The sequence below is a fragment of the Oryctolagus cuniculus genome, chromosome 11, assembly GCF_964237555.1.
Source record: "Oryctolagus cuniculus chromosome 11, mOryCun1.1, whole genome shotgun sequence".
Taxonomy (NCBI): domain Eukaryota; kingdom Metazoa; phylum Chordata; class Mammalia; order Lagomorpha; family Leporidae; genus Oryctolagus; species Oryctolagus cuniculus.
The window spans coordinates 55,736,909-56,010,867 of NC_091442.1; the positions used below are offsets into that span (position 1 = coordinate 55,736,909).

The following is a 273,959-nucleotide window of genomic DNA, read 5'->3' on the forward strand; positions in this document are numbered from 1 at the left end:
CATGAGCAGGAACAAAAAGCAGCGCCCACACCATGGGGTGGGGGGGTGAGGCATGGGCCAGACAAGGGGCTGTGGCTGCCTGCGTGCAGGCATCTGGCTGACACTGGCCACAAATCAGCAGCCACCCGTGTGTGTGCTTGATGCTCCATGGTGGGCTCCGGGGTCCGCCCACCTGCACTCCTCGCCCTCCAGCAGCTTCCTGTAGGTGGCGATCTCGACGTCCAGCGCCAGCTTCACATTCATGAGCTCCTGGTACTCCCTGAGCAGCCGCGCCATGTCCTGCTTGGCCTTCTGCAGGGCCTCCTCCAGCTCGGCCAGCTTGTTTCTGGCGTCCTTGAGGGCCAGCTCCCCGCGCTGCTCGGCGTCGGCGATGGCGTTCTGCAGGTTGGCGCACTGCGGCGGAAAAGGAAGGAAGCGTGAGACATAGGGAGCGCTGAGCTGAGATGCTGGAGCAGGTGAACCAAAGCCATCGAGTGCTCCAAGTGCAACACTGGGACGTGGGTGTCAGTTCCTGCTCCGTGTGCGTGTGTGTGTGTGCGTGTCAGAGGAAGAACAAGACGGGTCTCCAGAGCTCACCCTCTTTCGGCCTCAGCCTACCTGCTTCTTCACGTTGTCGATCTCAGACCGGAGCCGCTGGATCATGCGGTTCATCTCGGAGATCTCATGCTTGGTGTTGCGCAGGTCATCCCCGTGCCGGCCGGCAGTCTGCTGCAGCTCCTCGTACTGGCGCCGCCGGGAGAGAGGAGAGGAGAGGTTCATATGCGAGTGAGAAGCACGCGTGGCAAAGTCCCCAGACAGAAGCTACCCAGGGGTGCACCTGCCAGTTATCAAGGGCCTGGGCTGTTTCAGGCCCAGGCATTCTGCGGCTATTTCTTCTTTGCACTCCTGGGTGCACTAGCATGAGATTCTTTCCAGCTCCCTGGGTTCTTACGGGACAGGTAACATCAGCTGTCCCCAGGACTCCTCTTACGGAGCCTCCAGAGGCTGCAGGAGCCCCTGGAGTCCTGGACACGTGTCTGCCCCCCTCTCTCTCGGGGGACACTTGCTGGCACACCCACCTTGGTCTGGTACCAGGACTCAGCTTCTGTCCGGCTGCGGTTGGCGATCTCCTCGTACTGGGCCTTGACCTCGGCGATGATGCTGTCCAGGTCCAGGGAGCGGTTGTTGTCCATGGACAGCACCACGGACGTGTCGGAGACGTGGGTCTGCATCTGCGACAGCTCCTGTGGGGAGATTTGCCACGAGGCTGCTGCTGATGCCGTGTTAACGTTGGTTCCCTCGCACCCACCCAACAGAATCCCCTTTCCTGTGGGAGGGGCAGGGTAGCAACACCCACACGAGGCAAAACAGCCATGAGGTCCACGTGCAGCACCAAGTGGGCTTCTTACCGCATCGTAGAACATCTTCAGGAAGTTGATCTCGTCCATCAACGCGTCCACCTTGGCTTCCAACTCCACCTTGCTCATGTAGGCGGCGTCCACATCCTGGGAGAAAGAAAGGGGGAGCTGGTACTGCCCGGAGTCCCACCCCCACCCCCACCCCCGACCGCCAGGAACCCCACTCTCGGGAGAGCGCAGCCACAGACTCCGGGTTCCGCCCACCCCCACACACCTTCTTCAGCATCACAAACTCGTTCTCAGCGGTCGTGCGCTTGTTAATTTCATCTTCGTACCTGGTGGCGGAAGGGGCAGGAAGAGTTTGTCGGGGAGCCAGGTGCAGGGGGAGGGGTCTTAGTGTACCACATCACCTTGGCACCTGGAAGGGGCTTCTCATATCCTGGGCAGAGAGGGAGGGGACTGTGGTGGTGACAGCCCCAGGGCCAGCTCCTCACTCGGAGGCCATTGCCTGCAAACAGCCCTGCCAGTATTGCTCTGTGCCGCTGCTTGCACCAGACTCATCCCATGCAAAAGCAGCCTGGCGGCTCCCCGACTCCCTCTCGCGTCAGTTTCTCAAGGGCTTTCTTCAACTTCCAGAACCTTATTTATTTATTTAAGAAAACCAACAGAACAACAACAACAAGCTAGCCAGCCCATTGCTGGTTCCCGGGACTAAAGACACTCCGAGCTGGGCTGAGTCACCAGCTGCTGCTTGGAACTGAATCCAGCAAGTACTTGGAGGGGACCTGGAGGCCAGCGCCAGAGGCCAAGATCCTGGGGGAGCACAGGGCAGCAGGCGGCACCCTGCCCAGGGGGCGGGGCTATTGGCCAAGTGCCTTCGGGGGGCGGAGCCTGGGCTTGGAACTTCCTAACCCTGGACTGGAATTTTTTTTTTTTTTTTTTTTTTTTGGATGCAGGTATCCCTGCAAAGTGTATATTTCCTGCCATGGGGGAGGCAGAAGTAGAAGTCTGGTTAGGAACCCATGAGGCGCCATGAAGATATCATCGGCCCCAGCCTCTACCCTCACACCCACCTTCCCCCCACCCCACTTACTTGTTTTTGAAGTCCTCCACCAGGTCCTGCATGTTCCGGAGCTCCGAGTCCAGGCGGCCCCGCTCCCCGAGGATGCTGTCCAGCTGCCTCCGGAGGTTGTTGATGTACTGCTCAAACAGCGGCTCCAGGCTCTGCCTCACGGTCTTGGTGCCCTGCTCCTGCAGCAGCGTCCACTTGGTGTCCAGGACCTTGTTCTGCTGCTCCAGGAAGCGCACCTGCGGGGAGCCGAGTTGGAAGGTGGAGACACTTGGCTTTCTGTGACTTCCATTCCTCGCATATCCTACTTCCCCCTAAACCTTTCCTGGGGGCTCTGCTTGGCCCTGTGCATGGTGGGGTGGGGAGGTTTGGAGAGATCTCTAGTGAAGTGCCCAGCCTCCCAATCTCAGGGCACAGCCAGCACCGGGAATGGCTGGCTGGAGTGGGGGAAGCTGCAAAAACCCAAGCACTGCTGCTGTCTGGAACCTGTGGCCTTCCTGGGCCATCAGCCCCATTATGTGAGCACAGAGTTCATGTCTGTCCCGCAGTAGCCGAGGAGCCCCAGGGCAAGCAATAATGTCCTGTCAGGAAAGCCCCTACAGACGCATGATGGGAGAACGAGTGGAAACCCGCACCTGCCATCAATGAAGTGATTTGCGCAGAGCTGAAACCAAACTTCCCTCCCGCTGCTGAGTCCTGCATTTGCAGAAGGTCCCGGCTCACCTTGTCGATGAAGGAGGCGAACTTGTTGTTGAGGGTCTTGATCTGCTCGCGCTCCTCCGTCCTCACCCGCTGGATGGTGGGGTCGATTTGCAGGTTGAGGGGCGTCAGGAGGCTCTGGTTGACCGTGACCTCTTGGATGCCTCCAGGGGGGCACACGGGGAAGCCGGCGCCCCCGTAGCCGCCGCCAAAACCGGCTCCACCGCCGAGCCCCAAGCCGCCCCCCATGCCAGCGCCGAAACCAAATCCGCTGCCGGCTCCACCTCCGAAGCCATAGCCGCCTCCAGCGCCAACACCAAATTGGTTCCTGAAGCCGCCACCGCTGGTGCTGATAGAAATCTTCCTGGAGCCTCCCAGATTGTAGAGGCTCCGGCTGCCGAAGCCACCCCCTCCATAAGCTCCCCCAAGGCTGACCCGGCTGCCCCCGCCGCCCCTGGACCGGGACACAGAGCTGAAGCTGGTGCGAGAGACCGACGGGGTGATGGCGGAGGCGGCGCTGAAGGAGCGGCTGCCTCCGCTGCGGAAAGAGACACTAGACTGGCGAGACATGACGGCTGCGTTCGGGCGGGCACGAAGGCCAGGCGCTAGCGGGTCCGGAGGTGCCCGAGAGAACAGAACGGAGCTCGGAGGGACACGGTGGGCGGCTCTGCTACCCCAGGAGGTGCAGCTCCCCCTTTTATCCCCCTCTAAACTGGGCTGGGCGGGGAGCTTTCCAGGTGTGAGTGATGCAGTGGGCTGGGCATGCCTGGGGGGCAGCTGTGAGCTCACCCGTCACACCTGCACATGGGGTGCGGGGTGCAGACTCCCCTGGCAGGCGCTGCTCGGAGAGAAGTAACCCTGCCTTGCAGCGCTGATCTCCTGGCCGCCGCTCCACCGTGGGGGCTGGGCTGTGAGCAGTCCCAGACGGAGGCCAGAAAGGAAGGGGGCACTTGGCGGTGGCCGGCGCCCCAGGAGGCTTTCCAAGACCCAGGAGAGTGTGCAGCACCCCAGCACTGCGCAGGCTGCCCCTGCGTGGGGGACACGGTGAGCCCCCACCTGCTTGCTACCTTCTCTGTGCAAGAGGTGGCTTGTCAGCACCAGAGACAGAAATGGAGTTCTCTTCCTTTCTGCGCATTTCACTCTTGGGGGAGGCCTCACCCAGAGCCACCTGGGCGCACTGGCCTGCAAGCCTGCAGCCTGGAAGCTTCCCCAGAGCCCCTAGCTCCGGCACAAACACTGCTGGAGACTTTTGGCCCTCACTGTGCACCACTTTGCTGGCTCCTCCTAACCCTGTGCCTTGATCATTTTTTGCTCCCTGGCCTGGGCAGGCCTCTGTGGGGGCTGGGCAGCTGTAAGGACCCCCGTGTCCCCCCTCCGCCGCAGAGGCTCTCTGCAGGGGGGCCCCCACCCCCACCACAGCAGCTCCAGGGAGCTCTCTCAGTTATTCCACTAAGGCAGAAGTGAGTCATCGGAGCTGTTGCTACAGGCTCAAGGCCGCCCAAAACACATACCTGCAGGAGCTTCTAATCTCATCAGGAACATGTCGGGAACCTGCCGGCTTGTCATAACGGCACTGCCAACCACGCCAGCCCAAGCAGCGGGAAACAGCTATGCTGTGTCTCTAAGCTCCAAGTCCGAAGCCGCCCTGAGCCCAGGGCATGGAAAACAGAATTTTGAGTCTGGAGGCGGTGGGGGGGTGGGGGGGACGCGGTGAGCAGCTGGCCTAACCACCTGCTAGCTGCTTTTCCAGGGATCCCCTGGGGTCCCCCTGCAGAGCTTGTGTTGAGGGGAGGGTACTCTGGTTAGGTCTGGAAGTATCTGTTCTCCACCACACCCCATCTTTGTGGCTGCAGATCTGAGTGCAGCCTGCTCTTGGCCTCCCCGCCTCAAAGCAGCAGCAGGAGTCTCTGGCAGGGACGGTGTTGAGACCCCGTGAGGGCTGCGCCCACCTGGCCCCTGGCTGGAGCTGGTGGAGGTAGAGGTGCACTGGGGTCGACTCAGCCAGGGAGCTCCGTTCTCCCGCGAGAAGGAGTCGGGACCCAGCGCAGGCTCAGAACTCTCCCAGGACCTGTGGTTGGCGGCAGGAAGCTCACTGCACAACGAGGGGGTGAGCTGCGAGGGCCATGGCTCACCCCGCGGGCTGTGACGGGAAAGCAGCAGGCCGACAAATCCTGGCAGCCAGACCAATGGGCAGAGCTGGCCCTGTGGAGCCGGGGCAGTGAGGGTCGGGCTGCCGCCCTCCCTGGGGACATTTCTGGGACTTCAGTGACAATTTTTGTGAGCGCACCGGTTTCACACTGGGTTGCAGATGCACGTGTCCTGAGGACTTAGACATGGGGGGCTCCCTCAGCTCCTGATTGCACAGCTCCAAGCTTGAAGCGAGTGTCTAGGGGCTCCCTCTCCACCAAAAGATCACCAGCAGGATATGCAACGCCCACCCCTGTAGATATACACGGGCCCTGGGTCCAGTGCCCCCTGTCCTCCGGGAGGCTCCTCAATGGGGACATTCTCTTCTCCTCCCAGCTGTGTGGTGAGGGACGCCTTCATAGGACAGCAATGCCCCTGGCCAGTCTGAGAGCGGCTACAGTGTGCCAAGCTCAGAGCCGGAAGCTGGGGTGCAGGGTGGGGGTGTGATGGCGAGGGGTGTCCCCTCCTGCCTCTGGGGAAAGCAGGGGTCTTCTTCCCAAGCTTTGTGAGAGTCCACCCCAAGCAGGCAGCCCAGCCCCCTGCGAGACGCCAGAGGGGGTGGGAGGTGGGGAGGCAGGTGTCCATCAGGGAGACGCACCCCATGGGGAGCCAGGCACCCAGGCCCCCGCGGTGTGGCGGGGTCCCGCCCCGGCCTGGGATTTCCTGTGCAGGAAAAAGGGGATTAGGCTGAGCTCCCTGTGTTTCTCTGCGGGCGCCCCTCCTCCCACCCCTGGGGAGAGCAACCCAGACTTGGTGGGTCTCGCCATACTGCTTCTCCCACGCTGCTTTCCTCACAGCCAGCAAGGAGCTCAGGGCGACACCATTGATGGTTGCCTTGGCAGAGGTGTGCAGGGAGTGTGGACCATGGTGGTGGTTCACAAACAGGTACCAGGTAGGGGCCAGCATGGGGTCACGGGCAGGGGTGAGGCCTGGGACTCACGCTCCCCGGAGCCACACCCCGTCTGCAGGTCTGCAGTACAACACAGAGTTTTGCACACGGCTCTAGACCTGCCCGACGGTGCCCTCCTGCAGCTTAGGGAACTCTGCTTCGCCCACTCAGCCCAGCCTTTGCACACTGGCGGTGTTTAGCAAACCTCTGTCTTGAATTGACAGACGTAGGGTCATCTCCCTCCACCCCGCCCCCAGGTCTTGGCTGAGTCCCAGGGCCCTACCTGTGTGCTCTGCCTCCCGATCGGTACCCACAAAGCCATTCTTTGTCCCCTCCCGGCTGGGCACCGTCTGAGGACAGAGCTCCCGCCTGGTCATGCGTGGGACTTGCTGCCATTCCTCTCTCCCCACCCACAGGTGTACCCACCCTGTGCCATGCCCCAGCCCCCAGACCCCCTGCTCCAGGAGAGAAAAGAGAGCTGTGGCGTCCCTCTTTGTGGCTCTCCCATCCCCTGTGTGCTCAGCACACAATTCGGAGAGCAATAGTTGAGGCGTGAGTCACCCTATTCATTGGGCTGAGGCTGGCTGCCCCATCCGGACACTGGCAGCCAGATTCGCAGGAAGGGAGGGAAGGGCAGATGGAGCCATGGGCCAGCCCCAGACAGCTTCCCACAAAGCCCCAGCCTCAGGCAGGAACCGAGGGAGGAATTCTTCCACCTCCACCCAATGCCACCGGCAGCAATTCTGCTCCCACCCCAGCTCTGGGTCCCCGCTTTGATCTCAGCAGGGCATGGAGGGGACCTAGGGATCCAGCTGGCTGCACCCCGCCTCCCTCTGCAGCCGGGTCTGGCTGAACTACCTTGTGATGCTGGGTGCCCACCCTGGCGTCTTGGGGACTATCTGTCCAAAACCCCAGCAGCCACCCAGCCTGGGCCATTCTTGCAGCCCTGGTGACAAGGAGAACTTGACCATGGGAGCTGGGTTTTCTGCCCCGCCTGTGGATCACCAGCCTGGCACAGAAGCTCGAGGGCCCACTCTGGACCAAGGCCAGGTCCTGATCCAGCCCCTGAGTTGTGCTGGGCCCCCCGGGACATGTTGCCTGGTGTCTTGCTGCCTGCACTTCCCGCCATGGGTCACAGACTAAGAGCGAAAGGGGTCTGGGCTCACCGAGGAGCGGTGGGCATGCGAGCTGGAACTGTAGTTTGGGGTTGGCTGAGGTTGAGCAGGAAGGGCGGGGCCAGCCCCCCATCCTCTCCCAACCCCGTCCTCCCCCCAAGCCCTCCGATCCGGCGCTCATGGAGCTGGAGCAGCAGAGCAGAGCATAGCCTGTCTCCAACAGGCCCCTGCAGGTCTCTGGAATGCTCTGCCCTCTCTTTAAGATGTTTTGCCAATGGCATACCAAAGCCTCTGAAAATCCCCCCTGGGGTGGTTGAAACCACCGGGCTGGAAATCAACAAATACTTCCCTTAGTCAGAGGGACTGAATTGGGATCGCCTGGCGCAGCAAAATCCACCCCCTCCCCGCCCCGCCCCGCTGCTCCTTGCTCGAAGATTACAGAGTGGTTTTTGGTTTTAAGCAAACACCTCTACAGGACTAACGGTGGCCGGGCACTGCACTGCAACTCTACCTCTGTGTGTCTCAAAACACAACCATGGGCACACGGCCCTTTGCTGTCTTGGCCTGTGCTTTTGGGTACGAGCTGCTGGGTCGTGGACAGGCAGAGAGGCGCCTGTGCCCTATGGCAGGAGGCGTGGGAGGGAGTTATCCCATGTACCCACTCCTCTCTATTCCTGCCACAGCAGCCACAAGCAGGCACCAGTGGGGCTGCCCTCCCACTGGTGTGTGCTAGGCTCCCAGCTTCCTTGTCCTGAGAGGCTGGGGCCAAGGCAAGGTGCTTCCCTTCGGCTGTGGGCACACTCCAGCCACACAGAAGTCAGGACAGTGATAATAGGATACGGACTAGACCACGGCGTGGCAGCTGGCGATAGCATCTCTCGCAGGGCCATGACCAGGAAGCACACCTGGACGTGGACAAGTCCCCAAGGCACACCCTGTGTGTCTGCATTCCATCCGTCTGCTTTTCTGCCCTTGACCTTGCCCTCTGTCTGCTTGGAACAACGTTCGCTGTCAAGGGTTATTGAAAGCAGGCGAAGGTTTTTCCCGTGGGAGACACGGCTCCGGAGCGACAGAGGTAGAACAACATGTCCCATCGTGGAGCCCTGTCTTTGCTCAGTGTGTGAGTTTCCAGCAGCTGCAATGCTGAGCCCTGGGGACTTCTGGGCTTTGGTCATGCGTCTCTGTATCATCCCACATTTCCTCCCTCAGACCCAGAGTCTGGGCATCACCCCCACCCCACTCTGGGCAACCCCACACGGCTTGACCAGTGACAGCCATGACAAGCCTGGGTCAGGGCGTCCTGCTGGACTCAGCTGCAGAAAAATTCAGTCCCCACTGTGATGGCCTCCGTGCAGCCCCACAGCCCATGGCAAGGTCACAGGACCATGTCTTGGTGTGCGCTCCACTGTGCCTGGTGACCTGCGTGGATGGATCGGGGAGGGGAGGCGGACTGGGGCTGTCATCCCTGATGCTGGTGTCACTGCTGTCCAGAGCCCCGGGTGCTCCAGGGGCTGGCCTGAGTCTTCCCATGGGAGTCGGCCTCTGAGCAGAGTCAGTGCCCGTGGCCTGATTTCCATTTGGCTTTGGCCCATGCCAGGTCCTCACGTGGCCCACAGTCTGGGAGCACCGACAATAGGTGGGAAGAGAAATGGATGGTGGACCCCGCTCTCTGCCCAGCCCCTCTTCCCACCTGCGTGGACTGCCACTCGCAGTGAGAACTCGCACGCCACCCCCTCGCCCAAGTTCAGATCCCCACGGGGCTCTCCATTTGGGTCTGTGATCTTTGACATGGTCAGACCCTGGTCCAGATGTCTCCTGGGGCAGTCCAGAGGGCCGTGGGGCTGACCACACAGCTCTCAGACACATCACAGCTAGAGTTCAACCCCAGCTCTGGCTCCTTCTCCTCTAGTGTGCCCTCAGTACCCCCCTACAGGAGTGGTGCCAATGGGGGGAATTGGGGATACTCAGTACCCCCATAACTCCCATCAGCAGCACAGACCCCAAACCCCTTCAGGTAGATGCCCGGGGCACCCCTGCAAGCCAGTCTGGGGCACCCCCGCCACACCACCTCCCCTCTCGGCAGGCGGCCACCTCCCAGCCAGGAAGGAGCTCCGAGGGTGCCTCTGAGACCCAGCCCCTGGGATGCAAAGGCAGGACCCAGTGTCCTGGTCTGTCCTTTATCAAAAGACTTGAAAGGGTTGCACAGCTGGCCCCACAAGGCCCTAATCATGGGGCTCGAGAACTCATTTGCTTCTCCAACACAGAAAATCCTGGTGGCCAGCATTGTCCGGAGGGGTTTGTATGTGTGTGGGGAGAGGGGCAAATTCCAGGTCTGGGGCAAGAGGTAGCTACCACCCCCACAGGACTCCACCCCGCAGCCCACCTGGCTGTTATAAAAATTCCCTAAAGAGCACGGCATCACCAACCAATCAAAACCAGGCCACGAGAGCACTACTGACCAACCAGGACCATGGACATAAGCCGCACCGCCCTCTCAGCCCCGATTTCAGTCTGTAAGAACCTTGACCCCTAACTCCTCGGGAAGCTGCTCATCTCCTAGCTTTGACCTCTGCACAGAATGCCTGCCTTGTCTCGCCACCCTGAGGTCAGATCGCCTTGCAGATCCCCCCCTGAGGTCAGATCGCCTTGCAGATCCGGGCTGGGAGGTCCTTCTGCCTACAACACTGCTAGGGACATCAGCACCAAGACGCCCCCACGAGACGGAGCTTCCCAGCGCTCAGCACTGGCCGGGCAGCTTTCCCAGGCAGGAGCCCTGCCAATGGGGGAACAAAGGCTCCATTCAGGATGACCCGCCCCCGCCCCATTGCCCTGCCTCCCCGCTCCCAGCCACCTGCCCTCCCCGGTACCGCTGGTGCTCAGAGTCCGCCTTCTCCCCCGCCAGGCCGTCCTAGAAGGGGCAGCCTCTGTGTCCAGCCAGGGCGGCGCTCAGCAGCCTCTTGCTGCCTGCCAGCCGTGACCTCTGCAGCCTTGGGAGGCAGTCTCCAGCCTCCAGCTGTCCTGGGCACCCCTGCGGGCTGGGCCCCCTCATTCTGGCGTCAGCCACGGCCGCCTGCAGGTTGGCACACACCAGGCCCTCAGCAGACAACAAGAACACCCTGTGGCCGGCTAGACCTCAGCCAGAATGCGACTCCATTGTTTGGAGCTGGAAAATGAGCTCACACCCACCCTGGGAAGCCAGGTTGGCCCTGGGGCCCTTGAGGAAGTGGAGCTGCCCCTTTGCTCAGGAACACACAGCAGGGGGCCGGCGGCATATCTGGTGGGCCTCCCCCTCCCACAAGAGGTGTGGCACAGCAGGGGAGCTGGAGGTGTGGCACAGAGGGTAGAGCCTCCACCTGCAATGCTGGTATCCCATAGGAGGGCCGGTGTTCGGGTCCCAGCGGCTCCACTTCCAATCCAGCTCTCTGCTGTGGTCTGGGAAAGCAGTAGAAGATGGCCCAAGTGCTTGGGCCCCTGCATCCATGCAGGAGATCCAGATGAATCTCCTGGCTCCTGGTTTTGACCTGACCTAGCCCTGGCCCTTGAGGCCATTTGGGGAGTGAACCAGGGGCTGAAAGATCTGTCTCTCTATCTCTCTGTTTCTTTCTCTCTCTCACTCTGCTTGCCAATTAAATAAATATATCTTTAACCACACACACACACACACACATACACACAGGAGTTCCCTGTCAGCCTTATTCTCAACTCCTCCTTCCCTGGGCTCATTCCTCACCGTCTCTCCTGTCTATTGGCAGCAGCATACAGGTCCTCAAAGACCTAATCCCCAGAAGCCATGTTTACACTATGCTCCATGGCAGAGGGCATTTAAGGCAGCAGATGGAATTAAGGTTGCTAATCAGCTGTTTTTTTTAACTGTTGTTTAAGATTATTTATTTTTTGAAGGTCAGAGTTACAGAAAGAGAAGGAGCGATACAGAGAGAAAGAGAGATCTTCCGTCTGCTGATTCACTCCCCAAATGGCCACAACAGCCAGGACTGGGTCAGGCCGAAGCCAGGAGCCAGGAGCTTCATCCAGGTCTCCCATGTGGGTGCAGGGGCCCAAGGATTTGGTCCTCCTTTTTTTTTTTCTTTCTTTTTTTATGGATTTATTTATTCACTTGAAAGGCAGTTACAGGAAGGCAGAGAGAGAGAGAGAGGTCTTCCATCCGCTGGTTCACTCCCCAGATGGTTGCAACGGCTGGAGCTGCACCGATCCGAAGCCAGGAGCCAAAACAGGTGTCTTAACCTCTTGGCTACTTTGGATGGGATGAAGCCACCAAGCCCAGGCCTGCTGCCCCCTGGCTCCTGCCTCTTGGGGTGGGTGGGACCAGCACGCTGGGTAAAGAGCACCACACCTTGCCAGGCCTCTCCTGGCTGTGGGAGGGGATTTGCCTCTCAATGCCCCAGCTGATGGACTGACTTCCATTGCCGCCCTGTGCATCCTCCCCAGTCACCTGCTGCCCTCTGCGGCCAGGGAGGCCAGGAAAGGCAGAGAAGGGTCCGGTTTGGGCAGCATGTGTCCGTCCTGACTCGTGACCCTCTGGCCTATGTCTGTCAGCCTGGGGTACTAAGGCAGACACGCCCCGCCCGAGTGGTCCGGTCCTTGGGGAGGCTGTGTCCCCCACTCAGCCCCAAAGGAATGGGCTCCACCCATCTGCCCGGGCCCCCGTGGCCTTCCTGGTTGGCAGAGGACAGAGAGCACCCTTTGAGTGAGGAGCCCGACAGAGGCTCCCCAGCCGGCCTCGGTGACACATTTATCTGGCCATGACCTCAGCTGGAGCACTGGCTGCAGACGCAGTCCCTGATGTGATAATACATAGCTTTGGGCTACTTGGGCGATCCGCCCTCCACTTCACCCTACTCCCTCGGGAGAGTTCCCACGGCCTGCTGGGGGCTGCTCACTGCTGAGGCTGAGGGGCTGCTCACTGCTGAGGCTGAGGGGCAGCTCCGCCCCGTGAAGGCAGAAGGGGCGGGGTGAGCGAGCGCGTGGGTTTGCAGCCTAACACCCATGCACGGGCTTCCGATCACCAAGCTGGGGTCCCCTTGTGCATCAGCCTCTCTCCCAAGCCTCCGGCACTGAGTCAGGGTCTGCAGCACCCAGAAGTCCCGGAGGGCCACGGGAAGGGGCCCCTTGCACCTGGCTCCGTGGAAGGTGAGTGTCTCCCGGCACAGGCGTGTGGCTGGGCCCTTGAGCGACAGCGGCCCCCTGAGCTCCCTGCCCACAGACCTCAGCCTCTCTCTGGGAGGACAGAGGTTCCAGCTCCGCCCTGGCTTCACCACGCCACGCAGGCTGGGAGAGGCAGGGAGGGCACCTTCAGAGCCTGCGTAGACACAGCCTGGGTGCGAGTTCCGCCTCCTCTCACCTCCTCAGCCACAGTGCGGCTCAGCTCTCAGAGCTACGCCGAAGAGGATCTTGTGTCTCTTTCCCTGTGGCAAATCTTTCCCTATCGGGGGTCGTTTCTCAGTGCCCCGCGCCTGGCTCCAGGGACACGGACTCTGGAGAGAGCAATGTGCACTCACAGCCCTCGGAGCCGCCCAGACCCGGCCTGGGACAGCTGACCTGAAAGAGTCCCCAGACTGTAGCCGTTCAAATGGCTGTGTCACAAACCACCGGACTGGAACTTTCTTTGGTGTTGGCTCTTTAAACTGGCTAACGCGCTTACCTCGAACATGTATAAGGAAGGGTTGTTGCTTATGATTATCCTAATTTCCATGAAAATCACATCACGACTGTAGAACATGCAGGCGCCCACTGCCCTGTGCTCCTCTCTGCCCCTCCCTGAGCCCCCTTCCCAGCTCACCTGCCAGGGGCCTGGGGACAGGAGCAGAACCCCCCCACCATGTCCTGGCCTGGCCCTCTCCCCCTGGTGTGGACCCCAGGCTGTCCTCCCAGCAAACAAGGAGCCGCCCAGGGCAGCACTTAGGGAAGGGCTGGGCTGTGGCACACCTGGATGGACAGGTACACCTGACCCCACGCCATGGATGGTGCAGAGTGAATTTCTGTAGTTACTCTGCCAAGGGTCTGGAGACCTCAAATTAGCACCCAGGAAGTCGAGTGACAGTTCCCAGGATGTGACTGCTGAATGGGTGCAGCAAACGTGCCAGGGTTGCAGAGGCTGGGCCCAGGTGTGTGCCGGGGAGAGGGCTCTGGGTGGCTGAGCAGTCCCCACTCCAGGACAGGTAGCCCCTCCCTGGACGCTGGAGCCCCGTCTCCCTGAGCCCTGGCAGGACTGTGGGGCGGGGCGGGGGTCGAGGATTCCTGAAAAGCTCCTCCCCTCCAGGAACTTGTCGTCCCCCTCCGCCGCCCCAGTTCCTGGGTCCCTTGCTCGGCCTTGGCCGTCTGTGGCAGTCCCCGCCCAGTCCACCTGCTGACCTCAGGTACACCTGTCCCTAACTACTGGTCCCACGCAGGGTCCCCAGCTTCTCCAGAGGCCCTGAGGGCCCTCGCTACCCCAGGCCTCACTTGTATGCCTTCAGGAGCCAAGCTCGAGGCATCAGACCAGGAGACGCTCATATGTCCTCCTCCCCTCCCCCACCGGCTTTGCTCCACCAAAGGAGGAGAGAGTGTGGCTGCCACTCTGGCTGGTGACCTTGGCCTGTGCCACAGACTCTTGGACCCCACCTGTACATTGGGACCCTGGCCTGGTGGATCGCTAGACACAGCCCAGGGTCATTGCCAGCCCAAACACGCTGGCACCTGCCCTTTCCCTCCTGTCTCCTCCCTCTGGTCACACCAAGCTTCTCCTCTTCTTCCTCTCCTCCCCCGAAACCTTCCTTCGTGTCCCTTCCCCTTGGCCTTCGTGGTTCCTCAGAAGCCCCAGGGAAGTCACTTTGCAAAGCCCAGCTTGAAAGCCGCTTCCCGCACAAAGCCACCCCCTTCGCTCCCGGAATGGGAAGGTGTGGAGGCTGCTAGGGACACTGGTGGTTCACTGGGTCCCATGGGAAGACCCCTCACACACACACCCGGCCCCTGGTGATACACAAAGCTCAGTGGGCTCACGGAAAACCCTTGGCACGTCCCCAAGAATTCTATGAGCCGGTTATTAAACCAGCTAACACCTGCTGGGGAGAAAAATGTCTGCGACAGGACACTCAGCTATTCTGCCATTCTCCCAGTTCCTGAGGCTGTGTCTATCCCCAGACCCGTGACGTGGGGACAGTGACGGGAGGCGGGTCATTGCACATCTCTTTCTGACGCCGGCTGGAAATTGCTGCTGTGGGAGCATTCGGCCAGTGCTGCAGATGAGCTCGTGTCGCTGTCCTGACTGTCAAGAGCTACAGCTGCAACACGGCCGCCTCCAGCCCACGTGGCGAACGGAGCCCTTAGGATGCAGCCGGTCCACAAGCAGATGCTGGAAATGTAAAACACGCGCTGGATTTTCAAGACTCAGTCTGGAAGAAAGAAATGTGAAATAGATATTTGAAAGTGAGTAGACACTGAGATGGGACCACTTTTTATACATTGGACCAAGTGTAGTGTATTACAGTTGATTTACTTTTTTTAATGTGGCTACTAGACGCTTTTCTGAAAAAAGATTTATTTATTTATTTATTTATTTATTTGAAAGGCAGAATTAGAGAGAGAGAGAGAGAGAGAGAGGTAGAGACCCTCCATTTGCTGGTTCACTCCCCAGATGGCTGCAATGGCTGGAGCAGAGTAGATCCAAAGCCATAAGCCAGGAACTTCTTCAAGGTCTCCCATGCAGGTACAGTAGCCCAAGGACTTGGGCCATCCTCCACTGCTTTCCCATTAGCAGGGTGTTGAATCGGAAGTGGAGCAGCTGGGATTCGAACTGGTGCCCATAGAGAATGGTGACATTGCAGGCGGCAGCTTTACCCACTACGCCACAGCGCCAGCCCCTGTTCCACTTCGGCCCCAGCTCCCTGCTAATGCCTGAGCAGGTAGCAGAAGATGGCCCAAGCACTGGGGCCCCTGCACCCATGTCAGAGGTCCAGATGGAGCTCCTGGCTCCTAGTCTGGGGCTGGCTCAGACGTGGCTGTTGTGGCCATCTGGGGGAGTGAGTCGGCCTTTTCTTTTCTCTCTGTCCCTGTACCTTTCAAGCAAGTAAAGAACTAAACATTTTAAAAACAGTTTGGCAAAAACATTTGAAAACATTTTGTGAGAATCACTTTGCTTTCTAGAGTTTATAGTAGAGTATTGTAGATTTACTGTTTGTAAATTATAGACTATATAGCCAACGTATTAGTAAGACTTATAATTCACTTATGTACATAAGTAAAAATATATATGTGTGTGTATTATACACATGGTCTTCTGCCTGGGCACCATGGGATAACACTCAACACATGCATCAGCAATTGAGATTATATGTGGAAATGCATCGAGTCCACCTGACACTCAGCACCTGGCCTAGTAACACAGCACACCGTGGGCTGGGGGTTGCCTAGCAACATACCATACCATGGGCTGGAGGGTTGTCCAGCAATACAAGGCGAGGTGGGCCAGGGTTGTTTAGCAATATAGGGCACCCCAGGTGGGGGGTTGTTGGCCCTTGTAGTTGCCAGGCTGACCGGAGCTCCCGAGGGAGGGACCTTACCTCCTGGGGAAAGGACAAGAGGCAGAATTCAAAGCACGATTTCTCTTGAACACTTATCTTCACGCCACCCTAAGGCCGTCTGTATGCACGTGCCTCTCAGTCAGCTGCTCGTTCAGACCCTCAGCATACCGCCGTGTCTCACCCTCCCGCTCCCTCTCAGCCTTGTGTGGCACCAGCAGACGGGCTTCCCCCTCCCCTCCGGATCTGCAGACTCTGCAGGGCGAGGACCCAGGGTCCCTCGGCCTCTCCTGCCCCTCTGCTCCCTCAGATGCCTTCTCTCGCCTGCCCTGGCTCCCTTTCAAGTTTCTAGATACCCACCCTGAATGGCCAATTACAGGGCCGTGGAGCTCCTGTGTAGTTCCCCAAGCTGGCGCGAGGCCCCAGCCCGGCCTGCCTGCTCCTGTGTATTGGCCACAGCTGCTGGCACACCCGGCCCTCGGAGATGCCAGGGGGCAATTTGGTCGCTGGCCAGCCTGACAGCCTTTCCCAGCTCGCTGGAGGACAGAGCCGAGGACTCAGCAGCGTGAGCACATTAGGAGAGTCCACGGGTGGGATTCAGGGAGAGGTAGGAGCGGGCGCTCCAGTTACGGGGTCTGAGCCTCAGAGACGTGGACTAAAATACACCACGTGCTGAGGATAGGAGACGAGCATCCTCGCTGCTGGGAAGCTGAGCCCTAGATCCCCAGGACACCCCCCACACCACCCCTAAAAATTACTCACCATTTCCTGGGTAGCTCCCGGTGTAGGTAACAGCTGTAACAGCTGACGTTGGCTGGGCTCTTATGTGGGCCTGCCACTTCATATCTCGACCACAGCAGCGCGTGGAGCCAGCGATGGTCACTATTGCCCCTGTTCTCACCGTGGTTGATATCCTTACCAGCCTTGCTCTTGCAGACCAGGGAGCAGGTGCAGGTAGTGAACCTGCCGAAGGTCACAGCCCCGCCTAGCCTGGGGCCAGAGCCTAGCACCCTCCCCAGCGCCCTCCCTGCCGGCGTCACGCCCCACGCAGCCCCCTGTCATGTTTCTCGTGCTTCCTCCACCTGCGGGTGATTTTCTCCCTGTGAATGATTTTCTATTGCGTGTAAAGGACTTGACTTTTTCTTTTCTCCATTTTTCTTTATTTTGATCCGTCTGACACATGGAGAGAGACAGAGACAGAGGTCGTCTATCCCCCGGCTCAATCCTCAAATGCCAGCAGTGGTTTGGAAAGGACCAGGTTGAAGTCAGGAGCCGGGATCTGAATCCGGCTCTCCCACATGGGTGGCAGGGACCCAGGTCCTTGAGACATCACCTGCTGCCTCCCAGGGTGCACAGAACTGGAATCGGAAGTGGAGCTGGAACTCGAACCCGGGCACTCTGACATGGGATGCAGGTGTCCCCAGCGGCCTCTTAACCCCTGTGCCAAACGCCCACCCCAAGGACAGAACTTGTTCAGAGAGTATCTCTTTGCTATGCTCAGAGGCTGTAAAGGACCCCCAAGGGCGGTGGTCCTGCTGCCTCCCACCGAGCCAGGATGCTGGCTCCTGTTACCCCCCTGGCCACCCAGGGAGCCCCGGGCTGGGCTGGACCTGCCTGCCCCGGACATGCAGGCTCTCTGGCTTCGAAAGGTACAACACCCCCACCAACCTAGTCTTCCCAACCTGCCTCAGCCTGCATGGGGCCCCATCCCTGCTGCTCGCTTTGTCTGTCTGCTGGGGAGAAGTCGGACAGGAATCTCCCCACCACCCACCCTCGCCCCGTCCACCCCAGGGCCTACGGAGGGTATGAGTCACCCATCGTGTGTATTTGTCTCAGGGTTTCCATGGCAACCAGGAGCCCCCCCCCCCCCTTTGACTTGGCTGGATTCTAAAAGCACTCAAATGGAGGGCAGCTCGCCCCCCCACCCCAGTCTCTGGGTTACGTGCACCCCTGGAATGCCTGTCCTATGTCCGGCTTCACTTCCAGTCATTGCCGGCCTGGTGGCCCCCCCACACCAGTCCCAGCAAGGGTCCACGTTGGAATGGAGCAGACAAGAAACAGAGGCGGAAACTTGAACTTGAGGAGAGCATCCCTCCAAGGGCTGGTGTCTCGAGAACTGGCCCACAGGGGTCAGGCTGCAGGGTCCCCCGCCCTGGGAAGGCCCGAGCTGGGGGAGCCAAAGGAGAGAGTGCTCAAGGCTGGGCGGTGAGTTGGCGGGGCTGTGAGGTCCCGTGTAGCTGGAAGCCGCCAGGATGTGAGCCCCAAGGACTCAGGAGATGCCTCGGGGAAAAGAAAGAAGTCCCTGCCTGGGGAGCTTGAAGAAAGACAGTGAGGAGGAGGGGGACCCGCTCCCCAGGAGGGGCCATCTCCTCCCTGCTTCTCTAGATCTTTCTTGCCGCTCTCGGGTTTCATCTAGAAGTTTCTGCAGAGCCCAGCCTGTACCAGCCCCTCCCTCCTCAAGTGAAATAAGCCAGACCCCAAAAAGACAAGTAGCACATGCCCTCTGATTTGTGGTTGCTAACACACAGGGTTCAAAGAAGCTTAATGTGTATGAGCAAATTTGAAAAAATAATTAGGTAACTAATAATGTTTCTATGTTGATGTGAAGCATTTATCTAATTATAGATAGCATAATAAAGTTTGCAGCATGTGCCTTTTTTTAAAAAGATTTATTTATTTATTTATTTGAAAGTTACAGAGGTGGGTCTTCCAACCCCTGGTTCACTCTCCAGTTGGCCTCAATGGCCAGAGCTGCACCAATCCGAAGCCAGGAGCCAGGAGCTTCTTCCAGATCTCCCACGCGGGTGCAGGGGCCCAAGGACTTGGGCCATTTTCTATTGCTTTCCCAGGCCATAGCAGAGAGCTGGATCAGAAGTGGAGCAGCTGGGACTCAAACCAGTGCTCATGTGGGATGCTGGCACTGCAGGTGGCGGCTTTACCCACTACCCCACAGTGCCGGCCCCAGCATGTGCTTTTAAACTCCTTAGTGTTCATTGGCCAGCCATTACCGTGTATAAATGGGAAACGTGTCGCTGGTGATGGAAAACAAATTTATATTGTTTGAAACATACAAAAAAAGTAAATAAATAAATGAAGAGTGAACCCCACGGAGGTGGCAAGACAGAGTCTGCTGCACAAAAGGGACCAAGGCGATGGGAAGCTGTTGCCAAATGAGACCACTTGGTGGGAGGAGCCAACCTCAGCCGTGTGGGAGGAGCCAAGAGTCCACTGGGGGCCTGGAGAGGGAAATTGGTCCCCCGACCATGAGAGCTGGGACATGCCCCCCCCCGCCGCTGCCTTGGGTGTTCCCCGCCTGGCTCCCCGGGCTGTCGACCTTGAAGTGGGAGGGACACCCTGGGCTCTCCTTGGGCTTAGGCTTGGGCTGAGCCCTGCTCCCTGCATCCGAGGGTCTCCAGCCTGCCAGCCATCTGTTTTAAGCCTCGCCATCTGCTATCATGAGCCAGTGACCCTCGTGTGCTGCTTCCTTGTACCTGTGTGCATATCCCATTGGTTCTGTCCCTCTGTGGGACCCTGAGTAACACACCCACCCACCTCACAGCCGCTGCCCTCCACACTGACCCCCACCTCCTCCCCCACGCCTCTCTCCCTCCCTCCGACCCTTCCTGTCTCTGCCTCTGCCTCAGGGTTTCAAGAGAAGAGACGGTTGAGCCAGCCTCACCACTGTCCTGGTGCCCCCCACCACTAACGGGACCTGGTGCTGTGACCTAGAGTTGACACAGGGCTGCAGCTTCCCCCAGCAGCTGGTGACAAGGAAGCCAGGGAACAGGAGGCCCAGCCCAGTGCCTGGGACCCAGAGACACCAGGCTCCGGCTCACAGAATGTTCCAGAAGTTCCAGCCGAAAATGGGCAGGGAGGATGGGTGGGCAGCAGCAGGTGCTCCTCGGCTGTGAGGTAGGGAGGAGCCGCCGTGCGAGCGTGGGCTCGGCAGAGACAGACCTCACCAAAGCCTGGCTCTGTGGCACCTCTGTCCTGGGAGGAACACACCCCAGCGAGGGCAGGTGCCGAGCCCGGCCTCCAGCACCTGGGCCGTGGGAGCTGTTCCGTGAGCCTCACTTTCCATCCGCCCGGCCTTGGGCTTTGGGCCTGGCGTGCAAGGACGAGCTGCGGGTGAGGCCTCCCACAGGAGGACAGAGAGTGGCCAGCAGCCAATGCAGGGGGGTCTCCGGCTGCCTCAGCCTGACCCCCAGTGCCACGAGGGACCCCCTCCTGCTCTCCCTGCCCCCTCCAGAGGTGAGCTGAGGCTGCCCGCTTCCCTTGTCCATGACCGGCATGACCCACGGCTCAGTGTCCCAGGGCCACTCCCAGCTGTGGACCCCTAGAACTCCTCAAAGCTCCTTTTCCACTGTGGCGGCAGCCACGCCCCCTCCTCCCTTTGGAGGGGTCTCCAGGCCCTGCCCTTGCCCGCGGGCCCCAGCCCTATTGTCCCTGACCCATCTGTATTTCCAGCCCAGGAGACACCCTGCCGTCTCTCTGTCATTCCCCTTTCTCTCTGCTGTGTTGGTGACTGGGCGGGGAGGTATCGGGGGGGGGGGGGGTCCCAGGAAGCCCCCTCCTGCTGCAGGAACCTGCTCACAATGACCCGACCCTGTCCGGGACCAGGCAGCTGTGTTCCCCTGGGACACCCTGAGGCTCCCACTCTGCCATCAGCACCTGCAAGTCTTCCTCCAGCTGCATCCCCCACTCCTGGGGGAAACAGAAGCTCCCAGAACATGGCGGGGAGAGCTCTGCTCTCTGTTTTTCCCGCGTCTGGCCGCGCATAGCGCAGCTTGGGGGTGAGGGAGGCAGCACGGTGGGACAGGCAGGGAGGCGCTCCCGCAGCCCACCCAGCGCTCTGTGTACCTGCGATCTGTTCCTTCCTTTTTCTCACCTGGTGCCGCAGGCCCCGCCCCCACACCATCGCCTGACACACGGCTATGCCTTCTGCCTCAGCCTCCATCACACACCCCACCCGAGGCTCGCCTGCCACTGGGATTGGAACGTGAGCTTCAGCAACCCGGGGAAACCAGGCCACACATGGTTCCAGGGCACCCGAATCCCCGTGTCCTCCAGAGCCACCAGGATGGGCTTGGGTATAAACCCAAGTCCCAAGCAGCCCTGCCATCATGGCCCCAGCTCTGCTTTCTTGCTGAAGGCCCCTCCACGCCCAGGAGGGGAGGAAGGGCCAGGCCTCACCCCTGCTACGGTGTGGACCTAACCCCTACCCTCACCCCCTCCCCGGGTGTCTGCAGAGATGCTCCCCCCACCTCTGCTGCAGGGGGCCACAGACCATGCTGATATAGCTGTTGGAAAGCCTGGCCCCATACGACTGGGGAGCCCAGTGCTGTCCTAGCACGGGGTATAGGGAAGAGCTCAAGGACAAGGAACCCAGGCCCCTCTCTGGCCATAGGTCCTCCAGTGTGACATAAAGAGAGCAACTCCTGCTGGGCTGGACAGAGGCCGCCACCCACCAGGACACCAGGGAGGCGTCTTCCACATTCACCCCATGTGGGGCGGAGCAGGCAGGGGCAGCACCAAGGACAACCTTGGGGCTGCAGCCAGAGCCCTGTACCCGCTCTCCTGATCACAAAGATCTTTCAGGTGTGCCACTTCAGGGAGCAGAGGCTGCAGCCCTGTGTGGGGCCATTATGGAAGATGGCAATGTCTGTGCCATGTACTAGAAACACACGCACATGTGCACACATTCACAAACTCACACATGCACGTGCACACAGACATGCACACACATGCATGAATGCATGCATGCACACATGCAAAAACATGTGCATGTGTGTTCGTGTGTGCGTGTACATATGTGTATGCGCACATGCATTTACATGCATACACACAGGCCACACTTGTCAGCCAAGGAAACAAACTTGTTGCCTCCGTCTGCTCTCTCTCTCTCTCTCTCCTCCACCTGCACCTGTTAGATGGTGCCCTGGACCTCCAGTTGAGGGCAAGCAGGAGCTCTATGTTACCTCCCAGGCAGCTGGGGTCTGAGCCTGGCTCCATGGCCTTGCCCCAGGCCCTGGGCGCTACTCGGAGCTCTCAGAGTGCCAACTCTGTCCATCCAGCCCCTCCTGCAAGCCCTCCCTTTCCATTTCAGTTCCTCTTCTCGCCCCAGTGTGCCTGAACCCCTGCTCTTCTACAAGCTCTGGCCTGTCCCCAAACACTGCCATTAGGGTGGCTGCTCTGCGAAAGGATTGGTGCCCGCTGACTATAAAGACTTGGGCTTCTTGGGGCCGGTGCTGTGGCGCAAAGGGTTAAAGCCATAGATTGCAGTGCCAGCATCCCATATAGGAGCCAGTTCAAGTCCCAGCTGCTCCACTTCCAATCCAGCTCTCTGCTATGGCCTGGGAAAGCAGTGGAAGATGGCCCAAGTCCTTGGGCCCCTGCATCTGCATGGCAGACCCAGAAGAAGCTTCTGACTCCTGGCTCTTGGCTCCTGGCTCAGATCAGCTCAGCGATGGCCGTTGCAGTCATCTGAGGAGTGAACCAGTGGATGGAAGACCTCTCTCTCTCTCTCTCTCTCTCTCTCTCTCTCTCTCTCTGTGTGTGTGTGTGTGTGTGTGTGTGTCTACCTCTCTCTGAAACTCCGACTTCCAAATAAATCTTTTAAAAAAAGACTTCGGCTTCCATCCATCCTCCCCACCCCCAGCAAATGCCCTGCCCCTCTTCCACCACCTCCCCTCTGTAGCCTCAGAGCTGGGTGGGGGATGTGCCCATTGTCTCCCCCCACCCAGGGCAGGACTGGCATCAAGACAGTGGCTCCATGGGGTCCACAGGAGTGTGGAGCAGAGAGCCACTGAAATTCACAGTCTGGGTCCCCAACTCACTGCACAGCAGCCTCAGGCTCCAGGAACTTGCTGCCCATGTCACCTTTCCAGCAAAGGGGCCCAGAGCGAAGCTCCCACTGGCTCCACCCCTCCTGGCTCCCCCTCCAGAACCCAGGCCTCTGAGCAGTGAGGAGAGGGCAGGATAAGTGACGACGCCCAGCTCCTGCAGGGAAAGAGGCAGCCCTGGAAAGAGGCCAGCGTCCCCGTCAGGGGATGGCCACTTCTCTCAGGATACAGCTCACGCATCTCTTGAGAGCACTGAGCAGTATGTGTGCACCCCCTTCCTTCTCTATTCTCGCTCGTCCTCATCCTCAGCCCGGCACGGCTCCACGCTGAGTCCACCTGCACCCCCACGTGTGCTCCTGCACCTGTGCTGTGGGCGTGTTCCTGGTCTTTATTCTGCCTCTGCTCTATGGGGAAAGTTAAACCAGACACAGGAACCGCCTGGGCAACACCCAGCAGTGTACTTATGTGTGCATGTGCCTTTGCACGCCGGTGTGTGCATGACTGCATGTGCATATTTGTGCACGCGTGTTGGTGTGTGCACGGGTGTCCCCATGTGCGTGCTATGTGCTCGCGAGCAGCTGCACTGTGTCCGTGTATGTCTTTGAAAACTCCGAGAGCCAGCTATCAGATCGTGCTGTTTATTGAGGATGCAACAGGGAGAGTCAGGACGTGGGGGAAGTGGCGATGCCTCCTCTGTTCTGCCCCCAGGTCCTGGAGCACGAGGAGAGAGAGGCTGAGTTGCGCTTGGTCCCACTCGCAACGAACCACGAGGCTGAGCCGGGGCCCACTCTTGGTTGTTTGTCCTTCAGTCCTCCTTCTCTTGAACTCACAGCCAGCTCCTGGTGCAGGCAGGAGCTGAGACCACGCCCCCCAGCGTGGTGGTGGGGGGCAGCCCAGGCTGAGACCCACCCAGGGAGCCGGACAGAGGGGCTAGGACTGAGCCAGAGGCTGGTTAGAAGAGGAGACAGCCAAGGAGCCAGGGCCTGACCTGCACTGTGGGCAGGAGGGGAAGATTTGGGGGTGCAGGGGTCAATGACACCAGGTGTGCCTGCCCAGTGCCGTCCAGGCTCAGAAGACATGGCAGGGGAAGTGGGTCAGCCAAGGCTGGTGCCCAGAGGCCAAGAGCAGGACCAGCAGGGTGGCGGTGGGGTAGACAGTGAGCTGAGGAGAACATAGCAAGGAAACCAGTGTGTGGGTGGGTGGGTGGGTAGGGGTCCTGGAGTGAGAGGGGGCACAGGGCAGCTTCTCTACCGACTGGCTTTCTTGGAGGGGGTGCTCAGGCTGGAGGCCTTCCCCAGGGTCTCCTTGTAATCACTGGCACCGGCCCGGCTCCTGGCCTCGCCGCCTCGGACACTGCACACTCCGGAGATGCAGCTGCCGCTGTTGGCCACGTAGCCCCCGCTGACCGTGCTGGGCCGGAAGCCATAGCCGCTGCTGCCGCTGGTGCTACTGATGATGGCTGCCCAGGGAGAGCCAAGGGTCAGTGCCCACCCAGGAAGGGCTGGGGTGCCACGCCCCCAATCAATGCCGTCCCCTCCCATTGGTGGAACATTCCAGACAGCTCCTCCTAGGTCCTGCCCTTAGCTCACTCAGCTTAAACCCAAGGAGATGGGCTCTTGCCCATCACCCTTCTCAGGCCTATCCCCCGGCACCAGGCACCTACACACACACCTCCTGTCCTCCTGGTCACCAGCCACTGTCTCTTCTACAAAGGGTCTTTTAAAAGCTCATGGGAATGCATAGTATGAAAAAAAAAAAAAACCTGCCCAGGAATTTCAAAAATGTTTTGTCCCCAAATAAACTTCTAATTCCACTTTTCCATGAAGTCTTTGGAACCCCTTCATATGGGCCTCTTTGCCAAGCTTCCAGTCTCCAATTCCCCCATCCTGGCAGGGGACCCATGGAAAGCAGCTCTCTTGGGTGCCTGGTTTAACCTCTGCCCCCACTGAGCAGACGCTCAGAGAGCCAGATCTGTGAGCTTGGGCTCTGTCTGGGTCCCCGCATTCTCAAATCCTCCAGGTCTGACCACAGCCTGCACGCCCAGCTTCCTCAGCCTCACGCAGGTCCACGCACCACTTCCCTGCTGCACCGCCACTGCTGTGGCGCCCTGCCGCTGCAGCCGCCTTCCCTGGCCATGCCTGCCTGGGAACAGACAGCACCCCGGGCAGGGAGCCAGGAGACCCGTTTGTGGCCGTGGTGCTGCCATCTGGCTTTGTGCCAAGTTTCCCCCCTGGTTTCAGATTCCTCATCTGAGCTCTGCCTAAGCCCTCGCAAGTGTGCAGGGTGGAGGTGACAGCACGTGCGGTACTTACAGATGCTGACGGCGGAAGGATATTCCCCTGACATCCTGTTCAGGAGAGAACCAAAGCAGGAGGAAGCGGTCAGCCAACCAGAACTTCTCAAAGTCACCACCCCCACCTGCCTTTATATGAGTTTCTGAACCTAGTGGGTGCACCTGTAGAAATTCAAGGCTATTTTGAGAAGCCTTGGGGACCATCCCCTAAATCTTTCGGGGTAGCCAGGCAATGCCAATGAAACAAGAATTAGCAGGAGGACACAGTGAGGGTAGGAAGTGCATTTTCCCAGGTCAGGCCTGTACACCAAGCCTTCCCATCTCCCTGCAGTTGACGGGGGCAGGGGGGAAAGAGGAGCTATATGGCTGCCCCATAAAGCCTCCTACAAGTTCACTGCCCCCAGACAGGTAAGGGGGATGGAGCGAGAAACGTGAGAGAGGGGTGGGGATTTGGGGCTAGGGGTCAGTAGGCTATTCCCAGATAAGCCCAGGGAAGGTGTGCTGAGTTAACCCAGGTGTCACAGGGCACAGCAGCTAATTTGGAAGGAACATTCAGTGTGTCACAAGTGGCTACTTCTTTCCACTTGCGGATGGCACCACTATGGCCATCACCAGCCCCTCGGTCCCCGAGAGCTCACCCTCTGGGTGTTAGGGGATGCTTGGCTTTGTCCCTCTGCTCTGTCCAAACTTCCCCGGCCCCAGAGCAGCCCCTAGCTCACCTGCACTCCTCGCCTTCCAGCAGCTTGCGGTAGGTGGCGATCTCCATGTCCAAGGCCAGCTTCACGCTCATCAGCTCCTGGTAGTCACGCATCATCCGGGCCAGCTCCTCCTTGGCCTGGTGCAGGGCGGACTCCAGCTCATCCAGCTTGGTCCGGGCGTCCTTGAGGGCGCTGTCCCCACGCTGTTCGGCGTCGGCAATGGCCGTCTCCAGGTTAGATGCCTAAACAAGGAATCGTAGAAGTCAGGGAGCTGGAAGGGACCCTTGGAGTCATCACCAGACCTGGGAGGGTGGAGCCGGGGTCTTTAAGACTGCAGGACAGAGATGCCCACCCCCACTGGCTGTGCCACCGTGCTTCAGCTCCAGTGGGACCCTCCTGGGGCTGGGAACTCCTTCCTAAGCTCTCGCTGTTGCGTCCAGACGTTGATGGTGATGGGAATTCATCTATCCCCGGCCCTCCTGAGACCAAGGCCAACTGAGCAGAGCTTCTGCTCCGTGCCGAGATGCCCAGGACACAAAGAAAAGGAATGGAAGCCTGGCTTTTCTGCTCCTGAGCAGCATTGAAGCCCAGGAGGAGAAATCACTGGAGTACAGGCAGCAGGTGCAATTGACAGCTGGCTGCCCCAGGGGCACCAGGAAGGAGATTCTTCAGGAGCAACTATTATTTGCTTACTGTATGCCCAGCACAATGCTTGGCACCTTTACGAGATGATAAAGTGGTTGACACTGCCGCTGTTTCATCATCCGTGTGCATCTTGGCTCCTGCCTACTGAAGCCAGACCCCGGTCTCCTTCCCAAGCCCACACTTGCTTATCGGGTTGCTGTGTGCTAGGCAGTGTGCCTGGGCAGGGGAGACGATAGTGCACAATGCAGCCGGCTCAGTCTGGGGCAGGGGCACAGCAGGTGTGGGAAGTTAACAGCGAGCGCTACCAGGAGCCGTCTCAGCCACCGTCTGCCCGTGCTCGTCAGCCACGACCACACGCCACAGCCCCTCCTCACCTGCTTCTTCGCATTCTCAATATCAGAGCGGAGTCTCTGGATGACCCGGGTCAGCTCCGAGATCTCGTTCTTGGTATTTTTGAGGTCGTCCCCATGTCGGCCGGCTGCCAGCTGCAGCTCCTGGAACTAGGGACCCCAAAGCACAGAGGCGAGAGTGAGCGTGAGGAGCACGTTTTGGGGTACGTGATGTCTCAGGGCTGCTGGTGACATGGGGCTGGGGCAGGGGAATGCTCTCAAGCCAGCTGCCCTCAGTGCCTCCCACCCCTCCCCAGGTCGGGCCTCGGTCCAGCCCACCTTGGTCTGGTACAGCGCCTCAGCCTCGGCCTTGCTCTTCAGGGCGATGTCCTCGTACTGGGTGCGGATCTCGGCAATGATGCTATCCAGGTCCAGGTTACGGTTGTTGTCCATGGACAGGATGACGGACATGTCACTGATGTGGGACTGGATCTGAGCGATCTCCTGCAGGGAGGGGGGAAACGGAGATGGCCTCCCAGCTCAGCCACCCCTGGAGCCTCACCACCTGGCCCCAGCATGGAGAGACAAGACTGGAGCCCAGGGCTGCGGGGGTGCCCCAGGCAGATTCCCGCCGTGAAGAGCAAGGGGTGACCCCTTCCCTTCCTGCTCAGAGAGTGGACAATCAGGAGCCTCTTGGGGATGAAATGGAAGACAGATGCCACTGAGGGGGCCTCCCTGTGTCTCCCACCAACCCCCCACCCCCGGGTAGAGCTGCGGCCATGGCCGACCATGGGAGATGGGCTGGGGAAGGCCAGACTTACTCCTTCATAGAGACACCTGAAGAACTTGATGTCTTGGTCCATGGAGTCCACCTTGGCCTGCAGTTCCACCTTGTTGGCGTAGGCTGCATCCACGTCCTGCAAGGTGCCCCAGCCAGCCCCGGTCACCGCAGGGGTGGCCAAGAAGGCCATAGCCACCCCAGCCCGGGAGCTTGGGGCATGGAGGAAAACCCATCTGCTCCCCACGTGGCTCCCGGGGAAGCAGAGGAAGGAGTGAGAGGCCCAGCCTTAGCGTCAGCTCCTCAGGCGGGCGCCCTGGGACATCTGAGCCCGGTCCCCCAGCAGCAGGGCCCCCCCGGCCCCCCAGGGCTGCCTCCCCTCACCTTCTTCAACAGCACAAACTCATTCTCGGCAGCCGTCCGCTTGTTGATTTCCTCCTCGTACCTGTGAGAACACCAGGCTCGTGGGTCAGGATGTCTCACCCGGAACCCTCCCTCACCCAGGGAAGACCCTGAGCGTGGACAGAGGCACAGATGCTGGGGGAGTAGGTGGGGGGAGCTGCTGAGGCTGGGGTCAGTCAAGGAAGGCCTCCTGGAGGAGGAGGAGGCCTGGGGACCAGATTCGGAAGGAGACTGTGCAAGCTCCAGCTTGGGAAAGGGGGAGGGAGCAGGCGGAGTGCGTGCCCTGTACTAAATCGCAGAGGTCGCAGGAAGCCAGCTGAGCAGCTCCCTGGAGGAAGAGCTCCTGCCTGCACCTCCCCCGCTACTCCTCGCTACTCCTCGTGGGCTCTGGGAGGCGCAGTCCTCACTTCCCTTCTGCTATCCACGAGATGCAGGCGCTCTGGGAGAACGGGAGCGGCTTATCCGAGGGTGTCTTTATCCTGAGCTGGAGGTAACGTCCCAGAGACAGGACCCAGAAATCGGGAAAGCAGGGAGCCCGTTCCACGGCTGTGCTGGGGAGGTGCTCCTCGCAATGGCCACCCCTGCTGCCTTCCCCGTCTACACGCGCTGAGCTGGGGCAGTGGTTGGGGGTCCCTGAAGCCCCCGGCCGCCCTCTGCCCGCTCACCGCTTCTTGTAGTCCTCCACCACGTCGCGCACGCTCCTCAGCTCCGAGTCCAGCCGCACCCGGTCCCCGGACAGCGTCTCCAGCTGCTTCCGCAGGCTGCTGATGTAGCCCTCGAAGATGGGCTCCAGGTTGTTCCTGCAGTTGTTCAGGTCCAGCTGCTGCAGCAGCTCCCACTTGGTCTCCAGCACCTGGTTCTGCTGCTCCAGGAAGCGCACCTGGGACCCCAAGTCCAGACACGGTTGAGTCCCCAGAGAAAGAGTCACACACACACACCTGCTGCTCCCGGGGTGGCGTGCTGAGTGCTCTGCCTGCACAAGGTGGGGAACCCATAACCCCATCTGGTGGGGGAAGAAACTGGGCCTCTTTCAAGGGCCCAGTGGTTTGCTAGAAGACCTGAACCCAGACACGTGTCATGGTCTCTTGTGCCTGCTATCACTCAGGGACCACCATGGCCAGAGCAGCCCAGGGCAGGGCGTTCCTAAAAACATGGTTTGGAAGCTAGGCTGGGTCTGTTCCAATGGAGAGGGTCAGCGTACTGCAGAGAGCCCCTGCTTTTCATTCTACAACCTGCCATAGCTCGGCGGGGCTTGGGCAGAGGGCTTCTGGATAGTTCATTTACTTGAAAGGCAGAAAGAGAGAGAATGAGAGAAAGAGAGAGAGAGAGAGAGGTTTCCTATCCACTGGTTCATTCCCTCAAATATCCACAATGGCCAGGGTTGGGCTAGGCTGGAAGCCAGGAGCCCAAAACTCAATCCAAGTCTCCTACGTGGGTGGCAGAGCCCCAAGGACTTGAGCCACCACCTGCTGCCTCCCAGGTGCATCAGAGGCGGCACCCAGGCACTCTGATATGGGAGGTGGGTGTCCCAAGCAGTGGTTTAATGGCCACACTAAACACCTGCCCCTTGGATATTCTAAATTCCTGCGTCGGGCTACAGCTCATCTTTGCCTGTTGCCCTTCTGCTTTGCCCTTAGTCCTGCTCCTCAGAGCCACACTCCCCAAGACAAGCACCATGTGTGGGCGCAAGGTGGACAGCCAGAGCTCCCTGCCCTGCAGCAGCCCCTCACTGCACCAGGAGACCAAGCAGGGGAATTTGACCTGCATGCACCTCTCTTGTTTGATTTTGGGGAGGTGCAGCTTTTAAAAGGTGACAGGTGAGATCAGGAGACCGGGACTCTGTAGAGACAGGGTGAGTCGGCTGCGGTTGGTTGCTATGGATGTCCAGGAACCTGGGCATAACCCACAGAGTAAGCCCGGCACACAGGACAGCACTACCGGAGCCCCGTGGACTGCCCATAGGATTATTCTGGAACCTTCCAGAACCCACAGCTACCTTCCACTCCCTCCATGCCAAACACCCTGTGGGACAGACATACTGTGCATCCTCCTTTTCATGTCTCCAAACCACAGGGTCTGATCAACCCTGGCAAAGGGCAGGCACCTCTCATCCCCCGGACCCTCAGCCTCCAAATACCTCTGTGTTCCCAATGCGAAAGGCTTCAGGCAGGGAGATGCCACAGAGCTCAGGCTGAGCAGGGGGCAGTGGGAAGTCAACCAGGCAAGACATCTAGGGCCCCAGGGGACCCTCAGCACTGGTGGCCAGGGACAGTCTCAGCCACAGGCTTGGCCTTAGGTTGCCCTGTCCCTGGAGGGAGCCAAGAGAGCCCGCTAGGCCCTTCCTCCAGGACAGGAGGCAGGAGGCTGATGGCCCAACCTCCCCTTTCCCTTCCCCCAAATGGCCCTGGGCACGGCATTGACATTGGTGGTTGACTCATGAAATAGAGGTAATTATTTCTCACCTGCCTCTCTGGGGGGTAGGGGGGAAGGGGATTCCTGGGGTGTCCTTTAGAATTCGTGATCCCTCTCCTCCTCAGCCCCCCTCCCCTAGTGTCCAGGGGTCAAGGAAAGGTGGAGACAAGAGCTGCCCTCCATGGCGTACGTGGCACGGTGGGCGCCGTGCCAAGGTTGTGCGTGCATTTTCTTTTATACAGCTGACGCCGCCCGCAAGAGGTTGGTGGTTATGTCCCCTCTCGGAAGGAAGAGACTGAGGCACAGACACGCCCAGTAACTTTCCCAAAGCCACCCAGCGGGTCAGCGATGGTTCCGGGGTTGAAGCCAGGTCTGATCTCACAGCCCACTGCACTGCCCTGCCTGTCAACAGCACCCTTGCCTAGATGAAAGAAACAGCCTGGGGCACGGACGCCGAATCCGAGGGCTCCAGGTTACCGCAAGTGAGGCTTGCTGTCTGTCCGTCGGGCACGCAGTGGGCAGGCGAGGCCAGCACGGCCTGGGAGGGGGCAGCCCCCCTGGAGACTCGAGCCCTTTCTGCACGTGTGGCCCCGCGGCTTAGCAAGGGCACCAAGCTGGCCCCCAGGAGCGAGGACTGGGTCTTTCTCTCTTGGATCTCCAGCAGACACCCCTCGTAGGCGTCTGCTTCCCCCTCTCCAACCCCAAGAGATAGCACAGAGGCTCTCCCCGAGGCAACCCTGAAGATGGACGGCACCTGCTTTGTCCACTGGAAGTGTGCCCTCCTATCTAACCTCAATCCCTCCTGCTGCGATGACATCTCACGCTCTGAGTGGGTTCCCCGAGTCCCGGCAGACCCACCTTGTCGATGAAGGAGGCGAACTTGTTGTTCAGCGCCTTGATCTGCTCCCGCTCCTGGGCGCGCACCCGCTGGATCTCAGGGTCCAGCTCCACGTGGAGGGGGGCCAGCAGACTCTCGTTGACGGTCACCTGGTGGATGCCTCCAGGTGGGCACACCGTCGAGCACACGGGCGCCAGGGCCACGCTGCCAAACATGCTGCCCGCAAAGCCGCTGGGCCGGTTCCGGGCATATCCATAGCTTCCGCTCTTCCCGCTGGCCATGTTGAGGGAGATGCTCCGGGCGCCCCCTAGGCTGAAGAGGCTCCGGCTACTGAAGCCCCCGCCGAGCCCTTTGCCCCCTGCCCGGAAGGAGGATGAGCTGCCCCCGGAGAGCACGGCCGAGCAGCCGCTGAAGCCCCCCTTGGCGGCCGATGCGGGCTTGCAGGTGAACTGGCGGCTCATGATGCTGTTGGAGACGGAGCTCAGGTGTAGGAGGGAGGCAGGTGGACGTCCACGAAGGTTGTGCTGGCTGTGGTGCGTGCTGACAGGTGCCTTTATATATGCCCAGCGCCGGCGCTTGTGAATGGGCAATCAAGAGCTGACTGCGTGGGTTCAGCTTGCCTGCGAGCAAGAAGTCATTTTCTCTGTGCTGAGCCAGAGATCGCGCGCTCCCCACCTCCGAAACAACACGAAACCTCCAAATTGCTGGGCTTGCAAGCCTTGCTCATGTAATTTGGGGCTTATCTAATTAACCTGTTACAGGGCGATTTGCCCAGGGGGCCTTCAGGGAGGAGGGGGTGTCCCTGGCACTGCTGACTTCTTCCTGGGGTGGGGACGGTGTAGATGTCCCCAGACAGGACGGGCCACAGGACAGGGAATCTCTGGGGGCTCCCATTCTAGCCACGCCTGCCTTGTTCCGCCCAGGCAGTCGCCCCCTCCACAGGCCCCCTGGAGACGAAGCCCGCAGCGTACAGTCGAAGCAGAGGGTCGGGACACTTGGGGACTCGGCTGGCAGGACGCAAGGGGAAGACGGAGACTTCCCGTGGCCTGCAGCTTCCAAGAGCGGATGCCTCTTGGTGGTTCTTGCACCTTGTTTGTCTCTCCTCCCACGTGGAAAAGCTGCCAAGACCAGGAGAGACCAGTGTACGGGGCTCCACTCCGTTGTCACTCTCAGGACCCTGGCGAGCCTGGGGCTCCATCCCAATGAGTGCAGCCCGCCAGCAGGTTCAGGCCAGAAAGACCCCGAGAGGTGCCCGGATGGTGGCACCATGCCTCTCTTGCTGCAACAGGCCTTGGCTGCTGCGTCTGACTCACATGACCCCAAATGCCCACAACAGCCAGAGCTGAGCCAGGCTAAAGCCATCTGGGTCTCCCACGTATGAATGGCAGGAACCCAAGCACTCCACCTGCTGCCTCCCAGGGGGGCACATTAGCAGGTGGAACTGGGAGCAGAGCTGGGACTCGAACCCAGGCCCTCTGATCTAGGGTGTAGGCATCACACCTGCTCTGTCTTCATCCTTGTCCCAGCTCCCAGAGGTTGCCCCTCCCCCGCCTCCTTCCCACCTTTCTCTCCAGCCAGTTCGAGTCCCGGCTGCTCCACTTCTGATCCAGCTCTCTGCTATGGTCTGGGAAAGCAGTAGAAGATGGCCCAAGTGCTTGGGCCCCTGCACCCATGTGGGGGACCCCGAAGAATCTGCCGGCTCCTATTCCAGATTGGTGCAGCTCTGGCTACTGCGGCCATTTGGGGAGTGAATCAGCACATGGAAGGCCTCTCTCTCTCTCTCTCTCTCTCTCTAGCTCTGCCTTTCAAGTAAATAAATACTTAAAAAGGAAAACAGACTCAGACCAGCTTCTGAGCACCCCGTGACAGGTGCAGGAGGACCCATGGATAGTCCCTTGCTGGAGAAGCAACCCAGCAGCAGGGACGGTGAGCGTAGGGCCCCCCGAGCCCGCGTCCACCCGGCTGGCTCCAGGCCGGAGTTAGACACCAGGGACCAGGCTCCCCCACCACCCATCGCCCAGCTGAGCCACTCTGCTGGCTCGCTCTGAGCCTCAGCTGCCTGCCCTCCATGTATGTGATGATCGTGTGAGCTCGCTTGCAGATTGTGTCCCTGGTATGTACCCAAGGCTCAGTAAGTGCTGTCAATGACCAAGGTAGGAGCAAAGAGCAGGAAGGAGCTGGCCGGGCCTCTGCTGGCTCCTGGCTGTAGCCAGGAGCGCCTGGATCAGCCCACACCTGCACAGCCACCACGGACCAACGGACGATAACCATCAAGGAAGGAGGGGTGGGGGTGTCTCTGCACTCGGACCACCCTCGATCCTGAACCCTCACTGTCAGAAACAGCCGTCACAGCCAGCATCTCAGAAGGGCTCCCTCACAGCTGTGGGCGTGGCTCTTGAACACCCCTCAAAGACGGGGCGGGAGGGGCTACCCCAAGTTTCCTGTCCTCAAAGAAACTCCCTCCCTGAGTCCCTGCCAAGTGCAGATGTCCCTGGGAAAAGCAAGCTCATCCAGCTATTAGCAAGTCATTAACACCGTAGGGTGAGTTAGCTCATCAGATACTGGCCATTAGGGATGAAATAGCCAGTGCCGGTGCTGTTGCTGTTGATGAGGCCAGGTGATAGGGGATGGGAGAGCCCTGAGCCTCCCACAGGAAGGGTGGGCCTAGGTGGGGCTTCAGGGTGCCCGCATTTTGCTGGGGGATGAAAGGGAGGGGCTCAAGCACACCAGGGCAGGAGCCCAGTTCACCAAGGTGGCAAAGGCCATGCCCGCACCCACCACTTGAACTGTGGTTGAGGGAAGTTCAAGGGCAGGGAGAGATGGAGCCCTCTGCTTTGGGGAGGGGGAGCCCTTGGCTTGGTGGGGGTGGGCAGGTGACCAAGCAGGTGTCTGCTTTATCTACCCTTCACGCCTGTGAGAGAAGGCTCCGCTTTCCGGGCGAGAATGGAACCCTGAGCGATGCCTGGCCAGGCGTGCCTGTCCCCAGCCTGTTTTATTTCTCTGTGCCGTGGTTGGGGTATGGGAGGGGGTTTGGGGGTGGAGTGTGTCAGATCAGACAAACCCCAGAGTGCCAGGCAGGAACATCTCGCTGGGACCCTGAGGGACAAATCGACCGGCGGATTCAGTAAACTACATCTGTGCAGCTGCTGGTTTTGTAGCAAAGTTTTTGTCAGAATATGCATTTTCTTCTATGCTTTGGGAAGACCCCTCATATGCATACAATTCAAAATTCACCAAAACAAGCTTTTCCTTTAAATCCATCTTCCATGAACTTTTTTACTTCAGGCAGAGTTAGACAGTGAGAGAGAGAGACAGAGAGAAAGGTCTTCCTTCTGTTGGTTCACCCCCCAAATGGCTGCCACAGCCGGTGTGCTGTGCCGATCTGAAGGCAGGAGCCAGGTGCTTCCTCCTGGTCTCCCATGCAGGTGCAGGGCCCAAGCACTTGGGCCATCCTCCACTGCCTTCCCGGGCCACAACAGAGAGCTGGACTGGAAGAGGAGCAACTGGGACAGAACCGGCGCCCCAACCAGGACTAGAACCTGGTGTGCCAGCGCCGCTAGGCGGAGGATTAGCCTGTTAAGCTGCGGCGCCGGCCCCCCCCCCTTTTTTTTTTTACAGGCAGAGTGGACAGTGAGAGAGAGAGACAGAGAGAAAGGTCTTCCTTTTGCCGTTGGTTCACCCTCCAATGGCCGCCGCGGCCGGCGCGCTGTGGCCGGCGCATCCCGCTGATCCGAAGGCAGGAGCCAGGTGCTTCTCCTGGTCTCCCATGGGGTGCAGGGCCCAAGCACTTGGGCCATCCTCCACTGCACTCCCTGGCCACAGCAGAGAGCTGGCCTGGAAGAGGGCAACCGGGACAGAATCCGGCACCCCGACCGGGACTAGAACCCGGTGTGCCAGCGCCACAAAGCAGAGGATTAGCCTATTGAGCCGCGGCACCGGCACCCTCCATGAACTTTTTTTTTTTTTTTTTTTTTTTTTTTTTTGACAGGCAGAGTGGACAGTGAGAGAGAGAGACAGAGAGAAAGGTCTTCCTTTTGCCGTTGGTTCACCCTCCAATGGCCGCCGCGGCCGGCGCGCTGCGGCCGGCGCACCGCGCTGATCCGATGGCAGGAGCCAGGAGCCAGGTGCTTTTCCTGGTCTCCCATGGGGTGCAGGGCCCAAGCACCTGGGCCATCCTCCACTGCACTCCTGGGCCACAGCAGAGAGCTGGCCTGGAAGAGGGGCAACCGGGACAGAATCCAGCGCCCCAACCGGGACTAGAACCCGGTGTGCCGGCGCCGCTAGGCGGAGGATTAGCCTAGTGAGCCGCGGCGCCGGCCCCCTCCATGAACTTTTAAAAAGAGTTTTATAAAGAATAATGTTTAGTCCTCCCTATATTTTTTGTTTCTTTATTTAAAAATATTTTTTTGAAAGCCAGAGTTACAGAGAGGCAGAGAGAGAGAGAGAGAGGCCTTCCATGTGCTGGTTCACTCCCCAAATGGCCTCAATGGCCAGAGCTCCGCAGATCCGAAGCCAGGAACCAGGAGCTTCTTCCGGGTTTCCCACGCAGGTGCAGGGGCCCAAGGTCTTGGGCCATCTTCCACTGCTTTTCCAGGCCATGACAGGGAGCTGGATCAGAAGTGGAGCACCCAGGACTCGAACCAGCGCCCACATGGGATGCTGGCACTACAGGTGGCGGCTTTACCTGCTACACCACAGCACCGGCCCCGTATTTTTGTTTCTGTGTCTGCGACAATGACCAGTTTGACACATTTGTTTGTGCCCCCACGGCTCTGCCTGGGATGTCTGGTAGCCCCTCTCTGCGTTCTTGGATCTGATGAGCCCTGGAGAAAAGGCTTCAGACACAGCAGGGTGAGTGGAGAAGGCTACCCAGGGAGAAAAGCAAGGCCAGGAGCCACTCACTCCTCAAGGGCTGCCTGGAGGAGGCAGCTTGGATGCCAGTCTTTTAAGGGAAGAAGGTATGGATGGACCAGCAGTGAGAACAGAGAAAATCAGCCGAGACTGGCAGGAGGCAGGTCGTTTGCTGGAGCAATCACAAGTGAAAGACAACCTTGTGTAGACAGACTCCGATCCCTAGCTGTACAAGCAGCAGGGAGCCATGGAGGGCTGTGGATGGAGGCAGAGCCCAAGCAGTGCACACCAGAGGAAACAATGTATCGGCTGTGTGGGTAGGACTGGAAGGAGTAGGGGGGAAGCTAGAGGCACTCCCAACTGGGCAGGTGGTTCTCTGAGCAGCTAATTGTCTCTGAAATGAGAGGGAGTGAGCTGGACTATGGATGATGTCAGCACAGGTCATGCCAGCCCTCCCCTGCGGACGGGCCCGGGCAATGAGCATGTTGTCCGTGAGGCCCCCAGCGATCCCCACCTTGCCCTTTCCAGGGCACTGAGCCCAGGCCAGCTGGATGGAGCGCAGTCCCTGGGGGATTGGTCATACTCAGAGCCACTTACAGAGGGGATCACGGCTGCTCAGCAGGTGAGCTCAGCCAGGAGGGGCCCATCCCAAGGAGCCGGGGTATAAAGGACACAAGATTTCTGTCCTGCCAGGGCTCAGCTCGGCTCCCACCCTGCCTTCCTTCCAGGGCACCTGCTGTCATCCACTCTGCTCCTCCCTTGCTCAGTCCCGAGGCTGAGCATGTCTGGTCAGGTCCTTTGTTCAGCCCCACTGCCGGGCTCGGGGGGCGGGGGGGACATGGGGACTCTGAGGAGCCAGGTCCCGGTGCCGCCTCGGCCACTCATAAGCCATGTGGCTGTGAGCAGGGTTCCTCCCTCCCTAAGCCTGTATTTCCATAGCTCTGAGAAGGGGGTACCTGCTCCACCTACTCCCCGAGGTGGACAAGGAGGCACCCCGGAAATAACGATGGTGATGATGGTGATGATGATGGTAGCGCTAACCCTTAGGCGGTGTCATCTCTGTCCAGCACCACTCCAAACACCATCTCTCATACTCTAACTCATTCAAGGCTCACAACAGCCCTATGAGGCTGACACTATTATTAGCCCCATTTTTCAGATGAAGATACTGAGGCACAAGGAAATGAAACAACTCGTGCAAAATTGCACAGCTAGCGAGCCGCTGCTCCAGGCTGGAACGCGGGCAGTCTGGCTGCGGGCTGCTCCCAGGCTCTGAGCTGCCCAGGCTCTGTCAAGAAGAAATGTTTAGCCCAGGTGCCTGCCCCATTGCAGGTGCACACGGGCACGGGCAGGTCTCACCTGCGCCAGCTGTGTGTTCTCTTCCTTCTGTGGCTCTGCAGCTTCAGAGAGTGTATGGTCCAGCACGTAGAGCTGCTGGGCTGGGACCCGAATCTTGTGTTCAGGCTCAACGGGGGACAGACGGTGCCAGCAGCCACTAGGCTTTGGGCTCATGGTAGCCGACTGGGCAAGGTGGACACTCAGACTCCTGCTCAAGACATCAGCAGAGGCCATGGCCCCGGCAGGTGGAGGGAACGCTGGGATCTGAGTCAGCCCCCGGCTCCTGTTCAGCCAACACCCTCCTCGGGCTGTGCCAGACACACGGCGTGAGTTGCCGTCTGTGACCAAAGCCTGGGACAGGGGCTGGTAAACATGTGCTCAGTCTGCGGACGCAGCCTGTGGCTCCCTGAGAGAGGAGTGTCTAGAGTGCTGGTCACCTCCTGGCCTCCGTAAGTCCCTCAAGGCCCCCCAGGCTAGCAGCCGTGGCCACACAGCCAGTGAGTTGTCCCTCTTCCCCAACTCCATCCCCTGTAACAGCCCTAGATGGAAGAGACTGGGAGCAAAGTCCCAGAATATGGCTTCTCTGGCCTCTGCTACACGTCCACACTGGTTTTTTAGTTTTCATCGAGTTGAGAGTCGCACAGAGGTACCCATTACGATTCACACAGAATTCACCCTCTGAGAGGGTGGCTGATACACAGCATTGAGACTGTAGTAAATGCCACCCAACCATTCCCTCTCAGAGGGTGTGCTCCTGGAGCTCCCAACCTGGGGTGCGTGACCCACGCACGGGCTTCCTGGGTCTGTGGGTGTTTGAGCACGAGACGTGATGCTGCAGATGCCAGGGGAAAGGTCTACAGATCTCACCAGATCCCAGAGGACCTGTAACCACCAGCATAAGAACCCACTGAATCAGGGCTGTGAGCTAAGCCTCTGCCTGCGGCACCGGCATCCCATATGGGCACCAGTTTGAATCCCGGCTACTCTACTTCCGATCCAGCTCTCTGCTGTGGCCTGGGAAAGCAGTAGAAGATGGTCCAAGTGCTTGAGCCCCTGCACCCGCAAGGGAGATCTGGAAGAAGCTCCTGGCTCCAGGCTTTAGATCAGAGCATCTCCAGCTACTATGGCCATTTGGGGAGTGAACCAGTGGATGGACGACCTCTCTCTCTCTCTCTCTCTCTCTGTAACTCTACCTCTCAAGTAAATAAATAAAGCCTTTTCTTTTTACAAAGAAAAGGAAAGAACCCACTGAGTGTAGCAGGTGACCACTTAGTGGCTGGAAAGGGGCACTAACCTTAGGGCACTGGCCCAGTCCCCAGGAGAGGAGAGCGGTGGTGCATGGGAGGGAGGCATTTGGACAGGAAGCCCGCCAGATGCCGGGCGCACACTTCCCAGGCTTTGTCGCATCCTGGAAGTAGAAGAACTCACTCATTCACAAAAGCACAGGGAGTGAACAGAGGCTGCTGCTGGAGGCAGAGGTCCCGCCCTCCCTGTAGTCCTGGGCAGGTGAGTGTCTCCGCACACATGACCAGGAGGCTGAGGTCTCAGAAGCCCACCCAGGCTCAGCTACTGCTTCCAGAAAATAGACCCTGACACCAACAGACAAGCACACAAAACCTGCGCACCAGACTACCGGGAGGGTATGGTTTCAATTCTCCCTCCAGGAGTTGAGGAGCCCTGGTTCCTGTTACACAATCGCTCTTCTTCCAGGAAGCCTTCCTGGCTTAGCCACTCCATTGCCGCTGCTTCTCACATTGCTGCACCAGGCTACACAGCTCTGAGTGTGTGTCTGTCAATTCTGGAAGCCTGAGACCACCCCCTGCATAGCCTCCTCCAGTTTGGCCTCCAGCTCCCCATGCAGGGAGGAGCAGGTGGTTTATGATGTCAACAGAGAGAAGAGCATATGGCAGGACTGACAGACTGACGGGCGCATACTCCTGCCATCACTCAAGGGCATTTTATAGAACATGCAGCTGAAATTCAGAGCCCTGAGCTGAAGCAGAGGGGGGCCCGGGTGCCACGACGCCCTTAGAAACAATTTTACACCCTGAGGGCCGGGCAGTACCATCCAGGGGCGGGGCAACCAGCTACATTTCCCAAACTGAGCCCCCAGCCGTAGGAATTCAGCCAGGAGCCACTGTCAGCCCCAGCCCCAGAGAGAGGACCCAAGATGAGCCGCCTCCTCATGGTCCTGACCGAAGCGATGGAATAACACTGACATCTGGGGACATGTCAGGGAACGAGCACGGGCCATGGGGTCGGCCAAGGCCTATCTGGCACTCAGGGGGCGACTGGAGCACCAGGCTCCTGATCTGTCCCCAGGGTGCTGTAGGCTCTCTTCCTACAGGATCAGTGGGAACCACTGCAGGGGGTTAGGTGTTTGGTGAAGGGCAGTGGCTATGTGGATAAGAAAGGGGGTGGGCAGGTGACAGGACGCAGCAGGAGATCCCAGACTCCCTTTCACTAGGCTTTGTGAACTGGAGCAGGCAGAGCAGGAGAAAGCACCCCATCATTTTCTCCTTGATAATGCAGGCATCCTGCAAAGACCCTGCTGTGGGTGGAGGGGAGGACAGGCCGGCTCCCTCTCTGGGCACACCAGCGGGTCTCACGGCTCCATCCACACCAGGAGGAGGAGTAAAGCCTCCGAGACACCTGCTCATTTGCCCCTTCCTTCTCTCCTCACTTCTTGGTGAGCGAAGCTTACTTGGGGCCAAGAGGGTAATTACAGGCTTGCACCATGGCTCAATAGGCTAATTCTCCACCTGCGGCACTGGCACCCCAGGTTCTAGTCCCGGTTGGGGTGCTGGATTCTGTCCTGGTTTCTCCCCTTGCAGTCCAGCTCTCTGCCGTGGCCCGGGAGTGCAGTGGAGGATGGCCCAAGTGCTTGGGCCCTGCACCTGCATGGGAGACCAGGAGAAGCACCTGGCTCCTGGCTTCAGATCAGCGCAGTGCGCCAGCCGCAGCGGCCATTGGAGGGTGAACCAACGGCAAAGGAAGACCTTTCTCTCTGTCTCTCTCTCTCACTGTCCTCTCTGCCTGTCAAAAATAAATAAATAAATAAATTTTTAAAAAAGAAGGTAATTACAGACTGCACCTGCAAAGCCTTGTGTGTGCAGGGCAAAAGGCAAGCAAGGAAAACAAGAAGCCCTGAAGCCCACTTGGGGCGTAACGGGAAGGGAAGGTACCCGCGTCCATCAGGACTGCAAGTCGGAGAAGCAGAGCCAAGCATCCGACACCCAGCCCCGACACGCAGGGCTGGGAGGTGAGGGCAAGGCAGACAAGCCCTGGGCTGCAGCAGCTGCTTTTCTTCCAGTGCGGCCGCAGGCTTATTGGGTGCCTTTCCCGGCCCGGGCACTGCCGGGGGCACTCTTGCCCTAGGGCTGTGTCTGCCGTCCCCTCGCTGTGGCCACACTACTGTTGTCCCGGCACTGTCCTCTCTTGCTTTCCAGATCCCCGCTGGCCCCTTGGCCAGACACCAGCGCCCACAGCCCATCTCCCTGGGCACCGCGTGTCCCCGCCTCGCCCTCCAGCAGCTTGCGGTAGGTGGCGATCTCCATGTCCAGCGCCAGCTTCACGCTCATCAGCTCCTGGTGCTCACGCAGCATCCGGGCCAGCTCCTCCTTGGCCTGCTGCAGGGCTCCCTCCAGCTCGTCCAGCTTGGCCCGGGCATCCTTGAGGGCGCAATTGTCCTGCTGCTCAGTGTTGGCCACGGCCGTCTCAAGATTGTCGCACTTAGAGCCAGAGAACAGGGAGATCTTCAGGACATGAAATAATTCTTAGGTTGCACGGGTCAAGAGGCTCAGCTCCTCCATTTTACAGACGAGGCCCAAGGGAGAAGAAGTGAGAGCTGCCAAGCACACAGCAGAAGCTGGGGCTCCACCATTTCCTGTGCACACGGCTACCTAAAGGGGCTGCCGGTACGCCAGGAGAGCAGGTGCGGTTGAGGGTGCAGGAAGAAACGTTGATGTGTGCGAAGCTGCTGAGTGCCTGGGGTTGGCTACAGGTTCAAGTACACCAGGTGCAGGAGAATCACGTCTGAGACTGCAGCCAGGACGGCTCTGAGGGCCCCCCTGCGGTCAGCTTCCTGCCCCAGGACCTCACACCAGCAGGGATCTTCCTAGCTGTCAGCACCAAGCGTCAGTGTTTCTAGACTCTTCTGGAACTCTATAGAGAGGGTCTGTGGATGACAGATAGATAGCTCCATCTTAAAAACATAATACTGGGAGCCAGCGCTGTGGTGCAGCGGGCTAACGCCCTGGCCTGAAGCGCCGGCATCCCATATGGGCGCCAGTTCAAGTCCCGGCTGCTCCACATCCAACCCAGCTCTCTGCTGTGGCCTGGGAAAGCAGTGGAAGATGGCCCAAGTCCTTGCGTCCACATGGGAGACCCAGAAGAAGCTCCTGGCTCCTGGCTTCAGATCGGCGCAGCTCCGGCCGTTGCGGCCAATTGGGAAGTGAACCAGCGGATGGAAGACCTCTCTCTCTCTGCCTCTCCTCTCTCTGTGTAACTCTGACTTTTGAATAAATAAATAAATCTTAAAAAAAACCATAATACTAAGATTCACAGTTTTCAGGTAAGACAGGGCCCCGGGGGAGGTGGCAGTGGCTCCGTGGCCCTGGGTGGGGCAGGCTGGAGCTTCCATCTGCTGTCACACCCCTCCCTCCGACTCCAGGGCCAGGCCCCACTCTGGGCAGGAACCCAACCTGGCCAGGGGCCCTGATACTCGCCCTGTGCCCCTGACACGTGGACACAGGAAAAGCCAAGAAAGAAGAAACTGGGCTCTCATCCTGGCTTCCTCGGGAGGAGGAAGGCTCCTTCCTTCCGAGGAGCCTGGGCTGCACTCCCACCAGCACAGTTAGAGACCTGGGCTCCAGGACACTGCCAGTGCTGAGGGCGGGGACGCCAAGCAGGGCGGGACAGAAGGACCCAGGGATGGCTGGCGGGCTCCTCCTGCTGGGCGGGGCATGGGCGGGGCAGACACACAGCTCCGCCCCCTGGCAGCACACCTGCTTCTTGACGCAGGGGCTCTCTCACCTCCGACCTCTCGCGCCCTGCCGACCGGCCACCAGCTGCAGCTCCTGGATCTGTTCCGCAGAGCCAGCAAGGTAGTCAAGAAAGGCCCTCGGCAGATGCTCCCTCCTCTGATTGGCGCAGGAGAGGGAGCACCCTTGGGTGGTGGCGCTCACCCAGCAGTGCACCCCCTCCTGGTGGTGGAACCTGTCTGCTGGCCCAGCTTCCGGCCTGCAGCCTGCCCTGGGCTGGGAAAGCAGTGATGTGGTTCATACCCACTAAGCACTTCCCCAGCCCAGAGCCATCTTCTCAGGACAGTGCTGGGGGTGCAGCAGAGAGCAGGGCAGGCGAGGGTCCTGCAGCACCCGGGGTACGAGCCGGATCAGTAGGACTGTTGGCTGAGGGCACCTCAGGGTACTGTCCTGTAGACCAAGGGTTGGGGACATGGACTTGTCTAGAATCTCCAGGAGACACCGTCCCCTTCCCTGTGGCAGGAATGTGAGAAGTGGGGACAGCATGGCCGTGGACAGGGGGTGGGGACCAGGAAGGGACAGAGAGGGTGAGATGCACCTGCTGGCGGAGAGTGGGTCAGAAGAGGGCGGGAGATGTGTCCACAGAGCCGCAGTAGGAGGCCTCCTCCCGCTACGGCTTCATAGACTCCAAGAAGTGGTGCTTTCGGGGGCTGGCGTGGTGCCCCGCGCATTGGCCTGCTCTCTGCCGTGCTGCACCCCCATTGCAGAGCGTGAGTTTGCATCCTGGCTGCTCCGCTTCCAGCAGATGGCAAAAGTGCTTGGACCTACATGGAGTTCCTGGCTCCTGGCTTCCGCCTGGCCCAGCTCCAGCCATCATGGCCAAGAAGCTGTGTTTCAGTGTGACCTCATGGGGCCATTTTGTCCCCTGCCCATGGGCAGGGCCACCCTCATGGCCCAGACCGATGTCCCCGTGTGCACAGCCTCAGCTCTTTCCTGGTAGCCGGAAACAGGTGGGATGCGGGGTGAGTGGCAGCAGGGGCCTCACTGCATCATGGAGACACTTCAACTTGATGTCTTTGTCCAGAGACTACACTTTGACCTCGAGCTCCACCTTGACCCTGTAGGCTGTGTCCACTCCCTGCCGAGAGAGTCCCCCAGAGCCGACTGTGAATGCCACCCCTCCTCCACCCCAGTCCTCAGTGGCCTGCCCCCTTCCTCCCCCCCCCACCCCCGCGAGAAGGCCAGGCCCAGAACTCCACTGTGGCTCCCGCACCCCTTCCCTGGGTCGGCCTGGGCTGAGGCCCTGGAGCAGGTGTCTGGGGCGGGGGTGAGGAGCCAGAGACATGGGCTCATGTCACCCTTACCCTCTTGAGCTTTGCAAACTCGCTCTCCGCCACCATTCCCCAAGGCCCAGTGGCCGCCGCTGCCACCGCCCCCTCCTTTTCCCAACAGGACTTCTGGGGTGGGCCCTCAGCAGCCAATGGTGGGAGTGAGACGCCCCGCACACTGCATCCCAGCCTGGTGCCCACACAGGCTGTGGCCCTCCTGAGCAGGCGGGGACTCTCAGCACCACGGCTGCCCCTCCCTGCCACCAGACAGATGGAGCTGAGCTTCTGACCCCGGTGCTCACTGCTGCCCGATGCCTCTCGGGAAGACACCCCCCCCCCGCCCCGCCTGTGGAAGCCGCTCATCCCTTTTTGTAGTCCTCCACCAGGTTGCGCATGGTCCTCAGCTCCAAGTCCAGCCTCACCTGGGCCCCCGACAGCGTCTCCAGCTGCCTCTGCAGGCTGCTGATGTAGCTCTGGAAGGTGGGCAGGACAGATGGAGCCGGTGGAGAGGAGCAGTCTACAGGGGCACCTGCAAGGCACTATCGTGGGGGAAGTCAGCCCGCAGCCTTCTGAAAGAGGCCAAGACTGGCTTGCGGGGGACCTGGGACATTTTCACCGGGTGCTGTTTGGGCCGCCAGCGCTTTTCCTCGGGTACAATTTCTTCTCTTGGGTGAGGAGTTCCATCCTGCCCCAGGGAGGTGGGACAGGGGCAGGGAGGACGCCGGCTCATCTCCCGCTGCGGATTCCCCTAGGAATCGCTGCACAGCCCAGTAAGTGAGCGCCGAGAACCCCTCCGGGTCACTCTGCTCTGCCAATTTGCCGAATAACTCGGAGCAGGAAGCATCAGGCGCTTACAGCTCGGGAGGTCCTAGGGGCGGGGGATGTTAAAACATTGTTGCAAAACCAGGTGTCTGGCAGCTCCCCCAAAAGCAGGGTGGACCACTGCCTGTAGGTGAATGGCAGGGAGGAGACCCCTTGACCTGTTTGGATCAGGCAGGGGGTGGTGATGGCTGCTTTCACAGTGGGGATGGGATGATGGGCTGGGCAGGGGGCCGGCATTCGGGCTGGGACACGCCTCTGGGGACTTTCTCCTTCAGAGTGGTTTCCTGTTGCGCTGCGTTCCTGGTGGACCCTGTCTCCCTGCTTTCCCGGCAGAGCTTGGCTGGAGGGCATGGCGGGAGCTAATTGAAGCCGTGGCTTGTGGCTTGTGCCTTGCTCAGCCAGATTGCAAAGGCAGCTGCGGGAAGGAGGTTAACCAGGGTGCTCTCCCAGCAGCCCACGCTGGCCACGCCCTCCCTGGCGATGCGGCTGTGAGTTTGCCAATACCTGGGGGACAGGGCGGGAGGGGGGCGTCCGAGACTCTGGCCCCTGCAGAGCCTGCAGACCGAGAAGTGGGAGCCACAGTGCTGGAATAACAAGCACACTGAGCAGGGGGTCACAGGTGATGGTGGTGATGGTGGTGGTGGTGAGGGTGGTGGTGGTGATGGTGGTGGTGGTGGTGATGGGGTGAGGGTGGTGGTGAGGGTGATGGTGGTGGTGAGGGTGGTGATGGTGATGGTGGTGGTGGTGGTGATGGGGTGAGGGTGGTGGTGATGGTGGTGGTGATGGGGTGAGGGTGGTGGTGATGGTGGTGGTGATGGGGGGGTGAGGGTGGTGGTGAGGGTGGTGGTGACGGGGTGAGGGTGGTGGTGAGGGTGATGGTGAGGGTGATGGTGGTGGTGGTGATGGTGGGGTGAGGGTGGTGGTGAGGGTGATGGTGGTGGTGATGGTGGGGTGGTGGTGGTGGTGGTGGTGATGGTGGGGTGAGGGTGGTGGTGAGGGTGATGGTGGTGGTGGTGGTGGTGATGGTGGTGGTGGTGATGGTGGGGTGAGGGTGGTGGTGAGGGTGGTGGTGAGGGTGGTGGTGGTGGTGATGGTGGGGTGAGGGTGATGGTGGTGGTGGTGATGGTGGTGGTGGTGATAGTAGGGTGAGGGTGGTGGTGAGGGTGAGGGTGGTGGTGGTGGTGATGGTGGGGTGAGGGTGGTGGTGAGGGTGATGGTGGTGGTGATGGTGGGGTGATGGTGGGGTGAGGGTGGTGATGAGGGTGGTGGTGAGGGTGATGGTGGTGGTAATGGTGGGGTGGTGGTGGTGGTGGTGGTGATGGTGATGCACATATGGGATGCTGGCACTGCAGGCGGCGGCTTTACCCGCTACGCCACAGCACCGGCCCCCATACACAACACTTGTAGCGCTTGCTCAGCGTGCACTGCTTCTGTGTGACAGAGGCGGCTTCTCTGGAGCGCCACCCGCATGTGCGTAAGTGCGTGCACACAGGCAGTCAGCCCGCGCTGCGCTTCTCAGAAGGGATCCCCTGCTCCCAGTGGCGCGGCTGCCATCACCATCACAGCGAGCACCGTGCCCCCAGGCCTCCCTGCGGCACTCTGTAATCGCAGTCTCCTCCACGGTGACGTCTTGGACAGGTGCCCAAGGACACGACTGGCCATCGGACAACAGGACCGGATCTGAAGCCAGGTCTAGAAAACTCCATCCCTCTGCCTGCCCGTTGTGGCTTCGCCTGCTGGCCAGGGACCCAGTCTGGCACCTGTGCAGAGCAAACAGGTTGGGTACAGAAGCACTAAGTTGTCTGCATGCAAACACACACACAAAGCACAGGTAATGGTGGTGGTGGTGATGGTGAGGGTGAGGGTGACTGGTGGTGGTGATGATGGTGATGGTGGTGTTTAGGGTGGTGGTGGAGACACTGACAGGAGGAAGAAGTAGAGGCAGAGGGAGTTTCCCAAAAACAGTGTTAGGATCATTGCCACACACACACCCCTCCTCTTGATCCCTAGGAAATCTAATTGCAGGGTAGCCGTCTTTAGCCTACGCAGAAGGCTCTCTGACAGCTCCAGCCTTCGCTGTGCTGGCCACCCTTTAATTAGTCACCACACTCCACACCCTGGTCCCTGAACACTTGGACTAAGGAACGCCCCTGCCCCCCGGCCTGAACAGACTGACTCATTCCAGAAGCAGCTACCGGGCGTAGAGCTGCATCAGCTGCGTGCAGGACACGGACGGGGATGTCGAGGGCGCCCTCTTTCCTCTCTAGAAGTCAACAGGACTGGAGGAGACAAGATACAGCCACAGCAAAGCTGTTCCACTGCTGTCCCTGCTGTGGCTTTAGCTCTACACGCCGGTGTTGGATAACGTGCATTCAGCAAGCTGTTGGTGAAACTCTGGTTCAAAATAAAACAAACAGACTAGGCACAGGCAGGTGGCCTCGTGGTTAGCATGCCCACACCCCCACATTGGAGAACCTGGCTCCAGGTTCCTGCTAAAGCAGACCCTGGGCAGCTTAAGTAATTGGGTTCCTGCCACCTACTTGGGAGACCTGAAGTGTGTTCCCGGCTTCTGGCCTTGGCCCTGATCCAACCCCAGCCATTGTAAACATTCAAAGAAGAAGAAACCAGCGGATTGGAGCTCTGTGTGCATGTGTGGGTGTGTGCACCTACCAAATAAAAATATTAAAGCTTAAAAATAAATAAGTAAATAAAACAGAATTTAAAAAAACACCAGAAAGCCTGCTTTTTATTAACCCTAAGTCTTCACTAGGCATGGATAAAAAAAACAGACTAAAGGGGCCTGCACCGTGGCTCACTTGGTTAATCCTCCGCCTGCAGCACCGGCATCCCATATGGATGCCTGGTTCTAGTCCCGGTTGCTCCTCTTCCAGTCCAGCTCTCTGCTGTGGCCTGGGAGGGCAGTGGAGGATGGCCCAAGTGCTTGGGCCCTGCACCCGCATGGGAGACCAGCAGGAAGCACCTGGCTCCTGGCTTCGGATAGGTGTAGCTCTGGCCATAGCAGCCATTTGGGGGGTAAACCAATGGAAGGAAGACCTTTCTCTCTGTTTCTCTCCCTCACCAGACCAAAGCACACTCTGGGCCTGCAGTGGACATTGGGGACTGCAGGCTCGGCCAGACTGGCAGGTGCGTGTGCACCTGAGACAGCGAGAAGCCAGGTGGGTTGCAAGATGGTACAGGGTCCCCAGGGAAAGATGGGGGTGCAGGCAGGAGTATCCCCTCCCTGCCGTAGGCAGTGCAGAGTCACACGGGGATCCTGGGGGGCAGGCTTGTAGAGCCTGGGTTCTAGGTCAGAGTGGGCTCTGCTGCACAGCGGAAGTCGGGGGGTGACACTGGTGTCCGCAGGATCCCGAGGAGCTGAGCTCCCCTCACCCTGGGCTGGAATATCCCTGGGGGTAGGGGGTGGGCTGAGAGTCCCCTTCTGCAGAGAGAAAGCACGGCCAGGAGGAACCCCACAGACACAAGCAGTGTGGCCTCTGCTGAGTCTGGGGCGAGTGATGCAGGCCCCTGTCCTCTCGCCCTGTGGCCTCCCGGCTGTCCCTGCACATAGAAGACATCCAGATTCATAGAGGAAGGTCATTAGCAGAGAGGAAGAAGGGAGATTGAAGGATTCTCAAGCTCATTCCTGAAGGACAAGACCTGGGACAAAGCACAGTGGCTCTGGGGCAGAAGCCTGACACCCCCCAGGGTGTGAAGGAGCCTGCCTCTCCATCCTGCTCCACAGTCTGCTCCCCTTGGGAAACCCTTCACCCTCCTGACACCCCTGGCATCTGGAGTGTCTAGGCCAACCAGATAGGACAGCAGCGTGGTGGGGGTGGGGTGGCATAACCATCACTGCCAGCAGGTGGAGCTGTGGAGCCAGGGAGGAAAAGCTGTACTTTTTCCTAAGAAGCAGCCAGGCAGCTCTGGGCACAGAAGACAAGGGCTAGCACCCCGGGCGGGGCCATCAGGAGGAGCTCAGCGCCCCTTGGAGGAGTGACCGACGGCTTGTGCTGGCTGGGTGGGAGGGCAGGGTTATCCAGGACACGGGAGTTTCGGGGCAGCTGGTCACCCAAACCTCACCCACCATCTGGCAGAGGAGCGGGTGCCGAATTCCCCAGATCTTAGGGCTCAAGGTGGGGGGCACATCTCTCCAAGCCCCTGAGACCCCAGGCAATTCCCTGGTCTGCCTCTACCCCCATGAGTGCCCCTTCTGCTCACACATGCTCGTGTAACCCTCAGGTTATTACGGAAACAGGCAGGGGCCAGCACTGTGGCGTAGGAAGCAAAGCCACCGCCCATTATGCTGGCATCCTGTATGGGTGCTGGTTCAAGTCCCAGCTGCTCCACTTCCGATCCAGCTCCCTGTAATGCACCTGAGAGAACAGTAGAAGATGGCCCAAGTGCTTGGGCCTCTGCCACCCACATGGGAGACCTCAAAGAAGCTCCTGGCTCCTGGCTTCATCCTGGCCCATCCCTGACCATTGCAGCCATTTCGGGAGTGAACCAGCGGATGGAAGATATCTCTCTCTCTCTCTGTATAACTCTGACTTTTAAAGTAAACAATGAGAAAAGGAAGGAAGGAAGGAAGGAAGGAAGGAAGGAAGGAAGGAAGGAAGGAAGAAAGGAAGGAAAGAAGAGAGAGAGAGAGAGAGAAAATAGGTGGCCAGATGGCACGGATTTGCACTGAATTCCATCCACACTGAGAACCAGACACCGTGCTGAGGGACTTTCCCAAAATGTCCACTGCTAGGGGCCACACTGGTGCAGATGACACTTGTGAAAGACAGAGCAGAGGCCTCGCCAGCAACCCCAGGCTCTGCCCTGCCCAGCTCCCCTGCCTGGCTCAGGGTCTGCCGGCTGCTGCTCCTACGGCACACCTGGCTTGGGCCCCACCAAGCTCCTCCATTTCTCTCTCTCTCTCTCTCTCTCTCTCTCTCCCTGCTCAGCTCCTGTTGCTTCTGCTTCTCCCCTCCTGTTTAGGAGGAAAGCTCCACCCCCTGCCTCGGTCCTCGCCCAGGTGCACACAGCTATGTCCCAGGCAAGCGCTGTCTTGCTCTGGGCAGACTACCTTCCCCCAGCCGGGTAGCCTTGCCGGTCCCTCCTCCTTTGGAAGAAGTGTGAGGCGAGGCAGGCGTCTTCTCACTCCCCAGCCCCTCCTCCTGGTCGAAATCCCTGGTTCTTTTTGGAAAACCAAGCTGGCGAAAATGCATCCTTCTTTTGACCTTGACTGCTTGATCCACCCCTCCCTCCGTGCATCTGCAAAATTAGCCATTGCTAATGACGCACTCTCCAGCTCCCACCAGCCCTGTCCAAACGGGAAGAAGCCCAGCCCCTCCCGAGCCTAGGACATGGCCCAGGCCTGGGGAGGGATGGGGGTGGGGAGGAGACACCTGCCTTGGGTGGGGATGGGGGGCAATGGCACCCCTCTCCCCGTGCCCACGTTATAACCAAGCCTGCTGGGCTCTGGGCACAGACTCAGGAAGGGAGCTGGCAAGGGGTCCTCGGCAACCAGAGGTGATGTGAGGATCGAGAGGAACGAGAGACCACAGTGGGGCATGGAGAAATAAGAAGAGGGTGCTTTAGGAGAAAGGGCTTGGGGAAGACGGGGTTGATGGACAGGAGAGACTGGGGGTGAGGGGACAAGGGATGCAGAAAGAGTGCAAGGCGGACCCCCGAAGCTGGTGGCCAAGAAAGAGGCCCTGGCTGGGAGGGAGGGACTCCAGCCACATCCAGGGACCCCTCTCTCTGTGGAAGCTCCAGGATGCAAACCTGCCCTGGAAACAGAGGCTTGGGTAGGTGGGCTTCGGCGGTGCCTGGCGCTAGCTAGCTCCCCGCCCCCTACAGCCCAGCCCTGAAAAGAAGGAGGCAAAGGACACGGTGCCAGAGACCCAGTCCCCATCTCCCTCCAGAGTCATGAGTGTCCGTGGGGGCCCCTGGGGAGTGTGGCTGGGCTTCCAGCGGTGGCAGGAGGCGGGTTGTGGAGTGAACCTGGAGGCTGCAGCCAGAGAGTGGGGGGCAATGCCGCCCTCCAGGGAGCAAGAGGCACAGTGGCTCCTGGCTATGGGAAAGGAGACAGGGAAGTCGGCAGCCAGAGTGGAGGACCCGCATCACAATAAGGAGCCACGGAGGGCTCAGAGGAGCCCACAGCCATAGCAGAGAGGTTTCTGGGAAAGAATGTGGGTTCCGAGAGCCAGAGAAGGGAATGAGATGGAACGAGGAGTGACCGTGGGCCCGCTCTGCATTCGTCTAGGGCTTGTCCTGCCCGGGGTCCCAGGCTGCGCATTTAGAATCATTCTCCTCACACCAACCCTGGGACGTAACTGTTCCCACGTCACAGATGAGAAAGCAAAGGATCAGGGAGACCAGATCCCAAGTTACAGCTGTGAGAGGCGAAAACCGGCACAAGGATGCCGTCTGCCGTGGCTACTGCATCCTCTCCAACCCTGGGGCTGCACACGAGGGCTCAGAGCCTGAGCTGGCCGGGCCTCTCCTCTACAATTTGGTGTTGCACCTGGAGTTCCAGTCGGAAGGACCTGGAACTTCTGAGCCTGGACTGACAGGGAGCGGCTCAGGAGCCTCCTGGGGCTGGAGGAACCAGATGCAAGTGGGGGTTGAGGGCTGTGTCATGCAGGGATGGGAGTGGACATCTCACAGGGACAGGGTGACGAGGGTGGTTTGCAGGGGTGGCCCATGCCCCTCCTCCCTCCTGTGAGAGGAGAGGTCAGAGGGTAGCACAGGGGAGGCAGAAGCCAGGGCACGGGCAACTTGGAGGCTGGGAGCCAAGGAACATCCTACAGGCACCTGCCTGGCTGTGGAGAGGCAGGTGCAGTACCCGGGGCTGACGGCAGAGGGCAGTGTGAGCACAAAATAGAGGCGCCCAGGCCCAGGCTCCTCCCTGCGGGGAAGGGAGCCGGGTTCAGTGAGCAGACCCCGTGCCCTGCTCCCTCTCACTGAAGTCCCTTAGGCCAGGGCTCCAGGCACAGTCATGCTGCTCATCCACACCCTCTCAGGCGTGACCCAGTGCACAGCCAGGAAACTCTCCGGTCGCCCCCAAACCCCAAAGACTTGAGCCATCTTCTGCTGCTTTCCCAGGGAGCCAGATCGGAAGTGGAGCAGCCGGGACTCAAACCAGCACCCATATGGGATGCTGGCACTGCAGGCGGCGGCTTTACCTGCTGCACCACAGCACCGGCCCCCATACACAACACTTGTAGCGCTTGCTCAGCGTGCACTGCTTCTGTGTGACAGAGGCGGCTTCTCTGGAGCGCCACCCGCATGTGCGTAAGTGCGTGCACACAGGCAGTCAGCCCACGCTGCGCTTCTCAGAAGGGATCCCCTGCTCCCAGTGGCGCGGCTGCCATGACCATCGCAGCGAGCACCGTGCCCCCAGGCCTCCCTGCGGCACTCTGTAATCACAGTCTCCTCCACAGTGACGTCTTGGACAGGTAGCTTGGCTTGCATTACTCCCCTTTGCCCTAGGACACGGCTGGCCATCGGACAACAGGACCGGATCTGAAGCCAGGTCTAGAAAACTCCATCCCTCTGCCTGCCCGTTGTGGCTTCGCCTGCTGGCCAGGGACCCAGTCTGGCACCTGTGCAGAGCAAACAGGTTGGGTACAGAAGCACTAAGTTGTCTGCATGCAAACACACACACAAAGCATAGATTCACACACGTAAGTGCGCTCTGTCATTTGCGTGTCAAGTTTTCAACAAGCAGGTGCATAGGGAGTCCTTTATCCCCGCTGAAGGCAGGCCAGATCAGTGCCAAGCACTGCATGAGGGTGTCGGGACAGGGGGATGGGAGGAGTGCAGCGGGGAACAGATGTGTGAGCAGCTAGCGTCACACCAGCCGGAACACGAGCTTGGGGACGGCGCTGGGGGGGGGGGTGCAGGATGCCAGTCCAGCCCCTGCTGCTCCCCCAGTGAACTCAGCAGGTCACTCAGTCACCAGGCCTCAGTTTGCTCACCCAGAGAATGGGAGGGTATGGGGGAGTTGTTGGGCCGGGGCTATCACGTTCTTTATCATTGCACACTAGCTGGCTTGATGCATTCCACCTGCAGGGACCAAGCACCACATGAACAAAGGCCCTGACCACAGAGGCTGGAGCAGGATTGCAGTGAGGGGGGATGGGAGGGCCAGGCATTTGGCCTCGTGGATGAGACACTGCTTGGGACACCTGCATCTTGTATCAGAGTGCCTGGGTTCGAGTCCCGATTCCAGCTTCCTGCTAATGCACACCCTGGGAGGCAGCAGGTGATGGCTCAAGCAGTTGGCTCCCTGCTGCCCACATGGGAGACATACATTGAGTTCTTGGCTTCTAGCTTTGGCCTTGGCCCAGCCTTGGACCTGTGGACATTCAGGGGGAGGGAACGAGTGAAGGGAGACAGCGCTCTCTCTCTCTCTCTCTCTCTCTCTCTGGAATGGGCCCTCACAGTTGAGGGAGCCCTAGGTGTGCAAGCCTGGGCCTGCCTGGGGAGGGCTGGAGTGGAAAGATCCAGAAATCCCCCAGAACAGCGGGGTCAGGTGCCTAAACGCCACCCCCCAGCGAGGCTCATGCTTCAGCAACAGTCCCGGCCCGAGGCACTTGGCTCAGATTGCCTGTGCTCACTGCCTGGGCAACAAAGCTCCCAGCACAAGCACACATGCACGTGCACATGGCTACAAGAGCGCGCTGGCTCCCTCTGCTTCTTACCGCACTGGATTTCTCGCCAGAGCAGTCAGCACCCCTTGGCATCACATTCCACCTTGCTCTGCTCATGGCTGTGCCCATCTCCCATGTTCTGGGATCCCCAGTGTCTTAGCAAAGCCTGGCCCCACTATGTGCCCCACACAGTAGGCACCGAGGGTATACACACAGGCGTCCTGCTCTAGGTGAAGAGAACTCAGCCAAAGATGACAGCAGGGCGCCTGTGGCTGGGGACAGGCGGGAGGGAGGAGATGCGGGCAAGAAGGGGTGGCCAAGGCCAGCCAGGCAGTGGGTGACGGAGACCGAGCTGGGCCAGCTGTCCAGGTATGGCTCTCTAGCAGGGTCTAGATGCCCACCTCTCGGGGGCCAGCGCTGTGGCATAGCGGGATAAAGCCCCAGTCTGCAGTCCTGGCATCCTATATGGGCACCAGTTCGAGTCCTGGCTGCTCCACTTCCAATCCAGCTCTCTGCTGTGGCCTGGGAAAGCAGTAGAAGATGGCCCAAGTCCTTGGGCCCCTGCACCCGCGTGGGAGACCTGAAAGAAACTCCTGGCTCCTGGCTTAGGATTGGCGCAGCTCCGGCCATTGTAGCCACCTCTCTCTCTTTCTCTCTTTCTCTCTATGCCTCTGCTTCTCTCTCTGTGAAACTCTGGCTTTCAAATAAATAAATAAATCTTTAAAAAGAAAAGCAGAGTGACAGAGAGTAAGAGATCTTCCATCCATCCACTGGTTCATTCCTCAAATGGCTATGACGGTGAGGGTCTGGCCAGGCCAAACCAGGAGCTAGGAACTCCATCTGAGTCTCCCTTGTGGGTGCAGGGGCCCAAGTACTTGGGCCATCTTCTGCTTTCCCAGGTGCATTGTCAGGGAGCTGGATCAGAAGTGGAGCAGCTGGGACTCAAACCAGCACCCATATGGGATGCCAGCACTGCAAGAAGTGGTTGAACCCACTGCACCACAGCGCCTGGCCCCTCTTGTCTTAATTTGAATGACCCAGTTCAGATTTTCTGTTATGGAAACAAAACGGACAGAGACAAGTGGCTTGGATGGTTTATTGCTGGAGAAGCAGAGAACTGGACCCAACACCAACCATAGGATGGGGAGATCTCCTTGGCAGTGAAGGTCCGAGGAGACAGGCCTACAGCTCAGAAGCACCCTGGGTCTTTGTGCGTGGGAGGCACCCATGAACAGTGACAAAGGGGGAGGCCACCGAGGAGGCCGGCGCCTGGGCTGCCCCCATCAGCACACCCGCCTGTGAGCAGGACAGAGGGAGGAGACGGAGTCGGGGTAGGGACACTAGAGAAAGCACCTCCTGCCTTGGGGAGGGGTGGGAGGGAGACAGGGAAGAGGTGGACGGGCCCTGTAGCCTCCCACATGCTCCGAGCCAAGGGTCCGCCTGTCCATCATCTGGGGGCCTTTTTGGTCACACCGGGGCCACCAGAGGTTTTGGCGAGGGAGTCCTTGAGCTCACTGCCACAGCTCCCCTTGGTCTTAATGTCGGTCGCCACAGGCTTGTAGCTGTACGTGCTGGAGGTGCCGAAGCCCACGCCAAAGCCTGCACCTGCTCCCGCGCTGGTGCTGCTGACGACGGCTGCAAAGAGGGGGAAAAGCAGGCGCGGGCCTGGCTCAGAGCCCCCACCCCACCCTCCCACCCCCGCGCACCCTGGGGCTGGCTCCTTCCTTGGTTTCATGTTGAGCCAGAGTCGCCCTGTGGTGTGGTTTGAGTTCACAGAGAGTGTTTTATCAGTCCTAGTCACCTGTGATTTCCTTTCCCTCCTCTGCGGCCCGGGGTGGGGGTGGGGAACCTGCTTTCTCCCCCCTCCCCCCAGCCCCAAGGGCCATCTGCAGTGTCACTCTTGGGCCACACAAAATTACCAAGTTAAACACTAGCCTGCTATAGAGTTTTTGAACAAGTCCAGCCCACACTTGCTTGACGGGGCAGGGACTGATTTAGAGGGCCTGATATGGCCCGTGGGCTGGCCACGCCCACCCCCATTAGTCCCTGCCCACCCATCAGTACCACACTTTAAGCCTGCAGGAGGAGGGCTCTTTCCTGTGAACTTGCCCCTGGGCAGAGTCGTTTCACAGTGGCCTGCCGCTGCCTGCAGAAAAGGGGGTGCTGGGGCGGCCCTACCACCCAGGAACACAGCAGCACCCCTGGACCCTGGGCAGTGTTTGGGCCCCGGTGGGGTTATCTCACCTACACTTTTGCATCACCCAGCCTCCCAGTGCCCCCTCAATCTCTCTTACTGTCCCCCCCACCCGACCTTGTTGGGGTCTGGTCGTGATAGAAAAAGGAAGTGGCTTCCAGAAGCAGCTTCACACCTTTGGTGGGTGTCATTTGGCCTTTCACAGGCTCTGCTTTCCTGCCCACGCTGCTCCCTCCTGCTCCCTCCTCCTGGTGTCTAGAGCCCCGACTCTGTGTCCTGCAGTCTTCCCTAAGCCCCCACCCCACCCTGCCCCCCGACTGTGAGGGGCTTGGATTCTGGCAAGGGCAGAAACGGGAGCTGCAGGTACTTACAGATGCTCACGGAATTGGGATATTCACCGGACATCCTGAGAAGGAAGAGAAAGACAGGTTACTCCTGCTGAGCATCCCCCACCCTGCTCCACCTGGGGACCCCGCTCCGGGAAGGGGTCCCTCCTCTCTGAACTGCACCTGCTCCCAGCCTCCTCTCTCCCTGACGCATCCCCAGCAGGATGCTCAACCCATGGAGACCCCGGATGAAAGTCTTGCTACGGGGAGCCCGCTCCCAGCAAGGAGGCGTTCAGATCTCCAGCTGCGTGGGAGAATTGGGCCTCTGCTTCCCTCTAGTTACAGTAAAGGAGAGAAGGCGTGGCATCTTCACAGAGCCCCCAGGCTTTACGAGGGTAACCATGAACTGGCTGACTCTTGGAGGCCACACCTGTAAGAATTCACGGTGCCCTGACCACTCTCTCTCCCTCTTACATCTTGCTCCTTCTGGCTGGCTAACTTTTGGCCTTCCTTGCTCAGCACGAGGGAAACTCGGTTGCTGAGATGCTCTGTTTCAGGAGGACATGAACACAACCACAGGGCTGGCCGCCCCTGGCACCAGGCCCCCGCCCCCCGCACCTGCTCTCCTCGCCCTCCAGCAGCTTGCGGTAGGTGGCGATCTCCATGTCCAGCGCCAGCTTCACACTCATCAGCTCCTGGTGCTCACGCAGCATCCGGGCCAGCTCCTCCTTGGCCTGCTGCAGGGCTCCCTCCAGCTCGTCCAGCTTGGCCCGGGCGTCCTTGAGGGCGCAGTCGCCTCGCTGCTCGGCATCCGCCATGGATGTCTCCAGGTTGCCGCACTGAGGGGCACGGACAGGGGTTCAGCACCTGGCATCGGAGCCCTGCTCAGACAAGCTCCCTCCTCTGATCCTGGCTGATAGCCAATGCTTTGAGACGCTTGTAGCTGCTCCAACTTCAGGTCTATCTTTTCCCTGGCTCCAGGCATGCTTCAACCAAGCTCATGGGAGAGGCAGGGACGGGCACAGCAAAGGTGTGCCCCCTTCCCATTCGCGGCTGCTTGGAGCATCAGTTGGAAGATTCGGACGCTAACCCTGAGAAAGGTCTGTCCACTTAGACTTGGCTCTGCAGTGTGTAGATTGTCTTAGGGGTGCAGTGGGGGTGGCAAATGGAGCCTGCAGCACTTGGCGTCTGCCCTCACCCCGCCTCCTGCCCCATATCCCACAGAGAATCATGCTACAGGGCCGTGGACTTCAGAGTGACTTTGGCATTGCCGGTGGCTCTTCCAGCCTGCGAACACGAGCTTCTGGGGAGAACATATGATTTCCTGGGGCCTGTGGGCCTGCCGTGTGTTCCACTCATGAGCCAAGTGTGGAACGCTCCACCTGCCACACATGCACCTGCTCCTCACTCCTGCGAGCAGGAGACACCTGAGCCGGGGGGCTGCTCTTGCCCCTGCCCCGAGTGCTGTCTCATCCTGACTGCGATCAGCCCCGCCCGCTGATGCATAGCCCAAGGCACACCTGCTTCTTCACGTTCCCTATCTCCGAGCGGATCCTCTGAATCAGCCGGCTGAGCTCCGAGATCTCGGCCTTGGTGAGCTTCAGGTCATCGCCGTGCTGGCCCGCCGTGGCCTGCAGCTCCTGGATCTGAGCGTGGGCGACAAGAGAAGCGGGTACCCGTTGGTGGGAGAAGTCACCTGCTTAGGAGTGTCCCGCGGGAGGAAGGGGACCACAGGCCGCCACCAGCTGCTTCACTCTCAGGCAGTGCAGGCACCAGTGGCGGGGAGCGGAAGGAAAGGCGGGGGACAAGCAACCATCCTCGATGCCGCTCACCAGACCCTTGACAGAAGTCAAGGTTTGCACAGTCTCCAAGAGCTCCCATAGCCCTTACGCGTCCTGTCCTCATTTTGCCCAAGTTGGAAGCAAGACAAAAAGCTGAGCTCCGTGGGCTATGCTCAGAAAACCGTGGAAAGACATATTAGGGCTGCGCTCGGTGTGGTTTCGGCAGTCACCAGGAGAAGGGCTGAGCCAGAGCCCGCCAAGGCTGGAGCTGCACCTCCCGGACGCTTGGGGCATCAAGACAAGGCCCAGCTCCAAGACAGAGGGTCCCCACAAAGCCCAAATATACCTGTGGCACACACACACACACACAAGCACACACATGCACACACACGCACAAGTGGACCCTCATACGCACTTGCACACACGAACACATGCATGTGTGCATATACACGTATGTGCATGTACCTGTAGATACATACACACATGTGCAAGTACGCATGTACATGTTGTGCACCTGTGTGTGCACCATGTGCTGCTTGAAGAGAAGGCACTGGTATGCTCATGGGCCTTGCCATGCCTGCCCCCAGCACCCACCTTGGTCTGGTACAATGCCTCGGCCTCAGCTTTGCTCCTCTGGGCGATGTCCTCGTACTGGACACGAATGTCATCGATGATGCTGTCCAGGTCCAGGTCCCGGTTGTTGTCCATGGACAGCACCACGGACGTGTCACTGATGTGGGACTGCATCTGAGCGATCTCCTGGGGACAGCAGGGGCAGGAGAGCCGGTCAGGGAGCTCTCACGAGGGGCCTGCTTCCCCTGGTCCTCCTGGGTCAGAGTCCTCGCTCCCCTGCTCCGGCCTTTCTCAGCACCAGTGGCTGCCGGGCAGGAGAACGAGTGCCTTGGGCTCACAGCCCAGATGGTGGAGCCCCTTCCCCGATGTGCGTGCCCTCTGCTCCGACCCCTGCCACGTTCCCTTCCTGGAACACCAGCAGTGCCACCTCCCCCAGAGGGTCAAGTCTGAGCTCCTGCCTGGGAACTCGGGGGGGGGGGGGAGGACCTCTCCATTCTCCAGGCTTCTGGTCCTCACTGCCCTTCCCCCACCCCAGCGCCCACTGAGAGCATCCTCCCTTTTCTTTCTCCCGGGACCGTCCTGCACACCTGCGCCCAGGCCCAGACCAGGAAGCCGCCTGCGAGAGGAGCCGGGCGCTCGGCCGGGTCGGCAAAGTGCTCACCCCTTCATAGAGACGCTTCAAGTACTTGAGTTCGTCCGTCATGGCGTCCACCTTGGCCTGGAGCTCCACCTTGTTCATGTAGGCGGCGTCCACGTCCTGCGGGGCGCACAACACAGCCACACTGCCCTGACTGGGGCCAGCTGCCCGCCCTTCTCCCCCTCCCAGCCATGGGGCCCTGTTCCCTCACTCCCTCCATTCCCCTGCCCCCTGCCCAGTCCCCCTGAGCACACCAGCTGATGGGAGAGGGGGCTGGCCCAGCTGCAGGTGCAGCAGGATGCCTGGGATTTTTTTTTTTTGACAGGCAGAGTGGACAGTGAGAGAGAGAGAGACAGAGAGAAAGGTCTTCCTTTTTGCCGTTGGTTCACCCTCCAATGGCCGCCGCGGCCGGCACGCTGCGGCCGGCGCACCGCGCTGATCCGATGGCAGGAGCCAGGAGCCAGGTGCTTTTCCTGGTCTCCCATGGGGTGCAGGGCCCAAGCACCTGGGCCATCCTCCACTGCACTCCCTGGCCACAGCAGAGGGCTGGCCTGGAAGAGGGGCAACCGGGACAGAATCCGGCGCCCCGACCGGGACTAGAACCCGGTGTGCCGGCGCCGCTAGGCGGAGGATTAGCCTAGTGAGCCGCGGCGCCGGCCCGGATGCCTGGGATTTAAATCTGGGGGTCCTGGGAGCAGCAGGCATCCCAGACCCAGGCGAGGCACCTGAGGGGAGGGAACCAGGCAGTCAGAATCCCAGGGTCCCTACAGCCGGCACTGGGCCCCTTCCTGCACCCCCGTACCTTCTTGAGCACCACAAACTCGTTCTCTGCGGCCGTGCGCTTGTTAATCTCCACCTCGTACCTGCGCGGGGCGGGAGCGGGGAGGCAGCACTGCTGTGAGGACGTGAGCGTTGCTCGGTTCCCCCAGCGCCCACCAGAGACACAGTACAGGGGCCACTGCCCGGCCTCCCACTCGCTACCGAAGGCACCCTCTGCCGTGTGCACCTTGACCTGCGTCACTGCTGGAGACAAAGCTCTCCCAGGCACCACCCAAAAGCACTATTCTCACCTTTTCTTTTTAAATTTATTTGAGAGACAGACAGACAACTCCCATCCACTGGCTCACTCCCCAAATTCCCCACAACCGTTGGGCACTCAATCCCGGTCTCCCACCATGGGTGGCCGGAGCCATCCCTGCAGCCTCCCAGGGTCTGCATTAGCAGGAAGCTGGACTCAGGAGCTGGAGCCCGGAATCAAACCCAGGCGCTGTGATAATGGACTCAGGTGTCCTAACCTGTGTCTTAGCTGCTACGCCGAACGCCTTTGAACAGAATGTTATACCGATTGTTCACAAAGCAGACCTCCGAAAGTCCACGGAAAATGGAAATGAAAGATAAGTTGATTTTGGTGCCAAGAGTGTTTGAACTTATACATACAGAAGGTCTGCAAGAAGTTCATGGGATTGCATATTCTGAAAACATTTAAAAAAAAAAAAAACTTGCACCAAAATTAACTTTTAATTCCATTTTCCCTGCAAACTTTTTGAAGTATCCTTGTATTTCTACTCATGGTGAAGCAAGATCTTAGAATCAGCATTTGGATAGCACTGGGATTTTTTTAAAGAGTTATTTATTTATTTATTTGACAGGCAGAGTGGACAGTGAGAGACAGAGAGAAAGGTCTTCCTTTACCGTTGGTTCACCCTCCAATGGCTGCCACGGCTGGTGCGCTGCGGCAGGCACACCACGCTGATCCGAAGCCAGGAGCCAGGTACTTATCCTGGTCTCCCATGGGGTGCAGGGCCCAAGCACCTGGGCCATCCTCCACTGCACTCCCTGGCCACAGCAGAGAGCTGGCCTGGAAGAGGGGCAACCGGGACAGAATCCGGTGCCCCGACCGGGACTAGAACCCGGGGTGCCGGCGCTGCAGGTGGAGGATTAGCCTAGTGAGCCGTGGCGCCGGCCTTAAAGATTTATTTATTTATTTATTTGAAAGTCAGAGTTACACAGAGAGAGAAGGAGAGGCAGAGAGAGAGAGAGAGAGGTCTTCCACCTGCTGGTTCACTCCCCAGTTGGCCACAACAGCTGGAGTTGTGCCAATCCAAAGCCAGGAGCCAGGAGCCTCCTCCCGGTCTCCCACGTGAGTGCAGGGGCAAGCACTTGGGCCATCTTCTACTGCTTTCCCAGGCCATAGCAGAGAGCTGGATCAGAAGTGGAGCAGCCAGGTCTTGAACCAGCACCCATATAGGATGCCGGCACTGCAGGTGGCAGCTTTACCCACTACACCACAGCGCTGGCCCTGACTGGGATGTTTTAAGACAGATAGATCGTACTTGGGTGAGTTAACAGTGTTTCTCATTTTACTTAAAGAGGTCACCTCTCCCATCCCTTACTGTCGTCACAGGATTTTTTATAGGACATTGGAGAGAGCAGATGAAGCACAGCATCGATGGGAATAACTAAAGCCGATGAGTCAGCAGGAGGCGCGCGCGTGTGTGTGTGTGTGTGTGTGTGTGTGTGTGCGCGCGCACTGCTCACCCCCGGGAAGGCAGGCAGGCGAGTTCGCGGCAGCGGTTAAGACAACACACAGGAAGCCTGCAGCGCGGGTCGCGGTGCCGGCCTGGATGCCAGCTGCACTCCGGATCCTGGCTTCCTGCTGATGCGCACTGTGGGAGGCGGCAGGAGATGGTTCAAGTAGTTGGCTCCCTGCCACCCATGTAGGAGACCCGGATGGAGTCCCAGCTCCTGGCTTCCACCTGACGCTAGAGGGTGCCGGCACTTGGAGAGTGAACCAGCACAGGAGAAATCTCCCTCTCTTCTCCCTCTCTCTACCCCTGACTCCCTTTCCTTCTCCCTGTCTTCCCCCTCCTTCTTCTATCTCTTCCTCTCTCTCTCTCTCCTCTCTCTCTCTCTCTCTCTCTCTCTCTCAATCTCTCTCTCTCTTTCTGCCTTTCAAATAAGTAAAAATACATAAAAATTTTTAAAATAAGCACAAGCAAGGCCCGGCACTGTGGCGCAGTAGGTTAATCCTCCACCTGCAGCGCCAGCATCCCAAATGGGTGCCCGTTCTAGTCTCAGTTGCCCCATTTCCAATCCAGCTCTCTGCTATGGCCTGGGAAAGCAGTAGAAGATGGCCCAAGTGCTTGGGGCCCTGCACCCATGTGGGAGACCGGGAGGAGACTCCTGGCTCCTGGCTTTGGATCGGCACAGCTCCAACTGTTGCAGCCATCTGGGGAGTGAAGCAATGGAAGGAAGACCTTTCTCTCTGTCTCTCCTTCTCACTGTCTGTAACTCTACCTCTCAAATAAATAAATAAAATTTTTTTTAAAAAAAGCATAAGCAAATTCCCCAGTATGCTATAACACAGGTGAAGCTTGAAGACATTTTGCTAAGGTAAGGGAAATAAGTCAGCTATAAAAAGACAGCTACTGCACGAGTCCACTCATCTGAGACATTCAGAATAGTCCCAACCACAGAGACACCGCAGGCATGTGGTGGTCAGGGCTCAGCCTGGGGGTTAGGGGGAGATGGGCGTTGTCACTGAATGGTCCTGAGACAGAAGGGCTGTGGGGTGGGCGGTGGTGACAGCTGCCCGACATCATGAACACACACAGTGCCACCATGCTATCACTCATGTTACAGTGGCAAGTTTTATATACGTGTATTTTACAACAGCAAACTCAATAGAAGAAAGGTTGCTAGAAAATGCCTTTCTTTTTACTTACTTGGACGCAAACGATTCTCCTCAGCTCTCAACTCCTTCCTAAGGTGCACCCCTGTAGCCAGCACCCCCGCCCCCCGCCAGCAGCTGTGCCGGTGCACGACCCAGGTGGAGGCAGGTGGGTTAACAGAGCCAATTCTGCAGAACAGGACTGGCAGGGCCTCTGAGATCGCCAGACTCTCCCACTCACATTGGATAAAACTCACAGGAAACAGTTTCCACAGGTTAACTCATACTCTGCATACTCAAATGGAATTGAAATCTTTTTATGAAATTGTATCACAAAATAGTTATCGGCATTAGAGTCAATCATTATCCCTTTTATAAAACAATCATTTCTACCTTCTCTTAATAAAAATAAAGGATATGCTATTTTCCAGACTGATTAGTTTTTACTAGTTTATATCATCCTGTTTCATAAAATATCTTAAAAATACTTGGTCAAGATGGTTGTCAAAATCAATGACAAGAGTTGTCATTTTCAGTTCCCTGCTGATGTGCCTGGGAAAGCAGTAGAAGATGGCCCAAGCCCTTGGGCCCCTGCACCCACGTGTGAGACCTGGAAGAAGCTCCTGGCTCCTGGCTTCAGATCGGCGCAGCTCCAGCCGATGCAGCCATTTGGGGAGTGAACCAGCGGATGGAAGACCTCTCTCTCTGTCTCTCCCTCTCTCTGTCTATAACTCTACCTCTCAAATAAATAAAATCTTTTTTAAAAAATCACCACGGCTACACTGCTCATCACACACATGCAGTTGTATGTGGGTGCCATGGTGGCTCAATTCCCACCATCCACCATCTGAGTGAGCAGGCTCTGTCATCCAGACACTGGGGTCTAGGAGAGGGTGAGGGCACTCTGGAAGCTCTAATTAGGATCTGCTTCTGATAAGAGGCGCGTAAACAGCCCAGGCAGAAGAGATCAGTGATTAAGCTAACTCGAAAAGGCTCCTGCTACAAACATCGAATTATTTCTCCTACTCATGACCGCACACATGCTAAACACTGCCCCAAAGTCTCCACCCACATTATTTCATGTAACCCCGCAATAGCCCCACGAGGCGGGTCCCATTATGATCCCAAGTGTACAAACAAAGCTGGCCAAGACCCTAGCCCTCGTTAGTGGTGATGCCGGGATTCCCTCCAGAGGCCGGGGACGAGGCGTGAGCCGAGTGGGGCGCTTGGATTCTCCCAAGAGCCTCCGGCATTACTCTCTCGGCAGCTCTTCCAAGCAGCGGGGCCAGGATCGGTATTTGATTTCTATCAATATTAAAGCTAAAGCTCATAAAAGCCCCAGAGACTCAGGCAGAGGGGAGTGGGGCTTGTGGAACTTCGGGATCGTGAGACACAGCCCCAGGTCTCCATGAAGGCTCCGGCTAGGACTTAGCTCGGGGCGGGGGCGGGGGGTGGACTTCAGAATCAGCCTGGACAGGTTGCATGTGGAGCACAAGAAAGAGCACCTCCACCCCCTGGAACTGCGGACGCAGTCCCCTGTCCCCAGACACCCCGGGTCACACTGAGCCAGAGGCCTCGCTGTCTCATCATTGGCTCCGCTCCAAGGGAGAGACCATTTCTGGCTCCACACAGTGGCTAAAAATTCGCCTCAACGATGGGATTCAGCCTCTCAGGAAGCAAGCTTTTAAAACTCTAAAATGTGGGGCCGGCACTGTGGTATAGTGGGCTAAGCCACCGCCTGCAGTGCCAGCATCCCGTATGGGCACCGGTTCAAGTCCCGGCTGCTCCTCTTCCGATCCAGCTCTCTGTTATGGCCTGGAAAAGTAGTGGAGGATGGCCCAAGTCCTTGGGCCCCTGCACCCCCATGGGAGACCTGGATGAAGCTCCTGGCTCCTGGCGCAGCTCCACCCTTTGCAGCCATTTGGGGAGGGAACCAGCGATGGAAGACTCTCTCTCTCTCTCTCTCTCTCTCTCTCTCTCTCTCTGTCTCTCTCTCCCCCTGCCTCTCCCTCTGTAACTCTACCTCTCAAATAAATAATCTTAAAAAAAAAAAAAAAAAAAAAACCTTCTAAAATGTGTCCTGAGACTGGCGGCATGTCTCTGGTCTGGAGCCGCCAAGGAGAAACGTGAGGCCATCGGGTCTCTCGCTCCTGCTGCAATTCAGAGCACCATTTGGGGTCCCAGCGGCACCAGCTGAGGCGAAAGCGCAGGCTCTAAGCAGAAACGCGTGGAGCGCGACCCCGACGTGCGCATGCGTGGCGCTCACTCACCGCTTTTTGTAGTCCTCCACTACGTCGCGCATGTTGCGAAGCTCCGAGTCCAGCCTCACCCGGTCGCCCGACAGCATCTCCAGCTGCTTCTGCATGGTGCTGATGCGGCCCTCGTAGATGGGCTCCAGGTTCCTCCGGGAGATGTTCAGGTCCAGCTGCTGCAGCAGGTTCCACTTGGTCTCCAGCACCTGGTTCTGCTGCTCCAGGAAGCGCACCTGGAAAGCACAGGCGGTCACAGCCCAGAGTCCCCCGTGCTGTTGTCCCCTCCCAGCGCGGGGAGGGGAAGCCTCGCATGTCGAGGGGGTGGGTGTGGCAGCAGGAAGGAGCCAGGCTCATCGAAGGGTGGCTCTGGCCAGAGGGTCGGGTCTCTCAGATGAGGAATAAAAGAAAGGAGGAAGTGGGCACAGCAGCACTATCATCTCTTGCTGTAAAGTGCCGGTGCTGAGTAAGTCCCATCCGTGTCACCAAGCAACGTCCCCGTCAGTGTCACCCCCGTTACTCTGTGCCCCTGTCACTTCGAGGCCCTGTCGTCTTTCCCCTCTCTGAAGTCACCGCCTCTGCGTCTCCAGGCTCCCTCCCTACACCCCGATTTCGGGGCTCACTCCTCTTAACACATGTGGCGTCCAAAGCTCCCCCAATCCCACCCCTTTTCGCCCCTCCTCCAGGAAGGGTCCCAGCTCACACGACCACCCTGAATCCTCCCTTCCAGGTCTTTCCTGGTTGCCTGGGCACCATGCCGGGTGGCAGTCCCGGACCTGAGCCCATTGTACAGATGAGAAAATAGAGGCTTGGGGAGGGCGGCTTTAGCTCTCCTCGGCTGTCACAGAGTTCATCAATGGCAGAGCCGGGTGCACCGTGGGCCCCGCAGGGAAGATGAGCAGGTGCACAGAACCCACCTTGTCGATGAAGGAGGCGAACTTGTTGTTCAGCGCCTTGATCTGCTCGCGCTCCTGGGCGCGCACCCGCTGGATCTCAGGGTCCAGCTCCAGGTTGAGGGGCGCCAGCAGGCTCTTGTTGACGATGACTTGAGGGATGCCCCCGGGCGGGCACACGGATGGACACGCAGGTCCCAGCCCAGCGCTGCCGAAGACCGTGCCCACGAAGCCGCCCAGGCGGCCGCCGCTCCGCCCGGCCCCAGCCGCCGCTGCGCTGAGCGCCAGGCGCCGGCCGCCCCCGACGCAAAACAGGCTCCTGCTGCCAAAGGCCGCCGTGCCCTTGACCCCGGCCCGGAACGAGGTGGAGCTGCTACTGAGCCGGCCCGAGACGACGGCTGAGGAGCCGCTGAAGCCCGGGCGCTCCCCGCCGGAATACAGGGACAGCTGGCGGCTCATGGCTGGCGTGGACGGACTGCGCGGGGCGATGCGTGCCGGTCGTGCGGGCGGTGCGGACCTTGAGGTCGGTGAGTGCTGTGCGCGCGTGCAGGAAGGGGGCACTCCAGCCGCTGCGCTGCGGGGCTGGCGCGCCCCTTAAATATCCGGGCGCACCAAGGGGCTGGAGTCAGCCTAATTTGTAGGTCGGGAACTCCTTTTAGATCCCCAGGAGCCTCTTCATAGGGGAAATTACCATCCGCTCTCAGATTTTTGTCTCCCACCCTGAGTCCCCCGTAAAACGGCCCAGAACCCAGCATTTGCTTTGCTCCTGCATTATAATAATTTGGCCGCCTATCTCCGCCTGCTGCCCTCCAATTACCAGGCTTATCCCGGCGGGATCTCGGAGCACACACACCTCCTGAGGGTCTGGCCAGTGCGTGGGTGCCGGGGGCTGGGGGTGTTTGTGGAGCGATGTGCAGACTGGTTCTGCCGCAGGTGCACAGGACCAGGGTCAAGAATGTTCTAGAGAGTCGTCCCCTCCTGTCAGGGCAGGAACTGCTGAGTAGGGGTTGGGGGGGTGGGTCGCAGCCCCTCGTACAGGAACCACCCCACCCCCACCCAGGGCCCAGGGCTCAGGTCCCAAGTGCCTAGGGCTGATATGGAGCCAGAGCTAAGAGCAGGTCTGGTTGAAGGGTAGGGGAGGTGGCGGCTGGAGAACGCAGGACGGCTGTGGGTGTGGCTTGGAAGACTGCTCTGCTTAATTTTAAGAGCGGAAAATGTTCACTCGTCCAATCCAAGAACCCCCGGAGTGACCCCTGCAGCTCTGGCATTGCTGATCTGGCATCAAAAGCGGCCGGACGTCCGGCAGCAAGACTATACCCCCACAGAACAGCGATCATTTCAGCGTCAGGAGCGGAACGAGTCGCTGCGGAATTTTAAATAACAGAGAGGATATCAGCGGCTGCGAGCTAGTGGCCACTGGACATGCAGGCATTACCCTGGAAAGCAGTGTTTTGGTTCTTCCCTGTTTGCCTGCACCGCTCGGTCGTGAGCCTAAGCTTGCCGTGGGACCCTCACAGGGGCTACCCGAGGACACCTGGGGGTGCTTGGCTGACACAGCCTCCCCTGGGCCAACCCCAGGGCATAATAGCAGCCAAGGTGAGTGGTGCAGATGGCGCCAGGCCAGATGGACAGATAGGGGCGTCTGCGGTGTCCCTGGGCTGCCTTATTGGGGCCGGGTGGGGGCGGGGGCGCAACCTGTAGTCCTCAGGGAGAAGTGATGTCATCACAGCTGGGGACCAGTAGCCTTGAGAGGGGCTCCAGGTTACGCTTTTCAGTATTTCGTACGATTTTTTCCTCTCCGCCCCCTAATTTTAGCCAGAGTGTTTGTTTTTCCGAAAAGCACAAAGTGTTTGTTTGCTAATTCTGGCCCCCGAGGACAGACGCGAGGAAGGGAATCCGGCTGGGAGAGGAGCAGCCCTTCGGTGGAGTGACCTACAGAGGGAGTTTCTGAGACCATGTCTCCTGGGTGACTTCTCCCACCCAGGGAACAGGAAGGATGGCATCCTTATCTCCCCTGAAGGCTCGGCTGGCATGACCAATCAGGATTCCTCCACCCTGGGATCACCCTTATCACAGATGCTGTAGGGACAGACGTGTGGCATCAAAGGCGGCTGAGGGCTGCGAGAAGGAACCCTTGTTGCACCTGCTCCTGGCGGCGGCTGGCTGTGCCACCTCAGGTTCCGGTGGCCACCACTCCCATTAGCTCTCAGGCTAACGCCATCCCTGGATTGCTAGACCAGGCCAGCAGCATTTCCCTGGGAAGCCAGAGCTGGACAGTGAAGGGCAGGATACTGCAGCAGTGCACAGGGGTCGCCGTAAGTGTGTCGTCCAAATCCACAAAACCTGGAAGACCATCAGTGAGCCCCAAACTGCGGACTCTGGGTGAGAGTGGCCCCCCGACGTGGGCTCATGTGATGTGACATACTGCGTGCTCTAGTGGGGCTTGTTGGCCCCAGGGAGAGGCCAGGGGCAATCTCCATACCTGCCCCCCTATTTTTTGCTGTGACTCAACAACCGCTCTAAAAAAATTAAAAATGAATAAAATTATCTGGAAAAATGGATCTCCATAAAAAATTAGAAAGGGAAAGGCAGACGGAGGAGAAAAAAGGGCGGGAATGTGAGTGGGAGAGAGAGAGCGGGGAAGAATCCTCAAGTTCCCAAATCTGTATATATTAAACACATGTAGCTGTATTCCTTAAACAAAATAATTTTTAAAAAGTTAATGCAAGTGGAATTTTAAAATAAATATAATTTATGCAAAAAATAAAAAGTTGGCAAAGTCATAAAAAATTAAAAGCTAGGGGCCAGCACTGTGGCACAGCAGGTTAACGCCCTGGCCTGAAGCGCTGGCATCCCATATGGGCACTGTTCAAGACCCGGCTGCTCCATTTCCGATCCAGCTCTCTGGTATGGCCTGGGAAAGCAGTAGAAGATGGCCCAGGTCCTTGGGCCCCTGCGTCCACATGGGAGACCCGGAAGAAGCTCCTGGCTCCTGGCTTCGGATTGGCACAGCTCTGGCAGTTGTGGCCAATTGGACAGTGAACCAGTGGATGGAAGACCTCTCTCTCTCTCTGCCTTTCTTTCTCTCTCTGTGTAACTCTGACTTTCAAGTAAAATAAATAAATCTTTAAAAAAATTAAAATCTAATAAATAAATAAATAGAAGGGTGGTGCTGAGCTGTCACCCAGGGCTGGGGAGACTTGGTGCTTTTGCTGTGCCAAGGAGTGGCCCAAAACTCCACGTTTTCCACAGCCACCAAGAAGTAGGATTGTGTACAAATGGGGTTGTTCCTCCACTTTTCACTATTTCTGGATTTTCTAATGTGAATGTCTACGTTTTGGTAAATGACAGCTTTCAAAAAAAAAATAAATAAAAGGGCTAGCATTGTGGCATAGCAGATAAAGCTCCCACCTGCAATGCTGGCATCCCATATGGGTGCCAGTTCGAGTCCCAGCTGCTCCACTTCCCATCCAGCTCTCTACTGTGGCCTGGGAAAGCAGTGAAAGATGGCCCAATTGCTTGGGTCCCTGCACCCACAAGGGAGACTCAGATGGAGTTCCTAGCTCCTGGTTTGGCCTGGCCAGACCCTCACTGTCAGCCATTTGAGGAGTGAACTAGTGGATGGATGAAAGGTCTCTTACTCTCTGTCACTCTGCTTCTGGCTCCTGGCTTTGGATCCATGCAGCTCTGGCCATTGCGGCCAGCTGAGGAGTGAACCAGCGGATGGAAGACCTCTCTCTCTCTCTCTCTCTCTCAATCTCTCTCTCTGCCTCTGCCTCTCTGTAACTCTGCCTTTCAAATAAATAAATAAATCTTAAAAAAAAAAAAAAAAGAAATTGCCTAGAATAATCAGTGCAATATACTGAACTGATCAAAATGGAATGAACTTTGGAAAACAAGGCTGCAAGACTGTCACTAACATCACAATCATTATGTTGCAAATGACAGGGATATTGCTTATTATGGTTCTTCCCAGGGAGGGACAACTGAAAGCCTTTCATTTCAAAGGCGGGAGAGAAGCTAATTAGCTGTCTTGGTAACTGTACATTTGTACACTTTAAGCACTCCTTAAAGGTTACAGAAAAGTAATAAACATACAGGGAGACTACAGTGCAGTGCCCTATTTACGGTTCAGCGGAAGATCAAATTTAAAGTAACCGAGTTCAAATGTACGTAATTATTACTGCATTGGCTACATTATACCCAAAGGGAACAAAAGCTCTCTCCCTGCTCCCAGACAAGACCTATGTAATAGCCAGCAGGGAATAAATAGAAATCGCAGACACCTGCTTTCATTTCTTTTTTTTAAGAGCTCATATAGGGGCTGGCTCTGTGGCATAGCTGATAGAGCCGCTGCCTGCAGTACCGGCATTCCATATGGGCACTGGTTCGAGTCCCGGCTGTTCCACTTCTGATCCAGCTCTCTGCTGTGGCCTGGGAAAGCAGTAGAAGATGGCCCAAGTCCTTGGGCCCCTGCACCTGCATGGGAGACCCAGAAGAAGCTCCTGGCTCCTGGCTTCAGATTGGCCCAGCTCCAGCCATTGCGATCCTCTGGGGAGGGAACCAGTGGATGGAAGACCTCTCTCTTTCTCCGCCTCTCCTCTCTCTGTGTAACTCTGCCTTTTAAATAAATAAATAAATAAATAAATCTTTTTTAAAAAAGAAAGCTCACATGTGTGAAGGGAACATCATCCACTAAGTCATGTTTTTCAGTTTCCATTTTCCTAAAATAAGATGGGATTTACATTTGACTTTTTTTAGCCATTTTAAAAAATAACAGGAGTGGCTGTCATTTGGATGCCACCAGTGCTCATCCCCCTCCATCATCCAGAGATTTTTCTTGTGGTTAATTTATTAAAAAGTACAAATGTAATTTCAGTACAGATACCAAGAAAAATTGCTTTTTGCTTGGAGTACTGTACCCAAGCATTAATACACTCCGAATCTCCTAAAAAGCATTTTCTGGAAAGTCCCAATAAATTCCAAGTTCTTTTCAGATGACTGCGCTGCCAGTTTGGAGACGCTGGCTGGTTAACTGAGGGTCCAGGGAGTCATTTGTATCCACCTACAGTGATGAGAAATGACCACCATGAGAGAGGGGGACACACAGTAGCTGCTTCCCCTGCCTGCTGCTGGAACACTGGTCTGAGGGGACCCGGGCATGTCATTCATCACGGAGTTCAAAGCCATTCAAATAATGCTATATTAGGAACTTGACTCTCCCCTGTCTCTCCTTTTCAGAAGTCCCACTGGGCTGGTTCAATGCTGCAGTCCCACTGGTATTTAGGAAGCAGAAGGATTTTCCAGCTGGTTCAAACTGGAGGTCCAGTTACCACCTTACCGACTGCTGGTTGCTTCTGTAGGTCCAGTAAGGTCTGTTCCTCTTCCTCTAGCAGAATTCACCCCTGGAGTCTGGGCTTCATCCTTTTTAGCTATAGCCCGACCTGTTTCAGTGACATCCGTCGATATTTTAACTGATGGCTCCTTGAATAATAAGCTGTTGTTGCCTGCATAGGTGACATATGTCGCCTGAAGCTTTTTTTTTTTTAAGATTTATTTGTTTATTTGAAAGTCAGAGTTATAGAGAGGCAGAGAGAGAGAGAGAGAGAGTCTTCCATCTGCTGGTTCACTCCCCAATTGGCTGCAACAGCTGGAGCTGTGCTGATCCAAAGCCAGGAGCCAGGAGCTTCTTCTGGGTCTTCTTATGTGGGTGCAGGGGCCCAAGGACTTGGGCCATCCTCCACTGCTTTCCCAGGCCATAGCAGAGAGCTGGATCGGAAATGGAGCAGCCGGGTCTTGAACAGTGCCCATATGGGATGCCGGCACTACAGATGGTGGTTTTACCCGCGACACCACAGTGCCGGCCCCTACCTCTGAAGCTCTTTAACCCAGTTTTTTGCTCTTGCAAAGGACTCCTCATTTGTGACACTAGGAACAACAATGGCTGCTTGTGTGGGGTGGCCTTTTGTTACTGATAGTGCACAGGCTGCAGCTATGCCTGTTGTGGTTGTCTCTGTTAGGGCCTTGCGCAGGTGTCTTTGTCCCTGCGTCCCAAGCACCAGCACATGCCGCGCACAAGAAGGACACCCGGTAAGCATTTGTTGAGCTGCTCTCTTCCACTGGTCCAAGCGCAGACTCCCAAGTCCGCTTACTCTATCAGCCTCCCTTGGGAAATAAACGGACTGTTTATGGGTATTGTTATGACTTCGATATTAGTTTGGGTGGCTCCCGAAGTCCCATGTGTTAAAGGCTGGGTCCCCAAGTGGTTGATGGATTAACACTCACGGTTGATGGATGAAGGATGAAGGCTGGAGGTGGGCTCAGTGGGCAGAAACCCCCCAAAGGTGGTTCTTGGGAGTGGCTTAGTTACAGAGGCTGAGTTTGGTCTGGCCGTTTCTCTCTGGGTCACCCAGCCCTTCCCCTGCACATGTCACAGCACCCAGCACCCTCTGGAGGTTGCCACCACCCACTGGTCAGGTGCCAGCCCAGTGGGGCCACCTGATCTTGGACTGTGAACCTCCAAAACCATGAGCCAAAATAAGCCTCCGCCCTTCTTAAGTGGCTCTTGTCAGGAATTTGCTACAGTGAAGAGAAAATGACAAAGGCAGGGGCCACTTCAAGTGTGGATTTCAGGAAATGCTTTGGCAGCAGCTATAAGCTTCTTCCAGTGAGCGACTTAAGTTTTTGAGCCACAAAGATGGAAGACAAGCTTCTGTCCCCACTAATTTTTTTTTAAAGATTTGTTTATTTATTTGAAAGTCAGAGTTACACAGAGAGAGAAGGAGAGGCAGAGAGAGAGAGAGAGAGAGGTTTTCCATCTGCTGGTTCACTCCCCAATTGGCCACAATGGCTGGAGCTGCGCCAATCCAAAGCAAGGAGCCAGGAGCCTTTTCTGGGTCTCCCACGCGGGTGCAGGGGCCCATGAACCTGGACCATCTTCTACTGCTTTCCCAGGACATAGGACATAGCAGAGGGCTGGATCAGAAGTTGAGCAGCCAAGACATGAATCGGAGCCCATATTGGTTGCCGGTACTGCAGGCGGGAGCTTTACCTGCTATGCCACAGCGTTGGTCCCTCCACTAATATCACTAAACATCAATTCCGTGCCAGGAACTGCATAGGGCAGCCTCTGCTGTCTTGTTTGAGCTCACCAGGCACCTGGGTATACCACTTCTGCCTGTTTTATAGTCAAAGAGAGGAAGTCCAGAAGGGGCTGGAAGCTTTGTTCATGGTCCTCCAGTCCTTGCAGAGTCTACCTCTGGACCAGAAGCCATGGACCCCACTCTGATGCAGCACGGAAGCACACCCTGAGGCTGGAGCTCTTGCCTCTCACTGGCTTTTGCATCCTGTGGTGTCCTGGCATGGGGACTTAGGGGAAATCTCTGAGCATCTGTTTGTTGGAGCAGACAGATGACAGGGATGGCCTCTCTCTCTCTCTCTCTTTCTCTCTCACACACACACACACGAACACACGGCATATTCATACATGCACACACACATACACATGCTCATCCACACGCAATTCAGTGGGAAGTCTGTGAGGCTCAAGAGAGCAGCAGCTGTTGCCTTAAAGAGGAATCTACTCCTGGGTCCTTTCTTGGGGAACAGGAAGCAGGCGCAGGGCAGATGCAGCTCCAGCCCCAGCTTTTCTAAAACTGGCTCCTGAGCAGTTCTAAATCTTGCCACCAGACAAGGATTGGCTTCTCCTGCCTGCTGATAACACGCAGTGTCCTTAACGGAGCGTGCGTTCACTAGAACACAGGCCCAGGAGAAGCATGGGTGGAAGGTGCACCTGCTGGGGTTGGAGAGAGGGGTGAGCCCCGGATATCAGAAACCCAGTGGAGGGGACAGTGGGGTCCGTCTATGGAGGACCTCTCGCTCAGATCCAAAGACACTCTGGGGCTCTGTGGAGCAGACTGGACACTGGACACCCCAGGTTCCCACCCATTGGCCACTCCACATGGGCCAGAGATGAGAGTTTCCTTAGGAGAGAGACACAGTCTGGCTCTGCGTGAGTTTCCCAGTTTATTGGTGAGACATGGAAAGCAGGGGTGTGAAGGCTGAACCAGGACATGAACTCACGGACTCAGAGTACAAATCCCTTGACTGATAGGACCAGCGACAAGGGGGACTCCATGCTGAAGAGTGAGTGGTGGCCGCATGAGGTGCAGCCTACAAGCAAGTGTCTGATCTGAGCTGGGGGTGCTGTCCCAGGAGACAGCACGTGGCCAGGGAGCACACAGCCAAATAACTCCCTAATGCCCGCTGGGGAAGTGGCTGTGCTTTATCTTGTGGTTTTCTTGGGGGCTGAGGTCTTCGCTGGGGTGTCCCTGAATTCGCCTGCACCACCCAGCTTGGCCTTGACCTCCGCACGGGGGCTGCAGTTCCCACTGCCAGTGACGCAGCCCCCTGACAGCATATTGTAGCTCCCGAGGGTGCCTGGCCGGTAGCTGTAGGTGCCAGCACTGCCGAACCCATAGCTGGGCCCTGTGCCCACAGTCCCAGCTGTAGAACTGCTGACGACTGCTGTGGAGGGTGGAGAAAGGCATGGTGAGTGGGTGTCCTGAGCAGCAGTGACCCTGGGTCCCCCCTCACCTTCCCAGTCCAAGCTCAAATGTCACCTCTTAAGCAAACACTTCACAAATGCCCATGAACTTGGGGTTGGTGACATCTGCTTCTGTCCTGAGCATCTCAAATGCCAGGAGAAACAGCCTGGGCCCCCCGAAGCCACAAAGCAGGTCTCTGTTTTCAGGGAGGATGTGGGACCCTCTGTGCTCACAGCATCTTGCTGCAGGAAGCTGGGGGAGAGGTGGCACCCGGAGCCTCCGCCATGCATGCTGGGATTTCTGGGACGAGGCCAAGGTGGGGAGGCTGAGTCCCCTCTGAATGGGGAGGCTGCAGGTCTCCCATGGGAGCAGGGATGGGGGGGCGTCTTCAAAAAATGCCAACTATAAAAAATAAATCTTGGCCAGAATTTCAATTTTTTGCACCAAAATGAACATACTTTTGAATTCTATTTTCCCACACACTTTCTAAAGTGCCCTCATATGTCACCATAAGGGTCCACCAGGCGGAGCCCAGGCTGTCCCGCGGGCACACCCACTCACTCCCTTTGTGTTTGTTGATTGCCTAAAGGAAATTCCTTCAGAGGTGTGAAATACTCACAAATGCTCACGGAGTTGGTGTATTCTCCAGACATTCTGCACAGAGAGAAAAGCACGGTAAGTCCCCACCCCAGCCTGGACACCATCCCAGAAATCATCAGCTGGCCCTGCCTGGTCTCCAGGAGCCAAGCTGCTGGCCAGATGCACCTGCCACATTAGGCCTCTCCCCCACACATCCCCTCCCACCTGCCCACAACGCTGGAGCCCCGCCCTCCACTCCACTCCTGGGTGTTGTGGGGTCCCTCCTGCGGGGTTTCTCTTAAACCCACTGCCGCAATCAGTGCAGCTGGTGCCCAAGCAAACCCAGGACCAGGAGCTAACAAGGGGACTTCAGGGTGCTTTCCCTCTTTGGGTGTCAGTAGCAACATGGTGCTCGGCTGGCGCAAGGTTCCTCGGAGGCCAGTGCCTCCCGTAGCGCCTTCCAAACGCTGCTGTGACCACATGGAACATCCACGTGCTAGAGCTAGCGTTTAATGAGCTGTGCCTTTTATCACCAAACTGCATTTCTCTTATAAGGAAGCCTTGTATTGCCAGGGTAAATAGGGAGCCAGAAATGCCTCTCCAAAGGAAAAAAAAAAAAAAGTAGCAATGCAAGCAAAGATACTACCAATAAAATGACTTAATTTGTCTTTGGCTGAATGCCTCCTGCCCAGAGACTCAGAGCCTGGGTCCTCTTGCATCACAATTAATATGGAGGATATGGGTGGGTGTCTGAGTGGTGTCATTGAGACTCTGTCATCTGCAAAGGAGGACACTGCTGCCCCATTATCTAAGTGGTTGCTGCTTCAGGCTGTGTCCCCGGCCAACGGCAGGTGGCTCCAGGCCCCACAACCTGCCCCTCGAGATGGACTCTGAGGATTGCCAAAGTGCTTCCGGCCCCTCCACCCCGCACCTGCACTCCTCGCCCTCCAGCAGCTTGCGGTAGGTGGCGATCTCGATGTCCAGTGCCAGCTTCACGCTCATCAGCTCCTGGTGCTCACGCAGCATCCGGGCCAGCTCCTCCTTGGCCTGCTGCAGGGCGGCCTCCAGCTCGTCCAGCTTGGCCCGGGCGTCCTTGAGGGCGCAGTCACCTCGCTGCTCGGCGTCCGCCACAGCCGTCTCCAGGTTGCCACACTGAGGGCAGAAGGAAGAATTCCCTGCCCACCATGAGCTCCCTGGGGCTAGACCTGCCTGTTTTGCCCCAATCTCTAGAGCAGAGATACAGCCACAGCCACAGCCACAGCCACAGCCACAGCCACGGTGAGGGGGTCCCCGCTGGAGGCTTGGTCTCTGGAGCCCTTCGGCTTTGTGAAAAGGCACTGCGATTGCTCCAGGCTCGGGATGGGAGCTGAGTGCGGGGGATGAGCCGGAGATTCTGGGCTGGAGGATCCCGAGAAGGAGGAGGGCCAGGGGCTGTGCTAAGCGCATCTCCCCTGCCTTGGGAGTGAGTCAGGAGCCTCCCCAGCCTTTCACCTGCTTCTTCACGCTCTCGATCTCCGAGCGCAGCCTTTGGGTAAGCCGGGTCAGCTCCGAGATCTCGTTCTTGGTGTGCTTGAGGTCGTCCCCGTGCCGGCCGGCCGCCAGCTGCAGCTCCTGGAACTGGGGACAGAGGGGCCGAAGCAGTGGCATTGAGTTGAGGTTGGACTGCACCCCGCCCAGCTCCGAGGCTGGACTCTGGCTTGGGGGCGTGGCAGAGGTGGGGAGAGGTCCTTGTCTCCACCAAGCCTGTCCACAGCCTCCTGGTCAACCATTTGTCTGTTGAGTTTGGTTGCCTTGGGGTTGTCTATTTGGCTTGAGACTGCTCAAAGTCTCCTGTTCTCTGTGCTGCAACTTTGTAACACAGCTCCAGTGAGGATGCCGTTGCCTACAGCTCTTCAAACTCAAGGTCAAATTCAAACTCATAGAAGGGAACAAGATGCTCAGTTCTCACTGCCCCTGCCCAACCTGCCTGTCTCCCCAGTTGTGCCAAACAGTCCCTCGGCTCCCCCAAATGTCCCATGTGGTCTCCCGTCTCTGAGTCTTTGCATGAGCACCCCCCCAACCTGGAAACTCCCCTATCCTGCCTGCCTTTTCCCCTGGCCGGCTCCAACCCATCCAGAGCCACTTCCTCCAGGAAGCCTTCCCTGATCCCTTGGCTAGATGCAAGTGTGCATCCATTGCCAGTCCATAGGTCTTACCTCACTGTACTGTGATTGCACACTTTTGTCTCCCTTGGCAGACTCAGAATGAAGGGATGGCAGGGGACTTTTATTTCTGAATCACCAGTGCCTAGCATGCCACCTGGTTGGGGCCCAAAAAATGTCTCATGGGGGCAAGCGTTTGGCTCTCAAGTCAAGGTGCTGCTGGAATGCCCCCCATGAACTTCAAGTCATTTGCTTGTTTTCAGCTCCTCCTGCCTGTGATGTCACCCACTGACAGTTCTACCCCAGAATTTGGCTTAGAAGGTGCACAGAACAGGTACAGCTTTGGCCAGGCCCCGTCTGTCCCTGGAAGCTTGGCCACAGGTGCAGGTTTCCTGAGAGACTTGTGGAGGGCAGGGTGGGGTGGGGCTGGGTGCAGTGGGCGGGGCTTCTGTCTCGACTCCTTGTGTTTGCTCTCAGGGGCACTCTTGCTCTCAGGGGCACTCTTGCTTGGTCAGTCTTGCTCTTAGTGGGAGAAGCGGGGGTATGGATAAGCCCAGACAGCAAGGGGTGCAACACCCCCGTCTGAGCAGACCTGGCCTGTTTCCTCTGGAAAGAGCTCGTGGGGGGAGGGGAGAACAGCCCAGGAAGCAAGGGGCTGGTGACAACCCAGAGTACCATGGCCACAAGGCACTCCCAGCCCTGGCTCCCGGTACCATCCTATGAGGATCTGGGGCCCAGGCTGGGCCTGCGTTGTCTCCTGGGCCTCAGCGGAGTCACCTCCTCCCCAGCTACAGGCCAAATCTGTCTCCAGGCCGGAGGCTGGGGAGGGAGAGATAAGATCTCCCAAGAGTGTGGATTTCCCTTGAGAAAGATCCAGATAAACAGCAAGAAGCAATTAGGGAAAAGGAAAAAGGCATGGGAAAGGCAGATTACTTGGAGCGCCCGGCCCCGCCCAGTGCCCAGTGGAGGTCTCCACGTCTTGGGTGCCCCCTTGGTCCTCGCAGCTGGACATCGATGAAAAGGTAGGGACCACCTGACTCCAGGCCACCCCGCAGAGCCCCCTCGCTTACTAAGGTTCCTGGCGGAGTTGAGATGCTGACTCGGCGTATGTGTCTACCGCCTGCCCCACCCCCGCCCCAGACTCCGCCATGGCTCATCCAGACTCCGCCCCACAGTCGCTGGCTCTCAGTCCTGCGCATGCCCATGGGGCTGCCGCGGGAATGAGCCACAAGGACAGATCTGGGCTTCCTCCTCCCTCCTGATGGTTCAGACCAGACAGACACTGGGCCCGGAGGCCCCTCGGCACCGCTGACCCTGGGGAGCTGGGCCGCCTCACCTTGGTCTGGTACAGTGCCTCGGCCTCCACCTTGCTTCTCTGGGCGATGTCCTCGTACTGGGCGCGCACCTCGTTGATGATGCTGTCCAGGTCCAGGTTACGGTTGTTGTCCATGGACAGCACCACGGACGTGTCGCTGATGTGGGACTGCATCTGGGCGATCTCCTGGGGACAGGGGGAAGTGCGGAATTGTGACATGGCTTCAGGAAACAAGGAAGGTGCTAAGGTGATTGGCCCCTCCTCACCAGGTGGCCCAGGACCACCCCAGGCAGAGCCAGATTCCCTGAAGCTGGTGAGAACAGAGTACACTGCCCCAGAGGGGCCAATCCCACACCAAAACACTGCCAATGGATCTAAAGCGGCCCCAGAGGAAAGCAGCCTCCATGTTGGTCCCTGAGACAGGACAAGAGGGGGTGAGTGGCCACCCTGGAGGGGACACTAAGCTCAGGAACCCACACACGCCCAGCCACAGGCTGAAGCCTGAAGCCAGATGTTCATGGCGGGGTGGGGGGGGGGGGACCTCCACACACATTCTCCCCCGCAGATGCCTGCTCAAGACCCCAGGAAACAAGCAAACAGCAAGAAGAATATATTTGGCTGGGGCCAGCGCTGTGGCATAGTGGGTAAAACCACCACCCACAATGCCGGCATCCCATATGGATGCCAGTTCGAGTCCCAGCTGCTCCACTTCCGATCCAGCTCTCTGCTATGGGCTGGGAAAGCAGTGGAAGATGGCCAAGTTGTTGGGCTCCTGTACCCACATGGGAGACCTGGAGGAAGCTCCTGGTTCCTGGCTTTGGATCTGCCCAGCTCCGGCCACTGTGGCCATAACTCTGCCTTTCAAATAAATAAATAAATCTTTTTTTAAAAAAGACTGTCTGGCTGGAGTTCAGTGGGAACTGACTTCCAGAGACTGGCAGGGATGCAGAGGGTTCAGGCACATTGCCACTTTCAGCTTCAGTCTACACAGCTCCCAGCACCCCTGTGATGGCAGCCCCTCGGGCTCCTACAGTAAGTAGCCGCCCATCACAGGTCTGACCTCACAGGAGGGGGCTGGGGCATCTTACCCCCTCATACAGGCACTTGAAGAACTTGGTTTCTCTGTCCAGGGCGTCCACCTTGGCCTGCAGCTCCACCTTGCTCAGGTACGCAGCATCCACATCCTAGGGAGATGCCAGCGCCCCGACATCACCCAAACAGGCCCCTCCCCGGCACGGCCGTGCCAGCGCCCAACCTGCGGCTGCTCCCCAGGGAAGCAGACTCAAGCCCCAGGGGCGAGGACCGGCCGCCCAGCCAGGGCTCGTGGTGAGCCCTTGGCCCCATCCCTGGGATGTCCTGGGCTCCTCCTGCCTCTATTTCTCAGGGAGCAGGTGTGGGGCCCTCCCTGCTGCCAGGCAGGGCGCACACGGCTGGAGGCTCCGCACTCAGGATCTGCAGCAGCCACGGACATTTGCCAGAGCTGGAAGGTCGAACGGCGGCCCCTCCCAAAGCGAGCTAAGGTCCAGACGCCCCCAGCCATCCCCAGCCCGCCCAGCCGTAGGCTCTTCTGGCTTCCGGCCGTGAACCCTGCTCACCTTCTTGAGCACCACGAACTCATTCTCAGCAGTCGTGCGCTTGTTTATCTCCTCTTCATACCTGGAGGAGAAGCGTCAGACTGAGCGTGGTGCGCATGTGTGTACATGCATGTGTGTGTCTGCATGTACATGTGTGTATGTGTGTGCGTGCATGTGTGTATCCATGTATGTGTGTGAATGTATGTGTGTATGCATGTGTATGTGTGTATGTGTGTATATCCTTGTGTGTATGTGCATGTACACATGTGTGTATGTATGTGTGTGCATGTGTGTATTGTGTGCATGTATTGAGTGTGCATTTGTATGTGTGCGTGTGTATATCCATGTGTGTGTATGTGTATGTGTCTGTATGTGCATATGCATGTGTGTATGTGTGTGAATGTTTTGTGTGTACGTGTGTATGTGTGTATATCCTTGTGTGTATGTGCATTGCGCATACATGTGTGTGTGCATGTGTGTGTCCATTTGTGCATGTGTGTATGTGTGTTGTGAATGTGTGTGAGTGTGGGTGCGTGTGTGCATGTGTGTGTGCACGTGTGTTCTCACAGTGCAAGGAGAGAGAGGCCCCTCCGACAGCTGAACGTGGTGTAAGTCTGTGTCCTTGTGCCAGCCTTCAAGGACTGTTTGGGCAGTGGTGTGGGTGGGGCGGGAGGCCCTTCCCCACCCCTCCCAGGCCCAGGGACTGGACGGCCAGGCAGGGGGGTTTCCTGGGATGCCAGCGGAGAGATAAGGTTCATCCTGCTCCCCGCAGTCTGGTGTCCCTTCCAACGTCTCCACTCCACGCCGAGGCAGGCATTCCAGGGAAGCCAGAACTATCCTCAAGACAAGAACAAGGAGCATGGCCATGTGTCCAAGACCTAAAGCCCTATGGGAACCGTGCTGGGGGGTTCCCTGAACCCGGGGCACAGGTGGCAGGCAGCTGAGGAGCGAGGGGCCGTGGTGCACACACAGGCCCCTTGGGTGGGCGGTGGAGAGAGGTGGATCACCTGCAGGGACAGCCCTGACACTGCCCACGCAGCTACCTGGCCACCATCCAGCCCGCCTGGCTCCCATTGCCCATCTGTGGCCAGAGGCCAATGCCCTGGTGTCTGCTGGGAAAGCCCAGCCCCAGGAGGCGGCCAGCCTGGCTGCCCTCTCCCCGCTCACCGCTTCTTGTAGTCCTCCACCACGTCACGCATGGTCCTCAGCTCCGAGTCCAGCCTCACCCGGTCCCCAGACAGCGTCTCCAGCTGCCTCTGCAGGCTGCTGATGTAGCCCTCGAAGATGGGCTCCAGGTTGTTCCTGCAGTTGTTCAGGTCCAGCTGCTGCAGCAGCGCCCACTTGGTCTCCAGCACCTGGTTCTGCTGCTCCAGGAAGCGCACCTGGGACCCAAGGCACACCGCAGGCAGTGGGTCAACGGGGAGAAAGGGGAGGAGGTTTCTGTCCCAAGACAGGAACTGTTGCCTGCCTATGCCGCAGGATTTTGTCGGAGGTCCTCACTCCACGAGCAGCCCCAAAGCTCATTTCCTTCTAGATCTGTCAAGATCAAGACCTCGGGGCCAGCGCTGTGGCATAGCGGGGAAAGCCTCCCCCTGCAGTGCCAGCATCCCATAGGGGCGCCAGTTCGAGTCCCAGCTGCTCCACTTCCGATACAGCTCCCTGCTAATGCACCTGAGAAAGCAGTAGAGGATGGCCCAAGTCCTTGGGCCCCTACACCCACATGGGAGACCCGGAATCCAGGTCAGAATCTGCATTATCTCAGAGCCTTATCCCAGGGGGGAGACCAAGCATTCTTACAATACAATTATTGCAATCTGACAATATCCTTCTTCCCTGCCTTCAAATCCTGGGGTGGCTCCACCTCACCTGCAGGGTCAAGTTCAAGTTCCTTATCTTTGTGAAGAGCCTGGCTGCTGGCTGCTCCTCCTCTCTCTCCCCATTCACCCAACGTGCAAGAACTGAGGTGCCCTCCCCAGGCAAGTTCTACCATGGTACACACGCTCTCTCTCCCCAGACTGCCTTTCTCTCATCTGCATTTGGAAAACTCCTACTCATGCTTCAATACCCTAGCTCAGAGGTCCTTCCTGGGGAGCCTCCCCCGCTCTGCACAGCTCAGGAAGTCTCTACTTTCCAAGACCTTTGGCCACCTTGTTCCTCAGTGGTTCCCAAACCTGAGAGTTTACCATCATCTCCGTGAGGGTCCCGCACCAAGGTCTCTGATACAGACATTCTGGGCTGGGGCCAAGAAAGCGCATGTCCACTAAGGGTTCTGGGGATGCTGGTGCCGCTGGTTCGGGACCATGTCTGAGAACCATCGCCCTGGTGCACGTGGCCCCTGCCTGCCTGGCCTTACCGCTCAAGAGTGCCGCGGACTGAGGTTGGAGTCCCACGAGGGAGTAGGGGTGTCCCCCAGTTATCTAGATACTCCGGGCTGCCAAGGGGCCTCTGCTCTGCTTGGCTTTGACACCTCCCAGGCCATTCTGTCCATCTCCTATGCCTGCTCCCGGACTAAGCTCTGCAGCTCCCTTGGCATCCAGGGCTTGGTCCACCTGCTACGCCTGGGCCACACCCGCCTTCCTGTGCTTCAGATAGCATCCCCACCCCACCCCCACCCCTCCGGGGGCTGGAAAGGTGCAGCTGCAAGCCCTACGGCTCCCACCTTGTCGATGAAGGAGGCGAACTTGTTGTTCAGTGCCTTGATCTGCTCCCGCTCCTGGGCGCGCACCCGCTGGATCTCAGGGTCCAGCTCCACGTGGAGGGGGGCCAGCAGGCTCTTGTTGACGGTCACCTGGTGGATGCCCCCCGGCGGGAAGATGGACGGACCCGCGGACCCCACGGCCACACTGCCAAACATGCTGCCTGCAAAGCCGCTGGGCCGGCTCCGGCCAAACCCATAGCCCCCAGCCCGCCCGCTGCCACTGGCTACATTGAAGGAGATACTCCGGGCGCCCCCCAGGCTGTAGAGGCTCCGGCTGCCGAAGCCCCCACTGAGCCCTTTGCCCCCTGCCCGGAAGGAGGAAGAGCTGCCCCCGGAGAGCACGGCCGAGCAGCCGCTGAAGCCCCCCTTGGCGGCGGACACGGGCTTGCAGGTAAACTGGCGACTCATGACGGGGAGGCAGAGGGCTGGGGTAGGCGCTCACTGTGATGCAGTCAGCCTGCCTCTGATCTCAGGCTCCGGCTATATAGGGCTCAAGAGGGAGCCACCGCTCTAATTGATGGGTTCAGTGTGCCTGGGAGCGAGAAATCATTTTTTCCCCAGCAAAATCAGAGGCACTGGGTAAATAACTTGAAAACCCCTGAAGTGCTGGGCTTGCAAGCCTTGCTCCTGTAATTGAGTCTTATCTCACTGACATGAGTAATTAGCCTGGTTGGGAGGTTTGTCGCAGCCCCAGTAGTCCTTCCCCAGGGAGGGGGGAGAGGCTGGGACTGTGGGGGTGCTCAGGCGGGGGAGGAACCTCTAATTGCCAGTGCCATCCGTGAGAAATCTCAGGACCATGCAGGCAGGCATCAGATGGGCTGGTGCAGAGCCCTGCTGGGTGGCTTTTATGTGGTTAGGAAGAGATCGTCCTGGTCTGGCTTCCCAGGCCTCCTGGGATGGCTCTCAGGCTGTGTTCCCTGTGCTGAGCCCCCTGGGCAAGTCCCCTGCTCCCTCGTGCCAGCCTGGCTACCCTGCTCATTGTCCCCCAGTGCACACCGACTCCCCTGTCCTGTACCACCCATCCCTCTGCGCCACTCTTAACCTGGAGCTAACAGCCGGGTCCATCGTCACGGTGGCTGGCACAGGTGCAGGGCTGAGCAGCATTGAGAGCGCACTTTGCACACTGAGCTCATTCCTTCTGCTTGGCGTTCCTGGAGAGGAGCCGAGATGAGGCGTGAGGCTCAGACATGCAGGTACAAAAAGATCGTGGGCAAATGGAATCAAAAGAGAGCTCATTTTGATGCAAAAAAAAATGGAAGCCGTGCACATGAGGGCTGTAGCCTGGGATAACAGTAGAACATGGCCTAGGTCCTTGGGCCCCTGCACCCACGTGAGAGACTTGGAAGAAGCTCCTGGTTCCTGGCTTCAGATCAGCGTAGCTTTTGCTGTTGCGGCCATCTGGGGAGTGAACCATCGGATGGAAGACCTCTCTCTCTCTCTCTCTCTTTCTCTCTCTCAAATAAGTAAATAAATCTTTTTTAAAAAAATGTTAGAATTATTGGCAAAGATTTCAAAGCATCCAAGGAGAACCTGCCGAGCTCATTAATGTGCTAAACAGACGGCAACTTAGGAAGTCCCAGCAAAGATACAGAAGCTATCAGGAGGAACCAAGTGGAAGAGTTAGACCTGCAAAATGTGATGCCCAGGATGACAGCCACTGCAGTCATGCTTATCGGCAGAGTTAAAGGGACCACAGCAAACCCTGGCCGAACGGGAGGCCGGGACAGCAGGAGTCACAACAGAGCAACAGAGAGAGCACAGCGCCGCAGCACGTCAGCGCACACGTGCAGTGCTGAGCTCACAGGGTCACACCACCAGCTGCTGCTGTAGCCTTCTCGGTGTGTGTCACACAACAAAACCACTCAACACACACACGTACCAGAACACAGCCCCGCCCTTATGTGACAGCTGCAGCCTGAAAAAAAAAATTTTTAATGAACTGAGCCTCAGGTTCATGTGAGGCTATAACCTAATGGTCATGCCCTCAGAATGTTCTAGAAGGAAAGGAGGGAAGATTGGCTGATCAAATCAAAAAGGACAGGAAAAAAGTCCCGAATTTGGTAGCTGACATAAACCTATAGAATGAAGAAGCTGAGCAAACCCCAAACAGGATAAATCCAAAGGAATCCACATCAAGGGATATATTCAAAGTTATGAAAACTGGTGCCAGTGCTGTGGCATAGCAGATAAAGCTGCCGCCTGCAGTGCCGGCATCCCATATGGGCACCGGTTCGAGTCCCAGCTGCTCCACTTCCCATCCAGCTCTCTGCTATGGCCTGGGAAAGCAGTGGAAGATGGCCCAAGTCCTTGGGCCACAGCACCCATGTGGGAGACCTGGAAGAAGCTCTTGGCTGCTGGCTTCAGATCGGCGTAGCTCGGGCTGTTGCTGCCAATTGGGAAGTGAACCAGCAGATGGAAGACCTTTCTCTCTCTCTCTCTCTCTGCCTCTGCCTCTCTCTAATTCTGCCTTTCAAATAAATAGATAAAATTAAAAAAAAAATTACAGAATCAAAAAGGAAAACATGTTAGTTTTTAAAAATGGGCAAGTACAATAGATTTTTTTTAAAAAAAGATTCATTTAATTGTTTATTTATTTGAAAGTAAGGGCCACAGAGATAGACAGGGAGAGACAGAGAGATCTGCCATCTGCTAGTTCACTCCCCAGATGGCTCCAGTAGCCAAGGCTGGGCCAGGCCATAGTCAGGAGCCAGGAGCTTCACTGGGGTCTCCCACATGGGTGGCAGGGGCTGAAACACCTGGGTCATCTTCTGCTGCTCTTCCCAGGCCATCATCAGGGAACTGGATCGGAAAGTGGAGCAGCAGCCGGGATGCAAACCGACACCCATAGGGGATGCTGGAGACGCAGGTCATGGCTTCACCCACAATACCAGCCCCCACGATAGACATTCTGCTCTTGAATTTTCTAAATTATGCTTGGTGGTGGCTTAAGCAAAAATTATAGCAGAGTCTGATGCGATTCTGGGTGTATTTAAAGGAAATATTTAAGAAATTATAAATGGGAAAGGGAAAAAGGATGTGGAGTTAAGTGTTCTTCCTTTCACTTGCATGAGTAAAAGGAGGGTGGCAGTAAATCTGTATTATGTACACAGAATGAAATACCTAGCAGCAATGAAAATGCTATACAAGGACATAAATGCAAAAACACATACAGAAGTCAAAATTGCTTCTTACAAATGTTCAAGTAACCCACAGGAAGGTAGGGGGAAATAGAAATGAAAAACAAAGATAATAAATATCAAACAAAAATGTCAGCAGCAGGCGTAAGCCCTAACATGTCAATAATTACACTAAATATAAATGATCTAAATATACCAATGAGAAGTCAGAGATTATCAGATTACTCAGCCCCACGAGCCAACTATCTGCTTCCTACAGAAAAAGTCCCCTCGGATATAATGATATGTGCAAGTGGAAAGCAAAAGGACAGAACAAGATGCCTCATGTGAACATGAATCAAAAGAAAACAGGAGCGGCCGTATTAAAATCAGATAAAGTAAACTTCAAAGCTGAGAAGCTGATGAGACAGAGAGACAGCACATGATGATAAAACAGACAGTTCAGCAAGAAGACATAACATTCCCAAGGCATAAACACCAAACAACCGAGCCACAATGTAAGAGAGGCAAAAACAGATAGAAATGAAAGAAGAGACAAATCCACAATATTTAGGGACTTCAGTACTCCTCCCTAAACAAATACCAGAACGACCAGACAGAAAATCACCAGCGTTATAAAAGTACAGACGCATCACTCCACAGGAAAGACAGCGCCAGTGCAGCGGGAGGGACTGCACAGCCATCGGCAAAACAAAACAAAATCACCTTGTCTCACAACTTTTTTTAAAGATGTATTTATTTATTTGAAAGTCAGAGTTACACAGAGAGAGAAGGAGAGGCAGAGAAGCAGAGAGGCAGAGAGAGAGAGAGAGAGGTCGTCCATCCTCTGGTTCACTCCCCAGATGGTGGCAATGGCTGGAGCTGTGCCGATCCTAAGCCAGGAGCCAGGAGCTTCTTCCAAGTCTCCCACATGGGTGCAGGGGCCCAAGGACTTGGGCCATCTTCTACTGCTATCACAGGCCACAGCAGAGAGCTGGATCGGAAGTGGAGCAGCCAGGACTCAAACCAGTGCCCATATGGGATGCTGGCACTGCAGGCAGCGGCTTTACCCACTACGCCACACCACTGGCTCTGAGGATTTTATCTGGAGCCTGAACCCATTTTCAGGAATCCTACCTCATAGGAGCTTGCTGTCATTCCACGTCCAGAACTTAGCTTCCCAGCCACAGGTATTTGCAAATCAGGCTAGGAAAGGTCTCCTTTAGGTGGGTAGCCACGTGCTCACCTCAATTACTGCTTCTGTGGAAGAGGAGAGAGGGGGCTGGGGAAGGTGGGCATGAGCAGGCTCCGTCGCACTCTGCGTCTGGATCATTCACTGCTTAGTCCTACAGCACGGGGTTCAAATCTCTTGCAATGTGTGAGCCACAGGGCTGACTTGTCTGGCACCCAGTGGGTTCTCAGGACGTGGGGGCTTCCGCTTTTAAACATGAACAGGAACAAGGCGTCCGGTCCACCCAGAAGGGATCTCCAGTAGTCTAGCCCCACCCACCTCTCTGCCACATCCCCCTTCAAGCCCCACCAGACTGCACTTCTTCAAAAGAGCCAGGCTCTTGTCAATCTGCCTTCATTCAGTCAATATTTGCTGAGCACCTGCGGGGGGCCATGCGTGGCATCAGCCACAGTATCTACCGTCACCCCTGCTTGCCCCGGCTGACGCTCGTCCATCCATCTGTCTGTCTGTCCATCCGTCAGGGCCCATGTTGCAGCTTTCAAAGCTCTTCATCAAGAAACCCTGCCCTCTTCCTCCCCACGGGGTTCCTTGTCCCTGGCAGGCGGCATTCCCACTTCACTCAGCACTGTCACTTGCCTGCCTTCCCAGGAGACTGAGGAGGTCACGGTCGCCTTTTGTTGCTAGTGCCAAGTGCAGCGTTTCCCAGAGGCTTGTGGAATGAAGGAAGCAAGCCGGGGGGGGGGGGGGGTTGCTCCAAGGCTGCAGCGTTGCCCACCCTGTCCCTGTCTTCCCTCGCCGGCTGGCTCAGGACAGAGCTCATGACGAGGAAATGAGGAGGTTCACTTCCCCAGCAAAGCTCGGGACACCAAGGGCACAGCTGGGCCCCTGGGACCGAGAGTGTGAATGTGCATGTGTGTGGAGTATGTAAGTGTGTGTGAGTGTGTGAGTGTGTATGAGTATGTGTGTCAGTATCTGTGTGGAGTGTGTATGAGTGGGTGTTCAGTATCTGTGTGGAGTGTGGATGTGAGCATGTGTGTGAGTGTGTATGTGAGAGTGTGTGTGTCAGTATATGTGTGCATGGTTTGTATGAGTGTGTGAGTGTGTATGAGTGTGTGTGTGTATGAGTGTGCATGTGTGTGTGTTGCAGGGTGAACAACAGTCAAGGTCTGTGTGGTCAATGAATATTTTGAAAGTTCCCAGACAGAATGTATTTCCCATGAAGGTTACTGGAGAAGCGCAGAGGAGAGGCAGGTGGGAGCCGCCAGCCCCGTTCGATGAACCAGAGTCGACACCACCTCTGCAAACCCGCTGCCAGACGTGGCAGGCAGTGCAGCCCCCGGGACGCGTTCGCCTCATCCCTGGGGAGGGGGAGGCCCATGGACCCACGTCACCCACACACTGTCTCCAGGAGGATGATCCACAGTTGTGTCCTGGGGTGGGGGGAATATATGTAGACGAGTGTGTGTGTGTGATATATTGTAGATGAGTGTGTATGTGTGTGTGTCTGTGTATGTTTGTGTAGCTCTTATCTACCAAAGCTAACTTTGAATGTAAATGGATTGAATTCTCCAGCCAAAAGACTTAAGTTGGCCAACTTGATTAACAAAAGCCAAGACTCCACTATAGTCTGCCTACCAGAAACTTACTTCACAAACAAAGATACACAGAGACTGGAAATGAAGGGCTGGAAAAATATATACACGGTTAAGGAAAACCAAAAATGAGCAGGGATAGCTATCCTCATGTCAGGTAAGACAGACTGAATCAAAACCTGTAAGAAGATACAAAAAAGTTATATGTTGATAAAAGGTTTGATTCAGCAAGAAGACACAACAACCATAAATATATATTTGCACCCAACAGAAGAACATCTAGATATATACAGCAAATACTATTAACCTAAAAGGAGAGATAGACTCCATTTTAATAACAGTGGGTGATTTCAATGCCTCACTTTCATCCACGGCAGATCATCCAGGCAGAACATCAATAAAGATATGTCAGAGTTGAAACACACTATTGAACAGGCAGCTACAATACATTTCACACAACAGTCACAGCTATACATTCTTCTTGCCAGCACGTGGAACATTTTCTAGGACAGACCATACATCAGGCCACAAATCAAGTCTCGGTAAATTTAAAAATATTGAAGTCATACCACATATCTTCTCACATCACAAAGGAATAAAGCTAGAGATCAACAATAAGAACAGTAGAGCACTCATAAATACATGGGAACTAAACAATATGCTACTGAATGATCAAAGGGTCATTGAAGAAAATAAAAAGGAAATCAAAAACTTTCTTGAAATAAATGAAAATGAAAACACAACGTATCAAAACCTATGGGATTTAGCAAAAGCAATATTTAGAGGCAAGTTTATAGCATTAAGTTTTTACATTTTAAAAAGAGAAATGTCTCAAATAACAGATCAAATGATGCATCTCAAAGACTTAGAAAAAAAAAACAGAACAAACCAAACCCAAAATTAGCAGAAGGTGAGAAATAGTAAGGATCAGAGAAGAAATTAATGAAACAGAAAGTTAGGGGGAAAAAGATAACAAAGCAAAAAGCTGGGGTTTTTTAGAAAATAAACAGGATGGATAAGCCTCTAGCCAGACTGTCATAGAAAAAAAAAAAAAAGAAAGAAAACAAAACTCAAACGAATAAAATTAAAGATAAAAAAAAGAGATATTACAACTGACAGCACTGAAATACAAAAGATCCTAAAAAACTGTTAGGAGGGATTATATGCTAATAAACTGGAAAGCCTTGAAAAAAATGGATAAATTGTTAGATTCATATAATCTACTAAGGTTAAATCAAGAAAATATAGACGATCTAAACAGCCCCATAACAAGCAATGAGATTGAAGCAGTTATCAAAAGTCTTCCATCAAGGAAAAGTCTAGGACTTGATGGCTTCGCTACTGAATTCCACAAAACATTTAAAGAGGATTGAATTCCAATACCTTTCAAACTATTTGAAAATATTGAGCAAGATGGAAACTCTGCCAAACTCTTTCTTTGAGGCTGGCATCACTTTGATACCAAAATCAAACAAAGAAATGACACGAAAAGGAAACTATAGACTTAGATCCTTAATGAACAGAGACTCAAAGATTCTCAACAAAATACTCACAAACCAACTCCAAAATCACAGGAAAAGATTATACATCAGGATCAAGTGGGATTTATCCCAGAGGTGGGTGGGGGGTTCAACAGTCACAAATCAATATGCATCATAAAGTACATCAACAGAATAAAGATAGAAAATTGTATGGCCACTCAACAGATGCAGAGAAATCACTCCATAGGATTCAACACTTCTTCATGATAACCATTCACAAATTAGGTACAGGAAGAACATACCTCAAAATTGCAAAGGCCACGTATCACAAACCAACAGCCAATATCCATCTAATACTCCATGGGGAAAGCGCCTCCCCACAGATCTGGAACAAGAAGAGAAGGATGTCCACTTTTGCCACTCTAATCCAATATAGTACTGGAGTTTTAGCCAGAGCAATGAGGCAGAAGAAAGAAATAAAGGCATCAGAACTGGAAAAGGGGACAGTCTAAAGCCCCATGTTTGCAGGTAACATGATGCTATACGTGGAAAAAGCTAAACACTCCACCAAAAACTGTTGAGAAGTGATAAACAAGTTCAGTAATGTTGCAAGTTACAAAATAAATAGATAGAAAAAGCAGTAGTTTTTTATTCACTAATGAGGGAACTCTCTGAAAGAAAAATCAAGAAAGAAATCCCATTCAAGATAGCCACAAAAAAAAATCAAATATTTAGGAATAACTCTATCCAGAGAGATGAAAGCTCTGTACAATGAAAATTACCAAACATTGATGAAAGAAATCATCAAGGACACAAAGAAATAGAAAGATATTCTTTGCTCATGGATTGGAAGAATCAGTGTCATTAACATGTCTATACTACCAAAAGCAATCTACAGATTCAATGCAATCTCTTTCAAAATACCAATGACATTCTTCACAAAATTAGAAAAAGCAGTCCTAAAATTCATAGGGAATCACCAAAGACCCAGAATAGCCAAAGCTATCTTGAGCCAAAAAAAAAAAAAAAAAAAAAAAAAAAAAAGCTTGAGGGCCACCACTGTGGCTGCTCCACTTCCGATCCAGCTCTCTGCTATGGCCTGGGAAAGCAGTAGAAGATGGCCCAAGTCCTTGGGCCCCCGCACCCATGTGGGAGACCCGGAGGAAGCTCCTGGCTTCAGATGGGCACAGCTCCAGCCGTTATGGCCAGTTGGGGAATGAACCAGCCAATGGAAGACTTCTCTCTCTCTCTCTCTGCCTCTCCTCTCTCTCTCTCTCTCTCTCTCTCTCTCTAACTCTGACTTTCAAATAAATAAATAACTCTTTAAAAGAAATAAAATAAAAACTCAACAACAAAAATAACCAATCTAGTTAAGAAATGGGCAAAAGACTTCAAGAGACAGCTCTCGAAAGAAGAATTGCAAATGGCCAACAAATACATGAAAAAAATGCTCCCCATTGCTAACCATCAGGGAAATGAAAAATCAAAGCCACAATGAGATACCAGCTCACCACTGTCAGAATGGCCCAAATCCAAAAGACAGAGAGAGTAACGGACGCTGGCGAGGATGTGGAGAGAGGGGAACACTTATACACTGCTGGTGGGAATGTAAATTAGTGCAGCCACTGGGGAAAACAGTATGCAAATTTCTTAGAAAATTAGAAATAGGCTTGCCATATGACCCAGCAAGGCCACCATCGGGTCTACACCCAAAAGATGGGAACAGGTTGTGTCAAAAAGATACCTGCACCTCCCTGCAACATGTTCACAACAGCCGAAATATGGAATCAACCAAGATGCCCATCACCAGATGAATGGATAAAGAAAATGTGGTATAGATGCACCATGGAATATTATTAAGCTATAAAATAGACTGAAACTCTACCCTTTTGCAGTTAAACAGATGGGCACAGAAAGACAGACATCACGTGCTGTCCCTTATATGTGGGAGCTCAAGAAGCCGCCCTTCCTATAGGAAACCCTTGTGTGGACCAAGGGCATGGCATGGCCCCTTCTTGAAGTCACTCCATAAATGCCTGGCCGATGGCCTGAGAAAACGTTCTGGGTCAGGCTTGCTGGTCTACCTTTAGCTAGACGAGGAAAACGCAGGCTGCCTCACTGACCAATGGCCTCAGCTGGGGCCCCCGATTCTCATCTTACCCTGAGACTGCGGACCTCACAGAAGCCACTTGTGAGCTAAAAGGCATGTGCCCGACAGGAGTCAGGGACCTCTCTCTGAGGGTCTCTCTTTCTGGATCCAGGCTGAGAGACTCCTCACCCTTGTCGTTCTGTACCCTCTCTGCTCAGCCAGGTCTCTGCATGAGCCCCCATCTGTGGTAGGGAGGGAAATACAGGCAGGAGAGGGCAACAGGGTAGGGTGTCCAAGGAGGAGAAAGAAGGGGCGGGCATTTGGCTCAGTGGTTAACCTGTCACTCGGACACCTGCCTCCCATATCAGGGAGCCTGGGTTCAAATCCCGGCTCTGTTCCCAAGACCAGCTTCCTGTTACCTGGGAAGCAGCAGGTAACAACTCAAGTTAGGTGGATCCCTGACACCCAGAGGGCAGACCCGGAATTAGATATGTTTGGCCCGGCCCCAGCCATTGCAGGTTTTGGGGGAATGAACCAGCTCACAGGAGAGCAACGTTCGCATGCTCTCTCTGGAACAAAGTAAACAAAAATGTAGGAAACACAAAGCAAAGGGGTAAGGTGTAAGATCCACAGCCACAGCCTTCGATTCCAGTGATGACGGACTTTTCAGAGCCTCAATTTTGTTACCTGACAAATGGGATAATAATGGCACCTGTGCTGGCTACCTGACCAGGTGCTAATAGGAACTGTCAGCTTTTACCTTCGATGTTTTACAAAGGGAAACATTTCAGTTCACATCTTTTACCAGCTGAACGCATACCATTTATTGCCTGATTTTTGTGTCCAGATTTTTCTGTGAATCACTTTACGAAGTTAATCTTTTAATCCTCATAACAACACCGGGAAGCAGCTGCCATTGTCACCTTCATGTTTTGTTTATTTTTTCCAGATGTGGAAATTAGGATTCAAAAGATTAAGGGCTTTACCCAAATGATGCAACCAGTTCAGTGGGAGAGGCAGTACCTGTCCCACGGCTGACAGATTCCAAAGCTGCGTACCTGGAGGCTGCCCCGATGCTACAAATGCTGGGCGCACAGCAGTGGCGACCCCTGCTCAGAGCTGGGCGGACTCTGAGCGGCTTTCTGAGAAAGAGGGGCTCTGAGCTAGGTTCAGGGAAAGCCAGAGGGGTGACAATGAGACAGAGGTGACAAGACTTGGACCAGGCCCACTAGGACAAAAGCCTCAGAAGCAGGGACTGCGGGTGCCCAGGCAGAGGCAAAACACAGCTACACGATGCCCTGGGTGTGCATCCTTTGCCTTTTCAGGTTAGTTTGAGAGTCCAGTGAATGCTGTCACTTTTGTAAAAAAAAAATCTTGTTTTTCTTGAATACCCCATATGGTACTAGACCTTGAACCAAGCTCCGTGGAAGAACATGGCCCTGAGAAGGCATTCTCCCATCCCGGGAGAAAGTCCACGTCTTAACAGGCAAGGAGAGAGCTGGCTGCAGGGGCTCCCAGCCCCTGTCCCGCCTCTTGGGGGAGTGAACCAGCACATGGAGATGGAAGATCCCTCTATCTCTCCTCCCCCTCATAACTCTGCTTTTTTTTTTTTTTTAAGACAGAGTTACAGAGAGAAGTAGAGCCAGAGAGAGAGAGAGATCTTCCATTCTGCTGGTTTACTCCCCAAATAACCACAACAGCCAGAGCTGCGCCGATCCGAAGCTAGGAGCCAGGAGCTTCTTCCAGGTCTCCCATGTGGGTGCAGGGGCCCAAGCACTTGGGCCATTATCTACTGCTTTCCCAGGCCATAGCAGAGAGCTGGATTGGAAGTAGAGCAGCTGGGACTCAAACCGGCACCCATATGGGATGCCGGCTCTTCAGGCCAGTGCTTTAACCCACTGCACCACAGCGCTGGCCCCACTCTGCTTTTCAAAAATCATAAAAATAAATCTGGGCGCCGGATTCTGTCCTGGTTGCCCCTCTTCCAGTCCAGCTCTCTGCTGTGGCCCGGGAGTGCAGTGGAGGATGGCCTAAGTGCTTGGGCCCTGCACCTGCATGAGAGACCAGGAGGAAGCACCTGGCTCCTGCCTTCGGATCAGCGCAGGCCGACTGTAGCTGCCATTTGGGGGGTGAACCAACGGAAAAAGGAAGAACTTTCTCTGTCTCTCTCTCTAACTCTGCCTGTCAAAAAAAAATCTTAAAAAAAGACAAAGACCTGACCTAAACTACCAAGTGCCTTCCCTGACTGTCGGCCATGGCAGGACCAAGGCCACGGGAGGAGGCTCCCTGATGGGGCGCTCCATGGGCAGGAGCAGCAGGGGGGCTGTTGGGTTGGGAGGAGAGACTTCTGCCGAGTGTGAAGGGAGGGGTGCGCTGTGAAAATGGAAGTCAGTTATGTCGGAGGTCCTTTGGTGGAATGTTCCAGATGCTTCCTGGGATGCCCTCCTTTGCCCACTGGGAGCCCCTAGGGGCCCACCTGACAACAGGGCCCTGCAGACACCCTGCCTGGGTGAGGCTGAGAGAGCCCTGTGGGACCAGGGGCTCGGCGGGTCTGCCCGAGAGCAGGCCTCCCTTCGCTGGTTTGGGGTGGGGACGGGATGGATGCTTTGTGAGAAGACTGGTTTCTCCTAGAAAAAGAGAATCTCCCATGATCCCTCCCACCCAGCACCTGCACACCACGGCGCCAAGTCTGGCAAGTACCTTCAGAGAGGGTCACACCCACCCCCGGGTTAGCCCTGCCCCATCCTACTGGAGAACACCCGAGGCTTCTCCAAGCCACACCACCTCACCCAGGAGCCCCCTGTTTCTGTCTTTTCCAAATATCGCTTTCCTGAGAGGCAGAGAGAGAGTTTGCGTTTGCTGCTTCACTCCCCAAATGCCTGCAGTGACTGGAGCCGGCCCGAGTCAAAGCCGGAGCCAAGAACTCAACCTGGGTCTCCTACATGGGTGCAGGGACCCCAACTACTGGAGCCATCACCACTGCTTCCACGGCGTGCATCAGCGGGAAGCTGGGACTGGAGCCAGAGCCTGGCCCCGGAGCCCCGGCTCTCCGGTGTGAGACGCGGATGTGAGAACTGGAGTGGGGACCACTAGGCTAACCATTCCACCCACAACGCACCCACTTCTGGCCAAGCTTGGCACTGAGCAGACGTCACAGATATGAATTGCAAAAGAAGTTTATTATGCAGATACCCGGACCACAGCTCTTTGGAAAGCAGAGTTGGCAAGAAGAGCTATGTACACAGCACTGCCACGGAGAGGATGGCCGTGGGAGCCAATCAGCGGACTGCCTGGGTCCTGATCCCACCCACTCTGGGAAAGGACCAGCAAACGGGCAATGCAAGGACTCACGGGGGCTGGGAGTGGGGCACGGCTGAAAGACAAACTTAGGCAATGCAGCTTCTTCCCCAGAACACAGACGATGTCACTGGCTCCAGCTAACTGGTTTGCAAAGATCTTTGAAAAACGGTGTACGGGCAGCCCTTTCCCCAAATGCTGTCAGAGGTGAATGACAAACTCTGACACTTGTCACCAGCCAAAAGGCACAGAGACAGCCTTCTGCGTTCTGGAGCGGGAGAGTCGGGGGCACCGCACCCTTATCTGAAAGAGAAGGTCACACTGGAACCGTAGCTTTCACCTGCACCCAAGCCACCCTTCTCAGAGCCAGAAACTCCTCCTCCAGTGCCGGAACCTCCGCGGGAGCCGCCTCCGGAACCGAATCCCCCTGCAGAGCCGGAACCCCCATGGGAGCCGCCTCCGGAGCCTCCACGGGAGCCGCCGCCAGAGCCGGAGCCTCCGCGGGAGCTGCCACCAGAGCCGAATCCCCCTGCAGAGCCGGAGCCTCCGCGGGAGCCGCCTCCGGAACCGAATCCCCCTGCAGAGCCGGAACCTCCATGGGAGCCACCGCCATAGCCAGAGGCTCCTCCACCACCTCTGGAACCGGACCCTCTGCCTCCAGAACCATAACTGCTGCTTCCAGAACCGAATCCTCCTCCAGAACCGGACCCTCTGCCTCCCAAGCCAGCCCTGGAGGCCACATTGGAAGAGATGGAGCTGCTTGTCACGGCTGCAGAGAGAGACAGCATCAGGACACAAGTCACCCCTGCTGGCACCTGCCTCAGCCCACACACCACCCCCACCCCCAGGACAGGACCACGCCCAGCCACTTACACACAGTCACGTTGCTGCTGAAGTCTCCAGACATCCTGTGGGGGAGAGGGGGAGAGAATGATCACGGCAGGGTACCTGGGTCTCGCATCTCAAGCCAGCTCACTGCTTTGCTCTAATTCAAATGAACGATGGCAGGGCTGGCGCTGTGGCACAGTGGGTAAAGCTGCTGCCTGCAGTGCCGGCATCCCATATGGGCAATGGTTCGAGTCCCGGCTGCTCCACTTCCAATCCAGCTCCCAAACAGGCACTGAGCTGCAGCTTGAGAAAAGCCACTCCCTGGGTGTCAGTCTGGCTTACTGGTGACCCTGGGAAGCTTCGGTTGCTCCAGCCAGATTATCGCCAGGAATACCGGCCAAGGTCTCAGACCACACAGGAAGCAAAGGGCCCCTCTCTGGGGGCAGATAGTTCTGTCTGTGCCTCCAGCACCTGATCCGGGGCAGCACACCCCAGCCAGCCTGCACATATCCACCCCCACCGCCCCCTTTCGGGGTGGGAAGAGGAGCTGTCACTCACTCTGCAGACCAAGAGCCCAGCATTTCAGATGGCTCAGCACGAACCTGTTTTGCATCATTTTGTCTGATCTTTCAGCAAAAGCTAGAGTGTTTAACATGGCGCTTAACTCAGCGTAGCGTGCCTGGCCAGGGCTTACATGCCCACAAATGCACCACTGTGCACTAATGCTGTGCCCGCCAGTTCAGCCTGGGAAACACGATCAATGCTGCTCCCTCCCACCCAGCACCAGACCTCTCGCAGCCCCTGTTTTCCCTGCCTTCACTCCAGCCCTGGTTCTGGGAGATAGGAGAGGGCAGACCAGGGCACCTTCTCCTTGCCCAGCCCCGCACCTGCACTCCTCGCCCTCCAGCAGCTTGCGGTAGGTGGCGATCTCCACATCCAGGGCCAGCTTGGTGTTCATGAGCTCCTGATAATCGCGCAGCAGGCGTGCCAGGTCCTCCCGAGCCTGCTGCAGGGCCTCCTCCAAGTCTGTGAGCTTGTTCTTGGCATCTTTGATGGCGTGCTCGCCCCTCTGCTCAGCGTCCGCAATGGAGTCTTGGACGCTCTTGCACTAGAGAGAAACAGGGAAAGGTTCTGTTCGGGCAGGCAGCGGAGTCTGCTGGCAGAGGGGACGTGGCGTGGAGGTGCTGTGGGGGTGAGAAGCCAGCAGTACTGGGTCCCTCCTGGAGTCCATGCAAGCCACCAGCAACCATACAAAGACTCGGCGCTCCTGTAACTCCCTCTGATGCTCCCAACACAGGGCCAGGGCCTGTCTCCGGTGTCACAGCCACCAATGACAACACTCAACTCTTGTCCTGCTTTGCAAAGCCTCTGCTGCTTATGGAGTCAGCTCAGCCCCTACATCTTGTATTCCAAAGCTAAAGGCCATCCTCGGGGGCCAGTTCCCCCTCCACAAACCCCACGTGCAGGTGTCTGGGTCCATGTTCAATCTGGCAGGTCAGACAGACTTGGGTCCTGGTTGCTGTTGTTCCGTCTGGCTCATATGAATGATCAGACAGTGACTGCAGTTCTTGCCCTTTGCTAACCTGTACTGTAGAATGTTCCTTAGGCCCTCAAAGTGCTTCAAGCCCCTTAAACGATGTTAAGTAGGAGATTGCGATGACTACATGCTGGTTGGTGCTTCAGAGAGAGAGAGAGAGAGACATGGAATCTTGCACCCACCAGGAATCCCATTCAACCACATCAGCCAGCGGGGTTGGGCCAGTGGGTGGGGGCGGGGCCAGTGGGCGGGGCTAAGCCTCACCTGCTTCTTCACGTGGCTGATGTCGCCTTGCAGCCTCTGGATCATGCGGTTCAGCTCGCTGATCTCTATCTTGAGGTCCTTGAGGCTCTCCCCGTGCTTGCCGGCCGTCACCTGCAGCTCCTCGTACTGCATGGGAACAGAATGGTTCATAGGGTGGCTCCAGCCTGCAGGAAGCTTGACCGGAGCCCAGCGAGGGCTGCTGAGTGGTCAGTGGATGGCCACTCAAGTGGAGGGCGGTAGGGGGACATCTCCTGCCCCGCCCCGCCCCCACCCCACACACAAAGGACTTGACACCCCTCCGCGGCAGAGAAGCCTACCTCCTGCTCACCAAGTCATCCTACCGTGCAGCCCCTGTACTCACCTTGCTGTGGTACAGCGCCTCAGCCTCATCCTTGCTTCTCTGGGCAATCTCCTCATACTGGGTGCGCACCTCGGCGATGATGCTGTCCAGGTCCAGGGAGCGGTTGTTGTCCATGGACAGGATGACATTGGTGTCGGTGATGGTCTGTTGCATCTGGGACAGCTCCTGCAGCACGCAAGTTGCAAGTAACCGGCGTTGGGGAAACGCTAAGTATACCTGGGTGGGATTTGCCACTGCTCCCCCCGGGCTGCTGAGAAGTGTGGGGAGGGCTGTGGGCATGTCTGCACCCCTGGGGAGCAGCCTCCACCATGTGAGCAGTTACAGTCACTGCCCCCAAGGAGCCCGCCCATCGCAAATGCCTCCCGTGCTCCTCCTGGCTCAGAAACCTCAGTGTGCTCCTCAAGGAGCTGGGCTCGGGGGCAGGAGACATAATGCATCTTGATCTCTTGAGCATAAGAATGGGCACAGGGCGAGTCTTTTCCTAAGGGGAACTGGATATGTGGGGGTGCAGGGAGAGCCAGTTATCCTGGCATTTCCCGAGCCTAATGTCCTTGGACATCAGAAGAGAACGTTCCTCCACCCCAAGACCACCTGAACTGCAGAAGTCCACCAGGCCATCAGCCACACCCCTGCCACCTTCCAGGAGCGACCTCCTTACCGTAGCGAAGAGGAACTGCAAGAACTCCAGGTCTTCTCTCAACACACCCACCCTGGCCTCCAGTTCCACCTTGCTCATGTAGGTACTGTCAACATCCTGCAGGGAAAATCAGGGTGACACTCAGCCCCCTGCCCCACCCCCTGCACCTTGCACAGTCCCCTGCTTGGGCCCCAGCTTCCCTCAGTCACCTCCACCATCCAATCCCCAACATCTCAAGCCTTCCAGGTGAGCCACGTCCCATGGGGACCTCACTGGGTGTGCATCTCTGCGGGGGGCTACATGCCCATGTCCACTGACTCCTCACACACCCACCCTATACCATCAGAGCACAGGAGGGACCCAGTATTGGCCAACAGACCCTCAACCCTCCTCCCATGCTCTCTCCCGGTCCCACCTCTCCTGAAAGTTCCCTGTCAGTTACACCAGGGCCCTGCAGGAATTAGGCTGGGAACACGCACCGCGGGGCACCACAACCAACAGCAACTTGACACAGGAGTCCACCTTGGTCCTGTGCCACCTGAACTCTTTAGAGTAAGGAGACAGGGCCCTCTGTGTTTGCAGTTTTTATGATTCCAGACAGGCTTGGGGTGTGGGCTACGGATGAGAAGCAATCCACTACGTACCGGAAACTGTCTCCAGAAACTTGAACTGTAGACAGTTCTGTTTGCAAGAAAACCAATGCAGACACATCTCCCCCTACCCCTGGCTACTGCTGTGTGCACGGGGAGCTGTTTTCCAGCCTTTCTGTCTGGACACACAGTGGGGTTTGAGGCACATGTGACGCTCCGGGCTCACCTTTTTAAGAGTCACGAAGTCGTTCTCAGCAGCTGTGCGCTTGTTGATTTCATCCTCGTACCTGTCGCGACCCAGATGACAAAGCAGTTAGCGTGCTTCTAGGTGGTTCATTTATTTTGTGCCTTCTCTTTTGGGTTCATCCAAAAAAAAAAAAAAATGCCCCTGTGGTCTGGGAACATTATACACTCTTTGAATGCCTCCATTGAAACTACGACATCCCAAATGAGGCTGGGAGCCTGTAAACTAATTCTAAATCACACAAAACATGTGATCCCAGGGCCAGCACTGTGGCGCAGAAGGCTAAGCCTTTGCCTGCAGCACTGGCATCCCATTTGGGCACCGGTTCAAGTCCCGGCTGCTCCACTTCCGCTCCAGCTCTCTGCTGTGGCCTGGGGAGGTAGTAGATGATGGCCCAATTGCTTGGGCCCCTGCACCCACATGGGAGACCCAGAAGAAGCTCCTGGCTCCTGGCTTCAGATCATTGCAGCTCTGTGGCCATTTAGGGAATGAACCAGCAGACAGAAGACCTCTCTCTCTCTCTCTCTCAACCTCTCTCTCGACCTCTCTCTCACTCTCTCTCTTTCTCAAGTAAATAAATAAGATCCCTAAAGCCCTAATATCTGCTTTACAAATAAATATTCAACAAAGGCACAGAGGCCTCTCCCGTTCGTCACCCCAAACGCAGGTGGGAGAGGAAGTAACAGATGGCACCGCTGGGTGCTGAGCGCCTCCCAGGCTTTATCGGGCCACCTACTTCTTCTTAAAATCCTCCACGAGATCCTGCATGCTGTTGAGCTCTGAGTCCTGGGACGTCCTTTGTGCAGAGAGCCCATCCACTCTTTTCTTGAGCTCCCCGATGTAGGCCTGGAAGAGGGGGTCCAGGCGGGTGGTCCGGGTGCTGACGTCGATCTGCTGCAGGAGCTCCCATTTGGTCTGTAGCACCTGGTTCTGCTGCTCCAGGAAGCGCACCTGCCACCGCCAGGGAAGAGAACCCGTGAGTGCCGGATCACCCTTCCCACCAGCAAGCTTCCCTCGCCAGAGCAGAGCTGGGGCTGCTTGAGGCGGGAGGGGGCCTGGGGACGTCCAGCAGGCCTTGTCTTGGGCAGCTGAGTGCTGGATGGTGCCCCACAAAGCCCCTTGGCCCAGAAGCCTCCCCTGGCCCTGCAGAGAAGCGCTGCTCTGTGTCACCGCCCACTGCTCGGTTTGCAGCTGCTCCCAAGACCCCAGGCCAATTCCCTCCCTCAGCCTCACTGAATTCCCGGCAGAGATCCCACAACTTCGAGAGAAATGAGAGGCAGGCATCCACTGGCACTACGCCGAGAGGCGCTGAGCCCTCCAGGGCAGGGCTGCCAGCCTGGTTTTTAAGAGCCTCGTAAATTCTTACCCTGTCCAAGGGAGAAGAACCGAGACAGGTTTGTCTGCCTCGAAGCAGGAGACGTCCACGGATGCTCCCGGGCAGCACCCATAAAGACTTTATGGGTCACCAAGCAGAAGGCCGGGCTTTCGCCCAGCCCCAAGCAGCCCTCCCAAGCTCAGCTTCCAAGCTTTTAACAGAGAAATCTCTTCAAGGGAAGAGCAAAATGACCCCAGGAGGAGTTTGCCTTCCAAACGCACGCTCCCGCGGCCCAACCTCGTGGGCCATTACACTCGCCTAGCTCACTGTCCGCGCGACTTCTCCAGAATCTCCCTAAGGGTTACGTATTTGGGGTGAAACGACACAGCCAAGACTGCGAGTAATCCCTGGCTGCAGACGGTCTCCCAGACTCGCAGCCCACGGAGCCGCAGACTCTGTCGCTTGGCAATCCACAAGCCACCCAGGCTACGGCGCTGCGGCTGCCACCGGTGCCCCAGAGACACGGCCCACGGCGGGGTGGTGGGGGACCCCGCCTCACCTTGTCGATGAAGGAAGCAAACTTGTTGTTGAGAACTTTGATCTGCTCGCGCTCCCGGGACTTCACGTTCTGGATCTCAGGGTCTACTTTAACATCGAGAGGCTGCAGGAGGCTCTGGTTGATGGACACTTCGTGGATGCCTCCACCAGGGAATCCTCCAGGCCCGGAGCCGCCGGGACCCCCAAAGCCACCAAAGCCGCCGCCACCTCCAAAGCGGCCTCCGCCGAAGCGGCCTCCGCCGAAGCCGCTGCCTCCGCCGAAGCCACCGCCGCCGCCTCCAAGGCCGCCTCCAAGGCCGCCTCCAAGGCCACTTCCAAGGAAGCCGCCTCCTCGGCCGCCAGATCCACCAGCAAAGCCAAAGCTTCCGCTCCCTCCGGCCACACTTATGGAGATGCTCCTGGAGCCTCCGAGGCCGACCAGACTGCGGCTTCCAAAGCCGCCGGCCCCGTAACCCCCGCCGCCGCCACCGTGGCGGCTCACGCAGGAGAAGCCTGAAGCCGATCGCCGGCTCCCACCAGAGACCACGGCTGAGCCGCTGCTGAAGCCGCGGAAGCTTCTGCCGCCGCCGCCAACGCCGCCAACGCCGCTTCTCCGAGACCTGCACGACACCTGGCAGCTCATGACGGCTCTGCTTAGCAAGGAAGGTGGATGGCACCTGAGAAGTGTCGAGTCTGGGCACTTGGCTCTGACGCTGGGAGCCGGGCAGGGTCCCCTATATATACTGGCAGGTTCGGTGTGGCGGTGCCTGGGTGTGGGCCCACTGAGGTGTGGGCTTGGTCTGCCTGGGAGCTATTCCCGGTGATTATCAAGCTAATAGCCATTGAAAACTTATTACCCAGCTCCATCCTGGAGCTGGCTTCGATTGCGAACTTCGCCTGTTTATCTGGCCATCTGTCAGCAGTTTAATTTCTGTAAAATCATCAGAACAGCAGATTAGTCTTTGGGTTTCTCAATCTGGAAAAAAAAAAAAAAAAAAGAACCTGCTGCCGAACCCTGCTGCCTGCTGTGGACCAACCGAGGGAGACCAGCTGCTCCCTGGACCCATGCAGGCTGCCGCCCACCACCAGCTCCAGGAGGAAGGGGGTGACAGCTGGAGGGACCCGGGCAGCCCCCACCCCCACCCCCACCCCCATCCCCAGCTGCCTGAGAGCTTCCTTGGCTTTTCCCTCTGCCCCAGGGAGAGTTCCAGCAAAGGAGGGGAGATGTGGCAGGGTGACATTGTCATACTCAAAGCATCTTGTCGCTTTCCTTCCCCTTGTCACCCCAGAAATACGCAAGAACCAGGCACCCCGTGGAGGGGACTTTTCTTCCCTGTGACTGCAGTTTTGGGGACCGTAAACTCCTGGCACTTTCTCACATGAAACCCCTAAGGATGAGGGGCTTCTGGTCTGGGTGACTCGGGGCCTGATGAAGGTTATAACGCAAGGCTGACGAGCCGCTGAGATGCAAGAGCGACTCGCCTCGGCCAGCCAGCAGCCACGTATCACCTGTGATTCTGCAAAGCAAACAGGTGAATGCCGGGAGCTCCCCCGTGCCCCGCCTCAGGTCAGAGCCCTCGAATGCATGAAGCATTCACACCCAGGCTCAGCCCGGGGCTCTCCTTTGTCCACGGGACTCATCAAGCACATGGCAGAGGTCATAGGAGTACTAGAACTGGATTGAAAGTCGAAGCTCCCGGTCGGAGTCCTCCTTTCGGTGGCCATCTGACCTTGAACTCAGCGCTGAGACTCTGTGTTCTTACTGGGAAATGGAAACTTTTGTCTAAAGTGTTCGGAGACCCTCAAGTCCCACTCTAAATGTGAGGGTTGCCCTTGCGGATGACGCAAAGAGAGCTCCTTTCCTTGGGTGCTTGGCGTGTGCTTCTGTCTCGATGGCTGAGACTATGCGGTCCGTACAGGCACTGCCCATTCCAGAACCTGGCTGTGCCAATGCTCGGTATAAAGTTTCTAGAAAAATCACGCAGAACACACCTGCAGTGTATTGCCATGAAATGACCTTGGGTCATTCAGAACCTCTGCGCATTGATCTTCTCATTGGAGAAAAAGCAGAAGAGGGGGAGGAAGAGAAGAGAATGGAAAAAAAGTCAGAAGGTGCCAGATATGGTTCCCACTCAATAGCAGAAACCCAATAAATGGCCAGCGCCGCAGCTCACTAGGCTAATCCTCCGCCTAGCGGTGCTGGCACACCGGGTTCTAGTCCCGGTTGGGGCGCCGGATTCTGTCCCGGTTGCTCCTCTTCCAAGCCAGCTCTCTGCTATGGCCCGGGAATGCAGTGGAGGATGGCCCAAGTGCTTGGGCCCTGCACCCGCATGGGAGACCAGGATAAGCACCTGGCTCCTGCCTTTGTATCAGCATGGTGCACTGGCCGCAGTGCGCCTGCCACGGCAGCCATTGGAGGGTGAACCAACGGCAAAAAGGAAGACCTTTCTCTCTGTTTCTCTCTCTCACTGTCCACTCTGCCTGTAAAAAATAAAATAAAACAAATAAATAAATAAAATAAAAGAAACCCAATAAATGCCATTCATCTCTCTGCACACCCCCTCCTGGTTTCCAGTCCTTCATGATGGGGGAGGAAGGGCATTAGGAAGGGGGAGCACTGCTTCGTTGTTGTTTTTCTAATCTGGCTTATATAAGTATAATCATGCAAATAAATTGCACGGCTGAAAGTTTTGGAGAGACTCTTAAGCCCGAGCCAAATGTGTCATTGTCTATGGATTTCTGAGCAACGCCCTCATTGTCCCTTGCTCCCCTGTGACTGTGCCGAGCCACGCCAGCTGCAGCAGAGGGTCTCTATCTCTCAGAAGCAAACGTCGATGGAGCTTCTGCCGTGTCTGAGCCAGGCACGCAGTCTGTCTTTCTTGCCACATTCTGATGCTGCCCTCACACCTGCTGTGCCTCCCATCTCTCCCCATCTGCACCCGTCCGTCTATTTTTCAAAGTCAAGTTGAAGACGATTTCTCCTCCCGTCTTTAAGTGTGCAGGGTAGAATCAATGCCACTCGAGTATCCCATTAGATGTTTTGATTTTCATTTGTTAAATTCACTCTTTTGCATAATCTCTGTATACTTTTCTACAAAATGTGCTTTGCGCTCCTTAAGAGAATGCATTGGGAACTAAGAGCTTGGGCTGGGGGTGGTGATCTCGGAACTGACTCCCACCATGGTCCTCAATTTTTTTAAAATCTGTAAAATGGGAATACTTATCCCAGATTCCCATTGTTCCATGTGAGTATCAGTCTGTTGATGTAATGAATTTTAAGCTTTGCTGTCTCTGAGAATGTAATAGGTTCCCATAGAACAAAACCCTTCTCCCAGTTCCTCAGCTCCTCTTTCACCAAGCTGCCTGCTAACCCAAGATCCTGAATGTTTACCTCTTTTCAAGAGCACATGCGAGCCTGCACCGCAGCTCACTAGGCTAATCCTCTGCCTGCGGCGCCAGCACCTCGGGTTCTAGTCCCGGTTGGGGCGCCGGATTCTGTCCCGGTTGTTCCTCTTCCAGGCCAGCTCTCTGCTGTGGCCCAGGAGTGCAGTGGAGGATGGCCCAAGTGCTTGGGCCCTGCACCCGCATGGGAGACCAGGAGGAAGCACCCGGCTCCTGGCTTCGGATCGGCACAGCGCTGGCCGTAGCGGCCATTACGGGAGTGAACCTACGGAAGGAAGACCTTTCTCTCTATCTCTATCTCTCACTGTCTAACTCTATCTGTCGAGAGAGAGAGAGAGAGAGAGAGAGAGAGAGAGAGAGAGAGAGAGAGAGAGAACCTGCAGTGGGACTGAGAAGCAAGCCTGGGTGTTGAGCAGAGAGGGCTCAGTTGTTCAGTCACGAGGAGCAAATTGAACTCTGAGCCAGGCAAGACACTCAGGTGCTCTCCAGGTTCTCCCATGTCCGTGCGTGCATCCCTAGTGCATCAACCTCTCCCTGCCTGCCCCTCGTCCTCCTCTGGGTCCTGAAGACCCGACACATCTGCTGAACAGAGCCCTCCCTAGTCTGTTAGGGTCTTTAAGATCCATCTCCTTCCAGCCCCCGCTGCTGCCTGAGGGAGCCCAAAGCCGTAGAAAGTCCGATGTTGTCAAGAAAGTGAAGACGAGAGGCAGCTGGAGACAGCTGAGCCTGAAGCAGGCAGCGGGAGGCGGGCTGATTCCCCGCGTTCCATCCAAGCTCCACGGAGCTCCGCAGCTCTAAGGGAAGCTAGGACAGGAAGCTGAGTGGCTCCCAGCAGGAGCCACTTGCTCAATAGCTCCCTCCAGCACATTTCTGGGTACACAATTACCTGAGAACTGCTCACTCAGTCTGCGGTCCCAGCCTCTGACCCAGTTTGCCGGCTCGGCCCCAGACCTCCCCTCCTCTCTTACCCAACATGTTCTTTTCAGTGGGCATTTTTTTTAATCACCCTCTTTCCTTCCAGTGAAACTGTTGCTGCTGATTTTAGGGCATCCTGCCAAACTACTGAGAACCCAGAAGCTAGGCTGGCAGGCGGCCAGGTCCACCCGCAGCACCAAGTTCCAAAAGCCCTTGCCACACAGAGCTCCGGGCTCCTCAGGGGGAAAGCAAGGGCGTGTCCACCGCTCAGAAACAGTGCAGACCCCAGACCCAGGAGGGGCGAGGGCACGGACACCGCCTGGGGCACAGCACACTCTCATTGAATGAATGAAGCCATCAGAGAGCTGTGATGATGAACAAATCAATGAAAAGGGAGACTCGAGCGTGGCCTGGCTCATAGGAGCTTGTCAGCCACGATCGTCCATTCCCAGTGCTGCGGCCGTGAGCGCCATACATAGCTGTGGTTTTATAAGTGAGTTCTGGAAGAGCTGACCCACAAGAGGGGACATTACACATGCCAGCTTCATTCCCAAGGGGACCCATCCACACAGCTGGATGGACTTAGCCTGCACACCATGAGCTACCTGCCACTCATGGGAGCGGTGGAGGGAGTGCCTTGTTTGCCAAAAGACTGTCTGGTTCATGACACTGAGTGACAGGCCTGCCTGTGTGTCCCCACCTCCAACACGTCCTCATTCATGCAGAGAATCACAAAAGGTCCTCCAGGACCAGGTCTTGCTCCTTCCAGCCCAGCTGTTTCCTGCCTCTCCTGCCCTGCCACCAGCATCCCCACTTTGGTCCCTTACCTGTACTGCTACCCAAACAGGGACGGGCAAGACAACTGTCAAATACGAGGGCGCTCCCAAGAGTTCATGGTGGGGGAGGGGGCGGGCATTCAGTCCAGAGGTCAAGTTGCCACTCGGGAGACCCCCCCTTCCATACTGGAGTTTCTCCTTCGAGTCTTGGCTCCTCCACTTCTGATCCAGCTCCCTACTAATGCACCCTCCTGGGAGGCAACAGGCAACAGGCTCAAGTTCTTGGGTCCCTGCCACCCGTGTGGGAGACCCAGATGGGGTTCCAGGTTCCTGGCTTCAGCCCGGCCCAGCCCTGGCTTTTAAGCACATCTGGGGAGTGAACCAACAAATGGAAAACCTCTCTCTGGCTTTCAAAAAAAAATGAAAATAAGTTTGAAAAAATTATTTGGAGTCCATGTAAAACTAAATGAAAAGATAAGTTTATTTTGGTGCAAAAAAAGTGACATCCAGGGGCTGGTGCTGTGGTGTAGCGGGTAAGCCATTGCCTGCAGTGCCAGCATCCCATATGGGCGCCAATTCAAGTCCCGGCTGCTCCACTCCCGATCCAGCTCTCTGCTATGGCCTGGGAAAGCAGTGGAAGATGGCCCAAGTCCTTGGGCCCCTGTACCTGCGTGGGAGATCCAGAAGAAGCTCCTGGCTCCTGGCTTTGGATTGGTGCAGCTCTGGGGGTTGCGGCCATCTGGGGAGTGAACCAGTGAATGGAAGACCTCTCTCTGTGTCACTACCTCTCTCTGTAACGCTGTCTTTCAAATAAATAAAATAAATCTTAAAAAAAAGTCATATAAAGTGCATGTTCTAAGAATATAATGGTATTTCCTTCCCCCTTCCCACAGTTCTCCTCCCAAGGATTGCCTCTCTGAACTACATTGAATCTCTTCTCTTTGTATTCACGTTACATTAACACGAAAAGTAGGGCATCACTGGAGAATAAAAAAAAATAGCATGCATATTCGGAAAAAAGTTTGCATGGATCCAAAAACTTGAGGGGGGAGGGGCAAAAACAAATGTGTCCGTTCCTTCTGCTTTGCCATCAGTTGAAGCTTGCCATGCCTCCGTCTGGACACTTGTGGCCACCCAGTGCAGCCCACCCCCAGGGCCCGCCTCCACCTGCCCCATCCCTCTGAGAGCTCTTTGAATTCTTTTTTTTTTTTGACAGGCAGAGTGGACAGTGAGAGAGAGAGAGAGAGAGAGAGAGAGAAAGGTCTTCCTTTGCCGTTGGTTCACCCTCCAACGGCCGCCGCGGCCGGCGCGCTGCGGCCAGCGCACCGCGCTGATCCTATGGCAGGAGTCAGGAGCCAGGTGCTTTTCCTGGTCTCCCATGGGGTGCAGGGCCCAAGCACCTGGGCCATCCTCCACTGCACTCCCTGGCCACAGCAGAGAGCTGGCCTGGAAGAGGGGCAACCGGGACAGAATCCGGCGCCCCAACCGGGACTAGAACCCGGTGTGCCGGCGCCGCTAGGCGGAGGATTAGCCTAGTGAGCCGCAGCGCCGGCGGTCTTTGACTTCTTTTTGAGGCTTCCTGTGTGGGGTGGGTTAGGGGTAGGAGGAGGCACATCAGGAGATACCACACCTCCAAAAAAAAAAAAAAATGAGAAACAAAACATGAAGGCAAGTTTAATTGTAAAAGACCCAACTAAGAGACTCCTGCCCCTTGGGGTGGCAACAAACTCCTTAGAGATTCGTTCTTACCCACAGGCACCAGGGTGCCTGGTTTTTGGGAGCAGTGGCCACAGGGATGTGGATGGAGGGCAAAAATGAAGATAATTGTTCAAGATGCTCTGGGCAGCTTCATTTCTTTATTTATTTGAAAGGCAGAGTTCTAGAGAGGCAGAGGCAGAGAGAGAGGCAGAGAGAGAGAGAGGTCTTCCATCTGATGGTTCACAGATGACCACAATGGCTGGAGCTGCGCCAATCCAAAGCCAGGAGCCAGAAGCCTCTTCTGGGTCTCCCACATGGGTGCAGGGGCCCAAGGACTTGGGCCATCTTCTACTGCTTTCCCAGGCCATAGCAGAGAGCTGGATCAGAAGTGGAGCAGCCGGGACTCAAACCGGCGCCCATATGGGATGCCAGCACTGCAGGCAATGACTTTACCCCCTACACCACAGTGCTGGCCCCTTAGCAGGACTTCTATAAAGGAACCCGTCTGATGGATAAACCAGGAAAGGGCACTTCAGGAGTCAAGGTCGACTCTTGCCCGCAGCCAACTGTGCCACCTTGGCATCACACCTGCCTTCCTCACCTGCACCCTGAGGGGTTTGGGAGCCAATAGGCATGGGACGATCATCAGATGAGGAGGCTCGACCCACACTCCATGTGCAGCCACGTGACTCTCCAACTCCCCAGTTCAGATGGAGTCTTTCCGAGCCTCGGTTTTCTCATCTGGAAAATGGGGGTGCTGGGCCACAGAGCTGGAAATAGCTTCCAGCTCAGAGTCGCCATCTTCAGAAAGAACCCAGGAGGAGCTGCAAGGCTCAGAAACCGAACACGCAGTCACAGAGGCTGCTTCCCTCTGTGACAGAGGAGGGAGCAGCCCCGGGCAGGCCCCAGACAGCCACACCCCCTGCTCAGGGCCAGTCCTCACTCTGCAGCCCCACTGTCGGAAGCCCCCCAATACCTCCCCCCTCCCTCCCCCCTCCCGCCCACCCCTTGGGGTCTGTGCTCTGCCTGCAGGGGGCTGACCTCCAAGCCACTCCCTGAAGCGGAAGTGCGGCTTCCCTGGGAGGAGAGAAAGAGAATCCCGAGGAACATGGTGACGGGTGTGACCCGGGCCTGTTGGGGCTGATCCAGGCAATGCCGTGCACCAAGGTCCCGAGTGGTCAGGCAGGCTGCGGATCCCAGACTCCCGGAGCTGGGCTCTCAAACAGGAGTCCCTGGAGGGGCTGAGCCACGGGGAGTTCCTGCTGCAGCGGGCACTCGCCTGGGATTGGGCAAGGGACTCTGGCCAAGGAAAGGGAGGAAGCGTCACACGAGGTCCCATGATCCAAATAAAGTACAGGCGCCACTGTTCTGAACTGATTTGGCTTGCATATGTCGCTGGCCGCCTGCCCCAGGCTCTGGCTCCCAGGACCGGCTTCTGTGGGAGGTGGTGCCCAGCCCGGGTGCCGCCTGACGCTCCACCCCGGCTCGGGATCCCAGGAGCACCTCGGGACATGCAAGCCACCACCGCCACAGGCTGCAGTAGATTTGGGCCCCTACCCCATAAAAAGACCTGGGAGGGCTGTGGCCTCCAGATGAACACACTCCAAGGCCGACCCCTTGGTTCCGTGGGTGGACCATGGTGGTGAAATAGTAAACAGGGAGCCTGTAGATGTGCGAGTCTTACGTGCTGATCAGAAAGTTTACACGGTAAGAAGAGAGGAGCCGGTGCTGGGGTGGGGGTTGGGGGAGGGGGGATCAGGTTAAGCCTCCACCTGCAGTGTCAGCATCCCACATGGGTGCCGGTTCCAGCCCAGGCTGTTTCACTTCCGATCCAGCTCCCTGTTGACGGCCTGGGAAAGCAGCAGAAGATGGCCCAAGTGCTTGGACCCCTGCACCCACATGGGAGACCCAGAAGAATATCTTGGCTCCTGGCTTTGGATTGGCCCAGCCCTGGCCATTGCAGCCATTTGGGGAGTGAACCAGCAGATGGAAGATCTCTCTGTCTGTGTCTCCCTCTCTCTTTCTCTGGAACTCGGCCTTTCAATAAATAAATCATAAAAAAAGAAGAAGAGAAAGAGAGAGGGAGGAGGAGGAGACGGTGGGCGGGCTAGCACCCAGGAGATGAGGGCTGCTGAGAGTGTGGCTCAGGGGCACCTGCTGGGGTCAGGGAGGCAGGGAGTGTGCCAGCTGAGCAGGCTGAGTGTGAGGAAGGGGTCAGAGGCCCAGGGGGTCTTGGAATCTTGGCTCACAGCCTCCCTGGGGTCCATTGCCCTGGGCAACCCCTCTGGGGCCCTCCTCCTGCCCTCTCTGGGGACGGAGGCACAGACACAGATGGCAGGGCTGGGGACGGAGCCCAGGGAGCAAGAAGAGCTGACAGGAAGGGTGTAGCCCCGAGCTCTGCTCTGGCAGCTGCCCTGGGAAGTGAAGGGAGAAGCCAACAGCAGGCTGGGGAGCCGCCACCTGTCCTGGACGGAAGTTGCCGACCTCCATGGGGACAGAGAGCTCTGGGCTCCTGGAACCTGCGGGACCATTCAGGAAAGGACAACGAGGTGGTAGATGAAGCCACATGGGAGGAGGAGAGGGTGGCGTAATGAGGCAGGGAGGGAGCCGCCCACCACAGGCCAGGCCGTCTGCCCAGCGCTGCCCGGGCTTCTACACTCATGGGACTTGATCCCTTACTCATCGGGCACCCTCCTCCTTCTTCATCCCCTCCCCAGATTAGCAGCCAGGAGCACTGGGCAGCCTCCTGCAGGAGGGTTCTGACCCCCCAGCCTCTGGGGACACCTGTTCCGGTTGCACCTGCAAGCCTTGCACTCGGTCTGGTGGCTTGCGTCATCTCGGGAAGCAGGCTTTGCCTTTTGCCTCCCTAAAACCTGGACACTTGTCTGCCAAAGAGGAGAGCAGTCTCCCCCCTACCTGTGCCCTCCTGGGGGGAGCCAGTGGGAGGGGCACTGCCAGGCCAAGGAGGGGTCTGAGGAAGCAGCAGCGGCCAGGTCAGGACTCCTGGCCCCGGGGACCCTCAGCTCTCTGCCTCCCCAGCCAGGGCCACTGGGTCTCCTTGCCCCTTCCCTGGGGACCAAGGAGGGACAGAGACAGAGCAGGAGGCTCCTGCGTGGGGCCCAAGGCAGAGTTGCTCTAAACTGAGTGGACAAAGTCCAGGGTTTTCAAACACCAGGCTGCTGTGGCCTTCTCCTGTGCGCCCCACCCCCACCCCAGCTTTCTCCTTGCCCTTGTCCCAGCATAGGTCCTGGCCCTAGCAGCTCTCCCAAGAGAAAGCTTGGGGGGGGGGGGGGGGGCGTCTCTGATTAAGGAGGAAAAGCTGTCGAGATTGGCTGCCCTGTGCATGCAGATGAGGGGCGTGGCTTCTCTCGAAGAGCACAATTTCCCACACAGAGCAAATGCCTCTACTTTCCCACGGATGCCACGCGCTCCATCACTGTGGCCCTAAGATCACGTAGTCTCCTAGGCTGTGTCTTGCACCTGCCCGCCCACCCATTGCCTGTGGCTCCCAAGCCGACCTCCCCACCCCCCCGCCTCCCTCTGTTTCCTACAGCTCCTGTCCCTTCCGGAGCCCTGGTCTCAGCTGGTGGCCTGCTCCTCCCTGCTCTGGTCCTAGCCAGCCACTCACTACAGGGCTAGTGGGGGTGGCTTCAAGGCAGGGCGTCCCCCCAGCATCACGAATGGGTCTTTCTTTTAAAAGGAGGACCCATAGGGCTTGGAATGCCCACACCCCCTATCGGAGTACCTGGGGTCAAGTCCTGTTCCCCATTCTGATACCACTGCCCACTAATGTGAACCCTGGGAGGCAGTAGGTCCTGGCTCTAGCAGCTGGGTCCCTGCCACCCACATGGGAGACCTGGATTAAGTCCCCAGCTCTTGGCTTTGGCTCTTGCAGGAACTGGGGACTGAACCAATGGATGGGAGTCTGTCTGGCTGGCTATCTCCACAGAAATCATTTAAAAGAAGCACTCTTAGGCTGGCGCTGTGGCGTAGCAGATAAACCCGCTACCTGCAGTGCCAGCATCCCAAATGGGCACTGGTTCGAGTCCCGGCTGCTCCACTTCCGATCCAGCTCTCTGCTATGGCCTGGGAAAGCAATGGAGGATGGCCCAAGGCCTTGGGCCCCTGCACGCATTTGGGAAGCCCAGAAGAAGCTCCTGGCTCCTGGCTTTGGATGGGTGCAGCTCCAGCTGTGGTGGCCATTTGGGGAGGGAACCAGTGGATGGAAGACCTCTCTCTTTCTTTCTGCCTCTCCTTAAAAAAAAAAAAAGACTCTTGCATGCATATTTATATATAAAAAAAATATAATAATATACACATATATGTAATTTAGGAGGACTCCTGAAAGCCTTGAGACTCACAGGAATGAAACCCGGGACTCGCCTTGCTCCCCAAGGATGGGTCTTTCCCAGGTGACCTAGGAGCCCCTCCCACACACCCAGGCACCATCTCAGCGAATAGCAGCAGTGACAAGCCCCCCTCATATGCTCCCTCCGTTCACCTTCACAGACGATATTTTGCTTTTTAATCTCCTTCTGCAGGATAAAGATCACTGCACCCATTTTACACACAGGCAAACTGAGTCTCTAAGCGAGCAAGGAGACGTGCCCAGGATTGCAAGATGGAAAGGGCTTATCCTGATGTGTTCAGACTTCACTCCCTCCAGGAGCCCCACAGGCACTCTCTCCGCCCCCTCCCATGTAACTCCCCATTCCCAGTGAAGAGAAGCCACAGGAGGACCCTGGCCCTCTGCAGGGCTCTCTAACCCACGCCGGTATCTGCACAAGGACCCAAAAGCCTCCTGGACACTGCCCAGCTGGTAACCGCCTGTCTAAGCTGACAAACTGAGCCCAGTGGTTTGACAGGGTCCCTGCTCCACCAGGCCACCCCACCCCCGTGGCTTTGCACGTCACAGCCAGAAAAGGCCTCAAGGAGACCAAAGGCCAGGGCTTAATAAACTCTGCAGTCAGCACTCGGTTGCCCACAATGATGGAAAACGGAAAGCAAGCAAGCAGGAGATGCGCCCTTCGCAGGCTTCTAGAATTTTCGGTGTAGCATTTCCCTGGGCGGGGGGCATCAGACGAACCCTAAAGTCCCTACACACATCTCATGGGATGACCAGGAAAGGGGCCAATCGGTTGGGTTCAGGGACAAGATCACCCACCCCAGGGGTGTGGGCTGTGCAGCTGTGATGGCCTGCGTGTAGACCCCGGCCCTGCCAGCACCCACCTCTCCGTGGAGGTCACAAGTGTCAGGGAGGTGGTGTGAGGCTCCTGCCACACCGGCTAGCCTCACCGTGGAAACCTTGTTGATCCATTAGCAGAACCACAGAGAGGATTACTGAGGAGGCGCAGCCGCACACGTGCGTTCCCCGGGAAGCCCGAGGGGTTCCTCTAATCCCGAGAACACCCTGGCAGTCAGCTGAGCGGGGACCACGATGCCCGAGCGCCAACCTGCACCTGCTGCTGGGGTGGTTTCCAGGCAGGATCGTCCTGTCCTTCCCGCCCAGGGCACACGGGAGTGAACATCATGTTCTCCATTTGCCAGCTCCAACCAGGTGTGGGACGAAAGGAAACCAACTGTGCTGACATCAGGAGGCACTTAGGAGTAACAACCAAAGGGACTTCCCAGCTACTCCCTCGCATACAGGGTAGGAATGTACAGATTGCTGGGATTTAGAAGGCTGAGCAGGGACCTGCCCCCCACACCCCTTCCCCCTAGCCTGCATAATTGAGGTTAATTAAGGGCCTAGAGCTAGAGGAGGGGTGAGCTGGCCTCACCTCAGACCTTGTCTCCTGCACACCTCTGCATGGAGACAGGGGACTCCCACCCCAGGCGGGGTCGCCTCACGGCCTCGTCTTCCCAGGCAGGAACTCTTTGCACCCGAGTGGGACTATCCCAGCCCCACCCACCCACCCATGAGCATCCTCTGAGACCCAACTCCGATCCTGTCTTCTCTGATGAGCCCTGCTGGGATGCAGGGGCCCCCTCCCCCCAGAGTCCTCCAGGGCTTCTCCTCCTTCCAATTCACTGGCCCCGGACACACTGGTCACCGGCTGGGAAGCGCGCACACGGTCGCATCCTTGGTGATGAAAAGGTTAAAGACCAGAGTCCCTGCCATCCTGAAACTCATTGTCCCATAGATGAGAGGGGCTCCCGGCCACGGCCACCACAGCCACGGGGGGGGGCCAAGCAAGCACACGGCCAGCCGTTGGGGTGGGCGGTCGTGTGCCAGCTCTGCAGCGGGGGAAGCCCTGCCTCCCGGCGTTGCTGTCAATCTCTCTGATGGAAACACACGCACGCCAATCGGGATTGATTCCAAGCTATCACCGAGATGCTACTGAGCAACGGGCTGTCTGAGCAGATGTAAGCTGAGTCTGGCCCGCTGCGGCACACACAGGCCAGAAGCCAGGAAACCTCGGTGGAAAAGCAATGCATTGTGCCAGCGTTGTGGCACAGTGGGTTAAGCTGCCGCCTGTAATGCTGGCATCCCATACCAGCACTGGTTCTATTCCTGGCTGCTCCACTTCCAATCCAGCTCCCTGCCAATGTGCATGGGAGAGCAGAAGATAGCCCAAATACTTGGGCCTCTGCCTCCCACATGGGAGACCCGAATGGAGTTCCTGACTCCTGGCTTCAACCTGGCCCAGCTCTGGCCATTGCAGCTATGTAGGGAATGAACCAGTGGATAGAGTCTCTCTCTCTCTCTCTCTCTCTCTCTCTCTCTCTCTCTCTTGCCATCAAATGAATAAATAAATCTTTTTTTAAGTGATGCAGGCATCAGGGAAGGCTTCCTGGAGGAGGACATGTGAGCTGGCTTTTACAGGGTAAATAGGAGTTTACACACAGATAAGAGAAAGAAAAGCCGAGACGATGGAGAAGCATTTGCAGAGACCTCAGAGCATGAAGATGTGTAAAATCTCAGCGTGTGAAGAACACAAACCCCGCCCCCCGCCAAGCCTGGCCCCAACCAGAGACCACTAGACGCCAACACTCCCAACAGGTGTCCCTGGGTGGCGTTCCGTGCAGGGTCTCAGGCTGGACGCCGCTGGCCCTGCTGCCTGCCTGCAGCCGGCTCCCATCCACATCACCCACACCACCCCTGCACCACCTTCTCGATGCCTGGGCACGGGACAGCGTGGCCCGAGCAGCATGCTTCCTGCCGAAGCCCGGTGTCCTTCTGTGTGTTTCATGGTTCGGGTCCTGTATTTGGTAACCTTGCAGGACAGGTCTGAATGAACTGCAGTAGCACCCAATCTTTTGTCCCAACGGCCTCTCATCCCAGAGGTGTGCCTGACAGCACCTGTCCAAATGGCTGAGGCCGACCCCCTGTGGCCTCTTGTTTGCCACCCTAGAAAAAATTAAGGCACTGGGCAGATGGCTAGGAGCCCCATGGAAACCCTACAGATGGACTCAGAAGCTGGGCACTCCTGATTTCATGAGCACAATTTTTCTGTCCAGTTCTAGAAACTACCATTGCGACACTTACTGTCACTCCGCGGAAAACTCTCGGCTGGTGACTTATGTAATTGGCTACACCCCACGCCCCCACACCAGGATCCTACTTTGGGAAAGGGTTAGTCCCTGAGGTCTTTCCAAAGGAGTTTGGCCCAGTTCATGCCAGTCCCTGTCCTCCTCAGCCAGCTGGATGCTTGTGGCCTTGGGCTGGTCATGAAGTACCCTCTCCAGTCTGCTCCTGCTGGCCTGGCCAGAGACAGCCCCCAGAACACCCAGGAAAGCCAACACAGGCACATTCAAGACCCTGGGGTGTGCTTGGCCCGGATGAGACTGATGAGACACAGGCAAGGATCCTGGTGTTGTTTGGGAGGAAATTTTTGAACAAATATTTGAATAAATCAGGATAAATAAGGCAAGGCTCAGCCCCCTACCCAGCCATTTAGGGTATCAGAAATCAGGGGGACAGACAGCCAGGTACTCAGCTAACTCAACAATAGCACAAATGTCAGGATGTCAGCAGGTGACACAGGATGGGACCACAAAAGAATGCTTTCTTTTGTCTAGGAGGTGGCGAGATGGGGCATGGCCACAGAAGTTCTGGGCTTAGCTAGGCTTTGAGGGACATGTGATAATCTGTACTAAAACAAGTGCTGGGCCCAGTGTTGTGGTGCAGCAGGCTAGGCCACTGCTCTCAGGGTCAGCATCCCATACCTGATAAGTGCTGGCTGTGTGGCTGCCGATTCAGCTCCCTGTTAATGCGCCTAGGAAAGCAGCAGAAGGTGGCCCAAGCACTCGGGCCCTTGCATCCACAGACCCCACCTGCCAGCACTTGGGGTCCCACTGGGAACACAGCAGGAACCCAGGCGGAAGTGGACCCAGCCCAGGCCCATGGACCAAGCTCATTCTTTAACTGAACAGCAATGTTCTCCGACAGCCCTTGAGATCAGCTCAAACCAAGAGCAAACCTCTTTTACTTGTTTAAATAGTGGAACCAAAGATTCTGGGGGTTGAATTCTGGGCCTCTTGCAAAAGGAAATGCAAGGAAGAACATCTGGAGGACTTGGGGAGCGAATGGGCCAAGGAAGCAGCCACGGATCTCAAGGTCGGGAGCGGTCCAACCTCTCGAGACCCTCTGGCCCCCTTGCGTGGCGTCCCTGCCTGGGGAGAGGCCCCTCTACCCAAGCATCTCCGGTGGGGGCTGAGTCATCACCCCACAAGACAGACAACTGGGCCTGGGTATCCGATGTCCTCTTCACAGCCACGCCCCTGACTTCCAAGCAACAGGCGGGACCCTCCCCCTTCCACATGGTGTGAGAATGGCCATCTTAGTGAGAATGGCCATCACCCTCCACCCTCAGCCAGCCTCTTTGAGCCTCTTGAAGCCACTTGTCTGCTCCAGTTCTTATTCCAAACTCACATGAGCTTTCCAGGGGGTCAGTTGAACTGTCACAATGTTCAGGACTGAGCTCCACCCACAGGGACAGCCAAGACCCCTCCCCAGAAGGATGCAGCTGCTTCTTTTGTCTTGGCAACCAAAGAACAGAACCAAGAGAAAGCCTGGTCCTCTCTACTACTCCCCAAAAGCTTACTGAAACAGCCAAACTACATCATCTTCACTCTCGCTGTCCCTGGGAGCTACTGCCTTGTGCAAAGGTGTCTTCGTACCAGCAGAGGACGCCACACCGCCAGACAGAACGGGCTGGGCTCATTGACAGATTGGAACCTGGGCGCGGGCCCCTGGGAGGGGTGGGAGCAGCCCAGCGCGAACCTGGGAAGGTCACAAGTTGACTGAGATGGCGCCATTATCCCTGTGGTGGATTGGCAGGTGCTGTGGTGGATTGGCAGGAGCCGCGGTGCCTCCAGCAGGTGGAGGAGGGGCAAGTACAGTGACACAGAGCTTCCCGGGGCATCTTGGGTATCCCTCCTTTCAACACGCCACTGAGAACTGCTGGCACCTCCCGCGTGTCCCGTAGGCACCTCGATTCTCCTTTCACCTGGCACCAGGTTCCAGCCAATGGCGGCTCCAGGAAGCAACTTTTCATAGACTGCATTTCTGGTCTTGGCCACACCAGGAAAGGGCTCCTACTGCTCACCCCATCCCTTCCACCTGCTGAAGGCTCACCATGTTTCTAGATTCTTCTCAGCTCATAGCCCCACCCCTCTTCAGCTCCTGTGGACTTCTCTTCCTGGCTGTATCCTGTAGTGTGTAGCTCTCCTGGTTTCCATGGCAACACCCCTTCTCCTGGCTCCCCATCACACTCTCCACTGACTTCTTTCCCAGGTGCTCAGGCTGAGTGGTCCCTGGGCCGTCTTCCCGAGTGTCCTCTTATTTTTAGGAGACTATGCTTCCTGTCAGGCAGACAGCTGCACCATTCAGGGGTCCACACGACACCCTCCCAGGTGGAGACAGGGCCTTTCATCAAGACCGAATCCCCAACACACAACACAGAACAAAGTACAGTGGAGAATACGTGGCTCATTTTCTCCCCCTGAATGTTCTAAAAATGGCCCCAGCCCACAAAACGTCCTAAACATGCCACACTGCCCCCAGGGATCATTCAGAAACCTGAGGATGCGTTTTTGCTTGTCACTCTGAGATGAGCAATCATCCCTGACGTTCTGTGATTGGGATCCAGGTGGAGCTGGACTTCCTGCCCCACCGTGAAGGCTCTCCCATGCGTAATGGTCAAACCCAGAATCCAGCTCCGTATCACATGCAGACGCAAGGGGTTTTCTCAGTTCCCAGCTCTGCTGAGCTACTGGGGAAGGTGGCTACAGTATAGAGAAAAGATTGCACACTCTGTTCATCAGAAGGCACACAGGAGTTTCTCACCTTTTTGTAAATGGATGTCCTCGGTGGCCAAGATACTCAGGGCACCTCCAGTGGACATCCCTGCTTCAGCGTGTGTCTGTAGCTGGTTGGACACGTGATGGCTCCCCCTCTGAGAGCAAGCACCATGGCCACGCATTGTAGCATGCCCAGTGCTTAGCCAGTCCTTGATGCACAGGGCTGGTGCAGGAGTTGGGTTTTGTACAGAACAGAATCCACATTTTTCCTCTATTGTCTTTATTTTATTTTATTATTTTTTTTGAAGATTTTTATTTATTTATTTGACAGGTAGAGTTAGATAGTGAGAGGGAGAGACATTTACTCCCCAAATGGCCGCTACAGCTGGCGCTGTGCCAATCCAAAGCCAGGAGCCAGGAGTTTCTTTCTGGTCTCCCATGTGGGTGCAGGGGCCCAAGCACTTGGGCCATCCTCCACTGGACCACAGCAGAGAGCTGGACTGGAAGAGAAGCAACTGGGACTAGAACTCGGTGCCCATATGGGATGCCAGCGCCACAGTGAGCCACGGTGCCGGCCCCCTCTATTGTCTTTTTAACATCGGTGCCTGAGGGCCCTTGCTCTTCCTCAGTTCTTCGTTACTCACCAACGACTGCAGTTTTTTCTGCATCCCTGACCACTGTACGTGACACCGGTATCTACTTCACGGCTCTCCTTAGCTAGGAAACCCAAGTCAAATCAAGATGAGCCGGAGAGGCCAGCGCTGTGCTGTAGTGGGTAAAGCCGCTGCCTGCAGTGTCAGCATCCCATATGGTTGCTGGTTCGAGTCCCAACTGCTACTCTTCCAATCCAGCTCTCTGCTATGGCCTGGGAAAGCAGTATAAGATAGCCCAAGTCCTTGGGTCCCTGCATCCACATGGGAGACCTGGAAGAAGCTACTGGCTCCTGACTTCGGATCAGCTCAGCTCTGGCCATTGCAGTCTTTTGGGGAGTGAACCAATGGATGGAAGACCTCTCTCTCTGTCTCTATCTCTCTCTGTAACTCTGTCTTTCAAACAAATAAAATAAATATTTTAAAAAAAAGAGAGAGAGAGCCAGAATGTTCCCAGCAATGAGATGGAGAAAATGTGGACCAGGGGGCATGAGTCCATCCCTGTCCCTTCACTCAGCACCCCCAAGAAAACGGCCCCAGGGGTTGGTCCTTCCACAGACAGGGTGGGGTACACCACCCAGCTGTCTTTTGAGACTTGTTTCCTGGGTGTCCTGGTAACAAGATTGGGAGGCTCTGGTATTTCAGCCACTGCAAACATGGGCCCCTTGCAAGCTAAGGCTTGGACATTGTGGTTGGCACACCCGTCTCTGTGGGTTTGGGTTATATCAGTCCTCAGGTGCAAAGTCAACTTTGAGTCCTCTGCCAAGATCAATGGTACCTCCCCACAGGGCTGTTGCTGGGCCACGGCGACCACTGCTAGGTGCCGCCCTCCTTGGTGTCACTCCGCCCGCCCTTCTTTGTCACTCCTTTCTAACGCCACTTAGTCACTTCCCTATAACACACAGGCAGCTCCCAGAGGACTCGCACTGCATTTCTTGCCCCCTTGATGTCTGGAGCCAAATGTCCTCATCCCCATCTCACCCAGTAGACAACTGAGGCATGGGAAGGCCCAGGGACTTGCCCAGGGACCCACCTCACTCCCTGTAAGCTGTGGGCCATTTCTCATTGCCAACCCTTTAAATATCACAGCCGGATGGACTCAGATTCTCTGAATCCAAGTTCCACGTCCTTCCAACCCCACCAAGGTGCTTTCCAAGTGCTCCCATCATCAGTCCAGGTGGAAACAGATCTGGGGGAGGGGTTTGACTTGGCTGAACCCTCGGCTGAAGTCACCCCAAAAGTGGCAGCAGTGGAGTGCCCCCAACTGTCCTTATGGGGCCAGCTGGGATTCCAAGGAAGGAACCATCAAGGGTCGGGGGATCGGCGCCAGCTATTACTAGGGGTGCTTGGGGACAGAGAATTACACACGCTCTTGCAAAGGACTCTGAGACAAGAATATTCTCTGGGTGTGTCCATGAGAAAGGATTGGGTGGTGGAGTGTGGGCGAGAGTGTAAGGCTAGTTTCCTGAGTTTTGAAGCAGCAACCTAAATAGTTTTCTCGGTGGCTGGGAGAGTCCTCTGTGCCACAGGGGTCAGCAGAGCTCTGGGTGGTGGTGGCCCACAGGGGAAGGGAAGTGTCCTATCCCACTCTCTGTCACCTCCCTTGGTTCTGAAACTCCCCAGGCCCCTGTCTGCATCCTGCTGTCACAGCAGTTGCTGACCCGGTGTCCCTCGTGCCCCTCACCACAAGGACATCCCTTTTCCATGCAATGCTGTCCCTTCTTCTCAAGGCCAAGAGCTCACTGCTATGGTCAGCAGAGCCCTCTCTGGGACATACAGCCTGCCACCGCTGTCCCTCCATTCCTCAACCGCATGCATCGCCTCTGGGTGACAGCCTGCTCACCCCTTGCAGCTCCACCCTGCAGCCACGTGTCTCGGGAATCCTCTCTCACTCCCAACCCAGCACCCATCAGAGACAGAGGAGCCACAAACAAAGGCGACGGAGACCTGGAGCGAATTTCCAATGCAGTTTATTGCAGCAAAACAGGGGGCTGGGGGCTGGGGGACCTCTCCACAGAAGGCAAGCGGCTTGCTTGCCCCTTCGGTACGGAGCCGAAGCAGCTCCGAGCGCAGCACAGAAGCCCTGGGGGGCAGGAGAATGGGAGGGGCCCTCCTCTGAAATGTCGTGTGTGGCGCGGTGGAACCAAGCGGGGCTGAAGCCAGGGCACGAAGACCTCCGGCGAAGGATCGGGGAGCTACTTGGGCGAGCGGAGCAGAAGAGAGCGGGCTGCGGGGGCGGGACGAAGGGGTGGGCCGAGCCACCTTCCTCCCTGCAATCAGGCTGGGGCAGTGGACCTCGGCCCCGCCCAGAAGCCTCGGTACTGGCGGGGAGCGAGAGCGGCGCGGCTCCAGCGCCCTCTCCAACCGGCGCCTTAGGAGTAAGTGGCCGACACGAACTTCACGCTGGAACTGCCTCCCGAGCTCTTGGTCCCCCCAGAACTGGACCCCCGGCCTCCCGAGGAGCTGAAGCTGCCCCCGGAGCTCCCGCCGCCGGAAACCCGGCCGCCCGAGCTGCCGCCACCCCCTCCGGAGCCGCCTCTGCGGCCCCCGGAGCTGCCTCCGGAGCCATAGCTGCCGCCGCCGCCGCCGCCTCTGGAGCCATAGCCGCCGCCGCCACCGCCGCCTCCCGAGCCGTAGCTGCCACCGCCGGAGCCGTAGCCGCCGCCGCCGCCGGAGCCGTAGCCGCCGCCTCCCCGGCTGCTTCCTCCGCTGATGCTGGTGTGGCTGGTGCTCACCGCTGCAGAGAGAGGGGCGGCCGCCTTCAGCCCCGCCCCCGCCCCGCCCCCAGGTCCCCTGCACACGCCCCCCGCGGGAAGGACCGGTACTTACACACGCTCACGTTGGGGGTGCACTCCCCAGACATCCTGCAGAAGGAGAAAGCGAGTGGCACCCCCTGAGACTCCGCCGCCGCCACAGACCCCCTCCCTCCTCCCTGTCATCCGGGAGGCTCCCCAAAAGGAAGTCGGGTCCTCCCTCCTGCTCTGTGCCCCTTTCATGCCGCGCTCCCGCCCCCCGCCTCAGGCTGCAGCCCCCAACTTCAACCACAGCCAGCTTGCAAGGAAAGAAGCCCCTAAGAAGACCCCCTCCTCACCTGCTCTCCTCGCCTTCCAGCAGCTTCCTGTAGGTAGCGATCTCGATGTCCAAGGCCAGCTTGGTGTTCATGAGCTCCTGGTAATCGCGCAGCAGGCGCGCCATGTCCTCCTTGGCCTGCTGCAGGGCGTCCTCCAAGTCATTCAGCTTGTTCTGGGCGTCCTTGAGAGCGTTCTCTCCACGCTGCTCGGCGTCCGAGATGGACTGCTGCAGGCTGGCGATCTGGGCAGGGAGAAGCCAGCGCCTTTCACCCTCTCGTTGGACCGGGTGCCGCTCCCGGAACTTCTCAGCTCCAAATCACCTCCCCAGCCCAGTGAGGCTGACCAAACACCAGCCCACCCATTCTCCTGCCGAGTAGCATCACTAAAGAGAACCTGGCAGGGTGGCTGAATTCTGGAAACCAGTACAGTCGCTCCAGTGACTATGGAAAATGATGCAACCTTGGGCATGGATGGCGAGCTCCAAGGCTTGGGAAAGCCCCGCCCCCACCTGGGCATCCATCACCCCAGCTGGATGGAGCCGAGCCCCAGAGGAGGGGCCGGGTACCTGCTTCTTGACGCTCTCAATTTCAGCCCTGAGTCTCTGTATCATGCGATTCAGCTCAGATATCTCCATTTTTGAGTTTTTCACGCTGTCGCCTTGTCTGCCAGCTGTGATCTGCAGCTCTTCATACTGAAGAGGGTGAATCGGGCCAGTCAGAGGCGGTGCAGAGTACAAAATGGGAGCTAACGCAAGGTCATAAGGCAGGACACCACAGGGAAGCTGGCTGGCCACCCGGGCCAGCTCACCTTGGTCTGGTACAGGGACTCGGCTTCGGCCTTGCTCCTCTGGGCGATGTCCTCGTACTGTGCCTTCACCTCGGCGATGATGCTGCCCAGGTCCAGGGAGCGGTTGTTGTCCATGGACAGCACCACGTTGGTCTGGCTGATGTCCGTCTGCACCTGGGACAGCTCCTGCGTGGGGCATATGACGGCGTATGGTGCTCAAACAAGACCTAACTTGCAGGGAGGGCTCAGGAGACAGAAGATATATCCCCTTGCTGCTGGCGAGTGGTGGGTCCTGACCAAAAGACCTCCCGTTTATGTTAAAAAAAAAAAAAAAAAAAAAGGCAGTCAAGATGAGAGGACTTACCATTTGGAAGAGGGTTGTGTAGAACTCAATTTCCTGCTGTAAGGTGTCCACTTTGGCCTGGAGGTCCACTTTGTTCATGTATGCGGCATCCACATCCTGCAGAAGCCAAGGGCATCGGGCAGCTGTGGTCTTGACCTCACTGGCCATGTGGGGCGGAGTCTGGGATCTACTCCTTGTCTTCCCGCCCCAGGGCAAGCACACCCGCTCTTGCCTGGCTTGCTGAGAACCTGCCTCCACGCTCACCCCCTACAGAAGGTGCTGAGGAAATGGAGAAGCCAACTTCACACCCCAGCTGCTCTCTGCTCCCTAACTGCCTCTTCCATGCCTCATTTTAGACGGGGAGTCCCAGCCTACGGAATCCACTCACCTTCTTGATGGTCACAAATTCATTCTCTGCATTTGTGCGCTTGTTGATTTCATCCTCGTACCTGTGGGAAAGCAGAAGGGTGGGGGGATTTGAGATCGGCAAATCCCAGACTGAAAAACTGGCACAGCTTGGCATTGCTCTCCTGTTACAAAAGCCTAGGAGATCCCGGCCACCGAGATAAAGCCACAATAAAATCTGAGCAAGAAAACCGCGAAACTCTTTTCACCTTCTTAGAAGATGAAGCTCTCTGAAAACACCAAACCCATTGGCCGTGGACCCAAGAAAAGACATGGCTGCACCCTGCTTATTACTTTCCAGGAATCTTTTCCAATAGGAGTCACAAACTGTGTTGCCAAACTTGCTTACTTGTTGCGGTAATCCTCCACCAGGTCTTGCATGTTCTTCAGCTCCGAATCCATCCGAGACTGGTCACTCTTCAGCTGGTCTATTCTGTTTCGGAGGTTGCTGATGTATGCTTCGAACAAGGGCTCCAGGTTGTGGGATCTTGTGGTGGTATCCACCTGCTGCAGCAGCTCCCATTTCGTTTGCAGCACCTGGTTCTGCTGCTCCAGGAACCGCACCTGAAAACCCAAGACCCATCACTCCCGGTGCAGAAGGCGAGAGCCCCATGGATTTGTGTGCCAGGGAGTGAGAGGAGTGCCAAGGGCTACCTCACCACAAGGCCTGGCCTCAATGGGAAGAGAACTTCAATGCCTACTTCCGGGCCTTGACAGAGAAGCAGAAAGAAGGTGCTCAACTTAGCCTCATCTTCCTAACCTCGTGCAACTCACCGAGGACTTGGGGAAACATGGAGGAGGCAGAGACAAATGCCCATCACTAAGCACATGTAAATTTATTACAACTATGCTTTGGAATATAGATTTGCATAGATGATAGTTAAAAGGTTTGCTTGCTATTTGGGTGACCGTATCATAGGGTACCATGAAAATCAGTTTACATTACCTCACACAGTTCAAAAGTGTGTTGGGGAAACCCAACACCTGGATTTGAAATTTCTTATGTATAACCTGGGGTTGATGGCGTTGAAGATTAAGTTAAAAAAATAAGAAATGGTTTGCATGTTTTCCCAGGGCTTGGAAGTATATTCGTATGGAAAAAAAAAAAAAAGAGGATGGCACCCTGCTCTGGTAGCAAGGCAAAGGTCGCTGAGACAGAGCTCCCCTCTGGAAGCAAGAAGCATCTGGCCCTGACTTACTGCACACTGCCTGCAGCAGTGCCACAGTGCACGCCACTCACACTCAGCTCAGGGTTTACGGTTAGGAAGCTCTTTCCAGGGTTCTCACTGATGCGCTAGAAGGTGCAGTTAGCCCCGTCCTGTGATCTTCATTCAACAGCTGTAGCTTGCAATGCAGTTCAAGCAGTGAATAAAATGCACTTAATGGTAAGATGGCCCATGTAGAGTTGGACCTCAGAGTCCCTTGTCCCCGACAGGCTGCTCGTTAGCACCATTCCCAAGCACCTCTTGGAAAGCCTTTCAATAAAATTCCCTTTTGGTCGTCCACACACGAGAACTTGAACCTGAAGCCACCCCTGTCTCGGCTGCAGCCAACACGAGTGGAGCAGTTGAACTCACCTTGTCAATGAAGGAGGCAAATTGGTTGTTGAGGGTCTTGATCTGCTCCCGCTCTCGAGACTTGACTTTTTGGATCTCAGGGTCAATCTCCACGTTGAGGGGTTGTAGAAGGCTCTGGTTGACGGTGACTTCCTGGATGCCACCAGGGGGGCAGACAGGCCCAAACCCACCCCCGAAGCCTCCACCCCCAAAGCCACCACCTCCAAAGCCACCACCTCCAAAGCCACCACCCCCAAAGCCACCACCTCCAAAGCCACCTCCACCGAACCCACCTCCGCTGCCGAAACCGCCACCCCCAAAGCCACCACCACTGCCGCCAAAGCCACCACCAAAGCGTCCCCCTCCTCTGGCCACACTCAGGGAGATGCTTTTACTGCCCCCGAGGCTGACAAGGCTGCGGCTTCCGAAACCGCCGCTGCCGCCACCCCCACAGACCCCCGATGTAAACCTTCCCCCGCCTCCACCAATGCGGCGCACGGAACTGCTGGTGGTCCTGCGCTGGCAGCTGAGGGCCCCGGCAGAGCCGGAGCTAAAGCCCCCTCTGCTGCGGTACCCAGATCTGCAGCTGAACTGTCGGCTCATGGTGCCTGAGAGCAGAGTGGCAACGAAGCAGAGAGAGGAAAGGAGCTAAGCACTCCTCTAGCCCGAGCCCAGAGACTCGCCCTTATAAAGCAGGAGGCGGTTGGGCTGGGTCCCCCAGAGTCAGCACAGACGCTGTACCTCAGCAGGGTTTGGCTCGCCTGCAGCCATACAAGATTTTTACGAGCCTCAACAATACGATAAACACTACACACCTAGCTCCAGGATGGGCTCTCAGAATCGCTGTGCCTGCAAGATTGGCGCATATGGTAATCCTTTTATCGGACGAGATCTCTCTCGAAGCACTTGGTGGCTTCTGGAAACGCAGGACCCCACATCTGCTCCCTGGTGTGTCCTGGTAGGATTTCACCACCGTGATAAGTAAATCCCCATTCTCGCCTTGTCCCTGTAAAGTTACAGAACACGGCTCTCTCGCCCCCGGTAGCAGGTGCATTTCCCCAGAGTCAGGCATGAGTTCTCTCTGGCTCAGCTCTGAGACCTGCCCCCCAGACCCTAGAGCTCACCGACTTCTATCTCCTGGCACAGAGCAAAGGCGTTAATAACTAGGAAGTTAAAAGATTTTGTTTAAACCAAGCTTCAGTGCGCGCGCTGCATGGGTTGGTTGAAGGAGAGAAGCTGTCATCGCACAGGTGGGTGTGCATGCAGGTTCTCTGGAAGTCTGGCAGGGAAAGCCAGGTCCTTTTCTGAGTTCCCCAGATGCTCTTCTTCTTCCAAGCTACAGCGCAGCACGAGACAGGTGCCAGCGGCACGACACAGCAGCTGCAGAAAACAGGTGCCAACGGGCAGCACACAAAGCACCCGTGGAGCAGGGAAAGGAGCAGATAGAAACACCCTGGACATTTAGTAAGGGTGGGGGGTGTGCAGCTCGGACTCTATGGAGTGACAAAGGTAACAGCGACGGTGTCACCATGGTGACAAAGACCGACCGTGCTCTTACAGATCTGATAGGTATTAACTAGCTCAATTTTCATAAGAGCTTCGAGACAGCTGCGACCCGTCTATCCATTTTAGAAAAGAAGGAACAGAAGCCCAAGGCTACGCAGGTGGAGAGTGGCAGAGCTGGGGCTTAGACGAGGGCCCTCACTATGACATGCACCGTGCTATCCTGCGTGGTGTGCGACAGCGTGGTCCTCCTGCCTAATGTGTGGGAGACCAGATGGCGAGGGCTCCAAGGCCAGCAGGAGAACTTTGATCGTTTGAGTCCCGGGAGCCTGGCATGTGCAAGCACTTGGAAAATGTCTCCCCGGCTCATTCAGAGAGCGGAGACTGGGGACAGAGAGCTCAAAAACCGGCCAGGACACCCCAGGGACCTTCCCAGAGAGCAGCCCTCCATCAGTAGCCTGGTGTGCAAATGCAGAAAGGACAAATGCAGAGGGGACAAAGCCAGCTCTGACTGCAGCTAGCTCTGAGCTCTGGCTCAGCGCGGGAGCTCAGAGACCCATCCCAGAAGTCTCTGACTGTTGCCCAATCCACAGAGGGACTTGGTGGAAGACCATAGGTCCCACTGCCCTGTGCCAGTCCTGCCCTCTGAGCCTTGCCCCCCCACTATGTTGGCTCTACCTCCTCTTCTGGAAGGTGCCCCCACCTCCCCGATGCCCATCTCTCTCTCCCCCACTCAGCCCCTTTCCTGTGTCTGGGGCTCCGTCCCGGCACGACCATCCTCAGACTGCTAAATCAACCATCTCTTTAGGGAGTGAGTAAGCCGGGCCTTGGGCACAATGGGGCCTGGGATGGTCTTGGCGTGGTGACGACTGTTGCCCAATGCTCTCCTCACAGGCAATCAGGATGTTTCCAGTTCAGCACCCTCCCTAGGAGACCTATTGTTGTACACAATCAATTCCTCCTAGCATTTTGGAGGGGTGTGCGTACGTGTATGCATGTGCGTGTGTGTGTGTGTGTGAGTGCATGGGTGGGTGTGTGTGGGTGCCAGCCAAAACCAGAATCCTGCAGTGACCCTCCCATGCTTCCATCTCTGGCATAGAGAAAAATCCAAGAGGTGGACCAGGACCAAAAAGAACACGAAGGCACAGAAACCGGCAGCGGCTGACAGTTGCACCGCTCACCCCACAGGTGCACGAGAACTCGGGCTGCGTTCAATCTGCTTCAAAGAAATAGGACGCAGAAGCTCAGAGAGACCACAGGACGAGGAGGCTCAGAGAGACCACGCCCTCCAGTGAGAAACAAACGAAGTCAGGGCTGGGTGCCTCCTTCTAGCTCAAACCCGAGCTTGCACATTCCAGTTCGAGTGCACAAAGAACCCTAGCTCCCCCCCCCAAACCCGGTCCACGGGGACTCGGACCCCCCACCATCAACCTGCCTGGCAGGGACCAGAGAGCACGGGCTCAGAGCCGTGAGACAGCTTTTCCAAGTCATACAATCGGTTCCTGGGAATCCTCCAATTTCTGAATCAAACTCTTCTCTCCTCACTGCTCGCCTTCGGGGCGCTGCAGTGGGCCAGGCGCTGCGATGCTGCTGGCCAACCACGTCCACCTTCACCTGCGCTGGCCCCAGGATCGTGGTGGGAGTGTGGGGATAGCAGGTGCTCCACATCCCCTCGGTCCTGCAGGAGGCACTGGGTCTCTCCAGGCGCCACCCTAGTGTGGAGAGCTGCAGCTCACGTAAACAGCAAAGCTGCCCCCTGCCCAGGCTGCTCAGGCCTCTTGCTCCCTCTTCCTCTCAGCCCCTCTCCATCTCCATTCTCTTCTCTCCTCTGAAAAAAGCCCTCCGGCTGCCTTGACAACTCTCCACCAACATCTGCCCTCCTGCAACCTTGGGGCACGCGAGATGTCTTCTGAATCTGTTCTCTGTCCATCCATCAGACCTGGGAGGGCCACTGCCCCATCTCTGCTCTGCTGGGCACCGGAAAGGCCCAGACCTCACCTCCTCCTCCAGGGAGCTTGCCCTGATGGACACCACACAGCTATTCTGCTCATTTCTTTTCCTAACCCAGTTGCTGTTGTATTCAAGGGCATCTTGATGTACTCAGTCGGCAGGTGTGTGTGTGTGTGTGTGTGTTTGCCATCTACCTAGTTACTCTGTAAGCCAAAATGACATCTTCTTAAAAGAAAGCAAACACTAAGCCCCCCAAGTGTGGATGCCCTCCCGACCTCCCCCAGGGTCCCAGCCCCAGAGGGGCACTCCCACTCCCAGTGGTGCTAGGTGACAGTGCCAGGACACCTGCCCCCACACACACACTCCAGCACTAATTAAAGAAAGGAGGCTGCCACAGGCAAGCCAGGGGGCATGGGCAGGAGCAGGTGTGGTGATGTTTTGAGAGGTTTTGCAGGGATGGGACGGAGGAGAGGATTGAAGGGAGGCGTGCAATGACAAGCCACCCAGCCCTGCGGGACTCTAGCAGGGCCGTGGGAGAAGGAAATCTCAGGGGAGTGGGGAAGCCTGAAGCCTGAGAGGCACAGAGGAGGATGGCAGGCCATGGGCAGGTGGGGCGAGGTGTCGAAACTCACAGCCAGTGGAGGAGGTGCCCTGGCTTCTCACGGAAGGGCCGGGGGCAGAGCGAGGGGCAGTCCCTATTTAAGACACACAGCCGAGGAGGAGGAGGCCCCCAGGAGCCACTCCGTGCTGGGCAAAGCAGAGGCCAGGAAGGAGGGAGCCGTGGATGAAGGCATGGGCAGGCTGGAGGTGGCAGACACTGGCCAGGAGTCCGCAGGCCTGGGTCCTACTCCGGCCTCTGCGCGTGTCCAGCTGTGTGACCCTCTCTGAGCCTGTAAGATGAGGGCTAGAGCTACCTGTCATTATTGACAAAGGGAGGAGGGAGCATCACCCCTGCCTTTGGTAGGACCCAGAAACTGTGTAACCATCAGGAGAAGCTTTGGAACAAGCCCCTGGCTCCCTGGGACCAAGAGAAGACTGGGAAGGGAAGTGTAGGCTCTGTGAATGGGGCCACTTGTAAGACAACGTGCTGGGGGCCCACTGCAGGGAGGCAGGGGTGCAGGTGCACCTGGAGCCGCAGGAGGGTAGAGGGTGGGAGGAGTCCTTAGTCCTACTGTGGACCTCTGGCTCTGTGGAGGGGGATCAGCCCCAAGAGCCGACACCCAGGGCCAGGCTTGGAAGCCAGCGACACCCTGAGCCCTCCAGAAGGGTGCCCAAGCACACGTCCCGACAGCCCAGGTGCCCAGTCAGCCCTGACACAGAGCACTGAGCAAGTGGGACACGAGCATCCCCCCGGACCAACGAGAAGGCCAGCCAACAGCAGGGCAGCAAGTCCGACCAAATCCTGCCCATCAATCACACGGAGCCCTGGAGAGGGACTGGGGGAGCACGCAGCTCATTCATAGGAAGACACGTCCTGAGCCAGAGGCCTGGGTGATTGGAGGAGGGGAGGTGACAAATTCGACTGACTTTCCTGGACCCAGAACCTTCCCAGCCCAGAAATACGTGCCTTGCCCAAGATCAGACAAAGTTAGAATTTGCTCAGCCAGTGGCTGCTCCTCCTGTTCTCCACGTCCCGAGATCAGAATCTCCACAGATGAGTAGCTGTTGGAATTCAATTTAGATTCCCAAGGCGCCCCGCCCGGAGGGAGGGAGGAGCAGCTGACAAACTTTCCCCAGAACTCTGAGCGCCAACGCTTCCTCCTCTGTGTGATTGGTGGGTGCGCCAGCTCTGCCCTGGCTCTCAGCATCTGCCTTGTGGCAGGAGCGTCACATCGGGGCTGTGATGGGGGGCTTCATGGTCCCCCGCAGGATCACAGAGTTCCCTGGAGTTTCTCCCAGCTGTCTCCAGGGGATGGTGATAATCCAATGAGATGGTGCGTGGGGACCGTTTGCTCATGGTTCTGAGAGCAGAATGCTGAGTGCATTGGGATGAGCTAGAGGAGTGAGGCCCTTGCTCCCCAAGGGAACATCTCCCTGTCTGTAGTAGGATCTTTGTCTCCACTGGGAGACCTCCCCCAATGGCTTGGAGCCACAGCCCCCCTGCTTGGGTCCCCACTGTCACTCTGTCTTAGCAGAGCATCAAGTCACCACTTCTCATCTTGCACTCACTCCTCCTGCCTCTGACATTCAGCTCCCAGGACCCGTGTCCTGGGGCTCAGGCCCGTGGTTCCCTCCGCTCAGCCCCCACCCCTCCGTGGTGTGAGCATCAAGTCTTCCAAAGAGAAGAGATTGGGCCACGCTTCCTGGACAATCCCAATTCCCGCCTCGGAGAAGGGTGGGAAAGAGGGGACCCTCGTGCTTCCTCCCCCACCTGGATTCTCTTGAAGCACCGTCTGCAGGTGTGTGGCCCCAGATCCACACTGCACAAGCGGTCTGGTGGTGCCAGAACACTTGACTGTGTGTTATGAGCCCTGGGCTTCTCCACGACTTTCTCCTTCCTGGCCATGTCTTCCCCAAGTGACAGAGAACAGAGTCCCTTTTTTCTCAGGCTCTGCCACCTGGATTCTTAGAGTAGCACAGACATGAACTGCTCCTTACCCAGCCCTCCGGCCACCCCTCACTTCCTCCCTCTGCCTTCTGCCAAGTGGTTAGCCAACCTCTGCCTGAAACGCGATGTCCCTCCAGGGGTCTCTGCCACCTCAGGATCCATCCGCAGGTGCAGCTTATACGGGGCCCAGCCTGCTGGGCTCCCCCACCCCATCATCAGCTGGAGTCCGCCCCCCCTTTCTGGCCTTAGGGAGCAGCCCCACTTTCCCCACATACTGCCAGGTGCGAGTCCCCACCCGCCACCGTTGTCCTGGCCACTGTGCTCTGATCAGGCCCCTGTGCACCACGGCCCTGGGTGCTCCGTGCCCCCGGAGAGAGCTGACTGCAGAGGAGCCTGCACAAGCCGCCTCCCCGGCTCTCCTCTCTTCCTGGTTCCCAGGGCTGTCTCCGCAGCCACCGCACCCCGTTGACTCATGTGTTCTCACTCCCCAGTGTTTGTGCCCTTGCTGTGGGTCTGCCTGTGCCTCCCCTCCCTACTCCCCGTGTCCTTGAACTTCCTGTGCAGTGTGTAGCATCTGTCCTCCCAGCCCCTCTGCCCCCGCCTCCCCTTTCCCAGACCGCCCCCAGCAGGCCCACCGCTGGGACAGAGCCACTGCGGGGGGACCTCCAGAGAGAGAGTGCAGGGGTGTGCCTCTAGCCAGGAGCATAAATAATCTCAGCTGTATGGACTGTGGTTGCACAAATCCCACGTCCAAATTCCACCTGTTTCCCCCCAGGGGAGTGAGAAAGTAGGTCACAGCTTTTACATGGATTCAGAAAGGCACGTGCAGGAGGTGATGGCTTAACTTTGTTCTTGTGTTTCTGCAGCCTTGCTCCACTCAAGGCATGGGTCGCAGAGGCAGGGCCCTCCCACTAAGTGAGCCTTGCACCCACCCACCCCCACCTCCTCCTCTCTGCTCAGCTTCTGAGACCCACCTGCTCCATCTCACTCACATGTTCCCCATCTCTTCTCTCCCAGTCCCCAGGCAAACGCTCCCCCAGTCCTGAGGGACCTTCCCAGCTCCCTGTGCCCCTTCTCTTGCCCTGTTCTACTTCCCAGCTCTCAGGAGTCTGCTGGCACCCAACTGCCCCTCCCAGGCACTGGCCCCAGCTGTAGCCCCGTGGCTCCTGTGTTGGTGGGTCTGCCCATGGTCCTCAGAATAGGCCTTGCCTCGACCCTCGGGCTAGGTGACCCACAGAGGCACACACTCGGATCCCTCCTCCCTCTGACTCTCCTTTCCCTGTTAAAGACCCTGGAGATGATGTGTTGCGTGCTCAGTCATCAACCCTGACTCCCCAAATGAGGAGTCCCCTCAGGGGCCTGCAGACGCTGTAGAAATGACACATGCCCTGACCAAGCGGCCGTTTGAGATCACAGGAACGTTTATTGTAGAAAGATCAGAAATGCCAAGCCACGCAAGATACAACTTCCAACCAGGAAACACGGAGATCACAAGCTCTCCCCGGGGCACCCAGACGGAGCCCATCAGGTGCCCTCAAGAGAACTGTGGGCCCGGAAGCTGCACTAGGACCCTGCAGCCGGGGCAGGGACCCTGGATCTTGGAGCAAAGCCACATTCTTTCCCTCAAGGTCCTCTTCCTGCTGCTCCAGCACAAGACCCAGCGCGAGGAGGCAATTCTCCTCCCCCGAGTGCTCAGCCACGGAACACGGCTGCCAGAAGGGACCTGAGAGGTCCGGGGAAGGGTGTTCAACTGCTTGCAAAACAACGGGCAGCTCCCACAGAGGCTCAGGATGGGAACTGAGCCAGACCCGAGCCGGGCACGGGACGGAGCACAGCTGGGCTGCAGGTGTGTAGCCAGCCGGGGCGGCTACGGAACAGGTTCAGGAAGGTCAGGTTCCCGAGACGGAAGCTGTCAGGTGCGGCCAGAACAGACGCATGACTTGGCTGCGTGTCCAGCAAGCCCTCTGCCCCTTTCCAAGGACTGTCCTCTCTTTGGACAAGGACTCGAACTCTGTGCCCTCTGAAACACTCCCACCTTGGGCTGCTAGCCCCGGGATCACTGCTTCCTGAGATGGAGATTCAGCATCGGGATGCACCTGACTCATGGCAAATCCACGCTCCCCTGCACTTGGGCTGAGAGGCAGGAACTGGCCCCTGGGATGGAGGGTCCCCTTATCAAGCCTTGCAACCATTTGTGAGCCTCCTGTGGGTGGATCATGGTTCACAGAGCAGCCCAGGGGTGGGACAAAGAGCCTGGGATGGAGATACCAACCCCCGGTTATCCACCTTTTTCTCCAGGGAGACACCAGGCCCCAGGGACCGGAGCAGAGCCTGGGTGAGCATGTAGTTGCCTGTGACTTTGATAGCCAGCCAGGGCCCTTCAGGGAGAGGGAGCTGCTGTGTGAACTGATCCACCCTGCTTCCCCACCTAGAATGCACTGCAAAGCTGCCGAGACCCATCCGGAAAAGCTAGGTGAGAGGGGCTCAGAAGGGCGCCGGGAAAGCGGATAGGGGCTGGCCGCCGCCTCTAGCCCACCACCCGCCGGTGCGAGGTGCTGGTGGATGTCTGGATGATTTGCCTGCGCGAGGAGCCGCCGCCGCCGCCGGACTTGCTGCTTGCTCCGTAGCTGCCTCCCCCATAGCCGCCTCCACTGCCCCCGCGGGAGCCGCCGCCGCCGCCGCCTCCGTAGCTTCTTCCGCCACTACTGCGGGAGCTGCTGCCGCCGCTGTAGCTTCCACTGCCGCCGCCGCCGTAACCTCCAAAGCCTCGGCTGCCGCCGCTGCCTCCCCCGCCGGCGCCCACGGTCACCTGGCTGCTCTGCACCTCTGTGGGCGAGAACACAATGCAGACGGCTCACAAGGGCTGAGCACAGGTACAGACCTGTGCCCTGTACCCACCCTTGCACCTGCAGGCTCCTACATCCCTAAGCACCTGTCTTGCAAACAGCAGATGCATTAGGTACTGAAAGGGCTCCCACCTACTCTGTTAGCTACACAAGTGTCAGCACTCCCCTACATAAAACATTTTGATAGCTTATTGAACATATATACCAATAAGAGTTGTAGCCACTGCTGACTATTAGGTATCATAAAAATGAAGACTGGGCCGGCACTGTGGCATAGCAGGTAAAGCCACTGCCTGTAGTGCCGGCACCCCATATGGGCGCCAGTTTGAGTCCTGGCTGCTCTACTTCCAATCCAGCTCTCTGCTATGGCCTGGGAAAGCAGTAGAAGATGGCTCAAGTGCTTGGGCCCCTGTACCTGCATGGTAGACCCAGAAGAAGCTTCTGGCTCCTGGTTTTGGATTTGCACAGCTCCAGCCATTGCGGCCATTTGGGGAATGAACCAGCAAATAGAAGACCTCTCTCTCTTGCTCTTGCTCTCTCTCTCTCTCTCTCTGCTTCTCCTTCTCTCCCTGTGTAACTCTTTTTTTTTTTTTTTTTTTTTTTTGACAGGCAGAGTGGACAGTGAGAGAGAGAGACAGAGAGAAAGGTCTTCCTTTGCCATTGGTTCACCCTCCAATGGCCGCCACGGCCAGCGCGCTGTGCCCGGCGCACCGCGCTGATCCGATGGCAGGAGCCAGGTGCTTCTCCTGGTCTCCCATGGAGTGCAGGGCCCAAGAACTTGGGCCATCCTCCACTACACTCCCTGGCCACAGCAGAGAGCTGGCCTGCAAGAGGGGCAACCAGGACAGAATCCGGCGCCCCAACCAGGACTAGAACCCGGTGTGCTGGCACCACAAGGTGGAGGATTAGCCTAGTGAGCCGCAGCGCTGGCTCTCTGTGTAACTCTTTCAAGTAAATAAATAAATCTTTTTAAAAATGAAGATAAGCAGGGTGAAATCTTAGCCATTGATTCCAATGAACTCTTCCCGGCTTTGCCATGATGCTTGCTTTGGTGTTTGTTGGACAGGACCAGAAGCTACACTGCCACATGCCTGTTTCCTGCTGGCCACCGGGCAGGAAGCCCTCTCAGCCTTCTCTCTCTCTGCCCAGCACCAACCAACTTCTGCCCCTGGACTTGCTACTCACCAATGCTCACTTGGCTCTGTAATTCTCCTGACATCCTGAAAAAGCAAAGCACACACATCAGCCACACCCAGACAGCCGGGAGACAGACATCGGGAGCAGAGCTGCCCCTCAAAACTTGGGGGAAATCCATGTGCATGGGGCCCAGGGTGGGGGACTTCCAGCTGTTTAATGAAGTCTTTAAGCAGTGGGGGGCACCAACTGACTGCAATGGCTTGGGTTGGAGTGTGGGGACCTTCTGCCTTGGAGCAGGGAAGCATCAATAGTGATATGCACCTGCTGCTTCTAACTCAGCTGCACCTGCTCAGCCTGGGCCACCAATCTTCCCGGAAATGCTGGAATTATCTTCTCTCCCACCAGCCCGTGGGGTGCATGGAGAGCTCTGGCCCCAGGGTCACGGCTGCCACACCCACCTGCTCTCCTCGCCCTCCAGCAGTGCGCGGTAGGTGGCGATCTCCAAATCCAGGGACAGCTTGACCGCCAGCAGGGCCTGGTAGTCACGCAGCAGCCGGGCCAGCTCCTCCTTGGACTGTTGCAGGGCCTCGTCCAGGTCCTGCAGCTTCTGCCGCGCATCCTGGAGAGCGCGCTCTCCTCGCTCCTCCGCATCCGAGATGGCCGAGTGCATTTGATCTGTCTGCTCCGGAGACAGTGGGAGAGCGTGTGGGTGTGGGAGGCTGGGTCTGGGGGGCCCCAACCTGGCAGGGTGCTATGGGAAGGGCCACGGCATAGGGGGGACAGCCCACCCCAAGCAGCCGTCCCACCTGCTTCCTGACATTGCTGATCTCCGCCTGCAGCCACTGGATGGTACGGTTGAGCTCGGAGATCTCCAACTTGGTATTCTTTAGGTCATCTCCATGCCTCCCCGCCGTGATCTGCAGCTCTTCATACTGAGAGCCAATGGCAGCGTCATGACCAGCACACAAGCCCCTACAGCTGGGAGTGGGTCTGTGCTGCACTGGGCCAGGAAGTCTCCAGGGTAAACACACCTGGAGCTGGGGTCCCCCCGCCTCGTCCACACTCACAGCTACACCCAACCATCCGAGCCGCAAACACACAACACACATGCACACACATCCCATCACTGAGCACCTCTCATGGTCACCAGTCTCTGGGCAGGTTCATACCCTGTTCAGACAGACAGACTCCGAGATGCCCTGTCTACCTCCTTTGTCACACACAGAAGGCTTCACATGGGTCCTGGCCCACACTGGGAGCCTGCTCACTGACCCCAGCCCACCATCTCCCTTCCTAGCCTTTCCCAGGATGATCTCCTAGCAACAAGACTGTCATTTTTCAGCCCTCAGCAGGCTCCGTGTTCATTTGCTTTGGCTGTGTAGCTCTGAGCCTGCATCCACACTGCCCCATCAGCCATCACTGTACCCCCAGGACATGGCTCTGAGGGAGAAGGGAGAGGAGGGGGGCTGATGCAAGGGATGCTCTGCCTTCTGATGTCTTCACTGGTGCCAGGCTGTTTTTCATCCCAGACACGCTGTCCACAGCACAGCTGGGATCAAAGCTGGCCATGGGTGCTCCGCAAAACACAACATCAAATGCACATTGAATTGAGTGACTGGACAACCAGCTTTTGTCCCTATAGCTACAGAATCTTCACTATCCAAGAAGTCTGGGTTAATGTAAGAAGTAATCAAATCTGTGCCCAGAGATTTAGTTACAAAGTTGCGTATGTGATTAGTGAGGCGATAGCCTTCCAATGAAAGACTTGGCTATCAGAAATGATGCAGAAGGGTTGCTGTGTGCTCCAGCAGTTAAAGCTACTGGTCAGGACACCCACTTCCCATGTCAGACTGGTTGGGTTCAAGGGTTCAAGTCCCAGCTGTACTCCTGTTCCAGCTCCTTGCTAATGCGCACCCTGGGAGGTAGCAGGTGATGGCTCAAGTAGTTGGGTCCCTGCCAGCCACATGGGAGACCCGCATGGAGGTCCACACTCCTGACTTCAACCTGGTCCCAAAAAACCGTGTCCCAAAAAGGCACTCAACATAAGTAAAAAGGAAAAAGACAAAACTACGTTTTATAAGAAAACAAATCAAATGGCTAAAAGCATAGATTCATAGACAACACCTGAGCTGAATTAAGATTTCTCTCTCTCTCTCTGCCACCTGCTAGCTACAAGACTTAGGGGGAATTAGAGTACGTCACACTGTGTTAGCTGTAAAATGGACCCAGTGAAATCCCTACCTCACAGGGTTGTTGCGAGGATTAAAGGAAACAGCACCCACAAAGCACTTTGTGGGGAGCCTGGCATGTCTGAGTTTTCTGTGAGTGTTGTCCACAAAGAACTGGCAGAAAATCCACTAACGGTGGAAATGAGGTAGGGGTGATCTTTACCGAAATCTCTAGACCTTCTGTAACAAGCATGGTCTTACTTTAGGAAGACGAGAAAGACAATAGAGGTTCTGGGAAGTTGACCCTTGTTTTGGGGGTGCAAGCCGGGTTGTGGGGGGTGCTGCGCACCTTGGTCTGGTATAGCGCCTCGGCTTCATCCTTGCTCCTCTGCGCGATCAGCTCGTACTGCGTCCGCACGGCGTCGATGATGCTGTCCAGGTCCAAGGAGCGGTTGTTGTCCATGGACAGGATGACGTTGGTGTCAGTGATGTGGGTCTGCATCTGGGACAGCTCCTGCAGGACACGGAGCACAGGATAACCCCTTCCGCACATCTCCTGGGGTCTCCATTTCCCCCTCAGGGCTCGTCGGGGGCCAGGAGGGAGCCTTGAATCGTGGCGTGCAATGACAGGTCACAGGGAGGAGGGTCCTAATGCTCAGGCTGAGGTTGGTGGGCTCAGGCTGAGCCTCCAGGGAGAAGGGAGAGCCTCGGCCCAGAGGCTTCCTAGACACAGCTTTCCAATCCTGCCTCTCACACCTGTACCCCCACTGCTTCCACACCCGCGTTCCTACCTCTCCCACACTGGTATCCTGTGTATCTGTATCCTGACCTCTCCCACTCTTGCATTCCTGCCTCTCCCATGCCTACATCCATGCCTCTCCCACACCTCTATCTATGCCTCTCCCACACCTGCATCTCTACCTCTCCCATACCTGCATCCCTGCCTCTCCTGCACCTGCATCCCCACCTCTCCCGTACCTCCATCCCTGCCTCGCTCTGGCTGGGCACCATCTGAGCCAACCTATGCTCTTGAACCTTGAAACTATGTGAGCTCCCAGAGGGGTAGAAAGACTCACTTTTGTGTTCAGACTCTGCTACTAATTTTCTTGGGAGTCTGAACTAATAATACGATCCCCCCAATGCCTCGGTTTTCTTGTCTTTACATAGGTAAAGCTCCTGGTCAGTGATGCACAGCTGGACCCAGACAACAGGAGGACCAAGAATGGAGAGTCCCATAAGCCTCCACTCTGCCATCTGTCCTCATGTCCTTTAGGACCCATGCTGGGGGCGGGCATTGTGGTGCAGTGTTTTAAGCTGCCACCTGAAGCCACAGTCTCCCACGTGAACGCTGGAGTTGCCAGGCTCAGCGATCCAGCTCCCTGCTAATGTGCCTGGGAAAACAGTGGAAGATGGCCCAAGTACTCAGGCCTCTTGGGAGACCCAGATGGAATTTCAGGCTCCTGGCTTCAGCCTGGCCTAGCCAGGGCTATTGTGGCCATTTGGAGAGTGAATCACAGATGGAAGATCTCTCCTCTCTCTCTCTCTCTCTCTCTCTCTCTCTGAAACTCTTTCAAATAAATAAATGAATCTTAAAAAAAAAAAAAAGACCCACACAGTTACCTCCTACAGAATTCTCTAGAATTCTATGGGCTCCCAGCATTCGGGGGGATTTCTTTATGTGTTCTGATGTTAACCTCATTTCCCAGACAGGTTGGGCACTGTTGAAGCAGGGACAACTTCACCCTCTCCCACCTTGGCATTCTCCCGCCCCCAAGCCAGCAGGACCCTGAGGATGGCTGACTCGAGACCCCCAGCGCAGAGCGGGGGCGGGGGGGCTGAGTCGCTGGTGGGCGATGCTGGGGCCCGAGCTGCTCTTCTTTCAGCCCCTACCCACTGTGAGAGCCAAGAAAACCGAGCTGAACTCACCGTGTCGAACAAGTATCTCAGGAAATTGACTTCCCCAAGCAGCGTGTCCACCTTAGACTGCAGATCTACTTTGCTCATGTACGCAGAGTCTACGTCCTAGACAGCAAGCGAGGACAACGTATGTAGCTCCACCGCCCAGGCACAGCATGCTCCCAGCTCAACAGGGGCACCCCCACCCCCTGGCCCCGGCCACAGCGAAGTCTGTCACTCCCATAAGGACCCTGCCAGCACCTGCTGTCCTGGCCCCAGGCAGGTGTAACAGGAGCCTCCACCCCTGGCTCAGCCACACACAGCTCCCCAGGTCCCAGGGGCCAGGAGCAACTGACACTCAGAGCCCTGGGGAGATCCGAATGTGAGCGCCCCCTAGGGATGCCCGCAGTCCCCTCGGGCCCGCCCCTCCCCTCACCTTCTTGAGGACCACGAAGTCGTTCTCGGAGCTGGTCCTCTTGTTGATTTCATCCTCATACCTGGCAGGGAGGCAAGAAACACGGACAGGCTGCAGGGGCTTCTCCTTGCAGCGGGAAGCTGGGACCTCCCCGGAGGAGGAAGCCTCACTGGCTGTCCCCTGCCAGGGCCTGGCTCTGTCCCTGCTGAGCGTTCAGAACCGGCTCCTGAATCTGCCCAGGCGAGCAGCAGTGACAATGACCCACGCACGCGGCACAGCCAGAGCTGGGGGTCCTGCCCTCAGAAGGTCCCAGTTGATTTTGAAATTTCACCTTTGCAAAAGTGTCAAATCCCTCATCTTTTGCTTGTTCGGTTGGGAGCATGAATGAACCACTGCTGTCACTAAATGGCTCTTAAAGGAAAAACATTTCCCCTACAGTTCTGCACTTCCTATGGGACATTCGCTTTTCCCGTGGGGACTGACGCACACTTCGCTGGCCACAGACGCTGCGCCGTGAGCCTGGTGGGGGTGTTCAGAGAAGCACCCTGCACCCCGGCCGCCGACACAGCTCCCGCCACCCTTTGCGTGCTCAGCAGTCACAGCCTACTGCTCCAAAGGTTGTGCAGGGGTAGTACTAAAATCTTGGCAAGCTTGTATCTAAACCAGCAGTTCTCAAAGCACATCCCCCAGCATCGCCCTCCTCGGACACTGGTTAGAAACACAGGCACCCTCACGCCATCCCTGACCCACTACATCGGGAACTCCACGGGTGGGGGCTGGCTCGGCTGGATGATGGGCACTGAAGTTGAAGAACCACAATCGCAATCCAGTAAGAAAAGTGCTCACTACGCCCGCTTTGCTAGCGTGAAAAATGAAAGAGAAAGACTCAGGGAGAGGACTCCGCAGGCAGCCAGCTGCTAGTGGCCGAGCCCGCCTTGGGTCGCGGGCTCACTTGGCTGTAGCATACGCAAAGCCACTGTGTCCCTCCCTGCCCGGCACAGCTGACAGCTGGCTGTCAATGCCATCCCCTGGGCACCCCTGCATGTGTGCAAGGCGTGGCCTGCTCAGCTGCCCCGCCCCCACCGTGGCTCCGCCCCACCCCTCACATGTCAGCACTGTCCCCCACGGTCCTCACTTTTTCTTGAAGTCCTCCACGACATCATCCATGTTCCTGGCCTCCGAGTTCTGGCGCATCTGCTCAGAGTTGAGTGTGTCCACCTGTCTCCGCAGCTCGCTGATGTAGGCCTCCAGGATGGGCTCCAGGTTGTTGGTCCTGGTGGAGGTGTTCACCTGCTGCAGCAGCTCCCATTTCGTCTGTAGCACCTGGTTCTGCTGCTCCAGGAACCGCACCTGGAAAGCAAGGCCGCCAGGGCCCGCCCCGGGCCGCGGATCAGAGCCGCTGCCCCAAAGGGGCAGTCACCTGCCATATCCCAACCTCAGCGAGCTGGGCTGCCCCACTCAGGGCCAGAGGGCACACAGGGCCACACAGAACCTTTTGTGGGGGAATGCATCGTTCGACCGGGGGCGGGAGGAAATCCAGAGAAAGATGGGACAGTTTGACTTGGAATTTTTTTCTATTAGGATATTTTTTTTAAAACATTCTTTTATGGGCTGGCATTGTGGCATAGCCGGTAAAGCCACTGCCTGTGATGGTGGCACCCCTGCTGCTCCACTTCCCATCCAGCTCCCTGCTAATGAACTGGGAAAAGCAGCAGAAGATGGCCCAGGCGCCTGGACCCCTGCCACCCATGTGGGAGACCCAGATAACACTCCTAGCTTTGGCTTGGTCCAGCATTGGCCACTGTAGCCATCTGGGGAGTGAACCAGAGGATAGAAGTCCTCTCTCTGTCTCTCCCTCTCTCTCTGTAAAACTGATGTTTAAATAACTAAATACATCTGTTTTAAAAAGATTCATTTATCCATTTGAAAGGGCAGAGTTACATAGGAAGAGAGAGACACTGAGATCGGTCTTCCTTCACCTGGTTCACTCCCTAGATGGCCACAACAGCTGGGGCTGGGCCAGGCCAAAGCCAGGAGCCTGGATGTCCATGCAGGTCTCCCGTGTGGGTGGCAGGGGGCCAATGCTTGGGCCATCCCCCATTGCTTTCCCAGGGGCGTTAACAGGAAGCTGTATTAGAAGCAGAGCAGCAGGCACTTGCAGTGGTGCTGATAAGTACTGACACCCCAGGTGATGGCTTACCCCACAACCCTCTGCCCTGGCCCCCGTCATTGTGGGCATGTGGGGAGTGAACCAACAGATGAAAGATCTCTCCCTCGCTCGCTCGCTCGCTCGCTCGCTCTCGCTCTCGCTCTCTCTCTGCCTCTCAAATAAAAAAATAACTTAAAATAAATCAATGCATTCAAGGGCCCCAAAGCAAGGATCTAGGTTTTCCAGATGTCTGAGAAAGCCCACAATGCCTTACTGTTAGCCCAGGGAGGGGACAATAGATTCAACCCTGTGTTTTCAGAGCCTCCTCCCTCAAACTGTGGATGCAGAGGTTAGCACCAGGGTGCAGAGGGGTTGGCTCAGCCACCGCCCTTCCGCATGAGGACCGGCTCTCACCTTGCCCCTGCCCCCTACCCACAGATGGGCCCCCTCCCGTGCCTGATGGATCCAGCGCCGCCCCCTCTGCACTTTGCTCACTCGATTGTGCATGCATGAACACACACACACACGCATGCACACGCCTCGGGGAGCTGTCCACGAAGTTGCCCCCTGTGGGCTCTGCTGACTCCCCCACTCCCTGTGGAACTCATCCACACAAAACGCCACTTCCCATGGCTCCCTTTCGCGAGCTTTATCAGAGCAGAAGATTGGGCAAGCGGCGCTCGCAGGCCTGCCAGCACAGCTCGGGACATGCCACCGTGAAGACACCTGCCTCTGCCTGCTCGCTCTGGCGCCCCTCCCATGGAGGGAGAGGTCAGTGCTGGGGGCCAGCGGCGGTACAGGGGCCAAAAGAAAGAACCCTGTGATCCCGTGGGGACTCTCCAGGTCAGACGATGAGAGGGACTTGGGCAACCCCCGGGCTGCTCTGACCCCCACCTGCAGTGTCTCAGGAGCTCAGCAGCCACAGCAAGGGCGGCAACAGTCTTTGGGGGGTGGGGGGAGAGCTAGGCAATCTGCCTATGATTTAACCATTAGAAAAATCACCGGACTCCATCATGTTTATGTCCCAGAGCCCCAAACCCTCCTCGGTTTGTGTCCCACTAGGACTCAGGGAGAACTTAGCACGCTGCCAAGCTAAGCTTCCCATTGGGAAGAAAGACACAGGCCACTCTGCTCGTCTGGCACCCTCCTCCCTCCTGCTCACTGCTCTCCCACGCCGGCGACCTCCCTGTGTGCCCCAGCACCCAGACTCCCCAGCCCTTTGCCTGATGAAGGCCAGCCTGCATTTACCCCTCTGCTACTGTGCACCCCGACCCGGGTATCTCCCCTGGGGAGCCCCCATCTTCCTGCTGACAGCATCTGTCGAGACTCGCAGTGCTGGGCAGGGTCGGAGAGTCTGTCTCTCCCCGGCTGGGTTGTGAGCTGCAGGACGCAGGCCCACGCCTGCTCTGATTGCCAGGGGGCAGGATGGACCCAGAGACACACCAAGGCCAGCACACAGAAGATGAGTGGGGTCGTGGGCTTGCGTGAGGCAAGGTTTAGGGGATGGCCTGGGAGAGCGGGCTCTCCCAGCTGCTCAGGGTCCAGCACAGGGGAAGGCGCCATCACAGTGGGGGCGTCCGAGAAGACTGGAGGTGATGGAGACATCTGGGCCTGCCTGTGAGGACTGAGCCCAAGCCAAGGGCCCTGAGACAGGATGAGCAAGAGGCAGGGAGGAGGTGGCGGCCCGGGCTCTGTTCTCCAGCCTGCCCTGTGCTCGCTGCATCTCGCAATTCGAGACGAGGACAAGGTGGCTCAGGTCTCACCAGTGCCAGTCAGCTTGGCAGAGTTCACTTATAGCCCATGGGGACTGCAGTGGGGCATGACATTTAAAGTGTCATGCATTTTGAAGAGTGGCTCTGCAGAGGGTCAGCGCTCTGGCGTAACAGGTTAAGCCGCCGCATGTAGCACTGGCATCCCATATGGGCACCAGTTCAAATCCTGGCTGCTCCACTTCCTATCCAGCTCTCTGCCTATGCACCTGGGAAAGCAGCGGAATATGGTCCAAGTGCTTGGGTCCCTGCACCCACATGGGAGACCCGGATGGAGCTCCTGGCTCCTGGCTTACACCTGGCCCCACCCTGGCTGCTGCGGCCATTTGGGGAGTGGACCAGCAGATGGAAGAGCTCTCTCTCTCTCTCCCTCTCTCTCTCTCTCTCCTGCTTTTTCTCTGTAACTCTTTCAAAATAAATAAAATAAATATTAAAAAAAAAAAAAGCGTGTCTCTCTGGGGATATTGAGCCCAGGCTGCAGAGGGTTAAGGGGGAAGCAGGAACTCAAGTCCCAAACCAGGGTCAGAAGTCTCTGAAAAAGAAGCCTTCTTCCTTTCTCTCTCTGCCTCTGCCTTGCTTTCTCTCTGTGTGTAACTCCAACTTTCAAATAAATAAATAATCTTAAAAAAAATGGGGCTGGCGCTGTGGCATAGTGGGTAAAGCCACAGCCTGCAGTGTCGGCATCCCAAATGGGCACTGGTTCAAGTCCTGGCTGCTCCACTTCCGATCCAGCTCTCTGCTATGGCCTGGGAAAGCAGTAGAAGATGGCCCAAGTCCTTGGGCCCCTGCAACCACATGGGAGACCCGGAAGAAGCTCCTGGCTCCTGGCTTTGGATAGGTGCAGCTCCCACCATTTCAGCCAATTGAGGCATGAACCAGCGGATGGAAGACCTCTCTCTCACTGCCTCTGCCTTGGTTTTTCTCTCTGTGTAAACTCCAAATTTCAAATAAATAATCTTAAAAAAAAAAAAAAAGAAGCCTTCTCTCTCCCCTCAAGGAAGCCATGGTCATTATCACAGGCCTTCCCTTGGGGAAATGGACAGGAAGCTGAGGTCATCTGTACCTGGGCCTTTGTCCCCAGCCCAGGCCACGCCACCAGGCAGGTTCCCTGTGAACACAGGACGCCAGAGCCCACAGGAGCCTCCGGAAGTCACTCTGCAGCAGCCTGTGGCTATGCGCCGACCTCAAGCCCTGCTCCCACCGTGGCCTGGCCTTGACCTCCCAGGGGCATCCCCTTCATGTCCACCTCCAGGCCGGCCTGCATCGGGGTGTGAAGCTCTCTATCCAGCTGTGCAGCCAAGGTAAGCAGACAGAGCCACAAGCAGTTGGCTCTGGGGAAGTATCTGGGGCTGTCTCCTGGCCTCCATGCACCTGCCTCTCTGTCTCCCGTCCCTTGACTTGTCCCTTGTCTTGTCCCTTGCATTTGCCCAGATGTCAGGTGTCAACTCTGCAGCCCAGCGGCGGCCTCTGGCCCTGGACATCTGCCAGGCAGACTCCAGGTCAAACCCTGGCCTTAAGCATGAGCTCCCGCGGGGACTGAGGGAAACTCTCTGAGTTCCCCAGGGGCCCTTATGCCCCTCGGTGCTCCCCGCATGCCCCCAAGGGCAGCGCATTCTCTGGGGAGCTCTGCCAGCCTAGCCCTGTCTGCTTCTCCTACCCTGCCCCCATGGCTCCAGCCCCCTGCTTCTCCTCTTCCCTGCTCTGCTGCTTTCTCCAGGAACCACAAACCTTTCAAATCCCACAAGATGTCACGGCTCCCGGCCTCCCGGGACTCCCGCTGGGGCCTCCCTTCCGCCCTGACTCTAGAGACCCCCGGGTCTGAGGTCCCCAGAGAAGTCCTCCTCCTGGGACCCAGCCAGAAGAGCTCAGGGTGCCTTCCTTTTAGTGGCCGTGGCCCAATGGCACCACCCCTACTAATTCACGTCCCATACACAGCCAGAACTTTCTCAGCTTAAGCTAAGAGGCTCCTGGAGGGCAGAGTCCATAATTCATCACCCCTGTGGCACCTGGCACCGGATCTGGCTTGTTGTGGGTGCTTAGTGGATGTTTGTGGGGTGGATGGGTGCATGGATGGACAAATGGGTGTATGCAGGGGAGTGCACAGGTGCCTGGGTGCTCAAGGAGCTTGAAGTGGCTGTGCCACGTGTCTGCTGCGTATTTCCACACCCCTGCCAAAGGACAAGACAGCGATCACCGCCAGAGGCCAGCGGAAGCCTAAGTGCGCTCAGTGCTCTCTGGAGACCCAGGATCTGCAGGTGGCAGGCGGCAGGCGGCAGGCGGCAGGCGGCAGGTGGCAGGGCGCCTGCCCATTCTGCTTGCTCGTTTGCACGGAGACCTGGGACTCGGCCTGCGCCTGAGGGACTCACCTTGTCGATAAAGGAGGCAAACTTGTTGTTGAGAACCATGATCTGCTCCCGCTCCTTGGTCTTCACCTTGTGAATTTCAGGGTCCACCTCCAGGTGCAGGGGCTCCAGGAGGCTCGAGTTAATGGTCACCTCTTGGATGCCTCCCGGAGGACAAGAAGGACCAAATCCCCCAAGTGCAAAATTGCTAGCCCCAAAGCCACCTCCTCCATAGCCACCACCCCCAAAGCGGCCGGTGGCAAAGCTTAGACCCCTTCCAAATCTTCCCCCTCCCCAGCCCTGGCGGAACCCGCTGCCGCCCCTTCCCGTTAGGCTCACAGAGATGCTTTTACTGCCCCCCAAGTTGTAGAGGCTCCTAGAGCCAAAGCCTCCGCCATGGCTCCAGTAACCACTGCCAAAACCGCCACCACCACTGCTACCGCCGCACCTGCCTCGGGCCTGGCACACAGAACCCACAGTCCGGCTCCCACCACCAGAGCCCGCGGAAGACCTGGTGCTATAGACCCTCCTGCTCCTGGAGCTAAACGCAGACTGAGAGCTAAACTGGCGGCTCATGGTTGCTGGAGCAACCAGAGACTGCCAAGAGCAAGGGTCCAGCGAGGAGGAAGAGGAGGAGGAGGAGGAGGCCGAGACCAGGGAGGGAAGGAGCTGCCACTCCTGTGAGAGGGATCTGGCTCCAGCCCTATATATACACGTGCTGTGTGGCGTGGGCCGGGCCCCTGCAGGGTCCTGGGAGGTTGTGTTTGGTTGCCAGTTGCATCTGCTTAAAGTTTCACACCTATGTGTTGCAGAAACGACACTGCAGAGAACCTCCCGGACTTGATCCTTTATCTTCTATCTCAGGCCGCTGAGAGATAGGAGCGCACTCCTGTCCCTGGAAACTCCTGGACAGGGTCCCCCCACCCTAATCCTCTCCCGCCGAGATCAGAAGTCGATCTCTCCCTAAGAAGTGCTGCCACTGACTTGTTTGTTTTGGGGTGTGCCCGGCAGATCTGGGGCAAAACTCGGGGGTGTCCAGGGACCTCAGGAACACAGCAGGAGCAGGAGTGAGGGTGGAGCCAGCCTCCGGGGCTGCTCTGTCCAGCTACAAAGTAACTTCTGCTTTGTATCAACAGAGCTTTTGCTGAACAGCAAAGACTTTTAAACCAGCAAACAGGTTACCCTGATGTATCTCTTTTTCTGCTTTATCAGCTCTCACCTGGTATGAAAAGCACCTCTGTGAAACAAAATAAAACCCTTAACAAGCAGTTAAAAACAAAATACGCAAAACAAGTGCCGATTTGTTTGTTTGTTTTTAGATTTAGCAAACGTCAAACAGTGCTGCTGCTACAGATAACAACAGCGAGATCAGGTTCTAAAGGACGGCACTCAAACGAGGTAGTTCTCACCAACCAGCAGCAAAGTGTCCCTGGGCCAGCAGGGCTCCGGCTTGGAGCCACCCTATGGCATGCAGGCACAGTCCCTGGGGTGACACTCACTCCGGGAACACCGGTGTCAGCCAACAGAAATGTGTGTTTGCCCTCTGGACTCAGCTGCTGGCGCTCATCCAAACTGTAATCATACTTATTTTTAAAAAAGAAAACAGAAAAAAATAAACCTCAGACACAGGGCTAGGTGCTGGCTCACTCACTCAGAAGTCATTTAAACTAGAAAATGCTCATGATACGAGGTTAAACACAGGGAGCAAAAGACGCAATAGGGGCTGGCGCAGTGGCTCACTTGGTTAATCCTCTGCCTGCAGCACCGGCATCCCATATGGGAATAGGGTTCTAGTCCTGGTTGCGCCTCTTCCAGTCCAGCTCTCTGCTGTGGCCCGGGAAGGCAGTGGAGGATGGCCCAAGTGCTTGGGCCCCTGCACCTGCATGGGAGACCAGGAAGAAGCACCTGGCTCCTGGCTTTGGATCGGTGCAGCACTGGCCGTAGCAGCCATTTGGGGAGTGAACCAATGGAAGGAAGACCTTTCTCTCTGTCTCTCTCTCACTGTCTAACTCTATCTGTCAAATAAAAAAATTCACATCTAAACAAACTAGCTGAAATATAGAAATTAACTGATTAAAACCATTCTGTAACCAACTCCATTGCTTGTTTTCTTAGGTGCTTCCTTAATTAATGATAAAACTGGTTCTCAAGGACTTATTTTCTTTTAATGTATTAAATGGAAGTCTTACATCTCATAAATTATAGTTATGCCTAATGGCTCACAAAAGATGTATCATTCTTGGGGCTGGTGCTGTGGCACAGCAAGTTAAAGCCCAGGTCTGCAGCACCGACATCCCACATGGGCGCTAGTTCGAGTCCGGCTGATCCTCTTCAGATCCAGTTCTCTGCTATGGCCTGAGAAAGCAGTAGAAGACAGCCCAAGTGCTTGGGTCCCTGCACCCACATGGGAGACCAGGAGGAAGAACCTGGCTCTTGGCTTCGGATCGGCGTAGCTCTGACCGTAGTGGCCTTTTGCGGGGTGAACCAACGGAAGGAAGACCTTTCTCTCTGTCTCTCTCTCTCACTGTCTAACTCTATCTGTCAAAAAAAAAAAAAAAAAAAAAAGACGCAATGAGGTCAGTGCTATGCATGCATAAAAATTAAGAATGCAGTTAGGCAAGCTTCAAAAGTAACACAGAGATCTGGCATTGTGGGGCATTAGGTTAAGCCTCTGCCTGCAACTCCAACATCCCATATAGGAGCGCTGGTTCAAGTCCTCTCTGCTTCTGATCCAACTCCCTGCTGATGTGCCTGGGAAGGCAGCAGGTGCCTGGGCCCCTGCCACTCACATAGGGAACCCAGATGGAGCTCTGGGTCCATGGGTTCCACCTGACCTAGCCTCAGCCATTGCAGCCACCTGGGGAGTGAACCAGTGGGTGGAAGCACTCTCTCTCCATCTCCGTCTCTGTCTCTGTCTCTCTCTGTCTTTCCTCCTCTCTCTGTAACTCTGACTTTCAAATAAACAAAAATATCTTAGGAAGGAAGGAAGGAAGGAAGGAAGGAAGGAAGGAAGGAAGGAAGGAAGGAAGGAAGGAAGGAAGGGGAGAATTGAGGGATGTGGGAAGTTTTCCCCTGATATTTGAAACTTGCCTTTTCTTTGTGATCATGCCATGAACTTCAGTTTTCCCAAAAGTTGAGGCTGAAGTCCCAGTAGAGGTGAGCAAGGCCAGTGGTCGGGACTAACAAGCAAGGTATCGGGGAGAAGCGGCGGGCGGAGGGTGTACCAGGGCTTGGAGGGGCTGAGGGGGGCGGGAGCTCGCGTGCCCTCCTAGCACCTGTCCCTGTTCTCTGCACTGGTCTCTGGTCCTGTGGGTCATCTCCAGGAGATGCTGGGTGGAACAGAGGTCGAGCCTGAATCGTGCAGAGCCCAGAGCCAGTGTCAGCTCCCAGCCCCATTGCTGGCTGGCGCTGTAATCATGCCTGGGGTTCAGTCCCTCAGTGAGATGTGTACAAAACCACAGGGCACAGATGTACACTAAACCAGCACCAATGCAGCTGCTCACAGGTCCCACTGGGACCACCACTGTCCCACTGCACACTGGGATGCTCCCTGGGCAGCCTTGAGCAAACACCCGCCCAGGGCGCCTTCCATCTATGCGGCCCTACTCCAAACCCTAACACCCTTGGGGTGGTGGGATGCTTGAAGGAAACGAAAGCCAGAGCCTGCCCACCCTCCCCTCTCTGCGCCTGCCACCAGGCACAGAACGACAAGGAGAAAGCCAGCAGAGGCAGAGGAGGGGAAGGTCTGGGGCGCTGGGAAAGCAATGGTTAGCACGAGAAAGTTGCCTGAAGCCAAGGATTCTCAGTCAGGCAGAGGTGAACAAAGCTGGAGACAAGGCAGGGACCCCATGAGAAAAATAGGCCCCCCTGTGACAGAGACGGGACAGGGAATACCAGACAGGAAACAGCAGTGGCGTGGTGCAAAGATCTTCCTGCTTGGCTCAGAATCCTGCCTGCCCAGCCCTGCGGCTTCAACACTCAACGCCCTGAGTTTGGTTTTCTGGTCTCAGAAATCGACCAGCTTCCTTGGGGCGACCGTGATTAGCTGTGAAACAATAAGGTCTGCTCCGTGGAGTCAGATGTTGGGGAGTAGGGGTGAGGGGTCCTTTCCTGGCCTCAGGCCGCCCACCTCTCCCTCTCACCTGTGGCAGCCCTCACCCCTGAAACCCTGGCCAAGGATAAGGTGCCCGATTGGCCTCCTCGCCTCTGCCTCTGAACAGCTAAGCAAGCACAGGCTCCTAGCTGCTGGGCGAGGAGCCCCCACTTCCCCCACCAAGTGCCTATCAAAATGGTGGGCAGAGTAGACCCATAACGAAGACCTGCCCACCTGGACAGCACCAAGGACTGACGCACAGACATTCAGAAATCCGAGAGCTCCATCCCTTACTGCTTTTATGACTGAATGAATTACCGAGCTCTTCTTGGACCCCTCCGTGCGGAGTGCTTGAGTCCCACGGCACTGCACTTAAAGATAGCAAACAAATCAAATAAATGATGGCTGGTATTGTTGGCGCTGCTTTGTGTAAGAGCGTTTCCAGGGTCTCTGCAAAGAGAAGCATCCGGAGAAGACATCACCTAGGCAAGGCCAAGGCCACGTTGCCCTTGAAGGATGCATGCGGGCGGGCCAGTAGGGATAGGGGGCTGGGACCGGGGACGGCCACAGGCACTGCTTGTTCCAAGGCCTAAAGGACACAGGGAGCAACCAGGGTGGATGTCACCAGGAAGAGGCCATCCTCCCTAAAGGAGGAACTGGAAAATAAGTGGCCTCCAGCTTGGCTGAGTCACAGGGGCTGGCAGTGCGGTATTTTATTCCAAAGCCAAAGAGTCTGTGTGGGGAGCAATCCGGACTAGACTGAGTTACTGGAATTAAGACTTATTCTATGCATCTGCTCTCCCACAATATGGCGCTGGGAGAGAAGTAAACAGCTTCTGCACAGCTGCCTCCAGTTCAACCAATAAACTGTAGGACTTGCTCCTGATTGGAGGAGAGCAGCGTACTCGGCGTGTGGGCAGCCGAGTTGGGATTGGCAGAGAAGGACTATAAAGGAGGAGAGAGACGGCATGCACCAGGAACATCTAAGGGGAACATCTAGCTGAAGGAACACCTGTGCAGCCCCCGAGAGAGCCGGCCGGCGGTGTGCCGCTCCCCTGCGGAAGTGGGGAATGTGGCCAGGGGGAACTGCCCTTCCACGGAGGTGGAAGGGATAGTAGCCAAGCCGGGAAGAACCAGCAGCAAACCCAGGGAGGGCCGAGCAGACAAAAGAACAGCGCAGGGTCCTGTGTCGTTCCTCCACGAAGAGGGGGAGCGACAGTCTGGAACTCAGAATTCCATTCCAGTATCCCACATGGGTACAGGAACCCAAGCACTTGGGCCGTCTTCCACCGCCTTCCCAGGCGTACTAGCAGGGAGCCAGATTGGAAGTGGAGCAGCAAGGGCTCACCAGTGCTCTGATACAGGATGCCGGCATCACGGCGGTTTAAGCCGCTGCTCCACCATGGGGCCTCAGCAGCATGGTCTTGCAGTGGGACTTGTCCAGCATCCACACATATTTACCCTCTCTCTAAATATGGGAAAGTACTAACATACAGTAGAAGAGGAAACCCCTAGACAGCACAGTTTGGACGTCTCCTTTTGTAGAATTCATTTTATTTGAGAGGCAGAAGCAGAGAGAACACATCCATTGGTTTATTCCCTGAATGCCAATAGTAGCCAGGTCTGGGCCAGGCCAAAGCCAGGAGCCAAGAACTCAATCCAGACATCTCGCATGGGTGGCGGGAATGTGACTCCTCGAGCCATCCCCAGCTGCCTGCCAGGGTGTGCATTAGCAGGAAGCTGGAATCAGGAGCGGAGCTGGGACTCAAACCCACGCCCTCTGATTTGGGATGAGTACAGCCAAGCAGTAGCTTAACCTCTGCACCAAACGCCTGCCCCTGGAGGGCCCGTTGACCCCTGGCTATGACCAGACGCCAGCATTCCCTGTGGGCTGGGGTGGCCTTGAGGGCAGCTGTCACTGCCTGCAGAGGGGACACCCAGCAGGCAGTGGGACTGCCGGCCGGAAACCAGAGGGAAAAAAATGACTGAAAGTGACATGGAAGAGATTTTGCTTGTCCCTAAGGAGATACTTAACCTGGAACCCACTGCACGGCAGAGGAAATGGGGCCTCTCCTTCCTCTTCTCCCCACCTCCCACACCTGCCAGCAGCAAGTCCCGAGACAGAAAGGGGAAAGTTGCTCAGAGGCTCCAGCTTGCCCAGCCTGTCTCCCAGGTACTGAAACCCAGAGCTGCCAAGAAGGCGAGGCCCAGAGCCACTATCAGCTGCCCAGATCACTGTCCGGGACAGCAACTGGAGGCAGAGCCCAAGAGTGGCTGCTGGTGTGACCAGCAGAGGCAGCCCCCACAGATCTACTCCCCACCTCTCCTGAGGCAGAGATCCCAGAGGTGTGGCAGGTGTGTGGGCACACAGAAAGGGCATGTCACTCTCCAGCGCCCGCCCAGGTGGGAGGGGAGCCCCCATGCTGGGGTGGGTAGGGGGGCCTTCACCCTCCTCTTTTTGCACCTGCCAGCAGCGGAAAGGAGGCAGTGATGGACATCAAAGAGCAGCCACCCCTCCCACCTCCAGCAGGCCCTGCAGAGAGGGGAGGAGGGGGCATCAGTCCCACTCAGGGCCAGTCCTGACAAGTCCTCCTGTGGATTTCCAAGTCGGAGTGGGTGTTTGGGACAAAAACCCCTCTGCAAGGCATAGGGGTCCCAGAGGGGGTGACACCTCTTCTCAAGCTGCTCCTCAGGCCCCAGACCAGACACGATCCATTTTTGCCTTCCCTTTGACGAGAATGAAATCCAGCCCCTGCCTGGGAACTGAGGGTCAGGCCACTTCCTTTCCTCCCATCCCTCCTAGCAGGTTCTCTTGAACTTGGATGCCATCTGGAAACCCACACAAGATCTCTGAGCAGTTCCGCCGGTTCCCAGGGCAAAGGTCCAGAGATAATATTGTTCCAGACCTGTGGGGGCGCCTCCAGCCAGCGGTCTGGAAGCCGTGACTGTGTGTACAGCTCTCTGCAAAGCCGGCAGCTCTCACCCATCCCTGGGGCAGAGACAGCAGCCTGGCAGGCACGGACGCAAAGGAAAATAAGGCTGCAGGTTAGACTTGGACTGAGTTCCAAGAGAAACAGGGAGTTCCGGGCAGAGGGAGGAGGCTCTGCATGTTGGATCTGTCAGGCAGATCCAAGGTTATCAGGCCACGTAGTGGTGGGGAGGGCACTAGAACCCTAAGTCCACAGAGGAAATACGAGACTCATGGTGAGTTCCCAGTTCATGCCTCACCTTGCCCATGGTACGAGAGGCCGGAGTGCAATGAAGCGTAAGAAATGAACCACTCGCCATTCTTCCCTCTGCTAAAAGAATTTGCAGATTCTTTTGTTTTTAAAGATTTATTTTATTTATTTGAAAGACAGAGAGAGTGAGAGAGAGGTCTTCCATCCTCTAGTTCACTCCCCAATTGGCTGCAATGGCCAGAGCTACATCAATCTGAAGCCAAGAGCCAGGAGCTCCCTCCAGATCTCCCACATGGGTGCAGGGGCCAAGGACTCAGGCCATCTTCTACTGCTTTCCCAGGCCACAGCAGAGAGCTGGATTGGAAGAGGAACAGCCAGGACTCGAACCAGCTCCTATATGGGATGCCGGCACTGCAGGCAGTGGCTTTACCCTCTATGCCACAGCGCTGGCCCCCGTGGGCTAGCTTCTTTATTTAGGAAACGTGTTCTCATAACCAAACCGTGTCCTTAGACCAACACCTCCCCTATTCCTCCACTCCCCAGCCCCTGGCAACAAACCCTGTCTGTTTCTGTGCTTTTTGACTCCCTGAGACACCACACAGAAATGGGAACAGGCAGTCTCTGTCCTTCTGCGTCTGTCACCCAGCATGACACTCTCTAGGTTCGTCCGTGTTGTCACCTGGGTTGATTCTATTTCTTGGTTAGTGTGAGTAGCGCTACAATGAACATAGAACAGCTTGTTCTTCAAGACGCCGGCTCAGTTTCCTCTGGATTTGTAGCCAGCAGAGAGATGGCTGGATCCTACACGGTAGTTCTGTTCCTAAACTTTCTCAGGAACCTCCCACACTGTTCTCCAGAACGGCTGCTGCACTGTGCTAATCTCTGTGCTCAACATCACGAATCATCAGAGAAATGCAAATGAAGCCCACACGGAGCGACCACATCACACCTGTGCGGTGGCCATCATTGAAAAGATAAGAGATAAGCAGGGCTGGTGGAGGGAAGGAGGAAAGGGAAGCCCAGCCCAGTCAGTCTGTTTTCGAGGAGGGGCAGCCGCAGTGCACAGCCCGGCTGCCATCTCTCCATAGGGACTACTCCAGGCAAGCCTCGCACCCTAGAGCTGAAACCTTCTCTGCCGAAGCTGCACTTGTGTGCTGTTGAGTTTTTCTCTAAGCTGATAGGCACTTGGCTCTCTCAGAGCTCTGTGCTTTCTTAGCTCAGAGTTTCCTAATCACCATAAGGCGTGTGCTCTGTCAGCCAGTGATGTGAGGACAGTGCTTCCAAAGGTAGGTACTTGTGCACGGTGGCCTCTGCACCTGCCGGAGGCCCCGCCAGCCCACCACCAAACCTGTGTTCTACCCATGCCCCCTTGTAACCATGTGTCTTTTAAAGGTGGTCCCCTAAGATTATAACGGGGAGGGGGCCAGCACTGTGGCATAGCTGGGTGGACCATACGGGTGCCAGTTCGAGACCCAGCTGTTCCACTTCCCATCCAGCTCCCTGCTAATGCACCTGGGAAGGCAGCGGAAGATGGCCCAGGTGCTCGGATCCCTGAGATCCAAGTAGGAGACCTGGAGGAAGCTCCTGGTTCCTGGCTTTGGTTTGGCACAGCCCTGGCCATTGCAGCCATTTATGGAGTAAACCAGCAAATGGAAGACCTCTCTATCTCTCCCTCTCTGTAACTCTGCCATTTAAATAAATAATCTTCTTAAAAAAAAAAAGATTATAATGGGACTGAAACATTCCTGTCAACTCTGAAATCATGACCATGGTTATGTCATAGTGCAATGCGTTACTCACCTGTCTGTGGCAACACTGGTGTAAACAAACCTACTGCACTGCCAGCTGTATGAAAGTATAACACGGGGCTGGCACTGTGGCGTAGCAGGTAAAGCCGCTGCCTGTAGTGCCGGCATCCCACGTGGACGCCAGTTCGAGTTCCAGCTGCTCCTCTTCCGATCCAGCTCTCTGCTATGGCCTGGGAAAGCAGTAGAAGATGGCCCAAGCCCTTGGGTCCCTGCACCCGCATGGGAGACCTGGAAGAAGCTACCAGCTCCTGGCTTCAGATCAGCACAGCTCTGGAAGTTACAGCCAATTGGAGAGTGAACCAGCAAATGGAAGACCTCTCTCTCTCTCTCTCTCTCTCTCTGCCTCTCCTTCTCTCTCTGTGTAACTCTGACTTTCAAATAAATAAATCTTTAAAAAAAGTATAGCACATAAAATTATGCACAGCATCTAGAACTAGAAATGTTAATAAACAGTGATGGCACTAGTGTATGTGTTATTATGCTTCATCATGATTTTAATGTATACTCCCATGTATTCACACACCTTCCTGGGGTGGCCATATGGCACAGGTTAAGTCACCTTTTGGGATCCTTTTTATCCCATATCTGAGTGCCTGGTTCGAGTCCCAGCTCCTCCATTTCTGATCCAGCTTCCTACCAATGCGTACTGGGAGGCAGCAGATGAGGGCTTGAGTAGTTGGGTTCTGGCCAACCACATGGGAGACCCAGATTGAGTTCAGGGCTCCTGGCTTCAGCTTGGAATAGTCCTGGCTATTGCAGGCATGTGGGGTGAGGGGTGGGGTGAACCTGCAGATGGAAGATCTCTCTGTGTGTCTCTCAAAGAAAAATGAAAATAAATCCAAATCAAAAATATTACTCTAAGTATGCCCTATTAGCCGACAGTCACCAGGACTCAAACCAGCACTCAAATGGGATGCTGGCATCACAGGCGGCCACTTAACCCCCTGTACCACAATGCAGATTTAACAGGGGTTCACGTTGGACCTACTGAAGCCTCGGGCTCCAAGGAGGTACTCCTCAGCCCCCCAGAACCCAGCCAGTCTTGTGCCACGCAGGAAAACCATATCCTCACGGGCATGCTCACACACACCAACCCTTGACAGTCTCTGACATTCATGGAGTGCTTTAGCTTTTCAAAAACCCTTTCTCTTATCTAACCTGACAGACAGGTGGACAAACACACACCCTCCTGTGACTCACGGACAGAAAGCTTGCACACACACTTCCCATGACCCCAAGTGGAAATGACAGGAGCAGTGGGCTTTGAAGACTCAGCTGCGGTCAGAAAGCACATGCCAGATGCCATCCCGACTTAGCCAAGAGGCAAGAAGCATGAAGAACAGAGCAGGGAGCGAGGGTCAGGTGTGAGGTGCCCACACCCTGCTCAAGGAACGCAGGCGGAGGTACTCAGCCCTCATTGTCCCACAACTTCATTCGCTCCGACAAATCTGACTTTGGCTAGCATCCATTCCGGCATCTCTGCAAAGCCTCCTTCACTCACTTGGTAATCGTGAGCCAAGCCTCTGCTTGTGTCAGGCACCAGGCTTCTCTGCAGAACATGACAATGGATAGGCATGGCCTGTGATCTGAAGGACCCTACCATTTTCTTAAGGGAGGTGTAAGGTCTCTGAATAACCCCTCCCTACACGTCGGGGCCAGGGCCATGGACAGCAGATGAAAGTACAATGGAAGGCTGGCACTGTGGCATAGCAGGTAAAGCCACCACCTGCAGTGCCAGTATCCCATATAAGCACTAGTTCGAGCCCCTGGCTGCTCCACTTCTGATCCAGCTCTCTGCTATGGCCTGGGAAAGCAGTAGAGGATGACGCAAGTGCTTGAGGCCCTGCACCTGAATGGGAGACCCAGAAGAAGCTCCTGGCTCCTGGCTTCAAATTGGAGCAGCTCCAGCTGTTGTGGCCATCTGGGGAGTGAACCAGCAGATGGAAGACCTCTCTCTCTCTGCCATTCAAATAAATGAAAATAAATCTTTTAAAAAAACTATCACATGGCAAGGAGGAAGGGACACTAACTTTGTAGCGTACTAACTCTATGAGACAAATGACCAACTTTCTTCAATGAATATATTACAAGGAATAAAGAAGAACGGTGGGGGCCAGTGCTGTGGTGCAATAGGCTAAGCCTCCACTTGCAGCACCCGCATCCTGTATGGACGCGCCAGTTCGAGTCCCAGCTGCTCCACTTCTGATCCAGCTTCTTGCTAATGGCCTGGAAAAGCAGTAAAGGATGGCTCCTGGCTTCGGATCAGCTTAGCTCCACAATTGTGGCCATTTGGGGAGTGAACCAGTGGATAGAAGCTCACTCTTTCTTTCTTTCTCTCTCTCTCTCTCCCTCTCTCTGTCTGTGACTCTGCTTCTCAAGTAAATAAGTAAGAACTTTTTTTTATTAGACAGGCAGAGTTAGACAGTGAGCAAGAGAGACAGAGAGAAAGGTCTTCCTTCCATTGGTTCACTCCCCAAATGGCCACTATAGCCAGCATGCTGCGACGATCTGAAGCCAAGAGCCAGGTGCTTCCTCCTGGTCTCCCATGGGGTGCAGGGCCCAAGCACTTGGGCCATCCTCCACTGCACTCCCGGGCCATAGCAGAGAGCTGGCCTGGAAGAGGAGCAACTGGGACTAGAACTCAGCGCCCATATGGGATGCTGGTGCTGCAGGCGGAGGATTAACCAAGTGAGCCATGGCGCTGGCCCCAATAAAATCTTAAAGAAGAAGAAGAAGAAGAAGAAGAAGAAGAAGAAGAAGAAGAAGAAGAAGAAGAAGAAGAAGAAGAAGAAGAAGAAGAAGAAGAAGAAGAAGAAGAAGAAGAAGAAGAAGAAGGGTGGGCATCTATATATATCAACCAACTGCAATGTGTGGACATTCTATAAACCCTGATGCAAACAAGCAACTTTTTAAAAAGATTTATTTATTTAATTGAAAGTTACATAGAGGGAGAGAGAAAAGTCTTCCATCTGCTGGTTCACTTCCAAAACAGCCACAATGGCCAGGGCTGGGCCAGACCGAAGCCAGAAGCCAGAAACTTCATCCAAGTCTTCCAGGTGGATGCTGGGACCCAAGCACTTGGGCCATCCTCTGCTGCTTTACCAGGCACATTAGCTGGATCAAAAGTGGAGCAGCCGGGACTCAAACAAGTACCCACATGGGATGCCAGTACTGCACTCACTATGCCACGGTGCTGGCCTCAAAAATAAACAATTTGAATGAAACATCCAAGAGACACCAGGGGAAATGTGAAACTCGACTTAGTTTGTGATTAATTAAAGATTTAATGTTTATCCTGTTGCCGCAGACAATGCCATCATTATACTACTTAAAGAGCCCTTCACCTCTATAAAACTTGCAAAAACTCCCATGAATGAAGGACGTGAAACTTGGGATTTGCTCCAACATAACCAGGAAGGTGGGCAGAGTAGAGGGGAGACAGACCTTGGCGTGGGTTGTTGACCAAGGAGATGCTTGCAGAGGTGTAGCTCACTCCATTCTCTCTAGTTTCGTGTTTGCCTGACACTTTCCACGCTGACAATGGTTTTAAATGGCTACCTCCCCTGCAATAAATCATGCCAGCTTCCCTCCTCATGATAAATAAGCTGCTTTTGCTTTAAATGCAGTTCCTCCTCCCAGGGCACTCAAACAAGGGCAGCTTTCCATGGAGGTCAGTTGGGTAACTGGTCAGAACCTAGTAACAAGTAAGCCAGAAGGAGAGATCAGATTCCAAGCATACCTTGATAGCTTGGAGCTTGAGCCAAAGCTAACAAGAATAATTTAACAGAGATGAATGGGAAAACCCTACACATGTACTCCAACAACAGAGCCATACGTACGGCTTGACGGGGGGAGAGTTAGTTTCACTATGGCTCGTGAAAAATTATGCTAGTCAGCAGCAAGGAGGGGCTGTCAAAATCATCTTACAGTGTCAGGGGATGCTCAGAGAAAAGCTCTGTGCCCACCCTTTCCCAGGCTAGGCAGGCCTCGTGTGTAAAGATGGGTTCTAGGGACTCAGAGGAGGAAGTGTATGGGAGAGCAAGCACCCAGGCTGGCCAGGGCCACCCCAAAGTAGAGAGGAAATGGAGGTGTTCTAACCTAATACAAACCTGCTAAAGGGAAATACACTCTCAGACCCTGGAAGAAGCTCCCGCATAAGGGAATCGGAAGTTGCCCCCTGTGGTCACAAGACAGAAAACTCAGACTGATGTGTAGAATTTACAAGGTAGGGGGCTCAGTAGGGTGAGGAGCTCCTAGCCCAGGAGGTGGCCTGCCACTGCCTCGGAGAATACCAGTGTCAACATGGGAGCTCTTCTCAGTGGCTTCTGAAGTCTCCTCTGATCTCGGGAGTCTCATTCCTCAGAGATGAATGAACAGTTTTGACCCAAGAAATAGTGATGGTTATGTCTCTCATCTACTACATACTTATCATATCTAGGGAGCTGTGCCAAGCTCTAGCAAGCGTTATGTCACTGTACCCGTCCATCTATCAACAGGTGGTGACTGTGTGCACATTGCCTGTCCAGTATTGTGCAACATCCAACCATTACATGTCGTAGTCACTTTTTTTTTTTTTTTTGACAGGCAGAGTGGACAGTGAGAGAGAGAGACAGAGAGAAAGGTCTTCCTTTGCCGTTGGTTCACCCTCCAATGGCCGCCGCGGCCGGCGCGCTGCGGCCGGCACACCGCGCTGATCCGATGGCAGGAGCCAGGAGCCAGGTGCTTTTCCTGGTCTCCCATGGGGTGCAGGGCCCAAGCACCTCGGCCATCCTCCACTGCACTCCCGGGCCACAGCAGAGGGCTGGCCTGGAAGAGGGGCAACCGAGACAGAATCCAGCGCCCCGACCGGGACTAGAACCCAGTGTGCCGGCGCCGCTAGGCGGAGGATTAGCCTAGTGAGCCGCGGCGCCGGCCCGTAGTCACTTTCTTTAAAGGCTTCACAATAGAGTTGCTAATCAAAATTAGTACACATAAAGAACAATATCATCGTGAGCATCTTTCATTTTAGAAAGTGCTTTCTTACACTCACTACCCAGGTAACCCTTGAAAACATCCCTGCAAGGAAGGTACTATTTTTGTCATCATAAGCATGAATAATAAATAATACAAATATTCTGAATCGTTCTCTCCCTCTAGGACTGCCCAGTTTCTCACATGGCTCACATGAGCTTACCCTCAACCAAGAGAGTAGCTTTTAACGTTTCATCTCAATAATAAGAAAGTTAAACTAAAAAAGAAGTTTAACTTTTACATCAAAAGAAGAAGCATCTACATCAAAAGAAGAAGCAAATATTATAATCATGAATGACAAATACTCCCCAAGACAGAAGCCTAAAGAAAACATATCAATGTATAAGTCCATTTAAACCAAATGTTTACTTGATCTTGAACAGGAAAGCTATGAGCCCAAATGCAACTAAGCAGAGAGCTAGACAGAGACTGGGAGAAGTTGAGCTGGGAGGAAGTGGTGGTGGCCTCAACCTCCCAAAAGCAGAGTCCCTGGGCAGCCCAATCAAATTTCAGCACCAAGGACAAGAGCCGGACTCTCTGGGGTCTAAAGACAGAGGTCTCTGATTGCAATAGCCTTTGCCCTCAAACACCAAAGATTGCCCTCCTCCACTCCATCATAAGGAAATAAAACTGGGGCTTGTGCTGTGGCAAAGTGAGTAAAGCTGCCACCTGCAGTGCCAGCATCCCAAATGGGCACCGGTTCGGGTCCCTACTGCTCCATTTCCCATCCAGCTCTCTGCTATGGCCTGGGGGGGCAGTAGAAGATGGCCCAAATCCTTGGACCCCTAAACCCATGCTGGGGACTGGAAGAAGCTCCTGGCTCCTGGTTTCAGAGTGGTGCATCTTCAGCCATTGCAGTCATCTGGGGAGTGAACCAGCAGATGGAAGACTTTCTCTCTCTCTCTCTCTCTTTCTCTCTCTCTCTGCCTCTGTAACCCTGCCTTTCAAATAAATAAATAAATCATTTTTAAAAAGAAAAGAAAAAAGAAAAAGAAAGAAAACCACACACATGTGGTAGTTTAGCATGGAAGTACCAGGCGTGATTTCTGCTGCCCTACTACTCTTGTCCAAGCCCTGGCTCTATCTATGCCACAGTGTGGCCTTGATCTCTCTGTTCTTCCTTTTCCCCACCTGCAAAATGAGAACAATTGCATTTTAAATCATTTACATTTAACAATGACGCCATAAGACCACTGTCAAACGAGCTGCACTTAAAGTTCTCAAAACAACTTCTGGACAGGTAGGAATTATTGAACACGTCTTTGCTTCGTTTGTTGGTTTCCCATAACCTTGAGATCTTGGGGCATGGGGAAAGGAGGAAGAGAATGTGGAATGTTGTAGCAGAAGTCTTGCTGGAGAGAGCTGGCTGCTGTTGAGTCATAAGGCATGAAGGCACAGGCACAGCTTTGCCCACACTCCCCCACTACCCTGGCCCAAAGGCACCACACAGACAGAGAGGTGAGGACAGTCCTGGGATGCCCCAGGCTGGGCACTGCAGTATTCCAGTTGGCATATTTCAAGGTGAAGGTCCCAGCACAGAGGCTGAGTACTTTGTGGGGCTATCACGTGGCCAGTCCCCTGAGGTATAGCAGCTATGAGCGCCACCCTCAGGGGGGTGCCCACCCTCTCCCTTATCCTGCCAACTTCTCATTCACGTCCCAAACTTCTACCACTCTCCTCCGGCCCCTGCTCAGACCTTACCCTTCACCCCAGAAGAGGCCCTGGTTCCCTACTTCACCAGGAACGTCGAAGTTGTCAGGAGAAGTCTCCCCCACGGTATCCCTTCCACACCTCCAATTTTACCTGCTGCCACCCCTACCTGCAATTCCTTCTTCCTGACAAGGCTGCAGGACAGCCCCTGTCCATCTAGTCTAGCTCTTTGCTCCATCACCTCACTCTCCTCTCTATCACCCTATGCCTCATCCCCTTCTCAACTAAATGTTTGAAAGGGGAATCCACGCTCATCTTGACTACATACCCATTTCCAATCAACTCCTAAATCCATAGAATCAGGCTCTGTATATAACCCTGGCCTCATGGGAGTGATGCCACAACCCCCGGGAGTGAATTTTTCACCAGATTCCTAAAAACCAAACCCAGTGGACACCCTTCGGTTCTCAGTGCATCTGCTCTCTGCTGTATACACTTCACCATCATAGAGAAGCCGTTCTTCTGTATCACCACAGTAACTTATGTTTTTAAACATCTTTATGGGCCTCAAGTCCACACCAGTAGCTTCCTAGTCTTCTTTCTGGTGTAACTTGGTAACTTTCTTCTGGATGTGGTGAATAAGCCATTGACAATCCAATTTATCAGGAATATTGATGCAGCACTTCTTGCTAATCAGAGCATATGCCTGTTCCTTGCAGGATGGAATGATCCTAAAGCTATGAGTTCTATGGTACCTTGGACCATCTTCTTCTGGAAGGTCACAGCCAAGTCTATAATGAGCAAGATGGAAGCAAAATAGTTGCAGAGCCTGAGGACGGAGACAATTCAGCAATGGATTAAGGATGGTTTCTCTGCCATCCAGATCTCTTCAGGACAGTGACAAACTCACACAAAGCACAAACACAAACATGGGCTACCATGACAGCTACGCAAGTTATGTCATGCTGAGGAGGATTCCCAGGCCAAGGTGTAGAAGAAAGCAAACTTGCAGCCCACACTCCAGCAGGGGCTTCACCCAGACCATCCCACAGCTCTTCGCTAGTTAAATGCTGAGGGGCTGCAAAGATCATCAGCTGACCCTCCCGGGACCTCTGTGAGTCAGACAGCTCTGGGGCAAGACCTCAGCAAGCATTTACCTGGAAAAGCCCTTTCCTTGGTATACATGCTCCTGAGCCAACGGCACAGAGAGCAACACCACCACGAACCCTTCCCTGTCCCCCCGGCACAGGCAGCCTTGTGCATGTCTTCCATGTGCTCACAACAGTGTAGCCTCAGTAAGAGTCTTGGTCCCCATGACCCCAGAGCCCATTGTTGTGGGGGCTGTGAATATTTGGACGTATTTAGAGTGTCACTCAAATCAGCTCGCCTGGCTTAAGACTTATTTTTAAGATTTATTCATTTTATTTGAAAGGCAGAGTTACACAGAGAGAGGAGAGGCAGAGAGAGAGAGAGAGAGAGAGAGAGAGAGAGAGATCTTCCATCCGCTGGTTCACTCCCAAGATGGCCACAATGGCTGGAGCTGCACTGATCCGAAACCAGGAGCCAGGAGCTTCTTCCAGGTCTCCCTCATGGGTGCAGGGGCCCAAGGACTTGGGCCATCTTTTACTGCTTTCCCAGGCCATAGCAGAGACCTGCACCCATATGGGATGCCGGCACTGCAGGTGGCGCTTTATCCACTATACCACAGTGTCGGCGCCTGGCTTGAGACTTTTAAAGCTCCTATTGTCTGCCTGCTACCATGGGAAAATTCAAGGTAGTCTTGGCTGTGGGAATCAGCTGAAAAAGAGGGCCCCAGCCACTAACCCTATGTGAAAATCAACCCCTAGTTTCAGCTTTTCAGCTGCTTTATCACTGTCTTATCCTGGCCCTGATGTTGTCCCACTGTTTCCTGAGAGGTCCACCCCCGTCCCCAAAACAACATCAAAACCGTCAGATAGACCTGTCACCAGCACCCAGCCAGGTGGATAACGGAGGATCTACTTGTGGCCTTTATACCCACTACTGAGCTCCTGGGAGGCCAATTCCCTCCACACCCGATTCCTCTCCACCCTTCGGCCTTGGTCTATTTTGTGACCCCATAAAGGAAAGCCAAACACCAGGATCTGAAATACAATGCAATTTATTGAGAGTAAAGTGTGAGGAACCACAACTCAGGGAATTAAAGGGACAGGAAGCAAGCCAGGCTAAGGTCCCCCAGTGTACAGAGGGCTCCCTGGGAACTTAGGGTCTGGAGAGATGGCCATCCACATCTACCCTCTGGCCCCAAACCCATGGCATTGCCTTCCTTGGGCCGTGTTGAGATGTGCCCATGCCAGGCTGTAGAAACCCAGGGAGAGAGAGGAAGACCAGCCAGGGTGGGAACAGACGTGGGCTCAAGTGCTGCCATCCAGAGCTGGGCAGCATCATCCCAGACCACAGCTGGACCTCCCTGGCCAAGCAGGGGACTTGGGGATGGAGAGGACTGGGGGTGGGGCGGGGCTCAGATGGGAAAGCAAGGCTGTCACATCCGTCGATGCGGGGCAGAGAGAGAAGTGCGTGCTGCAGGCTGGGAAGGAAACAGGTGCACGTGGAGGCTTTGGCCCTGAACATCACTTGGAGCATTGCTGCCTTGACCTGGAGGTCTCAGAGAAGCGGACGCGGGTGCTGTCTTCACTGCCAAGCTCATAGCCACTGCTTCCAGACCTCTGCAAGCTGCCAGAGCCCGAGCCCATCCCACTCTGGCTCTCAAAGCTGGGGCCACTCGGATAGCCCCTGCTGCTGCCCCGGCCACCGCCACTGCTGCTGGTGCCACTGCTGTCCCTGTAGATGCTGCTGCTGCTGCTGCTGCTGCTGTCACCTCTGCTGGTGCCACTGCTGTCCCTGTAGACGCTGCTGCTGCTGCTGCTGCTGTCACTTCTGCTGGTACCACTGCTGCCCTTGTAGACGCTGCTGCTGCTGTCACCTCTGCTGGTGCCACTGCTGCCCCTGTAGACGCTGCTGCTGCCGCCTCTGTAGCCAACGCTGCTGCTGTCACCGACCCCCCTGAAACCTCCACGGCCACCGCCAGAGCCACTGCTTATGCTGGTGACATTGTTGACCACTGCTGCAGGAGACCAGAGGCTCAATTTGAGTGAAAGACCTGGGAGGCCAGAGCCCCCCACCCCCATCTGTGTGACAACCCCACCCTGCCAGCTGCGTGCCTTAGAGAAAGATGCTCAACTGCTCTGAGACTTCAGCTTGCAAACAGTAAGGGTAAGTCCCAAGAACAGGAACCAAAAGTGACCCCAGAAAGTTCTGGCTCTCCCACCCAGGGCATTCCCCAAGACCACAGGGGGGCCTGGCTTTGGCCCGAGAGGTTGGCAGCTTGCACCGAGGTGGGGTGTACAGCCATGGCCCAAGGCCACACTAGATGCCGTCCTCTGGTTTCCTTGGCTGGGTCAGACCCTCCTGCCTGGAGATCGGGCTAGCTTTTGGACAACCCAGAGAGAGAAGGAATCCCTTGTGCTACTTACAAATGCTCACTGCATCCCGACACTCCCCAGACATCCTGAAAAGGAAGAGGAGAGGGGACTATTTCTCTGACGAGTCGATAGCCAAGGAGCTAAGGAAGAAGGGTGTTTAAGACTCCACTGGGATGTCCCTGTTCCACATCAGAGCACCTGGATTCAAGTCCCAGCTCTGCTTGGGATTCCAGCTCCCTGCTAATGCGCACCCTGGGTGGGGCAGCAGTAATGGTTCAGGTACTTGAGTCTTTGCCACCCACTTGGGAGACCCAGATGGAGTTCCAGGCTCTTGGCTTCAGCCTGACCCAGCCCCAGTTGTTGCGGGCATTTAGGGAGTGAACCAGTTGATTAAATATCTCTTCCCTTACCCCTCTCTATTGGTCTCTCCCTTTCTCTGTCTCTCTCTCTCTCTCTCTCTTTTTTTTTTTTTTTTTTTTTTTACAGGCAGAGTTAGAGAGAGAGACAGAGAAAAAGGTTTTCCTTTTTCCGTTGGTTCACCCCCCAAATGGCTGCTATGGCCAGCATGCTGCACCAATCCGAAGCCAGGAGCGAGGTGCTTCCTCCTGGTCTCCTATGCGGGTGCAGGGCCCAAACACTTGGGCCATCCTCCACTGCACTCCCGGGCCACAGCAGAGAGCTGGACTAGAAGAGGAGCAACCGGGACAGAATCCGGTGCCCCAACCGGGACTAGAACCCGGGGTGCCGGCGCCGCAGGCGGAGGATTAGCCTAGTGAGCCATGGCACCGGCCCCTCTCTGGCTTTCAAACAAAATTTTTTATTTAGGGTTGGTGCTGAGGTGTAGCGGGTAAAGGCACCACCTGCAGTGCCCACATCCCATATGGGTGCCGGTTCATGTCCTGGCTGCTCCGCTTCCAATCCAGCTCTCTGCCATGGCCTGGGAAAGCAGTAGAAGATGGCCCAAGTCCTTGGGCTCCTGCATCTACATGGGAGGCCTGGAATAGGCTCCTGGCTCCTGGCTTTGGATCATTCTAGTTCTGGCCATTGCAGCCATTTAGGGAGTGAACCAGCGGATGGAAGACGTCTCTCTCTATCTCTCTCTCTCTCTCTCTCTCTCTTTTTCTCTCTCTAACTCTGCCCCTCAAATAAATAAATAAATCTTTTTAAAGATTCATGTAAAAAAGAGCTAAGGGTTTGGAACCCTGGGAGCTGTACTCTCCCATTTGTACTACGAGAAGTCTAGCTCCTGGGACAGATGACCATATCTCTCCAGAAAAGGGGGCTGCTTTGGAGCTGAAACGTTGGGGGTCTCCACCCAGCATACTCCATACCTCCACCTCCCACTCTCTTTCCCATCATCCCAGAGATTATCTGCTCCAGGCAAACCACCAGCCTCCACTGCTCAGCCCCACCTCCCCACTCATCCCGCTCGGGCAGCCCTTTCCCTTCTCCTCCACCAGTCCTGGAGGTTTCGTTCCAGTCGTCCTCTTCCAAGCAGCCTGCCCCAGCAGCCCTCAGGCTTACAAGCACAAGAGGGTAAGTGAGGAGCTTGAAGACGCGCTGCGCACACGGTCTGCCTTCCCTGCTCCTGTCTGTGAAGGGGTGTCTCCCATCTGGGTGCCCCAGGCAGCTGCCCACCCTGACCCCACCACACGGCTCTCAATACACTTAACGCCGTCTGCACTCTCTCCCCCCTTTCCACAAAGTCATCCCAGAGAATCCCAGAGCATAGCACTGGGCGTTAACTGTCTTAGCCCCAAGGGACTTTTCTCAATGCAGTACTCATTGTAGGGATAATAGACATATGCAATCCAACAGCCACGCCCCTGAGAAATCAGACTGGGTTGAATGCTCTTGACTGACAAACCCTAGTAGGAGTTAAAACCTCAGAAGACACCTGGCCCTTTGTCGGGGGGGGGGGGGGGGGGGGGGCACAGTCCTTACATCTTGACCCTTTGCTTCCTGGCCAAAGACTACTGTAAAATCCTGTCTGGTGGTCAGCCCATGGCCCCGCACCTGCTCTCCTCGCCCTCCAGCAGCTTGCAGTAGGTGGCGATCTCCACGTCCAGTGCCAGCTTCACGTTCATGAGCTCCTGGTACTCCCGCAGCAGCCGGGCCAGGTCCTCCTTGGCCTGCTGCAGGGCGGCCTGCAGCTCTTGGAGCTTGGCGTTGGCATCCTTGAGGGTCAGCTCCCCGCGCTGCTCCGCTTCCGCAATGGCTGTCTGCAGGCTGGCATTCTGGGGCGTTTGGGGGCAGTAGGAAGTCAGTTAGCAGGGAGAACAGGAAACAGACACTCAGGGTGCCCCTGAGACATCTCCTCATCCCACCCAGCACCCCCCTCCCCTTCTTCTTCCTTAGAAACCTGTGGTTGCTCCAGATACAGAGGTCAGTTTTGCAAGTGGTCGATTTAGGCTTCGATTTAGGTCGATTTAGCCACCTGCTCTCCCAGACAGGTACAGGTAGTAGTGGTTTGGCCCTTTTCTGACATTTGTTGCAAGGCCTCGCCTAAGCCTTTCAAAGCAGCCAGACCACTCTGAGAAGAGTGTGATGAATACCCCCGCTGGGGCGGAGCCTGCCGAGAGCTAAGCACCAAAGACCAGCGCCCACAGCTGGAAGATTTGCTGAGCAAACCAGACTGGGCAGCCTCTTCCTCTAGGGCTCTCTCGGAGAGTCCCAGCCCTGAGGAGCAGCATCCGGGAGAACAGATGGTGCCATCCAGCACGGGACACCACGAAGGGGCAGAGCGAGCTTGGGGCAGAGCAGCACAGCCGGCGCTTCCACTCCTGCAGACGCACCTGCTTCTTCACGCTCTCGATCTCCGCCCGCAGCCTCTGGATCACCCGGCTGAGCTCCGCGATCTCGCTCTTGGTGCTCTTCAGGTCGTCCCCGTGCCTGCCGGCCGTGGTCTGCAGCTCCCCGAGCTGGCAAGGGAGAAACCAGCCTACAGGGCTTTGCAAAGCAGGTGTGGCAGCCTGAGAAAGGCCGTTGGGTCCCAGTGCTGCAGTTGGAGGGGCGAGGGGAGGGCACCCACCTTGGTCTGGTACCAGGCCTCGGCCTCGGCGCGGCTCCTCTGGGCGATTAGCTCGTACTGGGCGCGCACCTCGGCGATGATGCTGTCCAGGTCCAGGGAGCGGTTGTTGTCCATGGACAGCACCACGGACGTGTCGGAGACATGGGTCTGCATCTGCGACAGCTCCTGCAGGGAACATGGATGTGACTCTCACCATCCTTTGACCCCAGGGGATGCTGGGACTCTTCTACCAGAAGATGGGGCTGAGTGAGACAGTTACAACAAAAAGCTTGCAGTGCCAGTGTTGTGGCATAACAAATAAAGCTGCCACCCGCAGTGCCGGCATTCCCTATGAGAGCCGGTTCAAGTCCCAGCTGCTCCACTTCCAATCCAGCTCCTTGCTGATGGCCTGGGAAAGCAGCACAAGATGGCCCAAGTCCTTAGGCCCCTGCAGCCATGTGGGAGACCCAGAAGAAGCTCCTGGCTCCTGGCTTCGGCTCAGCTCAGCTCCGGCTGTTGTAGTCAACTGGGGAGTGAACCAGCAGATGGAAAACCTCTCTCTCTCTCTCTCTCTCTCTCTCTCTCTCTCTCTAACTCTGCCTTTCAAATAAACAAATAAATCTTTAAAAAAAAATAAAAAGGACATCGGCAAACAAAATCACAATGTCGGCCGGAAATGCCGCTGGAGCAGGAACCAGAGGGATGGCAGGGGCCTGGCTGTGGGCGGGGTCCCCGCAGGCTGGGGAGGCTGAGTCAACATTTGCTGGAAGGGGAAGAGCCAGGTTCTGAGCCTGGTCCCCGGCTCTCGGGGTCTTGCAGCTTGATTGCACCCTAAAGTGAACCGAGGAAGCAAGGCTTGGGAAGAAGCAGGCAGGGAACCCGGGAGGCGGCGGGGACCAGGGCCTTACCATCTCAAAGAGGGCCCTCAGGAAGTTGATCTCGTCAGTGAGGCCGTCCGCCTTGGCCTGCAGCTCCACCTTGCTGGTGTAAGCCGCGTCCACATCCTGCAGGGGCCGGGCAGAAGCCGCAGAGTCACCCTTGGCTCCCCTCCCCCTTTCCCAGCCCTCAGCGCTCCTCTTCCTCCCTCCCTCCCCAGCCTTCCTTCTGATGGGGACTTCTCCCCTTCCCTTCCATGAGAAAAATAATAATAATAATATTCTAGGTAGTTCTGTTCTTTCCACTGTTTCAACCAATCTAACCCCAGTGCTTTAGTAAAATGCAAACCACATTAACCAGGCACAGAGTAGCCATCTAATTGATACTCATGTGACTCTGGGTCTCTCCACCCCCCTCCACAAAGGGAGCCCCGATCCGCTCACCCACCTTCTTGAGCCCCACGAAATCATTCTCTGCTGTGGTGCGTTTGTTGATCTCGTCCTCGTACCTGGGACACAGAGGGACACACGTAGGGACAAGGACGATGCAGGAGGGAAAGAACGGCACGAGGCCCCCAAGTGCAGGTGCAGCATCTCCTACCCAGAGACCAGCCAAGCCGCCTGGCTGTGTGACAGGTGCTGCTCCAAGAAGCCTGGGCCCAGAAGGGCTTCAGACTCAGCCTACCGCTCTACAGGGGCCAGCTGGAAATTCCTGACGCATCCCTAAAAGGGTCCTGCACTGTCATCTTTTGCCTTGAGCTCTGAAAATTATGGAGCCTACTGCACCCAGAGACCTCTCCAAGCTTGGGGCGCTGACTCCCCTCTTCCCTCTGAGTTCAGTAACAGGCAGGGATGCTGACAATTGGGGTTAGGGGAGACATCGAGGAGCCCAGCTCCTCACTGCTGGAGTCTCGGGTCCACTTCACAAAGCACAAGGCACACACATTGTGGACACCTCCCCAAAAGATACCTGCTCTTATCAGGGGTTTCTATTTTTGCTTAATTACTGGCAGGAATTTGGAATAAGGAAGGACCACAGCAAGGCTGTGGGATTCCCAGCCCCGTGAGGGACTAAGCTCTCCTACCAAGACTTTGGATTTCAAAGAAAATTGAAGAATGAATGATTTCAGAGCAAAGAGGTTTCCAATCTATGTGAGCCTCCATTGCCACTGGATTCCCAAAGCCGAGCGTGAAGCCGGCCCGAGTGGGTGCCCACTGGGCCCAGGCAGCTGAATTGGAATGGGGCCTCCCAGGAGCAAGTGCATTCTTCCCTGTGGTCCTGAGCCCTGGGGGTACCTGGGGATCCCTCCCACCAGAGGCCATGATGGACAGCTGGGAACACTCAGGAGGAGCAGGCTGAAGATGTGAAGGAGATTGGAAGGGACACATCGAGAGAGTGCTTTGCAAAGGGCAACCCTGCATCGCCTGCCTGGAACCCTGCCCCCAGGGCTGGGGAGCACTGGGGTCCCTGGGACCTGCTCACACCCCCAAACACAAAATACCCAGACAGAGTAGCCCCAGTCCCACCTCTGAGCCCTTCTGCTTGGTCTTGCTTCACTCACTAAATCCCCCAAGAGCACCCAGATGAGAACCACGCCCCCACTAGGAATGCCGCAAAAGGGGCGACTCCCCACCCCCAGGAGGCTCTCACTTCTTCTTGAAGTCCTCCACCAGGCCCTGCACACTCCTCAGCTCCGAGTCCAGGCCGCCCTTCTCCCCGACAAGAGAATCCAGCTGCTTGCGCAGGAAGCTGATGTAGGATTCAAAGAGGGGCTTGAGGTTGGCAGGCTCCGCGCCGGAGCCCGGGCTCTGTCGCTGCAGCAGCTCCCACTTGGTCTCCAGGACCTTGTTCTGCTGCTCCAGGAAGCGCACCTGAGCCAGAAGAGGAAGAAAAGGGGTCGGACGCCTGGTGGGGCAGGTGGTGCCACCCCTCCTGAAGGTGGATGCGCAGAGAAGGAGCCCCACTCTCCAACCTCCATCTCTGGGTGTTGTAACTTGGGGAGGATGGGGATTCAGCAAAGGGAGAGCAGGGCCAGCCTTGTGGTGCAGTGGGTCAAGCTTCCATTGCAATGCTGGCATCTCCTATCAGAGCCCTGGTTCAAGTCCCAGCTGCTCTGCTTCCAATCTAGCTCCCTGATAATGCACCTGGGAAGGCAGAAGAGGCTAGAGCTCCTGGCTTCAGCCATCTGGGGAGTGAACCAGCAGACAGAAGACCTCTCTCTCTCTCTCTCTCCCCCCCCCCCACTCTCTCTGCCTTTCAAATAAATAAAAATCTTTTAAAAACAGAAAAGGAAGAGCTGGGGTTTGTTGGGCGCTTATGCTGCACCTGCCATGTTCAAGTACTGTATCTCATGTAATCTGTGACCACCTAGAATGGCGATGCGGTGATCTCCATTTTGCAGGTAGGAAAACCGAGCCTTAAAGAGCTTGAGTCACCCAAAGTGACATCCCTGCTAAATTGCAAAGCTAAGAGTCGAACGCAGGGCTGCCCTGGGTGTGCTGGCATCCTTCGGAAGACAGAGAAAGGGACAAAGAATAACCATCACCGGCCCCCCAAATGCCTGCAACGGCCAGGGCTGCACTGGGGTTCGAGCCGGGCTCCAGGAACATGACCCGGGTCTCCCACGTGGTGACAGGAACCCAGTCACTTGAGCCATCACCACTGCCTCCCAGGGTGTGCTTTGGCAGGAAGCTGGGGTTGGGAGTGGAGCCCGAACTCAGCCCCAGACCCTGCAGCACGAGACGCAGACGTCTCAACCACGTGGCTGCGTGCCCGCTCCCTTACCGTTCTTCAGTTGTGAGCTTGATCCACTTTCAGGGAGGCGGGGAAAAGTCAGCAAGGACTCCCCCTCCTCACATCTCTCCCCCTTGAAGATCTCCGTGGGGTACGCTGCTTGCAGCTGCCCGGGCTTCCCTTCAAATCCTGGGCTCAGCCCCTCAGCCCCAGGTGTCCCTCCCCGCCCAGCCAGGCCCCTTTGAAGGCTCTGGCACCGCCGACACCTGGCCCTACAGGCAGCTCCAGCGCACACACCACCACAAGCTGGCTCAGAGCACAGAGCCTCGTGCCCATTCTCCCACAAGCTGCCAGTGTGCTTGAGTCCCTACCCCACTGGGCCTTCGTCTCACCCCTAGAAGGAAATTAAGACCAGGAATCTTCCCCCCATTTCACAGCTGGAAAAACAGAGCCCAAAGAACAAGAGAAACATGATCTTGTCCTGCAGGGACCAAGAGCCAGGCACCCTGCCTCCGAGCCTGGCAGGCTCCACCGGCGTCCTCCTGCACCAACCGCTGGGCAGCCCAAACCCTGCCCAGCTCCCCTGTGCTCCGCCCTCACCTTGTCAATGAAGGAGGCGAACTTGTTGTTGAGGGTCTTGATCTGCTCCCGCTCCTGAGCCCTCACTTGCCCAATCTGGGGGTCGATCTCCACATTGAGGGGCTGCAACAGGCTTTGATTGACAGTCACTTCCTGGATGCCTCCAGGGAAGCCACCAGGGCCACCAAATCCACCAGGGCCACCAATGCCACCAGCTGCCCCAAATGCACCTGCTCCCCCAAAGCCACCTGCTCCCCCAAGGGCACCTGCTCCTCCAAAGCCACTGCCACAGATGCTTCGTCCTCCTCCAAAGCCACCAGCCCGGGAGCCACCAGCTGCCACGCTCATGGAGATGCTCTTGTGGCCCCCCAGGTTGTACAGGCTGCGGCTGCCAAAGCCACCTGCTCCACCCCGGAACCCAGAGGCCCCTCCGCCAGCTGCCACTGAGCGGGCCACGCAGCTCATCCTGCTGCTGCTGCCGCCGCTGCTGCTGCCAGAGACCACGGCGGAGCGGCCGGAGAAGCCGAGGCTCCCGCCGCTGATGGTCTTCTTGCAGACTTGACTGGCCATGGCCGGGGAGCCCAGAGATGAGCTACGATCCCTTAGCAGGAGCTGAGTGAGGTGAAGGCAGAGGCTGGGGATGCCGGAGGTCACCGGCCTTTATATTCCAGGAGTCTGGCTTGGCACACGAGAGGCAGGCAATTAGCTGGGTGTCGCCCTGGGTTGGGTTCGCCTCGCAGGCGCTAAGTTACTTCTTGGTTCCCAACACGCCTCAAAGCTAATCCTCTCGGCCAAAATGGTTTTTGCTTTCTTAACTTAATCACCCAAACTTGCCTCTCTTGACAAAAGACGACGCTCTGCCCCCTCCCTCCGCATGGCTTCCCTAAGAGTCTCAGGGAACCGAGGTGGACCCCCGGAGGCTCCAGACACCAGGGTCACAAACCTCCGAGCTCCATTGGCCCCCAGCAGGTGGGCTGGGGCAGCACCAGACCTATCTCCCCCAGTGTGGGGCAGGGTCCTCCGATCACTTGCACCTGACTCCTCAGAGAGGCCCCAGCTTGGGGGCAGGGATGAGAGGTTCCACGGGCTCACTCAGCCCGCACCCCAGCCAGCCCAAAGCCTCCACCTCTGTGGGCCTGGCTCCTGGGCTGAGAAATAGTGCCTGCACCTACCACCCTTGGCCTGGATGCAGAAGCAAGAGGAGCAGAATGAGGGTGAGCCTCCCGCTGGCTGGCAGAGTCAGCAGGAGGACCCCACTCCTCTCAGGATAAGACTGTGCTGTGCTCAGACCCCTGCTGGCTCCCGCGACCTGGCCCTGCCCTACCCTGCCCTGCCTCCCGCCCGTATCAGCGCCACGCTCCGTGCTTCTGTGACAGCCTTGCCCTAGCACGTTCTTCCCTCTTGCCTTCTCAGGACTCTCCAGAAAGGTCAAGAGCCCCTCACCCACCCCCACCCTCGATGTTAGCTCCCAGCACCGGACAAGCACTGCCCCGACGCAGTCTGCACTGAGGAGAAGAATCTGAGAACAGAAATATCCAGACCCGACCCCGACCCCAGTCCTATGAAGGAAAACCTTCAGGGGAAGGGTTTGAGGGGCTGTGCATTAGCAAAGCCCTCCAGGCAATCCTTGGGATCTAGGGAGTGTGGGAAGTGTAGACCTTGAGCGCTCCATCCTGGCCAGCAGGGCCGGGGGGGTGAGGGAAGGCCCCTTGGCGGCCAATGAGTTACTGCTCTAACCTCTAAGCACTCAACCGTCTCTAGCCCCACACCAGCCCACCTCACACGCATGGGAGAGCAGACGCCCAGGCTGTGGGCTGCATATGAGATCCACTCGGTACAGCAGGAGCAGGAAGGACAACTGTTCCACTCAGCAGGAAGTGGGTGGTTGGTCTATCTCTGGAACCCCACGCTCACTGGCAGTGAGTTTCTCTCTCTCTCTCTCTCTCTCTCTCTCTCTCTCTCTCTCTCTCTCCCTCTCCCCCTCTCTGATGGCTCTAGACAAGCAGACAATGGCTCTAGAAAGCTAGGAAGTCCCTTGAGGTGAGCGATTGCAAGGGTTCTGCTGTGCATTTTCAACCTTCTGCTCTGCGGCTGGCCTCGAGCCAGCGCACCTGCTTGGGTCCCAGCCCTGCCACCACTCACTCACTGGCTCTCTGACCTTGCAAAAGCGACTGCTCTTCGGCGTGTCTGACTTTAACCGCTTTATCCAATGGGGCTAATCACAGTAGATACTTCATCGGTTGTCATGAGCATCAGATAACTAAATAAATACAGAATGCTTTGTACAGTGCATGACACACTATAAGCACTCTATGTGCAGCTAAGCGAGGACTGTTTGGGGGCAGGGGAGAATATCTTGTGTGTTGGTCTCTAACCATTCTCAAATGACTTTGCACCCAGAGGAAACTCCCCAGGTGATGGGTAGGAAAGGAAGCTGGGGGAGAAGGAGAAGAAAGAGCAGGAAGAGGAGGAGGAAGAGGAGGGGGTGAGAAACCAAGCAGGGGTGGTAGGGAGCGAGACCCACCCTAGGATGGAGTTGGAGGGGGTGACCTTGGGCCACGATTTAACATCTCATCTGTCTGTTGGATTGGCAGTGAACTTTGGAGGATGTAATGTCAGTAAATGTCTTTTTTTTAAGATGTATTGATTTATTTGAAAGGCAGAGTTACAGAGAGAAAGAGAGAGAGAGAGAGAGAGACATCTTCCATCTGCTGGTTCATTCCCCAAATGACTGCAACAGTTGGGGCTGGGCCAGGCTGAAGCCAGGAACCAGGAGCTTCTTCCGGGTCTCCTACATGGATACAAGAGCCCAGGCACTTGAGCCATCCTCCACTGCTTTCCCAGGTGCATTAGCAGGGGGCTGGATCAGAAATGGAGCAGCCGGGACTGGAACCATCACCCATGTGGGATGCAGGCACTGCAGATGATGGCTTAACCTACTACACCACAGCGCTGGCTCCAGTAGCTGTCTTATTAAAACTGCAAAGCACCACACAAGAGCCAGGTAGCTGTGGAATTCTGAAGACCTGTGTTCAAATGCCACCCCATGTGATGACCCTAGACAAGATATGCAGCTTTTCTCTCCTTATTCGTAAAAGGAGGCATCCAACCCACTTGCTGACACAGATGTTTGGGTGTTTAAATCAACATTATCATCAGGAAGGGGTGTCAGCTTCAGGGTCTTCTTCGAGACATTTGCTCCAGTCATAAAGCAGACTCCAGGCCCTCCCTGTGAGCCCCGGGCCATGTTCTTTGGAATGCCGTTAAAGAAAAAGATCAAATGCCCTCCCTGGGAAGAAAGTTGAGCCAGGTGCACCTGCAGCCCAGGTGAGAGCCCAAAGCAAGCCAGGGCAGCCACTGGTGTCTGATTGCCCCCGCTCTGGGCTGTACCAGGACCGCAAAGGGGCAGCCCCCTAAGCACGGATCCTCTCTGCCACCCCAGAGCGGGAGAGTGAGAGGTGACGGATCACAGCTTCACACGCTGCACGGGGCTCCCTTGCTCCCTGTCACCGGAGCCTGCCCACATGTCAGCTTTCTCAGCAGTTGAGGGAAGCTGCTGGAAACACCCAAGGAAGGGCCGTCCTCGGAGCATCCCCTCAACCTCTTTGGGTCTTGCTGAGGAGCACCGGCTGCCAGCTGTTGGGCTCTAACCCCCTGGCTGGGGGCTGAGCGCTCCAAGCGCACACTTCCCCGCCCATAGACAGGTGCACCTGTCGCCAGATGGAATTGCTTCCTCTAACCAAATTGCCCTCTGCCAGTCAGCTGCAGCCAGAGGGATTAGGGGTTGCTCGAGGATAATTGTGGGTGCAGGAGTGAATCATGACCTCCGGGTCAAAGGGAGCCGCTTCCCTCTCCCCAGGAATCTGCTGGGTCTCAGAGGTGACAGCCCCTCCCTCCTGAGACCTGCAGGCTCACAGCCCCCACTTTGAAATCACCGCTGATTTGTTCTCAAAAACCAACATCTAGCCACAACTAGATCCTTCCATGACTGAGTCTTAACTGTTAGCAATCACCGTGTATTCTAGTCCTGCCCTTATTGCTACTCTCTGCTCGTCACTCTGGCTTTCTGCTAATGCACACCCCGGGAGGCAGGGGTTGGGTCCCTGCCGCCCACATGGGAGGGGTAGATGGAGTTTGGGGCTCCTGGCCTCGGCTATTGTGGGCATTTGAGGAAACAGCAAATGGGAGCTATCTCTCTCTCTCTCTCTCTCTCTCTCTCTCTCTCAAAATAAAATGAAAATAAGTAAATAAACAGACAGCTCTCGGGACACCTGCATTCCATATCATAGTGCCTGGGTTCAAGTCTTGGGTCAGTTCCCAATTCCAGCTTCCTGCGAAAGCAGACTTCGGGAGGCAACAGGCGATGGTTCAAATATTTGAGTCCCTGCCATCCATGTGGAAGACCTGGATTGAGTTCCTAGCTCCCGGTTTCAGCCTGGCCCAGCCCAGGTGTTGGAAGAGTAAACCGACAGAAAGGAGATTCTCTCTCTCTCTCTCTCTCTCTCTCTCTCTCTCTCTGCCCTGCAAATAAATTAAATAAGTAACTCTCTGGAAAAATCTTTATCTGGCATTTGGATCTGTCTCCAGGCTAGTCTAAGGACAGAATCCTATCCCTTAAGAAAGTTTTGATTAAATGGTTCTAAGTCAAGTACTTATGGAGAACAAAAATTCCACAGCTCTTTCTCAGGATTTTTTTTAAAGATTTATTTATTTATTTGAGAGGTAGGGTTACAGACAGAGAAAGGGAGAGACACAGAGAGAGAGAGAGAGAGAGACATCTTCCATCCGCTGGTTCACTCCCCAGTTGGCTGCAATGGCCAGAGCTGCACTGATTCAAAGCCAGGAGCCAGGAGCTTCCTCCGGGTCTCCCACATGGTTGAAGGGGCTCAAGCACTTGGGCCATCTTCTACTGCTTTCCCAGGCCATAGCAGAGAGCTGGATTGGAAGTGGAGCAGCAGGACTCAAACCGGTGCCCATATGATATGCCCGCACTGCAGGCAGCGGCTTAGCCCACTATGTCATCATCCTTGCAGCACCAGCCCCTCCCTCTCAGGATTTTAACAAATTTCAGTAGCATATTAAAAGCCCCACAAAGCCCCATAGAAATCACCTTTTTACTTTTATTTAATCAAACCTCCCCAAACACACTTAACAATAAAATCTTTCCATCTGAAGCCCCATTCACACATTAGTGGGGACACATTAGTGCCGGCCTGGACAAGAGGGGACAGGCAGACCACCACAGTGAGGTCCAGAGTGCTGTCCCATCCCCAGAGAGAAGGCATCTGCTCTAAGCAGGAACGCAGGAAGCTGGGAGCAGACCGAGGCCTGGCCTTGAGGAGGCAGAAAGATGAGCACTAGGACACTGGCAAATGGGCAGGAGCTCTGAGGACCATCCGTCCTGTCCGCACACATCTCCCACCAAACACGGCTCTTGCTGGGACTTTCTGGATGCCAGCCATTCCTCACTGGTATGCTGGATTTTTCTGGAATTCCAACAACAGCCTCTCCTCCCTTGCAGTTGGAAGGAATGGAAAGCAGGAAGGCACTAGAGTTGGGGCTGCATTCAAGTTCAAGTTCAAACCCCACTCTCCAGCTGCGCAACATTGGAGTGTATTGCTTCACTGTCGGGACCTCAGTTTTTCTGTGCTGCAAATTGGAGCTGAAACAGCCTCCTCGTGGGGTTGCAGCAGGTGCCGTGGGCGGTAATGGTCATGGTAAGGCCCAGGGTGGGTGCCAAGCACGTGGCAGCCCTTGTGATGCCAATGTCGGTGCAGGAAGCCCTCCTAGAAGGTGTTAGTTTGGAGGCTGAAGAAGGAGAAGGAGCTTGGTTGCAGGGCTGATGTCACCTTGAGATCTGTGATCATTTGTGCAAAATTTGCAAGGCGCCATAACACCTGCATTGGGAGTTAACACAGACACCCCTGCACCTGCCTGGCCCAGCCAGTGTTTCCCACCACAGCACTTGTCAGCTTCAAAAGCGGGCAGCTGGCAAATGTTCATTCAAACACACCTTCCTATGCCCCGTCTGTGAGAATCTGGAAACCGCTGGCACGCAGGGCACTGACTTAGGCTGTGTGCAAGCATCGTTCTCACGTGTCAGTGACACTCTGCAAATACAGAATTTTCACTCATGTTCTAGAAGTCCAGATCAGCTCAGTCGCCACGCAGGGATCCGAGTCAGAAAATCCAACTTCAGAGAGCCCCGCGTCCACACCCAGCTCTGGCTCCCGACCCCAGCTACCTGCTCGTGCACACCTCGGGAGGCAGTGGCGATGGCTCAAGGAGTTGAGTCCCTGCCACCCAGGTGGGAGAAACAGGTGGAGTTCCTATCTCCCAATCTCAGCCTGGCCCAGTCCTGGGTGTTGCAGGCATTTGGAGAGTGAACCAGTAGGTGGGAGATTCTCTCTCTCTCTCTCTCTCTCTCCCCCCCTTTATGCATCTCTCTCTCTCTCTCTCTCTCTGTCTCTCTGCCTCTAAAATAAACAAATTATTACAAAGCCCATAAATTGGGGCTGGTGCTGTGGCATAGCCAGTTAAGCCCCCACCTGCAGTGCCGGCATCCCATATGGGTGCCGGTTCTAGTCTCAGCTGCTCCACTTCCAATCCAGCTCTCTGCTGTGGCCTGGGAAAGCAGTGGAAGATGGTCCAAGTCCTTGGGCCCCTGCACTCACATGGGGGACCTGGAGGAAGCACCTGGCTCCTGGCTTCAGATAGGCACAGTTCCGGCCATTGCAGCCAATTGGGGAGTGAACCAGCAGATGGAAGACCTCTCTCTCTCTCTCCCTCTGCCTCTGCCTCTCCTTCTCTCTGTGTATAACTCTGACTTTCAAATAAATAAATAAATCTTTAAAAATAATAAAACGAAAGCCCATAAATTAACCAAGACCCCACCCCACCCAAAGAATGCGATGGGTCCATCTGCCTAGAAACATCAATGTGTGTGAATGAGAGCAGATTCACACCTTCTGAATTCCCCTTGACTTCCAAGAGAAATGCCCACCGTTACCAAGGTAGTCCCACCACCAGCCTCTCCGGCTTCTCCAGCGGGAGAGCAGACCCTCCAGAGGGGCAGGTGGGCTCCCCAGCGTGGGCCTCCGTGGGGGAACACCTCTTCCACTGATGTAGGAACTGGTGGGTTGGTTTCTGGCTCCTCAAGGCTCCCGAGTTATTAGCACCACCTGCTAAGGCCAAAGAACACCTCTGAGGGGCTGTCCTGAGGCCATAAAGAGGTCAGCCAGCCCCGCCGGGCAGCATAGCACAGTGGTTAGCGCACTGGCTCTGCCCCTCCCCAGCAGGCACAGCCTTTGCCTCCCCTGGCACCCACGCCCTCTTCCCGGGAGCCAGGATAATTACTGCCTGCCTGCTGCGGCAGCGTGAGGATTAAGTGAGTGACAGGTGCAGAATGCCGGGGCGTGCCTGGCACCAGGAGCAGGGGCTCTGTGTAATCCCGCTGCTTTTGCTGGGGATTCAGGACAGCGACTTAGAGCCCGCGCTGCCCTCTTCAAAGTCACATTGCTCATTCACTCGGGGAGGCTCCCAGCACCTGCTCTGTGCCAGGTGTTGGGCTGGCCATGGAGGGGTACAGAGGTGAACAAGGCACGTCCGGCCCTTCCACCAGGGCCTTCCTCTCTAGCCTGGAGAGCAGACCCTGCAATGCATCGTTTTGAAAATATAGTTAAGGGGATGGCACTGTGGCATAGTGAGTAAAGCCGCCACCTGCAGTGCCAGCATCCCATATGGGCACCAGTTTGAGTCCCGGCTGCTCCACTTCTGATCCAGCTCTCTGTTGTGGCCTGGGAAAGCAGTAGAAGATGGTCTAAGTGCTTGGGCCCCTGCACCCATGTGGGAGACCTGGAAGAAGCTCCTGGCTCCTGGCTTCAGATGGGCACAGCTCTGCCCGCTGTAGCCATCTGGGGAGTGAACCAGCAGATGGAAGACCTCTCTCTCTCTGCCTCTCCTCTCTCTGTGTAACTCTGACTTTCAAATAAATAAATAAATGAATAAATCTTTAAATCTTTAAAAAAAATAGTTGTTCTGTGAAATGACAGAGCAAGGGAGAGAGACAGAGAGTCAGAAGTCTTCCATCTGCTGGTTCACTCCTCAAATGCCCACAGCAGCCAAGACTGGGCCGGGCCAAAGGCCGAGCTCCATCTGAATCTCCTATGTGAGAGGGAGGGACCCAAGCCCCTGGGCCCTCTTCCGCTGACTTACCAGGTGCATTAGCAGCAAACTGGATCCAGGAATCAAACCCAGTACCTCACTATGGGGTGCAGTTCTCTTCACTGCTGGACCAAATGCCAGCCCATGACACTGGCCTTTCCTGTGTACATCGCTGGTTGGTTGGTAGCATCCAGACGTCAGTAACCCTCCTCCAATTGTGACAACCACGAGTGTCACCAGATTTGTCCGTCTGTTTCCTAGAGGGCAAAACCCCCTGCTAAGAACTGCAGCTCTGTCACCACAGCCTTCTTTCCTGCTCCCATCGTCTCCAGGGGCTGATGGAGCCGGCACCACGTGGTAAGGTCACCACGGATGCCAAGGGTGCCAGCCTGCTCCCCCCCCCAACGCCTCCCTGGGTTTCCCAGAAGAACCAACTCCCCTTCACCGCTCCACCTGGGCTGGCAGTGTTGGGGTGACCAGCAGAACAGAGATGTGCATTGTGCAGTTTGCAAGCCAGAGGGCTTGGGTGGGTAAAGCAGCGTTTGCAGAACCTACGGGAGTTGTTCTCAGCCACCCCGAGATTCCTGCTGGCGTCCGTTTTCCTGGTTGTTGTCCACAGTGGAATGCACCGGTGCTAATGTGCATTCTTGGGCAGAGTGCAGATCCCAGAGTCTGAGATCCCTAGCGATGGGCTAACACGCTCTCGGCACAAAGACCAGAGTCGTGTGAGAGATCTACCCGCAGCCCGCCCAAAGCTTGACACGCAAGCTTCCCCTGCAGCAGACAGGTCCGGCACTTCCGCTGGCAGGTCGTTGGGCTGCTTTCAGATTCTTGCAAGGAAACCACACCAGTCTCCTTAATTGAGTCTTCCGCGCACGTGTCACCGCCTTGTTGATACTTGCTCTGGCCCGCAGCCTGTGCCGCAGCAGGAAATCGAAAAGCACATCTGGTTCTCCTTCGTGTCCAGGGCAGTGTGATCCGGTGAGTCAGCAGGCTCTTGAAACAGGGACTGTGCTCTTCAGAGCATTCCTTCCGGGGCGGGGCGGGACTGGGGGGGCGGAGAGGAGGGGTGCAGGCAGACAGGGTGGGACAGGGCAGAATTTGGGTCCTCTGTGCCCATGCAAGAGGATGTGCCACTCCACGCCCAAGGAAGAGAGCTGCAGGATGAAGCAGAGCAAGCAAAAGAAATGGTTTTTTTTTTTTGTCTTTTTTTGTTTGTTTGTTTGTTTTAAGATTTGGTTTATTTATTTGAAAGGCGGAGTTACAGGGAAAGAATGAAAGACAGGGGTTGGCGCTGTGGCATAGTGGGTAAAGCCACCGCCTGCAGTGCTGGCATCCCATATGGGCGCCGGTTCAAGTCCCGGCTGCTCCACTTCTGATCCAGCTCTCTGCTATGGCCTGGGAAAGCAGTAGAAGATGGTCCAAGTGCTTGGGCCCCTGCACCCATGTGGGAGACCCAGAAGAAGCTCCTGGCTCCTGGCTTTGGATGGGCACAGCTCCAGCCATTGCGGCCATCTGGGGAGTGAACCAGTAGATGGAAGATGCCTCTCTCTGTCTCTCTCTCTCTCTCTCCCTCTCTGTAAAGCTGCCTTTCAAATAAATAAATATTAAAAAAAAAAAAAAAAGACATGATCAGGGCTGGGCTGAGGCTGCCAGCCAACCATAGTGTAAGTGCTTTCGGTCTCAGGTCCTGGTACTCAGGCCACCTGCTGTGGTCACTCCTCTGGGACAATGGCACCCGCCAGAAATAGCCCCCCACCACTTCTGAGCCAAGCTCTGCTTTAAGAAGCTGCCTGGGTCCCATCCGCCACTAGGGGGCTACTGAGGTAGTGGGGTCTCCCGCCCACCCAGGATGTACAAAGGCCGTGGGTGCAGGTTGGCGTCCAGGGATCAGCAGCAAAGGGCAGGGGCCACTGTCTGAAAGGGACCCGAGGCCAGCAGACATGGGACAAGATATCCTTGGCCAGCGCCGTGGATCACTTGGCTAATCCTCCACCTGCGGCGCCAGCACACCAGGTTCTAGTCCCGGTTGGGGCACGGGATTCTGTCCCGGTTGCTCCTCTTCCAGGCCAGCTCTCTGCTGTAGCCCGGGAAGGCAGTGGAGGATGGCCCAAGTTCTTGGGCCCTGCACCCCATGGGAGACCAGGAGAAAGCACCTGGCTCCTGGCTTCAGATCAGCGCAGCGCGCCAGCCGTAGCGGCCATTTGGGGGTGAACCAAGGGAAGGAAGACCTCTCTCTCTCTCTCTCTCTCTCTCTCACTAACTCTGCCTGTCAAAAAAAAATAAATTTTAAAAATTAAAAAAAAAAGATATCCTTGACTTCTCTGCTACAAACCTTCCGGAAGACTTCTCCTGGGCTGGCTGACTGCCCGCCACTCCCCCCCTCCCCCTCGCTGACTCTGGACACCAGGCTCCTCCCCACCGTCTCTGGACCAACTCTTGCATTCCAAGGCTTTCAAACCATCCTGACGCTGTGGAGCCCATAATAGCCCTGAACTGGCTCAGGCCCTGGGTCTCCCACCCCCTTTCTGCCAAGGAAGACCAGCTGGAAAAGACACAAGTGAGGCAGTTGCCACCAACACCCACCTCCATCAAAGTCTGCCCTGGGTCATCAGAGGGCGAGTGGCAGGCAGACTCCTGCCCAGCTACAAGCTGGCTCCGTTCTCTGTCTCTGACCTGGAGCTGGGGGCCTGGGATGGAAATCCTACATCGCAGGCCTGGGTACACATTTGCTATTCTGCAGCCTGTGTGTTGTGCAGGTGCCCAGGCAGTGGGCAGGACTGGAAGATGGAGAACTGGAAGCAGAGGCAGCTCGGGATCCCCAAGACTCGGGTCCACCTGTTGAGCTCAGGCCCTCACAAGCTGGGAGGCCCTCGGCCAGGCTCCCCAGCTCTTAGAGGCTCGGTGCCCTCATTTGCAAAGAAAAGACTTGGACTCCCGCCACGACCTCTGGACAGCACCTGATGGTGTCTCACACCCAGCCCGGGTGAGGCTCCTGGTGAAGGGTGAGGCCAGGATAGCAGAGCTTTGGGGGCTGGTGTGCACGCTCCTGGGGGCCCCAATCCACGTGCCCAGTGCTCAGGTGCAAGGTGTTTGGGTTTTTTTCTAAGACTTATTTATTTATTTGAGAGCCAGAGTTACAGAGAGGTAGGGGAGACAAAGAGAGAGAGAGGGGGCTTCCATCCGCTGGTTCACTCCCCAAATGGCCGCGACGGCTGGAGCTGGGCCAATCTGAAGCCAGGAGCCAGGAGCTTCTTCTGGGTTTCCCACATGGGTACAGGGGCCCAAGGACTTGAGCCATCTTCTACTGTTTTCCCAGGCCATAACAGAGAGCTGGATCGGAAGTGGAGCAGCCGGGACTAGAACCGGCGCCCGTAAGGGATGCTGCCACTGCAGGCAGAGACTGAGCCTACTAAGCCAGAGCGCCAGTCCCACAAGGTGTTTTTTGAAGACTGTTCATCAGTGCTTCCTAGGGAGGAGGCCTCCTTGGGAAATGCTGGTTTATAGGATCAGTTGGCTGTAGGGTCCTCAGAGCACCTGACATGGGCTCCAAGGCAAGTCAGCCCCTTGTGGCTGAGTCTCTCTGAGACAGGCTGCCCTGGGAGATCCCTGCCACCTGCAGTCGCAGCCGCTCACACGGCCCAGGGGGCCCTTGATGGCTGCAAGCCTACAGGCTGCCGTGGGGACCAGCACCTCCATCCCAAGAGAAAGCAAGAGGACAGGGGTGCCTGCATGGCCCAGATCTTACCCAGCCCCACCAAGAACCATAAGGCCACACAGTCCCTGGGATGGCCCTCACCTTCCCGGAGTGCTCAAGGCAGAAATGACCCAGACCTTGTCCATTTCAATGCCAGCCATCAGAGAGTGGGAGAGGGGAGGAACCCGCCAGCTGTTCTGTGGACCCGAGAGCCATGTGGGAGAGGCCAGTCCGGTGCAGAGACAGACATAGAACACTCGCAGGCACGGTGGGAACCACAATGCACTTTATTAGCGACAGGATGGGTGAGCAGGGGGACTGTGTCTTACATACATCAGGACTGGGGTGCACCTCACCCCAGGGCAGCAGAAGCTGGCCGCCGAGGCCACACCTGGACGACTGCAGGTGCACAGACTGCAGCCCGAGAGAGAAGGGCCTGAAATTTCCACAGGTGGGACTGCCCAGGGCAGGGTCTGGAGGCGCCCCCCAGCCGCAAAGCGCAGCTCACTGGGGGAGCAGGGAGGATGGTGGTGGAGGGGTCGCCGGATGCTGGAGAAGGAGGAGCCAGTTGAGGACAGGGGCGTGCGGGGGTGGCCGCGCGGCTGCGTGGTCTTTATCTGGAGTAGCGCTGGGAAGACTGGGAGAATTTCACGCTGCTGCCCCGGCTGCTGCTGCCGGAGCTGAAGCCTCCGCCGCTGACTCCGCTGCGACCCCCAGAGCCAGAGCCAAACCCGCTGCTGCCAACGCTGAAACCAATGCTGCCGCCGCCCAACCCGCTGCCGCCACCCAATCCGCTGCCACCGCCGAATCCACTGCCGCCGCCCAATCCGCTGCCGCCGCCGAATCCGCTGCCTCCTCCCCGGCCAAAGCCGCTGCCTGCACCGCCTCCCACGCCGAAGCCGCCGCCGTAACCGCCGCCGTAACCGCCGCCGTAACCACCTGCGGCGGCTGAGGTGGTGCTGCTGCTGTTGACCACAGCTGAAGGGGGAGAGGAGAGGACAGCGGTGGGTGATGGGTGAGAATTAATGATCCACGTGGCGCAGGGTGGCCGGGAGGGGTTGGGGGCAGCTTCGCCCCGTGGTCACCAAAGACCTTCATAATGTCACACTCCCTGCTCCTGTGGTGTCATCATGAGCCCGCCACCACTCCCCTCTGCACAAGGCCAACCCTGAGTGACCTCCAAGGAGTTCATCTTCTCGGCTCAGGGGCTCCCTCTACCACCCCCACCATCAGCCATCCACACTAAATAAAAGGGCCCTGCGCCCAGGACAATCACAGGTGCTGACCTGCAGCCCCCGCCCCCCCAGAAAGCCCCTCCGCCCTCATGTGGTTCTGGTTGAACCCGCATGTTTGAGGCTCGCCTCTCACTGTCAAGGCCACTTACAGATGCTGACAGCACTCTGGCACTCTCCGGACATCCTGTTTGAGAGAGCAAGAGTAAGACAGCTCCATCACAAAGCACATCCCCAACAAGTCCAGGGTTCAAAGCCACTAACAGAGCCAGGACGGAACTCAGCAGAAAGTTCCCCCCACCCTCCTACAGGCAAGGACCATTGCACCCATTGTTACCTGTTGGGCTGAGAAAGGAAGGTGCACCTCTGCAAAGCCCATGGAGGGCGGGGCTGTGTGTGCATGCACCAAGCCTCTGGTCCCCTTCCCCGGGGTCAGGGAGGTGGCACGCCTGCGGGCTCACCTGCTCTCCTCGCCCTCCAGCAGCTTGCGGTAGGTGGCGATCTCCACGTCCAGTGCCAGCTTCACGTTCATGAGCTCCTGGTAATCCCGCAGCAGCCGGGCCAGGTCGTCCTTGGCCTGCTGCAAGGCGGCCTGCAGCTCTTGGAGCTTGGCGTTGGCGTCCTTGAGGGCCAGCTCCCCGCGCTGCTCCGCTTCCGCAATAGCCGTCTGCAGGCTGGCGTTCTGGGGCATTCGGGCGGGGGGGGGGGGGGAGGTCTCAGGCCCTCAGCAACTTACAACGGATTATCCCGTGTGAAACTTGGCTAACATTGCCCCTCCGCTGGCACCCCATCCATGGAGCTATTTCCCTTCCCCCGCCTCCCAATCAGCCAACCTTCTAGACTGGCCTAGTCTTTTAACTCTCTGGAGCTCGGCGCAGCCAGAGCTGACCTTGGGAGTCCATTCCAGGCTAGGAGTCCTGAGCTCCTTGCCACCCCGTCACCAGGGAGCCCAGGCACCCACATCCGGGGCTCCCTCACCCCACCTGCTTCTTAACATTCTCGATCTCATTTCGCAGTCTCTGGATCATCCTGTTGATCTCCGCGATCTCATTCTTGGTGCTTCTCAGGTCGTCCCCATGCCTGCCGGCCGTGGTCTGCAACTCTCCCAGCTAGAGGACCACAGGGAAGACAGGGCATTCGTGCGGCTTGGCCTGCCTTGTTTCTGGACCCCTGAGTCACCAACCCACCCGCACCAGCCCGAACCTTGAGATGCTGGGCAAGCATTGCTTAAAGTGACCCGAGTGTGCATCGCCGGGGAGAGGACATCTGGGCGCAGTGATGGAAGGTTCGACCCACCCTACGGTCCCTGAGCAAGCTGGAGCTGACCCCACAGAGCCTGGTGGGGCACAGCACAGCCCCCGGAGACAGGAGGCTCTGCAACTGAGCAGGCATCACAGAGACGTCTCCAGAGGGTAGAACCTGGAGGGGTCCACCCAGCGACCACCAGGAGCTCAGCACCCAGCAGGCCACAGCTTCCTGGAGACCCCTCGGTGGATCCTCTGAGAGATCCCAGGTGCCCACCTTGGTCTGGTACCAGGCCTCAGCCTCGGCGCGGCTCCTCTGGGCGATGTCCTCGTACTGGGCGCGCACCTCGGCGATGATGCTGTCCAGGTCCAGGGAGCGGTTGTTGTCCATGGACAGCACCACGGACGTGTCGGAGACGTGGCTCTGCATCTGGGACAGCTCCTGCCGACACAGGGAGGACCTCTTCACTGCCAGAGTCTCCGTTGCAAGCACACCGAGACCCAGGGCGACCCCTGATGGTCGGTCCTATTCGTGGACTCCAAGTGTGTGTCAGCCCCACCCTGCCCCTGCTGCTCGGAGAAGCCCAGGTCTGAAATCCACCCAGCAGAACCCCTACCCCGGGACCTCGTCTCTGTCAGATCCTAAAAGGCCCAGCTAAGAGCTGAGGACGTCTGCCCCTCCCCCTCACCCCCCGGGCAGGTGACATCCTCACCGCATCGTACAGGGTCCTCAGGAAGTTGATCTCGTCCATCAGGGAGTCCACCTTGGCCTGGAGCTCCACCTTGTTCATGTAGGCGGCGTCCACGTCCTGGGAGAGACAAGAGCCTAAGAGCCTAAGGACAGTAACCTGCACGCCAGGGGGACCCGTGCTGGTGGCCCCCTGGCCAAGGCTGACCTCCATCTGAGGGAGCAGACCCCTTCTCAATGTCAGCATTGGTCCCGTTCTACCCTAATACGTCAGACCCATGAGCTGTCCAGACCAAGATGCACCTGGATGCTGCCTGACTTCGGCAGCTCTGTGCCTGTGGAGTGGGAAGATTCCCCCCTCCCAACCCCCTCAACCATCTGGAATCCTGCAGCAAGCCCCCCACCCCCGCCAACACGCGCCAGCTCCTCACGCCACAGTCCTTGCCTTTTTCAGGGTCACAAATTCGTTCTCAGCAGCTGTGCGTTTGTTGATTTCGTCTTCATACCTGCAATTGAAAAGCAGACGTAGCGGGTAAAACCACCGCCTGCAGTGCCGGCATCCCAAATGGGCGCCGGTTCAAGTCCCGGCTGCTCCACTTCTGATCCAGCTCTCTGCTATGGCCTGGGAAAGCAGTGGAGGATGGCCCAAGTCCTTGGGCCCCTGCACCCATGTGGGAAACCAAAGGAAGCTCCTGGCTCCTGGCTTCGGATCAGCACATCTCTGGCCATTGTGGCCAACTGGGGAGTGAACCAGCAGATGAAAGACCTCTCTCTCTCTGCCTTTCCTTCTCTCTCTGTGTAACTCTGACTTTCAAATAAATAAATCTTTTTAAAAAAAAAAAAAAAGGGAAAGAAAGAAAAACAGAAGCAGCCAAGCTGGGTTTCACCTTTGCCCTCCTTGCCGCGCTGCTCTGAGAACCCCAACAAGCTCAAGTCTTGCATCTGGCGACCCCAGTCCCACCCCTGTGCTAGGCTCAGCCTCACTGCTCAGGGAGGACCAACCAGGCCGATTTGCCCAAGCCAAGTGCCCTGGCCTTAGCACTGAAAGTCCTACATCCCGGGAAATCCCTTGGTTCCAGGAAACCTTGGAGGAGGGGGGGGACAGCTGGTCCCTGGACCAGGAGTGGCCCCAGAATGGGCCAGTCCCTAAGCAGAACCAGGATCTCCTCCTCTGAGCCGGCTCCTGAGGGCGTGCCTCCTCGACCCACGCTGTCCCCTAGGAAGTCAAGGAGTGGGGAACAGACAGTGCCAGGACTTAGCACAGGGTGGCCGGGGGGCGTCTTCCCCTCCCTCCCTTCCCTGCACTCACTTCTTCTTGAAGTCCTCCACCAGGTCCTGCATGCTTCTCAGCTCCGAGTCCAGGCGGCCTCTCTCCCCGACGATGCTGTCCAGGTAGCTCCGCAGGTAATTGATGCGGTTCTCAAAAAGCGGCTCGAGGTTGTTGGTGCCTGTGACGGAGTTGGGGCCCTGTCTCTGCAGCAGCTCCCACTTGGTCTCCAGGACCTTGTTCTGCTGCTCCAGGAAGCGCACCTGCAGCACACGGAATACAGCACCGTCAGGCAGCAGTGAGAGTGGCAGAGCAGTGGGGGCTTGGCTCAGGCGGGAGCCTGTGTCTGTAGCTCCTGCCCCCCCCCAAGCACCAAGGCCAGGGAAGGATGAGACTGTGGCTTCTGCTGCAGCTGGGGAGCGGATGATGAGACGGGTGATGGGTCAGGGTGCAGCAGGTGTGGTGTGTTTGGAGAAGACCTGGGAGGCCAGTCCTGCTTGGAGCAGGAAGGATTGTAAAAACAACGCCATGGGGCTCCTGGGGACACTGTGACTCTGTCCCAGCTTCAAGAAATACACAAAACCTAAGCAGGGTCAGCAAAGCTGATGCTCCGGTCCACAAAGGCTGGGAAGTGCTGGGAGCTGACGCTGGCTGCCCCTTCCTGGAGGCTGGAGTGGATACAGCCCACGGGGGGCCGTCCCGGACTACCGAAGCTCACCAACTTCTTGGCAGACCCCTGGGCCTGGGTCTCCACCAAAGCCTCTTAATCTGTTCCCCAGGGGACATCAGCCCCCTTCCCTGGCACAGGTCAGGTGGAGAAAGAGCCCCGAACAACCGCAAAGGACAGCTTCCCGTGTGATGAGCCCCAGCTCCAGGTGAGCCCCCGCGCTGCCAGTGGCCGTGACCCAGCTCTGCCAGCCCAGGCCTACAGACAGCAGCAGGTGGGAGATTTGGGAGCAGCTCAGACCAGCCAGACCTGGTGGTGTTGGGGTCCAACTAGGGCCCAGTAGTCTCTCTACATCTCCCTGATCTCCCCGACCATGTGGGCAAATCCATCAGCCCAGACCCTAGAGTTCTGCCTAACTCTCCCTCTCCAGCCCAGCTGAGCTAGAAACACATTTAAACACTGTATCTAAATGTCCAATTCCAAGTCCCGGTCTAGGAATAGGAGCTTGGTTACCTTGTCGATGAAGGAGGCGAACTTGTTGTTGAGGGTCTTGATCTGCTCCCGCTCCTGGGCCCTCACTTGCCCAATCTGGGGGTCGATCTCCACATTGAGGGGCTGCAGCAGGCTTTGATTGACAGTCACTTCCTGGATGCCTCCAGGGAAGCCACCAGGGCCACCAAAGCCACCAGGGCCACCAAAGCCACCTGCTCCCCCAAAGCCACCTGCTCCTCCAAATGCACCTGCGCCCCCAAAGCCACCCCCAAAGCCACCCCCAAAGCCACTTCCAAGGCCACCTCCAAGGCCACCTCCAAGGCCACCTCCAAAGCCACTGCCACAGATGCTTCGCCCTCCCCCAAAGCCACCAGCCCGGGAGCCACCAGCTGCCACGCTCATGGAGATGCTCTTGTGGCCCCCCAGGTTGTACAGGCTGCGGCTGCCAAAGCCACCTGCTCCACCCCGGAACCCAGAGGCCCCTCCGCCAGCTGCCACTGAGCGGGCCACGCAGCTCATCCTGCTGCTGCTGCCGCCGCCGCCACTTCCGGAGACCACGGCGGAGCGGCCGGAGAAGCTGAGGCTGCCACCGCCGGATGTCTTGCACACTTGTCTGTTCATGGTGAGGAGCTTGGCCAGAGGAGAAGGTGAGAGACAGGCAGGGGCCACGGAGTGTCAGGGGTTCAAGGAAGCAACTGAATGCCTTAGTGGAACACAGCCCTTTATATCCCTGTGGGAAGGTTGCTGAGCTCAAACGAAGGAGACGTAATTAACCCCAAGAATTCATGGGTTGGGTTTGCCTGCGAGGCAGTACGTTTGTTCCAGGCTACCAAACACACCTTGAAAATACTCTGAAATGGTAAAAGTGCTAAGGTGGCAGGCTTACCCTGCAGGGGGCGGGGCCTGGCGGCGCCCCATGCTCGGGCACAGCCACCTCCCAGCTTTGTCTGGAAAGCCCCGGAAGGCACACTGGCCTGCATCAGGGGCTCGCTCAGGTCTGTCTGCCTATGAGCTGCCCACAGAGCGGGGCTCAGCTCTGGAAAGGATGGAGGGAAGGGTGGGGGTGGGGGTCTCTACATGCAGGGCACCGCCCCTTCCACTGAGCTGTGAGCGGGCCAGGGCAGCCCAGCCAGGGCTGAAGGAAGGTGTCCCAGTAGAAAGAGGGTGATGCTGTTTCCCCAAGTCAGCACCTGGTTACTGGGCCAGGCTCTGGGCTTCAGGACAAAGCAAGGACTTCGTTTCCTCCTCTCCTGCAAACGGGGCCTAGAATAACCCCAAAAGCAGCATCCTAAGCCCTTGCTGTCTCTCCAGCTTCAAAAGGTAGCAGCTTTTTGGTTTCTGCCTATTGTCCAAGAATAAGGCAGACTTGCCCCCTCAGAATGGCTCAGCCCTCGCAGAATCTGTAAACGGGTGGGTGCAGTGACAGCTCCCCACAGGAACAAAGCAGCCTCACACATCCAGGGCTTCTCCCGGGCTTTCTGGTGCCCCACATTCTGGCATTCCCCTGATGTCAGCCGAGGTCCCAGGGGACAGGAAGATCCAGCCTCAGCTTGGTGACAAATGCGGTGGCACCGTGCAGGGCACTGACGCCCCAGTCACAAGGGAGACCCCCAGGGCCCCTCCCCACCCAGGAGACCATTCTCTTGTTGAGGGCTCTGTTCCTGGCACCCCTCCCCAGCCCTGGAAGGCCAGATCCTGCAAAGTTGGCAGCACCGCTGGGCACATCTGTTTTTGGGAGGGAAGGCGCCATGGGCAGCAGCTCTAGAGACTGCCAGACGAGCCGCCTCTCTCCCCAGCACAGGTCTCCATTTGTTCCATCTGCTGCACCCTCCAAATCAGGGGGAAAGGGACAGGACAAGGGCTTCTGGCTACACTGGGGAGAGCCAGGACAGAGGGGCCCCCGTGCAAGCCCGGTCTGAGTGTCCCGTTTTGTCCTTGTGTCCCCGTACACCGCCCCTTCCCCCCGCACCCCAGAACCGTAACCCTTGTTGGTACTGGTACGGGTCGCTAAGTTCTTAGCTCAGTGCTTTGCCAGAGGCTCATGAGTGAATTAACGAGGCAATCAATCAATTATTAAGGAATCGATGGATTAATTAAGCCCTTATACTGGATGGATGACAAGCAGCTAAAACTGGTCCAGGACTGGTTCAACTACCAAGTGAATTGAGATCATCATAACTTAAAGAAGCCAAGCTTCATAAATTTAGTGTTCAGATTTGAGGAAAATGTACATGCGAAAGAAGCGCCCTCTCCTCGCCACTGAGCACGTGACTCCGGGAGGCAAGCAACCATGAGGAGAGGTGGGCACCGTGGCACGTGGGGCTACACTGCCGCTGGGGCACCAGCACCCCAGATCCAAGTGCCTGCCTCCACTTCCAATCCAGCTTCCAGCTAATGCATCTTTGGCGGCAGCACATGACGGCTCAAACACTTGGATTCACACACCCAGATGGGTGACGCGGGTGCAGTTTCTGGCTCCTAGCTCCAGTCTGGCCCAGCCCAAGCTGTTGCAGTCATTTGTGGATTGAATGAGCACATGAAATAATCTCTCTCTCTCTCTCTCTCTCTCCCCCCCCCCTCCTATCTCTGGCATTGCTGCCATTCAAATAAAAAAGACGTGTTTAGAAGATCGATCAGGACCAGTCGTCTGGCCTAGCAGTAACCAAGCTGACTGGCACCTGCCTCCCAGATTAGAGTGCCGGGGTTCAAGTCTTGGCTCTGCTCCTGATTCCAGCTTTTGCTAATGCACACCCTGGGAGAGAGCAGGTGATGCCTGCATCCAGGGTGACATGTCTGTAAGACGCATTAAAGCGCAGTGAAGGGGCTGGCGCTGTGGCATAGTGGATAAAGCCAGGGCCTGCAGTGCTGACATCCCATGTGGGCTCCAGTTCAAGTCCTGGCTGCTCCACTTCCGATCCAGCTCCCTGCTACTGTTCCTGGGAGAGCAGTGAAGGATAGCCCAAGTCCTTAGGCCTCTGCAGCCACATGGGAGACCTGGAGTAAGCTCCTGGCTCCTGGCTTCGGATCAGCACAGCTCCAGCCATTACAGCCATTTGGGGAGTGAACCAGCAGATGGAAGACCTCTCTCTCTCTCTCTTTGTCTCTCTCTCTCTCCTCTCTCTGTCTTTCCCTCTGCCTCTCTGTAACTTGGCCTTTCATATAAATAAATAAATCTTTATTTTTAAAAAACTCAGTGAATCAGGGCACCCTCGTGCCCCCACCTAGGAGACCCCAACCATTGCCAGAGCTCATGGCTTCTGAGCCAGGCTTTGCATTGCTTCCATTTTTTTTTTCTTTGAAAAGCAGAGAAGGAGGTTTTTGTCTACTAGTTGACTCCAGACCTCTGCCAGGCCAAAGCTGGAAGCCCAGGACACGTGGGTGGCAGGAGCCCCCAAGAGTTCAGCCGTCACCTGCTGCCTCCCAGGGTGCACATTAGCAGGAAGTGGACTCATGAGTACAGCTGGGACTCGAACCCAGGCCCTCTAAGGTGAGGCACAGGCATCCGAAGCAGCACCTTAACCACAGCACCAAATGCCCGCTGTGTTGTTCCTTGGGGGGTGGGAGGGGTGGGAATGATCCTGGAGAAGAATATTTGAGAAACAAAGCAGCAGCCCGCACGGTTGCTGGCCGGTCCCAGGTCTGGGACCTCCCCAGCAGACGAGGAAGGAGTGGAAGGCCACTGACACGTTTCTCGAGAGGGAGAGGGACAGGTGGCAGAAAGACGCCCCTTAGCAGGACTCGGCCGTGAGGCGGGGTGGAGGCAGGCCGTGCAGCGAACTGCCAGGGTGAGGGCCCGGCCCGACAGATACTTTGAGAAAACAGAATCAGCTTATTGATCTCAGCCCAGAGCCTGGATTAGCTGAAGGTATTAACCGAGGCCTCTACTTTCCTTTTGGAGAAAACAGTGAGTCATTGGCTCGCACTGGCCTCGAATCAGAGATGCACACGGTGCAGGAGCCAGGAGGCTGGGCAGCCCGCCCCCGACCCGGAGGCACACACTCGCCTGGCTTCTCCTCCCCCCACCTCCCAGGTTCCCCGTGGGAGGCGATTCATCAAATCTCCTGGCGTGCCCGGGCCAGCCAGGCACCACCCTGACCCCAGAAAGGGTTCGTAGATCTGCCTTCAGTGCCTTCCACTCTGTGCAGTGAGCACCTGACTTCTCTTCCTGAGATCAGTGCAATTGGGGTGCCAGGGGCCCCGCTGGCCCACCCACCACCCCCACGGCCCCCACACCTCTCTGTGTCCAAAGCCCCTTTTATCACGCACACAAAACTGCACTGTGTTGGAATTCATAGCTTTTTTTTAAGATTTATTTATTTGAAAGGCAGAGTTTCAAAGAGAGAGGTCTCCTATCCACTGGTTCACTCCCCAGATGGTTTCAACAGCCGGGGCTGAGCAGATCCGAAGTCAGGAACCAAGAGCTTGTTCTGGGTCTCCCATGCAGGTGCAAGGGCCCAAGCACTTGGGCCATCTTCTGCTGCTTTCCCAGGCCATAGCAGAGAGCTGGATCGGAAGTGGAACAGCCAGGACTCGAACCGACACCCATATGGGATGCTGGCACTGCAGGCAGTGGCTTTACCCGCTACACCACAGTGCCACCCCCCTGCCCTGCACCAGCCTGTGGCCCTGTGTGGGGATGGACTGAACCAAAACAAACCTGCTCTTGCCTGGCCTCCCAGAGGAACGTGCACAAAGTGCCCCAGCTTCTCCATGGCAACCCTCCCAATACTAAAAACTGCTACTGAGGACAGGTGTTTGGCACAGAGGAGGAGACATCAGCTCAGAAGCCTGCATCCCGTACCACAGGGCCTGGTTCTAGTCCCTCCCCCCTTGGGAGGCAGCAGGCCGTGGCTCCAGTGGCTGAGTCCCTGTCACTTCTGGGATCCTGGCTTCAGTCTGGTGCAGCCCCTACTGTTGCAAACATTTGGAGAGTGAGCTAGTGGATGGAGATTCTCTCTCTCTCTTTCTCTCTCTCTCTCTTTCAAATAAACGAATACATTAAAAACAAACAAACAAATAAAAAAAGCCAGAAGCTGGCCCGTTCGTGAATACAATGGGGACACAGTACTCCTTTCAATGCAGGTTAAGATTCTGTCCCTTCCATCACTGCTGGATCACATCCGTCCAGCTTGCATACCAGGCAGTCCTGGGTTCGAATCCTGCTTGTGCCTCTGCAATGGGCACGTGAATAAAACTCTCCAAGACTAAGCTACCCACACTGTAAAATAGAACTTGTCCTAGATTATTCCTCCGGAACTCTGGGGAGACTTGAATGACGTAGCGCTAGGACATTAGCTGTCCCCTATGGCACCTGCTGCCTGACCTGGCCGTGAGGCCCACGACATGCACCAGACCTGGCGGTGCCACTCCTAGGTTCCCCTTGCTCAGGGGCTCTCCCCACAGTCTGCAACCCCCTCTGCCTCCAACCCTCACCCCCCCACCCCAGAAACTCACAGAAGCAGCCAGGTCAGCATTTTCCCAGGGGAGGGGTGCCGCTGTGGGGAGAAGTCACAGCTGCCTGCCCGAAGACTTCCTGTTCTGTCACCCTGAGGGCAGGGCATCGAGCCCAGGCCATCGAGACAATGGGGAGATTAGCGCTGGGCTTGCCCAGCACAAGGACAAGCCACCAGGCCCACAGAGGCCCTGCAGGAGGTCCCTGCCCTGAAGATTAACCCTTGGCTGCTCTGCCCTGCCTCCCTCAGGGGCAGGGCAGCCCTGAGCTGGCCCCAAGGTCCCCCGGGGCAGAGACCAGCCTCCAACAGACAGGACACGCACCCCAGGAGGCCCTTGCCGGCTCTGTGCTGAAGACACTGGAGTCTTCGCGAGCTCCCGCAGACAAGGGGTGGCTGCAGGCTTGTGGGGGCTTCTGTGTCTTTGAGGGTGAGCATTAGGCAGCTATGCAGTGTCTCTCTGGTGAACAAGAGACTGGGCAGCTCTGGGCATCTTGGAATTGGCTCAGGTTAGAAACAAGGCACCCTCCACGGTCACGGTCGCAGCAGACCCTGCCTCTCTCCAGCCTCCTCCCCTTCTGCATGGCACCAGCCACCATCCCCAGAGCTGGTCCCGATCTGGCCAACGTCCCCACTGCCACCAGCCCCTCGAAGGCCTGCCTCACCCCTACCATTCTCCCCATTCAGGCACCCCGCAGGCACCCCAAGGAGGTGGGGAAGGGAGCTGAGCGTGAAGTTCAAGAATGCCCTGCTCCACCCACCAGCCAGACCGTACTGACTCCAGGAACAAGTTCCTGTAAGCCTGGCTGGCCCCATGGGACTGAGCGCCCTCCATGGCCTCTCCCCTGGAGTCAGCCAAGAGGCCTCCCGACCTCTCTGTGGCTATGAAGGTCTTTCCCTTGGAGCCCACTCCTGGAGTGGGGCTGTGAGTGAGTGGCGGGGGTCTGCTGGGTCCCCACACCTGCCCTGGAGGCAGGCCTGGGGCTCCTGCACTGCACTTCAAGCAAGGAGACCTGAGAACTGGTAGGTGACCTTGACCTTGACCTGTACAGACAGGTGCTTCAGATCCACCAGCCTTCTCCCCAGGGAACAAAGACAATGGCTCTGAGTGAATGAATGACAAAAGCGTTTTATTGCGGATTTGCCTGAAGGGGGGTGGAGGGGCAGGGAAGAGGGACACCGAGTGGTTCTTGTCCCAGCCTTGTGATGGAGAACACCTGTGGTTCTGATGCAGCTGGCGAATGGTGTTGAACTGGGAAGGGCCATGCAGGACCCAGCTAGTTCAGGAGATGAAGGTCACAGCCATTGTCTCCTCTGTCCATGGGAGCTGAAAGGTCAGCCGACACCCTTCCCATTCCAGGTGGGTCCCAGTGGAGAAGAGGCCATGGAGCTCCAAGAAGGCAGGGTCCGCGGCCAGCAGAGATGACAGAGCCAAGAGGAGAGGGAGCCCCGAGGGGCAGGTGGAAGCCAGGTGAGGGAAGCATGGAGACCCGCGGCCGGACCGGGCTCAGGAGGCTACGGGGGCCTCGCCTCCCCTACCGCTGGGATCTCTTGGTCAGGGTGGTGGTGGAGATAATCTTGCCACTGGAACCGCCGCCGACACCACAGCCGACGCCAAACCCAAAGCCACTTCCGGAGCCGGAGCCAAACCCACCACCCAGGCTGAATCCTCCTCCGCCGATGGCTCCCACACTGGCGCCACCACCAACCACGGCTGCAAGAGAGAGGCAGGGGACACAGTTGGTACTTCCTACCATGCCGGCAACCCAGAATCCCAGCCCAGACCCGCATGAAGGAGGGGCCATGGCAGGGGCTGGGGGTACTTACAGATGCTCACGGCATTCTGATATTCTCCGGACATTCTGTGGGGGAGGAAAGAACAAGAAGTGAGCCAGCGAGGCTGGAGCCAGCTTCCTCACAGCCATCCATCCCATGGGAGCCCGGCCAGGTCCCTCATTCCCCCAGGGCTGCAGAGGCTCCGGCTCCTGCTTCCCCGGCTGCCTTCCCCTCCGCACCTGCTCTCCTCGCCCTCCAGCAGCTTGCGGTAGGTGGCGATCTCGATGTCCAGCGCCAGCTTCACACTCATGAGCTCCTGGTACTCGCGCAGCATCCGGGCCAGCTCCTCCTTGGCCTGCTGCAGGGCGGCCTCCAGCTCTGTGCGCTTGCTGTAGGCATCTTTGAGGGCCAGCTCCCCTCGCTGCTCGGCGTCGGCCACAGACGCCTGCAGAGTCTGGCACTGTGGACAAGGGCGATGGGCAGGATGTCGGGATTCCGTCTGTCCTTTTCCCCGCCCACCAATGCCCCGCCCCCGCCCCCAGACTGAGCTGATGAAGATGAGCACCAGGGAAGAAGAGGCAAGAAGCCTGCCTCCTGGGGCGCTGTGTTGTGCTGGCTGCCTAGGATGTGGCTGGGACGCTGCAGAGCTGGCCCTCTGCTCCGGAGACAGGCACAGGCTGTCCCAGCCGGAAGCTCCCTATGCCCCTGGGAGGGGTGACACACACCTGCTTTTTCACATTCTCGATCTCGGCACGCAACCTCTGGATCATCCGGTTGAGCTCTGCGATCTCGCTCTTGGTGGTCTTCAGGTTGTCACCGTACTGGTCGACTGAGGTCTGGAGCTGCTGGACCTAATACCCAGGAGCCACAGGGAACCGGGGGTCAGGGGCATTTGGGTAGGGCTGCTGGCAGCTCCACTGGCATGAAACAACCAAGGCATCCCAAATCAGAGCAGGGCCAACAGCACTCACCTCCGCCTGTTTTCAGCCCTGAGCTGACCATCGCCATCCACCAGAGCCCCAGAGCCACCCCCAGCAGCACCCACCTTGATCTGGTACAGCGCCTCAGCCTCGGCCTTGCTCTTCTGGGCGATCTCCTCGTACTGGGCGCGCACCTCGGCGATGATGCTGTCCAGGTCCAGGTTACGGTTGTTGTCCATGGACAGCACCACGGACGTGTCGGAGACGTGGGTCTGCATCTGGGACAGCTCCTGTGGGGAGACCTCGCACATCAGCCCCCCTCCATATAAGAGAGTCTTCCCTGACTGCTGTTGTCATGGAAACAGCCGCGCTACAGGCTCAGATGGAAGCAGGGTCAGCATTCCCAGCCCAGAGGGAGGGGGACAGGGTAAATTCCTCCTTAGAATCTCAGGACAGAGAAGCAGTGCTGCACCCCAAAAGCCATGAGCACCTCCACATCTACCAAAGGAGATAATGCCGTATGTTGGACAGAAGGCACCCATTTCATCAGGAAATGCTAGGCTGCGAGGAATCCCCGCCAGCTCTGCTCAGACAACACCTGGCTCTGCAGCTCTGTGGGGGCTGACCCTCTCCCTTCACCCCAACCCGCTCTGTCCCCAGGGGCTCGCTCAGCTCCCTCTGCCCGGAAGCAAGGGAGTGTGGCTCCTTTTTGCAAGAACTTGGAGCCCCAAGCAGCTGCCTCGTGGATGGAGGTCTCGCCGTCCAGGGGTGCGGGGGGCCCGGGGTCCTCACCGCATCGTACAGGACCCTCAGGAAGTTGATCTCGTCGTTCAAGGCGTCCACCTTGGCCTCCAGCTCCACCTTGTTCATGTAGGCAGCGTCCACGTCCTGGGGAGCGGGGAGGAAAGACAGGAGGCAAGAGTTAAAGGCACTCTGCAATGTTTAGAGGAAGACCACACAGCACCAGGGCAAGGGGTGCAGGATGAGCCACCCAGACAGGCTTTCCTGCCACCTGAGTCCTTGAGCTTAGACAGCAGCAGGTAAGGTGAAAATTCGGCTGAGCTGGACCACACTGTGACCCGAGGCGCTGGGCGGGGGCCCCGCGAGCACCACCCTCCCGCCCTCCACCTCTCACCTTCTTGAGGACCACGAAGTCGTTCTCAGCAGCTGTGCGTTTGTTGATCTCATCCTCATACCTGGGGGAGGGGACAGGGAGGAAAAGCGGGGGGCAGGTACACAGTGAGTGAGTATACCCCAGATCATCACTGCTTGCTTGCAAACACCCCACGCTTTGGAAATATCCCGAAAAGTAGCTACCTGTCCTGTGTTTCCGAGTGACCCTGTGTGTGAGGTCACAGCCTAGACCCCAGCTGCTAGAGGCCCCCAGCCACCCATTTGCAAGAGGCAGGGGAGGTATGAGAGGCGGCTGCAGCCACGGCTCGGCTGGTGCTAGTTCCTGTCAGCCCGTGTGGCAAGTGGAATGCTCTGGGAAGCTGCCACACTCCAGGTCCCTTTGTTTGGTGGTGAATGCATTTGAGGGCACAGTTGATGTTCATTTTCTCAGGGCCGTCCCAGCAGGAGCCTAACAGCCTCTGTGTGTTCCCTGCCTGGCCCTTGGCTACCTGCTTTCCCTACCTCATTCAACTTCACTCTCAACCTATAAACAGGGTAGACTACCACCCCATGCTTAAAGAAGCGTTCAGCTACAGCTCGGAGAGGCGGGGCATCTGACTCAAGGTCACTCAGCTGGGAAACTAGGAAGCCCCTTGCAAACCAGCTCCATCGGTCTCTCAGCCTGCCTTCCCCAGACCACACTGCCCTGTTTCGGATGACTTTGGCCTCTGATCTTGCTGCAGGTGGCAAACCCAGCCCCCTGCTCTGAGACGGAGTTTTCACTTGGGGGCAACTTGTCACCATTTGCAGTCCTCCCCCTCTGCCAATGTCAGGAAAGAGGCAGGGACACCCCCCCTCCCCTGCCTCCGGGCCCCTGGAATCTCTCCAGAGCCCGATAGCCAGAGACTGTGGGGAGCATGGCGGCTGCTCATCCTTCCTCCCACGTACTTGGTCTTGAAGTCCTCCACGCTGTCTTGCATGGTCTTCAGCTCAGACTGCAGGCGGCCTTTGTCACTGCCCAAGGTGTCCAGCTGCTTCCTCAGGGCGCTGAGGTAGGCCTCAAAGTAGGGCTCGAGGTTCTTGGGGGACGTGCTGGTCGTTTGCTGTTGCAGGAGGTTCCATTTGGTCTCCAGCACCTTGTTCTGTTGCTCCAGGAACCGCACCTGCGTTCCAAAGACACAGCCGCCTGCTGAGTGGTCGAGGCTTTGGCAGACGGGTCGCCCCAGCCAGCACCAACCCCCATCAACTCAGAGCAGCCAAGAAGCCCCAGGGACACCCACGTAGGGCCACCAGGTTGCTACTCCCTACCACACTACTAACATCAGCAGCAAATGGGCCACGTGGGTGGAGGAGCACAGAGCACTTACAGACCCAGGGGGCCTCCCAGTGCAGCAAGAAACAATGTAACCAAGCGGTCCAAAGATCCTGAGCTGAGTTATTAGAGAATCACTTTGGATTTCCTTGGAGTAACAGAATAGAATAGAATAAAGACATTCAACTGCCGTCTGGAGGCTCTGGCATTCAAAGCAACCCTGACCCAAGGCAAAGGAAAGCTGAAGTCACTAAACATTTCCTAAATTTTATTTGAAAAGCAAAGAGACACAGAGAGAGAGAGAGAGAGAGAGAGTTCCCATCCACTGATTTTTCTCCCCTACCCCCACCCCCCACAAATGCCTGCAATAACCAGGACTGGGCCAGGCCAAAGCCAGGGGGTGTAGGAATGCCATCGGGGTCTCCTACATGGGTGACAGGGGACTCAAGTCCTTGAGTCATCACTGCCTCCCAGAGTGCACATTTGCCGGAAGCTGGGTCAGAAGCAGAGCTGGGAACCCAGGTCCTCAGCACGGGGAGCAGGTGTCCTAAGCAGTGTCCTAAAAGCTATGCCCAACTCCGGCCCCCTCCCCCACTAAGGATTTTTTAAACAAGCTGACTTAACAGCTGGGCACCTCTGGGTATAGCTGCTGGGAGCAAGGCCCATCCACACTGAATCTTCTCTCTGCCCTGGATGGTTCCTGAGCTTGCCCTGCCTCCGTGAAAAAGAAACCTAGCAAGATGAACGGAGGTAGAGGCTTCACGTGGCGTCCCCGTCTCGTATGCACAGAGCCGAAAGGAATGCCACGAAGGGAGACTGAGCACATTTTGTACCCACACAGTGAGACGAGACGAGAAGAACCCCTTGAGGTCCTCCTGTCATCCCCGTGTGTCCCACACTCACTCTCAAGCCTCCCTGAGCTCCTAGGGACTTAGGCAACCAGCAAGTGGAGCAGATCCGCCCAGGCACGCTCCTCTGGCCTCAAGAGAGCTAAGACGTTGAGGCTTGGTGACCCAGGCCAGCCTGGACCGTAGTGCAGTACCTGTCCACCCGGGCATCAATCTTTGGCTGACTCAGCCCTCTGGGGCCGGTCCTGCTCGCTCCTCCTGTCCATCACTCTTGGCTGTGTCTGAGCTTAGACCTGTATCTCAGCTCTAGACCCAGCAGGAAGCTGGGCCACAAAAAATAAAAAAGAGGGCTCCACTCCTCTCCAACAGACCCAGACTTGAGCAGTTTTGCCCAGAGCCCGGGGGACGAGAAGAGGTAACCTCCCCAGGTCCTGTGGAGACGTAGGATCCGATCTGCCATCAGGGTCAGCCCCCTGTTCATGTGCAAAGCCAGTCTGGTTTTCTTGTGCACCAAGAACACAAGTGCCCAGCCCCAAATTTACCCACGAAGCGAACTGTGCAATGGCCAAAACCGAAATCTGAGAGCAAAGTGAGCAGAGAACCCATTTTATGGCTGGGTTTACAGTTTTTCCTGGGGGACCAGGAAAGCCGAGTGATGGGCCCAGTGCCACACAGCTCCTCCAGGGAGCTGCAGACGCCTACTGTTTGGAGCATCGGCCCTTCCTACCAACCACGGCACAAAGAAAAGGACTCGGAACAGTGATGCACCTGCAAGGGCTGGAAACAGAGGCCCACATAACTGCTTTTCCGGAGGCTTGCAGGCAGGCTCGGAACCTGCTGGCTGGCCCAGGACCCCTCTCACCTTGTCGATGAAGGAGGCGAACTTGTTGTTGAGGGTCTTGATCTGCTCCCGCTCCTCAGTCCGGACTTTCTGGATCTCGGGGTCGATCTCCACTTGCAGGGGGGTCAGCAGGCTCTGGTTGATGGTGACCTCCTGGATCCCCCCGGCGGGGCACACCGGGAAGCTAGAACCACCTCGGCCAGCGAAGGAGCCCCCAAATCCACCTCCGAAGCCACCAGCAACGCCAAAACCACCAGCACCGCCGAAACCGGCACCGAAGCCGCCAGCACCTCCAAAGCCGGCGCCCTGGCGGGACCCGGCAACACTCATGGAGATGCTCTTATTGCCCCCAAGGTTGTAGAGGCTCCTGCTGCCGAAGCCCCCCGAGGAGCAGCGGCCTGCACCCCCAGACACGGAGACCGAGCTGAAGGTGGCCCTCTTGCCTCCGCCTATGACAGCCGAGCTGCCGCTGAAGCCCCGAGACCCGCCTCGGACACACTGCTGTCTGGCGATCATGGCTGGAGAGAGAGGAGAGCGAGCTTGGAGCTGTGAGAGAGAGGCCAGAGGGGCTCCTGGCCGGTGAATGCTGCAGCTGGGAGCCTGGGTCTCTTATATGTGCCGGAGCTGCAGGGCTTGGTTGCAGGGGCATAAAGGGAAAAATCCGAAACATCTCTGGGCTTGGCCTTTGGCACAAGCCCATCCCGCTCGCACCTGCTGAACATGTCACTAAACACACCTACAGAAGTCACTGGGAGGGCACAGGTGACTGGATCCCGTCCCACTCCCCTCCAGAAGAAGCTGAGCCAGCACCTCGGGGCTTCTCGGATCAGAGACCCGAGCTCCCACCCTCGGCACCTCCTTTCCAACAGCCGCACAGCCGTGGCTCCCACCCCCACACAAGACATCCCATTCCTGAGCCAGGTTCAAGTGCACAGCTCTGCAGACCTGGAGCAAGTCACCCTCCGGGGCTCAGCCGTTTCACCTGTAAATTGGAAACCATGCAAAGGGGTCCCTTCCCCACCCCTGGGGGACAAGGAGGCACCGAGGAATGGGTGCTATGGATCCCCTCAGAAACCGTGCATACCCCCTCTGTGATTCTGATTCTTATTCCTGCCCAGGGACTTGGCCCCAGGTACACACGCACAGGGAAATCTCCCCTATCCCAACCTGGCCGCCTTCCAGACCCAAATTCAGCCTCACTTCAACTTAACCAGCAGCTCCTGAGAACCCGCCAGGTGTGGAGCGAGGTGTTGAATAGATGGAGGTGAGGGGGAAGCAAAACACCCAGGGGTGGGCATTTGGCCTGAAGGTTAAGGCGCCCGTGCCCCATGTCGCAGAGCCTGGCTTTGATTCCCAGCTCCAGCACACAACTCCAGCTTCCTGCTAATGCAGACCCCTGCCGCACTGGTGTTGGTTCAACCTGACCCTCTGCCTCAGGCCCTTGCGACCTCGTTGCTGCCGAGGCCTCCATTCAGATCCACATCATCACAATTCTGCACCTGCTGCCCCAGCTGTTTGCATGGCTCCCCCTAAACAGAGCCCCTTCTGCTGTTCCGGAATGGCCCCAGCACTCAGGCCAGGACTCCTGATGTGTTTGGTGCCAGGGATCCCTTTTGGTGAAACTTAGTTAGAAGTCTTCCCCAGCGAGTCCAACAGATCTGTGTTTGAGTGCCACCAATTGCCACTATCTAGCTGTGCTGCCTGGAGCGGGTCACCTAACCTCTCTGAACCCACCCAACCCCTCTTCCCATCAAGGAAACAGAACTCTGGCTGGTGTCTGGCACACAAGAGGCTTCAGGCAGTCATGCTCTTCCTGCCTGGGCTGTGTCATTGCCACCGACAAGGAGAAAGTCATGAATCTGCGTGCCCCCGCTCTGTTCAGTCCCCAGGGAAGGAATGGTCCCAAATCCCAGGAGGAGCCGTGCCCAGGGCCTGGATAACCCCACAGGCCCCAGACGTAATGGAAACTGGGACGCACACCCATGCTGGTCGGTTCCCAGGGGCTCCACGCTCATGGTCTCCGTCCTGTACCCTTGTACCTGGTACGCAGTCAGTTTGCCAATGCCCGGAGAAAGCTGGGCTAGAACAGGGTGCCTGAACAAACCCCACTGAACACACCGCTCAGGACAAAGGGGCTGTGAGGGCACTGGCATCCCACTGGCTGCCAGCTTCCACCCTGACCCCTAGGGGTGGACCCTGGGGAGGCAGGTGGGGGCTACTCTCGGGCTCTGGGGGCTGCAGGAGCAGCAGCAGAGGAGACCCGAGTCTTGGGGAGCTGAGGTTCCCTGGTCTGGTTTCCTGCCCCGAGCGGACGTGCGAGGGTGGCCGGATCTCGGCGTGGCTGGGGGTCCGGGGCCCAGAGCCCTGGCTGCCTCAGCTGCACCTGTGCACCTGCCACGCCCAACACTGTTCTCCGGCTGCCTCAGCTTGTGGGGGAGGGAAGGGTTGATGGGGACCCCACAGGGTGGGATGGAGGGTTCGGGTCAGCAGGGCTGCAGCCCACAGGGCAAGCGCATTGCATCTAGAGTTGTGTGCAGTGCCTAAATCACAGAGCGGGCTGGGGTGAGCGGTGCAGGGCATGCAGGAAAGTCGGTCTCTACCGTGCAATCCACCTTGCTCTCTGCCTGTGCCTCACCCACACTATGGAGCCCCCATAAAGATGTTTCTCATTTGCCAGCCCTCAGGGTTCAAAGGCAGACGGGGACAGGTGCTTCTCACGGGAAGGGGCTCTCACTTGGAACTGGTGCTCTGCGCTGAGAATCTCATGTATTTCTGAAGACAGTGCCATTCCCTGCCATGCCCAGTCCAGAGCTTCAGACACCGGGGTTCAGAGAGGTTAAGTATCTTGTCTGAGATCACAAAGCCAGGACATGGAGGTGGGGAGCTGGTCCTGTCTGTCCAGCACCAAAGCTCATGACCCTAACCTCTACACCACAAGGTTCCCCGTGGGCAACCCTTCCATAGCAAAGGGGCTGGCGCTGTGGTGTAGCAGGTAAAGCCATCGCCTGCAGTGCCCGCATCCCATATGGGCACCAGTTCGAGTCCTGGCTGCTCCACTCCCGATTCAGCTCTCTGCTATGGCCTGGGAAAGCAGTAGAAGATGGCCCAAGTCTTTGGGCCCCTGCACCTGCATGGTAGACCCAGAAGCTCCTGGCTTTGGATCAGTGCAGCTCTGGCCATTACAGCCATCTGGGGAGTAAACCAGTGGATGGAAGACCTCTCTCTCTGTCTCTCTGCCTCTGTAACTTCACCCTTCAAATAAATAAATAAATCTTTAAAAAGAACCTGTAGGCGAGAAAGAAACCCAGAGCCCCTTCTCTGCCCAGTAGTTGAGGGCCTCCAAATGGCCTCAGCATTGGCCAGCAGGCTCTGGTGGGTCAGCAGCCTCTGGTCTGTCGTCTGGCCACGTCATAATTGCTTGTCCTCAAAAGCACTGGGAAGGTATGACCCCGTCCTAAGGGGCCACTTCTGTGTCCTCCAATTAACTAAATCCTAATTAATTTAACTGGAAATCCTACAATAAACCCAAGCCAAACAGGAAGAAAGTTCTAGTCGACAGCCATATCCTGTGGCCTTGCTATTAAATCGGAATTGCCAGGGGTTCACAAAATGCTGCAAGTGAAGCACGCCCGACTGAAGGCAGACGCAGGGAAGAACTTCCTGGGCGACAGACTTGCTCCTCCTGTGAGTGAGACCCAGGCAGAGAGGAGAAGCGGGGGCAGAGGCAGCAAGTGGACAAGGTGCCCCTACCCGGCAGTGAGAGCGCAAGGCTGGCCCCTCCCCCCAACCCCCTCCAGCCCCCACTGACTCCCGCCCCTGCCCTCCGTGACCTCCAACTGGCAGCCTGCCCCCAGAGAGATGAGCAGCGGAAGGGGCGTGGTGCGGCTGGGAGGGTGTGTTTGCTCGGGGCTTTCTGGGTGAGGGAGGCAAGCCTCAGTTCAGCCCCGGGATTAGCATCCTGAGGACTTCTGTCACCGTCAGAAATCCAGCGTGCGGTGTGGGAAAGCGCTCCTGCCCTCCCTAGCCCCATGGCCTTCGGTCACCCAACCCTGACCGCCCCAGTGGGCCTGAGTCACTCTCGGGGAGCCCGGGGCCAAGCAGGTTCAGGAAAGGGCCAGGGAGGGCTCCCGAGAACCTGGGCTTGGGGGTGGAGGGAGATCCATGCCCGGGGCTCCTGTCTCCCAGAGCCCCTCCTGCTCCCCTGGGCCACTGGGCACAGGCAAACGGGGGCCACGCGTCCCCACAGCGAACAAAAGCAGGTGCACCGCCCCACGCGGAAAGTGGAGCAGAGATTCCCCAAGTGGTGAAGAGGAGGGGACCACGCTCCTTCACACCTGCTGGCCTCCCCGCTGGACCCGTGCACCCTTGGACACAGCCCCCGGGGGGCCCTTGGGCTGCAGGTTCTCCCCCCCGCCCCCCCCAGCCCATTCCCAGCCTTCAACATCACAGGTTGCTGCTGCCCCAGGGCTGTGAGCTCCGAGTTTGCTTCATGGTAATTAGAACTCAGCGTGCTGGTCAGTGGCGAAGCTCCAACGTCCCTTCTAGCTCCCGTCCCTCTGTTTCTTTCTTTCTTTCTTTCTTTCTTTCTTTCTTTCTTTCTTTCTTTCTTTCTTTCTTTCTTTCTTTCTTTCTTTCTTTCTTTCTTTTTTAATGTATTTATTTCAGAGAGAGCGCTCACCAAGACCTCCCATCTGTTGGTTCACTCTCTAAGTGCCCGCCACCAGGCCTGCGGCTGGGAGCCGGGACGCCACCCAGGGCTCCCAGGGGAGTGTCGTGAACCCAAGCACTTGAGCCATCCCTGCTGGCTCCCAGGGTTCATGTCAGTTGGAAGCTGGAGTCAGGAGTGGAACAGCATCAAACCCAGGCGCTCTGATAAGGGACACTTTTTTAAATTCATTCATTCATTCATAAGGCAGAGAGAATATGATCTTCTATCCGCTGGTTCATTCCCCCAAATGCCTGCATCAGCCGGAGCTGCACCAATCCAAAGCCAGGAGCCAGGAGCTTCTTCTGGGCCTCCCACACAGGCGCAGGGGCCCAAGGACTTGGGTCATCCTCCACTGTTTTCCCAGGCCATAGCAGAGAGCTGGATCGGAAGAGGAGCAGCCAGGACTCAACCGGCGCCCCTGTGAGACACTGGTGTGACAGGAGGCAGCTTTACCCACTATGCCCCTGCGCCGCCCCACTGCCATTTCTTTTCTACATAAACAACACAGTCCTGTGGGTGTGAGATGACTTGGGTTCCACATCCAGCTCTCCTGTCGCTAGCTGTGTGACCTTCAGCCGGTTCCTTAACCACTCTGTGCGTCATTGTCCCCATCTGCAAAATGAGGGTGGTGAAAGCCCCCGATCATCCGCTGCTGAAAAGATTGAATGCACGAGAGCAGTGCCGGCCCAGTGGGCCCTCAGGAAACTGTCATTCCTGAGCCGTGCAGGGCTGGGGGGTGAGAGTGGGGAGGGGCGCGCTCACTCCCGGGAGGAACAGTCTCGCTCTGGCACAGTGACAAACCTCCCCAGGGCCACGGCGGCCACCCAGGCAGGGCGGAGCGGGTTTTGCTGAGGGCTAGGCCTTTGTTTCTCTAAGCTGTGGTTCAGGGTTTGGCTCTGCTGGCTTCCCGGAGCCCTGGGAGGAGCTTCCCTGGGCTTTTCTGGGTTGCTCCAGGATTGAGTGACAAGGCGGAGAGGCAGCAGGCTGGGTTCCAGCCGGGCCAGGAGTCCTCAGGAGAGGTACGGGCAGCCCGCACTGGGCAGACGGAGCTGGCGGCCGGGCTGCGGATGCACGGGCGTGGGTAGAGCAGTGGGCTCCAGGTTCAGGGCAGAGAACCGTGGGGCGGATAGCAAAGGAGGTGATTCTGGGCGTCACAGGGAGGTTTGGAGTGGTGGGTGCAGGAGAGGGTGCAGGGAGCTTCCACGGAGAAAGGCTGGGGGCTCGGAACCCTACCATCCCGGCCTCCTCAGCTATGCAAATCTGCGCACGGAGTTAACCAGTTTCTTTGAGCCTCAATGGCCTTGCCTGTGAAATGGGCTATCGCTGCCCTCGACTACACTCTGCAGCTGCTGCGAAGGTCACCGGCAAAACAATGTGTTGTGGGGCCAGTGCTGTGGTGTAGCAGGTAAAGCTGCCACCTGCAGTGCCAGCATCCCATATGGGAGCCGGTTCAATTCCCGGCTGCTCCACTTCCCATCTACCTCTCTGCTATGGCCTGGGAAAGCAGTAGAAGATGGCCCAAGTCCTTGGGCCCCTGCACCTGCGTGGGAGACCCAGAAGAAGCTCCTGGCTCCTGGCTTTGGATCGGCGCAGCTCCGGCCATTGTGGCCATTTGGGGAATGAACCAGCGGATGGAAGACCTCTCTGTGCCTCTAACTCTGTAATTCTGCCTCTCAAATAAGATAATTTAAAATTATAGTAATGTGTTTTCAACCACAAAATCCAGCCACGTGTGGGTTTGTATCAATAGCCAACGTGAACATGATGAGCTGGGAACCCATGAGGCAGCGGGAAGGGAAGCAAAGCGAGCCACTCCTTGTGAGAGCCCCCACGAGCCCGATGCTTTACACACACGTTCTTCTCACAACCCTGCATTTGCAAAGGAGGAACCTGGTGCTCAGAGAAGTTAAGCAACTTTCCCAAGGTCACACAGCCAGCAAGGGGCCAAAATGGGATTGAAACCCAGGCCAGCCTGGTTCTGAGCCCAAGATGTCTCCACTGAGCCGATGAGGCCCCAAGGCTGGGCTGGGCAACAGGCAGCTGCACACAGCCCCACAGCGGCCGGCCCTGCCTAGAGCAATGCACCCTGGCCTCCCTCTGTGCACTCCTGCATGGCACGGTGCCTGGGACACCATGAGTGTGCAGCTGTCATTGTCTCCCTCATCCTGCGTTCATCAGACGACACAAGTTCACTTGCCCGGGCCGGATAGAAGGGAGCCACAGCCAGCCCAGTGTCCACGCTCTTTATTAGGCGGCTGGCAGGCATAGAGAGGGCACGGGGGTGTGGGCAGATGGGGCGGTGGGGGGGGGGGGTTCTTTGGGGACCACGCCCTCCTCCCCCACCCACCCTGACCTCAAAGCAGACACAGGAGCTGGGGGCTGCGCCATGGCCTGGGAAATTCAGCCCCTAGAGAGACAACCCCCACAGACCCAGCTGGTGCTGGAGATGTCCCATCCTATCGCGGACCCCAGCAGCAAGCCTGGGCCGATTCGTCGCCCCCACCCACCCCCGGGGGGGCGCTGCTCCTGCTCCTAAGAGGTCAGGGGAAGTGGGGTGGAGGTGGCGGTGCAGCCGAGATGGGAGGAGCTGGGTCGCAGCCTGCGCTGGGCTAGTACCTCCGGCTGCCCGTCTTCGTCTTCACCGTGGTGGTCTTGCGCAGGATGGAGGAGCCCCCAGAGACGGCCCCTCCCTTGACGGTGCCGTAGCCCAGGCTCGTGCTGGCCCCGCCCTTGCTGGCGCCCCCGCCCCCACCCAGGGAGAAGCCGCCGCCGCTGCTGCCGCCGCCGCACGTGGTGGTCGAGCTGCCGGTCACCGCTGCAAGGCAAGAGGCTGGATCAGGCCGGTGGGGGACCCTCTGGACTGGCTCCGGGGACGGGGGCGTGGTTCAGGCCCGGGAGGGGTTGTAAGGAAAACTGGGGAGTTGGGCCGGGCAGGCCAGGGGCGGGGCAAGGCGGGGCGGGGCGGGACCGGGGATCCAGTACTCACAGATGCTGACCGCGCTGGGGCATTCTCCGGACATCCTGGGGGAAGCGGGCAGCGGGGTCAGGGGGCTCCCGGGAGCCCAGACGAAACCCTCTCCCGCCCTCCGCCCCCGACCCATAGACTGAGCGCACGTGGCTGGGCCCGACTCCCAGCCCCTCCCCCAGGTCCTCAAGGCAGTGAGAGCAGGTGGAGCCAATCCCCGCTGCCTCCCTGAGCCCGCGAGCAGTATCCCGGGTCCCCCTGGATAACGGTCACCCCGTTTCTGACCAGGGCTTTTCTTTTTCAGAGCTCCCTGGTGGGGGGGGGGGACCTGGGCTGCCAGCCGCCATAAGGGTCACCCATGGCTGTACCCACCAGGGTGAAAGCAACAGGGGAATGCCCCCTGGGGCTAAGCGAGGAGCCCAGCCCCCTCCCCATCCCGCTGCAGGCGCCAGGATTGCTCGGGGCTGTCCCAGGGGACCGCACCTGCTCTCCTCGCTCTCCAGCAGCTTGCGGTAGGTGGCGATCTCCACGTCCAGCGCCAGCTTCACGCTCAGAAGGGCCTGGTAGTCGCGCAGGAGCCGGGCCAGGTCCTCCTTGGCCTGGTGCAGGGCCACGTCCAGATCCCCAAGCTTCTTCTGGGCGTCCTTGAGGGCCACCTCCCCGCGCTGCTCGGCCTCGGCGATGGCCGCCTGCAGCTGCTGGCACTGCGGGGGAGGGGGAGGTGTTGGGAGCAGCCCCCACAGTCCCCCCTCCCACCGCTCTGCCCTCCAGCTTCTCTGTCCCCACGCCCCACCCCAACCAACTGGGTGGGGGAATTTTCATCTGAGAGAAGAGAGGCTGCTGCTACTACACAAGCAGGCTCCTTGGGTGGGAAAGTCCTTACTGAAGTCTAACCCCAGTCCCTCCTGCTCAGCCTAGTGTTTGAAAGAGCTACGACAAACCACCCAAGCTCGCCGTTAGCCAGATGCTTTGTGTGGAGCTGGAGAAAAAGCCACACTTTTGAACCACAGCCTGGAGGAGGTCAGCATGTATAGCCTGGGGCCCTTGGGCCTTCAGCCTCCTGCCCTGAACCTCTTGGATCCAGGAGGAGCTCGCCCCACCTGTGCCACCACCTACATGCTGTGTGACCTCAGTCTAGTCCCTTGCCCTCTCTGGGCCTCACTGTTTCCCTGTGAGAGGAGCATGTGGTCCAGCATTTGAGCGCATCTGGCCCATCACAAGAAGAGCAGGTGTCGCGCCTCGGGTGACCAGGAGGAGGCCCTCCAGCCCCGCCCACACCCAGGCCCCCCGGGGTGGAGTTGGGGAATTATAGGGGGCACCTGCTTCTTGGCTGCGTCCGCCTCACTCTGTAGCCTCTGGACAACGCGCGTGAGCTCCGTAATCTCGTTCTTGGTGTCCCGCAGGCTGTCACCGTGTTTCCCAGCCGTCACCTGCAGCTCCTCGTACTGCAGCCCAGAGAAGGTGCCGTGAGCTGTGACCCGGCCCCAGTGTGCTCCATGTCTCCCTCCCAGCCGGGAGGCCCCAGAGTCTGTCTGGTCCCCCGGGGCTTCAAGTTCCCAGGGACCCAGACTGTGGGGAGCAGCCCGGACTGGACTGAGTTACTGGAATTAAGACTTATTCTATGCATCTGCTCTCCCACAATATGGCGCTGGGAGAGAAGTAAACAGCTTCCACACAGCTGCCTCCAGTTCAACCAATAAACTGTAGGACTTGCTCCTGATTGGAGAGCAGCGTACTCAGCGTATGGGCAGCCGAGTTAAGATTGGCGGAGGAGGACTATAAAGGAGGAGAGAGACGGCATGCACCAGGAACATCTAAGAGGAACATCCATCTGAAGGAACACCTGTGCAGCCCCCGAGAGAGCCGGCCGGCGGTGTGCCGCTCCCCCGCGGAAGTGGGGAATGTGGCAGGGGGAACCGCCCTTCCACGGAGGTGGAGGGACGGTAGCCAACCCGGGAAGAACCAGCAGCAAACCCGGGGAGGGCCGAGCAGACGAAAGAACAGCGCAGGGTCCTGTGTCGCTCCTCCACGAAGAGGGGGAGCGACACAGACCTCCCTCCGTGGGTGGGTTGGGGGAGATCTGTGTGCAACTCCAGTCTGTCCACCTGCACCTGCATCGCTCCACCCACCTTGGTCTGGTACCAGGCCTCGGCCTCGGCGCGGCTCCTCTGGGCGATCAGCTCGTACTGGGCCTTGACCTCGGCGATGATGCTGTCCAGGTCCAGGGAGCGGTTGTTGTCCATGGACAACACCACGTTGGTCTCAGACACGTGAGTCTGCACTTGGCTCAGCTCCTGCAAACATACCAATGGCTGCCACCAGTGGCCCCCCCACCAAGGTCCCCTGGGCGGGGTCGGGGCGGGGGGAGGCCAGGCTGCACCCTGGAAGGAAGCCACAATTGCAAGAGGAGGCCTCAGGCTTCCCAGCTGTCAAATGGGCTCTTGTTTGTAGACTGGCCCACAGGCTGCTTTTGGAAAAGGTCAGCACCAAGCCAGGGCAGCCAGTCAGCCACCCGCTGTCCCATCCTCGGTGGTCCTGACCCTGGCCAGGTGAGGGCGGGCACTTGGAGAAGACAAGCGGCAGGTTCGAGGGCTCCAGGTCCAGGGGTGGAGATGAACTGGAGAACTTCCCCCAGGAAGTAGGGAGCCCGGCGTTCAACTGGGCTCCTGGAACCTGACATGGCACAGACTAGAGCAGAGACAGACAGAAACCCCACAGCCAAAACTGACGGCCGCACCAGCACAGGTGGACTTGTGAGTGCAGAGGGCCTCTTTGAGGGTGGGGGATTCCCAGTCTCTGCCATGTTTGTGGCTTTGAGACAGGAAGTGAGTCCCCGACGGATGTGCGCTGAGGTTGTCACTAACCCTGGTGCCACCTCCGTCCCCTCCCGTGTGCTGGGGCCCTGGGGGACACCTTCCTCGAGCCCTGAGGACAATCAACCCACTTGTTAAAACTGGGTTGAAAACGGCATCCCAGACAGCCCCAGGATGGGGTGAGATGGAGGACAGGCCAGTGCCAGGGGCCAGGCAAAGTGGGACAGGAAGAGCCATGTCTGCTCAGACACCTGGGGGCCCCCTACGGGGTCCCAGCCAGGCAGGCAGCAATGGGGTCAGAGAGGAGGATCAGCTGGGTCCCACACACGCCCCAGGCCACTGGAGGCCACGGAGCCCGCGTCCCTGCCCTGAGAGATTCCCACGGAGATTCACACTCTGATTTCCTGGAGACTTGCATTGGCCAAACCAGACCGTGAAATGGGCCCCTGACTATGGTGTTGGAAAGACAGAACCACTGTTCTGTCTTGCCTCCAGGAGGCCCTGCTAGGCCAGGAGGCACTGGATGGGAAATCTGCCCATCAAATAAATAACAAATAATTTTTTAAATGTTAATACATGGAAGGTAGTATAAATAGTGCAGCCAAAGGCCCATCTCCTACCAATCAGGTGACTGTGATCCCAGTACTTTATGTAAATGTATACAGATTAGCCCTGCCCATCAGCCAATGATGAGGCAATTCAGTGCTATATGTTAATATATGCAGATTGTCCTGCCCATTGGCCATGGTGAGGAGAGCCCAGTGCTCTATGTAAACGTATGCAGATCAGCCCCGCCCATTGTCCAATGATTAGGCAATGTGATGCTATATGTAAATATATGCAGATTGTCCCCACCCATCTGCCATCTCACCATGTCATAGACATGCCGCAGGAAGTCCATCTCCTGGGTCAGGGTGCTGGCTCTGCCCTGCAGATCTGTTCGCCCCACATAAGCGGCATCCACATCCTGTACGAGAGGGAGCCGGCAAGGCGGTGGCTCAGCCCCCAAGGGTCTCACCTCCCTCTGAGCCCGCCCATACCCTGGCAGCCCCACAACCACCTCCACCCCTGTCTGTCCCCTCCTTACCTTCTTGAGCACCACGAACTCGTTCTCCGCAGCCGTGCGTCTGTTGATTTCCTCCTCATACCTGTCACGCAGGGAAGGTCAGGCCACACTCGGCCGAGTGCTGCCTTTAGCACTTGGACCCACTCAGCTTAAGGAAGCCCTAAGCATCTCCCAGTGGGGAGCTGTGCCGCTGAAGAGACCTGGGGGGGGACTGCCTTAATTTAAACATCCTTAGGGCCAGTGCTGCGGCATAGCAGGTTTGGCTGCCGTCTGTGGTGCCAGCATCCCATACAGGCGCCGGTTCTAGTCCCGGCTGCTCCACTCCGATCCAGCTGGGAAGGTAGCGGAAAATGGCCCAAGTGCTTGGGCCCCTGCATCCATGTGGGAGACCCGGAAGAGGGTTCTTGTGGCCATTTGGGGAGTGAACTAGCAGATGGAAGCTCGCTCTCTCTCTCTCTCTCTCTCTCCTTCTGTAATGTAACTCTGCCTTTCAAATAAATAAACACATCTTTAGAAAATCAACAACAACATCCTCTCTCCGCAGAGAAGAGCTGGGGTGAGCTGACACAGAGCTAAGGAATGTTCAGGAGGGGGCACAGAATTTGTGCAACACCACGGCAATCAAGAGCAGCCACCTCTTTGGAGCAGAGCCCTTAGGGACAGGTGCCGATGTGTCAATAATAGCCAACCTTTGCCTGCACTTTCAACAACAGGACGGGGCCGCAAACAACCACCTCCTCCCTGCGCGCTCTGGCTGAGACGTTCAGATTTTGCAATTGCCGGCGACCGAATCGTGGGAAAGTTACCAAAAAAAAAAAAAAATTGCGCCTGAAGTAATAAATGTGCACATCCACCAATCCTGGCTTGGAGCTCAAATCAAACAGCCTGCATGCCGTCAGGAATCGAGCTGGGTATTTGGTGATATTGAGGGATTTCGGTTTGAATGTTTTGGGCATGATTGTGGCATTGTATGAAGTCAGGTCCAGAGAGGCGCTACTTGACTTAGTCCAGGGAGGTGTGAATGAAGTGGCCTAGAGGCTGGGATTTTCTGGACATCAGGAAGGGAGGAGGGGAAGGAAGGAGGGAGGGAGGAGAGGAGGGGAGCTTGGCGGGGAGTGGACAGGGATTATTCTCACAGGGCCTCATTGCACTCGCTGCCCTCCCCACCTGAGAACAACTTGCTTCAACTGCAAACAGCAATGCACCTGCCAACGCTCCAGGTCGCAGCAGGCCCACCCCCAAGCCTCCCCCTCCCCCCCGGAGGACCAGCTCTGTGTCTGCCTTCTGCTTCCCCCCAAAGGGGCGGCCGTCCCTGGGGAGGTGTCCCATGCCGCCCCTGCCCCTCCCCCACGTGCCCCAGCCCACCCAGGCGCTCTCACTTGTTCTTGAAGTCCTCGACGTGGTCCTGCACGTTCCTCAGCTCCGAGTCCAGCCTCCCGCGCTCCCCCTGGAGGGTGTCCAGCTGCCTCCGCAGGTTGCCCACGTAGGCCTCAAAGACGGGCTCCAGGCTGTTCCTGCTGACGCCCGAGCCGTGGCCCTGCTCCTGCAGCAGCGCCCACTTGGTCTCCAGCACCTTATTCTGCTGCTCCAAGAAGCGCACCTGAGCCAGAGTGAGACGGGTGGGCTGGCATCACGGGCCAGCCATGGGAAGGGCCGGGGACGCGAGCCCATGGTCACCACCTGTCCCCAGCCAGGGCACCTTGGGGGCGGTGCAGCTGTGCCAACACCTCGCTGAGCTGGGCACGTCACTCCCTCTGATGGAAAGGACCCAAAAGAGCTGATAAACCTCAAAGTTTCCTTGCTAACGCTTTGCCCACTTGGCCTCTGAGCTCATCCCACAGAAGAGCCACAGGTCACCAGGGGAGAGAGTGAGGGGGCGGGGGAACGGCTCGTTTCACCACACCACCCAGTCTCCCCGGTCCCACCTCCACTTCACCCAGGGCCCCAGGCACACAACCAGGGAGCGCCACACAGCAGGTGCGCCCACTGTAAAGAGACGAGATGGGCAACACCTCTGGGACCAGGATCCACTGGGACCCAGGAACCTGAGTGCCAGTCCCACCTCTGCCTCCAAGAACCTAGACAAATCGCCTGGCCTCCATCTCTAAATGGCACATTAACACTTATCCTGACTCCTTGTGGAAGCACCGTGGGTGTCTCTTGAGAAAGCGGGCGCGAGTGCTCGTTGGACGAACCAAGGTGTGGCTGCCCACTGCATCTTGCCCCTGGTGACCCTGCTGCCCCCTCTGGGGGCTGAGGTGGACTACGAGGCAGGCCAGAGGGCAGTACCGGACCACCCCAGACGTCCTGGAGGCCGGGGATGGACTCAGAACACTGCCGATCTGCAACAGGTCGAACTCCACATCCCCAGGTCGTGGCGACCTGCTGAGCTGGTGACCACCCTCCCTGCTGTCCACCCCATGGCGAGCTTCTTGGCTTGAACTGGAAAAAGACAAAAGGCTGCAAAGGCCACCTCACCAACAGGAACAAGGAGGACGGACCACTTTTGAGTTGTGAGCCAAGGCTGCTGTGTAATTGTGTCACTGACGGCCACAGCAGGGACTCCAACAGGCCAAGGTGGGGCTTGGCCAACAGGTCTCACGGCAGGGACTGGAGACGACCTGGAGACGGCGGCCGTCCCCACCCCCCCCAGCAGTGTCCCAGCTCAGGCCAGCAGAGCTCCAAAGTGCCCCGCCCCGTGTACCCCAGGAACGGCCACTGCCCAGCCCACCCTCCCCTGGGGGCCCGGCTTCCTCCCCAGGGCTGGCCCCTCCTCCCTCCCTCCCCACTGGCCCCACCTTGTCGATGAAGGAGGCGAACTTGTTGTTGAGGGTCTTGATCTGCTCCTTCTCCTGCGTGCGCACTCTCTGGATCTCAGGGTCAATCTCCACGTGCAGAGGGGTCAGCAGGCTCTGGTTCACGGTGACCTCCTGGATCCCACCAGGGGGACAGGCAGGCCCGAACATCTGCCTGCCAGCCCCCAGGCCAGCGTAGATCCCGCTGCCAAGGCCAAGGCTTCCCAGAGCCCGGCCCGAGGAGGTTCCCCGGGCTGCACTGACCCAGAGGCTTCTGCTGCCACCCAGGTCATGGAGGCTCCGGCTGCCAAAGCCACCCTTGCTGGGGCTACAGCGGGCACCCCCGCCACTGCTCCGGGACAGAGTCACCGAGCTGAAGCTGGTGTGGGTACGGGCCCCGGCCCCTCCGCTGGCGGAGGTGGAGCTGAAGCCCCCCTTGGTGGAGTACGCGTGCCGAGACACCGAGGACCGCATGGCTGGGAGGGGCACAGAGCAGGCTGAGAGCTGGGAGGCAGTGCACTGATCCGCTGCCTGCCACGAATGGGCTTTTTATCCTCCTTGAACGGGGCTGGCTCCTGGGTTCCACACAGCTCCTGCCCCCATTGCCCCAGCATGAGAGGGAGGGGCCCCGTGGGCGGGGGGGGGGGCGGGGGGCGTCCCTTCACCCCCAGCAGGAGGGAGGGGCCTCTCCCCCATCACCTGTGCTCACAGCAGAGACTGGCGGGGGCAGGATGCCACCTTCTGCCCCCTCGGGCTCCGCTCACTTGGAACAGGATGACGCCGGCTCCCACGGCCGCCCTCACCCCGGGAGGCCGGCTTGGTCTCATCCCACCCACCCCGATGGTCGCAGTCAATGGGTGTCTGTTCTGTTGGGGTTATCCCAGGCCCCTGCTGTAAGCCAAGGCCCCAGGCCCGGGGCTGTGCAGGTGTAAGGGCGGCAGCGTTGGGCAATGGGCTGCTGGAGAGGGTGCCCAGGCCTGCTGCCGGGCCAGCCTTGCAGCTCACGGCCTCACCCCCTCCTGACAGCCAGGCTGGGGGACACAGGTGAAGGCCAGGGGTGGAGGCAGCCTGGTCCTTGGTCATACCCTGCGGGAGGGGCTGCAAGGACAGACACAGCGGCCCTGGGCACTTGAAGATGGCGGGGCCCACCCTGGGGGCTGAAGGAGGCAGCAGGGGGTTTCTGCTGTCACCTGAGACCCTGGACTCTCAGCCATGATACAGCCGTCCCCGCTAGGTGCAGCCACCTTGGAGGAAGCTGAAGGTGGGTGGAGAGGACCCCCATCCTGGCTGGAGTCAGGAATAGGTCCAAGATGTGAGGGCTGAGGAACAGCCCCGAGAACCCCTCCTGGCACACCCCCTCAGTCCCGGCTCGGCCGCCCACAGAATGCCAAACACTCGGTTCCAAAGGGGCTGGGGGCACCTCGAGTCCCTTCGCAGAGACGCCCTCTCCTTACCCACCTCGGACTGCTGGGAGCCCACAGGAGCCGGAGCAGACGTGGGGACTTTGACAGTTAAGTGACAGCAGGACGGACAAGGCGCTTTGAGAGACCCCATACACACACATTCCTTCCCTCTTCGCAACCCAGCCAGAAAGGGGCCGGGGGACACCCAAGGGATGGAGCTGAGGCGTCCCAAGGACCCCGAGCAGAGGACCTGACCCTGTGACCACTGTGCCCTCTCCACAGCCCCTGCAGGCCCAGAGGCAGCCACAGGTCTTTTCCCTGGGCTGCAGGAGGCTGACCGTGGCCCTGCACTGCCTGGGAAAGGTGGACCCAGCTCCCCCAGGAGCTCTCCTGGTCCCTTGTGGCCCAGGAGAAAGGCTTCCTCCTTGGTCAGGGTCAGGACACGAGGCTGGGGGCTGGATCCCCACCGGGCTGTCCTCAGGCAGCCCTCAACCTCTCTGAGCCCACCTTGGGGGGGGCCTTGGACTGAGCCGCCAAGCGTCCCCAAACTTTGCCATCTTGCCCCAGGCTGGGATCACTTTCTCAGTGTCCCTTATCTCTCCAGGGCACGTGGGAGGGGACACAGTCGTGAGCAGGGGAGTGAGATCAGCCATGAGTCACTGAAGGCAGGGGAGGTGGGAGCGGGCAGGACCAGCTGCAAACACAGCCAGGAGGCTGACACCACGCACGCACGCTGCTCATTCGCGTATTTGTCAAGGGCACTCTCCTGCCAGCCTTGGCGCGAGAAGCTGGTGGCAGGTGCACAGGGCAGCCCAGGGGCGGGCATCTGGGGAAGTGGTGGAGACCCCGCCTGGGACGCCCACATCTCGTATTGGAGTGTCTAAGTCCCAGTCCCAGCTACACTTCTAATCCCAGCTTCTGGTTACTGCACACCCTGGAAGGCAGCAGTGACGGCTCAGGTAGTAGGGTCCTTGCCACTCACATGCGAGCCTTAGGCTGCGATTCTGGCTCCCAGCATCAGCCTGGCCTAGTCCTGGCTCGGGCTCTTGCGGGCATTTGCAGAGTGAATCGGTGGGCGGGAGGTGTTTGTCTCCCCCCAACCCCACCGCCACTGCCTTCCAAATTAAATGAAAATTTAATATTTTTAAAGGATAGCCAACAGTTTTTCTTTTTTTAAAATTATTTATTTGAAAATCAGAGTTACAGAGAGGCAGAGAGAGAGAGAGAGAGAGAGAGAGAGAGGTCTTCCATCTGCTGGTTCACTCCCCAATTGGCCACAACGGCCAGAGCTGCACCCATCCGAAGCCAGGAGCCAGGAGCTTCGCCCAGGTCTCCCACGCGGGTGCAGGGGCCCAAGGACTCGGGCCATCCTCTACTGCTTTCCCAGGCCATAGCAGAGAGCTGGATTGGAAGTGAAGCAGCCAGGACTAGAACTGGCACCCATGTGGAATGAGGGCACTGCAGGCAGAGGCTTTACCTGCTATGCCACAGCACCAGCCCCAGCTAATGCTTTTTCTAAAAAAAATTTTAAAAGATTTATCTATTTATTTGAAAGTTACAGAGATAGAAAGAGAGAGATCTTCCACCCACTGGTTCACTCCCCAAATGGCCACAAATAGGAAGGGTTGTAACCAAGCTGAAGCCAGGAGCCAGGAGCTTCTTCCAGGTCTCCCACGTGGGTGGCAGGGGCCCAAGCACTTGGTTCATCTTCTGCTGCTTTCCCAGGCATGTTAGAGGAAGCTGGGTCCGAAGTGATCTATTGCTCATATGGGATGCTGGTACCACAGGCAGCAGCTTAACCTGTCATGGCCCTTTTAAGAAGATTTAAAAAAATATTTATGAGGGGTTGGTGCTGTGGCACAGCAGGTAAAGCCGCCGCCTGCAGTGCCAGCATTCCATATGGGCACAGGTTCGAGTCCCAGCTGCTCCACTTCTAATCCAGCTCTCTCTGCTGTGGCCTGGGAAAGCAGAAGATGGCCCAAGTCCTTGGGCCCCTGCACCCCTGTGGGAGACCCAGAGGAAGCTCCTGGCTCCTGGCTTCGGATTAGTGCAGCTCCAGCTATTGTGGCCAATTGGGGAGTGAATCAGGGGATGGAAGACCTTTCTCTCTCTCTCTCTCTCTCTCTCTCTCTCTCTCTCCCTCTCTCCCTCTCTCTCTCTTTCCCTCTCTCCCTCTCTCCCTCTCTCCCTCTCTCCCTCTCTCCCTCTCTCCCTCTGCCTTTCTGAAACTCTGCCTTTCAAATAAATAAATAAATATTAAAAAAATATATGAGTCAGGCATCAGCCCTAGCTCTGGACATGGTAAGGGCTTTGCTTAGCTTCTAGTCTCTGGCCTTTATTCAACCCCTTGGCCCATGCCAACCACCCCCATCCCCACCACCTGCACCCCGCAACCCCTCATAAAAACCCTTTCATTAAAGTCAACCCAGCCCTGTTCTATTCTCACTGCCAAGGTGACAGAGAAAAGAGGGAACCATCGGGTATGACTACAGGCAGTCTTGCACAAACTGCTCCGGATATGTGCTCAAGGTCAAGGCCATTGAGAAGTCCAGCATCCAGGGACCTGACACAGCCTAGCAGCTAAGACACCCACTTCTCCAATCAGAGTGTCTGGGTTTGCGTCCCAGCTCTGATTTCTCAATCCAGCTTCCTGATAATGTTGCCCTGGGAAGCAGCAGACGTGGCTCAAGTACCTGGGTCTTGGCCCTCACATGACACGTGGCAGATCCAGATTGAGCCCCCATCAGAGTCCCGGCGCACGCGCGTGTGTGTGTATGTGTGTGTGCGCGGGTGTGCCTCTCAGACTTGTTTAAAAGTCCATCATTCATGCCAGCGCCACGGCTCACTAAGCTAATCCTCCGCCTTGCGGTGCCGGCACCCCGGGTTCTAGTCCCGGTCGGGGCGCCGGATTCTGTCCCGGTTGCTCCTCTTCCAGGCCAGCTCTCTGCTGTGGCCAGGGAGTGCAGTGGAGGATGGCCCAAGTCCTTGGGCCCTGCACCCCATGGGAGACCAGGATAAGTACCTGGCTCCTGCCATCAGATCAGCGCGGCGCGCCAGCCACAGCGCGCCAGCCGCGGCGGCCATTGGAGGGTGAACCAACGGCAAAGGAAGACCTTTCTCTCTGTCTCTGTCTCTCTCACTGTCCACTCTGCCTGTCAAAAAAAAAAAAAAGTCCATCATTCAGAACATGTCAGGGACCTTTCTGAGGCTCATGTCCCCATTGGCTCTGAGTTTCCCAAGCTCTCCAATGAGCTGTGCATTCACAGCAGAGTGGTTGGGAACCCAGCCCCAGCCCAATTGCAACCTGCGAGGCTGCCCCTCCCCCCAGCCCCCACGGAAGCCCACAGAAGGAGCCAAGTCCTAAAGCCCCTGAAAAAGACTATCCTCTAGGAAAAACAACAACAAAACTGGAAATCCCACACTTTTGAAGCCAGTTTAATTAAACTGCTGGCTTCTTTCTGCAGTCCTAGAGGCACAGTCCCACCCGGCCCTGGGAGGCAGGTGTTGTCATGGGTCCTTGTCCACAGACCGGAGACTGAAGCCTGGGAGAGGCTGTCACCTGGTCCAAGCCACACACCTCAGGTGGCTGGACAGCTCCCTGCCCAGTCTCACCCTCCCATGTCTCCCTGCACAGGCTGCTTCCTGGGTGATTTTGAAATGCAGACAGGTGGAGATGAGCAAAGGGTTACCCTCCCCCCTGCCTTTACCAGCCCCCCCTCCCTAGAAGCAAGGAGAGCAGCAGAGTGGTCTCCTGCAGCCCAGGCAACAGGGATGGACGCTGGGCCGGGTCCCCCTGAGCCTGGCAAGGGCACAGGGGAAGGAGCCCCTGCAGAGACCCCACAGCATCAGGGGAAGGCAGCCCTCCCGTCTCTCCTGGCACCAGCTCCCACTCCCACATTCCTGGCTTCCGAGGAAGTCTTCCTCACCACGTTCAGACAGGCCCAGGACTGGGAGCTGTGAAACAGGAGGGTGAGGGCATAGTTTCAGCCCCGGGTCCCCATCAGAGCCCCCAGTCCCCATCAGCGTCCCCAGCCCAAGCTGAGGGGCAGATCCCGGTCTGGGTGTGGGAGAAGCACTTTCCCAGAGGTCTCGGGTTCATGATGAGCTGGGACCCAAGCAAGAACCAAGGAAAGGCCGGCGCTGTGGCATAGTGGGTAAAGCCACCACCTTCAGTGCCAGCATCCCATATGGGCACCGGTTCAAGTCTTGGCTGTTCCACTTCTGATGCAGCTCTCTGCTATGGCCTGGGAAAGCAGTAGAAGATGCCCCAAGTCCTTGGACCCCTGCACCCACGTAGGAGACTCGGAAGAAGTACCTGGCTCCTGGCTTCAAATCAGCCCAGTACTGGCCATTGCAGCCACTTGGGGAGTGAATCAGGTGATGGAAGACCTCTCTCTCTCTGCCCCTGCCTCTCTGTAACTCTGCCTTTCAGATAGATAGATAGATAGATAGATAGATAGATAGATAGATAGATCTTAAATAAAAAAAATAAAAGAACCAAGGAGACAACATAGCCCAGGATCGCAACAGGTGCAGCCACATGGTGCCAGGGAAGGGAGGGGCCCAGAAGGGATGGTTTCCAGAAGGAGAATCATGGTGTAGACTTGGGAAGGAGGAGAAGTAGGGATGAGGCAGGCTGTCCTGGGTTAGGACTAGAACTTGAGATGCAGCTAGTTGAGGGGGCAATGAGCTCCAGGAGGTGCTAGGAGACAGAGGATGCCCCACAGAGCATCCAGGGGGCACAGAGAGAGCCCCTCGATGAGCCGACTGGGGTGTGGGGTGAGAGGCACAGCCCAGGGGTCATGCCTGGGCAGCCACAGGGATTCCACAAATTGCCCAGTAGACTGGGTGAGGTGCGCAAGTGAGGGATGTCCCCTGTCCCTTGTAGGACAGCCCTGGCAAAAGGGCAAAGCTCCCTGGCCATGCCAGCCCGGCTGTTTCCAGCTCAGCTCAAAGGCTGCAGAGAGAGGAGAGACTGAGGCTGGAGGATGGGGCCCAGTGTACCTGGCCTTGGCCTGGGTAGCAGGTAAATGAGATGCAAATGAGTATGCAGAGCAAGATCCAATGGGGGAGCAGTCAGAACAGCGGGTGGGTGGGGCTTTATTGACTTTCCCAGAATTCTCTGTGGGCTGACTTGGATTGTGGGCGGAGGACACCAAGTTGGCTGCAGAGCCAAGGAGGGGTGGGTTCAGGACGGAGGTGGCTACTGGGTCCCTCGGTAGGTGACAGATGTCTTCAGACTTGACTCGACCGTCTTCTTCAGGATGGTGCGACTGCCGGAGCCAGAGCCAGAGCCAGACACAGAGCCGGAGCCGGACACAGAGCAGGAACCCCAAACAGGGCCCTGCCCGGAGCCCAGGGTGATGCTGGCGCCTCCGGTCACAATGCTGGAGCAGCCAGACCCGGAGCTGCCTCTCCCATCTCCGAATCCACAAGCGCCTGCCACGCCTCCCCCTGTTCCTCCAGGTACCGTGGCGCTGCCTCCCACCGTGGCTGCCAAGAAAGATCTTGGGGTCACTGCAGGGCTCTCGGCCCCCTTGTACGGACCCCACTGCCCGAGTGCCCTGATACTCACCGATGACAACCTGGCTAGGGCACTCCCCCGACATCCTGGGGGAGAAAGGACAAAAGGACAGGCTGCCGAGAAAGCCTCTCAGCTGCCCACCCACCCTCTCGGCAGGCGGAATCCACAGACCCCCCTCCCTGCAGTCTGGCTGCCCTCGGTGGCTCATGGGAACCGCCTCAGCACAGTGAGCTCTGAGCTGACATGAAGTTCACCCACCCTGTCCCTGCAGGCAGCCCGCACCTGCTCTCCTCGCCCTCCAGCAGCCTGCGGTAGGTGGCGATCTCGACGTCCAGCGCCAGCTTCACGCTCATGAGCTCCTGGTACTCCCGCAGCAGCCGGGCCAGGTCCTGCTTGGCGGACCTCAGAGCCCCCTCCAGCCCGTCCAGCTTGGCCTGGGCATCCCTGAGGGCCAGCTCGCCGCGCTGCTCAGCGTCAGCCATGGCTGTCTCCAGATTGCTGTTCTGGAAGGCAGTGGAAATGAAGGAGATGGGAACTGTATGCCCAGGGCAAGCTCCCCGAGGCACCCACGTGGGTGTAGCTTGAAGGTTGGGGTGACTTCCAGACACCCCAAGGCTCTCAAGTGTGAGCGAATAAAGGTGTATGTGTTCACGCCACCGTGGCCATGGCCATCTGCAATGGCAAACCAGGAAACAAACCCACTGCACTGATGGCCTCCTCAGTGGGTTTTTTTTCCCCCATTTTATTTGAAAGGCAGAGAGACAGATGACAGACTGACTGACAGCTTTTCCTCCTCAAATGCCCACAAACAGCTGGGGCTGGGCCAGACAGCAGCTGGAAGCCAGGACCTCAATCTACTCAACCTAGATCTCCCTCCCACATGGGGCGGTGGGAGTCCAAGTTCTTGAGCCATTGCCAATAGCAGGAAGCAGGATCCGAAGCAGAGGAGCCGGGAGCACTCTGACCACCATGCCAAATACCCAGCTCTGAGCCTAACACTCAGCCCCGTCCCTGGATCGACAACTCTTGTCTTAAGGGCCCCCATAGTCTTTTTTTTTTTTTTTTTTTTTTTTTTTTTTTGACAGGCAGAGTGGATAGTGAGAGAGAGACAGAGAGAAAGGTCTTTCTTTTGCCGTTGGTTCACCCTCCAATGGCCGCTGCGGCCAGCACACTGTGGCTGGCACACTGCGCCGATCCGACGGCAGAAGCCAGGTGCTTCTCCTGGTCTCCCATGGGGTGCAGGGCCCAAGCACTTGGGCCATCCTCCACTGCCTTCCCCGGGCCACAGCAGAGAGCTGGCCTGGAAGAGGGGCAACCGGGAAAGAATCCGGCACCCCGACCGGGACTAGAACCCGGTGTGCCGGCGCCGCTAGGTGGAGGATTAGCCTATTGAGCCGCAGCGCCGGCTCCCATAGTCTCTTTTAAGACAATTTCATTTCAAATACTTTGTCCCCGGTGGGCAGACATCTGGCCTAATGCATCCACATCAGAGTGCCTGGGTTTGGGTCCTGGTTCTGACTACTACATCCAGTTTCCTGCAAACACAGGGGATGCCTCACGTCCTTGGGCCCCTGCCACCCATGTAGAAGACTTGGATGGAGAGTTCTGGGCTCCTGGCCTCTGCCTGGCCCAGCCCTGGCTGCGGTAGGCATTTAGGAAGTGAAGCGGTAGGTGGCAGCTCTCTTGTCTGTCTCTCTCCCTCTCTGCCTCTCAAATAATTGTCTAAAAGCAAGTTTCTGGACCTCTCTGTCATAGATTCTGATGCCCCAGGTCTAACGAGTTTGCTTCTTAACAGACATCCTTAGCCAGTCCACAGCAAGGGTCCAGAGTGAGGGAGCGGCAGCCAAGTGAGTGGCAGAGCCCAGCCACGCTCCTCCCACACCCCGCGCCTCATCCCCGAGAACAGCCACTAAGGATGCTTTGGGAGGAAGCCCGGGAGCCCTGCAGCGGGTGGATGGACGGGCTGCGACTTAGGATCTCAGCTTCGGCACTGGAAGAATTCGCCTGTCTCTGTGCTCTGGGCACAGCGCATGCCTCCTAAAATCGACTCCTTGGATTTGGGGAATACTAGCTCAAAGACTAAGAGATCGTTACCTTCAGGTATGGGCACAAGGGCTCCAGGAGGAGCAGGAAATTGCCTCCCTCGCCTGGCCACGGCCCCTTCCCTTCAGATCCTTGCACCCCTGGGAGGCAACTACCTAAGAAGGGACCGCCTCCACCCACCGCCCACATCACTGGCTCTCCCCTTCCCCAACAGGGGCCCAGGTCACTCAGAGTTGGCCTTCAAGTGTGTGCTGGGCTCAGAAGGAAGTCGAGAGAGGAGACGAGGAAAATGGTGAGTTAGCCCTGTCCCCAAGGAGTAAGATGCACACTGGACCCGGACTGCAAGGTGCCTGATCCCCGCCCCTCCCCGGGGTGTTGCCGCACAGCTGCGCTGCCCAGGAAAGCCAGCACGCAGGTGAGAATGGACACACAGGCGGCTGGGGCTCCAGCCCTCGCACTGCCTGACAGCCAAAGCTCCAGGCGGAGGCCAGAGCAGGGGAGGGAGTGGGAGGGCTTGGGAGAACTGTGGCTCCGCACCTGCTTTTTGAGGTTCTCGATCTGACTCTGCAGCTGCTGGACGGCACGCTGCAACTGGGAGAGCTGGGCCTTGGCTGCTTTCATGCTGTCCCCGCGGAGCTCCGCGGACGCCTGGAGCTCCTGGTACTGAGAGAGAGCGCAGGGGACCCTGTGAGTGGAAGAGACCTCCGCCTTTGACCCCGATGCCACCTCCCACCCTCACACTGGATGTGGCTGAACCCCTGGGGGCCCGGGGCCCACAGGAAGCACCTGCCCACACCCAGGCTTTCCCCTTCGTTGCCTCCCTCCTGGAGAGCAACCCTGCCCGCCCGCCCAGACCTCCTGGGACACCATCAGAACTGCCCCAGGGAGACCCTGGGGGGACCCTGGTGGGGGGAGCCTCTGGAGTGTCTCCCCCGAGGCGGCTGGTCCCTGGCCCCAGCACCTTGGTCTGGTACAGGGCCTGGGCTTCGGCCTTGCTGCTCCGGGCGATGTCCTCGTAGCAGGCGCGCACCTCGGCGATGATGTCACTGAAGTCCAGACTACGGCTGTTGTCCATGGACAGCACCACGGACGCATCGCTGCCCTGGCCCTGGAACTGGCCCAGCTCCTGCAGGGAGCACGGACTCAGCGGCCACCCTCCTGGCTCCCTTGTCCCTTGGAGCCCCAGCGCCTGGGTTTTGCCAGCACCCATCGGCCAGCCACGTTCCTCCACGCAGGGCACTCCCCCTTTAGCGCGGCCTGTGTTGGGCGGGGCTCAGCCTCCCCCTCCGAGGGCCACAGAGGTGCCCACCGCCCACCAAATGACCGAGCCCCCCTCCAGGACCCCGGCTCCCCCATGCCACCCTCCGCTCTGCCCGTCCCTGGCCGGCCTCACTTCCTCATAGAGACGTCTCAAGAAAGACAGGTGCCCGCGCAGAGCCTCCAGCTTGCCTTCCAACTCCATCTTGCTCAGGAAAACCGCGTCCACATCCTGGAGACAGGGACACAGAAACCAGGCATCCCCCACCTCCTCCGTGTGGACCCCTCCAGCACCCACCCACCCACTCCGTCCTCCTCCAGCCCCGCCCTGCCCTGTGCTCACCTCTGCCTGACACTGACCCACACCGCCTTCAGGAACCCATCCCAGAATGCTCTCAACCAGTTCTGCCTCTTCCACTCCCTCCCCACCCTCTCCTGCAGGGCCACCCAGAGCTCGTCCAGCAGTGGCTCCAAGTCCCTCTGTCCAGGTGGCCGTCCTGTCTTCCCAGGGTCCCCGTGCCGCAGAGACAACTGGACCCAGATCTGGCCGCCTCTGTCCTCCCAGCCTAGGGTCAGGCTCTGTGCCACCGGGGCGGGGTCAGGGTTTGAGTGTAGCCCCCGCCTCACCTTCTTGAGGACCACAAAGTCATTCTCGGCGGTGGCGAGCTCGCGGGCCTCCTCCTCATACCTGCCGAGGGGGAGGGGGCCCAGAAGGGGGTGCTCTGGGTGCCTGGACAGGGCCTGGCCCCACCTCCAAGCTCACCAGAAGGAGACCCTAACCCTGGATGCACACAGCCATGCCTCCTCCCCTGACTTGTCACCGCTCTCTCAGGTACCGGCGGCCACCTCCCTGCCCCGCTGCCATAGATGTCGGGACTTGGCCAAGGTCCCGAGCCCAGGGTCTCCTGTCCCCACCACTCACCCCACTGCCACTGCCTCCAGAGGTTAAGCGGGGATGGACGGCAGATTGGACACTGAAGCTGGGATTGGGGAGGCATCAGCCCAACCCAAATGCCAGGTTGACCTAGGCAGGAAGCTCACAGCCTCAGCTCCGTGAATCACCCCCACAGGCCTGGGGATGGCCCCACGAAGCTGCCTGCCTTCCACCCTGTGACCACAGATCACCTGAGTCACAGCAGTCGGAAGCCTGCAGAACAGGTATTTCTCGAAAAAACCCCACTGAGGTGTTGTTTAAATGAGGCCTTCCCAGCCCTTGGCCGGAACATGGGCCCTCGCGGCCGGAGCCATGAGCAACCGGTCATCCTGAGCTCCCCCAGTGCACTCTGCCTGTCGCGGGGGCTGGGCGGCCTGGGATGCAGGGGGGCTAGGGGGAGGCCAGCGGGGTCTCGGGCTCTCGGCTGACAGCCCAGGTCTGCGCCTTCCCAGACTCCCCCAGGGGTGGGGAGAACCTGGAGTTCACGTACTTGGCCTTGTATTCCTCCTCCTGGTCCTGGCAGGTCTTCAGCTCAGCGTCCAGAGCCCCCCGCGCTCTCTGCACCTGCTCCAGCTGCCCTCTGAGCTGGGCCAGGTAGGCCTCGAAGATGGGCTGCAGGTCCCTGGGGCCATCGCTCACCCCGAGCTGCTGCAGCAGCGCCCACTTGGTCTCCAGCACCTGGTTCTGCTGCTCCAGGAAGCGCACCTGCCGCCCAAGGACAGGTCCCTGAGACTCCCATGGGACTCCTTGGCCACAGTCCCTGGAAAGTGAAGCCTCAGGGACCACCCTCCGTCACCCCAGCTTGTCCTCCGCCTCCCCGGGCAGGGGGCACTTTGTGTCTTCCCTGAGACCCTGAGTGCATGGAATCAGACCCTGGGTGCATGGTCATCCCACCTCTGGCTGTCTCTGCCGCTGAGCCGCTACCGTAGAACAACAAGGCCTCAGCATAACCAGAGACTCTCCAGGTAGACAGCAGGAGGGACTGCCTCACTGCAGTGAGGATTACAAAAATAGTAGCTGGGGCCAGCAAGCTGCTGCTTGCGATGCCGGCATCCCTTATGGATGCCAACTGGAGTCCCAGCTGCTCCGCTTCCAATACAGCTCCCTGCTAATGCGCCTGGGAAGACAGCAGATGATGGCCCAGGTGCTTGGGTGTCTGCAGCCACATGGGAGACCCGGATAAAGTTCCAGGCTCCTGGCTTCAGCCTGGCCCAACCTCAGACACTATGGCTATTTAGGGAGTAATCCATCGGATAGAATATCTCCCTCCCCCTCCCTCTCATCTTAAAGAAAAGAAAGTTGGTGCCGTGGCTCACTTGGCTAATCCTCTGCCTGCAGTGCCAGCACCCTGGGTTCTAGTCCCAGCCAGGGCGCCAGATTCTGTCCTGGTTGCCCCTCTTCCAGGCTAGCTCTCTGCTGTGGCCCAGAAGTGCAGTGGAGGATGGCCCAAGTCCTTGGGCCCTGCACCCCATGGGAGACCAGGAGGAAGCACCTGGCTCCTGGCTTCGAATCAGCACAGTACGCCGGCCGTAGCAGCCATTTGGGGGGTGAACCAATGGAAAAGGAAGACCTTTCTCTGTCTCTCTCTCTCTCACTATCTAACTCTTCCTGTCAAAAAAAAAAGAAAAGAAAAGAAAAGAAAAGAAAAGAAAAGAAAAAGAACTGGGAACAAGAGGCCAGACCCGTGAGGGAGGTGGGCGCAGGGCCGGCCCCACCCTCACCTTGTCAATGAAGGAAGCAAACTGATTGTTGAGGGTCCTGATCTCTTGAGTCTCCTGCGTCCGCACTGCCTGGAACTGGGGGTCCACGCTGATCTTCAAGGGGGCCAGCAGATTCTGGTTGACGGTCACCTCGCGGATGCCCCCCACAGGGCACAGGGAAAGCCCAGCTCCACCACGCCCCTGGCCAAACTGCAGCCCCAGCCTCGCTCCGGACCCCCAGGCCCTGCCACGACAGCCTCCCCGAGACCCCCCGAAGGAGCCAAAGCTCCTGCTGCTGAAGCCGCCCCTGCCGCGGGTCCCCACGGGGGCACAAGAGGCCGAGCGAGCGCTGAAGCCCCTCTGGGCCCAGCACAGGGAGAGAGACATGGCCAGGCAGCTGCAGACAGACAGACCGATGGCGGAGGTGTGTGAGTTCCTGCCCGCGGCCCCGGCACGGGACTTTTATCCCCTCCCAGCCTTGGGCTGGGCCCCTGTGAACACATGCCCTAGGCCTGACTGTGTCTGCCACTCGGCTCCAGGTGACTGCCTCTGCCACACCTGCAGCATAGGTGTCCCAGCACATGCAGAGCCCAGGAGGATGGGGACCCAGACCCCGTGCCCGGAGACAGGGAAGCAGCAGGTGCCGGGGAGGGGACAGTCCTGAGCAGGTCCTGAGGCCAGTCAAGGAGGGCTTCCTGGAGACGGAGACAGGGAAGGAGGAGAGAATGATGGAGGAGCTCAGAGGAAGTGTCAGCGCACCCCGGACAGGGAACTCAGGGGACGAGGAGCTTCCCCAGGGAGCCGGGGAGGTGTCGTTACTGTCGTCGGCTGAGAGACACTCCAGGATTTGGAAATGAAACAGAAAAATAGGGCGACCAAGTCCCTCCTCTTGCCCAACACAGCAATCACCAGGAGGCACCACCTGCTGGGAGCAGGCACCCCACCCCATCCCCAGGCCTGCGAGCTGCATCGCCCAGCCCCGGCCCAGCTCCCCCACCTGGGGGTCAAGCCCTGCAGGCCTCGGGTTGCTAGCCAGAGGCTCTGGCCTTCGAAGCCACATGTCCCTCGGGACAGTGGCGGCAGAACTCAGGGCCCCGGGCTTCTTTGCGGGCCACGTTCTGTGTGATCCAGGCGGGGTAACCCTGGGGGGGAGGGGTACAGCCTCCAGCCCAAGGCAGGAGTCCCGGCAGGAAGTCCTTCAGAAACTTCCACTGAAACTCCAGCACTGGTGGCCCGCACAACGCTGTCTTGTAGGAATTTCGAAAACTTCCCTTTTTGCATGGTGGGGGTGCGGGGTGGGGAGCTGTTCTCCCCCGCCCCTCCCCCGCCCTTTCCTAGACCTGGTACACTTGGAAGCAGGGGCGCTGGGGCCCTGGACAGCGCCAGGCAAAGCCACGACTCACAGACAGGAAGCCTGATGCACTCACGAGAGAGGCTATGAGGAAGTCCAGTCTTAGCAACAGATCCTCCACCCGGGGCCAGGCCTCAGTGAGCTGGGGCATCCCCCACCCTCCAGGGGATTAAAGCCCCTTCCTCCTCCTCCTCCTGGCCCCACGCGCCAGCACCCTTGAATGAAACCGAGTAACAGCCTCACCTTCTATGGGGAGTTCAGGGACCAGGAGCCCGGTGGGGGAAGAGGAGGGTCAGGTGCACAAAGCAGAGGGGACACTTCGTGGAGCAGCCGGAGTGGGGAGGAGGGGCAAGGAGACGGCTCGAACCCCCTAACCCCACCCAAGGGACCCTTTGCAGAGGTTGTGTGCCTGCTCCTGGACCCCTTGGACGTGCGGCCGTGGCCCGAATTTGTAATGAGCCGGCTCCGCCTCCAGGAACTTCCCCATAGCTGTGATGTTACAGCCAGGAGGGAGCTCCGAGGTCAGCCACTCCAGTGCCTGTGTTTGACACTGGAGGACGGGGCCTCGGGAGGCGTGCGGCAGGCACAGCAACTGTGCACCCTTGGGTAACCTAAGAGGTTGCTGCAGGAGGCCTGAAAGTCTGCTTTGAGCCACCCCACCCTGGACGTGAGGGACCCACCCCAGGCCACCCACCAAGCTGTTCGGGCTGAGCCCCTCCCACCCAGCTCAGGCCCCTCCACGTGAGAGCTTCCCCCACCCCCAGGCCCACCCTCCAAACTTCCTCTGATACCAGACCTTGACCATGACCCTGTCACATCTGTCTCTCCCACCTCCCTGTCCAGCTCTGCAGCCAGCATAGCCTAGGCCTCAGTAAGTATCTGTTTTAAGAGATGAATTTTTGGGACTGGCACAGTGGCAAAGAAGGTTAAGTTGCCACCTCCAGTGCCAGCATCCCATATCGGTGCCAATTTGGGTCCTGGCTGCTCCACTTTTTTTTGACAGGCAGAGTGGACAGTAAGAGAGTCAGAGAGAAAGGTCTTCCTTTCCCGTTGGTTCACCCCCCAATGGCCACTGCAGCCAGCGTGCTGCGGCCGGCGCACCGTGCTGATCCAAAGCCAGGAGCCAGGTGCCTCTCCTGGTCTCCCATGCATGTGCAGGACCCAAGCACTTGGGCCATCCTCCACTGCACTCCCGGGCCACAGCAGAGAGCTGGCCTGGAAGAGGAGCAACCGGGACAGAATCCGGCGCCCCGACCGGGACTAGAACCCGGTGTGCTGGTGCCACAGGGGCTGCTCCACTTTTGATCCAGCTCCCTGCTAATGCATCTGGGAAAGCAGCAGAAGAGGGCCCAAGTGCTTGGGCCCCTGCACCACGTGGGAGATCTGGAAGAAGCTCCTGGCTCCTGGCTTTGGATTGGCCCAGTTCTGGCCATTGTGGCCGTTGGGGGAATAAATGAACCAGCCGATGGAAGACCTCTCTCTCTCTCTCTCTCCCTCTCTTTCTATGCCTTTCAGATAAATAAATCCTTAATAAAATAAGAATTCTAAAAAGAGAGAGAGAGAGAGATGAATTTTTATCCATGACAACTACACCCAGCGACCTTCTTGAACTCCCAGGCTTACAAACGCTGCTGCAACAGACCCTTCCCCTGTTAAGGGATTTAAAAGGTGATGCAAGGGCAGGCTCCTGGTGCAGTGGTCGCATCCCAGCTCGGGACCCGGCACCCGTATCAGAGCTCCAGTTCAAGTCCCGGCTGCTCCACTTCCCATCCAGCTCTCTGCTGTTGCCTGGGAAAGCAGTAGAAGATGGCCCAAGTCCTTGGGCCCCTGCACCCGCATGGGAGACCCAGAAGAAGCTCCTGCCTCCTCATTATGCCTACTTGGAGATTGAACCAGAGAATGGAAAAAAATTACATTTTTTAAAAAATTATCTATCTCAAAGAAAGATATATATATAGAGAGAGAGAGAGGAGAGACACACAGAGAGAGAGAGAGATCCTCCATCTGCCCGTTCATCCCCCTCAAATGGTGACAAAACAGTCAGGGCTAGGCCAGGCAAAATCCAGGAGCTTCTTCCAGGTCTCCCACGCGGGTGCAGGGCCCCAGTGTTTGGGCCATCTTCCACTGCTTTCCCAGGTGCATTAGCAGGCAGCTGGATCAGAAGTGGATCAGGGGCCGGCGCCGCGGCTCACTAGGCTAATCCTCCGCCTTGCAGCGCCGGCACACCGGGTTCTAGTCCCAGTCGGGGCGCCGGATTCTGTCCCGGTTGCCCCTCTTCCAGGCCAGCTCTCTGCTATGGCCAGGGAGTGCAGTGGAGGATGGCCCAGGTGCTTGGGCCCTGCACCCCATGGGAGACCAGGAAAAGCACCTGGCTCCTGGCTCCTGCCAGGATCAGCGCGGTGCGCCGGCTGCAGAGGCGGCCATTGGAGGGTGAACCAACGGCAAAAAGGAAGACCTTTCTCTCTCTGTCTCTCTCTCTCACTGTCCACTCTGCCTGTCAAAAAAAAAAAAAAAAAAAAAAAAGACGCTGGATCAGCCGGGACTCAAACCGGTGCCCACACAGGATGCAGGCACTGCAGGCAGAGGCTTAACCCTCTACACCACAGCGCTGACCCAAATAAATCTTTTTTTAAAAAAGGCGCTGGTTAATATGCCTGTGTCTCACACTGGCGGGCCTGGGTTCAATTCCCATCTCTGACTCTACTAATGGGGACACTGGGTGGCAGCAGTGATGGCTCTGATATTTGGGTCCCTGCCGCCCCCATGAGAAACCTGGATTGAATTCCCGGCTCTGCTCCCGGCCCCAGCCCAGCCCTGGTCACCATGGGCATTTGGAGAGTGAGCCAGGGGATGAGATAGCTTCTCTCTCTCTCTCTCTCTCTCTCCCCTCAAATTTAAAATAAATAAGCAAATAACTTCACGAGGGAACAAATGTAGCAGTCCAGACTCCTGGGTTGTGTCTTTCCCGGGTCTGCCCTGCTCCGGGGTCCTCGCCCTCCACCATGCCCCTCGCTCCACAGCCCCTCCCAGCCGTGGGCCCGCCCCGGGGGCAGCCGGGGCCCATCAAAGGCCCTGTGGTTTGTTCTGCAGCAGGCCCCTCTCTGGCGGCACCAGCCCGAGTCCATGCCGGGCTCGGCCCCAGCACCAGCACCGTGAAGTTCTTTTTCCCTGAATGCCATTTGTTCACATCCCTTCATTTACTCGACAAAACACCATGTGCGCAATGGGAACTTAGCTAAGGCCGAGGCCCAGAAACCTTGGAGTGTGGTGAGGAGACAGACATCAGGGAGGTAATTAGGTCTTTAACGGCAATTATGATAAGGAGAGAAAAGTACAGGGTATGAAACAGGCTTAACCTAGTTTATCCCTGGTTTATTCTGGAACACGCCAGGAACACTCCTGCTCCAGGGCCTTTGCACTCGCTGCCTCTTCTTCCAGGAATGCCCCGCCCTTGACAATGACAGGGCCTGCCCCCGTCCTCCTGGCCTTTATTCCACAGCCCTCGCCTGGCCTCCCTGAGCCCGGCGGCACTGAGCGCACCCCTGCTCCCCTGCTTGCCCGCTGTCCACTCAGCACCTGCCCGCTCCTAACAGGGCGGGCTGTCTCCTGCATCAAACTCTTGGAGGGCAGGGACTTTTCTTCTCTGTGGGTCTGCACCCGGAGTGGGGCCTCCAGGAGGCGCCCAGAGCTGCGTGAACGGGGCCCCCTCAGCTTCACTGTGTTGCCTCTCTGCCGCCTTGCTCCTCTGGAGAACCCTGTGACCCCAGTCCCTTCTGCAGAGCCCCAGCCAGCCCTTCCCATCCACCTGCCTGGGGGCGTGGCTCCCTTACCGCATCTGTGTCTGTGTGTGTGTTTGTGTCTGTGTGTGTGTCTGTCTGTCTCCATGTGTGTATCTATGTGTGTGTCTGTGTTTGTGTGTCTGTGTCTGTCTCCATGTGTGTGTCTGTGTCTGTGTGTGTCCATGTGTGTGTCTGTGTGTCCATGGCATCTGTCTGTATGTCTGTGTCTATGTGTGCTTGTGTATGTCTATGTGTGTGCCCACGTGTATCCATGCATGTGTTTCTGTGTGTGTCTGTGTGTCTATGTGTATCTGTGTCTAGGTGTCCGTGTGCGTCACCATTTGTGTATCCGTGTGTGTCTATGCATGTCTGTGTGTTTATGTGTGTATCCATGTGTGTATCTGTGTATGTGTGTGTCTATGTGTACATCCATGTGTGTGTCCGTGTCTGTCTATGCATGTATTCATGTGTGTTCATGTGTGTCTGTATGTGTATCTGTGTGTGTCCGTGTGTATATCCATGTGTGTGTCCATGTATGTGTGTATGTGTGTCTGCATCTGTGTGTCCATGTGTGTGTCTATGTGTGTATCCATGTGTGTGTCCATGTATGTGTGTCTGTGTGCCCATGTGTGTGTCCATGTGTGTCTGTGTGTCTATGTGTATATCCACGTATGTGTCCGTGTCTGTGTGTCCATGTGTGTATCCATGTGTGTGTGTGTCCATGTGTGTGTGTGTATGTGTGTATGTGTGTCCATGTGTGTGTGTGTGTACTGAGCATCTACTCTGGCTGAACACTGAGCTGAGTGATACAGGAAATACCAGATGGATAAAGCCCCCCACCCTAAACGGGTGTCCACAGTCCATGGAGGAGCCGCGGGTGAACACAGAGCGCCCTCCGTGGGGCGGGGCTGAGGGCAAGGCCAGGGCCCGTGGCTCTGCTCAGGAGTCCACGCAGGTGCAGTGTTACCCAGCCGCCATTCCCCATCCCGCCTGCGACAACAGCACCAGGGAAGGCGGCAAACGTGTGCTTGAGCACCAGGAGCGCGTGTGGGCGCCGCAGTCACCATGGAGCCAGCGCCAGTGGAACCAGCGACCGAGCGGAAAGCGGGGCCCTAAGACCCTCACCCATGCTAAGCACGCGACCCCTGAGCCTCCGCGCCAACCCCACACACCCCAAGCGTTTCAACATCCGTGCTGAAGGGCCCCTTAGCCAGCAGCGTCCAGAGAGGTGACGCACCCTACCCACGGCCACGCGGCAGATCCAAAACGGAACCGCTCCCACCCCTCCAGCGGTCACCCATCCACTCGACACGTGCTGGACACCTGACGAGCGCCGCGCGCCACGCTGGCCCAGGCTAAGCAAAGGTGAACCCAAGCACCTGCCTTGGAGGAGCCTGCAGACTGGCAAGGGATAGCCGGGGGGCGGGGGCCGGAGCCAAGCGGCACGCATGCGTGGTCCCGGTCATGGGAGGTGGGGAAGAGGTTGGTTGGCCAGCCCCCTCCCCCGCCACGGACAGCGAGGACGTCCCTGACCCGGGCACACGGAATCAGCTGAGAAATGCGTGCCAACGCCTAATCCAAAACATTCCAATTCTCCCAAACATCAGTCACTTGCATTCAACCTTTACTGCCGTGTCATGTTGACATTCCGAGGGCACAATTATAGACTTCAAATTCTTCTTGCCTTTTTTCCTTTTGTTAGTAGTAAACAAGCAGCCAAGGGTAATGAAGAGAGGTGCACCTGCTAGCCCCAGTGGCTGCCTCAGGAGAGAACCAAGCCCCCGGCCCATTCTGGACTGGAGTTTCTGTGGATATGAGTATGGGTCCCTCCTGGAGATTTGTCTTTTTTTTTTTTTTTTTTTTTTTTGACGGCAGAGTGGACAGAGAGAGAGAGAGACAGAGACAGAGAGAAAGGTCTTCCTTTGCCATTGGTTCACCCTCCAATGGCCGCTGTGGCCGGCGCACCGCACTGATCCGAGGGCAGGAGCCAGGTGCTTCTCCTGGTCTCCCATGCGGGTGCAGGGCCCAAGCACTTGGGCCATCCTCCACTGCCTTCCCGGGCCACAGCAGAGAGCTGGCCTGGAAGAGGAGCAACCAGGACAGAATCCGGCACCCTGACAGGGACTAGAACCCGGTGTGCCGGCGCCGCAGGCGGAGGATTAGCCTAGTGAGCCGCAGCGGCCTCTGGAGATTTGTCTTTAAAGGGAAGTCGCTTTTTTTCTAATCCTGACCCTAAGCAACAGCATCCTTGAAATAACGGCTTCTGTGTGCTGCCTCCCATGTTTCTAGCTCACGGACACATAAAACACAACTATCAAAGCACCAGCCAGGAGCCAGCGCTGTGGCACAGTGGGCTAAGCCTCCATCTGCCACCAGCATCCCATATGGGCGCCAGTTTATGTCCCAACTGCTCCAGTCCAGCTCTCTGTTATGGCCTGGGAAAGCAGTGGAAGATGGCCCAAGTCCTTGGGCTCCTGCACCCATGTGGGAGACCTGGAAGAAGCTCCTGGCTTTGGATTGGCACAGCTCCGGCCATTGTGGCCATTTGGAGAGTGAACTGGCAGATAGAAGACCTCTCTCTCTCTCTCTCACTTTCTGTAACTCTGCTTCTCAAATTAAAAAAAAAAAAAGCCCAAGCCAGCTGTCCATGCCATCCAAGACCATTGCACGTCCCATGGCCCTCCATGGTTTACCCAGCACCTCCAGCACACAGCTCTACGCTGACACTGTGCCCTGTGCTCAGGTCCCGGAGTTGCTCCAGAGCCACCAAGGGCAAGGACGGAGGTGTCTGCTGTCCTACTTCCAGCGGGCTCTGTCATTACGGCTGGCTCTCCTGTCGGGCCGGGACAGGAGCGTGCAGATTAAAGAGTGTGGCCCTCCCCTGCCCCAGGCCAGGCAGAACCGACTCTGCCACCCTCTGCCCCAGGTACCCTCCTGCCTGCTGGGCTGGGGGCAGGTGGCCCCTGCTCTCCTCACTGATCTGGCGAGGAAGGGAAGTGGCACCACCCAGGAAGCAGGCTCATTGCAACACGGAAGCTGCGCCCCAAAATCCACTGACTGGGCAGTCCCGTGACAGAGGCCTGGAGAAGTAGCGATCTGAAAAGTTCTGCCCTGGAGCCGGCGCTGTGGGTAAAGCCACCACTTTCGACACTGGCATCCCATAGGGGCGCCAGTTCAAGTCCCGGCTGCTCCACTTTCAATCCAGCTCCCTGCTATGGCCTGGGAAAGCAGTGGAAGATGGCCCAACTGAAGCTCCTGGCTCCTGGCTTTGGCCTGGCCCAGCCCTGGCCATTGGGACCATCTGGGTACTAAACCAGCAGATAGAAGATACCTCTCTGTGTGTGTGTGTGTGTGTGTGCATGTGTGTGTGTCTGTAACTCTTCCAAGTAAATAAATTTTTTTAAAAAGTTTACCTAGGGTGTTCAGAGTTCAAATGTACGTCTCCAAGTTCTAAGGCCTCAGGGCGAGAGCGAGGCGTTCACATGGACAGTGGTGATGCTTCACAAAGTGCTCCCTCTTTAAAAAAATATTTATTTGTTTGTTTGTTTATTTATTTAAAACGCAGAGTTACACAGAAGCAGAGGCAGAGAGAGAGAGAGAGAGAGGTCTTCCACCTGCTGGTTCACTCCCCAGATAGCCACAATGGCCGAAGCTGTGCCGATCCAAAGCCAGGAGTCAGGAGCTTCTTCCAGGCCTCCCACACAGGTGCAGGGACCCAAGCACTTGGGCCATCCTCTACTGCTTTCCCAGGCCACAGCAGAGAGCTGGGTCAGAAGTGGAGCAGCTGGGACTTGAACCAGCGCCCATATGGGATGCCGGCACTGCAGGCAGCAGCTTTAACCGCTAAGCCACAGCGCCAGCCCTTACAAAATACTCTTAAAAATTCCACTGAGGACCCTGGGGTGCCGATGTCTGGGCTGGGCCTGGACAGAGCCTGAACTTGCTGCATTGCTCACCCAGTCTGAGAAGGGGGTGTTGGCTCCACACACTCTCCACACCCAGGAACAAAAGCAAATGCACAAGACCTCAGAGACAGAGAGCGAGCGAGCGAGGGTTAAGCCACTACTTCGAGTACCCAGGTCCCATGCCGGCGTGCCTGGGTTCAAGTCCTTTCTCTGAACCCAGGTCCAGTCTCCTGCTGCTGCGCACCCTGGGAGGCAGCAGGCTAGGGCTCAAGGAGCTGAGTCCCTGCCCCCCATATGGGAGACCTGGACGGTGTCCCCAGCCTGGCTCCGTCTCGGCTGCATTTGGGAGAGGCAACAGCAGATTGCTCTAACAAAGAGACCCAAGCAAGAGCTCTCCCAGGGGGGCGCCCGCTGGCTCCAGCGCACAGCAGGCTGGAGACCTTCCGGGGCGGGGTGGGGGGGGGGGACACACCTGGAAACACACTGCTGCTGCCTGGGAGACGGAAGGGGCCTCACGGGCCCCACGAGAGGGAGGAGGGGGAGGGCTCCGACCGGAAGCCCTGAGAGTCGGGACTTGTTGCCCGAGACTCAGCCATGGCCACTATCAGTGCAATGGATCAGGCTCAGCCAGTTGGACACCTTGTTGCTAGCAACGGCTCCTGGTCTGGAAAATATTATGGGGCATGTTGCTAAGGACGGTCTCCCAGCAACCCAGGAGGCGAAAGACAGCTCCCGGGGGAAAGTCCCTAAGATCGCCGTACCCCCAGGAATGTGCGGACAAGGCCCTAGGGGGACCTCCTGGCCTGGGAGCTGGGGTGGGGGTGGTATGGACCAGCTCCGCGCCTCCCCGTGCCCCTGCGCACCCCTAACCCCCATCACCATCTACATCATCAGCTTCTGTCTCAAGGCCATCTGGAGATCAGTGCCCTGGGCCCGGAGCCAACAGAAGAATGGGTTTTTCAAAACTACAAGTCACAGCTCAGTAGTGGATTGTGAAATCCGTGCAATGGGTCCCAACCAGCAGATGAGAAGGGCAGTTCTGTGCCGGGAGAGTTTGTTCTGTGTGTGTATGTGTAGGTGTGATACAAAATGAATGCATTGCCAGGGGATACCCGCCCAAAAGCAGGGTGGGAAACTCTGACAGAGGAGGTGGTCCTCACCGCTAAACACACACAAACCCAGGAAAGAAGGCCAATACCAGGGCCGGCCGCGGGCTACGCTGCCACCTATGCCGCTGCCCCACCCCCACCCCTGCCATGTCCAAGCTCTGGTTCGAGTCCCAGCTGCTCCATTTTGGATCCAGCTCTCTGCTAATGTGCCTAGGAAAGCAGTGACAGATGGCCTGAGTACTTGGACCTCTGCCATCCACATGGGAGACCCGGATGGAGCTCCTGGCTCCTGGCTTCAGCCTGGCCCAGCCATTATAGCCATTTGGAGAGTGAACCAGAGGACAGAAGATCCAGGCAGGGGGAGAGAGGTACTCTGTGCCTTTCAAATAAAACAAATCTTTTTTTAAAGAAGCAGCAGTAGGAGACCAGCGCTGGAGCAGCGTTAGATGCTGAGACAGGGAGAGGATGCAGAGGGCAATCCTGGAGGCCTTCCCTGAGGAGACATGTGGAAGCAGGGTGGGAAGGGAACAGGGCAGGGAGGCTAAGGATTCTCTCACCATCGGCCTGACCCTGCTTAGCTTCTGAGATCAGGCGCGTTCAAGGTGGCTGGCCATAGACTAGACTCCTAATCTCTAATCTGACCCTTGAACCTGCTGGCGCGCGCTCCACCCTGCAAGCCCCAGCTCCCCGCTGGGCCAAGGTCAGGTGGCAGCACCCCGGTGGGCCCAGGGCGGCGAAGCCCCCAGGGCAGCGACAGAACAGACAGCAGCGAGCAGGACGCAGGCCGGGCTGGAGGGCCAGGCCCAGGGCCAGCTGCGGGCCAGCCTGGGTGTGCAATGGCCGTGCAGAACCCTGCACCTGTGCTGGGGGAATGTGGAGTCCAGTGCAGAAAACCAAAGCAGTACAGGCCCAGAGAGCAGCCTTCGAAGGAGAACAGCACACGGGGAGCGCGAGCAGGCATCCACACACCCGTTCCCCTGCAGAGGCCCAGAGACGGAAAGTGGCCTGCCTAGCACGCACAGCACGGGCAAGACTAGCACCCAGCGAGCCAGGATTCCAAACAGCCGGAAACAAACCCCGGGGGCCAGAATGGAGACACAGGGAAGGGGACCCCAGCCCCTGCTTCACACCAGCTCATGTATGCTGGCGGGGTGGTTCTCAGCACCAGGCCCTATGCGGGGTGCATCAGAGGTCATGAGCGATGCCCTTCTGGGAATAATGCACCTGCTGCCCGCCAGGGGAGGAGCTGGCCCTGTGACCCAGCGGGCCCTCGAGCGCCGGGGTCTAATCTCACCCCCACCCCTCCAGCAGCAGCAGCAGCTGCATCCCTCTCAGCCCAGAGGCACCTGCTTGCTGGCCTGGCCTGGCGGGAGGGGAGCGTGCGGTGCTGCCCAGGGCCTCTCTCCCGGCCCCTGAGTCAGGCCGGCCCAGTGTCTGCTAAGTGGCAGGGAGCCAGGCCAGTGGCAGTTTGTGGGTGAGAAGAAACAGTGAGAGGAGGAAACTGGACTAGGAAGATGTGGGGTGGGGAGAGGAGGGGACCAGCAGGGAAATCCCACCCCCTGCCCGCTGTCTCAAAGCTGCGGAGGAACAATGACCCTGAGCCTGATGGCACTTCCGCCTCTTTATTTGTTGAAAGTTTCAAAATAACAGATGACAAAATAAAATTAGAGGGGCTGGCACTGTGGCACAATAGTTTCAGCTGCCGCCTGTGACATGGGCATCCCATATGAGGACAGGTTCGAGTCCTGGCTGCTCCACTTCTGATCCAGCTCCCTGCTGATGTGCCTGGGAAAGCAGTGGAAGATGGCCCAGGTGCTTGGGCCCCTGAGTCCATGTGGGAGACCCGGATGGAGCTCCTGGATCCTGGCTTCAGCCTGGCCCAGCCATTATGGCCATTTGGGGAGTGAACCAGCAGATGGAAGCTCACTTTCTCTCTCTCTCTCTCTCTCTCTCTCTCTCTCTCTCTCTCTTTCTCACTCTCGCTCTTGCTCTCACTCTCTCTTACTCTGTAACTCTGCCTTTCAAATAAATAAAATCAATCTTAAAAATAAATAAGTCGGGCCGGCGCCGCGGCTCACTAGGCTAATCCTCCGCCTAGCGGCGCCGGCACACCGGGTTCTAGTCCCGGTCGGGGAGCCGGATTCTGTCCCGGTTGCCCCTCTTCCAGGCCAGCCCTCTGCTGTGGCCAGGGAGTGCAGTGGAGGATGGCCCAAGTGCTTGGGCCCTGCACCCCATGGGAGACCAGGAAAAGCACCTGGCTCCTGGCTCCTGCCATCGGATCAGCGCGGTGCGCCGGCCGCAGCGCGCCGGCCGCGGCGGCCATTGGAGGGTGAACCAATGGCAAAGGAAGACCTTTCTCTCTGTCTCTCTCTCTCACTGTCCACTCTACCTGTCAAAAAAAAAATAAAAAAAATAAAATAAAATAAATAAATAAATAAATAAATAAGTCGGCCGGCGCCGCGGCTCACTAGGCTAATCCTCCGCCTAGCGGCGCCGGCACACCGGGTTCTAGTCCCGGTTGGAGCGCCGGATTCTGTCCCGGTTGCCCCTTTTCCAGGCCAGCCCTCTGCTGTGGCCCGGGAGTGCAGTGGAGGATGGCCCAGGTGCTTGGGCCCTGCACCCCATGGGAGACCAGGAAAAGCACCTGGCTCCTGGCTCCTGCCATTGGATCAGCGCGGTGCGCTGGCCGCAGCGCGCTGGCCGCGGCAGCCATTGGAGGGTGAACCAACGGCAAAGGAAGACCTTTCTCTCTGTCTCTCTCTCACTGTCCACTCTGCCTGTCAAAAAAATAAAAATAAAAAATAAAAATAAATAAATAAATAAATAAATAAGTCGGCCGGCGCTGCGGCTCACTAGGCTAATCCTCCGCCTTGCGGCGCCGGCACACCAGGTTCTAGTCCCGGTCGGGGCGCCGGATTCTGTCCCGGTTGCCCCTCTTCCAGGCCAGCTCTCTGCTGTGGCCCAGGAGTGCAGTGGAGGATGGACCAAGTGCTTGGGCCCTGCACCCGCATGGGAGACCAGGATAAGTACCTGGCTCCTGCCTTCGCATCAGTGTACTGCGCTGGCCGCAGCGGCCATTGGAGGGTGAACCAACGGCAAAGGAAGACCTTTCTCTCTGTCTTTCTCTCTCACTGTCTACTCTGCCTGTCAAAAAAAAAAAAAGTAAATAAAATTAGGAAAAAAACACAGCTCTTCCAGAATCACACTAGTGGAGAAGCAGCAGCTAATATCGTGGTGCACAGCCTTACAGAAACCATCTCTCAACATCTTTCGGTCCAAAGTGTATTTATTGGACACCCCTATGTGCTAGGTATTGTTCCAGCCCTGGGGATGGAGCAGCAAAGAATAGATAGATAGATAGATAGATAGATATAGCTATAGCTATAGCTATAGCTATAGATATAGATATAGATGCAAACCCATGCCCTCGCGGGAGTTTGCCTCTCGTGAACACACACACACACACACACACACACGTCTCTTCTAGCATCCTGTGTTCATAGCAATACGCATTGCCCGGAAGCGGGATCGTCTTGCACGGCTGGGTCTAAGCAGGTTCCTCCCTGCCAACAGCTCTACCCTCAGACTACCCTGAATGGAATGGAACAGATGCTCGAGCTCCTCTCCAGGTCCGCTGCCTGATTTCTTCCTGGCAGGAGACAGGAGCCCCCACGCAACCTCCAGTGCCCACGCCGGCAGGGCCCGTGAGCCAGCCCGCAGCCCCAGAGGCTGATCCTGGGCCCAGACACCTCTCCAGGCATTCCCAGGACTCACACCCATTCCCGGGATTCCCTTGGAAGCAGGAGCAGGCGCCGGTTTCTCCCACTCTTGACTCCCCCTGCAGGTGGCCACGGCTCCCACAACCTCGGGCCCAGGCAGCTGGGTGCTAGGCCTGGACAGAAACAGAGCCTCCCAAGAGGTCCCTTCTCTGCCCCCGCCTCCCTGGAGCCGGAGGCGGGGATAAGGCCAGAGGCTTCAGAATAGAGACTCAAAGCCCTGGGGACTCACTCTAAGAAGTCCCAGCTGGCCCTGGGCCAACCTGGCGAAAACCACAGCACACAAACACCCCGGAAGCTGACTCCAGAGGCCTGGGCTATGCCTTGAGGAAAGCACAAAAGTGAGGCTGAGCATCGGACATTGGGCACAGCAGTTAGGACACCCCAGGGGCTGGCATCATGGTTGTGACAACGGCGTCCTGGTTCAAGTCCCAGCTGCTCTGCTTCCAATCCAGCTCCCTGCTTATGCACCAGAAAGGCAGTAGAAGATGGCCCAGGGGCTTGGGTCCCTGCCACCCATGTGGGAGACCTGGATGGAGCTCCAGGCTCCCAGCTTGGGCCTGGACCAGCCCCTGCCATTGCAGTCATTTGGAGAGTGAACCAGTGGATAGAAGAGATCTCTCTCTCCCTCCCTCTCTCTTTCTGCCCCTGCCTCTCCAATAAATAATTTTAAAGTGAAATTGAGAATTGGAGAAGGGGAGAGGGGCCCAACAGGTTAAGATCAGGGGTCAGACTGTTTAGTACCAGTGCTACCCCCACAACCGCCTCTGTGTGGTCTCAGGCAAATAACTGAGCCTCTCTGTGCTGCCCTTATCATTCCATCCACAGTGTTAAACAAGACACACAGCATGCTCAGAATAGGGGTGCTTTTATTCCTCTCTTGTGGGCCCCCTCTCTCCCACCAGGCCTGGGCTACTGGGAGCTGACTTGGACAGGGACCTTTCCAAACCCCTGGGACAAGAGAGGGTAGGAGCTTGTGTTGGGGCAAGCATCTGACCATGTGGGGCCCACTGTAGGGCACTGGCACAGCTGGGAGTGGACAGAGAGGCCCTCTGGGGTCGCATGGGACTCAGGGTGTATGTGCACAAAGGTATGGTGTGTGTCCTGGGAGCGAGATTGTGCAGGATGGGGCAACCAGGGCATGTCCGAGCCTGCCGGGTATGCAGGGCCATGTGTGATGGTCCCTGATCCCCAGCCACCCCTCCGGCACCCATCTCTCAGCCCAGGGAACCGAGCCCTTGACTCTGGAATGGACCTTTACAGGCGGGGAAACTGAGGCATGGGTTAAATAACTTGTCCCAGATCTCACAACCAGTGGTGGCAGAGCCAGGATTTGGCCCCCAGGTCTGGCTGTGAAACCCTCCCATGCATGCCCACATCTGTCTGTCTGTTCCCCAGCTGGGCCTGGCCTCCCTGTGGGCAGCGAGGAGACCCAGAGGGAGAAAGATGAACTCAGACCAGATGGAGCAAGTGGGGATCAGAGGGGCATGGAGGGGCCTTAGGAAGAAAGGGGGGAGACTGGGATGGGTGCAGAGGGGCTTCTTGCAAAGGGAGGCTGTGGCTGGGTCCCCAGGAGGGGACTGTCACTGCCCCAGGAGGCTGGGACCCTTGGGCTCATGGCCGCTGGGGGACAGGGCCATCAGGCACCAAAGAGCCCAGGTGCTGGGCAGCTTCCTGGGCAAACAAGCATCCCTGGATGCTGGGTCCCCAGACTCTGGAATGTGCCGGGGCTTCATTCCTGGAGCCAGCTCATTCCCACGGTATGGGAGGCACTCAAGGCCTGAGGCCTCTGGGAGAGAAACCCAGAGTGACTTCAGGGGCACCAGCCAAGGTCCCCAGAGCGGCAGGCACAGAGGGGAGCTCAGAGGCTCAGAGCGAGGCAGAGTGTGGGGCGGGGGAAAGGGGAGGCAGCAGGCTAAGGGACTAAGGTGCTGGCACTGGGGCAGAGCACAATGAGGGGGTGGGGCAAACTGCAGCCCGGCTAAAGCAGAGGGAGTGTCCCAAGAACAGCTGTCCCAAATCCCCACTTCTGGCTCAGGGGCTAGCCTCACTCCCCCACAGCGGCCACTGCCTGAAGCTGGCACACTAAACCAGCCAGGGGAGGACAAAGGAAGCAAGCAGTGGCACCAGGCTGCCCCCGAGCCAGGCTCTTCCCACGTGTGACATTGTAGAGCCCTTTTAGCCCAAACCACAACCGGAGCCCCCTTCTCAGGGACCTTTGGAAGACCCTGCTCTCCGAGAGGGTGGGCAGGAGTCCTGGTGCATTCTTTCCAAGCTCACTAGACCTGTGTTGATTTGCAGACAGGAAAAGTGAGCATTTACTTCACCTGCTGGAGCCATAAGCAAGTGAGGGTGGTGGTCTGGTCCCCCTCTGTAGGTGGTGGTGAGCACTGAGGACCATATCTCAACATTTAGCCATGGTCAGCTGTGGGGAGGGGCAGCAAAGACAGGGGCCCGACCCCCACGGAGGGGGAGAAAGAGGCACACTCCTGTCCCCACCCTAGACCCAAGCACCTGCTGGCACACTGGCCAGGGCAGGCTAGCTGGGCTTGTTTGCATGCTATTTGCATGTACATTCTCTGGCCACCAACGCTGTTTGCTCCAGCTGCTTTGGGGGCATATGGGATACAGATGATCTCTGTCCCTTTTCCTGGACCCCTGCAGGCTAGAGGAGCCTAGAGGGAGACCAGAGTCCCCACGCTGGTCTGAAATGGGACCCGGAGTCTGAAGACAGCCTGGACCTGGGCCGCCTGCAGGAAGCCTGGCTTAGGGCGACCTCTACAGGGCAATCTCAGAATGAAGGGAGGCGGAGCTGAGGCTCTCGAAGCCGGCTGGGGCCGCCCAGCCTCTGCCATCAGAGCGCCACAGTACTCCCTGGCAGCCAGAAACCTGGAACTGTCCCCCTCTAGATCCCCCAGAGATTCCAGACACCCACATCCCGCCCCCCTCAGCCAGGACCAGGGGCTGTACCCCGTGCCCAAGTGGGACTGTTTGTTTAAGACCCTGGGGTAGTGAGCAGTGCCCGGCCGGCTAGCACCAATTCTACACCACCACCCCGCAGCTCACAGCAGAGAAACGGACAGATGGATGGATTGTGATCTCGCTCCAGGGTTGGGGGGTGCAGGGGGTGTTGGATTTAAGGAGCAGAGAAGATTGTGGAGAACTGGAGAGAAAAACCCAGCTCAAAGGGAAGAAGCCAAGTGGGAACGGGCTGCAGCTAGCAGGACGGAGGCTAGCTCAGGGGAGGACTTCCCCCACTGTAGTGAGGCCCTTGAGGGCCCCCCAGCTCCCCTCCACCACTACCCCCATTCTTTCTGCATAGCCAGTTCAGCAAGGGAGATGCAGCGAGTGCAGTATTTGGCTGGGGGAGGGAAGAATGCCAGAAACACAGGGTGCTTGTACACACACACACACAAGCGCGCCCACCCCACCTGGGCCGGGCCGTGTGAACGCGGGCAGGACAGAGGGCTGGGCGCAAGGGTGTGTGTGAACAGGTGAAGTCATTCTCTCTGGGTGGTTCCTTTTAATTAGCACCCTCAAAAACTCCCAGCCAGCAAAATTGAGCCTTGCCAAGCAGGAGCCCCACCCTGCTGCCTCACCCAGGCCCCGGATGGACACAGAAGCAGGGCAGGAAACCTGCAAGCAAGGTCTGGGCAATGGAGGAGCCGTTCCTGTGCCCCAGGGACCCTTTGCCAGGACACACGGCAGGGCACCTGAGGGCCAGCTGGCTTCCGGGAGTGCGGGTCCAGCTGTCGTGCAGCAGGGAAGGGAGGTGGGCGAGCCGCTGGCGGAGACCAGCCCCGGAGCTCCCGCTGCTCAGCACGACAGCAAGGCCCCAGCCTGGCAAGGTACTTGGGCCTTCCTCTGGCCTTGGCCATTTCCATTGCAAACATGAGCGTTGTAAGCAAAGCCACCTGTCGTCACAGCCAACCCCCGAGTCCAGTCCCCAGAGCTGGAAGCAGCCAGTGTGCTCTGTGATGGGGAGCAGAGCAAGCCTCATCGACCTGCCCCCAGGATCCAGCCCACGGGGGCCAGTGTCGTGGCAACTCCAGCATCCCGTATCAGAGTGCCAGTGGGGTCCCGGCTGCTCCACTTCCCATCCAGCTCCCTGCTAATGCACCTGGGAAAGCAGCAGAAGATGGCCCAAGTGCTTGGTCCCCTGCACCCACATGGGAGACATGGAGCTCCTGGCTCCTGGCTTCAGCCTGACCCAGACCTAACTAGTGCAGCCATTAGGGGACTGAACCAGCAGATGGAAAATCTCTCTCTCTCTCTCTCTCTCTCTCTCTCTCTCTCTCTGCCTTTCAAAGGAATAAATAAATCTTTTAAAGAGACAAAGACCCCAGTCCCCCAGTCCCACAACCCAGAGACCACCCATTTGGCTTCTTCATGCCCCTCTACGGGAAGCTGTCTGATAAATCAGCCAGAATCCATGAGGCAGGTCCCAGGTGGCCCGCCCAGGCTGGGGGATTGGAGCAGGGGGCAGCCTTGGCACATGGCTGGCTCACTGTTCCCTGGGATTTGACACCCCCTTTCACCCCATCAAACACCCTCCTTGCTGTGGTCTCCAGCCCCAGCCCCCAGGAGCAGACAGTCTCAGCAAGGACTGTGGGGGAAGAAGATGGGCCGTGGTGGGGGGGGCATCCTGAGACCCAGGGCTTTCCTGGAAGGAAGGAGGTGCCCCAGGTGTGCCCCCACTGTGGTCCCAGGCACAATTGCTCTGTGACCTCCGGGTCTCCCCAGCCTTGGCCAGCAGCAGGGAGTCCTCCCTTCCTGTCTGGAGAGAACCATTGTCAATGTCCCCCACTTGGGGAGGGCAAGACTCAGGCCTACCCACCGGCAGAGGGGGGGTCTTCCCAGCCACTGACGGCCCTTCTGACTGTTTCTGTTGCTTAGCAACCAAGCGCCCAGACCCAGTCCCCTGGCGCTCAGCTCCAGGGACAGGACCACCGTTGTCAGCCCCCAAGACCACCTCTCAGAGGCCAGGCCACGGTGCCTGCCACCCAGCCACATGGGACCCAAACTCCTGGGAGCGGTCCCTGAGCCGTGGGGAGAGGCCAGGCCTGGTTTCAGGCGACAGCGGACTAAGGATGGGGTGATTTCTTTTGGGGACAGAGGCGTGTTGGGAAAATGAGGGCGTCCTGTCCCTGGAGCTGAACAGGAGCTTGGGCGGGGCGGGCACCGCCCGACGCGGGGGCCTCCACCCCCCACCCCCGTGCAGCCCAGTTGCAGGTTCCCATCACACCCTGGGCAGTAAAACCGGCATTGATGGTTGCTGCGGGGGTTGCTGCTTTCCCTGGGCGGGGGCGAGGCAGAGGGGGAGGTTTGCGTCTGTGTCTGTGCACCTGTACCTGTGTTGATGTCTGAGGTTGTGTGTGAGAACCTGCGTGCGCCTGGGGTATATCCACATGGGCGATCACAGCGAATGTTCCAGAATGCCAGGCACCCCGCAGGTGTCGCTTCCTTTAAGGAAGTGTCTCTGAGCCCACCCCCCTCACCCCGCTTCACAGCTGGAGAGACTTGGGGACATTCAGGACATGGCAGGAGGGGACCTCTGCTACTCACAGTGTCCCCGTGTGCCCACCTGCCTGCAGCTGTGTGCTTTCACCCACCCCTGCGTGTGTGGCTGTGTGGGTGTCCCGCCGGGCAGCTGGGACAGCCAGAGGCTTGGGAGCCAGGCCACCCAGGTCAACCCCTGAGGATGGTGGCTGCTTCTCTGAAATGTGAAACTGAGCCCCGCGCTGGGTGGCTGACTCCAGCCAGTGACCCCGGCGCCATCAAAGACCAGCAGGAGCGCCATTGTGCGTCCTGGACAGTCCCTTAGCTCAGCACAGGCCACCTGGGAGAAACTCAGTGTGGGAGAAGGGGCCAGAGTATAGCCTCCCTCTGTCCCTGCAGGGACCCCAGTCCCCCCGCAGCCAGGTGGCAGGGGCACGGCGACAGGTGGCCCAATCAGAGGAGCTCCCTCCGGAGGGGGATCCAGCCGGGGACCGACCAGGGGTCTCTCTCTCTCTCTCAGGGCTCCCCAGGGCCCTGGGAACCCGGGCAGCGGCGGGGCGGGGCCAGAGCGGCCGGCCGGCTGGCAGCCGCCGATTGGCTGTCCCGTGCGCTCCCACGGCCGCGGGGGCCCAGGGCGGCGCCGGCGGGGCCATCGCCCGGTGACTCACGCCGCACCCCGCCCCGCAGCTGGACGGGCGCCCGGCCTCTCCCTGCCCGGGCCCGCCTGCGATGCCGAGCAGCCTGAGTCAGCGGGGGAACCGGGCCTGCCCGCCGCCGCCGCGTCCTCGCCCGGGGCAGGGGTGTGCCCGTCCCCCTGGGAGCGGTGGCCCAGCTGCTGCGGGGGGAGGGGGGGCGGTGTTCGCCTGTCCACGGGCTGGGGGGCGGGAGGCCGGGCTGCGAGTGGCCACCCCTCCCCCCATGCGCTGGCTCTGCCTCTGTCCAGCTCAACTGCCCCCCCACACACACAGCACAGGACCCACCGCGCAGGTCAGGCTGGGAGCTGCCCCCCCCACCCCCCCGCATCTGTGTGTGCAGCCGGACCACAAGATGGCCAGGTGATCCGAAAGCCGACTCAAAGCAAGAGCTCAGAGAGCTCGCTTAAGAGGGACAAGGTTCACCACCGTCCACACACTGCAGTGTGCAGAGCGGAGTCCCTGTGCACAGAGGGAAACCAAGGCACACAAGGGCGGCTCGCCCAAGGTCATACTGGCACAGCCTGTGGGAGTCAGGACTCTCTGCCCAGGAATGTGTCTCTGTCCCCTGGACCCTAACCCTAGCCCTGGTGGCCACCCCCTGGCCCCTTGACAGTAGGGCGCGCTTAGGGGAAACTCAGCCTCCCAGGGAGGCCCAGTGCTCAGCCTCACCCAGGCTTCACCAGCAGGGGAGCCCCGATGGCTGTGAGGGGAGAGGAGGGAACAGGTGGCAGTGCATGGGGGTGAGGAGGGGCCGCAGGGTGTGCTGGGGATGGCCACTGCCGGCTGGACCCACACACATGGTGCAGGACACACACGGTCACCATGACTGCACGGACCCAGTGACCGAGCACAGGCACCGACACGCTCACGTGAGGGCTTCACACTGCACACCTGGGCAACAGCTGTTAGAGACGCAAGCACAGCTGCTGAGGAGTCACAGAGACACAGAGACCAGAGACAGAGACACACACACAGATACACACACCACAGATACACACACACAGATACACACACATCACAGATACACACACATCACAGATACACCACAGATACACACAGACACACAGATACACCACAGATACACACAGACACACACCATAGATACACACACACACAGATACACCACAGAGACACAGATACACACACACAGATACACACAGAGACACAAAGACACACACATATCACAGATACACAGACCACAGATACACACACAGAGATACACACGCCACAGATACACACACAGAGACACAGACACACACACACACACCACAGAGACACAGATACAGAAACACAGACACACAGGCACACACAGAGACACAGAGACACACATCACAGATACAGAAACACAGACACACAGGCACACACAGAGACACAGAGACACACACATATACCACAGAGACACAGACACAGAGACACACAGGCACACACAGAGACACACAGAGACACATCACAAATATACACACCACAGATACACACAGAGACACACACACACAGAGACACACACACAGAGACACACACATCACAGAGATACACACACCACAGAGGCACAGACACAGAGACACACATCACAAATACACACACAGACACACACATCACAGAGATACACAGAGAGACACAGACACAGAGAGACACACACATATACACACATCACAGATACACACACAGAGACACACATATACATACACATTACACATACATACACACAGAGATATACATATACACAAATACACACATCACAGATACACATAACAGATAAACACACAGATCACACATATACACAGACACACAGACATATACATACAAATACACACACACATGTACACAGAGACACATACAAACACAGATACACACAGACACACATCACAGGTACATACACACAGAGAGACACACATAGACATACACACAGATACACACAGATACACACACTGACAGAACCACGAGCAGTGGCAGCAGTGGGAGGAGCGTGTGGCCGTGTGGCCTCATCGCAGGAGCAGCTCAGGCCGGGGGCCCAGACAAAGCCCCTCAAGGAAACGCAGACCTGCGCTGGCCACAGACACAGAGACACTGGACAGACCCTGCTGACCGGGGCCCCCCGGCTCCCTGGGCTGCCCGTGTACACACAGAGGGACACGCCCGCACGCCTTCCAGAAACGTCCGTGTGCACGCTGACGCCCGCAGGTGCCTTCCCTAGCCATGACCTGCAAAAGCCACGCGGGCCTTTCCACGAGCCCGCACACAGGACAATCCCTTGGGTTTTCCCACACACGTAACCCACGTGAGACCCTCGGCCACACGTGGTCGGTGCCAGTCACACACACACACTGCCCCTGGGGGTGCAGGAGGTCCCAGGGACAGAGTGCACAAGGCCACCAAAGGGGTCCCCAAAGTGCACGCAACCGGCAGCAGGCTTCCATCTTAGCACAAACAAGGGCCAGGCTTGCCCCATCAGCCGCCTCCCCGCCCTGCCCGCGCCGGGCCCTGCCTTGCCTGCCCCGGCCTGCTCGGGTGGGGCCTGCCCGCTCCCAGCGCCAGCTGCCGACTCAGCAGAGGGCAGGCCGCCCGCCGCCCCAGCATGTCGCCGCCCGCCCCTCCTCCCTGGCTGCCACCTCAGCAGGGGCCCAGCCCGGCGCCCCACCTAGTCCATTTCTGCGAGCAGGCGGCAGGTGGGCAGGGCACCCAATCGTCCCGGGGTGGGGCCCAGTGGGCAAGACCCCTGGGAGAAGGGCAGCTCGGGGCCCGCCTCCCCTCCTCATCAGCACTGCAGCTCCCCACCACCACCACCAAGTCACAGGTGACTTCTGGGGATAGCCTCCGGGTTACAGCACGTCCCACCCAGAGCCCCAGCACCCCCACATGCACGCACACAAGTGTCATGAGCTGCATGTAACTGTCCCGCACGGGGTCGGGCATCTGCTGTGTTTGCAATGCCAGACCCCCGGGGTGGGACTCAGCCTGCCCCTGCTCTGGCCCTATCCCAGCTGCGGGGGGGTGGGGATGGGAGCTGGGAGCTGGGAGCTTGCACCCCCAAAGCCAAGCCCTCTCCCAGACCAGCCTCAAGTGTGAGGGCCGAGCAAGGGCAGGCTGTGGCAGGCTTCTTAGCACACAAAGCTCTAAGGACCACCGGCAAGCCCAGGTGGACCTGGGAGTGGCAGGTGCAGGGGGCCGGGCCAGGCAAGCCCCAGTGCTGAAGGCTGAGGAGCAGGGTCAAAACAGGGGCAGAGGACCAGGGACAGCAGACAACCCCCGCAGCAACACTGGAGAGGCCCCAGCCCTTGGAAAGGGGACTGGTGGTGAGTCTGAGGGCCCTGGGCTCTCTCCTCCCCGGGCCTCACTCTCTCCATCTTTCAGCTCAGGAGTCAGGGAGCAGGCATTTAACACCACACAAACACACACACACACACACACACACACACACCCTGCAACTGGCGCCAGCATTGGGATACAGAGGGTTTATTTTATAATGCAACACAAGCATCCCACAGGGGCATTGATTCCACTTCCAATCCAGCTCTCTGCTGTGGCCTGGGAGAGCAGTAGAAGATGGTCCAAGTTCTTGGGTCCCTGCACCCGCGTGGGAGACCTGGAAGAAGCTCCTGGCTCCTGGCTCCTGGCTCCTGGCTTCAGCCCGGCCAGCCCTGGCTGTTTTGACCATTTGGGGAGTGAACCAACAAATGAAAGAGCTCTCTCTCTCTCTCTTCCTCTCTCTCTCTCATTCTCTGCAAAATAAATAAATCTTTTAAAAGGAAATACGTAAAAGCCCCCCTCAGTGGGCCCCTGGGGGCTGGCCCTGCTCTGATTCCAGATCTGGCTGCTGGACCAGGATGTGTTCAGTGTGTAAACAATCATCAAGCTGTGATCCTGGTGACACACACACCTCTCCCTGTCTGTGTTTTTTTAAAAAACAGGAAATTGCCTATTGTGTCCGAGCCCCACGTCCCTCTGGGATTGACATGAGCGCATCTGTCTGTCTGTGCTGTCTGTGCCTGACCACGTTCTGTCTCCCACACGATTGATTCCTGCCCGCAGCGCCTGTGGCCCTCTGTTGTACACCTGCCATGCACGCATACGCCCACACGCGCACGCATGCGCACTCACCCAGCCCCTGCCTGTCTTCCCTCCGTGACGCCCAGGCAGCCACTGCCGTGGGTGGGAGGGGAGTGTGGTGGGGCCCGCCTGTCATTTAAATAAGTCAGATTTACGACCACCTGCTCCATGCCCGCCCTGGGGTCGGCAGGGTGCACCCCAGGCAGCCCCGGCCATGGCCAGCAGCTGCTGGGGCAGGCTGGGGGCTACCGGATGGTGGGGAACCCAGCCTTCGGGGTGAGAGGGCTGGGGCGGCCTCCCAGGGCCAGTTAGGAGCATTCGGGGCTGTGCGTTCCAGCCAGGGAGGGCACACCCAGAGGCTGCCACGTGTGCAGGTGCGTGGCTGTGGGGTGGAGGGGCTGGCAGAGCATGGCTGTCTCTGTGGGCCAGGCTGTGCCATGACTGGGAGCAAACCGGCCCCAGCTCTGCCCCGCGCTGCCTGCCGTCCATTTGCCGCTGCCAACCCAGCTGCGTTCTGTCTGCCACCCCTTCTGCCTCGGCTCCCGGCCCTGCCCAGCTCCACTCCTCCCACCTGCAGGGCGGCAGTGGGCTCCGCTGATGGAGCCTCGAGCCTGCCACCTGCTGGACAGACACGAGCCAGCAGGCTAGCGTGCGGCCATGGAGCGCCCTCTAGAGGAGCCCTGCTACCCCATCACGTGCCACTCAAACCGGAGGGCGGGGTGCAGGCCAGGCACCGGCCCGCAGGACCCCGCCCGCAGGACCCCGGCTGCCCCACCCCACTCTCTCAGCCCGCTGCACCATGGCCTCCTGGGTTGCCGAGTGTGCAGGGATAGGTGGATGCCTCGGGCCAAGAGGGTGGGAGATGCCTCTGATTTGCACAAAGCCACACAGGGGTCGGTGGCAGCCTCCAACCCAGGACCCTCCCAGGTCGGGGTCCCAGGACAGAAAAGGCGAAGAGTTCTGCAGAGAGCCTCCTGTGGAGCTGTTTCTTCCCCGTTCCTCTTCTGCCCCCTAGTGGACGCCTGCTGTACCTTCTGTTTGCTCACATCAACCTGTAGAGCAAGATGAAAATTCAGGGTTCCCCTCACTGCCGGGCTTCTCTGTGTGCCTACCACAGCCCCGCCCCCAGCGCCACCGCTGGACAGAGTCAAAGTCTGGCAAACGAAGGCAGGGGCTGGCGTTGGAGACTGCCTGTTTTGTCTGCTTCCTCTCCACGCCGTTGTCCGGCTCAGGCTCCTGTGCGGTGGGCACCCAGGCACGCCTCTTCTGTCTAATCCTCTCCCTGCTGGGCCAGATCTCAAACATCTATCTCCTGGGTCTTGTGGGATCTTAGCCAGGACAGCTCTTCCAAGTGTTTGAATTCGTTGCTGACATTTAAAATTCAGATTTCAGGGCCAGCATTGTGGCATAGTAGGTGAAGCCACCACCTGCAGCATCAGCATCCCGTATGGGTGCTGGTTCAAGTCCAGGCTGCTCCACTTCTGATCCAGCTCTCTGCTATGGCCTGGGAAAGCAGTAGAAGATGGCCCAAGCCCTTGGGCCCCTGAACCTGTGTGGGAGACCGGGAAGAAGCTCCTGGCTCCTGGCTTTGGATTGGCCCAGCTCTGGCCATTGCAGCCAACTGGGAAGTGAACCAGCAGTGGGTTCAGCAGAGAGTGAACCTCTCTCTCTCTCTCTCTCTCTCTCTCTGCCTCTCTGTAACTCTGCCTTTAAAGTAAAATAAATAAATCTTTAAAAAAAAAACAGATTTCAGGTAAAACTAGATTTGTGACTTCTGTGGCCAAGTTGAACTGCACTCCTGGGTGGCTGTGTTATGGGAAAGCGACTGCGGAGAAATTATTGTTACCTCGGGTCTTTGTCTCACATGGAAGGAGAATTTCCAAGCGGACGGCAAAGAGATTTAAAAGTATTTATTAGAGTCAAGGACCTCAGCCAGTGCAGCGTGGGTGGAGGGGGGCTTCCAAAGGGCTGGTAGCAGCGGGCTTCAAATACAATTTCTAAGAGAAAAAGTCTTGACAATCATATTGGCATTTAGTTACCAGGCGGAGACAAAAACCCTCAAAAGACCTCATTGACAGTTCTCCATCCCGCCCGCCTGCTAAGGGTGGGGTAGGTAACTTGTTTTCACAGTAAGCCGTGAGCTCTGGAAGAGATCCCTTGGTAAATTTGGAGATTCCAAAGGAGGGAAGGGTGGCCTGTTTGTTCTTGCTAAAGATAACATTTTGGGGAAGGAAGCAAGTATTTGATACCACAAATTTCACTGGGGTCCCCTGACTATTTTTATTATTTATTTGAGAGGTAGAGTTACAGACATGAGAGGGAGAGACAGAGAAAGGTCTTCCTTCCGTTGGTTCACTCCCCAAATGGCCGCAAAAGTCGGAGCTGAGTCAGGAGCCCAAGGACTTGGGCCATCTTCTACTGCTTTCCCAGGCCACTGCAGAGAGCTGGATTGGAAGAGGGGCAGCCAGGACTAGAACCCGAGTCCATATGGGATGCCAGTGCCACAGGCGGAGGATTAACCCACTGCGCCACAGCGCCGGCACCGGGATCCCCTGACTATTAACCCATCTGACTCCTCACAGCTGTATTGACAGAGGCTGGGTGGAGAGGCTGCCCCAGGCCTGGCCGCACCATCTGAGGCCCCAGGAAAGGCTGCAGAAGGAAAGCCACAGCGCCTGCTCCCCCAACCCCAGTGCCTCCCTGCACTTGAAAGACCCCACCCACAGGCCGTGGACGCCTCCCCTGCTCCACAGCCACTGCCCCTGCCCGCCCAGAGGAAGGACAGCGTAACCCTGCGACGCGAGCCAGGAGTGCCGATGCCAGAAGAAGTCCTGGAAAATCGCTTCACGGGCCGGTTTGGGGTAGGCTTTGTGGCACAGAGCCTAAAGCTCCATCCAGCTCTCCCACACAGGTGCAGGGACCCAAGGACTTGGGCCATCTTCTGCTTCACAGGCCATAACAGAGAGCTGGATCGGAAGTGAAGCAGCCGGGACTCGAACCAGCACCTGTATGGGATGCTGGCACTGCAGGCGGCAGCTTAACTCACCGCACCACAACACCAGCCCCTTATACTTGATTCTTTAAGATTTGTCAAATTTGTACTTATTTGAGAGACACGGGGTGGGGGACAGAAAGACCGAGTTCCACTGATCCCCTCAACTCCCCCAAGATGCTCACAAAGACCAAAGCTTGGCCAGGGCCCAAACGAGAAGGCAGAAATGCAATCCAAGTCTCCTTTGTCGGGAGCCATCACCACTGCCTCTCAGGGGCCGGGTCAGCAGGGAGCTGGAATCAGGGGCAGAGGACAGAGCGGAACGCGGGCACTGGGTGTCTTAACCCGAGATATCTGGCATTCTGCTTCTCTCACGCTAAGTCTCCCATACCTGCTGTTCCGTGTCCCAGCGCAGCCACATGGGACCAGAGGCGCCCTTGGACAGGGCAGCCCCAGCAGCCCCCTGTGCCCACCCCAGCCACCCCAGGGCTAACAGGGCACAGGAGGCTGTGCCCAGAAGTGGGCGTGGCCACCGAGGCTCAGTCCGGGGGGGTGCGGCCCCAGGAACAGGGCAGGTCTCACAAAAGCACGGCCAAGCCCTAGCCCGGGACCCAAATGATGCTAACTGTCCTTTGTCTGGTGCAAGCAACGCATCTCCCTCACCACCCCCTGGTCCGTCCATCCCGACCATGAAGCGGAGTGCTAGGACGTGATAGGATGATGAGAGAATGAAGCTGCTCTGAGCCCAGACTTCAGTGTGATTGCTTCACACAACCATAGCAAAGCATGGCTCTCGGTGAACGTGCGAAATGTTCCAAAGTTTAACTGGCAACCAGCATGTGCGTGTCCGCAATCTTCTTGCCCCCAGACCGACTTTTCTCTCCTGCTTTGGCTGCCTGGATGCAATTGGCATTTGGCATTGCGACCCTCTAAACCAAAAACCTCTACACGGTGCCCGTATTGGTACTGTTGCAGTGAACACACACTCAGAGGAAAATGCAGACGCTGCGTCGCAGGGCACGTCCCATAGTTCCCACGAGGGGGCGCCAAAGCCCAAGTAGAGAGACGCGCAGGTGCAAAGGTGCCTGGAGCCCCTGCGTTCTAGCCAGAGCCCGCCCCGCGCTCCCCACTGCCTTGCCCTCGGCAGGAGCGGGCATTTGGAAGCTCGGGCTTAAAGCCCTGTGTTATCCGAGCCCTGCCGCCAGATAGGCAAATCACTAGGAACTGAGCCCACTGCGTAGAGAACCTGAGGACCAAACCAAACAGCCAGGTGCAGGCGTGCAGCCCGGCAGTTTGGAGCCCGCTAAGACGCCCCCAACCCGCGTCACAGTGCCTGAGTCCAGGTCCAGTGTGGACCCTCCGAGACGGCACGGATGGCCCAAGTCCCTGGGCCCCTGCGCCCACGTGCGAGGAGACCAGGATGGCGCTCCTGGCTCCTTGGCTTCAGCCTGGCCCCGCTCCAGCCGTCGCAGGCATTTGGGGAGTGAACCTGCGGATGGATAGGAGCCCCCCTCCCCCATCGTGCGCGCTCTCTCTCTCTCTCTCTCTCTCTGATAAATAAAAATGTTCAAAAGAAAGTCGCACCAGGAACCGATGCTGAAGGGACACGGCGCCATAGCAGGACGCCAGAGGCCGCCCAGCTCTGCAGAACCAAGAGGTTTCTTCTGGCTCCAGGTTCCGAAGGTTCAAAGTCGAGGCCTCGTGGCTGGCAGAGACCTGAGTCGGGGCGGAGCCGCACACGGGAGAGACCAAGTGTGCATGTCCGGCTGCGTCTGCCTGGGCTTGGGGGTCTCCAGGAGGAGGGGATGGGGGGCGGCATCCCAATTCCCTAATCCGGTCTCTTCCCCAGGCGCCCCCCCACCCCGCCAACACCTAAGGCTCCGCCCACTCAGGACTTCGGAGTCTCCAGTCCTGCGTGCGTTTGGGGACCGCATCTCACTGGAGCCACAGCACAGGGATGTCGGCTCAGAGCTCGTCCCCCTCGCCCAGGGCCCGGCTCGCTGTGCCGGGTGACCCGAGCCCAGAGGCAAGAACCTTCTCCCTAAAGCGCTCGCCTCCTAACCACGCAGGAGAACATTCTCCGTGGAAATGCAGTGCTTCTGGGACCCAGGGGCAGGTGTCCCGCGGCACAGCGGAGCAAATCCGTGCCTGGGACCCCCGCGTCTGCACCCGAGAGCCGCTGGGGTCCCCGCTGGAGTCCCGGCTGCTCGGCTTCGGAGCCAGCTTCCCGCTGGTGCGTCCCAGAAAGGCAACGGGTGATGGCCCAGACACCTGGGCCCCTGCCCACCACGCGCCAGACCAGGAGGGTGTCCTGGGCTCCTGGCTTCAGCCTGGCCCAGCTGGCTGTTGTGGGCATTTGAAAGAAAGAGCTTTCTCTCTCCTTTCTCTCTGTCCCTCCCGTGTGTGTGTGTCCGTGTGTGTGCCCGTGTGTGTGTGTGTGTCCGTGTGTGTGTGTGTGTGTGTGTGTCTCCCTCTGTGTCCGTCTTTCACATACTTTTTTTTCTTTTACAAAATTCTCAGTTCAGTGTCCTGGGCTTCCACCAAAACATCAGAGGACAAAGCGGGTGAGCTAGAAGACATTTCTTCAATTTTAAAAATGGAGTCCAAACCCTCTTTGTTCAAGAAAAAAAAAGCCCAAAGGGGAATCCCCCCCAAAACAGCCCAGAGCAAACTGTCCCAGGCCTGGAAGTCATTGGCTGCCCCACCCCCATCCCATGCCCTCTCTGTTCCCCACACCCACACCCACACATGAGGCCGCCATATGTGTGACCCAGGCTGCAAGGCCAGGGGGGCTCTCTATGATGGCAGGGACCAGGGTCTCGTCTGCACCCAGGTCACCTCATGACCCAAGGCAGCTGCCGAGCGGCAGCCATTGTGTGTGCATCCCTGCCAGCAGGAAGGAGAGGTGGAAGCTCTAGCTCTCTGCCTTCAGGGAAGCTTTCTCCAGTTCCCCTTCTGCCCCTTCGATGGTTGGCGGAAGCTAATTGGGAACGGGACCGTAGGCTTGTGGGCGCCACCAGCAGTCACAGCCTCACTGGGTCCCCAGAGCCGCCCTACACACTGCCTCCTCCGCCTGGGCCAAGGTCTGCTTCTCCCCAGAAGCTCACGAGTGTTCACGCTGGACAGCGGAACGAGTGAGGTGGACGGCGCTGGGGCTGACGCTGCTTTTGCCGATGCGTTGGAGGCAGGGAGCAGCCAAGGCCCCCCCACACCCTGCAAGCCCCTGCAACACCCGCCTCTCGCTGCCGGGGGAGCCCCAGGCCCGCCCAGCCCTCAGGCGCTTGCACAGACACCGCCTGGTGTGTCCTGGGCTGGGCGCGGTTTTCCTCGAAGGCCACTTCATGGGGAGATCCAGGTGCTCCTGGATTTCCAACAGCCCCTTGGAAACCTAACTGGGAAACCCGCAGTCCACCTCCCTCCGAGCACCCTGACCTAGGTACACAGCGCAGGGCTGCCTGGCGGTGAACACTGCCACCACCCGATCTGGCTTCTTCTGTGTGTGTGTCGCCTTCGCGTCATTATTAAGCTGAGAATCGGGGCCGGCACTGTGACGTAGCGGGTAAAGCTGCTGCCTGCAGTGCTGGCATCCATATGGGCACAGGTTGGAATCCTGGCTGCTCCACTTCCGATCCAGCTCTCTGCTATAGTCTGGGAAAGCAGTAGAAGGTGGCCCAAGTCCTTGGGCCCCTGCACCCATGTGGGAGACCCGGAAGAAGCTCCTGGCTCCTTGGCCAGTGCCGCGGCTCACTAGGCTAATCCTCCGCCTGCGGCGCCAGCAACCCTGGGTTCTAGTCCCTGTTGGGGTGCCAGATTCTGTCCCGGTTGCCCCTCTTCCAGTCCAGCTCTCTGCTGTGGCCCGGGAAGGCAGTGGAGGACGGCCCAGGTCCTTGGGCCCTGCGCCCGCATGGGAGACCAGGAGGAGCACCTGGCTCCTGGCTTCAGATCAGCGCAGTGCACTGGCCACGGCGGCCATTGGGGGGTGAACCAACGGAAAAGGAAGACCTTTCTCTCTGTCTCTCTCTCTCTCTCACTGTCCACTCTTCCTGTCAAAAAAATAATAAAAAATAAATAAAAAAAAAGGAGCTCCTGGCCCCTGGCTTCTGATCAGGGCAGCTCCGGTTGTTGAACCATCTGGGGAGTGAACCAGTGAAAGAAGATACCTCTCTCTCTCTCTCTCTCTCTCTCTCTCTGCCTCTCTATGACCTCGCTATGACTCTGCCTTTCAAATAAATAAATCTAAAGAAAGAAAGGAAGAGGGTGGGGCAGGCCCCTCCCTGCTGACACTAATGTCAGAGCACGGATGTGGAGACTTCATGGGAAAATGGAATTTAAAGTCTCAGTTGATTTTGATGTGAAAAAAAAAAAAGGTGGTGAAAAATTGTTCATAATGCTTGAAACACACTTTCTGAGAAAGCTATGTCTCACAAAAATCTCACACTTTTTGTTTCTTTTGTTTTCCACAAACTCATTCTGAATGACAGAGAGACAGACAGCGCTCATCTCCTAGTTCACTCCCCCAAGAACCCACACCAGCCAGGGCTGAGACGCAGTGCAATGCTGGTGTCCCACGGGGGGGACAAGAAGCCCCACCGCCTTCCTAGAGTGAGCAGGAAGCCAGGGTCGGGAGCCCGAGTCTGGAATGGGATGCGGGTACTCTGATGTGCTCTGTGCCTACCTTAACCACAAAGCTAAACTCCCACGCCCGCCGGGAACTTCTAGAAGTAGCCGAGTATGTACCCAAGTCGTTACACCTGCCTGCACCCTACCTGGAATGAACCACAAGAAACCGGAAGCATTCGCTGTGCTTAGAGAGAGAGAACCGGAGCGACTGGTGAGCTACCGGGTCTTCTAGAACTTGGGAGTTGCACAGGACATGAATTTACTGCCTATACAGAAACCAGGGAGAGCCAACATTGTTCAACTTAGCATTATCAGAAGGGTGCTGGCCGAGAGTCAGGACCCCGCGGATGCAGCCTTGGATAGAGTCTCTTTTAAAACAGTATTTTTCTTTTGCATGGATTTGTTTTGAAAGGCAAAGACAGTCAGATCTCCCGTCAGCTGGTGCGCTCTCCAAACGCCCATAGCAACCAGAGCCGGGCCAGGCAGAAGTCAGGAGCCAGGATCTCAATTCTGTCTCTCCTGTGGGAGGCAGGGACCCCAGCACTCGAGCCATCGCCTGCGCCATCCAGGGTCTGCATTAGAAGAAGCTGGAATGAGAAGCGGAGGCAGGACTTGAACCCAAGCATTGCACTGTGGGATGCAGGTTCCTAGGCGGCATCTTTAACAGAGCAGGCGCCAAGCATGCCCCGCCCCGCGTGTCCGCGCCTGTATGAGAGCCGGGGCTCTGGCTCCCGTGGGGATTTACACAGGATGGTGTCTTCCCAATGATCCCAAGGACCTGCAAGAAAGCAGGGAAGGGCTTTCTCCCTGTAGCCATCCTGCCCTTCCCTCAGCTAACAGCCAGGGTGCAGAAACTCCCAGGAGATGGGGAGGGGGGGCTGCCCCCAGCACACCCACTGCCTAGGGCCAGGGCCTGATAAGACAGGTGGCTGGCTTCAGAGAGCAGTCGGGTCTGGGTGTGGCCCCACTGGCAATATTTACCCGGGCAGGAGGTCCCTTCTCCATGGCCTGCACCCCGCCCTCTTGCTTCCTAGAACCCTGGAGACAGACCAGGTCGGGTGGGGTCGAACGTGGGCAGGTGGAAGTTGGTATTGTTTTATGACGCTTTTATTTCAGATCTTTATATGTGTGTAGGTGGGGATAAAAGTGCAACAGAGCGCCCCCCACACCCTCCCCGCTCTCCCTTTGCCCCTCCCCATAAATAATGGTGCTGTCAGCTTTATGGGTGACTGAAGCCCCACCCCCTCCCCCGGATTTCGTGGAAAGGAGTGGGAGAGGGGGATGGCCTGGAAGTGCGGGTTGCTAGGGAGCCCCCCCACCCCCGCGCGTGTGCCTGCCTCGCCCAGGGAGAGCCCAGGGCCCAGGCAGCCAGCGCCAGATGTCGCCTCCCTGCACCTGCTGCCCCCCGCGGCTGACTCCTCTGCATGTCCGCTTATTCTCTGGCGTTTTTGGAAGCAGGGGCCGTGGCAGCAAAGTGGGCGCAGCTGCCCTGGAACCCGTGGCCGCAGGAAGCTGTGCCCCTGCTGCCGCATTCCTGAACCCCCTCCTGCCCTCCGCCTTGTGGACCGCTCCCACAGAGGCCAGCCCCTTCACACACTTCATGGAACCCGTCCACACCCGTAGACACACAGGACACCCCCCACGTGCAAATACAGGATGCGCACACGCCCTCTGTATCATAAACAACGCCTAAAAGGCGGGGTGGCCAGGTGGAGCAGGGCAGGTCCTGCGCAGCGCCCTCTGGGGCTCTTAAAACTGCAGGCATGGCACAGCCCGTGGTGAACAGGCCCGGAGCTAGGAAGCACGCAGGAGCCCGGGCTGGGCTGGCCACTGGGCTCCGACCCGGGGCTCTCTGCGAGGAGCCATGGTGGGTTGGTCTTGGGGCAAGGAGCTGGAACCCTCGGGGTAACGCCGCATTGAAGACACCAGGGTCTCATCCCCAAGTGCCTGGGTTCAAATCCCGGCTCAGGCTCCTGACCCCAGCTTCCTTGCTGGTGCAGACGTGCGGAGGCAGCGGGGATGGCTCCAGGGACTGGGACCCTGCCACCCACGTGGGGGACCTGGAGTTTCAGCTCTTTGCTTCTGGCCAGCCCTCATGCTTGCGGGAGTTTGTAGAGCGAACCAGCTTGCTTTCTCAAACCGATTTTCTTTCATTAAATTAAAGCTCTTTTATCTAGCTCAGAGTGTGTTGTACGGGTTAGATGAGTATCTTCAAGCACGCTGAAACCACACAGCTTACAGGTGCAGAATGGGGGCCCAGCAATGGCCAAGCCGCCAAAGCAGGGCTCAGCAAGGGGGTCTCTTGGGGAAGCGGCTGGAGCCGGCCAGCCAGCCCTGCCCTGCACCCTCCCACCCCATGGACATGGAATGTACTTGCAGCCAGGTTAGGTGGGCCGGGTTAGAGCCGGCTGAGTTTTTATTTTGAAAAAGACGTGCATTGATTCTTCATTGGGGGCACGGGCAAGAGGGCAGTAGGCTCCCCCCAGGGTGGGCTAAGGGCTTGGGCTGAGCCTCTCGGGTGACTGTCTTGCTCCCCAACCCCCCCGGGGGACAGCCTGGGGGAGGGGTGTGGCCGTTCACTTGGCCAGCACGTCGGAGGATTCGGACACCAGCTTCCCGTCACGGGTCTCGATCTTCTTCACCACCACGGCCTTGGAGCGGGTAAAGGAGCTGGAGCCCCCGCCGGGGCCGAAGCCAGACTGGAAACTCAGGCCGTAGTTGAGGCCAGGGCTTGCGAGGCTCCCAAAGCCAGAGCTCAGCCCACCTGCAGGGACGGAGGGAACTGGATGAGCACCTGGGCCCCTCAACGCAAAGGGGTCTGAGTCTCTTCTCTTTGCCTTTGCCCTGGACAGTGGTGGGAGAGGGGGGCCCAGCCCAGGGCTGTGGGACCAGTGACTGCAGCCATCACTGCTCCAGAGCTGGCTGGTGGCAAAGAGCGCCCCTGGCGGCTGGGTGACCTGGGACAAGGCATGTAACTGCCTCCGCTGCACATCAGGAAAGGGTATAGGAGTTGTACAGAAAGGGCAGGCATTCAGCATGATGGTTTAAGACGCCACTTGGGAAATCCACAGCCCATATCCGAGAGCCTGGGCTCCTGTCCCAGCTCTGCACCCAATTCCAGCTTCCTGCAGATGTGCAGCCTGGGAGGCAGCCGTGATGTCACCCACGTGGGCAACCTGGATTGTGTTTCGGGCTCCTGCCTTTGGCCTGGCCCAGTCCCAGCTGTTGCAGACATTTGGGGAGTGAACCAGTGGATGAGAGTTCACTGGTGCGTGCTCTCTCTCTCTCTCTCTCTTTCTCTAGCTCCCCCTGCCTCTCATATAAGTCAATAGATAGCTCATTTGTAAGTGCACAAAGCATGCAAAGCCCTGGGCACAGGGCCTGGCACATGGGTGCTTGCACCAGAAACTACACTAAATGGGGTCCTGCATGTCACCCCTCATCCAGGCTTCTCCCAAGAACAGGAGTCCTGTTCTGCCTCTCCCCCAGGGTCACACAGAGCTCCTGAGCCCCAGGCCTCCCCGGTCCCGCCCTGCTCCCTGTACCCCGGGGCAGCCCACCCCCCACACTCACCCGCGTAGCCAGTGGTGGTCTTGGTGTGGATACTCATGTTCTGCATCCCAGACTCCAGCCTGCACCCAGACACACGGGGAGTCAGGGCCGGGCCCTCCCCCTTCTGCACAGGCAGCCCCCACCCCCTCCCCACCCAGGTGCAGGCAGAACCCCCGCCCCGCCCCCACCCCCGCCGGGCGCACCTGCTCTCCTCGCCCTCCAGCAGCTTCCTGTAGGTGGCGATCTCGATGTCCAGGGCCAGCTTCACGTTCATGAGCTCCTGGTACTCGCGCAGCTGCCGCGCCATGTCCTGCTTGGCCCTCTGCAGGGCGGCCTCCAGCTCGGCCAGCTTGGCATTGGCATCCTTAATGGCCAGCTCCCCACGCTGCTCGGCGTCGGCGATGGCGGCCTCCAGGGTGGCCCTCTGTAGGGGGTGGGACAGAGAAGCTGCTAGAGCTGACTCCTCCCTCCCTGCCTCACCCTAAGGTGTCACCTGTGTCCCCCTACCCTAAGTGCACTAGACCTTGAAGTCCTTAAGGCAGCAGGACCCTGTCTGACTGACATATAAGCAGGCTTAGGGGAACACGTCCCGGGCCCCAGCCCCCACGCACTCCCGTCCCATGCTGTGGACACCTGCTCAGCGCCGCTCAGCTTCCCCGGAAGCTCCCAGCCCCTTGCTCGCTCCCGTGGTAGACCCAAGTGCGCGTCCAAGGATCCCTCCCAGCCCCGCCAGCCCGCACCTGGCCTTTGAGGGCCTCGATCTCGGCCTGGATGCGGCTGATGTTCCGGTTCATCTCGGAGATCTCGGTCTTCGTGCGCCGCAGGTCGTCCCCGTGCTTGCCAGCCTGCAACTGCAACTCCTCGTACTGCAGGCGGGAGAGGAAGTGAGGAAGTGCCCTCGATCCGAGGCAGGGTGCTGTCTGCAGAGCCACGGGGCCTGGGCATCTCGCCCCCTCCATGCACCCCAACAATACCCCCACGGCTCCCAGCAACACGGCTCCTCACCTTGACCTGGTACATGCTCTCAGCCTCGGCGCGGCTGCGGTTGGCGATGTCCTCGTACTGGGCGCGCACCTCGGCGATGATGCCGTCCATGTCCAGGGAGCGGCTGTTGTCCATGGACAGCACCACGGACGTGTCGGAGATCTGGGACTGCAGCTCGCGGATCTCCTGCGGGAGAAGGGGCAGGGAGTGAGGCTCTCGCCACACACAAGGGAGCCCGTCCCCCGAGGAATCCCATGCGGCCGGAGCTCAGAAGTAAAGGTGCAGGCTGAGCCACCCTCCCTGTGAGATGACCCTAGAAAGCTTATTGTACTTCTTTCTCCCAGCCCATTCCTCTGTGAAATACAGAGTGCCTAGGACAGCATCACCTGGGCTGACACTGGTCGCTGTTGGGGCGCTGCGGGCTGGGAGGAGCCTCTGGCTGGGTCCTAGGCTGGAGGGGAGCAAACGGGGCCGGGGGAGGGGGGCCTCTGACTGGGTCCCAGGCTGGGGAGGGTGCCAACAGGGCTGGGGGGAAACCTCTGGCTGGGTTCCAGGCAGGGGGCACCAATTGGGGCCAGGAGGAGAAGGCAGCCTCCGGCTGGGTCCCAGGCTGGGGGTGGCGCCAAAGGGGCCAAGGGGGACGCCTCTGGCTGGGTCCCAGGCTGGGGGCGGTGCCAACAGGGCTAGGGGGAGGGGGAACCTCTGGCTGGGTCCCAGGCTGGGAGCCACTTTTCGGCCCCAAGAACACACCTCTTCGTACAGCTGCCGGAGGAAGTTGATCTCGTCCGTCAGCCCCTCCAAGCGAGACTCCAGCTCAACCTTGTTCATGTAAGCTTCATCCACGTCCTGGGGGTGGGGCAAAGGGCAAGGGGGGATCTGAGCCAAGTGTCCCCCTCCAACTCCAACCCAGGGGCTCCCCAACATCCGTCCACTCAGTGGCCCGGATGTAGGTCCTTCTACCCAACTGCCCTCCCCACCCCACTTTGTGGCCTGATTCTCCAGGACACCTCTGCACCTGCACTCCAAATGCACCTAACCATCTGTCCTCGGCTTCCTGTCCATGCTGTATTAACCAGAAAGCGCTCTGACACTGAAATAAACCAACCCTTCCCACGACTTAGAAACGCGTCAAGACAAAACCTAGGGAGCCGCTGCCTCTGAGCCCCAGGCCACAGCCCCCAGTGTCCGGCTGGGGTACAGGAGCTCCTCACCTTCTTAATGAGGACAAACTCATTCTCCATCTCCGTGCGTTTGTTGATCTCATCCTCGTACCTGGTGTGGGAGATTCAGCATCAGACAGTGGAGGCGAAGGCAGGGGAGCCCAGGGTCTGGGGGTGTGGTCAGAGCCGGGGCGGTGGGGGTGGGGGGGGTAGGCTATCTAGAAAATTCAGCTCATGGTCATGCAAGATGCAAGACAGCTGCTCCTGCTGCCTGCCCCAGCGCAACCTCAGCCAGTGGAGAAGCCTAGAGCAGAAACTCTCTCTCTCTCGCAGATCCATAAAGATGCATGGCACTGGGCATGCTGGCTGAAGGTCAAGGGTCAGAAATAAGCAGGGGCCAGGGCTTAAGTATCAACGTGAGCGCTGGTGGCCACCAGCTCCCTGGTCTCAGGGTCACTGCATGAGCAAATAATTTGCTGTCGAAACCTGGACGGTTAGAGGACGGAGAGGAGGTGAGTCACAGGGTCACCTAGCAACACAGGGCCGCATGGCACGCTGGGCCCAGGGCAGGCTGCACCGAGCTGGGCGGGCGCGCTGGGCTGGGGCTGCTCACTTGTTCTTGAAGTCCTCCACCAGCCCCTGCATGTTGCCAAGCTCCGCCTCCAACTTCAGCTTCTCCTGGCCCAGCGCCTCCAGCTGCCGCCGCAGGTTGTTGATGTAGCTCTCGAACATGTTGTCCATGTTGCTGCGAGCTGTCTTCTGCTGCTGCAGGAGGCTCCACTTGGTCTCCAGCATCTTGTTCTGCTGCTCCAGGAAGCGCACCTGCACGGGGGGAGGATCGAGCAAAGAGGTGCTGAGCCGGCCAGGGATCGAAGGGGGCTGGCACCCAGGCACTGTCTCTCCCCAAAGCTGTGAGGTCCCCCAGGGTCCCCGTCAGCTGTCTGGGAGGATCAGCCAGGACCGGGGCGGGGGACAGGGGCACAGCATGGTGAGCTGGCCGGCAGGTCCCTCTAGCCTTGGCAGACGGGGCGGAGGGGCGTTTTCATAGCTACTGGCGTGATTTTAAAGCGGCATTTGCAGAATAAGCTTTTGTTTACTTAGTTTGTATGTTACAGACCAACAGAAATAGATAAGCAGTGTAAAGATGCTTTGCTTTCCGTTCTGTAGAAGATTGATAAAGAAAATGTTGGGGCTGGCGTTGGGGCACAGCGGGTGAAGCCGCAGCCTGCGACAGCAGCATCCCATGCAGGACCAAGTTCAAGATCGGCTACTCTCTTCTAATCCAGCTCCCAGCTAATGCACCTGGGAAAGCAGCAGAGGATGGCCCAAGTGCTCAGGTGCCCACGTGGGAGACCCAGTGGAGTGCTGGGTTCTTGGCTTCTGCCTGGCCCAGCCCCAGCCAATGTGGCCATTTCAGAATCAATGGTTGGAAGATATCTATCTCTCTGTCTCTGTCTCTGTGTGTGTGTGTAACTCTGCCTTTCAACTAAGTAAACCTTTTTTAAAAGAAAATGGAGATGATTTATATTAAATACTATTGCCACCCTTAGTATTTGGAGTGACTTTGAAGGATTCGTGCAGATGGCAGAATCGGCAACCCCACCCCGAGGACAGCCGTGGCCAGGAGACCTGTGTCCCAGCCACCCGGTGGGAGCCGCTTCCCTTCTCACAGCCTGGTCCCCCCCATGGCAGCGGCCCGGGCCCTCTCAGGAGCCCCACCTCTGCAGGGAGCTCCGGCAAGAGACCAGGGTGCTGGGCCTGCAGGCTTGACCTCCGAGCATTCCCCTCTGCCCCAACCACAGAGGCCTTGGTCCCTTAGGCTCCAAGAACCCAGATTGCAGAATGACAATAAGGCAACTTTTAGGGGGATTTTTTTTATAAAGAGAAACAATAATAGATTTGTTCCAAGAAGGGGAAATGTATTCTCTTTTTTTGTTGTTAAATACATAGATATATTCTATTTGTCAAGAGATGTCAGTTTCATTTAGAATATTCAAGTACAAAAAAATGAAAATTTATATACGCATATGGCTGTTCAAAAAAGTTAGAAACCATTAAAACGTTCTGAGAATTCTACTACTGCAATGAATGCAAATATCCCTGAGACAGGGCATCTAAATAATGGATTCTTTTTTAATCCACACAAATTCGTAACTCTGTAAACTAGGGAGACTTGGGAGAGAAGGGTATCCCAAGGCTGCAGTCTCGTTCACACAATTCTGCAAATCCATTTTCTTTCCCAGGCTCATTCCAGCCCCTCAAATCATTAAAAATACCAGTCAGGACTAAGGGAACGCTTAGCACGGGCCAATCACTGCCAAGGTCTCTACGAAGATCGTATGTCTAAACAGGCCAGAAACTCTTTGGTTCCGGCATCATCAAGCCCGTTTTTACACATGAGAAAAACGACTCCGCAAGGCAGGCCCCGCCAGGTTGCACCGTGAACCAGCACTGGGGTCTGCACAGCTCAACTGTTCTCTGCAAGGCCCCCAGGACCCGCCAGCGCCGACCAAGGCTGCCCTGAGGGCGCTGCGGGAGCCCTGCCAGCGGCTGGGGGCCTCCCCGCAGAGGGGGCTTCGCGGGGGCGGGGGGCACTCCAGCTCCTACAGCGGAGATCTGCCTCGGGACTTGGCTCCTCCCGTTCCCACAATGCCTGCCTGGGGCCTGCCAGCGCCCAGGCGCCCAACCCTGGGGCCCCCGAGGCGGCTCAGCCCCAGGGCTGCAAAACCTGGCCTGGCTCCTTTGTGCAGGCGGAGCCGGGGTAGGAAGAGCGACAGAGGCGAAAGGCCGCGAGGGCAAAGGGGCGTGGACGGGCGCGTTATCTGAAGCCATAAACTCTGGGGTTTAACAGGACCCGAAACACGGGCGGGGTGTGCTACGCCCGCAGACTTTGAATCCCGGATGGGCTTTCCTGGCCTCTCCCCTCTCCCTGGCCCTGACAACCGCGCGAATGCAGCCAGGTGCAGGCGCGCACGCACGGTCCCCGCGCCCAGCGCGGAGCTCAGCCCCGCACCCCTCGGCGGGGACCGGGGCGGGGCTCGTCCCCGCCCACTGCCGCCTCCCGGGCAGGGGCCAAGTCCTGACTCAAACGGGCGCCCCCAGCACTCGCGCCCTGAGGCCTCAGAGGCCTCCCTCGATATTTGCCCGAGGGAATCCACACATCCTACTTTCTTCTAGAAACCCATCGACCCCCGCCCCGCACCCCGACCCCCGCCCCGCACCCCGCGTTGGAAAGTGTGAAAAGGGGAAGAAAGCGGCAGGTGGCCGTGTTGGGGAGCTCCTGGGGACTGCCCTGCCCCTTCCCCGCCTACTCCCCCAACAGCTGTTCCAGCTGGGAGCGAGGCTGGCGCTGGGGGAGAGACCACTTGGAATTACAGGCACCCCTGTGCCCCACCCCAAGCCAAAGTGGCCTGGATGGGTGGGGCCAGCAGGACACCACAGCGAGCCTGGGAGGGTGGCCGGGAGAAAGGGCGGGGACCCTCACCTTGTCGATGAAGGAGGCGAACTTGTTGTTGAGCGACTTGATCTGCTCCTTCTCCTGCGTGCGCACCGCCTGGATGTTGGGGTCCACCTCCAGCTTCAGCGGGCTCAGCAGGCTCTGGTTCACTGTGACGGCTGTGATGCCCCCGGCCCCAACCGGTGCACCACCGTAGCCCCCGGCCAGACCCATACCAGCACCCCGGAAGCTGCTACCCACGCGGGAGAAGCTCGAGGAACTGATGCGGGCACCGGGCGCGCTCGTGTACGAGCGGCTGCTGAACGCCCGTGGGCCGGAGGTGGACACCTTGTAGGACTTCTGGGTCACTCGGATGGACATGGTGGAGGCTGGAGCGGAGGCAGGAGGGCCGAGCCAGGCGGAGGGTGCAGACGGAGCCGGAAGAGCTGCTTCCAGGTGCAGGAGCAGCTCCCAGGGGTGGCCCTTTATAGCGGAGAGCCCAGCCCACAGGGAGGGAGAAAGGCCTCGTACCTGAGTGGCTAGGTCCAAAGGGGCCGGGCCTAACCCGACACCTGCCACCTCCAGAGAGGACTCAGGTGGGGGCAGCAGAGAGCTGCTCCCACCCCGGAGCCGGCCCCAGCCCTGAGCCCACTCCCGAGCTACCCCAGAAACCCAGGAAAGGAATTCCAAGAAGGAAGGAACCCGCCTGGCCTGCCGTGGGCGGTGGACCAAGCACGCAAGCTATGGAGAGACTTGCGCGGTCGGCCGGACGCTGGCGTCCTGGCTGCTTCCCGCCTGTGGGGAATACACCCAGGCCTGGGAAACCCAGCAGGAAGGGGGCCCCTGGCGGTCAGGGCAGCAGACACCCCAAAGACACACCCTCCTGCTTTGAGTAGCCACAGGGGTCTTAGGAGACCCTTGGGTTCTGAAGCCTCGGCTGTGAGGTCAACCTTTAGCCGTGTTTCTCCAAGTTCCTGCTGTAGCCCCCCCCCCCCCCGTGCCTCGTATGCTGCCAAGGGGGGCTGGGTAAATATTTGTGGAATGAATGAAACACACACAGGTTGGCTGTCATCCCTCTGGGTTTGTACTGGGGGAGATACAGATCTAATAACAGCACTTTTCCTGGGCCCAACCCAGTGCCCCACACTCCTCCCAAGATCCCAGGAGTCCCTGGGCACTGGGAGCCTTGCAGAGAATGCACAGCCGGGGCTGAGAGGCAGGGAAGGCAGGGTGGGGGGTGGGGTGGGGCACTGGTACAGGGGAGCTGCACTGGGAGTCTTGGACATCCTTCCCACGGCTCCCCGTGGGTCATTCGTGGGAAGTGAGACAGTGTGGTGGGCATGGGTGGAGTGGGCGGCGCTGGTGTGCCAGGCACCAGATCCTCTTCTCTGCCCAGGCCCCCAGCTGGCCAGAGGAGCTGGAGCCAGAGCCAGAGTCCCTGCACCTGTCTCCCTGAACCCATTACCTGAGTGAGTCAGGAGAGCAGGCTAGGGCGAGGCCTGCCCCGTGGGAGGTTAGAGACTGGGGAGCTGCAGGCCTGGGTGGGGCCAGGCGGGGCAGGCTGTGGGTGGAAGGCAGAGGTTTGGGTCCCCAAGGCAGAGATTCCGCCTGCAATTACCTGATGGCTGGGGCTGGGTTCTCTGGAAGACACCGCGGGGCATTGTGGAGGGACTGGATGGGTCGGAGCTTAGCTAAGGGGGCCGACAGCTGCCAGACACCCAGGGGCCCTGGGGAGAGGGAAGGTGGCACACAGCCCCCACCCAGGGAGGCAGCAGGTGCACGGATTGCATCCAGTCCTCCAGGACACACACCAGGCTCCCAAAAGGATAGGCACTTGGGACCCTTACCCAGAGGGACACCCAGAAGCTCCCTCCTGGGGGGGGGGGGCAAAAGACACAGACACACTGAAGTCCCTTCCAGAAAGAAAAACCCAGGGACCCCCATCGAGGACACCATAGCCACACCCCTCCCCCTCCCCCTCCTCCTCCAGCCCTGGCCCCGTCTGCAGAGGGAAATCCACTTAGAACCTGCTAACTCGGGGCCCTCCTCCCCCAACCCCTTTCAACAAAGCCTAATGTTCCAAAGCTGTGGTGGGAACACTTGCCCCCCTCCCCTCGACAACACCCACCCCCAGCAGGGTGAAGTGGCTTCTTCCAAAAGACCAGAACGCACAGGGTTGGGCCCATGCCAAACCTGAGACAGGGGAGGCGGAAGGAGAGAGAGAGAGAGAGAGAGAGAGAGAGAGAGAGAGAGAGAGAGGTGCTGGTCAAACAGGTATGGCAGCCCTGGCAAGTGAGAGCCAGCTCTCCCTTTCTCCCCTCCCCCACACCGCCGGGCAGGGGGCTCAGAGGGAAGGGGCCGCCCCCACCCCCACCCGGGTCCCCATTTGTGCAGCCAGAGGAGTGTCCCACAGCAACCCAGAGCCCCTCCCGAAATCTCCCTACCCCCAGCTACCTGGGTCCCTGGTTCTAAAAGTGTCCCTAGCTTACAGTGAGGACAAGAGGGGCTGCAAGGCACCGTGGGGGAGTACACGCGGGGTGGGGGGTGGCTGGCTCTGACCTCACCCAGAGCAAGGGCCTCTTTCCTGGGCAGCCCGGCCTGGCCTGAGCTGAAAGCATTTGCGTCTCACTTGTCAGCTCCTTGCTGTCCAGGGACCCCCGCCAGCCCCTCCCCGCCGGGCTGCCCCCTCTCCAATGGCTCCTGCCTGGAAGCCCAGGGGTGGAGGCAGAAGGGAAAGGCCCACGGGACCAGGGCCAAGTGGGGAGGAGAGAGCAAAGCGGACAGGGCGGGACGGCAGGTACAACTCCTTACAAGGCTGTGTTGGTGGTGCTGCGGTCTGCGCGCCAGCCACGGCTCCAACAAAAGGCCAGCCAGCTCAGCCCCGAACCGCCTTTTCCTGGAGAGCGCTCCAAGGAGGCAGGGCCGGGGCTGAGGGAGGAAGAGGCAGGGTGCCTGCTGGTGCTCACGGGCACGGGAAGAGATGGTCTTAACAGGCTCTGCCCAGCAGCCAGGGCTGGGGGTACCATATTCACGGCAGCACCGTGTCAAAGAATGGGCACCAGCCAACATCCCGCAGCCATGAGTGGACAAACAAGAGGTGGCCCAGCCACCCAGGGGATTACATTCCCCAAGAAAGAGCGCTGAGGGAGGTCAGCCCTGTGGTGCAGCGGGTTAAGCCACCGCCTAAGATGCCAGCATCCCCTATGGGCTCCGGTTTGAGTCTCAACTGCTCCACTTCTGATCCAGCTCTCTGCTGTGGCCTGGGAAAGCAGTGGAGGATGGCCCAAGTCCTTGGGCCCCTGCACCTGTGTGAGAGATCCGGAAGAGGCTCCTGGCCCAGCCCTGGCTGTTGAGGCCATTTGGGAAATGAACCAGCATATGGAAGGTTTCTCTCTCTCTCTCTCTCATATCTGCCTTTCAAATAAACAAATAAATCTTTTTTAAAAAATAAAAAGCTGAGGATCCATGCATGCCAGTCTGGGTGGACCTTTTGTTTAATTGGTTTATTTTGTTTGTTTATTTGTTTTGTTTTTTAGGATTTATTTTCATTTATTTGAAAGGCAGAATGACCCAGAGAGACAAAGAAAAAGATCTGCCACCTGCTGATTCACTCCCTAAATGGCCTCAAAGGCCTGGGCTGGGCTGGGCCTAAACCAAGGGCAGGGAACTCCACCTGGGTCACCCACAGGGTACAGGGGCCCAAGCACCTGGGCCATCTTCCGCTGCCTTCCCAGGCGCATCAGCACTGGATTCGAACCAGTGCTCCACCATCGGATGCTGGTGTCTAAGGAAGTGGCTTAACCTGCTGCCCCACAGTGCCAGCCCTTGGGTGAACCTGGAAAACAATCTGATGAAGGGGCGGGAGGGGGGCAGGTCCCAGAAAGCCACCTGCTGCAGGTGCCCAT

At 57.5% G+C, this 273,959-nt stretch overlaps 13 protein-coding genes and 2 long non-coding RNA genes across 17 annotated transcripts in view; 2 read left to right on the plus strand and 13 right to left on the minus strand.

The window, feature by feature from the left end:
- KRT5 (keratin 5) overlaps positions 1-3,800 on the minus strand; it is a 5,600-nt gene extending 1,800 nt beyond the window's left edge. Inside the window, exons 1-7 of the mRNA XM_002711002.5 lie at positions 3,130-3,800; positions 2,431-2,645; positions 1,612-1,672; positions 1,389-1,484; positions 1,059-1,223; positions 598-723; positions 173-393 (exon numbers count right to left, since the gene is read on the minus strand). Of these exons, the coding sequence (XP_002711048.1) occupies positions 173-393; positions 598-723; positions 1,059-1,223; positions 1,389-1,484; positions 1,612-1,672; positions 2,431-2,645; positions 3,130-3,675 (1,430 nt within the window). The 5' untranslated portion in view covers positions 3,676-3,800. The remainder of the gene's footprint in view (positions 1-172; positions 394-597; positions 724-1,058; positions 1,224-1,388; positions 1,485-1,611; positions 1,673-2,430; positions 2,646-3,129) is intronic.
- A 19,475-nt stretch (positions 3,801-23,275) lies between these two features.
- Positions 23,276-31,594, minus strand: LOC100352913 (keratin, type II cytoskeletal 71). Its single transcript, XM_002711003.5, has 9 exons — positions 31,067-31,594; positions 28,462-28,676; positions 27,779-27,839; positions 27,438-27,533; positions 26,956-27,120; positions 26,662-26,787; positions 25,664-25,884; positions 24,964-24,998; positions 23,276-24,110 (listed from the first exon to the last, which is right to left on the minus strand). The coding sequence occupies exons 1-9, from the start codon at positions 31,505-31,507 to the stop codon at positions 23,899-23,901; spliced, it is 1,572 nt and encodes a 523-aa protein (XP_002711049.2). The 5' UTR covers positions 31,508-31,594; the 3' UTR covers positions 23,276-23,898.
- A 22,497-nt stretch (positions 31,595-54,091) lies between these two features.
- On the minus strand, positions 54,092-65,967 carry LOC100347394 (keratin, type II cytoskeletal 72). Its single transcript, XM_008256491.4, has 9 exons — positions 65,357-65,967; positions 64,461-64,675; positions 59,323-59,383; positions 58,545-58,640; positions 57,905-58,069; positions 57,050-57,175; positions 56,148-56,368; positions 55,575-55,609; positions 54,092-54,644 (listed from the first exon to the last, which is right to left on the minus strand). The coding sequence occupies exons 1-9, from the start codon at positions 65,789-65,791 to the stop codon at positions 54,457-54,459; spliced, it is 1,542 nt and encodes a 513-aa protein (XP_008254713.2). The 5' UTR covers positions 65,792-65,967; the 3' UTR covers positions 54,092-54,456.
- A 7,371-nt stretch (positions 65,968-73,338) lies between these two features.
- On the minus strand, positions 73,339-172,819 carry LOC100347647 (keratin, type II cytoskeletal 73). 3 transcript variants are annotated; one of them, XM_070052277.1, is made up of 9 exons: positions 172,256-172,819; positions 80,655-80,869; positions 79,509-79,569; positions 79,002-79,097; positions 77,935-78,099; positions 75,949-76,074; positions 75,389-75,609; positions 74,498-74,532; positions 73,339-73,855 (listed from the first exon to the last, which is right to left on the minus strand). In XM_070052277.1, the coding sequence occupies exons 1-9, from the start codon at positions 172,802-172,804 to the stop codon at positions 73,617-73,619; spliced, it is 1,707 nt and encodes a 568-aa protein (XP_069908378.1). In that variant the 5' UTR covers positions 172,805-172,819; the 3' UTR covers positions 73,339-73,616. The 3 variants fall into 3 exon arrangements, with proteins under 3 accessions (XP_069908378.1, XP_069908377.1, XP_002711165.2); XM_070052276.1 differs by having other exon boundaries at positions 73,339-73,858; XM_002711119.5 differs by lacking the exon at positions 172,256-172,819 and adding an exon at positions 82,147-82,661 and having other exon boundaries at positions 73,339-73,858.
- On the minus strand, positions 94,816-109,330 carry KRT2 (keratin 2). Its single transcript, XM_051845514.2, has 10 exons — positions 109,098-109,330; positions 101,288-102,196; positions 100,150-100,364; positions 99,396-99,456; positions 98,601-98,696; positions 97,943-98,107; positions 97,582-97,707; positions 96,668-96,888; positions 95,826-95,860; positions 94,816-95,721 (listed from the first exon to the last, which is right to left on the minus strand). The coding sequence occupies exons 2-10, from the start codon at positions 101,906-101,908 to the stop codon at positions 95,252-95,254; spliced, it is 2,010 nt and encodes a 669-aa protein (XP_051701474.2). The 5' UTR covers positions 101,909-102,196; positions 109,098-109,330; the 3' UTR covers positions 94,816-95,251.
- Positions 120,904-125,771, minus strand: KRT1 (keratin 1). The gene is made up of 9 exons (XM_002711004.5): positions 125,134-125,771; positions 123,906-124,120; positions 123,540-123,600; positions 123,173-123,268; positions 122,830-122,994; positions 122,588-122,713; positions 122,043-122,263; positions 121,781-121,815; positions 120,904-121,688 (listed from the first exon to the last, which is right to left on the minus strand). Exons 1-9 carry the CDS (start codon positions 125,713-125,715, stop codon positions 121,324-121,326), a joined length of 1,866 nt encoding a protein of 621 aa, XP_002711050.3. The 5' UTR covers positions 125,716-125,771; the 3' UTR covers positions 120,904-121,323.
- On the minus strand, positions 132,517-146,533 carry KRT77 (keratin 77). The gene is made up of 9 exons (XM_070052275.1): positions 145,860-146,533; positions 140,711-140,925; positions 139,597-139,657; positions 139,191-139,286; positions 137,614-137,778; positions 135,903-136,028; positions 135,555-135,775; positions 135,145-135,179; positions 132,517-133,939 (listed from the first exon to the last, which is right to left on the minus strand). Exons 1-9 carry the CDS (start codon positions 146,409-146,411, stop codon positions 133,641-133,643), a joined length of 1,770 nt encoding a protein of 589 aa, XP_069908376.1. The 5' UTR covers positions 146,412-146,533; the 3' UTR covers positions 132,517-133,640.
- LOC100348136 (keratin, type II cytoskeletal 2 oral-like) lies at positions 163,766-168,230 on the minus strand. Its single transcript, XM_008256697.3, has 5 exons — positions 168,068-168,230; positions 167,832-167,957; positions 167,053-167,273; positions 165,088-165,122; positions 163,766-164,678 (listed from the first exon to the last, which is right to left on the minus strand). Exons 1-5 carry the CDS (start codon positions 168,218-168,220, stop codon positions 164,185-164,187), a joined length of 1,029 nt encoding a protein of 342 aa, XP_008254919.3. The 5' UTR covers positions 168,221-168,230; the 3' UTR covers positions 163,766-164,184.
- An 11,547-nt stretch (positions 172,820-184,366) lies between the features above and the next one.
- KRT3 (keratin 3) lies at positions 184,367-190,497 on the minus strand. The gene is made up of 9 exons (XM_002711005.4): positions 189,706-190,497; positions 188,568-188,788; positions 187,704-187,764; positions 187,284-187,379; positions 186,848-187,012; positions 186,310-186,435; positions 185,788-186,008; positions 185,479-185,513; positions 184,367-185,072 (listed from the first exon to the last, which is right to left on the minus strand). Exons 1-9 carry the CDS (start codon positions 190,303-190,305, stop codon positions 184,708-184,710), a joined length of 1,890 nt encoding a protein of 629 aa, XP_002711051.2. The 5' UTR covers positions 190,306-190,497; the 3' UTR covers positions 184,367-184,707.
- Positions 190,498-196,247: 5,750 nt separating this feature from the next.
- KRT4 (keratin 4) lies at positions 196,248-202,549 on the minus strand. The gene is made up of 9 exons (XM_008256495.4): positions 201,966-202,549; positions 199,892-200,106; positions 198,966-199,026; positions 198,623-198,718; positions 197,956-198,120; positions 197,636-197,761; positions 197,150-197,370; positions 196,962-196,996; positions 196,248-196,848 (listed from the first exon to the last, which is right to left on the minus strand). The coding sequence occupies exons 1-9, from the start codon at positions 202,458-202,460 to the stop codon at positions 196,670-196,672; spliced, it is 1,593 nt and encodes a 530-aa protein (XP_008254717.1). The 5' UTR covers positions 202,461-202,549; the 3' UTR covers positions 196,248-196,669.
- Positions 202,550-208,881: 6,332 nt separating this feature from the next.
- Positions 208,882-216,828, minus strand: KRT79 (keratin 79). Its single transcript, XM_051845523.2, has 9 exons — positions 216,295-216,828; positions 214,876-215,096; positions 213,518-213,578; positions 213,302-213,397; positions 211,747-211,911; positions 210,937-211,062; positions 210,101-210,321; positions 209,639-209,673; positions 208,882-209,467 (listed from the first exon to the last, which is right to left on the minus strand). The coding sequence occupies exons 1-9, from the start codon at positions 216,763-216,765 to the stop codon at positions 209,262-209,264; spliced, it is 1,602 nt and encodes a 533-aa protein (XP_051701483.2). The 5' UTR covers positions 216,766-216,828; the 3' UTR covers positions 208,882-209,261.
- On the plus strand, positions 209,747-214,353 carry LOC127491015 (uncharacterized). The gene is made up of 3 exons (XR_007919461.2): positions 209,747-210,129; positions 211,021-211,078; positions 214,041-214,353. It is a non-coding gene; the product is annotated as an uncharacterized lncRNA (long non-coding RNA).
- A 5,950-nt stretch (positions 216,829-222,778) lies between the features above and the next one.
- Positions 222,779-229,655, minus strand: KRT78 (keratin 78). The gene is made up of 9 exons (XM_002711006.5): positions 229,174-229,655; positions 227,943-228,157; positions 227,146-227,206; positions 226,655-226,750; positions 226,223-226,387; positions 225,799-225,924; positions 223,501-223,721; positions 223,270-223,304; positions 222,779-223,187 (listed from the first exon to the last, which is right to left on the minus strand). The coding sequence occupies exons 1-9, from the start codon at positions 229,537-229,539 to the stop codon at positions 222,898-222,900; spliced, it is 1,575 nt and encodes a 524-aa protein (XP_002711052.2). The 5' UTR covers positions 229,540-229,655; the 3' UTR covers positions 222,779-222,897.
- A 33,651-nt stretch (positions 229,656-263,306) lies between these two features.
- KRT8 (keratin 8) lies at positions 263,307-270,740 on the minus strand. Its single transcript, XM_008256496.4, has 9 exons — positions 270,103-270,740; positions 267,232-267,440; positions 266,670-266,730; positions 266,209-266,304; positions 265,480-265,644; positions 265,215-265,340; positions 264,678-264,898; positions 264,496-264,554; positions 263,307-263,686 (listed from the first exon to the last, which is right to left on the minus strand). Exons 1-9 carry the CDS (start codon positions 270,433-270,435, stop codon positions 263,499-263,501), a joined length of 1,458 nt encoding a protein of 485 aa, XP_008254718.1. The 5' UTR covers positions 270,436-270,740; the 3' UTR covers positions 263,307-263,498.
- LOC138844216 (uncharacterized) lies at positions 267,291-268,168 on the plus strand. Its single transcript, XR_011379775.1, has 2 exons — positions 267,291-267,468; positions 267,786-268,168. It is a non-coding gene; the product is annotated as an uncharacterized lncRNA (long non-coding RNA).
- Positions 270,741-273,959: the final 3,219 nt, after the last annotated feature.

What these genes read in the sequence shown, in the direction of transcription:
- KRT79 (XM_051845523.2), bottom strand. Translation starts at nt 216,765, where the DNA reads ATGCGGTCCTCGGTGTCTCGGCACGCGTACTCCACCAAGGGGGGCTTC. An exon ending in AGGCCTGGTACCAGACCAAG is followed by an intron (nt 211,063 to 211,746) that starts GTGGGTGGAGCG and finishes TCTGGGCTGCAG; the next exon opens with TACGAGGAGCTGCAGGTGAC. An exon ending in CGGACGCAGCCAAGAAGCAG is followed by an intron (nt 210,322 to 210,936) that starts GTGCCCCCTATA and finishes CCTCCCCCGCAG; the next exon opens with TGCCAGCAGCTGCAGGCGGC.
- KRT1 (XM_002711004.5), bottom strand. Translation starts at nt 125,715, where the DNA reads ATGAGCCGACAGTTCAGCTGCAGATCTGGGTACCGCAGCAGAGGGGGC. An exon ending in ACACAACCCTCTTCCAAATG is followed by an intron (nt 122,995 to 123,172) that starts GTAAGTCCTCTC and finishes TGCCCCACGCAG; the next exon opens with GAGCTGTCCCAGGTGCAGAC. An exon ending in CACCCCCAACGTGAGCGTGT is followed by an intron (nt 121,689 to 121,780) that starts GTAAGTACCGGT and finishes CTCTCTCTGCAG; the next exon opens with CGGTGAGCACCAGCCACACC.
- KRT2 (XM_051845514.2), bottom strand. Translation starts at nt 101,908, where the DNA reads ATGAGCTGCCAGGTGTCGTGCAGGTCTCGGAGAAGCGGCGTTGGCGGC. An exon ending in GTGGAGGATTTTAAGAAGAA is followed by an intron (nt 99,457 to 100,149) that starts GTAGGTGGCCCG and finishes GGGTCGCGACAG; the next exon opens with GTACGAGGATGAAATCAACA. An exon ending in TCAGCCACGTGAAGAAGCAG is followed by an intron (nt 96,889 to 97,581) that starts GTGAGGCTTAGC and finishes GTTTCTCTCTAG; the next exon opens with TGCAAGAGCGTCCAAGACTC.
- LOC100347647 (XM_070052276.1), bottom strand. Translation starts at nt 172,804, where the DNA reads ATGGCCAGTCAAGTCTGCAAGAAGACCATCAGCGGCGGGAGCCTCGGC. An exon ending in TCGCCTCCTTCATTGACAAG is followed by an intron (nt 80,870 to 172,255) that starts GTGAGGGCGGAG and finishes CTTGGGTCCCAG; the next exon opens with GTGCGCTTCCTGGAGCAGCA. An exon ending in TCGAGAGCGTGAAGAAGCAG is followed by an intron (nt 75,610 to 75,948) that starts GTGAAAGGCTGG and finishes TTCTGCCCTCAG; the next exon opens with TGTGGCAACCTGGAGACGGC.
- LOC100352913 (XM_002711003.5), bottom strand. Translation starts at nt 31,507, where the DNA reads ATGAGCCGCCAGTTCACCTGCAAGCCCGCATCGGCCGCCAAGGGGGGC. An exon ending in AGGCGCTGTACCAGACCAAG is followed by an intron (nt 26,788 to 26,955) that starts GTGGGCTGGACC and finishes TGGGGTCCCTAG; the next exon opens with TTCCAGGAGCTGCAGCTGGC. An exon ending in TCCTTCCGCCGTCAGCATCT is followed by an intron (nt 24,111 to 24,963) that starts GTAAGTACCGCA and finishes CTCCCTGGGCAG; the next exon opens with CCATCATCAGTAGCACCAGC.
- KRT3 (XM_002711005.4), bottom strand. Translation starts at nt 190,305, where the DNA reads ATGAACAGACAAGTGTGCAAGACATCCGGCGGTGGCAGCCTCAGCTTC. An exon ending in GTGGAGGACTTCAAGAAGAA is followed by an intron (nt 187,765 to 188,567) that starts GTGAGTGCAGGG and finishes TTTCAATTGCAG; the next exon opens with GTATGAAGACGAAATCAACA. An exon ending in CCAGAGTGCTGTCAGCATCT is followed by an intron (nt 185,073 to 185,478) that starts GTAAGTGGCCTT and finishes CTCCCCCTTCAG; the next exon opens with CTGTGGTCAACAGCAGCAGC.
- KRT78 (XM_002711006.5), bottom strand. Translation starts at nt 229,539, where the DNA reads ATGTCTCTCTCCCTGTGCTGGGCCCAGAGGGGCTTCAGCGCTCGCTCG. An exon ending in AGGCCCTGTACCAGACCAAG is followed by an intron (nt 225,925 to 226,222) that starts GTGCTGGGGCCA and finishes GCTCTCTCTCAG; the next exon opens with TACCAGGAGCTCCAGGCGTC. An exon ending in TCGAGAACCTCAAAAAGCAG is followed by an intron (nt 223,722 to 225,798) that starts GTGCGGAGCCAC and finishes ACTGCCTTCCAG; the next exon opens with AACAGCAATCTGGAGACAGC.
- LOC100348136 (XM_008256697.3), bottom strand. Translation starts at nt 168,220, where the DNA reads ATGCAGACCCATGTCTCCGACACGTCCGTGGTGCTGTCCATGGACAAC. An exon ending in TCGAGAGCGTGAAGAAGCAG is followed by an intron (nt 167,274 to 167,831) that starts GTGCGTCTGCAG and finishes CAAACGCCCCAG; the next exon opens with AATGCCAGCCTGCAGACAGC. An exon ending in TCGGGATGCAGTGAGCATTT is followed by an intron (nt 164,679 to 165,087) that starts GTAAGTAGCACA and finishes GGTCTCCTGCAG; the next exon opens with CAGTGGTCAACAATGTCACC.
- LOC100347394 (XM_008256491.4), bottom strand. Translation starts at nt 65,791, where the DNA reads ATGAGCCGCCAGCTGTCCCTGTATTCCGGCGGGGAGCGCCCGGGCTTC. An exon ending in TCGCCTCCTTCATCGACAAG is followed by an intron (nt 64,676 to 65,356) that starts GTGGGTTCTGTG and finishes TGTGCTTTCCAG; the next exon opens with GTGCGCTTCCTGGAGCAGCA. An exon ending in AGTTTGTGGTGCTCAAGAAG is followed by an intron (nt 58,641 to 59,322) that starts GTACGGGGGTGC and finishes TGCGCCCCGCAG; the next exon opens with GACGTGGACGCCGCCTACAT.
- KRT4 (XM_008256495.4), bottom strand. Translation starts at nt 202,460, where the DNA reads ATGATCGCCAGACAGCAGTGTGTCCGAGGCGGGTCTCGGGGCTTCAGC. An exon ending in TGAGGGTCCTGTACGATGCG is followed by an intron (nt 198,121 to 198,622) that starts GTGAGGACCCCG and finishes GTCTCCCCACAG; the next exon opens with GAGCTGTCCCAGATGCAGAC. An exon ending in TCAGAATGCCGTGAGCATCT is followed by an intron (nt 196,849 to 196,961) that starts GTAAGTACCCCC and finishes TCTCTCTTGCAG; the next exon opens with CCGTGGTTGGTGGTGGCGCC.
- KRT77 (XM_070052275.1), bottom strand. Translation starts at nt 146,411, where the DNA reads ATGAGCCGCCAGTTTAGCTCTCAGTCTGCGTTTAGCTCCAGGAGCAGG. An exon ending in GTGGAGGACTTCAAGAAAAA is followed by an intron (nt 139,658 to 140,710) that starts GTGAGGACCGTG and finishes CCTCCCTGCCAG; the next exon opens with GTATGAGGATGAAATCAACA. An exon ending in TGAGATACTTGTTCGACACG is followed by an intron (nt 137,779 to 139,190) that starts GTGAGTTCAGCT and finishes CGTGTCCTGCAG; the next exon opens with GAGCTGTCCCAGATGCAGAC.
- KRT8 (XM_008256496.4), bottom strand. Translation starts at nt 270,435, where the DNA reads ATGTCCATCCGAGTGACCCAGAAGTCCTACAAGGTGTCCACCTCCGGC. An exon ending in AGTTTGTCCTCATTAAGAAG is followed by an intron (nt 266,305 to 266,669) that starts GTGAGGAGCTCC and finishes CCCCACCCCCAG; the next exon opens with GACGTGGATGAAGCTTACAT. An exon ending in TCCGGCAGCTGTACGAAGAG is followed by an intron (nt 265,645 to 266,208) that starts GTGTGTTCTTGG and finishes CTTCTCCCGCAG; the next exon opens with GAGATCCGCGAGCTGCAGTC.